General features: G+C 43.5%; 5 protein-coding genes, 1 long non-coding RNA gene, 2 other non-coding genes and 2 pseudogenes across 9 annotated transcripts; 5 read left to right on the plus strand and 5 right to left on the minus strand.

Moving 5' to 3' along the window:
- Positions 1-4940: 4940 nt before the first annotated feature.
- On the minus strand, positions 4941-41831 carry RNF8 (ring finger protein 8). 2 transcript variants are annotated; one of them, XM_037146214.2, is made up of 8 exons: positions 41609-41829; positions 33728-33856; positions 23183-23923; positions 20473-20535; positions 18142-18231; positions 16219-16326; positions 14081-14285; positions 4941-5056 (listed from the first exon to the last, which is right to left on the minus strand). In XM_037146214.2, the coding sequence occupies exons 1-8, from the start codon at positions 41717-41719 to the stop codon at positions 5040-5042; spliced, it is 1464 nt and encodes a 487-aa protein (XP_037002109.2). In that variant the 5' UTR covers positions 41720-41829; the 3' UTR covers positions 4941-5039. The 2 variants fall into 2 exon arrangements, with proteins under 2 accessions (XP_037002109.2, XP_037002110.2); XM_037146215.2 differs by lacking the exon at positions 18142-18231 and having other exon boundaries at positions 41609-41831.
- A 13904-nt stretch (positions 41832-55735) lies between these two features.
- On the minus strand, positions 55736-145876 carry TBC1D22B (TBC1 domain family member 22B). The gene is made up of 13 exons (XM_037146217.2): positions 145677-145876; positions 132034-132090; positions 117455-117762; positions 114988-115167; positions 114372-114442; positions 112868-112996; positions 111494-111559; positions 108042-108156; positions 83807-83913; positions 83267-83342; positions 80420-80547; positions 80036-80131; positions 55736-57697 (listed from the first exon to the last, which is right to left on the minus strand). Exons 1-13 carry the CDS (start codon positions 145730-145732, stop codon positions 57569-57571), a joined length of 1518 nt encoding a protein of 505 aa, XP_037002112.1. The 5' UTR covers positions 145733-145876; the 3' UTR covers positions 55736-57568.
- LOC119050053 (cytosolic iron-sulfur assembly component 2B-like) lies at positions 70558-72647 on the minus strand (annotated as a pseudogene).
- A 183-nt stretch (positions 145877-146059) lies between the features above and the next one.
- Positions 146060-175849, plus strand: TMEM217 (transmembrane protein 217). The gene is made up of 2 exons (XM_037146188.2): positions 146060-146095; positions 175260-175849. Exon 2 carries the CDS (start codon positions 175271-175273, stop codon positions 175847-175849), a length of 579 nt encoding a protein of 192 aa, XP_037002083.1. The 5' UTR covers positions 146060-146095; positions 175260-175270.
- LOC119050087 (small nucleolar RNA SNORA76) lies at positions 171158-171264 on the minus strand. The gene has a single exon (XR_008392702.1). It is a non-coding gene; the product is annotated as a small nucleolar RNA SNORA76 (small nucleolar RNA).
- A 30453-nt stretch (positions 175850-206302) lies between the features above and the next one.
- LOC119050018 (reactive oxygen species modulator 1-like) lies at positions 206303-206556 on the plus strand (annotated as a pseudogene).
- Positions 206557-209079: 2523 nt separating this feature from the next.
- TMEM217B (transmembrane protein 217B) lies at positions 209080-214014 on the plus strand. Its single transcript, XM_053671284.1, has 2 exons — positions 209080-209595; positions 213904-214014. Exons 1-2 carry the CDS (start codon positions 209080-209082, stop codon positions 214012-214014), a joined length of 627 nt encoding a protein of 208 aa, XP_053527259.1.
- A 17216-nt stretch (positions 214015-231230) lies between these two features.
- On the minus strand, positions 231231-236564 carry PIM1 (Pim-1 proto-oncogene, serine/threonine kinase). The gene is made up of 6 exons (XM_037146218.2): positions 236020-236564; positions 235799-235905; positions 235634-235684; positions 235175-235541; positions 233434-233610; positions 231231-232680 (listed from the first exon to the last, which is right to left on the minus strand). The coding sequence occupies exons 1-6, from the start codon at positions 236099-236101 to the stop codon at positions 232523-232525; spliced, it is 942 nt and encodes a 313-aa protein (XP_037002113.2). The 5' UTR covers positions 236102-236564; the 3' UTR covers positions 231231-232522.
- A 10427-nt stretch (positions 236565-246991) lies between these two features.
- LOC119050089 (U6 spliceosomal RNA) lies at positions 246992-247095 on the plus strand. Its single transcript, XR_005082673.1, has one exon. It is a non-coding gene; the product is annotated as a U6 spliceosomal RNA (small nuclear RNA).
- A 23247-nt stretch (positions 247096-270342) lies between these two features.
- On the plus strand, positions 270343-282523 carry LOC119050023 (uncharacterized). The gene is made up of 4 exons (XR_005082664.2): positions 270343-270540; positions 272638-272694; positions 280716-281030; positions 281855-282523. It is a non-coding gene; the product is annotated as an uncharacterized LOC119050023 (long non-coding RNA).
- The last annotated feature ends 5835 nt before the right edge of the window (positions 282524-288358 follow it).

Raw genomic sequence — 288358 nt, forward strand, 5'->3', positions numbered from 1 at the left:
AGAGGCCCAGGAGAGCTTGATCTTCAAACACCTGGTCCCTACATCCTAAGGGGAGGTAAAAGGAGCAGCAAACCAAGAAGGCTCTGGCGACCCAGGTGCTAGAGTTGTGAAATGCCAGCTTTGTGTCTCAGTGTGGCCCCCATATAGCCTGCAGCTCTCTGCCTGGAGTTCGTGAATGTGCAGGCACACTGCTAAACCACTCCCACAGAACCTAATAAAATCTCTGTGGAAAGCTTTTGATCTTTCAAACCTTTAGTAGAATGTAGGTTTAACACCTTTTTTGCTTTGTGAGGTGCCATACCCTAAACACCTAGTAAAGAACGGCATCCAGCTCTAGTTGGTGTGGCTCAGTGGATTGAGTGCTGGCCTGAGAACCAAAGAACCACCAGTTCGATCCCAGTCAGGGCACATACCTGGGTTGTGGGCCAGGTCTCCAGTAGGGGGAATGTGAGAGGCAACCGCATACTGATGTTTTTCTTCCTCTTTCTCCCTTCCCCTCTCTCTAAAAATAATAAATAAAATCTAAAAAAAAAGACAAAAAGAATGGGCATTCAAAAACTATTGCTGAATTGAATTTAACGGAAACATCTAGAATTCTGAATTTGGCCACTATATGACAAAAAAAGTCAAACCAGATTAAAGTATCCACAGACCCAAAGGGAAGTGCAGCAGCAGGGACAGTGGGTCTGGAAATCGGATCCGAGGTGGGAATCTGGGTTAGACTTTGCTAAAGCCACAGCAAGCAGAAAATGTCACTTAGAGATTAATGAAGTCAGATAACCCTTGGTGGGCACTGTTTGGGGATGCTGAACCTGAGTATTCATTGAGTACCCACTACAGGCCCAGCCCTTTCTCAGGGTTCATATGCTCTTCTACACTGCAAAATCAGCAGCACAGAACAGTTCATTATTTCCCATCACAGAAGGCTCCATCTTTTCCCCAGGAGTCCTGACTCCTATTGCCTGAATTCCCATTTATGGGAAAATCAGAAGGAGTTGAGCACGTGGGAGGTGTTCTTTCTTTGAAAGAAACTAAGTGGTGTTCAGGAGAGCAAGCCCTTGGGCTGCTGTAACCAGTGGCACAGGCTGCTCAAGTCAGGCCCTGCACCTGTGAACAAGCCTGCGCTTCTGGGTCAAGGACAGTAATTCCAGGATTCTCCTAAGCTTCGTAGGTTAGTACCCCAGTGCAAGTTCCTTGTCTTAAACCTGGGGCGCCACTGAGTTCCTAGGTTATCCTTCGATATTCTTATATCTAAGGGTAGATTCTCTGTGGAGCCAGGCTGTAAAAGCCAGAAGGCAGATGGGAGGAGCTGCACGTCCCAGGCAGCTACGCTGACTGCCTGAATTGTTGTTCACGCAGAAAGAAAAAGTAGTAAATGAGAAGGGCTGAAGATAATGAAGGTATTTAGGTCTTTTTATAAAAACAGCAGCTTCTAATCAGAGGAACAGAGGATGGGTATCCAGCTCTCCAACCCACAAAGGGCAAAGTCCCTGCCCTGGCAGTCTGACTGCTGGGATGAAGCTCGCCTGGAGGCAGAGTGGGAGCCCTTTCTAGGTTAACGTAATCAGATGCATGTGGGACACCTGCCACTCACTGCAAAGCATTAAAGCATTCGCAGAGCTGGCTGGCTACATTCATCTGCTTAATAAAGCCAGAATCTGAAACATTCCCTCTTTAGCAGCTTCTCAGAGCCCTGTTGTAGCGAACATGCCTCTAATTAGAGCCAGTCTGCACAGTGGTGGGGCTCAGCTATACTGTGGTTTGGTGCTGCAAGGCAGAAAAGTTACCATGTATTTTCCTAGGCAAGCAAAATGTAGATGATACTTAATATCAGTTATCTCTCCAGGGAAAGAACATACTGTAGCTCAGAGAAATAATGCAAAAGTTTGGGTTAATTTTTGGTTCGTGTCTTTTAAAAATAGAACACTCGAGTTTCTGTTTGCGAGCAGCGCAGTGACTGGAAAAATTATATAAGCCTTCACAATAGCACACTAGGGTGTTCCAGAGACGAAGAAACCGAGGCTCAGAAAGGTTGAATAATTTGCCCAAATGTCACAGTAACAAATGGCAGGGTTGGGATGCAAACCCCGGTAGTCTAAATTTTAATTTTTTTTTTCTTAAAAAAAGAAGTCTATTTAAGAGCTCACTTTCTTAACCTCCATGGCAGACTTGAGAGGAATGTGGTGTTCTGAAGGAAGAGGTCGCGAGTCGCCGTGTCCGGCCATCCAGGGAGAGTGTGGCCGGGCTGCGAAGTCCGTCTCTGCGGAAGGCTTTCAGGCTCTGAGTCACGGTGTTTCTTCTTTGAGGATCCTTCCTCTGATGATGGATGTCTTGATACGAGAGTGTTCACTGCAGCACTGTTCCATAAAAAGTGGGATGCACCAGGCCCCAGTACGGGTGTCCTGTGGCTCGTGCCAGTCACCATGGGACCTCGGAGGCTTGCGGCCACTACCAATGGGGGCAAGGAGACACAAGTGTGAGGACCTCGGACCTTGGTGGGGCAGTATGTATGTAAATATTTAAAGAATGAACAATGTTAAATAAGAACCAGTTAATCTGATAATTACAGAACTCATGGTTTCACAGTTTGGTTTTCTAGCACCCAATGTAAGTCGTGAGGAATTTCAGTGGCAATGAAACGTATTTTGAAGTTAATTTTCTCAAGCCCTTATCTTGTCAAAATGTAAATGGCTATTCATACAAGCGGCAGCCACACTGTTTTCCGTGGGTGGTTGGGCGCAGACCGGTTTTTCCCTGGACGCCCTGCCCTGGTCCACTGCAGTTGTGCGTTGGAGGGTTTCACGGACTTGGGAGCCTGGGAGACTTCCTTCCTACTTCAGGACAGGTTGGCGGGCCTTCGGGTGGAAATAGTTACATTACAGGTTATTATGGAGCCACACTTACAAGACCATTACTGACAAACACTTAGAAAAAGTCATATCCATAAATACTTTTTAAAGAAGCAGATTTGAGGCTCTTTGATTTAAATACAGAACCCCAGAATGTGGATATCCAAATTTTCCTTTTCCTTTCTTTATTTTATGGGTTTAATATAAGTTTTGTCATTTATTTTTGTTTTACTTAAAAGTATATGTTCTGAGATTTCATAGAATTTTCTTTGAGAACTGTATGAAAAAAAAGAGCAAAAGCAAAAGGGTTGAAGCAACCTAGGTCCCAACACACAAAGGAGCAACTGGCAGCTGCAATGAGGAGGAGGTTCCTTGTGTACTGACATGGAGCCACCACCAAATAGTGTACAGGGCAGAGTTTTTAACCACTTGGACCAAAGAAAGGAAAGACCACACATGTGTGTCTCTGCTTATGTACACAGAGAAGATCTCCAGAAGGACACACGGGGAGCAGGGAACACTCACTGCCCCTGTGCAGGGTAGTGGTCCCTGGGGACCAGATCGACAGGCTTTTCACATGAGGTCCTCTTGCACCTTTGGATTCCAAACCATGCGACCATATTACCTAGTTTTAAAAAATGTGTATCTGGGGAGTATTTGAGATCTTGCTCCCCGGCCTATTTGGTCAGTTTGGCTTAAATAAATTCTTATAAAATTTTTAAAAATGTGTATTTGTATTCTTCTAAAAGTGGTTATGATATACGAACTTACAGATAATGAGTAAGGAAACTTCCTGTGTGCTCGTGCAGTCATAGAAACAACACATGTTGTTTACTGCACCAAGTTGCAGTGATTACTGCACCAAGATGGTAATAATCTTTACTTTGTTTCCCCAGCATTTTTCTGACATGGTTATGATAGATATTTTTAAAGGACTGTTTTTTGGGGTCTACTTACTTCGTCCTTGACCAGGCCAGTATTCAGTTAGTACACATGGTAAGAAAGATGGAGATGAAGCCTCAAGACTCCAGAATCACAATTTCACAGTATGTTCTACAAAGGAAAAAACCAACCATCCCTAAAAAGTTGGCGAGTCAATAGCTTCGAATCCTTTATGAAAACTACAAAGAATGATTCTCCAGGTCAGAGTTAAAAGGTAAAGGAAAAATATTTCCCACCTAGAAGCAAATCACTGAATGACACAGTATGGTTCCCAGTCCTGCCAGAGGGCTTGTTTGAAAAGACTGCGCTCCAACCCCCTGTGCTGTCCCTCAACCTCGTCACTGGTAACTGAGACCACCACGGGTTTCCCCCAACTTCTATCTCCCAAACTAGTTTTCTTTCTGTTTAGGAGGTAGCAAGAGAGATGACTTACAATTTTTTTAAAAAAGCACACACACAAAATTATTTCCTGTGTTTTCCGACATTGGGTAAAACAGACCTGGAAACTACTTCCACACCCCGGCTGAAGAAGGGAATTCACTCATCCTGAAACCAGGTAAGCAGTGACCTACCTTCGGGATGCACAGGAAACGCAATGGTCAGGGGCTTAACAGAGCCTATCTGCTATGGCCATGACCTTGGGCTTGGCTTCCAAGGCTGACATTCACTTGAGTCTATCGTCTGATACAGTCACTTTCTTGGTTGCAATTTATGAGCTGCCAGTGTTTACCTGTGAGACTGTCTGGGGGCTGGAAGGGAAGGAAGACAAATACTTCAGAGCCCAGCTGAGCAACTATTAAATTTTGCATTTTATTTCCAGTAAATGACATCTTGTTTTCACAAAGAGGTATTCCATCCTCTCAAATAGAGGCTGCCTTAACCTTCAGGGGCAGCCACAGGGGTACATTCAAGCTGTCCAGGATAAACGTCCACGGAGGTGCTTCAGAGATACCAACAACAACGAAAACAACAAGTTTAAAACGCAAACAGAAATACATAACCACTCGACATGTAGTGAGTGAGGCAGAGTCTGCCGGGCACCGATGCCGCCGGGCAATGTGTACCACGCCCTTTAGACACTGGTGGCCACCCGGGAGGCTTGTGATGGAGAACTTCTGAACTCAGACTCTGTCCCACGTGGCTCTTCACGCTGTCTCTGCACAGCCCAAGGCCAGAGCGTGGAGACCCTCCAGGCCACCCAAGCTTCCACCGCCTGGCGGTCTGTCAAAGGCCCTTGAAGCACTGTCTTCACAACAGTCTCTTGGCTTTGGAGAGAAAGGAGAGAGAAATGAAAGAGGAGCCTGTGTGCCCCTTCTCCGGCCTCCCCACAGCCACCCTCAGTCCCTTCCTCACATGGCAGCCACAGCAAAGAAAAAACAGAGGTCAGATCATGTCACTCTGCTCAAAACCTGCTCCTCACTTCTCCCAGAGTAAGAGTCAAAGTCAAGGTCCTTTCAAAGGCCTGGAAGGCCCCACCCACTGCCTCTGGCCCAGCCCTCTGACCTCACCCCTGCTCCTCTCCTGGCCACTCACTCTACTGGAGCCACAATGGCATCTCTGCTGTTCACCCAACACCCCACGCACGCTCCCCTTTCCTATTCCCTCTGCATGGGATGCTGGTTCCCCAGATGCAGAAGCTCTCCCCATCACTCCTGACCCTTCCTTGCTCTGTTTTTCTCTGTAGTACCAATCACATCTAACTTTAATTAGATTTTCACTTTTATTTCTATTCCTTGCACCTAAACATGACTGACACAAAGCTGGCCCTCTACAGATATATGTTGAAGGAAAGAGGAAATTGCATCCACAGTGAATGATAAGGAGAGGTGGGAGTCCTTCCAACATCCAGAGAGGGAGGGGGCAGAGGGGCTGCTTATTGGCCTCCAGTCTTTTCCAACAGCTTCTGCTTCCTCGATCCTGGAGAAGCAGGAATCCTGGCTACACTAGGGGCACAATAAAGCCACCAAGGAAATCGTCCCCTTCCCTGAGACTGAGGTCTGCAACACTTTGGTAGGGCTGAAAGGGTCCCAGAAGTTACTTTTCTCCCACTTCTGGGAGGTGGCTGAGGTGGGACGCCCCAGGGTGGGGCGTGCCGGTGGTATTGGTGAGCTGGGAGAACCGTGCCTGGCCGCTCCCTTCCTCTCAGCTAAGGGCTTCCCCTGACAGCTCACTGAAAAACGCAGAAATCGCAAGAATGAAATTCCCGTGACTCCCCTCAAGCAAATTTCCTTGCCCAACCTCCCACATTACTCTCTTTCCTCTTGGAAACGGGGGCTGCACCCCCTACTTTTAAAGACGATTCCTCCATCCGTGCTCTCTGCATTCGCGCCCCTCCCTGCCTTCCTAGGAATTGTGTCCCATCTACTATCTGGCTTCCCAGCATCTCCTTCTCTACAGGCTCCTTCCAATCAGCAATCGAGCACGCTCAACTCTCTCCTGCCTTTAAAAAAATAAGCCCTGGCCGGGTAGCTCAGTTAGGTAGCATATTAGGTCACATCATCCGAATATGCTAAGGCTGCAGGTTTGATCCCCAGTCAGGGTACATACAAGAAAGCACCAATGAATGCATAACTAAATTGAACAACAAAAATCAGTGTCTCGTTCTTTCCCCTTTCTCTCTCTCTCAAATCAATAAATTTAAAAAATAGTTAAACGAGAAACTGCTTTACCCTGACTTCCTCCTCCAACGACAGCCTTCTCTATTGCTGCTGCCCACAGTCATAGCCAAACTTCCTGAAGAACTAGCCTATTTTTACTCTTGTCTCCTCCTTCACCTCTTACTCATTCTCCAATTCACTGCAAACTGGCTGCGGACTCCACCCCCCACAACCTGTCCTAGGTAAAGTCATCAAGTCCTGCACATCTGCTACATCCAAAGGGCAATCTGTCATCCTTAGCAGCAGCATTTCGCACCGCCAACCCCTGTCCATAACCACTCACAAATGTGCACTTACTGAAGACCCGCCAACCAGTCTTCTAGGCCCTGAGAACCCTGCACTCAATAAGCTAAAACCCCTGCCCTCAAGTTTACAAATTGAGGGGCAAGAACACACAGTAACCAACACAATTTCATTCTCGTAAGTATCTGAAAGCAATAAACAGGGAGGTGTCTGGAATGTAATGGGGGCTACAGCAGACAAGGCTGTGGTCAGGAAGGCTCAAAGCACACCAACCTGACGTCCTCTGTCACCTGTCCACACTTCCCTCTCTCCGTCTCTCCTCGGCCACTCCTCCCAGTCTGCCGAGTACTCCCCTTCCACTACCCGTCCCTTTGGTGTCTGTGTTTCTCCAGGACACAGACTTGACCTTGGCTCTTACTACCCAGAGAGGATCCCCATATCTAGTACTTTCTGTGCTCCAGGTCCACATATTTAAATGCCATTAGGTGCTCTCAACTTACCTTAGTCTACATAACTTTAGTCTAAAACCAAACTTATCTCCCTGACAACCTGCTCCGAATTTCAGTGAACGCACCATCACCGACCAGCTGCCTGACAGAAACCAGGAGTGATCCGCAGCTCCGTGCTCCCTTGATCCTCACAGCAAACCGGCTCTGCACACTTGTAGACTCTACACTCTAAACCCCTGCTCATGCCCACCCACCCTCCATCCCCATTGCTTTTTCTCTAACCCAGCCATTGCGCCTGACCAGGGCTGCTGCCTCTATTCTTGTTCCCATCACCATTTACCTGCACTGCAGCCCCACTGACCTACCCAGAAAAATCTAAACATGAATAGGCACATCTCTAAGACCTTGTATAGTTTCCCCACAGCCCCCAGGCTAAATGTTCCACACTGTCTGGAAGACTTCACAATCCACTTCTGCTTGCTTTCCAGACTCACTGCCCAACACGTTCCCTGGCACCTACAACCCCGTCCCTCTGTACTTTTCTCAGCCCCAAACCCCTCCTGCTTTCTTGCTTTTTTGGCCTTTCTACCTATGCACCCACCTCCCTTCACTCCCCTGCCTGCCATCGGCCTTTGCCATAGCACCTTTCACCTCCCAGTGTGGCGTGTTCCCACACCCAGCCCAGGCCCTGCGCCCGGACTGAAAATTCCACGAGGGCAGGGCTTGTGCACGCCCCGCCCACTCTTATTCCCCAGCACCCGACACTAAGTGGGTACTGAGAAAACGGAAAGGCCCAGGGAAAGGAAGCAAGGAGCTGTTTCTTTGGGGTTGGTTCTGCTTTATGTTTCATGGGCCAAGGGTAAAAAAAGGTCTACACTCTCCAGTATAGGAAGGCAGAAAGCAGTTCAAACAGAAACCCTAACCAGAAATAGGAGCATGTCTAGTCCTACTGGGTTTCTTAAAAACCATAGTAAAATCAGAGAGATGCAAATTAAAACCACAATGAGATACCACTTTACACCAGTCAGAATGGCTATCATAAATAAAGCAACAAACAACAAATGTTGGAGAGGTTGTGGGGAAAAGGGGTCCTTAGTTCACTGTTGGTGGGATTGCAGACTGGTACAACCATTATGGAAAACAGTATGGAAATTTCTCAGAAAAATAAAAATCGACCTGCCTTTTGACCCAGCAATTGCACTGCTGGGATTATATCCTAAGAATCCTAAAACATCAATATCAAAGAACCTATGCACCACAATGTTCACAGCAGCACAATTTACAATAGCCAAGAGTTGGAAGCAACTTAGGTGCCCATCAGTAAATGAATGGATCCAAAAATTGTGGTACATATACACAATGGAATTCTATGCTGCAGAGAGAAAGAAGGAGCTACTACCCTTTGCAACAACATGGATGGAACTGGAAAGCATTATGCTGAGTGAAATAGGCCAGGAGCTGAAAGACAAATACCATATGATCTCACCTTTAATAGGAAGCTAAACAACAAAACAAACAAGCAAGCAGGAAAAAAAAACCACAAAAAACAAAAAACAAAGACACTGAAATAGAGAACAAGGGGATAGTGACCAGAGGGGAGAAGGAAGGGAAGTTAAGGGGAAAAAGGGGGAGGGATTTGGAGGAACAAATAGGAAGGACACAGGGACGAGAACTAAGGGGGGTGGAATTGGGAGGGAGGTGGGGAGCAAGGGGGCGGGGGAGGCTGGGATGGGAAAAATAGACAAAAAACTGTACTTGAAAAATAACTAAATAAAATTAAAAAAAAAAAAAACCATAGTAAAATGCACTTGGACAAGATATATATCCAGCCGATGCAGAGAAGCCTCAATGGTGAAGTGCCTAATACTATGGGGAGGGCAAAAAAGAGAAGAAAGATTTCTGTGACTAATTCATGGAAATCTAGAACACCAATTTGTCTGAGCTTGCTCCAGTGTACATTTAGTGCTAAGTGCAGGAACCGAGAAACTCTCAAGGCAAAGCCGCTTTGGTTAGCGACACTATCCTGTACTCACAGGAGTGGTCTTTCCTCCACAGTGAGAAGTTTCTGGATGCACCGTATTTGCTGTGTATAATACACACCCACGTGCTGGGGTAACTCCTATTTTGCTGTGTATAATACACACCCACGTGCTGGGGTAACTCCGTTTTATCATTACCAAAAACAAAAACAAAAAGCCAGGAGAAACTTCTGTGGAAAACAGCAACAAGGGGTCTGAAGTTCTGCAGGCCCTCTGCTGGACCCCCCGGTGACCGGCTGCTCACGCTCACTTCCGCTGCAGCTCCAGCGTGTGCTCCTGTTCCTCCCGGGCCTTCTCTCCAGCCAGCGGGGCAGGCCTGAGCAAGTACTGGTCTTGTCCTTAGTACAACGTCGGTGGGGTGGGCTTAGCGCTCGCCAGAGTTCCAGACTCCACACACAGGTAAGCAAAGGTCACCCCTGGGCCTCTCACTCTGGCATGGCCCCCTCAAACCCAGCCCTGTGTGCACTCAGGGTGCACCAAAGGATCTTTATTGTAGGAAGGCCAGTCTCCTGAGCTACAAAAGCCTGCCCGGTGCTGCGGTGCGGTAGCAGCTTATGGCGAAGGGGAGAAGACACCCCACCACAGAGCAGTAGTCAGAACGGGACCATTCGGAAACGTCAAGGGCTAGAGGGTCAACAAGAAATGCGTGGCCCACGGATATGGACAAAGGTGTGGAACTGTTTGAGGCAGTGGCGGGGGGCGTTGGGTGGAGGGTAGCACAGGGAAAAATTGGGACAACTGTAATAGCATAAACAATATTTTTAAAACTTAAAAAAAATAAAAATTTAAAAAGCAAAAATAAGAAAATAAAATAAAGAAATTCAAGGTTCTAGGACTTCCTGGGTGGCTGCTCCAGGAGTTCCAATTAATATCTTAGAGGCCGGCACCTAAGACCGCAGTCCCTCCCCCACTGGGCAAGCAGTTCCTGTGCCGCCCTTGTCGCTCCCGCCTGTGTGTTCTGCGATGCCAGTCAGGGTGGAGAGGGAGACACCATTTAAGGGGCAAGGAAAGGAAAAATAGTAGGTAAAAGAAGGAAAGGAAAAAAGGCAAAAACGGAGGGTAGTTTTGGACTATTAAGAAAAAAGTTTCTAGTACCAAGTCTGCTAGTTTTCTACCCTATGATAATTCTGCAAAGGGTAACTTTTTAAAGGCCAAAATTTGTAAGAAGTACGGTGTTGTACACTGTTTGTGTGGACGCATGAGGACTCCTGGCCCCGCTGCCCTTGCTGAGAGCTGCAGTCCCTTAGACGAACACCGTCCTATGCCAGGCTGACTGCACGCGTGTGACCCTCTCGATTCCTTCGGGGATTAAAAGTATTGCCAATAGTATTCTCCCTGGATGAGCTCGACCTGCCAGCACTGTCACTGCTGCTACTCCCCACATACTCCTTTCCTCAGCTCTGGCTTTCAGCAGGGGACGATGGCAACATCAGGGACAGACTTGCAGGTGGGCAGATGCCCTCTTCAGAGACCGGCCGTTTCTGGTGTCCTGTGCCTGGATCGCACCCCCGGTGCCCACAGGAAGCGCGGGCCGGAACCACAGGCCGTGTGCTCTGACCTGAGCCAATCTTCCTGGGGACCCCGACCCCTGGACGGGCGTGTCTCACAGATTCGGGGAAGCTGTGATTTGTGAACTTGCTCCCACCTCAGCACACCAGAAGGCCCTCCGCACTCCCACCAGGAGCCCCGATTCACTAGCAGAACATTGAGGGAGATCGGGAGTGCAGTTTGAAGAAGCCCATGGACTGGAAATCACTGCCATGAAGTACCAACACCATTTTATTTCTAGATCATTTGTTTTCTTCTTTTCTGAGTACAGCCTGAAGAAATTGCTAGGAAAAGCTAAAAGTGAGAATGTTAACACTCTTGTTAACCAACCACCATTTAATGAGAAGAGAACAAACGGGGGAGGGGAAGCCGCTGACAGACCACTGCGGCACCTCACCGGCTCCGGCGGGAGAGCCTCTCCAGTGGATAGAGGTCTTCCCTTGGGAGAAACTGCACGTCAGTATCCCAGAGTTACAACTACTCATGCGACAAGCACTTCCTGGATGTTTCTTATCTGCCCCAGCTCCAGAGCACCTTTTCTTCAACACAGACAGGATCTGGCGTCCTAACATTCTCCTTCTCTCCTCTGTAACCTGCCCTCCCAAAGTTTACGAGGAATTATTATGCTTCCCACGGACCATGGAACTTGAAGACACCATCACCAGCCAGCGAAGCCTAGCTAGGGCTGCTCGTGGTGGGACCAGAGCCCATGTGGCCATGAACAGGCAGGCCTCCCTCTCGGAACACAACAGCCCGGCTATAGCGTCAGAACTACAGTGACTACGGGCTTGCCAATCCTGGTTCCCAGATCCTAAGTTTGGTCCTTTTAAAAATTCGGCGGGATACATTGGAGATTAAATGGGCTTTCAATTGGCAAGGGAGCCTGGCCTTTGAACTGAGAGTTTTCTCTAAACCCCACGCTGCAGATCAGTGAAGCTGCTGATGGCTCTGGCACATGCCTCCCTAGATTGGGCCACAGAACCTTCTGTCTGTCTCTAGAGAAAACCTAAAAGCTGCACTCACTGTGATAACTACAGAAACTGAAACTGGTGCCAGAATGCTCTAAGCCAAGTACTGTGACAGGCAGACTGATTTGGCCGGCTGTGCAGGCTCCTACTGTTACAGAAAAGGCAGAGGCACCCTCTCTCGCCTTTGGAGAGAAAAAGGAGTTTGGTATCATTTCCCTCTCCAATGCTGAATGAAACTACCTACTGACCTTGGACTTGTGAGAAGAAACCTCGCCAATGTGCTGGGTGAAGAAAGTCCTTGGTGTCCCCACGTCCACACAGTCCCAGCACACTTCTGCTCAAAGGCTGACCTTGGTCACATCTGGGCCCCCAGGCCCCCGCTCCTCTCAGAAAGGAAAGAGGAAAGAAAGGGACGGCACTCACGACGCCTCCGCAGACACCCCCTGAGCCTTGGCCATCCTCGTGCTGCTGCAGCACCGTGCAGACGCTCCATCTGAGTGGACCACGAGGGCGCACTGCTAGGAACAAGTCACTGCTGCTCACGCCTCTGTGCTTCGCTTGTGCTGATTCCTCTGCGTGGAAAGCTACCCCTTAGGGAAGCTTTGACTCACTTCAAAAGGCACTTCTTCCATGAAGTGCCAGAGCATACCTCCGCCTGCCCAGGCCAAAGTGAGTGTCCCCTTTTTGGCAGTTTCCTAGCACCCTGTTGTGGAACTTGTCACGCCACCTACTTCCCTGCCTGTCTCCTCCATGGACAGGGAGGGAGTGCTGTGAGCGCTGAGACAGTGCCTTATTTACCACCTTGTCCTGGTCCGTAGTAGTGTCCCTATAAGAACTTATGGAATGATGAAAGGTGGAGAGGAAGAGCAATGGGACTCTGCCAGAATCAACTGGTTCTTGGGAGGTAAAAAGTCTCTTGGGGCTTAAGACTTGTCAGAAAACCCAGCAGCACACAGCTGTGAAGAAAGGGTAAACTACTTTGGTTCTAAAGAACCACCTGAGGGCCACCGCGCCCTCCTACAGGTCAGAATGTCTTCCTTGAGTATAAACGGCTCAAGCACACTCCCTGTTCAGCACCGCCCCGCTGGCTCTGCGACAGGCCTGCTGCCTCTGCTCTGGGTCACCAACTGAGGGCCGGGTTCAAACCACAGCCGCTCACAAATCAGCACCAGATTCCTGGTCCTACTCAAAGTGGCTGCTATCTGCTGAAAGGCTAGGAGAAAGGAAGCAGTGCACAGACGATCCTACTGTCAGCAGCGTGGCTTTTAAGCCTTCGGCCTCTCTGAGATTAGGGAAAGTACATCCAAAGATACATATTACCAACGGCCAGGCAGTGGGAAACACCTGTGAAGGCTCTCATCCCTGCCCAATTACCAATCCTTCGAATCCACTGACTTCCTCGTGCTTTGCCCCAGGACACGTCCTTTTGCCACAAGGGCACTCAGGTCTTAAGCGGAGTAGCTCTACCACCCTCCACACAGCAGGCTGCAGGTGCAACGAGAGCACTTGGTTAAACAAGCAGCTATTCCCGATGAAAGTGTGTTTCCTCAGGGAAGCTCACCCACCCCCACCCCAATCTCTATCCAAATTCCCTTCCGACTGGGAAACTTGTGGGTAAATGTATCAGGGTCCCCAGTGATAACACAGTAGGATTAAATTGATCTCTTTGGTTTAACATTATACCCAATTTGTGTAATTCAGCTGTAACTCTCTCACAGAGAACTTGCACATGCCTTTCCTTTAGGCATTCGATGAACCTCTGACTTGTACGCATCCAGTTCATAACCGACTGTACTATACACCCAACCCAAAAGGTCCGCAACCCCTGGACAGCAACTAAACTGTCCCAAACAACAGCGCCGTACAGTCACCAGTACAGCAAGCCGTCTGTGTGTTCGAATCACATCTTTTTTTACCCCTGTAACGGAGGCCCTTGCACTTAAGCCTCCTTCTTTCCTGCTGTGCCAGCAACTTAGTTAATTCTATTTCAACTTTTCTCACACACTCACTGTCTTTTTATTTTATTTTATTTTATAGAGGAGGAGGAAGGGAGGGGGGAGGAGAAGAGAGGAAAGGGGGAGAGGGAAAGAGAGAGAGACTGACTGATTATTATTTCACTTATTTATGCATTCACTGGTTGCTTCTTGTATGTGCCCTGACCGGGGATCAAACCCACAACCTTGGCATGTCAGGATGACACTCTAACTGACTAAGTAACCTGGCCGGGGCTCACACATTCATTATTCATTATCTTTATCTTTTTTTTACTTTCCCCCATTTCTTCCACTTCTTCTTTAGCTCAAGAATCTGTCATCTGACTCTTCCCCAACCAGAAAAATCTGCCCAAGTTTGTAAGTACTTCGTTGAGGGCACACGCCCACTCACCTTTTCGTCCCTTAATTAAGTCAATTCGTCGTTCTTTTACTTCTGAACTCAGATTATCTACCATTTTACTAATGCAGTTGTCCAGAACCAGGGAGGGGGTTTTGGACTTGATGTCCTTCCGACAAATGGGGCATTCAACCTTCCGCTTCATCCATTCATTGATACAGAAGGAGCAGAAACTGTGGGCACAGTTCAAAGTGACAGCCTGCAACAGCAATGTGAACACACACATCAGAACGTCACACTTACGTCCGCAGGGTGGCTGTGATCTCAAAGTTAGACAAGGTCAAGTGGACATTTAACCACAACCACACTTACAGAGCTTACAAAGGCACCAGAATCATCCTTGGGGTTGGGAAACTAAGCTTCAAGTTAGATGATTTATTATCTCTGAGTTCATAAATGCAGGCCCCGGGTAGGCCGATTTGTCTGTTCTATGCCACCAACTCAGGCTATTGCCAACATAGGTTAGCTGCCTTGTAAACAAATACCTTTGGACACAGGTAGGACTAGTAAGCGCACACATGTTTGGTACAAATACCTCACTAACTCTTATGAAAAACAAATGTATGTCTTGTTAGTGGTGAATTGGGACCTCAGTTTTTATACACAAAGGGGAACACACGTTGAAAACTCAAGTATACAGAATGGTAAGAGGTATCATCTGTTTTTGGAAGAAAACAAAAAAAGTAAAATAAGTCTAAAAGGCAACTAAAAAAGCTGGGGAAGAAAGAAAAGAAATGGAAAAAATGCAATGGGTTCACTGACTGCCTGAACCCCTGAGTAAATAAGCCTATGAGAAGAGAGAAAGCAGAAGGAGCTGTGTTATCTGAGGGGCTCTTCTGGGTAAACCAGAAGTCTGCCAGCGAGCCTTTCATTCCCAGGGATATAAACCACTGTCTTCTTTACTATTGTTTATGTGCACCCACTAAGATACAGAGTTTTCTGAGGCTCAAAAGTCCATTCCTGCTTTTAGGAGGGCAGTTGAAAATAACAGAAATCATTTATTTCCCAAATGCCAAGGTGAGCCCAGAAAGCCAACTAGAAGACATTATGTTTACTATAGGAGGTAAATTCTAATAAACAGTACTAAAAACCTGTCTGATTACAATGAAACCTTTCTCCAACCCTTACTTTAAGAGGTGACCGGTAGGAAAGGTCAGGTGGTGTGTGGTAGAGTAAACAAAGCACAGGTCAGCCTGTCTGCCTGGTCTGTCTGGGCAGATGCTCCAGGCTGGCCGACTCATCACGGGTTCCAAGCCCCTTTCCTTATCTTCCTCTAGTGAAGTCTGCACGTCTTGTCAAGACAACAATGACTGAGCTTCTCCTAGGTAGGGAATCAAGTGAATGGAAATTATGGGAGAAATTTATGACCTGAAATCTAAGTAGATTCAGAGCAAAAAAAAAACTGGTCTGCTCAGGAGAGATTTTTCAGAAGGCTAATAGACTCAACCTCCTAAAGACCACCAGAAAAAAGGAAGCAGTGTCAGTCTGCATTTTCCTTTGTGAAGGAATCTGAAAAGCAATGTCATTTAACAACTTGAATTTAAACTTGTGGTATAAGATGAACTGGTCACAAATGGTAAGATTTTTGAAAAATAAGAGTGCAAAAATATGACAGGGTAACCCAGGAGAGAGGTTTCATTTTCATAAGGAGCCCGAGTCCCTGAAATGTGTTCCACTTGTGTGCTGAATTCCCGACACCCCATATCAACGGCATTTACCACCCTGTTCAAAGGCTGCACTACACACCCCTCAGCACCAAGCCCATTCAGAGTAAGAGTAGCTTTATGGAGCGGCTTTACTCCGAGACTTCAAAAATCTAATGCCATGTGGCCCTGTGTCCACCCCAACAAAAAAGAGATAAAGGCTTTATCACAGCTTAAAATATGAATTATATCAAATAAATAAGAATAAAATAAGAAAAAGAACAGTAAAGTTAAAGAAGACTATACAAAAACACGTAAGAAGTGGCCACCTCTAGGGGCTACTTTGTAGTCAAACAGCTAGAAGTTCCTGCAAGAAAAGCTCTTCAGAACGTTCCCCTACAGCAGAAGCAGCCTGGGTAGCTGAGACTCCACTCGGGTCGGGAGAGCGATGAGGCCCTGGGAGCCACTCTTCCTGATGCCCATAATTACCTCAATGAAGTATTCTGAACAAATAATGCACTGGAGCTCATTCTCTAGCACGTCATTCATGTGGCTAAGAACCTCCTCTTTCTGTGCTTGTACCTTCTCCTTCTCTTCCTGCAAAGACACAAAATTCCTGCTGTCATTCAGGAGAACCGACAAGAATGCAAAACAGGACAGGGAGTATAGTATTAATCCTCTGGAATAGAATTCAGAAGGAGTCTAAATTAAAAATTCATCCTGGCGGAGCAACGCAAGGAATAAAGCACTTTCCCCAAGGGCTGCTATTTCTCAGAACTGCTTTCTAAGGTGGGGCACTGTCTCCTTTCTGTCCTCTCTCTGCTTTTTCAGTATTTGCACTGTAATTTTAGTCTCCTTCCCAAAATTAACTAAATGGGAAAAACTGAAGGTAGCATACTAACCACACCAACCATCCAAGACCTTCTAGAATGAGACATTAAGTATCCCACAGTGAAATGCAGTTTAGAGGTGATATAAAATCATCCTCCAAACCAAGAACTCACTGGACAAAAAAGTCATAAAGAATAGCCCATAGCGGCAGGAAACTTGAATTAATGTATAAAGTCCATGGTGCTCTTTGTAGCTGTCTCTTCTATAAAATAGCGACAATTCCTATGCTCCCTGGAGGCTGGAATGGTGGCCTCTTGAAGCATCTTCAGGCCCCGAACTCTAGGCTTGCCAGTCCCCACTCCTGCAGACGTCTGCAGTACAACTTCCCTGTGCTTTCCCCAAGGGACCAGACTGCTTGCAGATGGCCTTAGGGATCATCTTAGGTGTGCTCTTCTTGAAGCAGACATTTATTTAAGTTAGCACCTTATGCCCCCCAAAAGAAAGTTATTAGGAGCCCCTGAGGGAGAGAGGAAATGACATTCAGGGTATACAGGTGATGTATTTTTCATCTTTTATTTTCTCTTCTAATCAGAGCACAGACTGTCAGACTACTTACAGCAGTGAGTAAGGTCCAAACCCATTCTAACTGCAATCAAGTTCCCTGAAAACTTATGATTAGCCAATTTTTTAAAGAAAACATGGTGGTTTCTTGGAGGAAGGGAAAGAAGGTATCACATGATTTAAACAGAGTATAAGGACATTAAACCAATGGGAAAGAGAGCCTCTCCTTTCTGTGCTCTGCTCCAGGTCGGTATGTGAGGCCTAGGCAGAGAGGTGGTCAGACTAGGTGTTAATTTCAGGTCAGAGGTTATAAACTGATGACCTGTGGACTGGCCAGCCTACAGACTTGTTTAGTTCGGCCCTTATGGTACTGAAAGATCAAACAAAAAACTGAACTTGTTGCCAATATTTGAAAATTGAGATCTTTCATGTAAACATTTGGATTTCCATCTTGTGTGGAAAGTTCTGACACCACTGGGCTTGCATTTCTGCACGGCAACAACTGGCTACAGCAAAGCAGAGCTACCTCTAGGGGTGGAGGTTGGGGGCAAGGATCTCTTTCCTGTGCACCTCTGTCCTCATAGGACACTTTACTCATTCCATTATCAGTCTGAACTTACTGGGCATTTGAGTTTATAACCCTAACTTAAGAATTCCACTGATTTGATGTGGGGAAATAATTACCTAAAGGTATGAGGACACACTATTGTTTAGTCTGACTACACCACTCCATAGCCTGCGTCAGTGGGATGCACTGGAGGAGCATCTACCACGGACACCAGACTGGACTGCAGGATGAGTGTCTTCTCCCTGGCATTCTGCTTCTGAATGAGGGAAGGAAACAGATGTTGTCTTCAGGCAGAGCCTTCTATAAGCCTGAGTAATTTTACAGATTATTTCCCCTGAGGCCAGGAACAGACATATTCTCTCTCTCCATTCACCATAGCAACCCTTGCACTGTTGAAAATGCTGAGTTGCATGTACTAACCAAATTCTAAACCTTCATCTTCTTGCTAGTACCTTGGTCTGCTCCAATTCTTTGTTCTTGGCTTGAAGGATGGCTTCAAAGTCCTTCTTGCTGCGATTTAGCTCTTCCATTAGAGCCCAGTGCTGCAGGAACATAGCAGATACACACTCAAGACGAGCTTACACTGCATCTTCCTTTTAAGCTGCACTTGTCTGCTCCGTCCCTCCCTCTATTGGTGGTGTTAGTTCAACAAATTAATAGACCGGCAATTTAAAAAAAATGCCTCTGTTTCCTCAGGACATCTCACTTACCTGATACCTTTTTTTCTCAGGAAAGGGGACAAACAGGGAGGGAGGCCATCAAATCTATAATCCTACTGGAAATAACCCAACCTTCGCCGCCATGTAAATTGACGGAAGAACTGCCGTCCTGAGGATCTGATTCTGTAGGTTTCCCTTGGAGCCCAGGAATATGTATTTTTTTAAAAAGCTGTCCAAATGATTCTAAAATCCAGTGCTCGAAGAACTAGTAACTCTGAGGCTACCCGGCACTAGGAATGGCTTTTAAGAAATAACCAGGGAGAAATGGGATTCAGGGAAACTAGATAATCATTTTCATTGAAATAAGAGAGACCTTTAACCTATTCATTCTACCAATCACACACTGCACACTCACAAGCCAATGCTGCCCACACCCTGCCTGTGTGTTCTGCAACCAGGCACGCCCAAGTGCTGGCAGCTCCTTCGCTGTGTCCAACTGCCTACCCGAACGTCAAGAGGTTCCCCTTCCATGAAACATAATTTCTGAGCTGCCTCATGCTTAAGTATAGCTTATACTTTAAATCTCATCTCAAATCCTTTTTCTAAAGAAGGTGGAGTAAAGGTAACTATTTCTGAAGACATTACTCAAGAAACAAATTTTGAAATATGTGGTCTCTTGAGAAAAGCAGTTGCATAGGAAGGCCTGGGTACTCATTCATCTTGACTGCTACTTAGATCTGTGCCTACAAAATGGGAAACAGGGGTCCCTCCCACATCAGTGTGAATGATAAAATAAAGTAACGTGAAAGCATTCAGAAAAGTTTTTAACCTCCATATAAACACAGGTTGTTATAATGGCCTGGTAAATGAAAAGGAACAGCTTCAGAGGGACCAAGAAGGTGGACCAACACACAGCCATGTGTCAGCCGAGAAAGCAGTACATCCCTGGGCGTATTGTTCTGGAACCATGACCCAAAAGTACCTCACCTGGGGCTAGCGAATGGAGACTGGCCGAGCACCTCACGCTAAAGCACAGTGTGTCTTCCCAGCTGTCTCAGGAGACAGTGAGGAGTTATGGGTGCAAAAACTTATGAACCCTTAGGGATTTCTAAGTAGCAGAACCTTACTCTTTCCCAGTCAATTTCAAAACACTCACTGAATATTAATTTAATACTACTCTAAATGGGAAAAATGCCTACGCTCCCACCCTAGGAAATAAACAAGCTTAGAAAATACAATTCCAAAAAGACTAAATTAATTTTCACCTAGTTCTTTCCAAAGCTGTTTGTGTACCCCTCAAGAAAATCAAGGTAGGCATCTCCCTAGCTTTTACTACTATGTGACTGTCAGCACAGCAGAAGGCTGGGAGGGAGGTATGTGATAAAAGAATTATAAGGACAAATTACCCCAAACAAATTCTAATGCAAGAGCTCACTTTTTTTAAGGACAGATGAACCATACCACTAACATGACTGAACTTAGGTCAAATTTTTAATTTTAGTGCATAAAAGAGAGAAGACAAAGCAAGTTTTAAATATGTAAAGAAGTTTATAAAAATAATCAGAGAGAAGTAATCAAATTAAACAAAATAAATGACAGGCTATCTTTTAGGAGAATTTTATTCCTGTGAGCCCTGCCCTTCCAGTAAACCAATGTCTTGCTGACTGTTGAACTGCACATTCTCGACCTGACCTAAAATGTGAGAATGTTCCTAGTTGGAACATTCTCAAATGGTTTTTGGATGGCCACAGCTCAGGACTCGTGAGGGAGTGGAGGCCATGCAGGCCTTGGTGGTGACAAGTCACAGCTCACAATTCCCCTCTGCTGCCCTCACCTTTCTGGAAATGCAGACATTTCCCCAGAGAGCCTCCTAATTGCTACAGGTTCCATTCCATTTTCACTAGAGCAGCTTCTGCTCAGGTGAAGATGTAAGTTTTCATGCTGAGGTCTGGCACATCTGTGAGGCTCCAACCCCTGCCCTGATGGTGTGAGCAGCTGCCACCTGCTCTATCTACAGCCTGGAGATGCTGCGGAGGTGTGCACTAAATAGCAGAGGCAGCCAGCGGCCACGCAAAGCCTGGCTGCTCGCTACCCCACAGCCCACGATGGCAAGAGATAAGTTACCTCCTGCAGAGCCTGGGCCAGCTGCTGCTTCAGGTTCTCTTCTCCTTGCTCTTTCTCCAAACCCTACAAATCCAAAAACAAAATGGAAGGTTTCCCAGTCAGCAGGGGAAAAAAGAAACAAAAACCCAGCAACAAGCAGAGCAGACCAGCTAGCATGAGCATCTGGAAACAACAGGGGGCAGGAAGCAGGAAGAAAATTTCTCATTTTATTCCAAGCTGTTGGCAGGAAGGATAAAAGCAGAGTTAACTGCTCAAATACTGTTCACCTCAGGGCTGTCACTTTTAAGCCACCACTCAGGTTTTTCTGGAGAAACTCTGGGCAACAACCCTTTACTGCAAGTGCTGTTACTTCCAAAACAAGGTAAGATGAAAGGTTCTGAGCAACCAACTACCTAAACACAGGTAAAACCCCCTAGGCTGGCACCCACAAGCTCCTCCAGGCTTCTTTCCCTTGATTCTGGGCCCCTCTGTCCCTCATGCTGAGTCTCTCTACCACTTTCAACCCATTAACTGCTCCTCCCCGCACCTTGCCTGAGCTCAGGCTGTATTTCCTCCATCGGCCCCCTCCAACATAATGCCTTCCAAATCATCATTACCCGGCATCCATTAAGAAGGTCTGGGCCTGCCCTGGCTGGTGTGGCTCAGTGGATTGAGCGTGGGCCTGCGAACCACAGGATCAGGATCGCAGTTCAATTCCCAGTCAGGGCATATGCCTGGGTTGTAGGCCAGTTCCCAGCAGGGGACTCACGAGGGGCAACCACACACTATTTCTCTCCTTCCTTTCCTCTCTAAAAATAAATAAATAAAATCTTAAAAAAAAAAAAAAGAAGCTCTGGGCCCTTCCCTCCTTACTTTAAGAATTAAGAATTATCTACCCATTTAATACAAGTATGTCAACTTGAAATTGTTCTCTAATTTAAATATATTGACTTAAAACTGTTAGGATGATTTTATGGGTATAATACATATATTATGCATCTTTATAACCACCTGAACCCAAGTATAGTATCAGGCAATGTGTGCTAACAAAAAAAAAAAAAAAAGGACCTGTGCAAAGCAGCAAGGGTTAACGAGCTTCTGAACAAGTCATCAGGACAGGATGAATTCCTAGGGCTTGGTGGCAGAGGGAAATGCAGCCAATAAATAAAGGACAGGATACTATGAGTCACTTATAAATGACCCTCTCATACCTGGAGAAACTTTCTAAACCAGTCCTTTCTGCCTTTCTTTACCATTTAGGTGGTAAGGGAAAAGATTTTACAGCTATACTTTGAAGCATGCCCAAAGCAGCCACAAATATTAATTAACAGTAACTCTTGTCCTTGAACACACCAGACACTAACTGCTTTGGGAAAGGTGGCAACAAAAATGCAGAGATGACCTCCCTGTATTAATTTCAAGAACTAGCCCCGGCTAGATAAGGGAATCAAAAAGGTACACGTAAGCAGTGTATCCCCTCAGAAAGGTCTATTTAATCTCTGAAATTTATAAATTTTTCAGAAATAAGCAAACACTACTGGTTGTTCATTACTCTGAATAAAGTAAACAAAAGATAAGTTTACTCACTTCGATCCTAATTGGCCCATCTTAGTTCTAAGTCAGCAATTTTAAACAGGTGAGCCCTGGCACACTGTTGAGCTGCAAGAATTATAAAACAAGCAACACCTGCCTATTTACTCGGGGCACTGACCTCTTTCCCTTAGACTGTCAAGTAAAAAAATGGTAACAGCCAATACAACAATAGCCATCTAGTGTGAATGAATCAAAATTATACCTATTTTTTTGTTAGATTGGCAAAAAAATTTTTTGGTGTGCCACAGAATTTTAGTCATTAGCTTATGTGTGCCATGAAATGAAAAAGGTTGAAAATCACTGCTTTAAGTCAACAGTGGGGAATTCTTGACATTCAATACCTGCCTGAGCAAATAGGTGGGAGTAAAACACGTGGCTCTTGCCAAGTGGGAACTGACATTTTAAGTAAGAACCCGGATCAGACTGGAACTTCGTACAACAGCTTATCATCTATGGAGATGACTCAGGGATGGGGACACATCTGGCCTTATCTTGGCACAGCTAAGAGAGTCATTACTGTACCTTCCCACTACAGGTACCATGGAAGGTGGCTTATAACGTCATGCTGTACCTGTCCCCGCCCATGCCGGCTGCTCAGGATAGAAAGAGAAGCATTTTCTGTCTTTGTAGCCTCTCACTTCTTAGGTTAGCTACAGAGCTAACAAGTTGCCAGGCACATCAAGGACAGAGTAACTAGGTGACCTGTACCTGCCTTGCGGCGAAGTGATTTGACTTGGACCACAGAGCAAAGAAAAGTAACTGAGGGCAACTACTGGTTTAAATGGAGTGTGCTGTGGTTCTGTGGCATCTTGACCTTCATCCAACCTCTCACTGAATTTACCTGTCCTGAGATGCCTCAACTTTACATCCTGAGATCAGTTACATCCCGGGCCTGGCACTGCCTGTCACCTTAGCCCATCTCGGCACCCCACCTTTGGTTCTTGATCTGATCATCATGATGAAGCCTTAACCTTTGATTCAACCCCTTCTCTTACCTCAAAGTTTTCTGTTCCCATTCCATCTCCCAACCCTCACGCTCAGCATTTGGTCCCTGACCCAGAAACAGAGCCTTGGCCACAGGTTCACAAAGGGCCTGCCCACCCGAGCAGCCCTCCTGTCCTTCCCTCCTGGGTGGTACCTGGAGATACTGCTGCTCCTCCTGGAAAGTCTTCTCCAGCTGCTCCACTCGGGCCTGCTGCTGGGCCTGCTCTGCCCAGAGCTGTGACTGTAAGTCCTGCAATTCCTGCTCCATTTGCACAATATTCTTAGAGTCCTCTTTTTGGGTCTGCTTTTTCTCATTCAGAACGGCTTCCTGTTTTTCCTGCATCTGTGTTTTGAGCTTCAGAATCCTAGACATGGTCACCTTGATGAGCTCTAACCTGCTCTGAGATACTAATGGGTCTGAGACTTTCTGCTCCTTTTGCTGAAGCTCCAGGACTTCGGTGGGGCCCGAGTAATCATGAGGCCCTGTGGTGTGCTCACCTGGCTGAAGAGAAGTCAGCTTAGGTTCCAGGTATTCAGAGGGTTGGCTGGCCACTTCACCTTTCCCGTGTGTCTTCAGTGGTTGACCAGGTTCACAAGACATTCTATTTATTTTGGATTTCAAATGTGAGGGGCCTTCAGCTTCAGGAGCTTCTAATTCATCCAAACTACATTTCCTTTTAGTTCTCAAGCCCTTATTTTTTTCCATCAACTGGTCACTTATCGAGGCCAGATAAGGATGTATCTTCTCCCAGTCTTCTTCAGTAACTTCATATTCATATTCTGCATTCTCCTTATTGTCCAGAGCCACCCCAAGCTGGATGTGGTCTCCCTTATGGATAGAATAGACCTCTAAAGGTTGGAGACGTACTTTGTTCAGCCAAACACCATTCAAACTCTGGAAAAAGGGAAAGAAAAACGAAGCTTCATAATTTTCCTCCTCTTAATGGAATGTCTCCCCTGCTGCTGCAAAACCTTCTGCCTTTTCAAAAGGAAAACCCTTGAGAACAAATAGAAAAGAAAGGTTCATAAACCACCATCCTTAGAAACAGCATTCTTCAAACAGCATTTGGCTTTTTAGCTATATTTCACATTCATGCCTCCACAGAGAACTGCCTATATAACAAGCAGGAATCACCTTATTACCGGTGGATGAATTACTCAATTAAATGCAGTAGCACTGAAAGAAACAAAAATTTAATAGCTCTTATTGACCTAAACTGGAAGCAATGGCCAGGACTGAAAAACACTGCTATTAGTAAAGAAAATGGCATCTGATGATGAGGTCCAAAGGTTGGCATGACCAGAAAAGCCAGGCAACCACTGGCTCTGGATGTGCCCCTGAGCACATTGGCGAATGAGCGGAGCCCTTTCCAGTACACACGAACCACTAAAGAGAGTACCAATACTTCTCCTGGGGTCAAACTGCAGGTGGGACCTGACCCGGGTCATAGCAGCGGTCCATGGGCAACAGGACATAGTAGTTAAGAGCTGGAGCTCTGGACTCAGACAGACTTGGGTTCTTAACCTGCTGCACTACCTTGGGCTTATTGTTACATGGCCGTCAGCAATTATTCACCCTCTCTGTGCCCCACTTCTGTCTGTAAAACAGGGATAGTACAGTATCTACCTCAATGATTCCTGTGAGGAATAAATGAGAAAACACATGTAAAAACATTTAATACAGTGGTTCACATATAATAAATGCTTAATAAATATTTACCTTATGGTTTGAATTGAATCATAGTTTAGAGGTTAACATCATAGAGCCTGGAGTCAGACTGCCTGACTGTAATCTGGCTCCATCACTTAATAGCTGTGTGACTGTGGACAAGTTTCTTAACCTCTCTATGCCCCAGTTACCACATCTCTAAGACAGAAAATAATAATAGTCTCTCCCTCATGGTGTTTGTGTGGATTTAACAAAATCACATATGTACAAAGTAATGTACTTAGAAAAGTGCTTGGCACATAGTAAGCATCATATTAAGTGTTTTCTACTATTATTATGTTCTGGTTCAATTTATCAACAATCACTTCAATTCTATGCTCAGCATCTTTCAAGGTAAATATACTGAGTACAAAATTGAAAGACATGAAAGCAACTTTTAGCAGCTTTGGGAAGCAAAACATGAGGGTACATATATGCAAATGTGGGCTATACAGCACCGCCTATAAACACAATGGATTAGTATGTGGGGCTGGGTTAGCTAAGAGATGCTAAATGGGGATGGTGGGCTCTAAAACACTTGAAACAAATGCAGAATTTAGAGTCTAAAGAAACAAGTGGTTGTTTTAACCCATATCAAGGACTTACCTTTAGGACTTACCAGAGATGAAGCTCATGGCTGAATTGTTACTAAGACTTATGTTTATGTTGGTAACTGTAAATACCTACTTTTAGCTACAAAAATTACCTGGTCAACCCAAATACAAAGCCTGGGGGCTTGACCACAAGGCACGGAGGCTGAAGGGGAGCAGAGATTGGAGCTCAGCTCTGTTTTGGTATTGGGCCCTTGTTTCTGGTTTTATATCATTCGGCTAGAGTGGGGAGAGGTAGAAAAAGCCGAGCACAGATATACATGTATATATAGAGAGAGCAATTTACAGAAAGACTGGCTTTAACCCAATGCCATGGGCCTATCCTGGCTTATCTGACTAAATTTCTCCCAACCATTCTATTCAGATTCAGCCCGAGGAACTATGTATGAGGAGTGATCAGTTCTGCTGACAATGCGTGGGAAAATACAAAGGAGGGGGATAGAGGATGGGAGAATTTATTTGAAAACAATTTTATATGAGAATTAATTATACACAGGAAAAGATTTTCAGGAAAAGTAATATGACACAGAAGGCCACCTAATGCCAAGGTACAGATATTTCAGAAAGATGTCTAAGGCAAAAACAAGGTTAGATAAATAAAGGAAGAAGGTTATGGAAGCTGCCCAAGACTAGAGAGAATAGAGGAAAGCTGGGGCAAACTTTTAAGATATACTGCAGCTGCCCACTAGATTCTCTGCACCAACTTGCCTCCTTCAGGGCCCTTTATATATGAAAAATAAGCTCTCAAGTTTTTCCCATCACATTTTATCCTAGGGTCCTTCTGTGTTTACCCATTCATCACTTCCTGGTGACACCTAGTGGTATGAATTAGACCGCAGCCTGAGTCAGGTCTGTTTACAAGGTGACTACAGAGAAGGATGAGAACAGCATGGCTGTGTAAGAACCATCAAATACTGGCCAGAACATGGTCTCAAATACAATGGTTTAAATAAATCAAACTCTGTTCAAGCCTTTCTTTTTTTCAAAAAAACCTTCTAATTTATTGATTTTAAAGAGGGGGGGAAGGGGGAGAAGGGGAGGGAGTATCGTGGCAGGGAGGGAGAGAGAAACATCCATCTGTTGTTCCACTCATTCATGCATTCATCGATTGTTTTTGTATGTGCCCTAATGGGGACTGAACCTGCAACCTTGGCATATTCGGATGATGCTCTAACCAGATGAACTTCCCAGCCAAAGCCACCATCAGTATGCTTTAAAAATACCCCAGGTAAGGGCAAAAAAACTGTAAACTGGGTTGAGAACCACTGCTCTAGCTGCTGAAAGACCAGAAGCTGAACTGCCCCAAGCACCAAGGTTTGTTCACATAGTTTAACTCACCAGAGACATTCGACATCAGAGCCTGCAGGAGGACGAAGGCGGGAGTCACCAAGTACCAGGTGCATAGCAGTGTGATAGGAGGGGAACAGTGAGAAAGGCTCAAATGATCTGCTGAGCCTCTAGGACACCAAAGCATTTCAGATTGTGACTTTGAAACAACAGATTTTCTAAAACAACTGGATACTAATACATAGAATGAACTATCTGGAGAGCTACTCAACCAAAATCTACACAACTACAGCCATCTTCATGTATTTTTTAAAACTGATTTTAAAGAAAGAGGAAGGGAGAAGGGCGGAGGGAAGAGAGAAAGAAAGAGACATCAGTGTGAGAGAGAAACATAGGTCAGTTGCCTTCTGTACATGCCCTGACTGGGGACTGAAACCTCAACCTAGAGATGTGCCCCGACCGGGGATGGAACCCGCAACCTTTTGGTGCATAGAACAATGCTCCAACTCACTGAGCCACCTGGCCAGGCCCCATCCACACATTTGTGTACCAAATAAGCAGTCCTCCAAGGTTGGGGTTGTTTTCTAACTCAATTTTAAACCAAAATTGCATTTGTTGCATTTTTTGTATTTGTCCTTAAGCTTTCTCTTTCTGGCCTCTGCAGCATGTAAGAGAGACCATCTTTGAAGAAGGAATGGCCCTGCCTGGTGTAGTTCAGTGGACTGAGTACAGGCCTGTGAACCAAAGGGTTATTGGCTTAATTCCCAGTCAGGGCACATGCCTGGGTTGCAAGCCAGGTCCCCAGTTGGGGACACATGAGAGGCAACCATACATTGATGTTTCTCTCCCTCCTTCCCTTCCCCTCTAATAAATAAAAAAATTTTTTAAAAGAAGTAATGTAGTTCTGAGTTTTGAGTTATTAGTAATATCCACCTTTAAAACGACTTGGCAAATGACTTCAGATGAGACCATAACAATAATATCCTGCACCTGAAATTCAAATCCTTCATCAGGAGAAGGCTGGTAAGGCATCATGCCAGAGAGAAAAAGGAGCATCTGCTAAGGGGAAAACAGTGAAGGGAGCAGCTTACCTGTAAGAATAGTTGCTCCATCAAAATAATTCAGCCATAGCTTCTCTCAAAATTCAGTCATCTCACAAACTGAATCAAAGCTAAGAGGCTCAAACCAGAAAGACTCGGAACAATCAGGTGCCTACCTTTTCTCTATCTTCTCTGCCTGAGACCTGAAAGAGGAGTCTCGCGACAGCAGCCCTAGAAGAAAGGTGCCAGGCAAACACTGGGGAGCGACCTGGGGAGCACTGCCAGGATCTGTTGCTGGCACCAGCTGCCTCTGTGTCCCTGAGGTTGACGTTCAAGGAACACTAAAATCAGTCAGCCAGTGGCTTCCCAAACTCTCAAAATCTGCTATCCCATAAATGGAACACATCTACATTGCACATAATCAAAGAAAGAAGCGGCAGGCAATGCACCTCTGTAATACTGTAACCTCAGCACTAAACAGCTAACTCTGATGAGGAAAACATCCTTCCCTAAGGTGTTTTGATGTGAGCTATTGCTGGGGCTTTAAAACTTTACAAGTATGCCTTAAGTATGCATAATTAATTGTTTTTAAAGCACGCAGCCAGCATAGCAAACTGCTTGTGTCCTTTTGTATTTGGTATTTGACATGGGGGTACAGTAGAGACTTGTGAGCTTTGACATGGGTCCTTTGGTATTTGACAATGGGGTACAGTAGAGACTTGTGAGCTTTAGCCCTGGCTTACTCACTCACTCAACCAGTCTGTTATGTGGAAGGCCCTGAGCAAGTCAGTTTATCTCTTCGGGCCTCAGGTTCATCTGTTCCCAGAAGGGGTTAAACTACATCATCTGTAAGGTCCCCCTTTCAGTGCCAATTTCTTTTCTCACAGGGCCTTGCCAAGAGTACTGAACCAGTTAACTTGGCCACTCCTTCAACACAGTGCCAACACAACTTAATCTTAGTGTAAGAAAGTACTTTCTCCAAGAGCTTAAATCTACAAGTTTTATGCATGAAAAATGAGACTGCTGGGCAGACCTGCAGGATACCTGTGATATTGTGAATTATGACAAGAAGCATATATTTGGACTGCATCCTAATTTCTAGCACAGAGCTTTGAAAACTCTCGAAATTTCCTAAGTAGTGACAGAGAGCACTGTGTCTTTTGTTACAGTAATGAGATGACTTTGGGAATGTCTCTAGGTCACCTAAAAGTGAGGGCTGGTTGCTAGAGGGGCTGAACTGTTAAGTCCCACCCCTCCATCTCTTGGGAGTGGAAGGGCTGCAGGCTGAATTCATCACAATGGCCACACTTAATTAATCATGCCTCTGTAACAAAGTCTCCATTAAAACCAAGAAAAGGACAGGTTCTGGGAGCTTCTGGGTTGCTGAACACATGGAAGTGCTGGGAGAGTGTCGCCTAGACAGGGTGTGAAATTCCACACCCACTTCCACATGCCTTGCCCTAAACATCTCTTCCAACTGGATGTTCATCTGCATTCCTTATCGCATTCTTTTAAATTTAAAATTAGTTTTAATTTTTTCAATTACAGCTGACATTTTCGTATTAGTTTCAGGTGTATACCCCAATGATTAGACATTACATAACTTACTAAGTAATCATCCCAATAAATCTTGTACCCATATGACACCATACACAGTTATCAGAATATTACTGACTATATTCCCTCTGCTGTATTTAAATCTCCATGACTATTCTGTAACAGCCAATCTATACTTCTTAATCCCTTTACCTTTTTTACCCATCCCCTAACCCCTCTCCCATCTGGCAACCATCAAAACATTCTATAAGTGTTTCTGTTTGTTTGTTTATTTGGTTTTTTAGATTCAATTGCTAATAGATATATATTTACTGACATTTTATTGCTTATATTTTGTATCTTTCCCCCCCCTTCTTCTTAAAGAGGACCCTTTAGTCCTGACTGGTGTGGCTCAGTGGACTGGGCATCACCCTGCAAACCGAAAGGTCTTCCGTTTGATTCCCGGACAGGTCACATGCCTGGGTAGCAAGCCAGGCCCCCAGCTGCAGATGTGAGAGACAACCACAATCAATGTTTCTCTCTCTCTTTTTCTCCATCCCTTCCCTTCTCTCTAAAAATAAATAAATAAAATCCTATCCTTTTTAAAAAAGAAGAAGACCCTTTTAACATTTCATGTAATACTAGTTCAGTGGTGATTAACTCCTTTAGCCTTCCCTTGTCTGGGAAGCTCTTTATATGTCATTCAATCCTGAATGATAGCTTTGCTGGGTGGAGTTATTCTGGTTGTAGGTCCTTGCTTTTCATCACTTTCAGTATTTGTCAATCCTTTCTGTCCTGCAAAGTTTCTGTTGAGAAATCAGCTGACAGTCTTATGGGAGCTCCCTTGTAGATAACTAATTGCTTTTCTCTTGCTGCTCTTAAGATTCTCTCTCTGTCTTCAACCTTTGGCTTATTTATTTATTTATTTTTTTTTAAGATTTTATTTCTTTTTAGAGAGAAGGGAAGAAGAGATGGGGAGAAACACTGGTGTGTGGTTGCCTCTCATGCACGCCCCCACACCACTGCGGTCCTGGCCCACAACCCAGGCATGTGCCCTGACTGGGAATCAAACTGGCAACCCTTCCATTTGCAGGCCAGCACTCAATCCACTGAGCCACGCCAGTCAAGGCAACCTTTGGCATTTTTAATTATGATGTGTCTTGGCATGGGCTTCTTCAGGTTCACTTTTTGGGGGATTCTCCATGCTTCCTAGACTTGTACATGTATTTCCTTCACGAGGTTAAAGAAGCTGTCATTATTTGTTCAAATAAATTTTTAATTTCTTTTTCTCTTTTTAAGATTTTATTTATTTATCCTTAGAGAGGAAGAGAAGGAGAGAAGGAGAGAAATATCAATGTATGGTTGCCTCTTGTGAGTCCCCTGCTGGGAACTGGCCTGCAACCCAGGCATGTGCCTGACTGGGAATTGAACTGTGATCGTGTGGTTCGAAGGCCCGCGCTCAATCCACTGAGTACAACAGCCAGGGCGGTTTTCAATTTCTTGCTCTCTCTCTTCACCTTCAGGCACCCCCACAATGCAAATGTTGGTGTGCTTGAGGCTGTCCCAGAGGCTCCTTACACCATCCTCATTTTCTTGGATTCTTTCTTCTTTTTGCTGTTCTGATTGGGTGTTTTTTGCTCCCTTATATTCCAAATTACTGTTTTGATTCTTGGCTTTATGTACTCTACTGTTGATTCCTTGTAAATTATTCTTCATTTCTGTTACTGTAGCCTTCGTTTCTGACTGATTCTTTTTTATGGTTTCCATGGCCTTTTTTTATGCTGTTGAAGTTCTAAGTTCATCTACTTTTCCCCTAAGTCCATTGAGCATCCTTATAACCAGTGTTTTGAACTCTGCATCTAATAGACTGCTTATGTCCATTTTGTCTAGTTCTTTCTCTGGTATTTTTGTCCTCTTCTTTCATTTGGGCCATGTTTTTGTCTCCTCATTTTGGCAGCCTCCTTGTGTTTGTTTCTATGTATTAGGTGGAGCTTCTATGTCCCCTGGTCTTGGTAGAGTGGCCGTATGTCATAGGTGTCCTGAAGGGCCCAGTGGCAGAGCCTTTCTGATCACCCGAGCTGAGCACTCTAGGTGTGTCCCGCTGTGTGCGCTGTGTACACACTCTTCTTAGTTGAGCCTTGATTGCTGTTGGCACGTCAATGGGAGGGATTTACTCCCAGGCCAAGCAGCAAGGACTGGCTGAGACCACTGTGGAGGATCAGTTGTACAGGGGCCCACAGCACAGAACAAGACTTACTTCAGTGGGCTTCTTGCGCCCACTGAGTCTACCCCTTCAGTGTGTCATTTGTGGAGGTGGTTGCATGGTGTTTTGATGTGATCTGAAGCTGTCCACCAAATACACTGGCTCTTGAGCCTCCCAAGAGGTGTAGATCAAGGTCAGCCACTATCTGTGTTCTGCCAGGGGCCACCAAAGCAACCTGCAGATCAATGCTACTTGTACTGGGGTTGGAAATGCCCAGAAAAGGCCAAGTTGCAAATCAAGGCTGGCTGCCACTACTGCCAAGCCTGGGCCACCTAGTGAGAGGTTCAGGGCATGGAAAGGCCAGATGCTTGAAAAATCTGAAGCATGAGCCAAGACAGGCCATTCGTATGGAAAAGCCACTGGAACAGCTTGGGTGGGCCTGCAAATTGGTGGAGCAGGCCCTCAGAATCACCAAGGTGGAGCAAACACTGATAGCCAAGTTGATAGAGACTCACATATAGGTCCTACCTACAAGCTCTGTTGGGGAAGGGCTAAAAAGGGAACAATGGCCTCTGCCCACACTTTTGTTTGGGAGAAAGCTGCCCTTCCAGCTCTTACCATTACCAGACATCAGGAAACTGAACTCAGTTCTTCCCCATGTATCCCTGGTGCCTTTCAAGCTACTGTCCCAGTGCTGGAGCTCCAAGAGTGCAAGTCCAAGAAAGTCTGTGTGTGGGCCCTTTAAAAGGAACTGCCTGGGACTCACCACAATCCCCAACGGTTTTCACCACCAGAAGTTATGGGGACTTTTCTTCCTAGCACTGGAACCCTGTGCTGGGGGGACTGGTGTGGGCTGGGACCCCTCACTCCTCACGGGGGACCTCTGCAGCTGAGAGATACCTCCTGACTTTAAATTACCACATGTGGGTGTGGGATCAGCCTGTTCCATAGTCCCTTTTATCAGTTTTGCTATGACTTCTTCTGTATATCCTTAGTTGTAGGACTTCCATTCAGCTAGACCTCGGATGGTTCTGAATAATGGCTGTTCTAATACAGTCATAATTTTGATGTGGTTGTGGGAGTATGCGAGTACTAAATTTATGCATTCCGCCACCTTGACCAGAAGCCCTCCTATCCTTTCATAATAAACTGGAAAATGTAAGTCAGTGTTTCCTTGAGTTCTGTGAGTCCCTCTAGCAAATTAATTGAATCCAAAGGGGTAGGTGGTCATGGGAACCTCTGATTTACAGCCAGTTGATCAGAAGTACAAGTAATAACCTGGACTTGCAACTGGCATCTGAAGTCTAAGGAAGGGGTCCTTGGAACCCCTATAGGTGGCTGGTTGATCAGAAGCACGGGTGTTAACCTGGGCTTGCGTGATATCAGGGTCTGAAGTGGAGGGTGGTCTTGCAGGATTAAGTCCTTTACTTGTGGGATCTGATGCTATCTCCAGGTAGATAGTGTCAGAATGGTAGGACATCCAGCTGCTGTCCCAAGCATTGCTCGGTGGTGTGGGAGTAACCCTCTCCACATGTAGAAATTCATCTCAACCATTTTAATATACTTCCTTCTAACAGTTATCTTTAAAATCCTTCCAACCAGAGCAGTTTAAAACAATGTCTGAAGACATTTTATATTTACTTTATATTTAATCCTTAAATGCCTACATTAGAATTACTCTTATCTCATAGTCTTTACTTTCACTGTATTCCTGGGTGCTTGTACATCTGTACTTTAGGCACTAATTTCTAGGCTTTATACACTATTTCGCGTTCCTTAGTATTCATGCTTTTCAAAATTTTAAAGCGGAAAAGCTCTTTTTTAAAAGAAAATGATCCTCAGAACACCAATACATAAAACAGGTTTAAGGAAGATGGTTTGCTCTGATTGACAGGAGTGGGGAGGAGGAGGAACGAGGTGCAGTAAGCTTGGCTCCTCCCTCCTCCCCATGCCCCGAACCACAGATGTGCTCCAGAATCTTCACCAGATTCCCAGGGTTCCTGGACCTTCAAGTTACAAAGGGCCAATCCTCCCCAGTAACTTAGTCTAGTTCCTGGAGTAAGAACTACTGCCATAATTCAGGTGTTCCCAGAGTAACTAACTTCAAGTCCTCTGAAATTGCTTTGACATAATCCAATCTCTGGTAGCATGCACAAGTGGCCGTCTCTTGGGAAGACAACTGGGTGGTTAGGTGAGACAATGTATCTTTGAATCTTTAAATTGTGTACATGTATTACCTATATACCCACAAAAAGCAGTTTAAAAATAAACAAAAACTCAATAAAAATCATTAGGCGTCTATGGATTCCTGTACCTTGTTGTCCGTAATTGTCCACTGGCCCTCAGTGTTCTGCTTCAAAACACAGTGGTTTCGGGAAATCATCAAAGGGCAGGTTTTTGATACCAGCTGGTATGTAACACCAAGTCCTCGTCCTAAAGTCACCTAGGAAGACAACAGCAATGCAAGGGACACCATCAGCCATTGTGCTGATAAAAAGGTTTACAGTCTTGTCAGCCAGTGGTATATGCATGTTATACCTGACTTATGTTATCTGACTTATGAAACCAGATTCCCATGAAACCCATGCAGCTCATTGGCAGTCTCCTCTTTCAGCTTCCAGGGGTGCTACCAGGTAGAAAAAGGCAAGAAGCTATGACAAGAATAGACAGCTGAATGGATTTACTCATGGAATGTCAGGGTTGGTAGGACCTGAAAAGTAATGAGGTGGAAGAATTCTTTCTGTACACCCTCATCAACTCGTCTTAAACAATGCCAAGAACCATGGCCTCTACACAAGATAGTTTGTCCAATTTTTTAATGGCTCTGACTTGGCATCTTTTTCACTATAAATTCCATCTACTGGCCCTGGCTCTGCCATGACATCATCAGAAAATCTCCAATTCCTCTCCCACATGGGTGCTACAGTGTATACCAAGTCTTCCCTTTTATTGACCTTATGTTCCCAGTTACTTTAACCTACCTCTCATGGCATAGGTTTGAGTCTCTTCACTATCCTAATGGGTCTTTGCTATCCTCAAGGCTATAGTAGGAAAAATAAACTTAATCTGTTACACAGTTGAAACCAAGTATCACTTTTCTAGTTCTAAATATTATCACTGGAGCATATAAATTGCATTTGCTTTCACAGCAGTTCTATCATACTGCCAATGTATCCTCAGGCTTAGGAATGATTAAATTTCGTGGCCTGACCCTCCCCCAAGAATTGCTATGCTAACTCATGTGTCTTCTGCCCCATATACTTGATAGTTGGTAAATTTGGATTCAAGTGCAAGACCTTCCTATTAAATTTCATCTTGTTAGTTCAGCCTATTACATGAGCTTATCAAGACCCTTATGAATTTTTAATCTGCCATCAGACATACTCATTACTTTTTCCAACTTTGAGTCACCCACCAAAGTCATATGATGGCCTTTGTACCTTCATTCAAGACATAGATACAAGACTGAAAGAGGACGTAGCCAAAGGCAAAGCTCTCAGGAAAGCCTAGTAAACATTCTACCATACGTTCTGGATACACCCTTTAACCAGTTGTAAATTCAAACAGAGTCTGCACTGTGTCCCTATTTTCCATCTCATCCACAAGGATAGCATGAGGGCCCCTGGAAAAGGTCGCAAAGAAGCAGATTCACATCTATCATACTTTCCTGATGGACTCGTCTAGTTGATAATAACCTTGTCAATGAAGAAAATGAAATTCTCCTGAGGTCCAAATCTTAGTGTTACTTCCTTGTTCTTCTGAGTGCACAAGCCACCTCTTTAATACCACATACCACAACCCATACCACAACCTTACCTGGGAACATTATGTCAAATATCTGTGGTCTTCTAAAAGCTGCCCTCTTCGCTCCTTTTGAAAATCTTTCAGGATCATCCCTCTCCTCCTCAGTCCCTCAAAGACCACATGATTCTCCTTGCCCTGATCTATTCTTCCTCTATAGACTTTCATCTCAGTAACTGACACTACCATCCAACCATCTGCTTAGCCCAAAACTCAGGAGCCATCTTTGATTCTTCTGTCCCACAACCCATTTTCAAATCATCAGCAAATTCAGCCCTGGCTGCTGTGGTTCAGTGGATTGAGTGCCGGCCTGAGAACCAAGGGGTCATCAGTTTAATTCCCAGTCAGGGCAAATGCCTGGATTTCAGACCAGGTCCCCAGTGGAGGGGTGTGTGAGAGGCAACCACACATTGATGTTTCTTTCCCTCTTTCTCCCTCCCTGACCCTCTCTAAAATGAATAAATAAAATCTTTTTAAAAATCACCAACAAATTCTACTGTCTCTAATTTAGTATGTCCTAAATCTCTTCACTTCTATCTCTATGGTCACTACCACAGTCAAAACGACCTGGCTTTCATCCTGGGTGGGTAGCTCAGTATGTTGGAGCATCGTCTTGTATACTGAAGGGTCACATGTTCAATTCCTGGTCAGGGCACATACCTATGTTGTAGGTTTGATCCCTGGTCAGGGTGCATACAAGAGGCAACTGATCAATGTTTCTCTCTGACATTGATGTTTCTTTCTCTCTTTTTCTCTCTTCCCTCCACCACCTCCCTACCCTACTCTTCCTCTAAAATTAACAAACATGTCCTTGGGGGGAAAACAACCTGGCTTCCACCAGTTGTGCTCTTTTTGCTCCTGTGCTGGTCCCCTTACACTTTATTCTTCACACAGCAACTGGAGTGGTAATGTAAAAACTTTAAATCAGATCATTTCTCTTTCCTTAAAATTCTCCAATGATCCAAGCTGCCTCTCATATCTTATAAGGCCATGAACGTCCAAAACCCCTCTGCTCTTTAGTCTTATCTCGTGCTATTATCATAAATACCCACTGCTACCTGAAGGTCTTTTCACCTGTTTGCTTAGAACACTCTCCTCTCACGGTTACATGGGCTCCTTCTCATCTTTCAAGTTTTATCTCCCCTGAGGCCTATCCTGATGACCCTATCTGAAATTGCCACCTGCTCTCTACTCCCCTGTCCTACCCCACTGCATTCTTTCTATTACTAGCACACACTTTTCACAAGCCAAAACTAACTTGCTTGCTTATTTCTGTCTCCTTCACACCAGCACATAAATTTCATTAGCAGGAGCCTTATCCGTCTTGTGTGCTGCTGTATTTTTGTACCTGGCATGGTGCTCAGTAAACATCTGTGAATGAATGCAGATACTGCTTATCAGTCCTCCCAGTTTCCAAGACAGGTCTTTTTGAGGCCAAAAGTTGGAAACTGGGTCATTACCACTGGGAACAATGGAGCAGCAAGTAACCAGGACCGTTCACAATCTGATTTGTTTGCCTTTAAAATTCTGTGGTGACCACCTCTACCAAAACCCTAAGTCCAAAGTTTTTCAGTTCTTTGACAGTTTGCCCAAAATTCCATTAACTATGGAAGTTCTTCTGAATATACATATATATCCTTTAAAAATGGACTATTTAAGGATGTATCTGTTATCCATATTCAGCAGAAATTTCCATTTAGATAGCTTTATTTCTAATAGAGAAAGTATTCTACACTCCATTTTAATACTTGGGGGGAGACAGCCAGACTGCCATTGGGAGTGTCCTGGGAAAAACAGTACAGAAAAGGGAGATGAGTGCCTTTTTCTGAAACTGTCTCCTATAGACTCTGGATCTAGAAAAGGAAGGACAAACTCTTTTTTTGTCCTTCCCTTCACTGTTTGGTCCTAAAATTTATATCAGTGAACCATGGCTAAAGGTCTGCAGTGATCTGGATATCCCAGCATCACTTGTTAACACAAAACAAAATTTCCCATGGGAACTGAGTGCTAACAAACCACCAACTCATAGGTTGGAGTTATTTCCATTTTCTGTACAACAACTTTGCAAGGCTCTGAGCTTACTGAACTGACATCACTGGTGTCAGTTCATGACCACTGTCCTGTCCTTACAAGATAATCTTGTCCTTACACGCCTTCACTAATCCTAACCCTTTCCTCCTGGAAATGACACCAACTGTTTCCCAAAAGACCAGCAAATATTCTAGAAGTATCCTTTCCCTTTTTCCAACCCTCTTAGTGCAGTTTCATGTAAGCCAAACACATGAGAAGAAAAAAGGGGGAAATGAAAATACTATGGCTTTTCCCAGAGGCCTAAATACTTTTTTAAAGATATATTTTATTGATTATACTATTATAATCAGCTGTCCCACTTTTCCCCCTTTATTCCCCTCCTCCCTTGCACACTGCCTTCCACCCAAATTCTCCCCCTTTAGTTCATGTCCATGGGTCATACATGTAAGTTCTTTGGTTTCTCCGTTCCCTATACTATACTTAACCTCTCCGTGTCTATTTTGTAGATCATTTATGCTACTTATTCCCTGTAGCTTTTCCCCCATCCTCCCCCTCCCACTGTCCCACTGATAACCCTTCATGTGATCTCCATTTCTGTGGTTCTGTTCCTATTCTAGTTGTTTGCTTTTTTTTTTAGGTTCAGTTGTTAATAGTTGTAAGTCTGTTGTCATTTTATTGTTCATAGTTTTGATCTTTTTTTTAGATAAGTCCCTTTAAGATTTTATATAATAAGGGCTTGGTGATGACAAACTTCTTGAACTTGACCTTATCTAGGAAGCACTTTATCTGCCCTTCCATTCTAAATTAAAGTTTTGCTGGATAGAGCAGTCTTGGACATAGGTCTTTGCCTTTCATGACTTGAAATACTTTCCAGTCCCTTCTAGCCTGTAAAGTTTCTTTTGAGAAATCAGCTGATAGTCTAATGGGAACTCCTCTGTAGGTAACTGCTTTCCTCTTGCTGCTTTTAAGATTCTCTCCTTCTCTTTAATCTTGGGAAATATAATTATAATGTGCTTTGGTGTGTGCTTCCTTGGGTCCAACTTCTTTGGGACTCTCTAAGCTTGCTGGACTTCCTGGAAGTCTATTTCCTTTGCCAGACTGGAGAAGTTCTCCTTCTTTATGTCTGTAAATAAGTTTTCTATTTCTTGTTCTTCCTCTTATCCTTCTGGTACCCCTATGATTCAGATGTTGAAATGTTTAAAGTTGTCCTGGAGGTTCCTAAGCCTCTCCTGATATTTTTGAATTCCTGTTTCTCCATTCTGTTATGGTTGAATGTTTATTTCTTCCTTCTGAGGAAAGAAGTTGAATTAAGTACTGGTTTCCTTCCTGTCACTGTTGGTTCACTTTACATTTTCCTTTATTTCACTTTTCATAGCCTTCATTTTTTTCCTCTATTTTGCAACCAAGTTGAACCAATTCTGTGAGCATCCTGATACCAGTGTTTTGAACTCTGCATCTGATAGGTTGGCTATCTCTTCGTCACTTCGTTGTATTTTTTCTGGAACTTTGATCCATTCTTTCATTTGGGCCATTTTTTTTTTTTTGTCTCGGCATGCCTGTTAAGTAGTAAGGGGTGGAAACAGGTGTTCACCACAGTGGGGCAAGCCACCTCACTGCGTTTTGGCACTGTATATGGGGGAGGGGGTCAAGGGAGAACAATGCTGCTTGCTCTGCTCTCTACTGACTTTCAGTCACTACCCCTGCTACCCACAAGCATAACTGGGCCCTTCTGGTACTGATTCCTGGGTGGGTTGGTTTGTGCACATTCTAGGACCCTGTGAGTTCTCCTATGAGGCTGGAAGATTCTTCCGCCACCTCAACCCTCCAGGTTTTTTCAGTCAGAAATTTTGAGGATTTCTTTTCCCACACTGGAACCCTGGGTTGCACGGCGTGTCTCACTCCTCAGTTGTTCCTCCCTGTTTATCTGCACACAAATGTGGGACCGCCCACCCTGCTCTTCCAGCTGCTGCCTGCCCGGTCCTCCAATCATACTGCCACGAGTCCTCTGCACCTGGCTGCCTGTCTCTACCCCTACCGGTCTGGATAAATGTTTCTTCTTTAACTTCTCAGTTGTTAGACTTCCATACAGTTAGATTTTGTCAGTTCTAGTTGTTTCCTGCTTTTAAATTTGTTGTTGTCCTTCTTTTGGTTGTGCGAAGAGGCACAGTATATCTACCTACGCCTCCATCTTGGCAGGAAGTTGTTCTATTTATAACAAAGACCTAAATACTTATAGGGCTAGGTACTAGCCAATTTGCAATATTTTTTTTCAGAAAACACTCTGGTTTAAGAGATTTAAAGACACACATTCAGACAGACAATTTACTACAGTATTCCCTACAGTGAAATGAGAGGAACCGTGTTTTATTATTTTATCTGTGAAATCTGAGACTGAGGTGAACTGGGAAGGCAGGAAACTGATCTTACTCTGTTGTTATAATCAAATGACATCAACACACCTTTCAAATCATGTGCCCACCAGCTTGTGCTATGGTTTGGGAGCAGTACCAATAGGTAAGACTTCATCTCTTGGCTTTGACTCAGGCCTCTCTTCATACATACTGCAGGCTATGCTCCAAGTACTTCCTAAGACCCCCAACCTTACACACAGCCTGGCCTGAGAGACCTCTCCACCACAATAGAACAGAGACAAGCCAATCCTCCTGCGTGCCTTCACCATTCAGTCTGACTTCTGTGGGTCTCTCTCCAAGTAAAATTATCCAACAGTTTAAAATATGTACAGGAAAGCAAGCCTTTTAGTTCTTGTTGCAGACGTTTTAATTCTTTCTGTCCTCCACTCCTCCCACCAAGACTCATAGGGTTACCAAGCTATTCAGATGTAATAAATTAATCCACAGCAATTTAATCTGAAGGAGTGAGTTAACACTTGACTTCTAAGTACATTAAAGGGTTGTGTGTGGGAATATGGTATATGTGTAGGGCCCAGACTAGGCAATTATGTGAAAGTGCAAACCTTATACAAAACATGGTTACTATTATTCAGGTGTTACTATCTTCATTTGTGAAACTTCCCAAAGGTGTATAATTTTGGAAAGGGAAGTGCAAGGAAAGGTAAGTACTCATTCACTAAAAGAATGAATGTCTAATGCAGACTTTGTGTACTAACACCTGGAGACAAAGAGATTTGGGGGCAGAGGTGTCTTCCTGATGTTCTTCAAATCACAGCGTACAAGTAAGCCTTTTAACCATCTCATCTAACCTAGCAACATTTAAAGCTAGACCCGAATCCCTCTTCTGAATTGAGGAACCACTGCTCTAAATTAGCACTCAATAATCCACATCTTGGCACTTGATCATACAGCCTGCCCTGATGTTCTCAGACGGCTTCACTGTGTATAAAATCCTCTTTTTTCCACTCAAGCCTAAACTCGTTGATGGCAGAGGTCTTTTTCTGGCTTTCTTATGGTACACTAAACAATATAAGTACTCAGTACACACGTGGGAAACGGAATTGAGATTATATAGTCTACAGGAAATATTAGTCAAACATACATACATAATAAAATGTTTCTTTATCTTTCATACAAATTATTTCCCAAACCCAAATGGTTCCCTGCCACAACCAGCTGTCCCTAATTCAGCTCTCCACAAACTGACTGCACTCTTAACTCCCCCTCCTCTCTCTTCCATCACCCTCCTCTGGAACCACCCCCCATTCCAAACGTCCCCCAAAAGAAACCGTCTCACCTTTCCTCTTGGTTTTTTTTTTTTTTTGGCATTTATGACCGCACTGGGAAACAATATAAGCAGCCTCTATATTTCTGAATCCCTACTCCCCAGCCAGCTCAGGGGATACCACTCAGCAATAACCGAGACTCACAGGAGAAATGTGGCCCACCCCACAATACCCATTTTCCTCAAAAATTGGAAAGGAAGGCATTTTTACATTAAAGTTTGAGTCTTTTGACCCAAAACTCGCAACCATTTTCAAAATAAACTCGAGAAAGTTCTCGCTCTCCGCCGAGGCTGGGATCCGCTGGGCTCCGCGAGACCCAAACTGAGGCTGCCCACTTCCCTCCCAGACCAGACGCCTCCTTCCCCTCGAAACCCCGGCCGGTCCTCACGTCCCCTACCCGGCTCCCTCCAGCACCCAGCCTCCCCAGCTCGCCCCGGAGGCCCATCTTTCCTCCCACACTGTCCCCACTTCCCCCAAACACCTCCCACCCCGGGCCCTTTCCCCCACAACCGCTCGCACTTCTCCATTTTGTCCTGCAGGCCCTTCGCCTTTCTCTCCTTTTCCTCGCTCCCACCCCCTTTTCCACTAATCCCTCGGGCCCAGGCGCCTCGGACCTCTCCAGGCCCAGCTTCTTCAAACTCCCACCCCTCGAGGCCTCTCGCTCACCTCGTTTCCATCCTCCAGCAGGAGCCACTCGGCGTCCATCCCCACGCGCCGCAAGCACCAGCTTCGGCCCCCGCGGCAGTCTCTCGGAACCAAGGAGCCGGGCTCCCCCATAGCCCACTACGACCAGCACCGAGCTAGGCCCCGACCCCAGTTCCCGCTGCCTCTTCGCTTGTTTGACAACATAACTACACAACAGACAGAAGCAATCGCTCTGCGCTCGCGATCGACGCGAATTCTGGCTCTGGCTCCGCACCCCGCCCACCTCGGGCCCGCCGGCGACGTCCCTGCGCCTGCGCGAGAAGGGGCGCCGCGGGGCTCGTGCTGGTGAGCCGCTCACTAGCCTCAGGTGGAGGCAGGGGCGGACGAGGTCTGCTGACCCCGGGGTCACACTCTGCTCTCCTTTTCTAGAACCTTGTCCCCAGTCCTATCCGCCCTAAAATGGAAACTCTTCTCATCTTTTTTTTTTGTTACATTTTGCTTCATGATGATTTCCGTAAAACTATAACCAACTTTTAAACAACTTAAAACTTGTTATTGCCCTGGCTGGTGTGGCTCACTGGATTGAGTGACGGCCTTCAAACCAAAGGGTCACGGTTCGATTCCCAGTCAGAGCACCTGCCTGGGTTGCCAGCCAGGTCCCCAGCAGGGGGCCTTGGAGAGGCAACCATAAATTGTTTGGTTTCTCCCCTCTTACTCCTCCCTTTCACTCTCTAAAAATAAATAATGTCTTCTAAAAAATAAAATAAAGTTGTTATAATTTTAAAAAGTTAAGTCTGTTCCTAAATAGCATCTATTTTGCCTGACCTTTTACTAGTGTATTTTCTTTTAAATGAAATTAATTCTCGGCAAATCTATCCAGGCAGAAATCAGTCACTTGGGGCTATGTGTCGGAACAAGGATGGAATGCAAAGAGGCTTGGGAAAATTTTGGAAGGTGTTAGAAATTTTCTAAAACTGGATTGTAGTTATGATTGCACAGTTGTACACATTTACTAAAAAGTCATTGAAACATTCTTCCACTTCCAGTGGATGAACGTTATGGTATGTAAATTATCTGCAGTAAAGCTATTAATTTAGAAAAGAAACAAAAAACTCAAACTTCTTCATTTGAGTCTCCAACATAGTGTGGTAGCTGCTCCCTGTAGTGAGGACTTCTGTGAGAACTCGCCCACTTTTGTCATTTCAATTTTCTAATACCTGGTTAACAGGTTTTTTAAAAATTTTCTGTCGGGAGAAAATACATATACTAAATAAATCATACAAAGTACATTAGTCAAAGGCTGACATTTACCGAGATCTAAGCGCTAAGGTACCAGACCTGTCTCCCAACATACTCTATCTTATTTGCTTGCCCCTTATCAACAATATGGTGGTAAGGGTTACAATGATAATTCCTATCAATTCTTTACAGGTGATAAGAAAAGAGGCCCAGAAAGGTTGAGAAATCTTCCCAAAGTAAAAATTCAGTGGTGGGGTAAGGGTGCCAACAAAGTCTGTTCCCAGAACTTAGTTTCTTAATGGCGGCTGCAACCCCAGCCTGGAGCTTGTTGTCCGTGTGGCACTGTCAGGTCAAGAATTACCCTTTGTGGTGTCACGAAGGGTGAGGAAGATTGAGGAAAATTGGCAAGTGCTATAACTACACCCTCAGACAGACGTCCCCCTAAGCTGGGATGGGTGTCTGTCAGTGCCTGCACCTCACCTTAGTGTTCTGTCCGGGGAACAACTGTGCTGAGAAGCCATCCTGACACTATCTTAGGCTCCTTAGGCTCTTCTTGCCTGTGATAGGTTCTCAGACTTTTATTGTTTTTAATGACTAGGAGTACTGGCCCCATATTTTGTAAAATAAAATACTTAATTGGAATATCTCTGATGCTTTTCATTATTATCAGACTGGGTTGCAGATCTTGGGGAGGAAGACCACGAAGGTAAAAATGCCATTCTCATCAGATCATATGAAGGGTCCAAGCCGTCAACAGGAATTGTCACTGTTGATGTTAATCTTGATCATTATGCATCTTAGGTGTGTAAAGTTCCTCTTTCCCCCCTTTCCCACAGCATGCTCTTTGAAAGGCGGTCATTATGCACTGTCCACACTTAAGGAGTGGGGAGTTTTGCTGTACTTCCTTAAGGCAGGTTATCTGTATAAATTATTTGAAATTCTTCTGCACAGATTTGTCTCTTCTCCCCCATTTATTTATTGAGCCACTTACTTATATAAATATGGACTTGTGGGTACTTATTTTATACTTTGAGTTATAACCCAATACCACTTTATTTATTTTATTACTCAGATTGTTCCCACTTTAGCTACACTGTCCCATGACACAATTCCCATCATGTGTTTTATTGAGCACTTGCTTACTTTCTGGCACAAGATGTTTTAGACTGAGAATCAGACATTTCTCCAAGGATCCTTGGTTCCTTTCATTGGAAAATGGTGTTAGAAACAAAAATCTGGGCACTGGACATGCTGGTGGCCAATTAACTGTCATTGCTTCTAGGCTCTCTGAGCTGACAAAGCAGGAAAAATATGTGTGAATGAATCCTAACCCCTCTATATGTATGCATGTATATTGTATGTATGTAATAACACACGCATACACACAGCTATCTATTTCGATGTGTAATCTGAATGTATGCATACTGATGTCTCACAACTCTAATGCACCTGGCACCTGGATCATTCTAGTCATTTCCCACCCTAGCTCGCACCCCCTGTCCCCTTGCTTAGCTATAATCTTTCACTCCAACGAGACATCTGGCTCTCACCATCAGCCATACATTTGCTTAACAGTAGACATGTAGAGTGGCTTTGCAATGAACCCACACACCCTCGGGAAACAACTTCAACAACTAGAGGAGACTTCTCACGTGCAGGTTTTTGCCTTTGGTTTTCAGCTCTGTTCCTGAGTTACTTAGGTCAGCACCCTTTTCCTCCAGCACCTCCAGAGAGATCGTTCCATACAGTTCCGCTCTTTTTTCAAAATCTGCACTGTCTGGATCTCTTGACCTCCTAAATGATTTTTTAAATTTATGTACATTAAAGTTCACTCTTCCTAATGTAAAGTTTTACAAGTTTTGCTAAATGTGTAGTGTCCTGCATTATACTCTCACAGAGAATAGTTTCAAGGCCCTAAAAGGAATCCCTTGTGCTTCACCAACTCACCCCCACCCCTACCCCACTCCCACAGCTCGCTCATTTTATTTCACATATATCCTAGAGATAATTCCATAGCAGTGTATGCGTATGTTCTTCCTCCCTCTTTCTAGGTGTGTATTACTCCAGTGTATAGATGTACCATTGTTTCTTCCATCAGTCCCATATTGATAATCAGTTCAGTTCTTTCCAGTCTTTTGCTATCGCAAATAGTCCTACAGTGAATTAGTAGGTACCAATTTTGAGTACCTACCATGTATTTTTTTTCATATTATCTTATTTAATCCTCACTACCAACCTTTAAGATATCCCTACTTCCCTAGGAGAAAACTGAGACTACTGGATTGCCCAAAGTCTCCTTACCATGAGCTTCTTAAGGGTTATGTGTTGTTTTCTATTGAATTCCTGACATTTTTAATGAAGGAATGAAACTCTATTAGTGACTGGCAGTGCAAGAAACTAAAGCCAGGGCTGTGAGCTTGCATCTATGTGTCCCCAAATGCAGCATTCATTGCAGTCTAGCTGTGGTCTCTAAGCTGGAATGGCCATACCCCAGGGAAAGATGGCAGGATGCAGAAAAGGAAGTATGGTGTTGCCTTTATCTGTGGATCTGACACATGCCTCATTGCATATACTCAACCATTGTTAATTGAACTGAGCTGAGGAATGTTAGAAAGAGTTAGGAAGTGGGAAAGAAAAATGACAAGGAGAGGAAGCACAGGGCATGAAGACAAGGAAAGAGAGAGAAATATGCAAAGAAAATGTCGCAGATTGTTTTCCAAAATGATTACAACAAGATCACCCATCCCACATGGTCTTACAAGGTAGCTTGACACTCCTCATGTTGTAAGATGGTGTCTGTGTTTCCTACCCTTCAATCTATGTGACTCCAGGAGAAAAGACGCTATACCCTTCATCAAAGGTGATACAGCTGCCCTGGATGGTGTGGCTCAGTGGATTGAGCACCAGTCTGTGAAATGAAAGATCACTGGTTTGATTCCCAGTCAGGGCACATGCCTGAGCTGCGGGCCAGGTATCTGGTTGGAGGGTATGCAAGAGACAACTGATTGATGTTTCTCTTGCACATCAATGTTTCTCTCACTCTTTCTTCCTCCCTTCCCCTCTCTCTAAAGATAAATAAAAATCTTCAAAATAACATTTCATTTAAAAAAAGGTGATAACGGCTTCCACCCGGGCTTTTGGGGATGCCCTTGGAACCCAGTCACCACGAGGAGCGGAGAGAACATGGGAAGAGGCTGCACGCAGATGTTCTGGCCGACAGCGCCCCCCTGTGGTCCCAACGTCATCCAGCATCAAGTGCCAGACACGGGAACCAAGGTGCCCATGTTAGCCCCCTGCCCGGCCTTACCCCAGGCTTTGAGCCGTTCCAGCTGCGGCCCAGACACTGTGGGGTAGATCTGAATCATCCCCGTCGTGCCCCATCTGAGCTCCTGACCCCCGGGGTCTGGGAGCCTGATACGTTGGTTGTGTTAAACAAATGCGGATAGTGCGTTATGCAGCAATAGAGAACTGGAACAGGAGAAGTGGGGTGGGGACCTCCTGAACAGTCACTGGTTTTCTGCTTTAATATTAGGGTAATACTAGCTGCCGTAATGTACAAACCCCAAATTTCTGTGGTTAGCGCAGTAGAAGTTTCTTTCTTACTCACGCAGTTACTCAGTGCAGTGTTTCTGGTTGGTGGGCAGCCTCCCACTAAGTCGTTTAGGGACTTGGACCACTGTCGTCCTGGGGATTCTCTGTTCTCCAGGGCTTGGAGTCTTTTGCACCCAGAAAGCAAAATGGGAAAAAGGCACACCTACCTGTTCACTGTATAGTTCCAGAAGTGACCTATATTACTACTGCTCACATTTTATTGGAGAGAACTGGTCACACAACCCCACCCAGATCTGAGGAAGGTTAGGAAACCTTGGCCAGGCAGTTCCCAGAAGCAACCCTACACTACAGAAAAGCAAGCATGAATTTGGGTGGGCAGCTAGCCGTCTCTGGAAGATTTTCAAACTCAAGTTAATGAATTAAAACGATGATCATGACAAAGCTTCCCCTTCCTCTCCCTCTCTCTCGTTTCCTTCCTGTCTCCCTGGAACAGAGGTGAGATAAAAGGATGAAGTACAAGTGATCACATTTTGCTCGCTGTGTGGTTTTGTGTGAGGCCAGCTCCCACGCAAGTCGGTGATAAACTAGAGGCCACGACTGTGGCCGACTTTGGTCGTGAGGCACGTGGAGTCTGGAGCCAGGCTGCCTGAGCTCAAAGCCTTGCTCCGCAACTTGGTAGATACGAGACCTTGAGCAAGTTACTTGATCCCCGGCCCCCAGCCTCAGTTTCCCCATTTTTAAGATGAGGGTGATATGGAGAGCACTTCACTTACAGGATTGTTATGAGGACTAACTTGGTCAATTCTATGCTTGTTACACAGTAAGCACCCAGCAATTGTTTGCTACTGTTGCAGGACAATGGGGTGTTAGCTTCTGCAGAGCCACTTCCTGTAGACACAAACTCTACCTTCCTGGGACTTTTCCATGTTCTCTTGTCTAGGGGATGTGAGTATAGGATGCTTCCCTTCCTTAATGGGTGACGTTATAAAGTAGAAATCCCTCCAATCAATCTTAGATTCTCTTATTACCCATGTCTAAGCAAGATGGGTTTTTCAAAATGTGTAAACTAAACAGTTTCCTCGATGAGCAAGGGCTGATTCACTTTGGGGGCAGAGCTTGCCAATTGATTTGAAGTGTGACATCCTGTGTGAGGTTTAATAATAAGGGTGAGGTGGAACACTTTCATTGTTCTCAAAAGACTGAACAGAGAAGGGAGGGGTCCTGCTGTAGCAGCTCAAGCAGTCCTGTTGTTTCTCCCTAAGTAATCTCCTAATGTCGAGATCACAGGCCAACTTTTCAGTACATTCCCGCATTGCCACTCATCTTTGGGGCAGCAGGGCCTGCGAGGCTCAGACAGATTCTCCGGACTGAGGGTGACTGGGGGTGACTGGGGGAGGCAGACTCCCAGATGGGGTGACCCAGCTTTGTGTGCACTGTGGGGGTGGGAGGTGGGGCTCCGGGCTCCACATTCCCCTTCACTCTACCTTTCCTCTTACTCCTGTGTTCTACCACCATCTCTTCTCCGCCCACGGCCAAATTAAGACTCTGTGCTGAAGGAATCAGGGAAAGACGTCTTTTACTTGACGGGAAATGTTTTAGAGAAACAGAAGTAGGCAAGGCGGGGAAAAGGAGCCATCTGCTTTGGACAGATTGCGTATTAAATGCTATTTTATGTAAACACAGGGTTTCAAGTATAGAGTCAGAAAGATATTTCTGATACCTTTAATCAAGTTTATTATATTTTAGAAGTGCCCATAATGGCTCATCAAGTTTATTATATTCTGGAGGTATCTGTAAGCAGTAATTAAGGTGAATGTGTTAGAGGTACTTGAAATTAGCACTGTAGGAAACGACCTCGTTCCTTGTTGGTTGGGCCCTAGCTGTTTCTTTAAGCATTCACATCCTTTAACTTGCCAACAAGCATCAGTATCCAGTTCAAATATTTATTACCCATCGGATTTTATTAAGGAGGGCGAGGAGGGAGGGTGGGGGGAATGAAGGCAGTGGGAATTAGGCATCAATAATTACTTGTTTTCCTCTCACTGCAGAGTTGGATTCAGTCTGTTTATTTTCACACATAATACGTGGAAGCAAGTGCCTAATATAAAATTAGGCTTGGGGTGACTTACCATTAAACCACATCACTTTGAGTTGGCTATTTTCGGATGACAGACAGCCCTGACTCGATTCACCTTTGCCCAGGACTAAGGAAAGGGGGAGGGTGTTTGTCACATGGAGAACCCAGAGTTCTATATCTAAGGTTATAACGCAATTCTCATCACGCTTTTTGGACTCACACATTTGCTGCTCTATGAGCTCTGGTATTTATTATTCAGGATTTGTTGAAATGTGCTTAAGTTTATTTCAGTTACTAGCGGGCTTCTCTCTCCCATTGCAGTAATAATGTTTAGAGCTGTGTTTTTCAAACTCAGCTGGCATGCAGTAGTAACGAGTGCCGACCGGCGTGTCTGAAAAATGGAGTAGGCAGAACGGGGCAGGCCGTCGCACGCAGTCAGGGCGGGCAGTTTGTGAAATGTTGCTGGTGTGTGTGTGTGTGTCTGCCTGGGTGCTGGGCTCAATGGAAAGTGTGGTTTTTACCGTAGGTTGTGGTGAAAAACGTTTGGAGGGTCTCTGGCGCTAGACCAGGCGGAGCGAGCTCGCTGCAGCCTCTCCCTGCCACCAAATACAGCCAAATATTCTGGTCGGAATGCAACTACCTGAGAACTCTGAAAAATAAATGAGCACGCAAATGTAGGCAGAGGGCGCCAAAACTTGAAGAAGCTATCTGTATCGGGTGAATTTCTCAGGTTTTTTTCTTCTTTTCACTCACAGCTTTGACCTGAGAGTGGGCCCCAGGCGGGGAGCCTCACAGTGGGAGAGGCAGCAAAAACTCGGAGGGAAAATCCTGAAAGAAAACAACTCTTGTTTCTTCTACTCTACTCACACTTCCACACTTCTGACCCCAGGTGTGTGTGTGTTTTCCACACCAACCGATTCTCTGCCTCTCCAAACACCGACGCTCCTATGGTCCAGCTTTGACACTAATCACCTAGAGCTGGTGCAGACCCTACCGGTCAGGCCCATACCACCTCCCCCTTTCAGCGCCAGTCACAAGTCTCAGGGTGTCACCTGTACTTATGACCAACTGCCTGCAAGTTGGGGGTTCCCATAACCCCTTCCTCAGGTTGGATAATTCGCTGCTACAGCTCACAGAACTCAGGGAAGCACGCCTACTGGTTTATTACAGAGGAGCAGCCAGATGGAGAAGGATGCGGCTGAGCCCCGGGAGGTCTGAGCACAGGAGCTCCACACGATAGAGTCGGTGTGCACCCCCCCCCCCCCGGACCTTGCCCCAGCATGTGGGTGTGTTCGCCACCCCAGAGGCTCTCTGAACCTCTTTGGTAAGGGTTATTTTTATGGAGGCTTCATCACATAGGTATAATTGATTGTTAACTCAATCCCCAACTCTTCTCCCCTCCTCCAAGGATGGGGGTGGGGTGGAGCTGATAGTTTCAGGCTTTTTCTAACCAGGGCCCAGCCTTTCACTGACCAGCCCCGCTCCCAACGCAGTCCAGGAGCTCGCCAAGAGTCACCTGCGATCACTCAGGAAATCCCAAGGGCTTCAGGACCTCTGTGTCGGGAACTGAGGTAGAGACCAAGCATGCATTTCTTATTAGGCTACAAACATATCTGTCTGACCAGAGGACCTGGGGGAAAGGTCCATGGGAGCCAGACAGTTGGGAGGGGGCATTACAATAAAAATTTTTTTTCTCTCTCCCACACCTGTGTCAAGAGCAGGCCTCAATTATGGAGCAGTGGTGGTGCAGAAATTTCAAGGCAGAAATTTCAAGAGAAGCACTGTTGTTCTGGCTCGTTGCCAGGGAAACACAGCACCTGTGAGCCAGAGCACAGCAGGAATCCACAGGGAAGCTGGCTAGTGTGGGGACATGGCACAGTTCTGCACGGTCAAAACTAACCCAAAGCAGCATAGCAAAGCCTCTGAAAAGTAAAACGGTGATGAACAGTGGCCTGTGGAAGAGAAGACAGAGCTTGCAGTTTGGACAGGACCGACTGCCTGCTAAAACAGAACAAAATCAATACTTTCTAGAGCAGGGGTCAGCAAGCACTTCATAAAGGGTCAGATAGTAAATATAAAGCCATACGCTCCATTACAAATATTCATTTCTGCTGTTGTGCCAAAGCAGCCATAGACAATATGTAAATAAATAGACATGGAAGTGTTCCAATAAAACTTTTTTTGATGCCAAAACTTGGGGCAATGAAACTTTATAAAAACAGCAGGAAGTTTGGATTGGCCTGTGACTCGGGCACTGGCCTGTAGTGCCCTTGGCATTTGTCATGGATGAGACATGAGACAAATTCATACAGACTACGGAGTCCTGTGGAGGAAAAGGGACTGCACGGCTACTCCCTCAAGGGGAGAGCACTTCAGAGCGGCTTGGCCACCCTCTCAAGGGGAGAGCAAGTTGATCCTTGCCTAGACAGGCTTTTATTGAGTTTAATTTGCGCAGGAATACAGGTACAGCCCATTAATCATTGTCGGGCAGTAAGAATCAAATAGTAGATAACATACAAAGAACCATTAGGACTTCTTCTGAGTCAGGGTCTATCAGCTAAAAGGCTACAGGAACTTTGGGAAACAAACTCATTTCCTGCTCGGGCCTTTATCATTTAACTAAGAGCATTCTTAGCAAAGCAGGCTTCACAGGATTTTACATGTCCTTTCTCAGGCCTGATCACCCAGGAAGCCCGCCCTTTCCAGCACAGGGCTGCACCGCCCTCTGTCATTGTTTCAGGTTTCAGTCGGGCAGAGGAGGCAGATAGCGAAGGATTTTTGGAGACTTCTCTTGAACTCAGGGGAATCAGGCTTCGTCAAAGTCCGGAGGCGAGGGTCCATCACCCCCTTTCTCCATAGCCCCCCAAGTCCTTCCCTGGGGCCTCCACATGATCATGCCTGTCTTAGGTGGTTCCCCCCTTGGGGAATCTTACCCATCATTGGCTAACTGATCAAGCATTGGGGGCCAGTTATGGAAAAAGGAGCAGAGGTGGCGCCCCTGCCAGGGAGATAAGCTTTGTCTCCTTAGTGGCTTATGGTCTGAAGGTCGCTCATTCAGCCTTAGCCATGGGGCGGGGTTACAGCTCCTGAAACCAGACAGGGCAGTTCCCAACAGGCCCGAAGGCCATAGTTTTCTGACCCCTGCTCTAGAGGGGTTTAATAAGACCCATTAAATAAGAGCCTAACCCATCATATTCAAAATGTCTAGAATACAGTCCCAAATCACTCAAGATACAAAGACCTAAGAAAATGTGATCGATTTTAATGAGATGAGATGATAGAAAGATGCCAACCTCAATATGATCCAGATTGAAATGATCAGACAAAGATTTAAAACACATATTGTAACTATCCTTCATGAGGCATAAGTAAGCACGCTGGAAACAAAGAGAAATGGAAATATTCGAACAATGTCTAAAATTTAAAAATCCCTGTATGGGCATAACAGTCGATGGAAATAACAGAAATGGAGTTAATGAACTTGAAGATAGATGCAGAGAAAATAATCCAGAGAAGTAATGAACAGAGACTTCGGGACTATGGGTCCAACATTCACATCATCGCAGACCCAAGGGAGCAGTAAGAGCTTGGTGAAGGAAGAAAATATGTATTTGAGGAAATAATACCTAAAAGCTTCTGAAACTTGGTGAAGGACAAAAAAAAAATGCAGATTTAAAAAACTCAGGGAACCCTAAACAGTGTAAATGCAAAAACAAACATAAAACCTCAGAACAAATACACAAAAAGCAATACAACCCACATTCAGACATATAGTCAAACTTCTGAAACCCAAGGGAAAAAAAGTCTTAAAAGCAGTCAGAGAAGCAATATGGTGGGTCCTCAGAATATTAAAAATAGAATTACCGTATGATTCAGTGAGTAGACATCTGGGTGTATACCCGAAAGAAATGAAAGCAGGGACTCAACGAGATATTTATATACCCATGGTCATGGCAGCATAATTCACAATAGCTGACAATAAAAGGAAGCCAACTGACCATCCTCAATAGATAAATGGGAAACCAAAATGAGGTATATACACAGGATGGAGTATTATCCAGCCTTAAAAAGGAAGAAAATTCTGATATATGTGACATGGAAGAACCTTGAGAACATACACTAAATGAAATAAACTGGACACACAAAGACAAATAGCGTATGCTTCCATTTAGGTGAGGAACCTAAAGTGGTCCAATTCACGGAGACAGAAAGCAGAAGGGCAACTATCAGAGCTGGGGGAGGAGGAAGAGGGGGCTGCTGTCCAATCAGCACAGAGTCTCAGCTCTGCAGGATGAGGAGTTCTGGAGGCGGTGATGACAGCTGCAAACAATGTGAATGTACTTAACGTCACCAAACTGTACACTTAAGAACTGTTACCATGGCCAATTTTGCCACATTTTTCAGAAGGGCAGTCTGAGAAAAACGATGACCGTGGAACAATGATCATGACAACTCGGGAGTTCTCATGGGGAACTGCGGAGGGAGGCAAGTAGACAGCGGGCCGTCTTTAAAGTGCTAGAAGAACTGTATCCAGAGAAAACATATGCAGGGGTAAAGGCCAAGTAAAGACACTTCTCAGCAGAAGGAGGATAAAGCGGACAGTTAGCACACCTGCTCTATGAGAAGTGCTCGAGAAAGTTTTTTAGGCTGAAGGGAAATAACAGCAGAGGAAAACTTAGGAAATGAAAGAGAAACATTAAGGTAAACGTATCCTTTAAGTTCTTTTAAATACATGTTAACTCTTGAGAGCAAAAATTGTAGCAGTATCTGCTCCGGTTTTCAGTGTATGTCCCCATAACTCATATAACAACTGCAATATAAAAGAGGGAGGATGAAAGGGTCCACATGGTTGCAAGGCTTCTACATTTTACTTGAAGTGGTAAAATATCAGCTGTACATAGACTGTAAACTGTTCTGATTCTGTGTTAATTTCATCAAGAATCTAAAAGCCTCCATTTGGTGCCAGTGGCAGCCTCCAAACTGTCTGCAGAGATGCAGATGTAAACAGGGCTGACTCCGTCCTCCTGTGCCCCCTGGTTTCCTTCAAATTTCCATGTTCTGAACTTGACCTAATAGTCTCAGCCAGCACCAAAGCCTCATAATGACTAGTGGTGTCCTGTAAACTTACACAATGTAACCATCAAGAATCCCATCAGTAAAAAAAATAGAATGGTGTAGCAACTGAGATGAATATCAAACTAGGTATTAGTCAGTTGAAAGCATCACAAGACCACCAGCAGGTACTGTCTCTTTGTCTTGTTGATCATTAGTAGTTCAGCTATACTAGAAAACATTTACTGTAACTATAAGTAACTTACTCTACAATAAATTGTTATAATTCTGGATTGCCGACGATTGCCTGCCTCATTTTCTGGTCTCCAGATATCTTCCTGGTTCGGTGGTCACTGCACGTTTGCTCCACCTTCAGAGTCTCCAGCTGGGAACTGAGTGTCAGAAATCCCAAGAGGAGGTACCAAGGGCACAGTTATTGGGGCTTAGTTTCTGACTCCAATTCTTACAGCTTTACAAAGATGCTGGTCATACAAGATCCAGTCCAAAAATGAGGCAAATGCTGTAAGCCAGAGGCTCTTGCCTGAAGCAGCAAATGAAGCCGCTATTTGGGTAACCTGCCACTCTTACTTCACAGATGGATAAAAGCTGAGGTGGGGCCGCCTAGAGATTTAGATTACAGAAACATTGTAGGTCAGAGAATGCCAGAATTAGTCTGAAAGTGTTTATCAGTTTTCTAATCATGACCAAACATGTTTCAGAAAAATGCTCAGTTATGGGCCAGATCCCCAGTTGGGGGCGTGCAAGAGGCAACTGATCTATGTATCTCTCGATGTTTCTCTCCCTCTCTCTAAAAATAAATAAATATTTTTTTTAAAAAAAGAAAAGTAAAATGCTCAACTTCCTACATAAATGAAAAAAACACAATTCTGAATGAAGACTAATTCAGATTATTTTTTCTACCAGACTCAAGAACAATTAGTGGCCTCAAGACCAAATAATATCAAGTAGAAATACTGTCTGTACTTTATGACAATGGTTAAATTCCAAGGGTAACTGTTAACAGTTACTTGAATTTCAAAGACAAATCCCTTCTATATGGTTATGGGGAAGTCTAGTTTCTATTTTCAACTCATTGTCTTCAGTCCTTATTGTAGAGACTGCCACCTGAATCCCAGGATGTCCTCCCCTCCCTCGGTAGTAACAGAATCCTGGTTTGCGCCAAGGTACGTGGCTGCCTGGAAAGAACGATCCCCCAGCCTCCCCTGCAACTCGGAGCGAGCTGCCGGGGGACTGAGTTCTGACCTGCGAATTGTAGGAGGAGGTATTAAGAAGCAGCTTCCTAGAACCTTCCTTAAAACACTGCAGGAACGTTTCCTCCATTCCTTCCTCTTCGTCCCTTCTTTAATCCATCCTGTTGCTTAGAGAGTGGAGGCAGCGGCTGGAGTGCTAACTGTCACCCTGACCGTGAAGACCCGGAGAAGAGGCCCAGGCTCCTAAAGGCTCTGCGAAGTGCTCATCATCCTGGCTCCTCTGGTGGCCTACTTCTGGGCTTTTACGTGAGGGAGAAGTAAATCCCCATGTTGTGTGAGCCAGTTATTTCTGGTTTCTGTTGCATGTGCTGCATTAACCCTAATGACTGAAACCAAGAAACACTCTCCAATGAATCCGGGGAAGAGTTTCATGTGTTGAAATCATACTGTAGATAAAAGTGCAATCAGCTGCCTTTCTGGAGTCAGGTTACTAGGAGAAAAACCAATCAACCACCAAAAAACCTTAATGAAGACCCTAACTGGAGGGCCATTCTTTGAATACATTTTAGTTCTAAATGGTTTGGTGGGGAAAACACTGCCAGCATCCCAGAGGGTCATCCTCTGGACTTGGGCTTGGACTGGACAATGAGGATGTTGAACTAGATATCCGGTCCAGCACTCGGATTCTCGTCCGTTTTCGAATCTCCATTACATTATAAACTGCTTTCTACTAAATCCATGTAAAGTGCTTATCCTAGCATTTGGCACATGGAAGATACTGTCGGCTCTTAGGCACTGCATTGCCTCTTCTTTTCAGTTTCCAGTCCCTGCGCACAGATGGTGCTCCGAGAGGGGCTGCTGGCATCTGCTGAGGCTGCCTTTGCATCTTCGGTTGATCCCCGCTTGCCTTCCAGAAGGCTTCTCCCCCACGCCTACTAGTGTCAACAGGAAAAACCCCAGAAAAAGACTCCTTAGGTTCCAGGTCACACAAATCCAAGGGAGAAAAAAACAGCAGTGGAGGAGGAAATACACCATTTATTTACAATTCTTTCACTTTATCCACAATTTCCCATACAAACATACAAACTAAAAAAATAAAACCACCACTTGGGAACACGAGTGTCTTTCTTCAGTCTGGCCGAGGATGGGTCACGAGCCCTCCCTTCGGAAGAGACTGAGGCACACTGAGGGGCGGTGCGGGGTTAGGAAGAACGCCTGAGAAACAGCTCCCAGTGAGAGACGGAACATGCCTGTGTGGAGGGGCTCTGCTGGCAGAGACTCAAGGGTGTCACCCACCGGGGACACTGCTTTGCTTCTCAGGATGACAGCCGCTTGCCACCATCCCCTACTTCCCCACTACCAACACCAAAAACCGATCACGGGTCACACAGCTCATGAGCTGGGTGAGGTATGATCATAATAGCGGGGGACACTGGACGCCTGTGTCTGAGAAGAGCCCAAAACCTCAGGGACACGTGGGAAACCCCTTTCCTTGGCACTGACAGTTACAGCTTCTGTCTTGAATACAATGCTGACTTAAAAATGTAAAAACAAAAGCCCTCCTCAGATTCTGGGGAAAGGCAGGGGCTAAACACATGCAGAAGGGCTTCTGCCTCTGCGATCCTCTCTCCGGGAGGCTGCTAGGGGTGGAGGGTGGGGAGCTCTGTCTAAAGATGGGAAGGAGCAGGGTGGGTGCTGCACCAAGGCCTGGAGGGGGAGGGGAGCGGGGCAGGAAGGAAAACTCTGGGACACAGATGTTGGGGACGGCCGCCCCTGGTCTCCCAGCAGCCCCATCTGCTCGGTGATGCTCATGCTAACAGATGCCCATGCACCTCCCTCACAGGAGGGCACCAGACACCAACCTGGAGGTGCGGAGGCCACCTCCCGGGCAGCTTCACCTGTGCTAGTGACCTAGATTGCTTTCACATGTTGCACATTATAAATATAAAATCATATCTGCTACAAAGAAGACATATATTTGTACATCTTTACCCATATACATAATAACACAATTTACACATAATATCTTGGAGTGGGTCATCATGGAAAAAGGATCGGGAGAGGTAAAAAGCCCGTCCTCCCTCCCCTGCCCTGATCCTTCTCAAGGGACACTTGTACACTCAGTCACAGGGGCCTTTCCCAGCTGATGGGGCTAGTCTGGACAAAGAATTCAGACATGTAATTAAACGCTGGGTGTGTACACCCACCCATGCACACAAATGCACACTCACATACTGGTGACAAAAGGAAAAATAAAACTCCTAGCCCTTGGGTGCAGACCTCTTCCCAGAGTTATAAGCATCAGTACCTTGTCATCTGAGAACAATGGTCTTAAAAGCTGCCCCTCACTGGCTCAGACGAGGGCAGAGGGTAAAAGGGCTAGGAACTGGAAACAGGGGAGAGGGGGCCAGGGGTATTTTGAAAACATAAGGCATTTTTGACCTGTGATCAAATCAAACCATGTGACAAAAAACAACAGTATCAGCTGGGGCTGGGAGGCAAGACACAGCCAGTCCATGGGGGGACTATGTGAGTTAAGACCCTGAGCCTTTCCCTTCATTTGTCCAGTTTCTTCTAAAGGGGCAGACAACCCTGTACCTCCTCTTTTCAGTCCTCTCCCAGAGCTGGGCCCATCCACGTGGCATGGAATACTGACAGTGGTCCAGGAGACCCACCCGGAGACATGATGTGGTGGATAGGCACGCCGAAAAGTTAAGACCTGGGCGGCGGATGTGAGCTTTCTACAGCAGGAGTAGTTCCTGGCCGGGGTCCACAGCTCGCACAGTGTCCACAGTGATCAGATCGCCATCAGAGATGGGGGCAGTCTGGGTTCCCAAGGGGAGACAGCACCTATCGGCGGTAGTGATTGGGGGCATCGGCAAACATATACTTGAGTCTGTACGCCTCGGCGAGAAGCAGCCCGATCTCTTCGTTGCCCCAGTGTATCGTAGGTAGGTTTTGTAGCAGCATGAGGAGACCCTGGAAGGCAAGAAAGGACTCTTCCTCATCCCAGGACTACAGAGCAAAGGACCAGCAGGCCCTGGAACGGGGCCCCTTTCTCTTGGGTCATACATCCCAAAGGGTAAGGCCTCCTTCCTCCCAAGCAGCACATGGCCCCCAGCTCAGAGTTCACCTACAGGGAGCCTTGAAAAGCCTCTGCTACTTCTTGGATCCAACACCACCTACCTAGTTAAAAGTATTATGGAGAATGACAACAATAAATAAGGATATTTCAAAAAGAAAAATAATCACTCAGCTTTAAATTTCTCTCCTAATTTTATTTTTTGTCTTTTCATATGCATATTTCTTTAAATAACTGTAATAATAATTAGAGTTTTATGTACTTTCATATTTTACCCAGAATTTTCATGTTTTCCCATGTAGCTTTCAAAAATGATTACATTAAATATTAGAATTCTGTCATGTGGCTACACCCTAATTTACTCAACCATTTCCCTTATGTTAGTAACTTAATTTGCTTCCTTAAAATTAAAAAAACACAAAAAACCTTTATTGGAGACTGCTACCTATCGTTCTGCATTTAACATTTTTCTTGCAATACCAATGTTCCTTATAATCACCCTATTTATCCTCTGCCATGTTCTCCAAAGACTGTCGCCAACCTGCATGTCCAGCTTATTCCCCACTTTTCCTAACATGTACGCCTCATCCAGGCAGGTCCACTTCAGCCAGATTCACTTCTGCCTCCGTGGTTTGTGTTGTTCCTTTCCCCTGAAACACCTTCTCTCTCCTCCTCCACCTATCTAATCCTATTCAGTTTTCAAAGCACAGGGCCCTGAAACAGCTCCATGGAGATGGACTATTCAAAAGGATATTAGAATTAAAAATAACTGTGAGATTTGGGTTCTCTTTGTAGTTTAGTTACTCATGCTATTATTGCTGCTGCTTCATGTTCTTTTTCTGTCTCTGGATATTTCTGTCTCTGAAATGGATATTCTTGTTATTTTTCTGATTATAAAAGTAATAGTAGAGAGAGAAGATGGCAGCCAAGTAGGTAGAAGCTAAATTCACTTGCCCTTGCCCCCAACTCAGATACTCGGCTGATCTGCCAACAAATAAACTGAACATTTAACGGAATCTTAGCTGATATGAATTTGGAAGCCAAGCGGAACAGAGGACACTTTGCAATGGGTGCATACAGGACACGGCAGGGGTTGTGGCTCCAGTTGGAGGGGAGAAGCCACCAATGAGCCACCAATAATCAAACCCCAAGAACAACACAAGAGCCCACATACACTAAATAAAGGGCGGCCCTACAGCATCCAGATCAGGAGATCAAAGAGACTGCACCACTGAGTCCCCTAGAACTCCTACCACAGAAGTTCACCCCACGAAGACAGGCAGGCAAAGTAGAGCTACCTGAGAGGCAGACACAAACAAAAAGCCATATCAAATGGGTAGACAGGAAATAACCCCCAATCAAAAGGAAAAAAGGAATCCCCAGAAAACTAGCTAAAGAAATTGAGGCAAGCAATTTATTAGACATACAATTCAAAATAATGGTTATAAGGATGTTCAAGGAACTCAGTGCAAACTACAAGGAACTTTACGGGAGCTACAAGGAACTTACTGGGAATTACAGCAGCATGAAAAAGGACATAGGAACTATGAATAAGAACCAGGAAAAAATGAAGAGTATAATACCTGAAATGAAAAATACACTAGAAGGAATTAAAAGCAGGCTAGATGAAGCAGAGGACCAAATCAGTGAGCTGGAAGACAAAGTAGAAAGAAATATCTAGTCAGAGCAACAAAACGAAAAAAGACTCAAAAAGAACAAGGATAGTTTAAGGGATCTTCAGGACAACATGAACTGTAACAACATTCGAATCAGGAATATCAGAAGGAGAAGAAAAGGAGCAAGGGATAGAAACCCTGTTTGACAAAATAATGAAAGAAAACTTCCCTAACTTGGTGAGGGAAAAAGTCATGCAAATTCAGGAAGCACAGAGGGTCCTAATCAAGATGAAATCAAAGAGGGTCACGCCAAGACACATCATAATTAAAATGACAAAATTCAAAGACAAAGAGAGAATCTTAAAGGAAGCAAAGGAGAAACAGCTAATAACATAAAAAGGAACTCTGATAAGGGTAGCAGCTTATTTCTGAACACAAACACTACAAACCAGAGGGGACTGGCATGAAATATTCCAAATAGTGAAAAGCAAGGAAAAACGACCAGGACTACCCTTTCCAACAAGGTTCTAATTTAAAGTGAAAGGTGAAATAAAGAGCTTCTCAGACAAAAGAAGGCTAAAAGAATACACCTCCAACAAACCAGCACTGCAAGACCTGCTAAAGGGACTGCTTTAAAAAGGAGGGGAGAGAGAGGAGGAGGGAGGGAGGGAGAGAGAGAGAGAAACACAGGTGTGGGAAAAAATGGCAATGAATAAGTACCTATTGATAACCTTAAATGTAAATGGATTAAATACTCCAATCAAAACACATAGGGTAGCTGAATAGATAAGAAAAGAGGACCCACAAATATGCTGTCTACAAGAGACCCACCTCAGATCTACACAGGCTGAAAGTGAAGGGATGGAAAAACACAGTCCAAGCAAATGGACATGAGAAGAAACGCAAGGGTAGCAGTACTTATATCAGACAAAATAGGCTTCAAAACAAAGGCCATAAAAAGACAAAGAAGGTCACAACATAATACTTAAGGGAGTAGTCCAACAGGAGGATACAACCCTTATAAACATATATGCACCCAACATAGGAACACCTAAATGTATAAAGAAAATCTTGGAGAACTTCAGGCAAGATATTGACAACAACATAGTCATCGTAAGGTATTTTAACACCCCACTGTCAACAATAGACAGATCTTCCAAACAGAATCAGCAAAGACACTGGGGCACTGAATGGCCCCCTAGACCAACGGACTTCATTGATATATACAGAAACTTTCACCCCAAAGAAGCAAAATATACATTCTTTTCAAATGTTCATGGGACATTTTTAAAGACAGACCACATGATAGGACACAAATAAGCCTCAACAAATTCAAGAAAACTGAGATCATATCAAGCATGTGCTCAGATCACAATGCTTGAATCCAGAAATGACTGAATCTAGAAACCAATGACTGAATGACTGAATCTAGAAACCAATTTCAAGAAAAAAACTCAAAAACCCTCAAATGCATTGAGACTAAACTACATATTATTAAGTAATGAATTGGTCAACAATGAGATCAAAGAAAAAATAAAAAAGAATTGGGAAACAAATGAAAATGAACTCACAACAACCTAAACCTATGAGACACAGTAAAAGCAGTCCTGAGAGAGAAGTTCACAGTGATACAGCCTACTTAAAGAAGATAGAAAAACCTCAAATAAACAACCTAACCCTACATCTACAAAAACTAGAGCAACAACAACAAACAAAGCCCAGATCGAGAAGGAAGGAACTAATCAAGATCAGAGTGGAATTAATCGACACAGACTAAAAGAACAATTCAAAGGATCAATAAATCCAGAAGCTGCTTCTTTGAGAAGACAAACAAATTGACAAACCTTTAACCAGACTCATCAAGGAAAAAAAGAGAAAGGACCTAAATAAATAAAATCAGAAATAAAAAAAGTTACAAGTGATACAACAGAAATAGAAAGGACTGTAAGAAATTACTATGAAAAATTCTATGCCAATAAATTGGACAACCTGAGCAAAATGAACAAATTTCTAAGAACATACAATGTTCTAAAACTGAATCAAGAAGCAGCAGAAAGCCTGAACAGAACAGTAACAATAGTGAAATGGAAGCAGGAATCAAAAACTCCTGGCACACAAAAGCCCTGGACAGGAAGGCTTCACAGGTGAATTTTACCAAACATTTAAGTAAGAACTACTGTATTTTTGGACTATAAGACGCACCCCTCACCCCAATTTGGGAGGAATAATGCTGTTAATGCTGCTGTTGAGTCCTATTTACATTTACACTGGTGAAATGTTGTTATTTATGATATTAAATATTTTACCACATTTTTTGCTTCAAAAAATTTTTTCCTATTTTCCTCCTCTAAAACCTGGGTGTGTCTTATGGTCTAAAAATATGGTAATTCCTATCTTTCTTAAACTAGTCCAAAAAATCCAAGAAGAGCTCAGTGTAGCTCAGTGACTGAATGCTGGCCTGTGAATCAAAGGGATGCTGGCTCGATTCCCAGTCAGGGCACATGCCTAGATTGTGGGCCAGGTCCTCAGTAGGGGGTGCTCAAGAGGCAACCACACATTGATGTTTCTCTCCTTCTCTTTCTCCCTCCCTTCCCCTCTCTAAAAATAAATAAAATCTTTTAAAAAAAATCCAAGAAGAAGGAAGACTCTTTTCATGAGTCCGTATCATTCTAATTCCAAAACCAAGTAAAGACACAACAAAGAGAAAACCACAGACCAGTATCTCAGAGGAACATGATGCTACTCTGGGATGCTTTAGCATCAGAAGAACTCTGATGCTAAAATCCTCAAAAAAACATTGGCAAACTGGCAATACATTAAAAAGATCATACACCATTATCGAGTGGGATTCATCCCAGGGATGCAAGGATGGTACAATATTGGCAAATCAATAAATGTAATACACCACATAAACAAAATGAAGGACAAAAATCACATAATCATATCAATGTAGTCTACTCAAAGCAATTTATACATTCAATACAATTCCTATTAAAATATGCCTATTGGTAAATGACATATCTCATAGATCTAGAACAAACATTTCAAAAATATATATGGAACTATAAAAAGATTCCAGCCCTGGCTGGTGTAGCTCAGTGGATTGAGCGCGAGCCTGCGAACCACACGATCGCGGTTCGATTCCCAGTCAGGGCACATGCCTAGGTTGCAGGCCAGTTCCCGGCAGGGTACTCATGAGAGGCAACCATACATTGATATTTCTCTACTTCTCTCCTTCCCTTCCTCTCTAAAGATAAATAAATAAGATATTAAAAAAAAAGATTCCAAATAGCCTCAGCAATCTTGAGAAAGAATAGAGTAGGAGGGATCACCATACCTGACATCAAAGTATATTACAAGGCCACGGTAATCAGAACAGTCTGGTACTGGCATAAGAACAGACACACAGATCAATTGAACAGAAAAGAGAACCCACAAATAAACCTAAGTCTCTATGGCCAATTAATATTTGCCAAAGGGGGCATGACCACACAATGCAGTAAAAATAGCCTCTTCAACAAATGGTATCGGGAGAACTGGAATGATACATGCAAACAAATTAAACTAGACCACTAACTTACACCATACACTAAACTCAAAATGAATAAAAGACTTGATATAAGTCATACCACTATTAAAGTCCTACAGGAAAACATAGGCAGAAAAATTGCAGATATCCCACATAGCAATTTTTTGCTGATCCAAGCAATTTTTATCTCCAAGGAAAATAAAGGAAAAAAATAAACAAATGGGAGTATATAAAATTAAAAAGCTTCTGCACGGTTAAAGAAACCATCATCAAAATGAAAAGGGAACCAACTGTATGGGAAAACATATTTGCCAATGATACCTTGGACAAGGGTTTGATCTCCAAAATACAAAAGAACTCACACAACTCAACACCAGGAACAAACAATTCAATTAAAAAGTGGGCAAAAGACCTGAACAGACACTTCTCCAAGGAGGGCATACAGAGGGCCCAGAGACATGAAAGGATGCTCAGTATCACTAGCCATCAGAGAGATGCAAATTAAAACCAAAATGAGTTCTCACCTCACACCAGTCAGAAGGGCCATCATTAATAAATCAACAAACAACAAGTGCTGGTAAGGATGTGGAGAAAAGGGAACCCTACTGCACTGTGGTGGGAATGCAGACTGGTGCAGCCACTCTGGAAAACAGTACGGAATTTCCTCAAAAAAATAAAAAATGGAACTGCCTCTTGACCCAGTGTTTCCATTGCTGGGAATATACCCTAAGGATCCTGAGACACCCATTCAAAAGAACCTATGCACCCCTATGTTCTTAATAGCACAATTTACAATAGCCAAGTGCTGGAAATAGCCTAAGTGCCCATCAGTAAATGAGTGGATCAAAAAACTGTGGTACATTTCACACAATGGAATACTAAGTAGCAGAAAGAAAGAACTCCCACCTTTTGCGACAGCATGGATGCAACTGGAGAGCATTATGCTAAGTGAAATAAGTCAGTTGGTAAGACACAAATGCCATATGATGTCACCTATAAGAGGAACCTAATAAATAAAATAACAAACAAAATAGAACCACAGGAGTGGAAACATGGAACAGACTGACAGTGACCAGAGGGAAGCGGGGAGGTGAATCATGGTAAAAGAAGGGGAAGGGACCACTCAAAGAACATGTATGAATGACCCATGGACATGAACAACAGTGTGGGAACTGACCGTGGGAGAGTGGAGTGAGATGGGTGGAAGAGGGCAAAGGGAGAAAAATTGGAACTGTAATAGAATAACAATAGAAAATAATTTAAAAAAAGTAATAGTAGCAAGAGACAAACCCCAGAGCCATAAACAGATTGAGACATTCAATTACATATAACTTTGAAACCTTAATATGTTGTCTTGGTTACAGGACACGTGTTTATATGGTCTTAACCAACACAGGCCATGTCTACCAAAATCAGGAGTGCATGTGGAGTTGGGTCCTGGACTACAGCTATGTCTCTTTCCTCGGGAAATACTCCCACTCCTGAATGAAAGTCTCACAGCATCACTGCTTCAAACAATGGAAAGTGACACTAGAGTCTCTCTCGGTATGGGAACAGTTAGATGAACCACAGTTATCTATACCATAAAACATAAGGCAGCACCTCTAACAAATGAATTAGGACTCCACATGCCAATGTGGAAAGATATCTAAGACATTTTTAGGAGAAAACAATAATAAGTTGCAGGAAAATATGCATAATGATATCACTTAGGTAAATGGGAAAATATATTTATAATTTACATATGCACATATGTACATAAAAACTTTAGAAAGCTAGGTGGTACACTGTTAACAGTAGTTACTTTTCAGGATAGGAGACTTTCATTTTCTCATTACACTTCTAAATTTTTCAAGTCCTTTGTTTTCAACTTTTACACTAAAATGTCTATATATTACTTGTGACCGAACACTTTTTCCCGAGTAATAAACATTCTATGGAAGTTTTGTTTAGTAACAAGTAAAAGAAGCAGAAAATAAAAATACTTAAAACTTCATAATCAAGAGGAAGCTTCTTTTTAATGTTTTAATGTATTTCCTTCTAGTCCCTTTTCTATTACCTTTTACAGTTAAAATATTTTCTCTATATAATTTTTAATCTATTTAGCATTTATCATAAGCATTTCATCTAATATTAAAAACTCCTCGTAGCCCTGGCTGGTGTGGCTCAGTAGACTGAGTACGGGTCTGTGAACCAAAGCGTAGCCAGTTTGATTCCCAGTCACGGCACATGCTTGGTTGCAGGCCAGGTCCTCAGCACGGAGCGCACAAGAGGCAACCACACACTGATGTTTCTCTCCCTCTCTTTCTCCCACCCTTCTCCCCTGTCTAAAAATAAATAAAATCTTAAAAAAAAAAGTCAAACTCCTTGTAGACAGTCTCGATGGCCAAACAACTTTCCATGATGCGGATGTACCATAATTTATTCTACATCTTCCTGTTTTAAGCACTTGATTATTTCTGGTTTTTCACTATAATGAAATTATGATGAACAGCCTGGTACATAAAGTCATATTTTAGATGATTTCCTTTAGCTAAATGCCTAGAAATGAAATTACTGTGTCGAAGGGCATGAACATTTTAAAGTACTTAATGCTCATCTAGAAAATGCATTCCAGAAAAAAGCTCATTTTCCACCCTGATTGGCATGACTTGGTTGGTTGAGCATCCTCTCAGTCACCAGTTTGATTTGCAGTCAGGGCACATGCCTAGGTTGTGTGCCCATCCCTAGTTGAGGGTGTTCGAAAGGCAACTGATTGATGTTTCTCTCTATATCTCCCTCCCTTCCCCTCTCTAAAAATAAATAAATAAATAAATAAATGAATAAATAAAGATTTTTTAAAAGCTTATTTTCCTAAATTAGGGGTATCAACTAATTTTCACTGGGGCCACATTTGCCTCACGGTTGCCTTCAAAGGGCCGAATGTAATTTTAGGACTGTATAAATGTAACTGCTCCTTAACAGTTAAGTGAGAGCTCGGCACGCTGCCACCAGGTAGAGACAAGCGCCAGGCTGGATAAAACAAGGTGGAGGGTAGGATTTGGCCTGTGGGCCCCATGTTTGCCACCTGTACTGTAGCTCTCCACCAGCACTGAATATTTTCTTTACACAAATTTTGTTAATTGTAACTCCTGTCCCTGAAATCTCTAAGCCTGAGATTAGAATTAAGAGCCTTCAGTCAAAATGGTGGTGAACCTACTGGAAGAATATAATGAAAAGCAATTAGGCTTCTGGCCAAGATGGACAGGTAGATAGACACACTGTGTCTCCTTGCACAACCAAAAGAAAGACAACAATTTAAAAAACAAAAAACAACCAGAATTGACAGAAAATCAAACTGTATGGAAGTCTGACAACCAAGGAGTTAAAGAAGACACATTCATCCAGACCAGTAGGAGGGGTGGAGTCGGGCAGCTGGGGTAGAGAGAGGGCTTGCGGCAAAGTGGTGGCAGGCAGACTCAGTGAGGCCTCAGATTGTAAAATGGGGTTCAGCATACAAGGCCACTGGCTGACGGGCAGTCCCACATTTGCAGATAAACCAGGCCAAACTGGGGAGTGAGACAGACTGCACAAGACAGACTGTAACAGACCTGGACACCAGGGTCGCAGTGTGGGGAAATAAAGCCTCAAATCACTGACTGAAAATACACGTGGGGGTTGAGGTGCTGGGAGAGACTCCCAGCCTCACAGGAGAGTTCCTTAGAGAGACTCAAAGGGTCCTAGAATGTACACAGACCCATCCACATGGGAATCAGCACCAGAAGGGCCCAGTTTGCTTGGGGGAAGCGGGGTAAGTGACTGAAATTTGGCAAAGAGTGGAGCAAGCGCTGTTATTCCCTCTTGAACCCCTCCCCTACATACAGGGTCACAACCCAGCTACTGGGTTGCCCTGCCCTGGTGAACACCTAAGACTCCACCCCTTACTATGTAACAGGTGTATCAAGACAAATTTAATGGCCCAAATGAAAGAACAGATCAAAGCTCCAGAAAAAATACAATTAAGCGATGAAAAGATAGCCAACTTATCAGATACATAGTTCAAAACACTGGTCATCACAATGCTCACAGAATTGGTTGAATTTGATTGCAAATTAGATGAAAAAAGTGGAGGTTATGCTAAGTGAAATAAAGGAAAATGTATTGAGAACCAATAGTGATGGGAAAGAAACTGGGACTCAAATCAACAGTGTGGACCAGACAGAAGAAAGAAACATCCAATCAGAAAAGAATGAAGAAACGAGAATTAAAAAAAAAATGAGGAGAGGCTTAGGAACCTCCAGGACATCTTGAAATGTTCCAACATCCAAACCATAGGGGTACCAGAAGAAGAGGAAGAACAAGAAATTGAAAACTTATTTGAACAAATAATGAAGGAGAACTTCCCCAATCTGGCAAAGGAAATAGACTTCCAGGAAATCCAGGAAGCTCAGAGAGTCCCAAAGAAGTTGGACCCAAGAAGGAACACACCAAGGCACATCATAATTACATTAGCCAAGATTAAAATGAAGGAGAGAATCCTAGAAGCAGCAAGAGAAAAGGAAGCAGTTACCTACAAAGGAGTTCCCATCAGACTATCAGCTGATTTCTCAAAGGAGACCTTGCAGGCAAGAAGGGGCTGGAAAGAAGTACCCAAGTCATGAAAGGCAAGGGCCTACATCCAAGATTGCTGTATCCAGCAAACCTTTTATTTAGAATGGAAGGGCAGATAAAGTGCTTCCCAGATAAGGTCAAGTTAAAGGAGTTCATCATCACCAAGTCCTTATTATATGAAATGTTAAAGGGATTTATCTAGAAAAAGAAAATAAAAAACATGTACAGTGAAATGACAGCAAATTCACAATTATTAACAAACACACCTAAAACAAAAACAAAAACAAACTAAGCAAACAACTAGAACAGGAACAGTACCACAGAAATGGAGATCACATGGAGGGTTAGCAACAGGGGAGTGGGTGGGAGGAGAGAGGGGGAAAAGGTACAGAGAGTAAGTAGCATGGATGGTAGGTAGAAAATAGACAGGGGAGTGTAAGCATAGTATGGGAAATGTAGAAGCCAAAGAACTTATATGTATGACCCATGGACATGAACTAAAGCAGGAGAATGTGGATGGGAAGGGGTGTGCAGGGTGGAGGACAGTGAAGGGGGGAAAATGGGAAACTGTAATAGCATAATCAATAAAATATATTAAAAAGAAAAGCAACTAGTCTATGTACTTTTCTATCCACCCATCTCTCCCCGTCATTTAAAATAAATGTTGTCCTTGAATACCCTCCCCCATGAACTCCCTGACCTCTGGCCCCTTTGATTCCTGCTTCCTGTGCCTCTCCCCAAATGCCCCCATCACCACCCAAACTGGAAAAGGTATCATCTTTTTTTGCCAGCACCCTCCTCAGGGAGTCAACTTTTATTCTAACTTTGGCAGACTCTATTATAGAAGTCTTCACCTTTTCTGTACCTCAGACTCTGGCTATCTCAGAATAATGATTTTAAATACATAAAATATACAGAATCGCAAAGAAGACCAGTTCAGTTGAAATATAGTTATAAAAATATTTTTAAAACAAATGTGATATTACAATGTATGTACTCATTAATATATGCTATAATAAGCTCTAATAGCAGACTAAATAACTACCATAATTTCAAAGCAGTAATGAACACCTTATAATTTCTGACAAAGACAGGCACTACTGACATTGCTGTGCCTTGCTGCTTACACTCATTATTGTAGAAGATGCTAATTTTGAATTAGGAGGTACTGAAAATAAAACTATTTTTTCCATCCACACCCAGGGTTCTCCTGACTTTAAATATGGACACTAGGTTCAAGTCCCTTGCTCTTCCCATAACTTGCCCTTCTCTTGATCCACACCACAGATAACAAGAACTCATACTTCCCTTCAGAGTCTAGAACACTCAAGTATCCACATTAACGTTAATATTAATTTTTAACTTAAACATTAATTGGAAAACTTTCTCTTTCCACTGTCGGTAAACTCACTGGGTAAGGTCAAGTTGCTATCCTATTTCTTGAGGACATACCTCATTAACTCAGAAGCAGCCCCTGCCTTCCAGAGAAGAGGAGCTGAAGGCATAGTATTTGCTTTGACTCCTCCAGAACACAAGAAGATTTCAGGGCCCCGAAGATTCAATGAGACCCTTAAGCCTTCAACTGATCATCCCACTTGCCATCACAGCCCCTGGTTCAAACCAGGATGCAGGAAGTTAATCAAACACAGGAACTCTTAGAAATGCATGGGTCCAAGCCTCATTCCTGGAGTTTTGGATTCTAAAGACTTGGGATGGGATCTGGCAACCCACACCTTTCACAAACATCTCCAATGATTCCAACAGGCAACCAGGTTTAGGGTTACCACTAGAAGTACTGAAACACTCTTGATGGAATAAAAACACACTTGAGCTCTCAAGAAAGGAAACCCATAGATGTCCCACGAAATATCCTGCAGCCAAGTTGTTATTTTAATGTCTTAAAAAATTTTGCACAAGCATGTACTCATGAAGTATGTATAGAATACAAAAGTGGGGGAAATGGCGTGTGCCTATGCTTTTTGACACTGTAGAACATCCACTGTATTTTGTAAAGTGATAGAGGTTACAAAATGAAGTATGCGAAATGCTTCCATTAATAGTTGCATACATACAACATGTGTTTACTCATATAAAATTGCATATTAAAGTGTGTGGGAGGAAATATATCACCTTTGTGTGGTAAGATTTCAGGTACCTAATTATCTTTCTACATAATGGTATTTTCTAATTTTTCTATAATGGTACATACACATACAATTGATTTTTTTTTTAAAACAGCAAGAAAGGGGTGATCTTTCTAGAAGAGAATATTCTTTGCTGGGACAGGATCTACCTGCAATTTCCAATTCTTCTAGCCTTGCTAGAAACTTCCCAGAAGCTCGGATATAATTCTACCTCTGGCCAAGTTATGGTCCCCACCTTCCCCAATGTCAATGAGGTTTAGGAGTGAGGAACCACTCTGCCACCTGGTGGCTATGCCTAAGAATGCATCCCCCATCATAGTGCTGTAACAATGGAAAACCTGTCCAATACATTGATAAATTTGAGAAAGAGATGAAGAGGTAGAAACTGAATGTTCATAGCTGAGAGAAGAAGGTGTTAGGCACAGATCAGGTGCTTTTATCTAGAGGTAGAGAAGAGACACTGCCTGGGCAGAGAATGAACAGTTGTTCCAAAGCCAGCTCCCAGGAGCACTAAGCAGGATGTGCAGTTAAATGAGACATGGCAGTTGTGGGAAGACAGCTTGGGGGCAAGCAAAAGAGAGGGTTCCAAATCAATGCAAAAAGGTGATGGCTGTCAGAGAACAAAAGCTGGAAATGGTTGAAATAGTAGAACAGGGCCTGGCAGAGGTACCTGCTGAGAATCCACAGATCACAAAGGAAAATGGTGGAGGAGGAATTTGAGCTGCACATGAATGGGAAGGGGTGGGGGGTGGGGAGAAGACAATTAGATAAGGAGCAAAGGGAGAAGAAGGGATAGTAGGTAGTAGGCAAAGAGGCTTTGGTAAGGAAAAGATACAGGGAAAATCCGTTAGAGAATGTCCAATTGATCGAACAATTGATGAAGAGGGAGAGATCAAGGATAATAACCATTATAATGGTAGTATCATTTATTAAGCACTCACTGCATACCAGACAGAGCCCTATATGCTTCACATGTACTCTAGATTAACACATTTCATTGTCATACCCACTATGAGATACACATTGGGTCCATTTTACAGTTAAAGTTGAGGAACAGAGGTTAAGGAACTTGCCCATGGTCGCTAAGTAGTGCTGGGCTGGGATTTGAACCCAGAAAATCTATGAGTGAGAACTTGTACTGATAACCAGTGTTCTTCACACTGCCTGCCTTGAAGTGAGAAGAAACCTGGGGCATAATGTAGAAGGAACAGAAAGAAAAGAAGTCACAGGAGAGGCTGAAGGAAATCTGGAAGAACTGGTTAATTTTACTCAGTGAAAAGAGCCAAGCACAACCCAAGACAGGATGTATACTAACTGACAGCAAAAGAACTTATGGCCACGTCAAATATGTATTACTAAATAGGATACTGAGTGTAGAATCACTTAGCAACACTAGAACATTCTTTGCAAATGTAAAGTGTATTCAGGCATGTAAAATATCTTCTTAGTTAATCTACTTTAAAACAAATCCTTCCTGTTTTGAGAATCAGTGAGGTAGCGAAACAATTCCTCTGATTTCAATTTTCAAACACGTGTCCTTCATGTAGACTTTTTGAAAGCCAAACTTCTGTATGGTTTCCCTAGCGTCAAAGCACCTAGTGCATTTGGCAAGTTCCCCCTCAGAGAAAGCCATGTTGAGACCCCTCGATGGCTCGTTTTGTTTACATGTCGAGGAATCATGTCCTTTCTCACACCAGCCTGCTTTCTGCAGATCTTCAGTCCCCAGGGCTCTTTCTGAACCCTTCTGGGCAGGATTCAAACTGGCAGTTTACTGGGTATCTGTGAGGACGGGACCTGCATTTAGGCAACATTCCATGATCCCACTCTTGAGTTCCCGCAGAAGTGGTGGGTGGATGCCATCCAGTTCAAGGGATCTATTTACATTTAACTTGTTATTTATGCCTGGAATAGCCCATGGCTTAGCACTGTTTCATTTAATAACTCCGTCTCCTACAAAAGACACTTTCAGAGTGGGAATCTCGCCAAGGTCTTCTTCAGTAAGATGAAGGCAAAGGATTCTGAGACTGGCTGCTACTTTGGTTTAGGGCCATCAGCTGGTCCCAATGACTTGTCAGTTCCTGTTCTATGTAGTTAAAGAAGTTTTGATTACTGGTCCCTGGAGTCCCCTCGAAATTGCCTGAAGCACCTGAGGCCTTGTTGGCACCTGTTCTGGCATCTTGGTGGGGTCCCCAGCTCTTCTGGCCCTCACAGATGTGTCCCAAGGTGACTTTTTAGACTGTAGGGTGACTCGGGTGCCTGTTCTGATCTGGGCACACACTTTTCCTGGACAAACTATTATAGTCAAATAGTTTCCAGGGTATCTGGGGGTTTCTTTATTCTGTACAAATCTTTTTTTAATATAAATTAGGGATTTATTATAAAATGCAAAATGTTAGTTTCTCATCATCAGTGATTCAAGAAAACAAGGCGATGAGTCTTAGGTGGGGCTAGGGACTGGAGCCAGCTTCAGAGAGGGCCAACAGGCATGTCTGTAACCTCTAGCAGATGGCCATTCTCGAGGGCAGCTGCCACCTGGCCCTTATCCGTAAGCTTCTTGTTCACTGCATGCTCAGAGACAATGGTCCCTGGATAATATGCATCTTATAACACTGGGGAAGGTTTCGCAGAAGCTTGACCTTGATGGGCCTTGATGATTTTGATACACTGGCGGGACAATAAGGGTAGCCATGCTGCAGTGAGGATGGTGGATGTGAAGGCATTGGCCACTGTGATCTCGGCTTGCTCACCTGAACCTGGCCTTGCTCTGCTACATTCAGTTCTTTTCGTGTCAGTGGATGCTCTGGGTCATCAATGGAGCAAATCAGATCAAAGATCTTGTGCATGCGCCAATACTGCCAGGGATTGGCTGGTCCTCTTCACCCATGGTCACAGCCACTTCCCCAGTGCTCAAAGATGAGCAGGTAAGCATTCTCCAGGAGGCCACCCCCACCCCACCCCCACCCACCATAGCAGAACCCTTGATACAAGTTTCATGGGCAGTTTTCCTAAGTGCCCACAATTTGCCATAGCTTGTGCTCTAAATACGCACTGGGTTCCTGACTTTTGTAGGTATTTGCCTTCTCCCTCCCAGACACTCCTTTTGTTTGGTTGTATTCTGTGGTGTTGCACTGACCACAGGGCCTGCCATACTCACTCACAGAACGCTCAGATTTCCTGTCCTTCTGGGTCTGACATGGGGCAGTCTCCCTCAAAGCCTGACCCCCACACCTGCTTAAAGGGTGTACTCTGGGTGTTAGGAATAAAGACATGTTTTCCAGTGACCTAAATCAGTGGATTCCCCACTCTCTTTAACATTCCAGGCTTAGCCTTGGCCAGAAGGCAGAAGCTGCAAGTCCACTCTGATTGCTGTGACTTTGTTATTGAACACTGGACTGTACACCTCTGAGACCCATCTGGGTTCTGGGGTGGGACCAAGGCATCCCTCCTCATTCCATTTCCAAAGAGCTGGCAGGGCAGGCCCAGACATCACAGGGCCAGGCTTTAGGGCTAGGGCTGTTGATGTGACAAATGAAAAGGGTAAAATTTTCCCTCTGTTTTAGAATCAAGCTCAATTTCCTTCCCATGGTCTTCTCTCCAGATCAGTCCAGAGCAGCCAGCATTTGCCCCTCACCTCTTCTGACACTCCAGCCACACTATCTTCTCTCTGCCTCTTTTCTCCCCAATACCTCACCTCTTGCCCCGTCGGCGGTGCAGGGCAGTCCTTTGTCAGGCTGGCCAGAGCTGCGATGCCCTCTCCTCTAGCTCGCCACCAGAAAGCACCTAAAAAGTGTGGGCCTGGGACAAGCACTGAGGTCTTGCTTTTGGTGTAGTCTTGTATCAGAGGGGGGCTGGCCAGTCTCTCAGCTCTCACAGGCTCAGCCTAGTTCCCTGGAGGGTCCCCTTTGCTTGCCTTCTTCTCCTTTTAGGACCCACAACAGCCTCGACAGCCTTCTTCAGGCTCACGGCTGGGGGAGAGGAGCCCCATTTTTTCTCTCAGCAGTGCACAACTGCACACGGAGGCCCTGCTGACTATGAATTAAGGTGCTGATTCCAAGGCCAACATTGCTCTATCGGACCACCACTAAAGCTTCCCTGTAGCCAGAAGACAGCCCACCATTACTGCTCCTGCCCTAACACACTCAGAGTGGCACAACCTCCAGCATAGTCACAGCTGATTAGCTCTGTGACTATCAGCCCTGAATCCTAGTGGTCACACTTTGCCCTTCAGACCCCTAACTTGCCAATAATATCAAGATCCTCACTACCAAAATTCAAGTATTCAATACAATCATGTACTCTTCAGCCTTTCCCTATGAAAAAGGAAGCTTTTGTCCATTTTGATTTGGGTAATTTTTACAGGGTCCACTGTCTATTTGGTAGGTGGGTTTTACTATTGTTGTATTTTCCTCCCCCATTCACTTTCCTTGCAACCTTTCAATGGTGGCTGCAGGACAGACTGGACCATGTGCCCTTCTCTGATCATGCTCTCTACTGCCAGCTTCAAAAAAGAACACAAAACCTTTTCAAATGCAAATAACACATAGTAACTACACAAACGTTAATACAGCTGGATGACTTTCATATAAGTAAGCACTACCTGATCATGATGGGGACACTCCCTGGGCCCTAGAAGACTCATGCTCCTCCCAAGTCAACACTCCCCCAACCACTGACCTGACCTGTGCCATCAGTTGATGTCCTTGAACTTCACATAAATGCTTTCCTACTATTTTATTTCCAATGTAATCATGACGTCTCTAAATATTTTTTAGTGGCAAAACCCTGGCTTAACCAGAGCTCCTTGGAGAAGCAGTTGATTCCAAGGCTGGAACAAAGAAAATAACAAGATAAGCCTGGAACATCCTGTGGTGCCAGGAAGTACGGAAGCATGTAGATATTAATGGGGTCAAAGAGACTCAGAACCAACTTGAAGGAGCACCCAAGGCCCAAAGCTGGACAATCTGAAGAGCAGAATAAATAATGACAGTGTTGGGAAACCCATTAAAGTAAAATAAATACCCATGAATCTTACATTGATATAAATAGTTGAATAAATAAATGGGAGATAAGGATCAGCTCTTCCTTAGAGTAGAATGCCAATTAATAAATGTGGAAGGAATGATGAAAACAGAAAATCACTATTAGGCAAACATCACAGTAATGATTGGTATAGGCAAGAACCATCAGCAGAAGTTAAAAGTACCAGTGAAAGATGATGGGAAACAGGGTAACTACAGAGTCTCAAAGTGTCTCCCCAGAAGATACTTATCAATTACCAAGAGGAAATAGTTAACTTTTCGGTGGGGAAGCCCAGTCCCCCCAACTAAATCAGTGATTTTCAACTTTTTTCATCTCATGGCATATATAAACTAATTACTACAATACTGAGATGAACCAAAAAATATATTTTGCCGATGTGACAAAAAAGGGTATACTTTTGATTCATTCACACCAGACAGCTACATGCCAAACAACCCTAAATTAAGAGACATTCTACAAAAGAATTAATCAGTAATCTTCAAAATTTTTGAGAATTTTTTTTGTCATGAAAGACAAGGAAAGCCTGAGGAACCATCCCAGATAAGGAGCCTGGTCTAGGAAAAGGACACTAACACGGAAACTGCTGAAATCCAAGTCAGCCCTGAGGACTAACAGCATTTCATCAATACACAGCTGCTGGTTCACTGAGGTACTCTATGTAAGACATGATATTCAGTTGATATGGGTGGGGTGTATGGGCATTCTGTACTATTTTTGCAACATTTTTATAATTGTAAAATTATTTCAAAATAGAAAGTTGAGAGAGAGGGAAAGAGAAACAGACACAAACCCTTTTAAAAACCTGGTTTGAGTGGAATCCCTCCTCCCCCGCCCTTCTTGAGCCTGACACTCGGCCCTTAGCAGACAGGTGGCTCTAAAGCCCTCAGCTCTCTCAGAGCTGGGGGTGGGGCTGAGGACCTCACAGGCAGAGGCCCAGAGCCGCTGTCTGCTCCAGCAACCTGCACTGGTGCCCAGTCAGTGAGGTGATTCTCAGCGCCCCTCCTTCCCACAGAGACACGTGCAGGGTGCTTTCGAGCCCCCTGGGTGGGAAAGCAGGAAAGGGCATCAGGATGTCACAGGTCCTCCTGGCAACAGAAGGAGAAAAACTCAGGGACCACAATAGTGGAAGATCAAAAGGAGCACCTTGGAGGACTTCTTTTTCTGTTTCAAAACCACCAAGTTTTGTTAAACATTTACTTTATGAGAAGAAATCCTACTAGCAATAGTCAGTAGGAAGGAAGGAGCGGTGAGGGGGTAGGGGAAATCTTGGGAAGAGAAGGTGGAGCGGGAGGGATGGAGGGCGAGAGACAGGGAGGGAGGGAGGCGGAAGACACTGCAGGTCCCTGCCTGCGAGCAGCCACCATGTAAGCACGGAGCCTGGGTCTCTACCATTTACTCCCCGGGTGACCCTGGCCTTGCTACTTAATCCTACTGTGACTCAATTTCCCCATATGTAAAATGAGAGTAGTAATTATGGTCTACCCTGTGGGACTGTTCAAGGATTAAAGGAATTAAGACAGGTAAGCATTTAGAACAGTGTCTGGTACATTAAAAGTGCTGAGGATGATTTATTAGACTGAACCTTTTGAAACTGCCAGTATTTGACCATTTTGACCCATAAACAATCTCATAAAATGTAACCTCACATTATTATCACTACTGTATGACACCAGCCCAAGATAAGGGCCACAAGTGCCAAGGCCTCCTCTACCATGCAAGAGGGTTGGCCCGGCTCTGCTGGAAGTTCTCATTTCCAGCAGCCCATGGCCCAGAAGACCAGACCATTCTGCCCCTCTAGCAACTGTGCTCAGATATGCCTCAGGTTCCCATGCTCAGAGGTCTCAGGAAGGGAGCTTGTTTAATGTGATCCTCTTGTCAAGTTTTGGTCTCTGCTCCCAGGCAACTGCTTGGCCAAAAGAAGCAAGTGCCCATCCTGGGGGCTCTGGCCACAACTGGAGCACTGCCCTTTGCCCCTGCACCCTCTGACACCTCCTCTACAGCCCCATTTGTTCATCCAGCTTCACAGTTTCACCCAGGGTTAGCCAAGCATGGTTCACTCAGGTAAGTTAAAAAGCACTCAGACTAGGGTTCCTTAACTCCATCTTCACTTCACTGCCTCCAGACCCAGGAGTATACTGCAGGGAACCCTCGCTGTTTTGAGGGTTATATGCACAGTACACCATTCTAACCAAGTCCCGTGTATTAATGTATATAATCTTCAAAATAGCCCTAGGAGGCAGGTACTCTTAACCCCATTTTACAGTTAAGAAAACTGAGGTATCAAGAGCCACTTTACTTCTTAAGTCTGTACATCTAGAAAAGCAGCAAAACTAGGACTTGACCCCAAGCAGACTAGGCTTAATACTGTTCTGTTCTGCATAGTTTTCAACTTCAGGAGGAAGGTCACTGCTTCCTGGAACTCCCCATTGGCTCCCCTCACAGCTGGCTCCCTTTTTTGCTGGTTAAGGGTGATAAAGGGCTGATCTGATGAAACTGCCTCAACGTTAACTTTCACCTCTGCAGCGACTTCACCTGGTTTTCCTTTGAGTCACTGCAGCTTTTAGCCCTGAAACTTCTCTCTCCCAGGCTAAGCCTTTTTGGCTCTCTTGAATACTTGTATTCATTTGCAGAGCTTCCTTTGCAGTGATTTGATTACAGGAGGCCCTTTTCTCTCCAAGGTCACAGGCCTGTATCTCACCATCTGACACGATGCTCTTGTGCCCTGTGCCACACTTTTGTCTCTGAAAGGACACCTCCTCTCTATTCTAACACAGCCAACCCACTGTTTGTGTAATTCACAGAATTATAGGACTGTGGGGATGGGAGGAGCTATGCAGATTATCCAATTTCATCGCCTCTTCTATTTTGTCTAAAAGAAAGAGGTGAGACTCCTCTCCAAGCAAGACTGCAGTGTTATACACAGCAGCAGACAAAAAGCTCCATTGTTATTCTGTGGGTTATTGCAGAAACACCTAAAGTCCATCAGATAATCGAATACACTATCCAGGAAGAACAGCTCTCTAACACAGCTGTAAAGTCATAGACTATTATCCTCCGCTCTGTCAACACTGTGAGTCGCTAAAAGCCATTCCAGGAATCCCCTCTCGTCCCTGAGCTAATCTGGGCAGCACTTTTATCACGTATGACAAGGCCCTCTGAGCCTGGCTCATGATAACTAAATTAAATCCCATGCTCTAAGTATCCTGCTCCACTTCAACCACATTATTAAAATTGATAGCTCACCCCAGCACACAGCCGTTGCAGCCCCTTGTGCTCATTTATCCTGGGACGTCACATATGCTGCTTGTTGGCAGAAGCCATGGCTCTTTATCAGCCGCCTGCAGCCTTGGCACCACAGCCAGCATCTACTCACAGAGGCTCACTCTTCCCTTTTTCTCCTACAGCCCTTACTTGGGCATGTTGGGTCCTGTCTTTCCATCTACCTGCTGAACAGGTTCCTGCCCACCTAACACCAATTATGGAGTGGTCCTCTTCGGGGATCACATGGAGAAGCTGCTGCTCTTGAGAACACCTATGTTATTAATTAGACCTCAGAAAGACATTCAGCCTTCTCTGCCTTTCTTCCTCCTGCTTTCAAAATAAAAAAAAAATAGATGCCCACTTGGAAAAAACAACCCTTAGTTCACAAATGTACAAAGCAGGGGGTGGGCTGGGATGGGAGTAAAAGACAGAAAACTGTACTTGAACAATGATTTAAAAAAACCCCAAAAACCAAATGTACAAAGCAGAAAAACAAAAGCTCACGAATGCCCCCAGAGATGATGAACAGCCTACAGGCCTTTCTCTCTGCAGACTGCAGAGCCTGGCAGTCTCTCTCTTCAGACCCATTTCCCTGTCCCCAAGCCTCCCGGAGCAGCTGCCTGGCATTCTACCACCTAACACTTGCCATTCATTCTCCAGAGGCTTCCAGGATGCTGCACTCAAAGGTCATCCCCTCTGCTTCCTTTGCTCCATCTGTCTCTCCTGCCTGGTCCTCATCTCTCCTCTGCACTCACTTCCTTAGGGATCTCGTCCACTATCTTGGTTTTAAGGAGCAATAGCTAAAGGCTCCTAAACATGTATGTGCAGTCCAGACCTCTCTTTCAAACTTCAGACTCATGAGAGTTCTCTATCTACCCTACCTCTCTGTCTGGATATCTAACAGTAATCAAAATTCTACGTGTCCCAAACTGGACTCCAGATCTTCCTCTGTAAACCTGCTCCTCCTGCAGCCTTCTCATAAACTGTGAAGTCATCCTGACTCTTCCCTTTCTGTTATGCTTTACACCCAAATAAAAAGAAATTCCTCTTGGCTCTGCTTACAAAATATATCCAAGATCTAGCCAGTAGTCACACCTCTACTGCCCCCATCCAGGTTCAAGCCACTCTCCTGTCTCACCTGGAGGACTACAGTAGTCTCCTGGGTGGTCTCCTGATTTCACATTTGCCCACCCCACAGAGAAGCAGTGATCCTTTAAAAATGTCAGACTGTCCCTCCTCTGCTCAAGACACTTTTACAGCTCCCCTTCTACTCAGAGAAAAGGTCAAAGTCCTTATAGTGTCCACAAAGTCCTCTGTGAGTTTTCTGGCCTGACCTCTTCCGCCTCTTCCCCTGGACCACTCTGCTCCAGGCCACACTGGCCCCCATCATGATTCCTTAAACAGCAGGTGCTCCGCTGCTTTAAGGCCTTTGTACTGGTTGGTCCCCCTGCCTGGACTCTTCCCCAGATGACCATGTGGTTGGCTCCCTCACCTTCCCCAAGCCTTTGCTCAAATGTCACCTTCTTGGTGACCCTACTGTAATCACTTCATTTGAAATTGCAAGCGACCCCTTCCCTACCACCTAATAATCCCTTTATCCTGCTCTACATTAGAAAAATGTTCTTATCACCCTGTAACATTCTTTTTAATTTACTATACTTTTGCTTATTGTAAATCTCTAACTATTCAACAGTATATAAGCTCTATGAGAACAGAGATGTCTCTCTCTTTTACTCTCAAATATATCCTAAGCCTTCAACACTGCCTAGCATGTAGCATTGAAAAGCATGCTTGTCAGTGAATGAGAAGTCTCTTAGCACTGCCCAGCAGGTCTGCAGCAGCCTGTCAGGTGCTAAGACCCTTTCACACCGAAGAGCTCTGGGCTCCTAGGACTGCCTGCTAACCGAGAGTGGCAACCTTTTCTGAACACCCCTTCTCCTCCCCTCTTCCAAGCCAGGGACCTGCAATGGCACCTTCTATCTGTTCAGCCCACCAATGAGACAGCTCCCATTCTGCTGCCCAGCCCCAGTCCAGGCTGAGCTCCTATCCACTCACCTGGAAGTCCTCCTCATCCAAGATTTCTTTTCTCCACTTGATCAGGAAAGCTGCACACACGTAGAGATGGAAATGGGAGAACCCTTCTGGTTCAGACTGGGAGGGCAAAGAACAGAGTTAGGTCTCCAAGCCCTGACCAGCAGCTGGCTTGAGTCCTCTTGGGTCCAATCCATTTGCAAGGTGGGGATGCGGCACAACAGCCCTTTCACAGCCAGGCAAAGGGAGGCCTAGGAAGACTGAGCAGAGGCCTTGCCCCTGAGGCCAAGGCAGACACAGAAGCAGAAAGGAGGTGGGGAAACTTCAAGCAGCTACACTCTCCACCAGGGCAGGGAGAGGGCACCCCAGGGACAGCCCTGCATGCGGAGGACAGGGAACTCCTCATACCTGGTACGTGTCCCACAGGCGGATGGTGCAGCGAAGGGGAAGCTCCCGCATAAGCAGGTTGTTCATCCAACGAAAGGCAAACTGTAGGTATTCAACCTCGTACCTCCTGAAGTGATTATGTACCTGCTCTGAAACGGGAAGTGTTACTGGCACCGGGAGTGTGACCTGGGGGATCAGACCCTGAAAAAGTCGCGCGAGCCAAAAAGGCAGTTTCTATTTCCTCCCCCCTAACCCCAGGGAAGCCAGATGGAGGGGCCGCACCAGCCCCGACTGTCCTGCACGTCTGATTCCACCATGTCACAGCAACACTGCACACAGAACTACTTTTGCATCACAAAGTCATGGTCTTGGTGTCCCTTCCTTCGCAGGGCTGCTCTAGCCACAAACCAGAGACATGAGGTTCCCTTGGCTGCCTGATCTTATTACTCATCAGAGAAGGAGCCAGAACGGGAGAGAACAGAGGGTCACCTTGGCCACCTTCCTGCCGGTGAGGATTTCCTCTTCAGCATCCCCCACAGATGGCAGCTGGCAGGGGCTTAAACCCTGCCAGTTGAAAGAGGTTCATCGACTCCACTCAAGGGCAGCCTCTCCCACTGAAGTATTAAGTGATTCACCAGAAAAGCGTTTTGTCATGTTCAACAGAAACTATCTCCCTGACTCGCACCCCTTGGTGTTTGTGTGCTATTCTGGAAAAACCCCAAAACAAACCTGACCCCTGTTCCACATGATAGTCCTTCAAATAATAATTAATAGAATTATTTACATCACTATCCTCCTCAGTTTCCTGATCTATACAATGGGGATAATTGCTCATACCTTGGAAGGTTTGAACAGGATAAAAGGAGAAAATAAAAGTACTTAAAACAGCACCTGGCATGTGGTAAATACTTAATACGATTTTTGAAGAAGTAACTATTTTTTAAAGATTTTATTTATTTATCTTTAGAGAGGAAGGGAAGGAGAGAAACATCAATGCATGGTTGCTTCCCGTGAGTCCCCCACTGGGACCTGGCCTGCAACCCAGGCATGTGCCCTGACTGGGAATTGAACCGCGATCGTGTGGTTCACAGGCCCACACTCAATCCACTGAGCTACACCACCGAGGGCTTGAAGGAGTAACTATTAATAATGGTTACTTCCGGTGGGTCAAATTTAAGGGGGAGAATTTTTACTTTTTATTTTGTGTTTTTCTGAACTGTTTAAATTTCTGTAATAAGTATTACTTCTACAATTCAAAGGATAAAGACATATACACTTCAACCTCCACTTTCCTAAAGCGCTAGGCCTTTTTTATCAGGCACGTGTGAGGGCAGCGAAAACAAGGCTCAGGCAGCCAGTGGCGGGAACTGCAGCCTCAGCCCCACCAGCTGGCTCAGCAGCGTCTCTGGCAGCAGGCGCCCAGCACCAGAGTCCAGAGTCTCTGGCAGAGACGGGGCCCTGACCTGGGGCTAATAGCTGGTCAGAGTGATAAGAGAAAAAACATCCCACATATTATGTAGAGAAAACAACTGAAAATAAGCAAATGAACGTGGAAGACTGAAATCCTAAGTCATAAAAGGAAGCTGAAGTGAGAGGAACAAATCAGGGGAGGTTTTCATGGAAAGAAAACCCGGGGAAGGAGAGAGAAAGATACACAATTCTGTATGGGACAGAAGGCAGTGCTTAGGTAAAGCAGAAAACCCCTGACTGGGAAAGCCAGGAAATGAGATTTGTTGGTGTAGTAACTGGTAAAGTCCTAAGGAAGCTTCACAACTTCACCGGTGCTGCTGCTGCACGTAACAAACCTCCCTGTTCGGTTCTATGTGTTCTTGATAAAACCTAACTCTGACTTCTCTCCCCGGGCCTCAGTTTCTTCATCAGTGAACAGTAGGCTTCCTGAGTTGCCTTTTTAAAAAAATTTTATTTATTTATCCTTTAGAAGGGAAGGGAAGGAGAGAAGGAGAGAAATATCAATGTGTGGTTGCTTCTGGTGCATCCCCTGCTGCAAACTGGCCCCTGCTGGGAACTGGCCTGCAACCCAGGCATGTGCCCTGACGGGGAATCGAACCGCAATCTTTTGGTTCGCAGGCCCGTGCTCAATCCACTGAGCTACACCAGCCAGGGCTACATGAGTTGCTTTTTAAAAAAATTACAGTTACCCTGAGTTTTTCCCTCTTCGCCCCCCTCCACCCAACGCCCCCCACTCCCTCAATCTCCATTGTTCATGTCCATGGGTCATATGTGTAAGCTCTTTGGCTCTGAGTTGCCTTTTAATTCTAACGTTCCATGACTCTAAGGCAGAGCTAAGGTATTACTACAAGGCTCCTGTTACCCAAAGACATTCTGCTTCAGGAAGAGCCACCCAAACAGGTCACAGTAGCTATGGGAAGTCCTGCTGGGGTATCAGCCAGACTTGAGGACCTTGTGTCAAGCCCAGGAGTCCTGAGTTTTATCACCAACTGAAGGACAAGGTCAGACTACAGAAAGGGAATTTAACCAGAACAAGGCTCAAGAAAAATGCTGTCAGGTGACAGAAAGTTGGAAGAGGAAAGGTTTGGAGCAGGCATGGCTGGCCCAGAGCAGTGGCCAGGAAAATGGAGCAGGGAGGGTGAATCTGAGGAGAGATGCTGAAGAACTGATAGAACTTGGTGACAGAAAACTAAGGAGAAACAAGAATTTGAAGTAACATTGAGTTCTTACCTTCCCTTCCTGTTGTGATTTGAAAGGATACTGGTGCCACAACAGCACAGAGTAAATCAGAAAGGCTCACAGTTGGGGGGAGGGGTGGGGGGACACCCACAGCATCACTGGCTTGCATCGGAATCATACTGTGCTTTTGCTAGAGAACTCCCAGTCCTCTGAACCTACCATCAATCCGGCTGACAAGCTCTTCCAGTGCCTTGACCTTCTTCTGGATCCCTGGTTGTGCAAAGGTGTAGTTATCCTGATAGTGAAACAGAGCCCAGAATAAACAGGGACTCAGAACAGTTGTGCTACCACTCAAGTTCACAGAAACATGTTTAAAAATACAAGCCGTTTTTCCAAAGCCAGAGCCAGTATTTGGCGGAACAAAGGAAAGTCCAGAACACCAGAGTGTGGGGAAGCCCAACACGGCTGTCCTTGGCAGAGGCAAACAACATGGCCCAGGTACACAGTGGAAGGAAGGAGCATGCTCTGATGTCAAAGCCAAGGCAGCATGGACACTGCCTGAGACTCCAGGGGATGCTAGACTATTGCTTTTTGAAAGCTTTAAGCTAATGAAAGAGGCAAAGATGGATGAACAACAAGGGGAGGTGCCATGCCAGGTGAGGTGGGGGGAATGTCTGATGCAGAAGAGCAGTAAGGAACCCAAAGGCCCGCAGGAAGCCCCGTGAACCTGGGTGACCCACAGGGGCAGAACCTGCTCACCTGGATGCCATCCAGCAGTTTGCTCATGCACCAAAAGCTGTCGGCTTCAATGCTTCGCAGCATGTCCTGAGACAAATTGGTCACATCAAAGTTCTCCACATCCTCTTCTGTAAAATAAAGGTGAACAAGGTCCAGAGGTCTTCTCTGGACAATGGAGAAAGATAGTCTAGTATCTTCACTGGGGCCCTTTGGGCAAGGAGAGAGCCAGGCGAACCTGATGCCAAGGACAGGGCCTGTCCTCCTCCCCTTGGCAGGCGGGCGAGGGAAACCCAGGGGAGTTCTTGACAATCTCATTACAACACTGAACAGACATTCCTCACATCAAGTCTGCTGGGTCCAAAATATCTTTCTCTTCCCCCGCATTTGTTCATTCCATTTTAGAAAAAGACACTTCAGGCCTCATTTTCAATGAGCTATACACCCAGCCCTCTGGACAAGGTCTGAAAAAATTATTTGATTTCAGAAATTCGGTGAGCTGTATAGCACACTCATACTTACATACAGTGAGAGCAACTGGCATCAGATAGCTCCCACGGCTCATTTTTAAAGGGAGAACCCCCCAATTCTGACTAGGCAGACCCATGGCCTCCCCACTCAGAAGTGATGAGTGTGTGAAGGAAGGCAGCCCAAACCTGTGGTAGCTGCTAGGTTTAATTTCAATGAGTTAGCAGTCCTTAGGATGGGCTGTCTAAAACATAATCCTAGAGGATACTCAAGAAAAAAGGGGTTCCACAGACAAACGTGGTTGAGAAATGCCACATTATATATCCGTACCTTGGAGATTCACAAAGGGCATAGCCAATAAAAATATTTGAGAAATTGTAAGAAATTCTCCATTGAGTAAATATACTTAGGGTGAGGGAGGGAGAAAGAGAGGGAGAGAAACATCGATGTGAGAAGAACATCTATCAGTTGCCTCTTGCATCACCCTGACTGGGGACTGAACACACAGTCAGGCTTGTACTCAGACTGGGAATTGAACCAGCAACCTTTCGCTTTGTGGGACGACACCCAACCCACTGAGCCACATCAGTCAGGACATGGGACCTCTTTTTACAAGGACCATCTATTAGCTCTCACAGAAATCCCACACCAAGTAATAGGAGTGGGAAGTCATCTGTCTGGCCTGAGATCCCAGTGGGGAGAACAGAAGGCGTCCTCAAGACACCCGGAGAGGAAAAGGCCACGTGGTGTTTCCTTCCGGCTGCAGAGAGGCGGAAGTACTAAGAAAGGCTCTCCCTGCCCGACAAGACAGGGCACCCCAACCCACAGGCTCCGGTTTGTCTCGGTCAGAGGCCACGCGAGGAAACATGTAGGCCCTTGAGTTCTGTGCCAAAGGTGGCTTCTCCCCTGAGACCCATAAGCCCCGTTTTGAAAACAAGAAATATACTGCAGTCCCTGGTGCTGCAGAGAGACATAGGCATCCAACAAAATGTATTCAGAATCCAGCCCTTTCATTTATGAGAATTATTACCAACACCTACAACTGAATCTCTTCAAGGTAACATGTAATAACAACTCTCAAATTCTCCTCTTGCATAAATAACATTTTTAAATGGACATCAAGGGCTGTAAAAACCCTTTTAGGGAAGGGGGGGATGTTTTACTAGAAAAACTACACCCTGGAAACAACCTAGAAGTCCAACTTGAAGTACAGACACAGGTAAATATATGTTAATACATGTAAAAAGCTACCAACAGGGCCTGGCACACAGTAGGTACAATATAGTTTTAGATGTAGTTTATTAGGAATTTGTAATAACATGGAAAAGTATATCACTGTGTGGAGGGAAAAAACAAGGTTCACAATTATTTGCGGTGCACTCTCAGCTACTGCATGTATGTGTTTACATAAGCACAGTGGAAGATGAAATACATCACAAGGTTTACAGGGCTTGTTCCCCGGGTGGTAGGGATGAAGGATTTTTATTTTCTTTAAGCTTTATTAGACTTTTCAAAATTTCTACAATAAGCATAATTTTTATAGTCTGGGGAAAAATGTAATTATTTTAGATAAAAAGCCACAATTGACTACATCTGCCTTTTATAACACACACACAAAAAGAATAAAGACGTTTTTCTAAAACACAAGGCTTGCAGAAACTGACTTCGGATAATATATAAAGGTCCATTTGAGAAACTACATTGAGGAAAAAAAACCTTTCAAGAAATATCATCTTTCTTTTTTCCTAACTTAAAAATGTAGTGTTTTCTAGGGGGTGGCCACATATGTACTATTAATTTAGTTAAGTGATAGTAAGCTATAAGACCCAGCTAAGAACTTTCTTTTTCTTCTTGCTTGGTATTACTTCTCTAAGGTCCTTGCATGTAGCCGTTCATATCTGTAGTCCACTGCCTGAGTGTGCCCACCCACCCCCCAAATTCACATATCTGTTCCCCACGCACAGATCCCCAGGTGCCTCCAATTCCCACTACCACAAACATGCCTCAGAAAACTTTCCCTTCCTCCAGTGCGAGAACTGCTCTGGGCCACAGGTACTGCCAGGTCCAGGCTCACGGCAGTGCAGGAGGAAAGAATGCCATTTCCTTTCATGTGAGCACAGCTGCTCACACGAACCAACAGAGATGCTCCCTCTTCAAGAAAACAGCCTTGTCAGAAAAAAGGGAAACCCACAAGGTAGGCTCAGGGCCAAAACCACTCCCGCCACTCACTCATGTGCCCAGAGGAAGATCCAGGGCTCCATAATCACTTGAGGTAGAAGGGTCTTTTCCACCTTAGGCATTCTACAGTTCCAGAACATCGCAATGTCACTGCGAATGGAAACCACATGTAGCAGAGAAACAAAGAAGAGCTTGGGTCCCTGAGAACAGGGGACACAGCTGCCATATGAGCCCTGGCAATCTATGGTTTTTTGTCAGACAGAATAGCATGTGATTAAAAGAATAGACTCTGGAGCCAGACTGTGTAGCTCAAATCCTGACTCCCTCAATCACTAGCTAGATGGCTTTGGGCAAATCACTTTACCTTCTGAGCCTCGATTCCTCATCTGTTAAAGTGGTGATTTCCAACCAGTGTCACAGGATAGGATATGGGTTAAACAAGTTAATATATAAAAATGCTAACATAAGCATTATGGCACAAAATAAGCATTATGCAAATGTCAGCTAGTATTATTGTTATTAAATGAGGAATAATAAACTCCTGTCTTGTTTCAGCCCATTATTTAAATTAAATGTATTGTGATGACATTAATAAGATTAGATAGGTTGCAAATGTACATTTCTATGCTATATGATATGTGTATTGCACTGTGCGCCCACCCCCCAAAGTCAAATCTTCCACCACTGTATATCTGACCCCCTTTACCCTTTATTGCCTCCCATCACCATTTCCTCTGGTAACCACCACACCATTGTCTGTGTCTGAGTTTTTGTTTGTTGATTGGTTGCTTTCACAGCCTCAGTTATTTTGGATTCCTGTTATTTGCAGCCAAACCTAACATAATTCCAGAACATACCTTAAAAATAGGTCAATTTTTAAAGTGTCCATTTCCACCATTTGATCTTAAGGAGATGATCTAACAATGTGGGGTCTTAAGTTGGTGAGATGTCACTCTCAGCAACTGTACCAACTTCAAACGCTCAGCTGCCTGTCCAGGGAGGAAGGAGACCGAGATGCCGAGCCCTCTTAGTGGGCATTGATTGGGGGCTTTTTTCCCTATGTTCTGCCCTTGTGCCAGGCCTGTCCTTGTTGTCACAGATACGGGGACAGTTTACCAGCACTTCCGAGCGGGGAGAGTTTGGTTCTAGTGTTCTCCCTGATGGGAAGATAAAATTCACACATTCAGTAAAAACACTGTGAGCTGAGTGCACCAGCAGAAAGCAACAGAGATAGGGAGGCCCAAATGCTCTCTGAAGGGCTTCATTCATCATCAACAGTCTGTTCAGAAGGATCATTAAATGTCCCACTTGAGAAAATTCAACATATAATTGAGCTGGGATGGGAAGCCATGCCAGCAACATAGTTTGGAATGAGGACAGTGTCTTCAGTTGTCCCTACAGACATGCAGCAGCCAAGGACTCTGGCTGGAAGGAAAGATTTTAAGTGATATTTTATGGCTATTTTAGGAGGCAAAACATCTAAAAAGAGAAAACCAAAAGCTCCTTATAAAAATAAAATTGCCTACTCTGGGTTTGACAAAAACATGCCCATTCATAAGCTGATAAAATGTCCTTGAGTCGTGGCTCCTGTCGACTGTTTATTTTTTTGAGAACTCCAAATACTGGGCCTAAAATCAGCCTCACATATGCCTCAAAAACTCCTCCATGGCTCTGGGTTTTGCTTAAACTGACAAGAGTTACTTGTCCATTCATTGCTCTTGGCATTTCCCAGGGTTTGCTGGGTCAGAAAGACAGCCTGACCAAAGGCACGAGAGGGTTCTAGGCACCAGATTGTAGATGGCTGTCTCTTATCCAAAGCCTCTGGCTTATGTGGTTCCTGTCTTTTTCTTTCTTTTAAGTAAACTCGTAAGAATACCTTACATATTTTCTGATCACAAAAGTAAACTAATTGAGAAAAGGAAAATACAATTTTTTTAGCCATACATCTAAAGAACCTCATAAAATGAAACTTAAATTTTTCATCCAGAACAGTTTTTTAAGAAAGGCATTGAGAGACTTCCGACCAAGATGGAGGCGTAGGTGGAAACACGTGCCTCCTTGCACAACCAAGTTTAAAAGACAACAAAGTTTTAGTAACAAAAACACAGCCAAAACACAGAAAATTGAACTATACGGAAGTCCGACAACAGCTAACTGTTCAGCAAGAAGGGTAAGGGGGTGGAGCCAGCAGTGGAGCTGGGTCGGCAGGAAAGATCCCCTGGACCTACCCAGGCGTGCAGGAAGCCACTGGTGGATCCCAGGTGTGGGGTAGCAACAGGCGGACTCAGTGAGGGTGCAAGGTGGCAAGCTGACCGGGGTAACACATTCACATGTACATAAACCAGCAAAGGAGCGAGCAGTGAGACAGACTGTGCAGGCCCCAGTGGCGGGAAGCAGCAGAGAGGACTGCTATTGCCCCTCTTTGACCCCGCCCCCACATACAGCATTACAACCTAGTGACTGAATTGCCCCACCCTGGTGAACATCTAGGGCTCCGCTCCTCATACATAACAGGCGCAAACAGACCAAAACATGGCTCAAGAACTCAAAGCCCCAGAGCCCATAACTCTAAGCAACCAAGAAATAGCCAACTTATCAGATGCACAGTTCAAAACACCGATGATCAGGATGCTCACAGAACTGGTTGATTTTAGTCACAAATTAGAGGAACAAATGAAGGCTAAACTAAGTGGAATGAAGAGAAATGCACAGGAAACCAATAGTGATGGAAAGGAAACTGGGACTCAAATCAAAGAAGTGGACCAGAAGGAAGAAAAAAATGACCAAACAGAAAAATATGAACAAGAATTTTTATTTTTTTTAATTTTTTTTAAAATTTTATTTAGTTACTTTTCAAGTATATTTTTTTTTCTTTTTTTTTTCTCTCCCCCCCGCCCGGTCTCCCCCCTCCCTCCCATTCCCCCCCCCAGTCCTCATCTCTGTGTCTTTCATACTTGTTCCTCAAAATCCCTCCCCCTTTTTCCCCTTAACTTCCCTTCCCTCTCCCCTCTGGTCGCTGCCCACTTGTTCTCTATTTCAGCGTCTTTGTTTTTATTCTGTTTGCTTGTTTGTTTTATTCTTTAGCTTCCTGTCAAAGGTGAGATCATATGGTATTTGTCCTTCAATGCCTGGCCTATTTCACTCAGCATAATGCTTTCCAGTTCCATCCATGTTGTTGCAAAAGGTAGTAGTTCCTTCTTTCTCTCTGCTGCATAAAATTCCATGGTGTATATGTACCACAATTTTTGGATCCATTCATTTACTGATGGGCACCTAGGTTGCTTCCAACTCTTGGCTATTGTAAATTGTGCTGCTATGAACATTGTGGTGCATAGGTTCTTTGAAATTGATGTTTTAGGATTCTTGGGGTATAATCCTAGCAGTGGAATTGCTGGGTCAAAAGGCAGGTCAATTTTTATTTTTCTGAGAAAATTCCATACTGTTTTCCATAATGGTTGTACCAGTCTACAATCCCACCAACAGTGAACTAAGGTCCCCTTTTCCCCACACCCTCTCCAACATTTGTTGTTTGTTGCTTTGTCTATTATAGCCATCCTGACTGGTGTAAAGTGGTATCTCATTGTGGTTTTAATTTGCATCTCTCTGATAGCTAACGATATTGAGCATCTCTTCATGTGTCTCTGGATATTCTGTATGTCCTCTTTAGAGAAGTGTCTGTTCAAGTCCTTTTCCCATTTTTTTAATTGGGTTCGATGTCTTCCTAGAGTGGAGTCGTGTAAGTTCTTTGTATATTTTGGAGATTAAACCTTTGTCTGAGGTATCATTGGCAAATATGTTTTCCCATACAGTTGGTTGTCTTTTTAATTTAATACTGTTTTCTTTAGCCATGCAGAAGCTTTTTATTTTGATGAGATCCCATTTGTTTATTCTTTCCTTTATATTCCTTGCTCTAGGGCACATATCCGTAAAAATGTTGCTGTGTGGAATATCTGAGATTTTCTTGCCAATGTTCTCCTCTAGGACTTTAATGGTGTCATGGCTTATATTTAAGTCTTTTATCCACCTTGAATTTATTTTGGTGTATGGTGTAAGTTGGTGCTCAAGTTTCATTTTTTTCCACGTAGCTGTCCAGTTCTCCCAACACCATTTGCTGAAGAGGCTATCTTTACTCCATTTTATGTTACTGCCCCCTTTGTCGAATATTAATTGACTGTAGAGGGTTGGGTTGATTTCTGGGCTCTCTGTTCTGTTCCATTGGTCTATGTGCCTGTTTTTATGCCAGTACCAGGCTGTTTTGATTACAGTGGCCTTGTAATACAGTTTGATATCAGGTATTATGATCCCTCCTACTTTTGAACAAGAATTTTTAAAAATGAGGAGAGGCTTAGGAACCTCCAGGACATCTTTAAAAGCTCCAACATCCAAATTATAGGGGTACCAGAAGGGGAAGAGAAAGAACAAGTGGAAACCTTATTTGAACAAATAATAAAGGAGAACTTCCCCAATCTGGCAAAGGCAATAGACTTCCAGGAAATCCAGGAAGCTCAGAGAGTCCCAAAGAAGTTGGACCCAAGAAGGAACACACCAAGGCACATCATCATTACATTAGCCAAAATTAAAATGAAGGAGAGAATCCTAGAAGCAGCAAGAGCTAAGGGGACAGTCACCTACAAAGGAGTCCCCATCAGACTGTCAGCCGATTTCTCAAAAGAGACCTTACAGGCAAGAAGGGGCTGGAAAGAAGTACTCCAAGTCATGAAATCCAAAGACCTACAACCAAGATTGCTCTAACCAGAAAAGCTTTCATTTAGAATGGAAGGGCAGATAAAGTGCTTCTCAGATAAGATCAAATTCAAGAAGTTCATCATCACCAAGCCCTTATTATATGAAATGTTAAAGGGACTTACCTAAGAAAAAGAAGATAAAAAAGATGAACAGTGAAAGGACAGCAAACTCACAGTTATTAACAACCACACCTAAAACAAAAGCAAACTAAGAGGAAAGCTAGATCAGGAGCAGAACCATAGAAATGAAGATCACATGGAGGGTTAACAACAGGGGAGTGGGAGGAGGAGAAGGGGGGAGAAGGTACAGAAAATAAGTAGCATAGATGGCAGGTAAAAAATAGATAGGGGGGAAGGCAAGAATAGTATGGGAAATATAGAATCTAAAGAACTTATGACACATGGATCTAAACTAAAGGGGGGGATGGTGGGGGAGGGGATGAGCAGGGGGAGGGGAATGAAGGGGGGAATAGAACTGTAATGGCATAATCAATAAAATATATTTTTTTAAAAAGGCATTGAGAAATTCATCTAATTGCCTGTATGTAAGAGCTAAGTGGTTCAAGTGCCATAAAAATATATTGTTGGAAATTATTCACTCGGTACTTTCAAGCAGATATTTGATGGCAGCAGCTGAGACAAGGACACCACTGAAAATCTTAGTGTGGAGAGCACAGAGGGGCCCCTCAGCTAACCCCAGGGAAGTCAAACCACCACATGGAGAAGGGAACACAGCAGCACTGGTCTCTCCAGGGAGGACATCAGAGGAGAGACTTCTTCTGAGGTTCCTGCAGGGCAGAGACCCAGAGGGTACACGTTATAAATTGTGTGGGAGGAGACATACTGTTTTAAAGACAGAGAAGCAGCTGACCATGGAGCCCTTCCTGACACTGTGCCTGTCAATCAGGGTAGTAACCAAAAGCTCAATATTAACTCAGAATGACACATGAACACTGGCTATACACTACCCAGTGTGGAGTAGCCTGGGTATTATGTCATGATACCTGGGTAAAAGTAATTTAAAAAACCAACATACCACAAAATTTTCTCTATTTTCCACAAATTTCTGTATTACTAAAGTCTTAGCAAACATTAGTGGCTGTTGGTTAACTTGATTTCGTGGCACTCACTACTGGCTGTAGGACCCCAAGTTATATGAGACCGAACTCTATGAGTATTCAAGTTACCAAAGCAAGGAAAGGCAAGGTCCAGCACACACCTAACCTTCTAGGACATGCCCAAAGACCACCCACAGAGACGGGCAGCATGTATGTGAACAAGCTCTGGGAAGTCCAGGTCCCCCAATGCCAATGTCAGCTGCCCAGAGGCTCCTCATGCAGAGTCAAACATCTTGAACACGTTGGCTACCTGTTTCTCCTGTTATAATTTCTCACTTATTCTTGGGGTCAGACGAGAGTGAATGAGCAAGTGAGCACGCATGCACATGCCACTTGTGCCATGAGCCAGGGAGAGGGCAGGCTAGGTCTCATCTCAGAGATGACAAGCCACAACTTGACTTTGGATAATTTACCTCCTACACGATAGGAAATACAGCTCTGGACATCCCACTAAATACACACACTGTTCTCGAAGTGTCAGCTGGACGTGGCTCGCTCAGCACTCTGACTTGGCTCTCTCCATATATATACATCTACTTCTGGGAAGGGCCTCAAATACTCAACTGCCTGTCACAAATGATGCTACCTCATTGGTGAAGACAGGGCCATGGGGCATCTTGAGGAAAGATGCAGTCCCAAATTGGGTGAGTGCTAAAATATTCAGGATCAGCTCCACTCACCAATTGCCTCCAAACCAAAGCACTAAAATGGAAAATGAAATAGCCTTACTATGTGATTCATTTTACATAGAGTTCATAGACAGGTAAAACTAACTGAGGTGTTAGAAGTCAGTGCAGTAGTTACCCTTGCTGGGGCAGGGGTGAGGGGTGCTAGAAAGGAACCTGAGGGACTTCTACAGTACTGGGAATGTTCTATACCCTGATATGGGCACTAGTTATTTAGCGGAAATTTACCAAGCTGTGCATGTATGATATATCTACTTTGAAAAATACATGTTATATTTCACCCTGGTGTGGCTCAATGGGTTGAGTGGTGGCCTGTGAACCAAAGGGTCACTAGTTCAATTCCCAGTCAAGAGTCAGGCATGCACCTGGGTTGCACGCCAGGTCCCCATTTGGGGATGTGTGAGAGGTAACCAATCAATGTTTCTCTTCACACCTCACTGATGTTTCTCTCCCTCTCTTTCTCCCTCCCTTTCTCTCTCTCTGAAAATAAATACAATCTTTTAAAAATATATGTTGTATTTCAATGTAAAGTATACATTTTTTATCCTCACTCAAAGACATGCTTATTGATTTTAGAGAGAAGGGTGGGGAGGAAGAGAGAGGAACAGAGAGAGAGAGAGAGAAATATCAATATGACAGACAAACATTGATTGGTTGCCTCTTGTACATGCCCAGACCCAGGGACAGACCCGCAACCCCAGCATGTGCCCTGACTGGGAATAAAACTGCATGACCTTTCAGTTTATGGGAGGATGCTCCAACCAACTGGGCCACACCAGCCAGGGCTGAAGTTTACATTTTAAAAAGGGAAAAGAAACGTCCTCTCAAGACAATAATGAAATCCCACCATTAGTCTGTCCAGGGTCATCTCTGGCCTCCACACCTCATCAGACAAGGAAGAACAGGATGAGCAGGGTGATACCGCATGCAGAGTCAGATGTGAGTAAAGAATGAAGCCTCCTAGCAACTGAGAGCATGGAGCTGGAGCCTGCAGCCCAGGAGCAGACATGGCAGTGGGGCCACAGTATCTGGGCATGTGGGTGTTTAATACTTACTTCCTTTCTCTGAGAATGAGTGTTACTTATCAAAAGCTAACTGCATGGCCTGCCACCTTAACTGTGTCAGGGCTCTGCTCAAACATCGTCTTCTCATGGTACCTTGGCTTACCACCCTGTCAAAAACCTGCTCCCATTCCCACTCTCACAACAAGGCACATCTCTGCCCTTTCCTGCTTCGTCTTTCTCCATAGCACTTATCGCAATGCAACAAATGCCTGTTTTTCTATTTATTGTTTGTTTCTGCTCATCAGAATTTAAGCTGTAGGAAAGAGATTTCTTTTTATATATAATTTATAGCTGACTACACATAAGTGCACAGCTGTTTCAACACATGTATACATCTGTGCAAAAATACGCTCCAGTCCAAACAGAACATAACCAACAACCCAGGAACTTTCCATGCCTTTCCAGTCAGTCAACCATCGTTCTGATTTCTATTGTCATAGATTATTTTTACTCTATTTAAGTAAAATCATACAATATGTATTTTTTCCTTCAACGTAAGTTTTTAAAAATCTTTTTACTTTTCAATTCCTTTGTTCATTTTTAAACATTTTTAAGTATGTTTTATTGATTATGCTATTACAGTTTTCCCATTTTTTTTCTCCTTTATCCCCCTCCACCTGGTATGCTCATTCCCTCTAGCAATCCTCCCCACCTTAGTTCATGTCCATGAGTCACACATGTAAGTTCTTTGGCTTCTCCATTTCCTATACTGTTCTTAAACTCCACCTGTCTATTTTGTAGCTACCATTTATGCTTCTTATTCCCCGGACCTTTTCCCCTGATTCTCCCTCTTCCCCCTCCCTGCTGATTACCCTCTATGTGATCTCCATTTTTTTTTTATAACAGATCTTTTTTTTTATATTTATTTATGTTTAGAGGGGAAGGAGAGAAGGAGAGAAACATCAATGTATGGTTGCCTCTAGTGTGTCCCCTGCTGGGAACTGGCCTGCAACCCAGGCATGTGCCCTGACTGGGAAATGAACCGCAATCCTCTGATTTGCAGACCTGCACTCAATCCACTGAGCTACACCAGCCAGGGCTCCATTTCTGTGATTCTATTCCTCTTCTAGTTGTTTGCTTAGTTTGCTTGCTTGTTTTAGGTTCAGTTGTTGATAGTTGAGTTTGTTATCATTTTACTGTCTAGAGTTTTGATCTTTTCCTTAGATAAGTCCATTTAACATTTCATGTAATAAGGGCTTGGTGATGATGAACTCCTTTAGCTTTACCTTGTCTGGGAAGCACATTATTTGCCCTCCCATTCTAAATGATAGCTTTGCTGAATCATTTTGGATGTAGGTCCTTGCTTTCCATGACTTGGAATACTTCTTTCCAGCCCCTTCTTGCCTGAAGGTTTCTTTTGAGAAATCAACTGATAGTCTTATGGGAACTCCTTTGTAGATAACTGTCTCCTTTTCTCTTACTGCTTTTAAGATTTTCTCTTTAACCTCTGGTATTTTAATTATGATGTGTCTTGGTATGGTCCTCTTTGGGTCCAACTTGTTTGGGACTCTCTGAGCTTCCTGGACTTCCTAGAAGTCTATTTCCTTTGCCAGATTGGGGAAATTCCCCTCTATTATTTGTTCAAATAAGTTTTCAATTTGTTGCTTTTCCTCTTTTCCTTCTGGCACCCCTATGATTTGGATGTTGGAATGTTTCAAGTTGTCCCAGAGGTTCTTAAGCCTCTTTTTTTTTTTTTGAATTCTTGTTTCTTTATTCTGTTCCAGTTGAATGTTTATTTATTCCTTCTGCTCCAAACCATTGATTTGGGTCCCGATTTCCTTCCCTTCACTGTTGGTTCCCTGTATATTTTTCTTTATTTCACTTTACATAGCCTTTACTTCTTCCTCTATTTTGTACTTAATCACTTCTGTAAGCATCCTGATTACCAATGTTTTGAACCTGCATCTGATAGGTTAGCTATCTCCTCGTCACTTAAGTTCTTTTTCTAGAGTTTTGATCTGTTCGTTCACCTGGGCCATTTCTTTGTTTATGCATACCTGTTACATGGTAAGGCGCAGAGCCTTAGGTATTTGCCAGGGCGGAGCAACCCACTTCCCTGCGTTGTGGTGCTGTATGTGGGGGAAGGGTCACAGAGGTAACAATGCCACTTGCCCAGCTCTTGGTGGGCTTTCAGTCACTTACCGTTTCCCCTACGTGGCGCCACTCTAGGTGCTGATTCCCTGAGTGGGTGGGCTTGAATACATTCTAGGACCCTGTGGCCCCTCAAACTAATTCTCCTGAGAGGCTGGCAGTTTCTTCCAGTGCTGCAACCACCACAGGTTTTTACGGCCAGAGTTTATAAGGAGGGGTCAGAGAGGAAACAATGCTGCTTGCTCCGCTCTTGAACCACTTTCAGATACTTCCCCTGCTTTCCCCAAGCGACTGGCACCTGGACCCTGGTGCTGAATCCTGGATAGCTGGGCTTGTGTGTTTTCTAGAACTGTGTGGGCCCTCCCCCTCCAACGGACTTTGAGAGACTGGCAATTTCTTCTGGTGCTGAAACCTCCACAGGTTTTTACAGCCAAAAGTTCTAAGGCTTTATTTTCCCACTGCTGGCACCCTGGGTTATATAGTCTGTATTGTGCCCCAGTTGTTCTTCCTGGTTTTTATATGCATGCGAATGTGGACCTGCCTGGTCCACCAGCCACCACTTCACCACCCTGGCTGCCTGTCTCCACCCCCCCTACCAGCGTGGATGAATGTTTCTTCTTTAACTCCTTGGTTGTCAAACTTCCATACGGTTCGATTTTCTGGCAGTTCTGGTTGTTTTTTGTTTTTAAATTGTTGTTGTCCTTTTTTTAGTTGTCGAAGAGGCAAAGCGTTTTATCTACCTGTGCCTCCATCTTGGCCAGAAGTTCCTCAACATAAATGGTTTTTGAAGTGGTTTCTTTGATGTTGTTGCCTTTATCAGTAATTTGTCCTTTCTTATAGCTTAGTGCTTTTCCACTGCATGATTATCCATTCTCCTGTTAACAGATATTTAGGTTGTTTACAACTTTTGTCTATATGAATATTCTCACGCAGCCTTTTAGGGAGGATAAGCTTTCATTTTCTTTGGATAACTAGAAGTAACAGGCACAGATTGCTGCCTCCTCTGTTTGTGGTTGCATCCCCAGTGCCTACAGCAGTGCCTAGATAAATGCTTGCTGAGGAATGGTGGTTCTCAGTCTCCAGGCCTCAGAAGAGACAGACCTTTTGGCTACCTCAGCATAGCATCAGAACACTGTAAGTAATTCGCTGCCCTCCAGTGGCCAAGCCCAGTAAAGCCATACTCATTCCTGGATATCTTGTGAAGTTATCACAAACTTTTCATTCTTTCATTTACCTAGATGTATGGAATGTGTATTTTAGACACCAAAATGAAAGCACTGGGAATATAAGGATGTTTAAAATTATCTCTGGTCTCAAAGAATCATACAGTTTGGTGGCAGAGGGCAGGAGGGAAACACGAATGAAAATGTGTATTACAGTAAAGTGCTACAGACAAAATGTACAGGGTTATGGAAACAGTACTGCTGGGGTGGTGGGGGTTGGGGGAGGTCTCAGGGAAGGCTTCCAGGAGGAAGGGGAGTCTTAAAGGATGCATAAGGATTAGTCTAGGGGATAAAAGGATGGTGCAGAACAAGGCTTTTGATTAAAAATGTCAACACCAGGTTGCTGAGTTGAAGGGGTGGTGCAGGGCAAAGATCACCCAGGGCATTACACAACAAGCCAGAGAACATGGACATTTTAACCTGCAGGTGATGAGATGCTATTGAAGGGTTTCAGGAAGAGGAGCTGCGTGGGCAGGTCTGTGTTTAAATGGTGTGGAAGGTGGGTTTGAAGATGAAACTGGAGATGGGAAAACACTCTTGCAATTTTAGCAATTCAGGCCTGACCTAGGACAGTCATAGGATGGAGAGGGAAACAGATTCAAGAAATATTTAGGACATAAAATTACCAGAGCTTTGAAACTGACTGGATATGGAAGAGTGGAAAAAAGGAATCATAAAGCATTCTTAACATTAAGTGACAGGAAATGCTGCTATCTGAGGTGAAGGGGTAGCTGGGAGTGGGGAGGAGAGGAGTCAGTCAAACGATGAGTTTCAGGGGCCACAAGGTAGCACGGACTGCCGGTTGTCTACAAATGACTATTCCTCCTTCTTTCTTGGTGACAGGGACCCTATGGGTACTGCCCACCTGGGATACAAACTGTTTTCCAGCCTCACTTGCAGGCAGTAATGGCCATTAAGACTTAAGACTAAGTTCTGACGAAAGAGATTTGAACCCAAGCATCAGGTATTGGGGGGGGGGTGTCCTTAAATGGAAGGAGTATGCCCTTTTCCCTTCCCTCCTCCTCACCTGCTGGAATACAGCTGTGATGGCTAGAACTCACAGCTATGTTGGATCACAAGAAAGAAACCGTGTGCTGAGAATGGTAGAACAGCAAGAGAAAGGAGCCGGGGCCCCTGCTATCTGGGAGCACAATAAAAGCCCTTGACTGCTTACCTCTGGAGTTTTAATGTTGAGAGGAAAAAATGTTTTTCTCTTGCTTAAGATACTTAAGGTGTTTGGGATTCCTTGTTACATGCAGCCCTTCCTTACTGATCATCTATGACAAATGTACAAGTCACATAGGGAATTGGATACATGAGTCAGAAGTATGGGAAAGTCTTCCCATTGGAGAGTTCCGGTGCTGTTCTGATTCTAAACAGAATCTGAAGCGAAAATCCTGCTGTACTGCTCATGCAGAAAAGAGGGAGTTACTTGATACTAGTGCTTCACTGGTGATAAAAGAAATCACCAGACACCACTCTTTTTCTGAAAACAGGACATGTCCTAAGCCTCATTCTTTTACATGATTTCTTCATATGCATCACTTAAGTAGTTGCTGATCAGCAGTTTATTTTAGTGATGACCTCGCTATCAATTACATCTGACCTCAATGTTTTCAGAGCTGGATCAGTAATATTGTCTAAGTCCTGGTGGGTGTGGCTCTGTTGGTTAGGCATTGTCCCAAAAATCGAAATGTCATTGGTTTGATTCCTGGTCAGGGCACATGCCTAGGATCAGGTTTGGTCCCCATCCAGGGTGTGTATGAAAGGCAACCAATGGATGTTCTCTCACATCAGTATTTCTTTCCCTTTCTCCCTCCTCCTCTCTCTAATAAAATAAATAAAATCTATAATAATAATAATAGTAATAATAATAATATCATCATCTAAATCCAGAGATTTTGAAGATCAGAGACTAGAGGTATTCTGCAGTCTCAGTGATCATAGTCCAGAGACGATACACTGTCACCCCTGGGCCAAGACACAGCAGGCTTATCCACAGAGGAGGTGCTTCTACATGAGCAACTGGTTTCAGCAGATAAAAAAGCTGCTTGGTATGAACAACTTCTCTCTCAACTCAGGGAAAAGTCGGGATCTGTTTTCCACTATTTTACAAAAAAAAATGACACAAACCACGAAGCAAGCTCAGGTACTAATTTATAAAGGAGATAGAGAATAGATGGGGGAGGATGCAGGAGAAGGCCAAACAATGTCCAGGGGGCATATGGGTCCCGCAGCTCCAGTGGGACAGATCCTCCATGCTACGGCTCAGGAAGATGGGGTGATGGGGTGAGGCTGCCTGGTGACAGCTGTCCAGGATGCTGAGGGCAAGTACTTGGCCTACTCCCTGGGCAAAGAATACCTGAGGTCTCCTGAACTAGGGAGCGTCATACCAAAACCTTTTACAGTAGCTGTCTTTACTAGGATATGGCACCATCAGTGAAGGGGGTAAAAGAAGGATTATTACTCAGACAAGAGAATTATTCTCAAAGACCACAATGTTGTAACTAGTTCAGGAAAGGCCTTGGAGTTGGAGACAAGTCTGTATGCTTTGTGTCTTTGAAACTTAATTTACATCCATCAACTGATGAGCAGATAAAGTGTGGTATATCCATACAATTAAATATCACTGAATAAAAAGGAAGTGCGGACACATGCTACAACCTGGATGAAATGCAAAAATATGCTAACCTTTTGGCCATCTGACCTGGACAAGTTATTTAACTTCTCTAATCCTCAGCTTGTTTATCTATAAAATTCGGATAATGAAAGGTACCTACTTCACAGGATTATTGTAAGGATTAAATAAAATAATGATTAATGAGGCTTCAGCCCACACATGGTAAGCATTCATATGTAAAGAAAGAAACTGTAGCTATTTATTTATTTGTTATTATTCATAAATTATAGACAATTCATTTATTATTTTGTTGTTACTCCTCCAGTTAAAAACTGGTAACCATGCTCTTAGGTCAGACACCTGGAGATGGCTGAGTCAGCCTTGCTAAGACTTCAAAGTGTCCATTCCCAGTGTTTTATCCATGCCCTGTGTGCTCTGCAAGACTGTGCAAATTTAAGACGTGGCCTGTTGTTCAGCAAATGGAGTATCTCACTTGGATACAAAGAATCACAGAGCTTAAAGAATAAATTAATTTAACATTGTCCTAAATTGCTAATAAGGCCTGAGAGGATTTATCTGTCTTTAACTTATAAAAATATTCAATACAGTAAATACTATGTACTACGTTTTAAGAATAATACTAAGAGCTGAACGTTTATCTGCTAGGATACTAAACCTCAAATTTGTCTTTCAAAGACTACGTCAGAGCTTACCCTTATGTTTTCCTTTTAGAACTGCTGTGTAATGATTACGTTTAAAAGACACAGTCTGATAATAAAAGTAAGGTACACATAAAAAATATGCAAAGTGAAAAAAGCCAGACACAAAGGCCATATATTGTATGATTCAATTTTTATGAAAAGTCCAGAAAAGGCAAATCCAGACACACAAAGTAGATTAGCAGTTGCCTGGAGGTATAGAGGGAGGGGGGCTTGAGGCTGATGCGTAAGTGGTACAAGGTTCTTTAGAGAGAAGTAATATTCTAAAATTGATTGTAGTGAGGTTTACACAACTCTATTAGATATCCTGAAAACTATTAAATTGTATCTTTTAAATAGTTGATGTATTTATTTTTATTCTTACCTGAGGACATGCTTATTGATTTTAGAGAGAGGGAAAAAAAGGGAGAGAGAGAGTGAGGGAGAGAAACATTAATGTGAGAGAGAAACATCAATCTGTTGCCTCTTGCATGCTCCCTGACCTGGGACCAAATTCACAACCCAGGCAGGTGCCCTGACTGGGAATCGAACCTAGAACCCTTCGGTTTATGGAACAATGCTCCAACCCACTGAGCCACACTGGCCAGGGTTTGAATTGTGTATTTTAAACTGGTGAGTTGTATGGTATGTGAATTACATCTCAATAAACCTGCTACCCAAGAAAACTGCCCACAAAACTTAATTTATAAATTTACTTCAACCTCAATAAAAATTTTAAAGAGTTCCCTACCTCCTGAATTTGGCAAGTTGATTCTCAAGTTTATCTGGAAGAAGAGCCAAAGCCATTTTTTAGAAGGGTATGAAAGAGACTAGTCCTGGAATAACAAAACATACTATAAAGCTCTAAAATCCAAGCCATGAGGTACTTGCATAGAAATGGATATAAATGGGAAGTAAGCAGAACTATGCAATAAAGGAATTTATGTTATATTATGAAGAGGGATTTCAGAGCAGTGTGAGGATACACTATTTATAAATGGTGTTGAAACAATGAACTATCCAGCTGAAACGGTAACTTAAAATCTCAACACCCACCACACAGGAAAATTAATTTACTAGTGAAATTTAAAAAGTGAAATGTAGCCCTCACTAGTCTGACTCGGTTGGGCATCATCCCACAAAGTGAAAGGTTGAATTTTTTATTCCTAGTCAGGGTACATGCAGATTTGGTCCCTGGTCCAGGCATGTGTTGGAGGCAACCAATTAATTAACATTTTTCTCCCACGCTGATGTTTCTTTCTCTCTCCTTTCCCTCTTGCTAAAAATAATTAAAATCTTTAAAAAAGAAAAAAAGAGACTTCTGGCCAAGATGAAGGCATAGGTAGACACACTGTGCCTCCTCGCACAACCAAAAGAAGAACAACAACAATTTAAAAACAAAAAACAACCAGAACCGACAAAAAATCAAACTGTATGGAAGTTTGACAACTAAGGAGTTAAAGAAGACACATTCATCCACACTGGTAGGATGGGCAGAGATGGGCAGCCAGGTGGAGAGGACTTGCAGTAAGGCAGCAGCTGGAGGACCGGGGAAGGCAAGGCAGCAAATGGTGGCACAGGGTGCAGCGCATAAGGCAGTTGGTGGACCTGGTGGTCCAACATTCACGCACAGATAAACCAGGGGAAACTGGGTGGCAAGACAGACTGAGCATCCCAGGCTCCCAGTTCTGGGAAATAAAGCCTCAAACCACAGACTGAAAACACCTGTGGGGGCTGAGGTGCTGGGAGAGACTCCCAGCCTCACAGGAGAGTTTGTTGGAGAGACCCACAGGACCCTAGAATGTACACAAGCCCACCCACCCGGGAATCAGCAACAGAAGGGCCAACTTGCTTGTCGGAAGTGGGGGAAATGATTGAAATCTAGCCAAGAGCAGAGCCTTTGTTCCCTCTGGAGCCCCTCACACACATACAGTGCCACAATGCAGCAATGTGGGTTACCCTACCCAGGTGAACACCTAACGCTCGACCCTTGCTACATAACAAGTGTGCTGAGAAAAAAAAATGGCCCAAATGAAAGAACAAATCAAAACTCTAGAAAAAATACAACCAGTGAAGAAGAGGTAGCCAAACTAGCCAAACTATCAGATGCACAGTTCAAAACACTGGTAATTAGGATGCTCACAGGATTGGTTGAATTTGGTTGCAAATTAAATGAAAAAATGGAGAATAAGCTAAGTGAAATAAAGGAAAATGTACAGAGAACCAGTAGTGATGGGAAGGCAACTGGGACTCAAATCAATGGTGTGGAGTAGAAAGAAGAAAAAAACATCCACTCAGAAAAGAAGAAACAAGAATTCAAAAAAAATGAGGACAGGTTTAGGAACCTCCAGGACATCTTGAGATGTTCCAACATCCAAATGATAGGAATGCTAGAAGAAGAGGAAGAGCAACAAGTGGAAAACTTATTTGAACAAATAATAAAGGAGAACTTCCCCAAACTGGCAAAAGAAACAGACTTCCAGGAAGTCCAGGAAGCTTGGAGAGTCCCAAAGAATTTGGACCCAAGGAGGAATACACCAAGGCACATCATAATTACATTACCCAAGATTAAAATAAAGGAGAGGATCTTACAAGCAGCAAGAGATAAAGAGACCATCAGACTGTCAGTTGATTTCTCGAAAGGGACCTAACAAGCAAGAAAGGCTGGAAAGAAGTATTCCAAGTCATGAAAGGCAAGGGCCTACATCCAAGATTGCTGTATCCAGCAAACCTTTTATTTAGAATGGAAGGGCAGATAAAGTGCTTCCCAGATAAGGTCAAGTTAAAGGAGTTCATCATCACCAAGTCCTTATTATATGAAATGTTAAAGGGATTTATCTAGAAAAAGAAAATAAAAACATGTACAGTGAAATGACAGCAAATTCACAATTATTAACAAACACACCTAAAACAAAAACAAAAACAAACTAAGCAAACAACTAGAATAGGAACAGAACCACAGAAATGGAGAACACATGGAGAGTTATCAACAGGGGAGTGGGAGGGGGAAAGAGGGGGAAAAGGTAAAGAAAATAAGTAGCATGGATGGTAGGTAGAAAATAGACAGGGGAGGGTAAGAATGGTATGGGAAATGTAGAAGCCAAAGAACTTACATGTATGACCCATGGAGATGAACTAAAATGGGGAAATGTGGGTGGGAGGGGGTACGCAGGGTGGAGGAGAGTGAAGGGGGGGAATGGGACGACTGTAATAGCATAATCAATAAAATATATTTTAAAAAAAGAAAAGCTAAATGTAAATCCAAATCTTTGAGAGTATTAACAGAAAACATGGGAGACTAGTTTTATAATAGTGGGGTGGGGAAGGAAAGACTTCCTAAGCAAGATACCAAATCCAAAAGCTATAACGGAGGAAACATTTCCTCCTTGTGCTCCTCACACTCAGCAATGACTTGTTTACCTCTCTGTGGACCCTCCCCACTGGATGGGAGGAACCACAGGGCAGGGCCCAAGTCTATCATAGAGTGAGTCACTCTATCCCCTGGCACATAGTAGGAGCTCAGTAAATACTTGTAAAATGGAAAGATTTGACTATATAAAGATTAGGAAGTTCCATATAAGGAGAAACAATACACAAACAAAAAAGACAAATGACATGGGAGAAAGAAATATTAGGTTGAACTATATAAAATTCCTGTGGGGAGAGGTCAAAGATGGTTGAATAATAGCAATTTCATGTGGTTCACTCAGCCTAATGTTTTTTAACACACACCAGATAAAGAGTAAATATATCTAATCTACAAAAACCTCTTAAATAATAAGTACAAAAACCCAATAGAAAAAATGGCTAAAAGATTTGGACAAGTAGATCATAAAGAAATAAACAAATACACACATAAGATAAACAACCTCAGTGACGAGCAAGTGAAAATAAATATGAAATGCAAACCATGGTGGTATATGTGCCAGATTGGTGAACACAAGTGGACCACGAGGCCCAGTTGTGCTAAGGAAGAAAAGTGCACTCAAATATCAGTGGTTAGATTATACGCTGGTATGAACTTTTCTGGAGTGTAATTCAGGAGTACCTATTTGGCATGCTCTTGGGACTAGCAATTTCACTTCTAGAGACTCCCATTCAGAGAGATATATATTTTGACTAAAATGCACAAGAAAGTATGTACAAGGATATTCAATGTTATTTGTAACAGCTAAAAATTCTAGACAATTTAAATGTTATTCTATAGAAGTATTACAGTACAGTAAAGCCTTATTATGAAAATAAATGTAATTGCTGAAAACGGTAAGTTACGGTAGGCCTGTATGCTCAGACTTAGAAAGGTGGCCATGATATTTGTGAGTGAACACAAGCAGTATACAAAAATGTATGGATAGTTTCATCCCATTTTTCTGAATGCAACAAAGAACAATAATATACGCAGGCCTAACCACATACAGGAAAAGGGATGGAAGAATACACACCGAAAGGTCAATAGTAGTTATCTCTGGGGGCAGGAGGCAGTAATAACACTTCAAAACTTTTTTTTAAATGAGCATGTACTTCTACTGCAATTTTTTTAAGGCAAGGAGCAATAAGAAATGTGCTTGCTACCTGTTTTGGAGCAGAGAACAGAGCAGAGGGAGCCATTAGAGGTCCAACGACAAGGATCTGAGATGAGACACCCCTGATTTAAAGAGCATAGGTATTAAGGTCAAAAGACCTGGGTTTGAGTTTTAAAAGCTTATTAAACCTCTGAGGCTTGGATTTCTCGCCTATAAAATGGGTTTGAAACATTTAGTTTAAAGAGATATTGGGGCCTACTAAATGAAATCAGGTATATCAAAGTACTTTGCAAATGGTAAAGTAGTTTAAAAATCATGGTGAGCCCTGGCTAGTGTGGCTCAGTGGATTGAGTGCCAGCCTGCGAACCAAAGGGTCGCTGCTTCAATTCCCAGTCAGGGCACATGCCTGGGTTGCAGGCCAGGTACCCAGCAGGAGGCACGTGAGAGGCAAGCACACATTGATGTTTCTCTCCCTCTGTCTTCCTCCCTTCCCCTCTCTCTAAAAATAAATAAATAAAATCTTTTTAAAAATCAGGGTGGTATTACTGCTTGGTATGGCAAAGCCCTAGGCTGAAAATCGGAAAAATAAGGGCTAATACTACAAAGTCCTAAGGGAAAGGGAGACAGATGGGAACTGATGAGACATCAACCAATTAGAATGTGTGGAGTCAATTTGGACCCTGATTCAAATTGTTAAATATATTTATGAGAATCAGAAAAATTTAAATACTGTTATATATAACATTATGTTAAGGAGTTATTATTACTTTTTAGCTGTTACAATTGCATTATGGCTGTAGGTTTCTTCAATCATTGTATTCTAGAGATACATATGGAAATATTTATGGATGAAATGATATGATGCTTGATTAGCTCTAAATAATTCACAAGCTGAGAGGATGGAGAATGAGTAGAGGTACAGATGAAACAACACTGGCTGTTGAAGCTGGGTAATAAAGGGTTTTAAAGTATGGTTTTTTAAAATTTTACATGTATTTGAAATGTAACATAGTTAAAATTTTTATAAAAAATTAGTGGGTGCCATCTTCCTAGGTCTAGAAGTTAATCTGAAGTTCGCTGCAGTGGTGACACTGAGTGCTGTGGAGGGCTTGCCACGGGCAGCCCACGCTGCTCTGCACAAGCACTGAGGGTCAGTAGTGCTTTCACTGGTCAGCAGGTGGGGCTGACTACCAAATACCAAGATCGGAATGCAGTCCTATTTATCAAAGAAAGGCACCATGCGTGGTGGGACTGGTGGGGTTGAGGCAGTAATGGGATGGGCGCCTCTAGAAAGTAAAGAAAATTTGGGTACAAAATATAAATAAATAGCAGCTAACGATATAATTAAATATCCAACTGGAGCTGCTTTTAATTGGCATAATACTGCCACCAAAATTTCATGCCAGCATTTAGACTTCAAATGTAGATTAATGAATGGATTAATATCTTTCTAGGCTCATTCTTTAATGCTATTTTAGAAAAGTGCTATTGTAAGCAGCAGCCTACAATATAGTATATATATCCCAATAGATCAGCTGCAGTGCTCTTAATAAAATTAAACACAAGGAATTAAGCTGCCTCTAAAAGTTGACCTGTTAATGTGAAGGGAAAATGAAAAGTCCTCTAGCAAAAAAAGCTCTATTTATATGCTTCAGTAGCTGAATTTTCACTAGTCTGGCTTTTGCTTGGGATCACCTGACGCAGTAGGCAAGAGTGACCTTCTGCCCTTACTCCAAGGTCTGCCCTGGTTGCCTCCCCTCAAGGGGAACCAGGATGATGTCACTGTTGTCTTACTTTTTGAGACTGCCTTATGGAGGACCAAAACACCATCCCTTTAGCCCTATCAGAAAACCTGAATGGGATGAATCAAGTGAGACATTTCTTAGCCTTCCCCTGCCAAGGGTCTCTACTCTAGTCCACTTCTCATTACTCTCCTACCCCTCTGCAATGGCTTTCTCCAAAAACCATACAATCCAACCCCCAAGTCTTAAGAAAAAGGTTCTAGTCCTAGCCCTGTCACTAATAAGGAGAGAATCTTACAGGCTATCTGTGAAGTGAGAAGATTACATGGTTGGTTTGCTAAGACCCTTATCACTGTTCATTCTCATGTGAGCTTCTCTTTAACTAAGAAGAAAGCACCAGGCCATGACAGATGGGTTTTCCTTTGAATTTCTTAGCACAAGTAATTAAGGAAACAAAAAAAATGTGGAGGATCCTCAAATTCTTTTAAGACCACTTAATTTAGACCTGGCCAGGGGAGGAGGCCGGGGCTGCAAGAAAACCTAACTGCCACAGTGACATCTAATCACTCCACTCAAAGTGACGAGAACCCAAAAAAGAGGTGAAGGAGGAGGGGAAGAAATCAAGGTGCTGGGGCTCTTCTTGGTCCATCCCATTACCTCCAATGTGAGTTGGATTCTGGTGCCACGACCTTTGCCCCTGTACACGTCCTCATCCTACTACTGAGAAATAGCATGTGAACTAAGTGGGAAGACCTGATATATCGCACAATCTAAAATGCCGGCTTTCATGGATGAGGGTCTGTGTTTCACATAAGTTCAAAATAATCCTAAAATGACCTCAAATAAACTGTCAAATCATCTGTTTATGGCAGAACATAACATACCAATTTGGTCATTCTTGTGACAAAGCAGGTCTTTTTAGGTGAGATTTGTAATCATCACAAGAGATCGATTCCAGGCTTCAATGTTGTTAAAATAGGCTTAGCACTCTCAACTCACTATCCTTTCTCAGTATGACAAGCCTACTGGCTGCACTCGGGAAAAACAAACAGACTGAAGATAAAGAACGATAGCTCGTCCATCTTGGTACTCATGCTTCTTACCCACATATTCTGATAGGAAGACGACAAAGAACGGAGTGACCAGGTCATTAATTCCCTGGACATACCCACTGGCAGGGTGTCGGATGGCCCAAATAAATAGAATTCTTTCGAAGATCTAGGAAAGAAGGAAAGAAGACATAACTGTTAAATTATGGGGATATACTCCCTCCATTTACGTGCCTCACACTTCATTCAGGGTTACTGTAAAATTCTTAGGAAAAACTTTTAAATACTACGAGACGAAGTAGAGAAATGTAAGTTTCTAAGGTACCAACTGTTTTCAAGCAGAAGTAGGTACTTCTCGCCCTTTATCTTTTCAGTATCTAGCCACTCTGATGTAAGATTAGGAGAAGGATGGCAACACAATGCCGCAGAAAAGGTTTGCAATGCAAGTCACTGATTCAGGATGTCATTTGAAAACACTGTTTCTCTAGTTCCAGGAGCAAGTATCAAACAGCCAAGTTCTGGTACTTTTGCTCTCTTTTTTGTCATTACAGGATGGAGATAGGAAATACCTTCTCTACCTTCTCCTTTCTCCCTGCTGAGACGGAAGAAGATGTGACAGACGATAAATACAGGAAGTCGCTTCATATTTCAGGATGCAACCCATACATTTGCTGGGGATAGGAAGTCAAGTAAACCAATTCCTACAGACTCCTGAAGCTGGGAATCTGAGAAAAGATAAATCAGCCAGGGCCTCTATGGAAAAGCTTCTATGGTTATGTATATATTAGCAAGAGGGGCCAGAAGCTTAGAACGGGGAGAAAGAAGAGCTCTTTATGGTCCCTTTACAGAGTCTGGCCCTGTCCCATTCAGCTACACTCCCTACTGCTTTCATTAGGCCCCTCTGAGCTTTTCTCCCATTCCCTGGCTTCATCCCACTGACCACAACTCCTGGGCTTGACATGGACTGCTCATGTCTCTGTGAACTACACAGAGAGTGACAGAAGTGTTGGTGGTGTGCAGAGGGACAAGAATAACAAGGCCACCATAGCACATGATCTTGCAGAGCCCCAGAATGTTGGCTCTGAGGGCAGAGTGAAGAGGCCCTCTCAGAGGTCAGGTGGAGAAAAAGAGAAGCTCCCAGGGAGAACAGTAAAAAGGAAATAGTTATATGGTTTTGGAGTTGATTAGCTAGTGTAGGAGTGAAGAGGAGAATCTAAAGACACAATAAAAGACATTCCCCGGCCCTTCCAGCTGGCAAAGCGCTGAGAAACATTCTCACTCTCAACATTCCTGCACTTCCAGGCGGTGAGAACAAAGCCATCTGGAAGGGGCTGACCTCTCTGCCTCCACTAGACTTGCCCACTTGTTCTCTGGGGCTGAGAAAGGGAAGAGTATCCCCATTTATGTTACATTCAACCCTGTAATGGGGGCTCGCCTACATTCTTTCCTCTCTCTACTAAATGACCCTCCCTCCCTTGAAATTGTAGGTCAAACTAGACCCACCAAGTTCAGGAAATCCCAAGGATTCTCTGCACCTGTCTGTCTCCTCACACCTTCTGTGGCCTGTATCTGTCTAGATATCTCTGTTAAAAGCTACCACAGGTCAGTCCTTCTGAAGGACTTATCAGGGCCTCTATTCCATACCCTCAGCCCCTTGTGAATATACAAATCCTTGGTGACTGGCTTTAACAATGGCCACCAGCTAACCATTCACAATGAGGACCTGCAATAAACGCTCTGTAGTAAGGATGGGGCAGTTGAGACACACAACATACAACTGAAAATCACAAAGAGATGGAAACTGAACAGGACCAAACCTGTTTACCACTGGAGACCATGGAATCTTCACTACAGAAAAAAGTCTGGGATAATCTGGCCCCACAGAGAAGAGAGGAGAGGATAATACCTGAGGGTTTTCTACACTTCTTCTACCAGTGTGAGTAACTCTGATTTACTATACAGTTAATGCCGAAGTACCTTTCAGGTTTGCAAAGCAAGTTTTTCAATATTCAGAATTACTCAGTTCTCTGCTCCTTGGTTAGCATTTTGCTCTGTTTAAGGGGACTATAGCTTACTAGACAGAGCAGAGATCTGAGAAAAATTGAAAAGGCTACAGTTTGATTTTCCTTCTTTGTATTCAGGTTTCCACTATTAGGAGAAGCCTTTTAAACAAACTACTTTCCCCATGTCTAAGTTTGGAGTAAGCATGCACAGGCAGAAGTATCTGAACATTGCCAGGTTAAAGTGAGGAATGAGCAAGCCTGGGTCCGTAGTAGGGAACTGTATGGTGACACACAGGGATCCTGAATTGGTTGGTAGCTTCCTCTAAGCTGACTCATACAGGTAAAGTAATGGTGTCACCCTCAAATCTTCTTTATGCTATTGGTGAGTCATGAGGGATCCCACCAGTAGAGACATCTATAATTAAACACAATTATGAACATAATCTAAAGTCCATATAAATTATTTTGAACATGTTTATCACCACCCCTCCCTATTATGAGGATACCTGCAAGTGCAATTCAAAGTCATTTAAACCCAGCGCCCTAGCGACTGTGAAGCTGAAAAAGCAGTGCTTACTCTCCAGGATTTTATAGTTACTGCTGGGTAAAAGGTAACAGTCCCACTGAGACCTTCTATGTGCTTCACCAATTTGTCAGGTCTCAAAGTGTCACTATGAATTCAATTTCTGGACATATACCCAGAATTTAAAAGAGGGACTCAAACAGATGTTTGCCTGCCCATGTTTGCAGGAGCATTATTCACAACACTCAAAGGTAGAAGCAACCCTGCTGTCCACTGACAGATGCCTCGGTCAGCAGTGTGTATTGCACACACACACAGTGAAATAGGACTGTGACTTAAAAAGGAAGGAGATTCTGACCCATGCTATAACATGGATGAACCCTGAAGATATTTATGGTAAGTGAAATAAGATAGACTCAAAAGAACAAATATTGTATGACCCCACTTATTTGAGGTACCAAGAGTAGTCAAATTTCATAGATTTGTCTCTATGATTTCTTTCATAGAGAAAGAAAGTAGAATGGTAGTTGCTAGAGAATAAAGTTAGTTATTGTTTAATGTACTTAATATCACTGAACTGTACACTTAAAGTTGGTTAAAATGATAAATTCTGTGACATATATTGACAACAATTTTTTAAAAATCATTACCCCAACATGATAAAGTACAGGAAACACAGGTCTAGGAATTCTAAGATGTAAGCCCAAGTCTTCATTCTGTCACCAGATATTCTTAAGACTCTGGGCAAGTCCCTTAGACTATCAGCACTACTCTGTCCATGGGTTTGTTATGAAGATCAAATGAGAATGCACAGGCAAGTGCTCTGAAGGGACCAAAGCTCCACAGCTACATACGGGTATTATCACAATGCAATGTAAACCTGATCATGGTTGGAGAGAAGGCTCCGGCACTCATCCACACAGAAAGGTGCCACAAAGGTAGAGGGGAGAAGGGCCAAGAATGTTAAGTATTTCCCTCACCTCCTGTACAAGGGGTTGCTGGAACAATGGAATGAGAGGATTCGTCCTTGGAATGTCAATGTGGATCTGAAAAAGAGAAGCCATGGCCAAAAACACAAATTCAAGTCTGTTCTCTGGAGAAGTTATTTTCTTAGTAAGAACTAGGATCAAGGGAGTAAGAGTGAGAGCACAATTTATCTTCAGAAAGAACTGACATACAAAAAATAGTCTGTCCGTCTGGAATACATTTCCATGATAGCAACAGCTTACTGAACAGCAAGGAAATCTCCCCACAAAACCCGACTTATCTCAATAAGCAGCAGGCTTCACAACCTAAGAGAATCACCTGCTTTTCCCTATTGGTCTGAAGTCTGTTTCACTCTGAGCTGGTACTTCTTTAACAGGTATGATCAAAATGTGTACCCCTCTTTCCAATCTTATACTCATCAGCAGTTTCCAGGAACTAAAAGAGCTCTGACAGCTACAAAAACATGTCAGAATGAGAAACCAAGAAGGACCTGTTCATGAAGTCATGGTGCATAAAAAGTGGGGAAACTCCAGGGGGAGCTGACCTTCAGTAACTGGCACCGAAAGTTCTGACTTCTGTTACCAAAGAGGTCACTACAGTTGGTTTTGGCTTCGCGATTCCCCAAGTCTAACAATCGCAAGGCCTGTGTCAGCAGTGGCAGAGAGTACTTCAGTTCTTAGGGACTGTTGCAGACAGCTGCCTCTCCCAGCCTTCCCCTCTTCTGCAACCACCAGACTCCTCCTCTCCCCCCACCCTGAACCACCTTCCCACAGGCTGTGGGGGCCAGTATTTGTAATGATGGAACACTCTCTGCCAAGGCTGCTGATGGTGACAGCTCCTGCAGGCACACCAACAGACATGGGGGCTGAACGGGCACTCGTGTCACAGTCCTAAGGGACTCGACTGCTCCTGAGTGAACACATCTTGCATTTTGTGCCCCATACTCTTACTACTCAAAGTGAAGTTTGTGGAACATAGTGTTGCCATCACCTGGGGCTCATTAGACGTGAAGGTCTCATCCCAGACCTACTGAATTAGAGTCTGCATTTTATCACAACCCCTAGGTGAGGTTTCATCAAAATCCTAGGTGATCTGTATGTACATTAAATTTGAGAAGCACTGCCATTGCCAGGAGGAAAAATCTATTTTAAATGGCTAAAATTAGAGCTACTGAATTAGAAAGAGGGAATAAATTTTTTCCCCAGGCCCCCAGTACCTACTCTGCATACTCCCAGGAATATATTTAATTCCTAACCAGTACACCATTGACTAAAGACTTGGAAAACCTGTACCTGATAGTACTCCCAGGAGACATACCTTAAGATTACATGACAAGTAAGCAAAAGGGCAGCAGGTAATCACTGTACCTGTCTGTACGTATCCTGGTGATGTTCCTCATTTCGAGAGTCATAATACTGCTCAATGAAGCCAAAATATTCTTCCCGCTTCCGCTGCAGGGTCAACTTCCTCCTCTCCTTGTTGGCTGGGAGATAGCCCTACAGACAAGACTTCTAGTCAGATGGGGACAGATAATGGTTGGATGAATCCTTAATTTTTATTTCAGCCTGAGCAGTGGCTTGGAAACTATCAAAGGAATGGAAGGAAAACTGCCAAGAAGGGTAGATCCCTTTTTGGTTTTGGCTACCCAGAGTCTGCCCTCTCCTCATTCAATGAGATCCACATGTGGGTAAATGAATCAGTGTTCCCAGGGATATGTACTCTTGCAGTCCTATCCTGTGCTTGGAGCTTGTACTGCTGGTGAGCACCCTGGAGCTCCCACAGCTGGCACACAGAGCACAGTGAATGTAGGTCAGTTGGAGGGCAGTAGACTCAAGTCAAAACCTCTGAAGGCTGTGTGTGTGCAAGGCAATACTTCTGAGAATCACGGGGAGACGCCTGTCTCTACAGCACATTTCAGTGATGAGCCACCTAAGTGTATGCTGGTTACCCCTTCTTTGCCACGATAACATTCAGAATTACTAGCATGGGAAGCTGAATGGAATCTCTGACATAGCGGCTACAACGTCCACACATACAACTTTTGGCAGCAGCCCTTTCCTCGCCAAAGCTCCAGGCCAACTTTCATTCTTGTCCCTCATCTAGATCCCAACTCTCAATTCTTATATCTCCTGTTCTTCTGTTCTCACCGAATCTACTCCTTATAGCATTCAAACTTATTAGAAGTGGCAGAGGCAATGATTCATGGTTGCAGGATTGAGGGTGGGAAGTAGTCAGGAGAGAGACCCTTCCTCTCATGAACATTTATGCAATATATTCCACAGTGAGTACCTGTGGGAAGAGACTGTGACGACTCATTTTTGTATACCCTCCCAACACCTGGCGCCATGCCAGGAAAACAGCAGGTCCTCAACAAACCCTTGCTAAGTGAATGAATGAATTTTACAGGCTCAGAAAATCCAAATATTCCTATCACAGTGGCTGGATGGTGCTCTACACTGAGTGGACTATGCAGGCTTTGGAGGGAAACCCATTCATCAACTCTTCACAGTCGCAAAATGGGTTTCAACCACTTTGGTTATTCCTACTGAAAAAGGAGTAAAGCACAGGGACGGTGGGACTTGCCCAAACAAGTGCTAGGACTGCTGCACCTCACTATACCCTTCCTCTCTGGCGTTGAGAATGTGAGACTGTCACTATGGGAACCAACTCATGCTCTTCTACACGTGTAAGAATAAACTCTCTAGAATGTGTTTCTTTAGGCATAGAAATAGGACTATGGCCCCACAGTTGTGCCATATCCAGTAGGACTAGAGAAGTCTATGGAGTAAGACTAAAGTGCTTGGACTAACCTCATCAGGAAAGAAGGGCTGTGTGAGGCTCATGCTTCTCTACACAGTGGGTAGAACTCACCGACAGGAGTCTCCAGGTTACAGGTCGAACCTCCCTGGGAACCCCTGGCCAGCTACACTTTCTCAGTTCATCTGCAAACAGATAACAGCTTTGTTGGATTTAGCTATTCTCAAAACCTAAAATAAGCCACAGCCAGCCCTGTCTGATGCCTCCCACCATTCAAGTAAGATGATCACCACCATCGCTATCACCACAACCACCACCACCACCAGCTACTGACAAGCACAGGGGTAAAGCCCAAAACAACAGCCCTGAGCAGCAAAGTGCCAAGGACACAGCTCTGCAGTAGGGATCTAGTTAGCTAGAGATTCGAGTTAGAGGGGAAGAGAAAGACGAGTAGCTGTGGATTTCAATAGAGTTGCCTTGAGGTGGGGAGACCAAAGCCAGCATAATTGCACTATGGTCTACAGGCCACAGAATCCAGTCCCACCTAATTTGGTCCCTAATTTCTAGTAACATACTTCTGACTTAATACCTGCATGTCACTGCAATGGGCACCAGATCAGGAGATGCTGGAAAAGTAAAAGAAGGAAGAATAAAGAGCAATAGCTTCCAGGTCTCTGAGAATTCCAGTCACCAAGAGGCCCTATCTTGCCCAGAGCTTATGGGAACTCACCTAAGTCAGTGTTGTGGCTGGAGAGAAGTTGTCGGAATTTTTCTAGGCGGGTTTTCTCTCGGACAGTCATTGGGGGTGCCCCAGAAGCGTTCTGGTCCGAGATCCGGGCAACAAGGGGGATGATGGGTCGAAGAGGCAGTGACTGCTGTTTGTGGAGTGCATTCCTCAGGCATGTATCACCTGAGGTCATACGAAAGAGAAAGAAACAGGCTGTGTGAAGAGCACGGACTCAGAAATTTTAAACCTGACTGTTTAGTACCATCTCCTCCACAAGCCGCATAGCTGCATGGTTTGTGGGCTGCCAGAGGTGCCCAGCTGAGGGGCAGCAGGGGGATAGAAACCCAGCTATGCTCCACTCTTCCCCCTGGAGGACGGGCTGTGTTTTCTATCACATAGACAAGGCACCTTATGTGTTAACAGAGACTTGGGATGCTGAAGCAACTCTGAGAACTTTTTTGGTGACTCCAAAAGACAATCGAATGTTTTCTTTCTACCCCAACCTGGAACTCTTCTTGGGGCCTAATAATGAGATTGGGGGCAAGATAATCTGAGGCCACATTCACCTTCTCTGCCCACGTCACAGAGCACACAGGAACCACTATAAAGCATGCTGCAATAGCAGGAGGTGGCTGTGCTCCTGAAGTCCCATCCCACTCAGCTGCCCCAAGAGCTGGGAAGGTCAGTATCCCTGGCCCAACTCTAACCCGTTCTTGCCCCACAGTGCGCCCTGCACAGGGTGAGAAGCCCTGGCCTACAGCCATCCCACTTTTGGTGGCTGCAGTTCCTTTGTGCTCCACATGGTTTACCAAATGAACCAGCTTTTGATTCTACTGGGATATAACTAAAATAACAGGAACACAGATACAAGCTGAACTCTATGTCTGGTTCTAGACATTTCTACATAAGATGGCAAGGAAGGAGAAATGAGCAGTATAGGACTAACATTTATTGAGTGCTGGTCACATTTAGATATTTCTCCTTTGATCCTTACAACACGTGGTGAGAATTTATTGATTTATTACTCTACTACAGATGAGGAAACTAGAGCTCAGAAAGGTTAACCAATTTGCAAGGGAGAGCTGAGGAGCCACCCTGGATCGTTCTGACTCCAAAACCCTTATTTATTTTACTACCCCAAACAAAACTCAGTTTTCAATTCTGACTATCCTCTCATGACTGTTTCATATTCTTTATATATCAGGGCCTTAAAAAGTATTAGTCAAAAGAATTAAGCAGTGACTACCAGCACAACCAAAAGGTTACAGAAACAAGTGCCACAGGGTACTTGGCTGGGAAGCCTTGTGTAACGCGAGGCCTAGAAAAGGCAGAGCACACATTGCAGCACTGAGGCCCGCATGCGCATGGGATGGCGGTGATTCATGGACTGATGCTGGCAGGAGGGAACCTCACTGGGAAGGGAAGGCTCTGGGTGATCCTGGCTGCACAAGAGGCAGCTCAGCTCATAGGGATCATGGAGGGTCTTCCTCACACTGGAGACTCAGTCATAGTACACAGACACTGTTTGTAGCTGTGGCCCCTGGTCAATCAATACTAAATGCCTATCTGTGCATGGCACCAGAGGTTTAAGCCAGGGCCTGAGACAGGGATAGGAAGTGACTGTGGAATGATTTCAAAGGCCTTCCAGCCTAATTTCATGACCACACGCTTGATCTGAAGCTGTGAAAGAAGTTCTCTTAGAACACAAGCCAAGACATACTCTCGGGCTCTGACATTCTTCCACTTCCTTTTCACCCTTCACCAGGCAGTTGTTTTAACGTTCACTAGAATGATGGCACTTCTATCTCTAGCTCAGAATAACTGGCTTCCAAAAAACCCTTTAGGGCAACATTTAATACAGTAATGCATGTTTAAAAGTATATACTGAGAGTCCCCAAATATCTGATAAAGCCACCATCACCTCAACCAGTTATGGGAGTCTCCTGAAGAGACACACCAAAGGATCTCCTCCTGCTCCCCCGACCTGACAGGCAGGGAGCTGTGACACAGGGCCTTCGGATACAGGTTGCTCCATGTCTCAGGAACAGGAGAGACAACCTTACGCTAGTCGCTGTTCCCCACAGCTAACAGTACCAAATGTTTGTGGAATTCAGCTAACAACCTTAAATATATGACTCAATATTCTTTAACCTGACCAGGACTAAAGCAATGTGAAGGAAAACAAACTACAAAAGTTTGGACCTCAACATAGGGAAAGAAGAAATTTTCAGGCAATGCCTGGGTGTCAGGAGGTAAAGCCCCAGGTTGCAGGGCCAGGCAGCCATCAAGGTGGGAGAAGCAAGTACAGCTTATGACCAGTTAGGCTCACTGATGTCATACCTTAGCCTTGAACTTGCTTGTTTACCATCCAATGGAAAAATCTGAGTGATGCCCTAAAGAAAAAATATTTTTAGGTAAAATGCACTCTGTTGGAAAGGCAGAGGCTATGGAGGGAGCAGGATGGACTTACTGGAATTTCTGGACAGCTGGGCATCACTGCTAGACTTTATGACCTTGTAGCTGGCAGGAACATCAGATGTTGTTGACTGGGACCGTTCTGGTTTCACCCTCAGCTTGCTGTGGTTTTCCAAAACTTGAGCTGCAGTTGCCAAAGCAACTTTTGAGTTCAGAGTTTGGAAAGAAGGGGAAGAAAAGTCCTCTTCCTCATCATCGCCAATGTCCCAAGCATCACTGGTATTCCGGGCAAACTCATGAAAACTGGAGGCCTTCTTATTCTTCAGAGGAACTGTGTTGACTTTTGATCGTTCTTTAATGAAGCTTTAAGAAAGGAAACACCATTACCAAAGAATGATCTGACACATCTTACCACTTGTTTAACGTGATATTAATATTATTACAAATGATCTCATTCATAATCATTATCATTTTCAAACAAAAAACACCCATTATCTATTCCTCATCCAGATGCATCTAGACTAGCCCTGTGCCGTAGAAAGATGTAGGAAGACAGCAACGCTCGCCAACTGTCCCATGTGCTCCTCTACACTTCCCAGCCACCAGGCCCTTAGGCCAGGCCACATGACTAGCTCTGATTGATGGGCTGAGAAGTGAGACAATTACTTCCAAGTCCAAGTATAAAAGAAAAGGTGTGAGTTCTCTATAAACTTTCTTCTACTGTGGTAACTGATGAGGATCCAGAGGGTGGTGCCTCCCTGGGTAAGAGGTAAGCACTGGAGTACCCTCCACTCCCATCTGACCCCACTCTAGACATGTAGCATGAGCGTGAAACAAACCTTTGTGTGTCTATCCATTGACATTTCAGACTTAACCTGTTATGGCAACATAATTTCAACTGCTCCTTAGGCCACAAAGTACTGGTAGAACAACAGGTAACTTTAGTTAGACCAGATGTAGCATTAAACATCCAGTTCCAAAATGAACAAGTCATCCTTTTCTGTGCCATTCAAATCCTTCTACTGGCTATTAGGAGACAGTTTCAGTTTAGTGCCACTCTGTGTATAAGACTATTTTTTAACAAAGTGAGCAACATATTTGTAAGCAATAAAACCTGGCTTAGAATTTAATTAATGAGATTTTAGTTTTTCACTGTTTTTTTTTAAGGTTACTTTCTATTTTTGGCAAATGATATTGGTTTTTCATTTATAGAAGTAATAGGTTTATTTTTTTAAAATAAATCTGTGTAGAGACTTCCGCCAAGATGGAGGCATAGGTGGATGTGCCGTGCCTTCTCACACAACCAAGTTTAGAGACAACTAAATATTAGCAACAGAAAACACAGCCAGAACACGGAAAATTGAACTTTTCGGAAGTCTGTTAACAACAAATTCTTCAGCCTGACCGGTAAGGGGCGAAACCAGCGGCTGGTGAAGTGGGGGTTGCACAGGAGGGCTCGGTCAGACGGACTCAGGCGCGGAATCCAGACGCGCGGAATCCTGGCGCAGGGTTGGACCTAGTGAGCGACCAAGCGAGCGACCAAGCGAGCGACTGCGGGGGAGACAGCGGGGGTGCGGTGCTGCGTGTTGACTGTGGTTGTGCATTTGTGCGCGGGCGGACAGGCGAGGGAGTGGGCGGTTGGACCGGGGCTGCGCGGGTCCCCGTGGCAAGCGGCAGTGGAGGTCGCCGCCATTTCCCTGCTCTGACCCCCACCTCCACATACAGCGTCATAACCCAGCGACTCTGAGTGGCCTTCCCCAGGTGAACCACCTAAGGTGCTGATCCTCACCCAGCTGTGAGAAACAGCAGAGGGGGCCGCCATTTCCCTGCTCTGACCACGCCCCCACATACAGCATCACAACCCAGAAACCTGGGAGTCCAAGGCGCCGCTTCTCACATTTAAAGGGCCCGAACAAACCAAAAATGTCCCAAGAAGATCTCAAAGCCCCAGAGCCCATAGATCTAAGCGATGAAGAAATAGCAAAACTCTCAGACACACAGTTTAAAACACTGGTCATCAGGATCCTCACAGAACTGGTTGATTATACCCACAAATTAGACAAATATATGAAGGCGAAACTAACTGAAATGAATGGAATTGCACAGGACACCAATAGCAATGAAAAGGAAACTGGGACTCAAATCAATGGAGTGGACCAGAAGAAAGCAAATAATGGCTGAACAGAAAACAGTCAAGAAGCAAGAATTCAAAGAAATGAGGAGAGTCTTAGGAACCTCCAGGACATCTTTAAATGCTCCAACATCCGAATTATAGGGGTACCAGAAGGGGGAAAGGCACAGCCACCAGTGGAAAACTTATTTGAACAAATAATAAAGGAGAATTTCCCCAATCTGGCAAAGGAAATAGACTTCCAGGAAATCCAGCAAGCTCAGAGAGTACCAAAGAAGTTGGACCCAAGAAGGAACACACCAAGGCACATCATAATCATATTAGCCAAAATTAAAATGAAGGAGAGAATCCTAGAAGCAGCAAGAGCTAAGGGGACAGTCACATACAAAGGACTCCCCATCAGACTGTCGGCGGATTTCTCAAAAGAGACCTTACAGGCAAGAAGGGGCTGGAAAGAGGTATTCCAAGTCATGAAATCCAAAGACCTACAACCAAGATTGCTCTATCCAGCAAAACTTTCATTTAAAATGGAAGGACAGATATGGTGCTTCTCAGATAAGATCAAATTCAAGGAGTTCATCATCACCAAGCCTTTATTATATGAAATGTTAAAGGGACTTATCTAAGAAAAAGAAGTTAAAGAAACATGAACAGTGAAAGGACAACAAACTCACAGTTATTAACAACCACACCTAAAACAAAAGCAAACTAAAAGGACAGCTAGATCAGGAGTGGAAACATAGAAATGAAGATCTCAAGGAGGGTTAGCAACAGAGGAGTGGGAGGAGGAGAAGGTACAGAAAATAAGTAGCATAGACAGTAGATAGAAAATAGAAGTGGGGGGCAAGAATAGCATGGGAAATATAGAATCTAAAGGACTTGAGACACATGGTCATAAACTAAAGGGAGGGTAATGGTGGGGATGGGGGGGTAGGGTGGAGGGGAATGAAGGGGGGAATAGAACAACTGTAACAGCATAATCAATAAAAAATTAAAAAAGAAAAAAATAAATCTGTGTAAATAAAATGAGGTTTTAAAAATGTATTTAGTTTATTTCTCAGCTTTCTATTCTATTTCATTGACTTATGTGTTTGTTTTTATAACGGTACTAGGCTGTTTTAACTACTATGGCCTTATAGCATAGTTTGATATTAGGTAGTGCAATTCCTCCAACTTTGTTCTTCTTTCTCATGATCACTGTTGGTATGTGGGGCCTTTTGTGGTTCCACATAAATTTTTGAAATATTTGTTCTAGTTCTGTGAAATATGTCATTGGAATCTTGATAGCAATTGCACTGAATCTATAGATTGCTTTGGATAGTATGGACATTTTAATGATGTTAATTATTCCTATCCAAGAAACTGTATGTGCTTCCTCTTATTTTTATCTTTTCAATTTCTTTCTTCGGTGTCTTATAATTTCCCAAATACAGATCCTTTACATCCTTGGTTAGGTTTATTCCTAGGTATTTTATTCTTTTTGAAGCAATTGTGAATGAGATTGTTTTATTAATTTCCCTTTCTGTTAGTTTGTTATTGGCATATAAAAATGCAGCTGAGTTCTGGATATTAATTTTGTATACAGCTACTTTGCTAAATTCATCTATCAGTTGTAGTACTTTCTTGGTGGAATTTTTGGGGTTCTCTACCTACAATATCATGTCATCTACAAATAAAGGCAGTTTTATTTCTTCCTTTCCAATTTGGATACTTTTTATTTCTTCTTCTTGTCTGATTGCTATGGCTAGGATTTCTAGAAGCAAGCACATACAATAGGCTAAAGATAACTTATTCAATAAATAGTGTTGGGGAAACTGGACAGATATGTGAGAAAAATGAAACTAGACCACCTTCTTATCACACACAAGAATACATTAAAAATGGATCAAAAACTTAAATATTTGACCTGAAACCATAAAAATCCTAGAAGAAAACATAGGCAGCAAAATTCTGGGCACTGCTCATAGCAATTTTTTATCAGATATATCTTCCCAGGCAAGGGAAACAAAAGAAAAAAATAAGGAAATGGGACTACTTCAAACTAAAAAGTTTTTGCACAGCAAAGGAAATTGTCAACAAAATAAAAAGAACCCACAGAATGGGAGAACATATTTGTCAATATATCTGAGAAGGGGTTAATATCCAAAATGTATAAAGAACGTACAAAACTCAATGCCAAAAAAACAAACAACCCAATTGAAAATGGGCAAAGGGTCTGAATAGATACTTCTACAAAGAAGACATACAGATGGCTAAGAGACATATGAAAAGATGCTCAACATCATTAATCATCAAAGAAATGCAAATTAAAACCACAATGAGATACCATTTCACACCTGTCAAAATGGCTATCATCAATAAATCAATAAACAACAAGTGCTGACGAGGATGTTGAGAAAGGAGAATCTTTTTGCACTGTTGGTGGGAATGTGGATTGGTGCAGCCACTGTGGAAAGCAATATAGAGATACCTCAAAAAATTAAAAATGGATCTGCCTTGTGATCCAGCCCCACTTTTGGAAATACATCCGAAGGAACCCAAAACACCAATTTGAAAGAACATAAGCACCCCTATGTTCACTGCATCATTACTCACAATCACCAAGATTTAAAAGCGACCCAAATGTCCATCAATAGATGAGTGGAAAAAACAACTATATGACATTTACACAATGGAATACTAGTTATAAAAAAATATATTTTACCTTTTGCAACAATATGGATGGACCTGGAGAACATTATGCTAAGTGAAATAAGCCAGTCAGAGAAAGACAAATACCATATGATTTCACATATATGTGGAATCTAATGAACAAACTGAACTAACAAGGAAAATGGAACAGACTCACAGATGAAAAGCAGATGACAGCCAGTTGTGGTCGGGGGGAGGTGAGCAAAAAGGAAAAAGGCCTCATGGACGTGGACAATAATGTGGTGATTGCTGGCAGGAGGGTGGTATAAGGGAACAAAATGGTAATGGAAAATCACAATACAGTATCACAATACAAAAATACAATAAAGATTAAATTTAAACAATGTATTTAGTAGTAGTACAGAAAATGGCCAAAAAAAAGTGTAGATTTGGGGAACACTAGATTAACTCACTGAAGAAAAAGCCTATTCCCAAGAGCTGTGCAGGCCATCCCTACTTCCCTGAACTTTCCTCTTATTCCAGTCCCAGGGGACTGTGCGGTCAGGACACTTCTAACTCAGTCTTATCTAGCATCCTTCATTCCCCAAACAGGGAAGCAGAGGGTATAGCCTGGTGTAAGTTTATGCCTGGGGACTGGGATACAATGGATAAAAACACTAAAATGCCTGCCTGCTTCCCCCAGGAAGGCAGGGCAACTCCAGAGTGAAAAGGCTCTACCAGAGGAGCTGAAGTTCCCTCATTTCCAAGAGGTGTTTCTTCCTGTGAGTAGAAATGTGTGATCTAATAATCCACCCCATATCCCTAGATGAGTCCAATCCTTATTCTGAAAGATAATTGTCATTAACATTGATAAATGCAGACTGGTAACTCATACAGCTCTTCAGAATGTCCCTATAATTAACACCAAAACAGAAGTGAGGTATCACTGAGGAATTATTTTAAAAAACTAGTTTCACACAGAGTAAAGGAAAATACATCACATGAATACAAGAGAGAACATATAATTACAAGATATAACAGTTCAAATGTGATGAAAACAAGATATTGTTGTCCATCCACTAAATTAGCAAAGATTTAAAGATGTATTCTCTTTGACTGACCCTAGTGTAGTGGGACCAGCTAATATTGCAGGTGGGGGTGTATGTTGTACAACCTTCTGGAAACATATATACCACAAGCCTTAAAATGGTTCATCATCTCGGCACTCTCTCTCCCAGGAGTAAGCCTGCGCTTTTTCATTCCCCTTCTTCTTCCCCCACAGGCAAGGCATCTACTAAACTCTAAGGGTCCCCACAGGACTTGCAACCAGGGGAGCAACTGGCAGTGGTAACTCATCCTCAGCTAATCCCCAAGTCTGTCTCCAAGGCCCCCCTTTCTCCTTCAGTGAGCCAAAGCGTCCCTGCCCAGGGTCTCCTGTTGCTTCTTCTACCCTAAGCCCTTCTGTGTTTCACTGTCCCCACTTTAACAAATGTACTCTCAATCGCCACAAAAAAGGGTTCATCTTACCTGACCATAAGAATATAATCAGAAAGTCAAACAAGCCCTGGCTGGTGTAGCTCAGTGGATTGAGCGCAGGCCTGCGAACCAGACAATCGCGGTTCGATTCCCAGTCAGGGCACATACTGGGGTTGCAGGCAGGTTCCCTGCAGGCCAGTTCCCAGCAGGGGACGCATAAAAGGCAACCATACATTGATGTTTCTCTCCCTCTCTCCTACCCTTCCCCTCTAAAGATAAATAAATAAAATCTTAAAAAAAAAGAAAGTCAAACAAAAATTATCTGAAATAGTTACTGGTGTTATTTATTTTGGCTAAAAATGCAAATAATATAAACATCTAGAAATTGGAAGTGATGGATTAAATTATGGTTCAGCCACCAGATGGAATGTTATATAGTGAAAATCACAGCTTGAGGACAATCTAAAGAAAGTAAAAATTGGAACCCAAATTATGTATTTTAATGGTCTATTTTTTAAAAAGTAAATGCAAAGAAAAGAACAGAAAGAAAATACATCAAAATGTTAACAGTGCTAATCTCTTGGGCTGTGGCATTACAGGCGATATTTAATTTCATTTTTATACTTCTCTGAATTATTCATGTTTTCTAAACTGAGGATATTATTTTTATTATTCAATAGAAAATGTTTTGTTGGCTTTTGTAAATCCCAAAATAAGAATACTTACAAACCTACTGAAAGAATAATTGGAAGTGAAGGGAGTCCAAATAAAAGAAAATAAAACTGAGGCAATGCAGTACAAATATCTGCATGTCGAAAATCCACTTGAGCCAGAAGGCAAATTACTCTTCTGCAGGCCTGCTGGGGTTTCATGTTCTGGACTCATCACTATGACTGCCTCTCCTCTGTAACAGAGGCCCAATGTCCACAACCTGTAGTACACGCAGCAGAAGCTTCACTGTCAAGAACAAATAGGCAGATGTATAAGAAAGACCTATCATCAATAAAATACTGCATAGCAGTACACAGTTATTATTATTGTTTTCCCCTCAGAGGCTAAGCGTAACTCAAGACTGCACATAATGAATCCAATAGCATGATATGGAATACTTTGGATCACAAGGTTTAACTACTGTTTTTTCCTTCTGGTTGATGTTTCCTAAATACCCTCTTGTCTTTTGAGAAGTCTTTAAATAAACCATCAAATGAAGAAGCTGAATTTTAACTCAGGTTGACGAAGTGACTGGATATTGGTGGTCTATCTAACCTTGGGTCCAGCAGATGCACACCCTGGACTGGCTTATAGCTCTCCGCCAAGAGACGAGCCTGCTGAGGGTCGGGCACTAACACACACTGAGCTTCCTCTACAACTCGAAGAGGTAAATTAGCGGAGTGCTGGGAACACGTGTGTTTGCTATATACTTCTTTACACCTTGTATGTGTTTAAAGTATTTCACTATATTTTCTGAAGCAGATGAAGATTCAATATAAGTGAACTAGATTAAGAATTGGAATTTACTCAAATAAAGGCTCTGCAAATAGAAACTGAAGGACATAATCCCACTGAAAGAGGAGGGAAGGCTGTCATTCCCTGTGACAGAAAAACAGGAGAGATTCAAAGCAAATCATTTTGAGGTTACTAGAAATTATTTTAGGAATACCTACCCCACCAAACCCAAAACTCACCTAACCAGTTAAAAAAGTCAGCTGTCTTGAGAAAAGAGGTCTTTGTGGAGGAAGAGGCTGGTATCACCCGGCGCGGTGAGAATCTGAGGACAGAGTGAGAGAGTGCAGGCACCTGCTGCACCACTGAGCGAGAGCAGAAAATCTGGAGACCAGTGACAGTGATGGGAGATCGAGGCTCTGAAGATTTTCCATGTTTATTAATTCTGTTCTCTTCAATGGGGATAATATAAACTCATATGTACATAATGGTTAACACTTACTGGCTACTTACTCGATGCCAGACTGTGCCAATATTTACATGTACCCATATTCTTATTAATGCTAATTCATAACTCTGTGAGTACTATTATTATTATTCCCATTTACAGATGAGGAAACTGGGGCTGACTGAGGTCACAGGCAGGCAGCAAAGTCTGGGCTCAAATCCACCTGACTGCAGAGTCTGCAGGCTCTCTAACCACACTGCCTACAAAAACTGGAGAAGAGGGTTGAGCCCTGGTAGCACCTGCGGCCTGGGAAAAGGAGTCGCCACGCAAACTGAGCACAAACAGCAGAGCTATAACATCTCCAGGTGTACATGGCTGACAGTCCTAACTTTCTGTCTTGTAGGAATTAACTTCCTGTCTTCACAGAATAGGCTGTTCATGTCTGTAGCCAGAATGGGAGTCACATCTAGGGATATGGTCCTTGGGGGAAAAATGTCCGTCTTCCCTTTTAACCCCAGTAGTCCCAGGAAAAAAAAGAAATTCAATCCAAATAATTCTAGCTTGGGGTGCCTCATTTTAACATAGTCCCTACTAAGTTATACCTAACTCAATACAATAATGCCACAGTGTGATTTGAAGTTTAACCAATATTAAACAGAACCATATCAAAGTTACAACCAAACTGGCCTCAGACAGACATCTTTACCATACCTCCTCACAACTCTATGCCAAATTAGTATTTAAAAGGCACTTCAAAGATACTCATTTAAACCTCACAACAACACTGTGACCTGAGTCTTATTATTCCTATTTTATGGATGATGAAACTAAAGCTCCAAGAGGTTAAGTTATTTGTCCAAGATCATGAAGGCAGCAAGTGGTAAAGAAAAAGGGATTCGGAAAATGCAGGTGAAACTAAAAACTCACAAAAACACAATAAATGGCAGATTGAGAGAAACTTAGTTATCTGCTGAATAATAACTTAAATGTTAACACAAACACCTACAGGTATTTTGAAAAGGAATGGTTACAGGTTATACTGGTTAGAAAACAAAAGATCAATCATTCTGTAATTTGACTAATACTACACTGTTTTACTGATACAGCTGTTCACTCAATAGACACATGACACAAATTGGTTTAGAAAAATAACGCCTGACATTGGTAAGGGATGTGAAGCAAGTGGGGAATTTAGTAACAGTCAAATGAATTCAGTCATCACAATAGCTACTACGGCTCTGCGTGAACCAGCCTTGTAACTTGGAATGAGGATGTCTACCCAGAAAACAACAAATTAAGAAGCTTGTCATGCCATCAAGTCGCTAATGGGGCTGCTCTGCAGTAACACTAGTTTTATCTGAGCTATAAAAATTATTGCAGGCAATATTATCACTAATGGTAATCATTTGGCAAATTGAAGTCAATATACACAGATGGGGAACAACTTGCTTGTGCAGTTTAGATGGTTAAAGACCCAATGTAAAGTTTCTGCTGTGATGGGGATTAACAACACAGTAATTAATGATGGTCTAAAGTGGAATGATAATCATGTAGCAGGGAAAGTAATAAAAATGTCCCAACAAAGGTATAAAATAAGGGCAATAAATGTTTTATAGTAACAATCTGGAATTGTACAACGGTCCAGTGAAAACCTAGATGTTGTTCCATGTTGTAGACTGTTACTACCAAATCACTATGTGCATGAAATGGGACACAGTTTATTTAGTGACAAATACAGTCCTTCCAAATTGCAGAGCTAAGTGACTACCTCTATCGAAAGTATGAATGAAATTCTACTGAATAATCAGTGAAAACAGTCATGGTTTTCTATTATTAACAGGTGGGAAAACAAGCGTACATAAAGTTGGTCATGGCAGTTTGGAATATGGTGATATTACAAGACCTGGCTTAAATACAGAGTCAGAGAAAACTGTTGTTGACAGGTGCAGACAAGATGTGGTGACCTTAACCTAAGCATAAAAGGGGACAGTATACCCACAGCCTTATGTATGGGTAGACAGATTTATATGTGAACCAGAGCTTATCAAAGGTCACTATAAAAAATATGCTGGCATGGAGCAACTGCCAATCAACAAACTGGCTGTGAATAAAACTGGCCACAAGGAACTGAATTCTCAACTATGATGCTTAAATTGTAAAGACCATGATGTCAAGGCACTGAGCTGGTTGGTGTTTCTGCAATTCTCTTGGTCTTTCCCTCAGGTTACAAGTCAGTTGCTACAGTTTTCAGCATCTCAATTTCATACTACCACATTGAAAAGAAGGAAATGTGAGGGGAGGCAAAAAACAGGCTTTTTTCACAAAATGATCTCTCTGATCAAAAAAATCTTTCCAAGAATCTTCCCTCAGGAGACTTTCTTATGTCTCACTGGCCTGAATTCATAAGATGAACTCACCATAGGCCAGTCACTGGGATTACCAAGGAATTCTTGTAAAAGGCCTAAACTAATACTCTAAATACACCATCACCAGATTAACAGCTGAGTAAAATTACATTTACTGAGCAAAGAAGAAGCAGGACCAGAAGAAACTGTTGGGTGGGTAATCAACAGTGCTTGCTGTACTAGCCAACTGACTACATAGTCTGTTGGTAAAACCAGGAAATAGAATTCATTCTGCTTAATGGGAACATCGCACAAATCTCACAGGAAAGCATGCTCCCCTTAATAAGAGCTAACACAAGGTACTGAAGTAAGAAACACTAAAGTATGAAACACTAAAGAAAAGCCCACTGCCTAAGTAAATAAAGGGTTATATTCCTCATTGCATAAATGTTTACCCAGTGCCTACTACGTGCCACATACTATTCCAGGTACTAACAGGGTGGAGGCAAACAAAACAAAATCCCTGCCCTCAAAAAGCTTATAGTCTAGTGGTTTCTGACATAAAAGTTGTGCATCTTATAGGAAAGAACAGCAATCGTACTTCCAAAGTAAGACTGTACCTTCTACATAGTGGCCAAATTGCAAAAAGAATGAGCTGGAAGAATTATAGAAAGTTTACCACACATTGAGTAAAGTTATTTTTAAAATACTAAAATACTGGTAATGCATATTGGATGTACCACTTTTCTAGGTACTTGAAATACTTCCATGTAAACGTCTTTACCTCCACACTGACTGTGAAGGAAGGGTGGATATTATTACACAGACCCCAGAAGGATGAGAACCTAGGTTTCCTGCACTTCTCAACACATTCTGCCTTCATTACAAACTATAGTTCATAGAAATAAGTCTCTAAGATTAAGTATACCCAAAGATAGAGGCCAAAGTTCTTAGAAAATCTGAGATGAGGACCCATCTCCTCACTATGGCTGAGTGATGGTCCATTAGAGAGTTGTGATAAAGTGGTAATTAGGGGTATAGATTTAGTTAGGGTCTCTGTTGTGCTTGAAAATAATTTATTGGGATTTTACTGGAGGAATAGCCTCCAGAGAACCTTTTCATTCTGTTGTATGGCTGGATTTCCTTGAGTGTATCAAAGAGGAAGAGGATCTGAAGAAAGCCAGCCTTACAGTTATATTCTATTTGCCCTAATTCTCAGAGTACAAGTGGAGAAGAGGTGGCAGACCTACCTACACTCAAGAGCAATAAGTCCCAGAAACCAGATCTCTTGCTCAAAGGAGTTCCTCGATCATCCAATTTCACAAAATATTTAATCAATAAAGACCTTTTCACCAGAACGGAGAATCCAACACCAAATCCTACATATATCTGCTTCCAGTGTAGAAAAAAAAAATCTTTGGAGTTAATTTCCCACTTAGTAACAGACTGTTTAGAGCTAAGACTGATTACTCCAAAAGAGAGAAGAGAAGGTAGAAAAGGTTAAAGTGGAAACTGTCATTCCAACAAAGTAGGGGAGGGCTTGGGGGTGATGGAAGTACCCATATGAAAGGAAAAACAAACTTCTGGTCAAGATGGCAGCACAGGTAAACATGGCTCACCTCCTTACACAACCACATTGAAATTGCAACTAAATTATAGAACAACCATCACTCAGAACCATCAGAAATCAAATTGAATGGAAATCTAACAACTATGGATTAAAGAAACCACATCCATCCAGACCGGTAGGAGGGGCAGAGATGCAGAACAGGCTGGTCCCACATTGGCATGTGGTAGATAAAAATTCAGGAGGGATATCTCGGGACTGAGGAGTCCCAGCCCTCCAGGCCCCCAAAGCCCAGGGTTCCAGTGCCCGGAAGATAAATCCCCAAAACTTCTGGCTACAAAAACCAGTGGAGACTAAGTCAGTGGAAGAAACTCCTGGAGTCCCAAGCAGTTCCTCTTATAGAACCCACACATGGATTAGCTTATACTCACTCCCTCTGAGCTCCAGCACTGGAGTAGCAGCTCGAAAGGCACCAGTGGCATATAGGGAGGGACTGAAGTGTCTGGTATCAAAGCAAGACCTGGGGAACAGCTTTCACCCACAAAGAAAGGTAGGCAGGGCCCTTTTCTGAACCCTCCCTTGACAAGCCACACAGCCAGCAAGTGGCATATCTGAGACTCCATCAAACTGGCCAACACCATTTGCCCCACCCTGGAGATCCCCTGAGACTCTGTACCACCCAACTTACAGGACCACCCAAGCTGTTAATGAAGACTTTTCCACCTGAATTGCTGATGTTGGCTCATGCTTCACAACTTCCTGAATCCTCTCAAACAAGCAACGGCTAGCCTCAGTGAGCCTCCAGCCCAGATACCTCTTACTAAGTGGCTCCACGCCAGGCACTAGCAGCAGCCAGCCTTGATTCACAGCTTGGCTTTGCCTGGGAATCTCCAAGGCCAGCACAAGTAGTAGCCATCTCAGATTGCTTTAGAGCCCAGGTAGGGTGGCTCTGGGCAAAACATACATGGGGGCTAAAACTAGCTTTCCCCACGTGAGAAACCCCAGAGCTTGCACACACAGTGGACAGCTGCAGACCACGTTGGAGCACTACCACCCTGCCCTTGCACAACTGACCCTCCATGGAGGGTGGTGATTCGTTGTAAGTGGTCAAGCCAGTCCTTGCAGCTGACTGGCCTGGCTAAATCCCTCCCATCAACCTGCCAACAGCAACCAAAGCTCAAATACAAGAGAACGGTGTACTAAGCCCACACAATGGGTGCATCTTGAATACACCCGGCTTGGGTGATAGGGGAGGCTGTGCCACTGGTCCCTACAGGACACCTACTACACTAGGCCACACTCCCAAGACAGGGAGCCATAGCAGCTCTACCTAATACATAGAAACAAACACAAGGAGGCTGCCAAAATGAGAAAAGAAAAATACAGCCCAAATGAAACAACAGATGAAAACATCAGAAAAAAAAAAACAAAGAAAAGGGAGATAAGCAATGCGTTAGATGCAGAGTTCAAAACACTAGTTATAAGGATACTCAAGGAACTTAGTGAAGACTTCTACAACATAAAGAGTATCCAGTCAGAAATGAAGAATACACTAATTAAAATAAAGACAATTTGCAGGGAAACAACAGTAGAGTGGATGAATAGAGTGGAGAAACAAATCAATGATTTGGGACATAAGGAAGAATAAAACGATCAATCCGAACAATAAGAAAAAAAATGAGGATAGGCTAAGGAGCCTCTGGGACAACTTCAAGCATTCCAACATCTGCCTCATAGGGATGTCAGAAGGAGAAGAAAAAGAGCAAAAAATTGGAAAACTATTTGAAAAAATAATGAAAGAAAACCTCCCTAATATGGTGAAGGAAATAGACATTCAAGTACAGGATACACAGAGAGTCCCAAACAAGATGGATGCAAAGAGGCCCACTCCAAGACATATTAAGATGTCAAAGATTAAAGATAAAGAGACTCTTAAAAGCAGCAAGAGAAAAGAAGTTACTTATCCATACGGGAGTTCCAATAAGACTGTCAGCTGATTCCTCAAAGAAACTTTGCAGGGAATATTCAAAGTTATGAAAAGCAGGGACCTACAGCCAAGATTGCTCTACCCAGAAAAGCTATCATTTAGAATCAAAGGGCAGATAAAGAGCTTCCTAGACAAGAAAACACTAAAGGAGTTCATCCTCATCAAAACATTATTATATGAAATATTAAAGGAACTTATATAAGAAAGAGATAAAAACTATGAACTATAAAATGGCAATAAATACATCTCCTTCAACAATTAAATCTAAAAAACAAACTAAGCAAACAAGAACAAAGACAGAATCGTGGATACAGAGAGGCTTTTGATGATTCCCAGATGGAAGAGGGGAGGAGGAAAATGGGTGAAGAGGTGAAGAGGTTAAGAAGTATGAATAGGTAGTTACAGAATAGCCATGGGGATGCAAGTACAACATAGAGGATGGAGCAGCCAAAGAATTTATACATGAGCAATGAACAATGGCGTGGGATTGCCTGAGGAAGTGAGGAGTGCTAGGTGGAGGGGGCAAAGGGGGAAAAATTAGGACAACCGTAATAACATAATTAATAAAATACAACTTTGAAAAAGAAAAAAAACAACTTGACCTACTTTTTGGTGAGCCGAGGGTCCAGAGGAGGGTGCTGTGCTCCATACACAGGCTGGATGCTAAAAGCAAGAGAAAAGGAAGAAGTAAATTATCAGGACACTGAATATGTTTGATAAGTACTATCTACATCACAAAATTGGAAGGGACTTTGGGAAACAGATCACCTCCAAGATCAACTATACCCAATTCAGCCCCAAAAGACAGCAGAAAAAAAAGTCTGAAAATGTTCACCTTCCTTGGTGAGGTTTCAGGGCCTTACATATCTGATGTCACAAAGTCCTATCTGTAAAAAAGGTAGCATGTAAAGATAACAGGCTGTAGCACTGAAAAGCAGAGCTCACATGTCAGTTCAGGCATCCACTACCTCTATAAACTTGCACCAAATTACCTGACCACTTTGAACTGGTTTCCTCATCTGTAAAACAGAAGTACAACATACCTACCCCAATGGATCACTTGGGCTCAAAGACAATGGAACAACACTACCTATCAAGGAAAGGCCACCCGAGGAACTCTCACACATTGCAGGTGGGGATATAATGTAACGCAACCCATTTCAAAAAAAGTTTGGCCATATCTAGGAAACACAAAATGTATATACCCTAAGACCTAGCATTTTCACTCCCAAATATACATATATGTGTACCAGGAGACATATAAAACTATTCATAGCATTTTGGCTCCTTTTAGCCCCAAACCAGAGATAATCCAAGAGTCCATCAACAAAGAAATAAACTGTAATATGTTCATATAATAAAACACTACACAGCAATTTAAATATAAGTGGAGCTGCACGTAACAATGTGAATCTTAGAAATGTGACGTCAAGCAAAAAAGCAGCGAAGAATAAAAAAGTAAACACTGTATGATTTCTATTTATATACACCTCAAAAACTGGCAGGGGGTACAAACTGGATGAAAAAAGGTAGAGAGATTATCCAAAGAACATAGATGCATAGCTCATGGACATGGACAACAGTGCGGGGGGCAGAGGGCAGGGAGGGCAGGGTCTGGGTGGAAGTGGGCAAAGTGGGGGTGGGGGGATGGGGGACATCTGTAATAGTGTCAACAACAACAAAAAAACCTTTAAAAACTGGCAAAATTGATTTCTCTTATTTAAGGATGCATCCATAGTGGTAACACCATAAAGAAAGCAGAGTGACTGACATGAAAGAATGTGGTCATCTCTGGGGAAGGAGGGAGGTATGATGAAGAACGCACACAAGGAGACTTGTGGGGGGCTCACTTCTGGGGTGTTCATGTTGTGATTATTCATCAAGTTATCATACCACACAACTGTTTCATGTACTTTTCTGTAATAGTTCACACACACCAAGAATAATTATATATCAAGCCAAACTGCTGTTTAAGTACAAAGGTGATAAAAAAACATATTTCTACATCTAAAAACTCAGGGAATATGGTTACTGAAGGAAAACTTTAATAAGTGTAGAAACTATGGCAAAGAACTAGTGGAGAGCACTTAATTAATTTAACTGTAAGACAGATCTTAAATTTGAGGTTTTATGGGTGCAGAAGAGAATGTAACAAAAAACAGATGATCCAATTAAAAAATGGACAGAGGGCCTGAACAGGCACTGTTTGCTCCAAAGAGGACATACAGATGGCCAAGGGACATATGAAAAGGTGCTCAATATCACTAATCATCAGAGAAATGAAAATTAAAACCACATGAGATATCAACTCATACCTGTCAGAATGCTTATCATCAATAAATAACAAATGTTGGCAAGGATGTGGAAAAAAGGGAACCCTCGTGCACTGTCAGTGGGAATGCAGACTGATGCAACCACTGTGGAAAGCAGTATGGAGATCCCTCAAAATGGAACTGCCTTTTGAACCAGTGAGTCCACTTCTGGGTACATATTTGAAGAAACCCAAAATACTAATTTAAAAAGATTTATGTGCACTGCAGCATTATTTACAATAGCCAAGATATGCAAGCAACCCAAGTGCCCATCAATAGACAAATGGGTAAAAAAGTTGTGGTACATATATATATGTATATTGGAATATTACTTGACCATAAAAATGAATGAAATCTTACCAATTGCAATGGAAGCAGGGATGGACCTAGTCCTAGAGGGTATTATGCTCAGTGGAATAGGTCAGAGAGAGAAACACAAATACCATATGATTCCACTCACATGCAGAATCTAAACAACAAAATTAATGAACTAACAAGACAGAAAAGGCACATAGACACAGAAAATAAAGCGATGGTTGCCAGAGGGGTGGGGGTTGGAGGACTGGGTGAAAAAGGTGAAGGGATTAAGAAAGTATAAATTGGGCCCTGGCTGGTATAGCTCAATGGATTGAGCGCGGGCCTGTGAACCACAGTATTGCAGTTTGATTCCCAGTCAGGGCACAGCCTGGGTTGCAGGCCAGTTCCCAGCAGGGGACACATGAGAGGCAACCATATACTGATATTTCTCTCCCTCTCTCTTTCTCTTCCCCTCTAAAGATAAATAAATAAAATCTTTTAAAAATTTAAGAAAAAATAAAATATTTAAAAAAAGAAGTATAAATTGGTAGTTACAGAATAGTCATGAAAACGTAAAATACAGCATAGGGATATAGTCAATAATGTTTTAGTAACTAAGTATGGTGCAAAGTGGGTACTTGAAATATCAGGGGGATCACTTTATAAATTATATGATTATCTAACCACTATGCCATACACCTCGAACTAATATAAAATAATATTAAATGCCAACAGTAATTGAAAAATAAAATTTAAAAAGATATATTGCAATTATATACCAAAAAGAAAAAGAAAAAATGTAAAAATAATGTATTTGGCAAATTACATAAGTACTTATATTGATTTCCTCATCTTTTACTGACAAGGCTCAAAAGACATTGATGGCTGAGAGCTCAAGTAATAGAGACATAAATATGTTTTAAGATATAAAATAAACCCAAGAAAAATAACACAGCCAAATAAAAGCAGGTGGGGAGAGAGCAGGAAATGTAACTACTAATTTCATGGTTGTTCCTGTAAGGGAGTCAACAGGTATTATCTGAAGAAATATGGTATAAAGTTATGCTTATAAACATAATCACTAAGATAAAAGGGTAAGCCTTTCAAATTAACAGAACATATACATGCGCACCCACCTCCAAAGTTAGTACAGTCCTTATAGAGAAACATTTTTTAAAGAAAATATTAAAAACAGAACTAAGTCCAAATATATGAATCATTCCAATAAATGTCATGGGCTAAACTTACCTATTAAAAGAAAAATAATTATCATTAACAAGGGACTGGTCAAATAAATGACAATACACCTGTTAAAAGCAATGAAGTAGTTCTATATCCACTGACATGAAACAAACTCTAAAACATTCATTGGAAAAGGACACAAAACAGTATGCATAATATGCCACCACTTCTGTAAAAAACTTTAAAAATAAAACATACCCACATATTCACAGGGAATTAGGTCTACGCCCTTATGAAGCACCTCTGGAAGAAGACACGAGACACTAGTAGCAAGCAGTTTGGAAAGAACTGGATGACTGGAGGACCCACAGCAAAGAAATGTAGTTTTTACTGCAAACCTTTTGTACCTTTCTGAATTAGTATCATGTACATCTGTCACCTTTTTAAGAAGTAAATTAACTAATCTTAAGAGGTTTGGGAGGTTTAAACAGGACAATGTATAAAAAGCCCTTTTAACACAATTCCTGGTGGGTGATAATACCATCAGGTAGGTAATTAGGTAGATTTGCAAATGTTAGAATGTCACCCAGCACATACTCAGTGCCAAAGAAATGGTTTTCTATCTCCCTCCCATTTTTGTAATTTATTCCTTACCCAACATTTAGAAAATACAAGTTTACCATGTACCTTTTTTGACATAACAGAAGTGATCCTAAAGTTGCTTTTAAATAAAAATGTAACCAATTAAATCATTTTCACATTGATTTCTACTAAGATTCTAGAAGGAACATTCTTGTATATAGATCTCTAATTATGGATACATCCCCTACCTTTATAGCTAGAAAAATCTCTACTCCCTAAACTTCTCCATAAACAAACCATTCCATACACTATTACAGAAAAACAATGCTACTTTAATGTGTTCAGTTTCTTTGGCTGAGGAAAAGAGAGTGAAAATAAGAGGGGTCACAGAATAATGTGAAAGTATGGCTTACAGAGAAAAGCCTTGGACAAAACAAAAATTAAAACAAACAAAAACACCAAAAGGGCCACTAATTTGTCTTTTAGTATTTGCAAATACACTCAGAGGAGTACACTTGAACTCTCCAAGTTCACAAGCCTCTTTGTAGGCTTTATATTGCTTTACAATATAAAGATCAGAGGATAAATTTCAGGAAGATGTCAATGGGCCAGTTAGGGTGGGTGACTGGGTAGAAAAACAAGACCCTTCTTATTTTTAGAGCCTTAGATTCTCCCCTTACAAGAGTATTACCACTTGCCAGTAATCTATGCAGCAAAAAAGCAATCTCAATTATGTAGGCTTAAGGGCCAAAGGCCATCAATTGTTATCCAGGAAAGAAAATTTAAAACCATACTGGACTGTTTTTTAAAAGACATCAGCTGAATGTGCTGGCGTAGCCAGAAAGGCCGAGATAAATGATGACCTTCATCTGCAAAGGTATCAGAGCCCAAACAGAATTTGTTAACACATTCTTGAACAAAACAGGGCTGTATCTGTACCTGGAACATTTTGTAAAATTACTCAGTTTATTGAATCTCAAAAAGGACAGGTAGAAGTTACACAAGAGAAACCAAGATGATTACAGAGATTAATGAAGACAGAATAAAAGCCTGGAGATTAGGATGCTTTATTTCCTGGCATTTATAATTCATCTATACCATCTCTATTCCTCCCAAATCCAAACTCAACTCTAGAGCATGCTGGTCTCTACTCTGCCTTCCGAACATACCTAAGTTACTAAATCAGGCTCTTTGCCCTACTCCCGGTTCCAAGTTGTACCCATCCTGAAACATTCCCTTCACACTGCACACCCCTCATTCCCCCACCATTAGACTTTCTCTGGCCCTATACCAGCATCCACTAACCCATGCATTCTCTGATTCCCTAAACACATAAATGAGGGCTTATGCTGCTTTAAAAAATAGACTATTTTTAAAAATAAACTAGATTTAGATCATAATACAGGGCTCTTTATGTTCAACATCTGCATACGCTTTAAGACACTATGGAAATGAAGCTTCAGCAGATCCCCTCCCTTCCTTCCTAGGAAGCCATTTTATTGAATCTGGCATTTTTCACCTTTATTTTTTGTTTTACATTTTTATTTTCTATGTATAGTGTTGTTTTGCATGTTTTTAAATCTATATACATGGCATCACACTGTATATATTACTTTTTGGGCCCTACGTCATAAATGCTACCTTAAATATTACTAATTTCATGGCTAGCTGTCTGATCTCCCCAACACAAATTAAAAAAAATATTTGTTTTAAAAAGATATAAAAACCACTTAATTCAAAATTTCAAACACAAAAGTACAGAGAAAACTATAACAAAATCCATGAACAACCATTACTCTGATTTAACAAATGTTAACATTTGTCATATTTCTTTAAAAAAAAATTAAAACTAGAGAGACCACTGAAGTCTCCATGGCAGTCCCCAGTCCCGCTGCCCTTTCTCCCCAGGGGTGACCACTGTCCATCCTACAGTGGGGATGAAGTCCTCCCACTCTGTCTTTATACACTTTTACATATATTCATGTATCCATAAACATACAATACTTTTTAATATTTTAAAATGTCACATAAAAGACGGCATACTGTACATACTGTTATACAGCTTGCTTTTCTCACTCAACAATGTGTTTTCACCCAGCTCCACATTTAAGTTTTTCTGATTTAAAAAAGTAACATATGCTTAGTAGAAAACCAGAAAGCCACTAACACACAGCATCCTCACCAGGGGAAGCCACGGTGCCAGGCTGGCTTTCAGCTTCTAAAGAGCAGCGCGGGTGCATGTCTTTGTGATCCCCTCAGCACCTGGCAGAGGGCAGCACACCAGCAGACACTTAACAAAACTTACTGAGTGAAGACTGGAAGGCTACAAAACCCAGGTCTATTTAAAGCTGACTCTTGTTTTGCTAGACCTAAAAACTAGAGGCAAACTCCCTGACTCTCAGAGAAATCACCATGCATATGCAGAGAAAAGATCACACAGGATGTGCTGCGGTAGAAAAAAAAAGGGAGTGAACATCCTGGTCAACTTCTGTCATTCTCCTTGATAAAACCAACACCACAGAATGTATTGACATAGCTTGTTTAGGTAGTTGGAGCAGTGCAAAAACCTTGGTAGGAAAAATCAACACACAGGTGTTTTGCTTACCACTGACAAAGGAGCTAAAGCAAATATGGGACTAGAGCTACCCAATTTAAAACCAAACACGTTGGCAACTGATTCAGGTTCACATACTCACTCGATGGAACTCTTCCAGACAGGGGGATCTATGCTGTTTTAGTTGTAATTTAGTATATTCACTTACTATATTAGTAAAACACTTCCAAGCTAAGAACAGGCTGTAATATACCTGCCCAGACAGGCTTGGACCATTACACCAAGTCTACAGATTCATTAATGTTATGAAAAATGACCAAATAACAGAGAAGGCTCCTATATAATTCAAGTGATTAGACACTTTCCTCAACTTCATTTAATGCAAAAAAGAGTTCCTTGACTTTGTTAAACACTTTGCTTCAAAAGAGGGAGAAGCCCTTCCCAGAAAGATTGGAAATAAGAATGTGGGAAATGAGCCAGGCTCTGGCTCACACTTGTCTCTCCTATTCCGAGTCTCATCCACATCTTTTCATTGGAGGTGTCCACATCCTTGGACTGGATGAGGTGCTTTGACAGAGGGTGTCTTAATCATAGCGAAGATTAGGGAAGGGGCAAGGGGGAAGCAGTAGTAGAAAGAACATGAACCGGAAGTCAAGAAATCTGCAGTGTGATTTGCAGCAAGTTATCACCCCTCTCTGGCAGCAGCGTCCTCACCCGCAATAGTCTTAAGAGTGGATTCCATATAAAATACTATGGTTTCATGACACTCAGATGTTCAGCAGCACCAGCAAGTCACTACTTTCCAAGACAGAAAAGCCTACCAAAAGCACCTCCCACCCGTCTACTCTTACCTATGAATCATGCCTGGTGTGAGTGACAGAGCAAAAGAGAAATATCCAATGACACAAGTTGAGATTGGTAAGTTAAAACATAATACTCAACTTCAGAACTGTTGAGAGCCTTAGTGTTCACTTAATCCAAACCTCTCATTTCATGGAGAGGGAAATTGAGTATGGAGTTTTTAAGGACCGTGCCCTAATACTTGGCTTTTTCTCTAAGGTTATCATGCTACAATCTCACCTGAGTACCTAAGACAGAAGCCTGGGAATGACACCTCCCTGCCCCCTGCTTCTCCCTTGCTCCCCAAATCCAATGATTTACCAAGTCCAGTAGATATTCGCAAACATGACCTATCCTCACCATTGCCAACATGGCCTCTCCCTCACTGACTGCAGTGGCCCCTGAACTGTACTCACTCTGATCCCCAGCAGGGGTGGGAACCTCAAGTATTTGGAAATGTAAATGTATGTGGGAAGGGTAATTGTCCCAGTAACTGGTGGCCTTCCTGTCACTTAGTGGGCAAAGGCCAGAGAAGTAAAACATCCAACAGTCCAAGTACAACTCAGAATTCACACACCCAAAACAGCAACTGTGTGTCCCCACTTCTAGGTGTCAGAAACACTGATCCAAGCCATTTTCCTCAGGGCAGCCAGAAATGATATTTTTATAAATGCAGATCTGACCATGTCTCAGCTCCCATCAACCTTCTAACGGCATCCCACTGCTCTTGGGATAAAGATCAAAATCCATAACTTGGCCTACCTTTCCAACCACGAAGGGCCTGGAAGACTTAGAGACTTTGGATTTGACCCTAACTACAAATGAGAGGTCTTTAGAAGGGCAAGAAGAGAAGCAGGAAAACCAATTAAGAGGCTACAGCACTAGTTTGGGCAAAAGGGGACTCGGAGTGATCCATGGTAGCGGAGATAGAAGTGGTGAAAACAGCTCAGATTTGGGACATACTTGAAGAGCCAAGAGGACTTGCTGGTGATTTGGATGAGGCAGGAAGGGAAAGAGAAGAATCAAAAACACTGGGATTTTGGGTCTGAGGAACTTGGTGAATGGGGGGCCCTTTAAGTGAAATAGAAAGAATAGCTTTGCAGGAATGGACAGATGTGGAAATTCAGAGTTCTGTTTGGGTGTGTTAAGTGTGAGATGCATTAATTATTCAAAGTCCATATGGCAAAAAGCTTCCAGCACTAGAATTCCGGTTTCTTTCAATCAATTCAGGACTCTTTTCTCAGTGGTTCTCAAAATGCAGCCCCCAGATTAGCAGCAGCAGTATCACTTGGAAACTTCCTAGAGGCTCAATTTCTCAGGTCCTTTCTTACAACTTCTGCATCTGAAACTCTGGAAGTGGGGCCTGGCTATCTATGTTTTAACGAGCCCTCCTGGGGACTCACTAAAGTTTGAGAACCATTGCTCAAAATCACAACTTCTCATAGCTAAAGAAAACCTGACACCACAGCTGTCCCACATTAGGCTTCTTTGTGCCCCTACAAACCTACTGCCTAGTTAATAATAGATGGTATTTTTTCCCAACCAGTACTCACTGAGGCTCCAGACACACCACTGCTCAAATTTTTTCAATTCCAGTTTCAGAAACTAAAACAAGGGGAAGAAACAAATATAAATAGGAGATTCTGTGATTACAACTATCATTTTCAAAACAGCTAATATTATTGAGTACCTCCTATGTACTTTCTACACATTATCTCATTTAACCCTCCTAACAGCCTAACGAGTTAGATACTGTGTTCCCATTTTATAGATGAAGAGACTGAGGCATGGAGAGGTTAAATAACTTACCCAAGGTCACACAGCTAAAAAGTAGCAGAGTTGGGATTTGAATCCAAGCAGTCGGGTTCCAGAGCCTGCATTTTTTTTTTTTTAGATATAATTGACATAAACATTGTGAAAGTTTAAAGTGTACAATATGCTGGCTTGATACATTTATATACTGCAAGTGATTACCACCAAAGTGTTAGCTAACACCTCTATCACATAATTTACCACATAATAAGTCACATAATTATTTCTTTTTTTATGGTGAGAACAATTAAGATCTAATCTCTTAGCAACTTCAAAGTTTTGTTGACTATAATCGCTATGCTGTGCATTACACCTCCAGGATTTATGCTTATGTACTAGTTGCAGGTTTCCATGTGGTACATATTGCCTCCTATCTTCCTAGATCTTCACACAAGGACTATCTGATGTATTAAGTAGAATGGGTTCTTATGAATAACTGGGAGAACTTAAAAGAATGTTTAATTCCATCAAGTTACCATACGATCCAGCAATTCCAGTACTATATATACTCAAAAGAATTGGGAGACATACATCCACAGAAAAACCTGCCTGTGAATTTTACTGCATTATTCATAAGAGCCCAAAAGTGAAAACAACCCAAATGTCCATCATCTGATTAATGGATAAACAAAATGAGGTATATCCACACAACAGAATATTATTTAGCCATGAAGGAATGAAATACTGATGAAATATTGATATATGACACAACATGATGATCCCTGAAAACATACTTAATAAATGAAACCAGAAAAGCTCTCATATCACATTATTCCATTTAATATGAAATGCCCAGAACAGGTAAATCTACACAAACAGAAAGATTAGTGGTTGCCAGGGGCAGAGGATGGGGAGTAACTACTAATAGATACGGATTTTCTCTTTGGGGCGATAAAAATGTTCTGAAATTGGCCCTGGCTGGTGTGGCTCCATGAATTGAATACCGACTTTTGAACTTAAAGGTCACCAGTTTGATTCCCACACAGAACACATGCTTGGGGTGCGGGCCAGGTTCCCAGTTGGGGTAATGCAAGAGGCAACCGAACAATGTATCTCTTGCACATCAATATTTCTCTCCCTCTCTTTCTCCCTTCCTCCCCCTGTCTCTGAAAATAAATAAATGTTCTGAAATTAGTGGTGATAGTTACACAAAACCATCTATACTCTATATGAATATACTAAATATCTACTGAACAGTGGGTGAATTTTTATGGGATGTGAATTATATCTCGATAAAGCTGTTTTTTTTTAAAGGATGTTTAATTCATTACGAACTTGGGCTTTTTTACTTAAAAAATTCCTATTTCTTGTCAGTAAAGTGCTAGATCATGATCAAAGAAACTGAAAGTAACCTGCCATCACTTTGAATTTTACCTTTCAGTTTGCAAAGTAAACTAGTTTCACTTCTACACTGTAATAGATCTAGACACAGTCATCTATGTCATTTCACCACTTAGAAGAAAGTTTTCCTTCACTAAGACCCAAAGAATACAAATGCAAAAATTCTATTATTGGGAAAATGTCCTAACATTTTCCTTAAATCAAAGCACTTACTACCTGAAAGTAAGGAACCAGGGGCTCCTAGGGCTTCCCAGTTAAAGCATACAACTAACACTACATCCCTTCAACAAGCAAGTACTAAAAACAAGTTGAGTTGTGGCAACATTTTAATGCCTTAAGATAGATAAACAATGAACATAAATACCTACATAAGTACATACCTGAACATAAGTACACATCTGAACATACCTTATGTTCTACATACCTGAAAATAAGTACTGGGGTAAGGATCTGAGAAACATTCTTTTAAATGTTTACTTGCTCTAATATAGCAGTAATACTAATAACTAGTACTTATTCAGAATAAACACTGTCCTTGGCTCTTTACAAATAGGTTGTTTAATTCAGTCTTCATAGAAACCCTCAGGAAAGTATTTTAATCCTTATTTCACGGATAAGAAAATTGAGGCCTAGAAAGATTGAGCAAATAATTTGTCCTTGATCATTCATGCAAGAGAGTTTAATAAAAACCCCAAACAAGTGCTGGTGAGGATGTGGAGAAAGGATGTGGAAAAAGCAACGATGCTTTTGCACTGTTGGTGGGAATGCAGACTGGTGCAGCCACTGTGGAAAGCAGTATAGAGATACCTCAAAAAAATTAAAAAGTGGATCTGCCTTTTGACCCAGTAATCCCACCTCTGGGAATATATCCAAAGGAATTCAAAACACTAATTCCAAAGAACATAAGCACCCCTATGTTCGTTGTAGCGTTATTTACAATTGCCAAGTTATGAAAGCTTCCCAAGTGTCTATCAATTGATGAGTAAATAAAACAACTATGGGACATTTACACAATGGAATACTAGCCTTAAAAAAGAAGAAAATTGTACACTTTACGACAGTAGGGGTGGACCTGGAGAACATTATGCTAAGTGAAATAAGCCAGTCATAGAAAGACAAATGCCATATTATTTTACTCATATGTGGAATCTAACGAAGAAACTGATGTAACAAGAAAAATGAGACACTCACAGATGGAGAGCAGATGACAGCTATTTGTGGGGGGAGTGGCTGGTGGAGGCTGAGGTTAGAGGGTAGAGGGATTGAGCAAAAAGGAAAAAAGATTCATGGACAACAGTGTGCAGTGATTGCGGCAGGGAGGGAGGTATTATGGGACTAAATGGTAATGGAAAAAATACAATAAAGATTAAATTTAAAAAATAAAATAAAATAAAAACCCAAGTCTTTCTGAACTCAAATGATCTCTTCTCTATCCCTCTATATTCCTCTTTTAAATGAAAGGCAGAAATAAAAGGAAGCCAGAAACTTAAGAGACTTAAAAAATTTAAGAGACCACCCCTTTCCTATCTTACAAAAGTAGTGCTTTGAAAAGGTGACTGTTCCTATAGTCCCAAAGAGGAAATACGGAAAACAAAAGATTAGCCCTGGCTGGTGTAGCTCAGTGGATTGAGTGCGGGCCTGTGAACCAAAGTATCGCGGTTCGATTCCCAGTCAGGGCACATGCCTGGGTTGCAGGCAGTTCCCGCGGGGGGCAGGGGGTAGGGGACGTACGAGAGGCAATCATACATTGATATTTCTCTCCCTCTCTCCTTCCCTTCCCTCTAAAGATAAATAACTAAAATCTTAAAAAAAAAAAGATTGTTAATAACAACCAGCAGTCATAGGTACAAAATACCATGCCATGCCCCACATCCCATATACTGCTTCCTGATTTAACAGTTTTCCCATTGATTTTGCTTATAACCTTAGGATGTCAAAATTTAATGATCTCATTATGGAAAAACCCCAGAGAACACCAGTGAGTGAGACTGGAGAGCTCACTGGACCAGGAAGGAAAAAGAATCAGTTGGCAGGAAGTAGTGTTTATCTAAAAACATAAAAGTCTTTAGCATTAATATTAACACTGTAATTTCACAGTACTTCATTTTGGAGCTATCACTCATTCCCTTTCATTATTTTAATACTGTTTTACTAAATGCTGGTTCCCACTCTATTCTCCATATCTAATAGGATCTTAAATAAAAAATAAGACTGCTGTATAGCCACCACTGACCTTCATTGCATGCACTCTCCTCTCTCTCTCTCTCTCTCTCTATATATATATATATATATATATATATACACACACACACCACATATTTATGCCACAATTCAATGAATGATCCCAGACTCAATTAGGAAAGGAGGCATGTAGGGCACAACCAAACATGAATTTCATCACCAAGAAGAATCTAGCTGGCAGAAATCTTAAATTCACAACTGAAACATGCACTCATCCTTATGCTTCTCAGGACTCTGCCCAAACCAAACTGAAACTGTAAACCAACAACAGATTGGTGGATGTACAATTACTAAGCACACACACACACACACACACGTAGCTTAGAAGGTCTGCTCTCCAATCAAACAACTGAAGAATGAAAAAAATTGGTGCATGAAAAACAATTTTGCACAAAAAGAACATCACACGGCATGGGGGTTAGGAGTCGCTTGGGGCTGAACAAATCCTTGTAAAATGCTGAAGAAATAACCTCGATTCTTAGGTCCCCCTGTAATAATTCATAATAGGTAAAGGCCAACTCAAGATTAAAAAAAAAAAAAAAAGGTCAAGCTTGAGAATTTTCCTCACTTTCCCTGTTCCCCTCGCCGACAGTCCCAAGCTCCTCGCAGAGCCTAGTGCGAGTCCAGGAGAAAAGATTCGTTACGTACTGAGCTGGGGGAGCAAGGGAAGAGGCCATCCTCGTGCACACAACCACCTGTGCGTGATGGAGACCCTCCATGAGGGAGTTCTGTTTAAAGTGAGAAGCAGCTCTGCGGATGGCCCTCCTAACCCAGGACTTGCACTGGATACTCACTCAACTCCACTGTCCCTCACGCCAAGACTCTGGCCACCTCCCAGCTGAGAGCAGCCGCTCCGAAGACCTACGCCCTCAGACCCCGCTCTTTCCCCCAGACATTGCCAAAGCTCACTGCCTGCTCCTCTGCCTGACAACTGCCCTGCCACCACCAAGCAGTCCCAACTCCCCCAGCCCAGGTTGGCCAAAATAGCCCCCCGAGGTCGGTGGCGCCCCAGGCCCGCGGGATTTAGGGCTTTGGATCTTGAAGGGTTTGTCCAATTCGCTCTTCCACCCTCAGCGTCCTAGGCTCACCTCCCCGGCAGCTTGGCGCTCCTCTTCCAAAATTGTTTGCTGTTGTCGGCGGCCATTGCTCTAGCCCAGGGAAGGCCTTCTAGGCGGGCCAGGGGGTACCCGGCGAGATGCCCCCAGACCCCGCAATCTGAAGGCCAACCCAGGCCGCTTCCCAGCCGCCGGTCAACGGCTCCCAGATCCTGGAAGCGCCATCTTGAACGTGGGCATTCCCCCTCCCCCCGCCCCAATCCAGCGCCGCTGTCATTGGTGGGCTGCCAGGCCCTGGTCGGACGAACCAATTAGGAGCCGGAACCCTGAGGGCCGCTGAAGCCGAACGGTAACGTCAGGGGAAGGGCACACAGGTGAACCGGGAAGGCGGTGCTTGGACAGTAAGGAGGCGGAGCTGAAAGTTCCTCATCCCCCGAGAGGGGAAGAAGCAGGTAAAGTTTCTATGGGAAGGAGTAAAGGGTACTGTTTACTTTGGGCGCGGGGAGAAGGAGGGGGGGAGGAGGTTCTCGCTTCTCACATTTTTTTGGAAAGAGAACATATGTATTATATTCATAAATCTTGACCTTAAAGTAAGGTCCCATGTGTTGTGTGAAGTCCATTTCTAAAATCTCCTAACTCAACTACACTGGTTATTATCCTCTGCTTTCCCTTTTCATTTGGACCCAGGTTTTTTGTTTGATTTGCTTAGTTGGTTGGGTTTTTCATTTGTTTGTTTGTTTGTTTGACATCTGAGAAGGAAGAACCATAGGGATCCTATAGCCCAAGGTCAGTAACTGTTCAACATAGGAATAAGGGTTGGTTCATAAGAGTCTTTCCTCTGTTAACTGAACACTGATGAAGGACTTGTGCTGTGAGTGAAATTCGAACGATCGAATCCGTTTCAACGAATAACTGTCACTTTCTGACTCTGAGAACCGGATGCTGACAAACAATATTTAGGAAATGTTCTTATTTTATTCATCCAATTGAAACTACCAATTAATGTTTCTTGCAAGGACATGATATATTTCCATGGAATAAATCACAAAGATTAGGAATATACCCCCAAAAGACTTAATTTATCTTATTAATCTATTATAAATCTTTCTCTCGAATTTATTTTCAATCTACTTTTGACTCAGAAAGAGATTTAATGTATTTTGAATCCTTTGAATGTCTTGACTGTGGGTTTGTTTTTTTTCTCCTTTTGAGTTTCTGTGGTTGTATACCATAGCGATTATGGGGAGGTCAGGAAGCACACATCAGTCCAGAATAGTTTTCATCCCAACAAGGGAGTGTTGAGGTGGGTTTGTTGGCCCCCACTGCTTTTACTGCTACCACATGTCCTTTTATATACTGGAGAATACTTAAGGACCACCTGTCTAAAGAACAAGCTTTTTTATATGCCCTCCAATAATCTCTTTCTACATAGACATTACTCCCATTTTCAAGCTTCTTTTGCTCCCTGACTTCACAATCATGGAATTGTATAAGAAGGGCTATTTTTACATTCTCTGGGCCTTTCATGCTTTCATAAGGTTTCATCTTATCTTGTCTCAGGTAGACAACTTTTATGGGCATTTAATCCATCAAATAAGAACCCCTCTTAAAATGATTTTTAAAGATAATATTAAAACCCTTTAATATTATCTTTAAAAAATCACTTTAGCTGCCTTTCTTTAGCTATTCTTTTTCTTATAGTGCAGTGACCAGCAATGAACTCCAAGAGGGCTTTCCTGAGGTTTTGTTGAAGCTGACGTTTTATCTTTATTCTGGACAGACAGAACTTCTGCTGGCATTTTGGACTTTACAAGAGCTGATATCTTAAAGGAATAATATATAGCAGCTTCTAGATCCCTTTCCTTGGTTGCAACTGGCAGTTCAGAGTTCACTTTCTTAAAGGTGTCGTCTGAGTTGTCTTCCCCATGTGAGCCATCTTAACACTTGTCTATGTGGCAAGTCACCTGTCACTTTCCAGCCTACTCACATAGCTTTAGAAATGTTCCAGAAGAGCTCCCTATTAACTTGTTATTTCACATGTGGAAAGCAGAGTATAATTTGTGTATCCAGAAATGTCTCAGTGCTCCTTTTTCTTAATTGCTTACGAAGCATTAAGTAATACGGATCTCCTAGAGATGTTAACATTGTTCAACCCAAAGAAGCCCTATTATTTCTATTCTTTGTTTTCTGTGTTGAAGCCAGTTTCCCATCCAAAACTTAAAAATTTTACTCCAGTCATCTGGTAATAACTTATTAAATAATCTTTATTGGGGAAGTTGAAATTGCTGGGAACTTTCTTACCACTACCACCACCACTATGACTGCCCAAATCTAAACCAACCATCATTCTTATAGCAACCTACTATTTGGCCTCTCTGCTTCCACTCCTGCCCACTTACAGTCTATTCCCCATGCCACAGCCAGAGAGAGCCTTTTAAATTGTCAGTTAGATTATATCACTTCTATAGGCCCAGTACCTTGAAGTGGCTCCATCACACTTGGCATAAAATTCAAGCTGCTTAAAGACCCTACATGGTGTGTTTCCAATCTCTTTGTTGCTTAATTTGTCTGTTCCAACCATGCTTATTTGGCCTTTTTTGCTGTTTCTTAAGCTTTTCAAGCATGTTCCTACCTCAAGGCCTTTGCATTAGCCATTTCCTCTGCTTAGAATTCTCTTCCCCTAATATCTGGATGATTTCATTTTATTCAGGTACATTCCCAGATGTCCTCACCTTGGGGAGTTCTTCCCTGGCCACCTATCTTAAATAGTAGGCTGTGCCACTCCAGGTTTTGTTTTTTAAGCACTATCACTGCCTGCTGTATTACATACTTGTGTGTTGTCCATCTTCATCCTCTAGAATGTAAACCTCACGAAGGCAGGGATTTTGTCTGTTTTGTTTTCTGCTGTAACCCCAGCACCTAGAATAGTGCTTGGCATATGGTAGGTACTTGATATTTATTGAATGAGAGAATGAAGACTACAAACTATTGTTGTCTTTTGGTTCTTGGTTGTTCCTACCCATTTCTTGTTGGAAAAGATGATAGAAAATGTTTTCCAGCCCCCAGGAGGATGTATCCATTTTACCAAAGATTCTATAAGCTTGCCTATACTCTTAGTTGAAGAATAGTCTTCCTCTCTTGGGGAAAGATTGTCGTTTTCAAATCCCTTTGCAGCTTTAGAGGAATGAATCTGTATCTGGAATGGTGAGGGAGGGAAGGCACCCACCTAGCCAGGAGATCAATAGAATCAACCCTGTTCATCAAAGGGGTGTTAGCTGTTGCAGCCAAATCACCCTCACACCGAACTCTACCTCACTAGAGGTAAACTTCATTGGTTTGAAGTTCCCAAGGGGTCGATGGAGTACTTTTGATGGAGGCTGTTGAGGGAGGCATTTACTGGATCACTAGACTAGTGATTCTCATACTTTAATGTACATGTCAGTCACCTGATGTCACATTAAAAGCCTATATTCTGACTCAGTATGGCTGGGGTAGAGCCTATTTCTGCATTTCTAACAAGCTCTAGATGACACTGATGCTGCTGCTCTGTGGACCTCAGTTGGAAGATCTTCTGTTACTAGAACAGTATGGCCTATGATCCTTGAATTTCCTCAAAGGTTTGATTATTTTTAACTTTAATTAGAAGATTCTCAATATTGTCTGCCTTCAAGTTACCACTTTTCCTTCCTTAACTTCATATTCATTCAAAGGAGAGTAAAACAATGTAGTTTAGAGCACAGCAGAGTGAAGAGGATAAGCTATGCACGGATTGAACTGGACTCAAAAAAGGAGGGTGTATTCCAGTTCTTAGAGGAGGTTCTGTGGAAGAGATAAGCCCTGAGACACGCAGAGAAAGAAAGAACCACCTGAAGTACAGCTGGGAGGAAATTTCAAAGCAGGAGCTCCGTGGGAAAGATAGAAACCAAGAAAAAAGCCTTTGGACTTAGTTACCAACAGTTACTTAGTTACTGGCGGACTTTAACCTCAGCAAAGGAGTGGAGTGGACCCTGTGGTGAGAGAAAGAATTAGGAAATTAAGCAAGAAGCAGCTCTCACAGCGCACTGCAGAATGTTTGACCACCCAAGGGATGGGTCAAGCTGGGATCTAAGAGCAAGAGAGCTTTTTCGATACCTAAGCAACCACTGGAAAGAGCCAAGTGAGGTAGATCAGTTGTATGATTGAAGACAAAGGAGAAGCAAAAAGATTGACGAAGCAAAAAGTTATTGGAGTAGCCCTGGCTGGCATAGCTCAGTGGATTGAGTGTGGGCCTGTGAACCAAAGGGTCGTGGTTCGATTCCTAGTTGGGGCACATGCCTGGGTTGCAGGCCAGTTCCCAGCAGGGGACACATGAGAGGCAACTATACATTGATATTTCTCTCCTTCTCTCCTTCCTTTCCCCTCTAAAGATAAGTAAATAAAAATCTTTAAAAGAGAAGTTATTGGAGTAAAAAGAAGGAGAAAGTGGTTAGAGTTGGGGATGTGGGCAGGCAGAGGGAAGACTAAGAATTTTTTTTTTAGGAATTTATTCTAAGAAAATAAATCAAAAGCAGGGGGTAAAGCTCTGTGTATAAAGATATTCCTTGCCTCATAAACAATAGTAGATGGAAATGAAAAGAATATAAAGATTTAAACGTGAAGAGGTAGTTACACAAATGATGGTGTGTGGTTTGTAAACCCAAACCATGCTATGCCATTGAAATGTGTAGTGTGAATGCTACATAGCATGCCAACAAAGTTTATGAACTGATGTATGCATGGGGAAGCAGAATGCATAGTGTCTTTGCCTCATTTCAGTAAAAAATATATGGGTTTTCTCAAAGAAGAAAACATGAAAAAATTTAGCAAATTTTGTTAGATGGTAGAATTATACATCATTTTAGTTCTGGAATTTTCCTTTACTGCTCTATTTTTTTAAGTATTATGAACTATATACTACACAATAAACCAGGGTCTGTCAAATTTTTTTCTATACAGGGTCAGATTATAAGTATTGTCAGTTTTGCAAGCTGTACAACTTCTTTTACAACTACTGAACTCTGCTGTTGTAGCATGAAAGCAACCATAGACGATATGATCCTAAACTGGCATGGCCGTGATTCAGTGACATATTGCTGGTGGGCATGAAAATTTAATGTAATTTTCACATCTCACAAAATATTATTCTTTCAATTTTTTCAACAATTAAAATATGTAAAAAAAAAAACATTATCAGCTAATAGGCCATACAAAAACAGATTTGGCTCAAATCTCAAAGCTGGTAGTTTGCCAACCCCTAAAGAATGAAGAACAAATAACGTATAAGAACAAGGTTAAGAAACAGAAAACCTTATGATACAATCGGCCCCTTTGCCCCTCCTTGATCCCCTTCTCTTCCCTGTCTCCAGTGGAAGCCTCGAGCGTAATTTATGTGCTCAAATTCTCATGTGTGTTGTAGACTTTTATGACATATGTGTATACCCATAAACAACATGTTTTCCATGTTTTGAAACTTTAAAATAGCATCACACAGTACATATGCTTCAGCAACTGGCTTTTTGCACTCAGCATTCTGTGGATACACAGAGCTCTCGTTTACTCGGCTCAAAGGCGACGCTGTGCTCCGCTGTGTGAATAGACCTTGATTGTCGCATCCAGTTATTTTTATTTCAAACAGTTCTCAGTATATTTCTAACATTCTGTTACACATCACCATGGGAAAATGCAGCCTTTTTCAAAATGCAGTTTGTCAACTATTGGAGAATTGAAATAAATTTAAAGGCTGGTGCCTTCCATTATAGCATAGGCAGGAATAGGACAAGATTACAGTGTTGTTGCACGTAATGTGAATAAGCATTGTTCTGGAAATTTTTTGTTTCAACTTTATACACACATATACATTGTGTGTTTGTGTGTGTGTGCCTGGTTGTAATGTATATTTATTTTTTTTATCCTCACCCAAGGACATTCTTACTGATTTTAGAGAGAGAGAGAGGGAGAGAAACATTGATGTGAGAGAGAAACATCAACCCGTTGCCTCTCCTCTGTGCCCTTACCGGGGGGGGGGGGGTGAACCTGCAACCTAGGCATGTGTCCTGACCAGGAATCAAACCTGTGACCTTTTGGTTTGTGGGAAAATGCTCCAACCAATCGAGCCACAGGGACCAGAGCAAGTATATTTCTTAATAAGAGGGGTTTTTTTGGTAACTTTGAAAACCACTATTTAAAGGCACCCAGGAATACCAAGGAGAGGCATTCCTAGGTCACAGAATATACGCAACTTCCACTTTACAAGATACTGCAAAATGCCCTCCAGGATGTTTTTTTCCACTAATATTCATCTTCATGGCAATTAGTGAGTGTTTCTATTGTTCTATACCCTTAACCTATAGTGGTTTTTTTCTCCCGGGATGTTACATATATCATACACAACTATATAATATATAAAACTAATATGTACAGCCACAGATGTGGTGATGGAAGGTGATCTGACTTTGGGTGGTGGGGCACACAGTGCAACGTACAGATCGTTTCTCATAGGAGTGTGTGCTTGGAATGATCCTGCTATGGATCATTATTATGGATGGTTAATGATCCTGTTAACCAGTGTCACCCCAATAAATTTAATAAAATTTTTTTAAAGATAAAGAACAAAACTAATATGCACAGTCAATGAATGATAACAGCATTGGCACTCTCACGTTCCTATATCTCACACGATACAACAGGGCATCACCAGTACTTTAGGAGCCTCTGGGAGGTTCCTTCCTCTGGGCATTGCCCTTTCTCCCCACTTCAGGTGTAATCACTATGCAGAACTTTATATTAATCATCCTCATGTTTTCTTTATGCTTTTTCAGCTATGTTTGTAACCATAAGTAATATATCATTTATATTAATAATATTGTATTGTCTGTACTCTTCTGTTGCTTATTTCTTTTAGACAACAGTATGGTGTTTAGATTTAACCATGTCAATGAGTGTACCTATAGTTCATTCATTTTCACTGCTGTATAATATTCCATTGTGTAAATAGCACAGTTGATCTGTGTTACTGCTGATGGGCATTTGGTTATTTCACATTTTGTGCTACTGGGAACTCTGCTTCTATGAACATTCTTATCCATGTTTCCTGACCAAGTGAACAGGTAGAAACTTCTCTCTAGGATATCGATGTAGGAGTGGAATTGCTGGTCTGGAGTATATGCATGTGTTCAACTTTGCAAAATAGTAACCCAGTTATTTCTCAAAGTGCTTTTACTACTTTCCTTTTCCACACCTATGGGGTGAGCGTTCCATCTTCATTTCCTAGAACATGATTTCAACAGCAAATAAACATTGGGGTGGGAGGGGATATTTCAAAGCCAGATTCTATAAGAACAAAATTGTGTTGAATGAGAAAGAAAAGTAGAAACTTGAATACCTGTTCAGTCACGAGTCTTTCTTTTTTCTTTCTTTCTTCCCTTCCTTTCTTTCATAAATTTGTACATGGTGCTAATTCAAAATATACAAATAGGTATGTAGTAGGTTGAAAGGTAACACCTTTCCCCAAAACAATATGTCCACATACAGCCCTGACCAGTGTGGCTAAGTTGGTTGGGTACTGTCTTACAAAGTGAAATGTCACTAGGTTTGATTCCTGGTCAGGGCACATGCCTGGGTGCCCAGTCAGGATACGTATGAGAGACCACTGATAGATGTTTGTCTCTCATATTAATATTTCTCACTCTCTTTTTCTCCCTCCCTCCCTTTCTCTAAAAATAAATAAATAAAATCTAGGAAAAAAGATACCTTCACATCCAGATCCCTGAAATTTGTAAATACTACCTTATTTGGAAAAAGCAGCTTTGCAGATACAATTAAGCTAAGAATTTTGAGATAAGATTCCTGTTTTACTCGGTTGGACCATAAGTCCAGTAACAGGTGTTCTTATAAGAGAGAAGACACACATAGAAGAGGAGGAGGCAAGGTGACCATGAAGGCAGAGACTGGAGTGATGAAGCCACAGTCAAGGAATGCCTGAAGCCACCAGAACCTGGAAGAAGCCAACAAATGTTCTCCCCAAAAGCCTTCAGAGGGAGTGCGACCCAGCCAACAGTTTTATTTTGGTATTCCAGCTTCCGCAACTGTGAGAGAACAAATTTCTGTTGTTTTATGCCACGAAATTTGCAGCAATTTGTTGCATCAGTCCTCGGAAACTAATATAAGCTATAAAGAGAGAGTTGGTCTTCCTCACATCCTTGGCCCGTAGCCACCCATTTTCCCTTCACTTGCTGTGTGTCACCCTTCTAGAGATATTCTTGCAGAGACTCTTAATAATTGGCAGGGAAATTCAAGGTGGTTTTACAAATGAGGAGTCTAAAGCTCAGGGAGGAAGAAACTTGCCCAGGGACCCTCAAGCTAGTCAGCAGCAAAGATCAACAGGAACCCAGGTTTCCTATCTCTTGGTTTTGTGCTCCTTTGATATTTAAAAAAAAAGTGTCTAGGAGCAGATTTTGATACTAGGATAAGGAGCAAAAAGAGCAGGGTACTGGCTGAATGAAAGCAAAGGAAATGGAGATGGTAAAGGAATATAAAAACTGTTATGATTTCACCTCATGTTGAGGTATTTCACCAGATCACTGATACACTATAGATAGAAATTGATGCTTCAGTCTAACTAGCTTTTGGTGAGCATCTATTCTATTCCAGGTGCCAAATTATGTTGAGAGCTGTCAACTTGCAGCCCCTCTCCTCAACAAGTATAATATCTAGTAGGGAAGTCAAGCTAATAAGTAAAGCAATATGATAAGTGATAAAAATAGAGGTGTTTATTTCATCCTTAGAAAACACAGAATGAGGCATGGTCCTCTCTAGGAAGCTGGGAAAGGTTTGAAATATGAGCAGGAGTTTACCAGCTAGACAGGGAAGGAAAAGTATCTTAGGCAAAAGGCTGAAACATTTATGGAAATATGGGAGTTGACAAGAGAAGATACATTTGAGAAACCACGTAGGAGATGCTGTCAGTGCCTCACCCACATCCCTCGACCTCTCTGTGTGCTCCCTTTGCCACAAGGCTCTTCCCCCATTCCCCAGAACTACAGAAAGCCATACTTCCCCCACATAAAGGCATGCTAGAAGTGCCTAAAACCTAACTCCTCCTGGAAGCAGGCTTTAACCAATGACTCTGAGGAGTCAGTGTATAAATGCCTTAGCTCCTTCACCCCTCGGATGGGATAATTCTGGTGCATGTGTTCCCCAGAGTTTCTTTAAGCATTAAGTTCCAGTTATCCACTGTGATTGTGGGCTTAATAGCTAACCCTTTATGGGCTGCCTTCCTTTCCTGTATCACTATCCACCTCTTCCCTACTAGTGTTTCTATCACCTCCCAAATAAACTTCTTGCACTCAAATCTTTGTCTCAGGATCAGCTTCTGGGAGAATCCAATAAAATAAACCATAAGCAGGTCTACATGGTAGAACAAAGAGTGTAAGGAAAGAGATTCAGTGACAGGAGATATTGGAGCAGGGCCTATCATGGTTGACTTCCAATGTCATATAAGGATTGTGTTACCTTTCCTTTAGGCGATGGGACATTCATTGAAAGTTTAGTAGCGGTATGAATGACAAGATCTGCATTGTAAAAAGACCACTGTGGTCACACATACAATCATTAAATAGTCTTCCCTACCCTGAGAATGGAATACAAACTCCTAACCATGGCCTAAAAGGTATTGATTACATTACATGGCACACATCTGCCTCATCCTCTGAAAACTCTGTTTGATGTGGTAGTTGTTAGATTATTGTTGTCCCAGATGGCTCAGCAGGGTCAGAAGCCAGAAGAAGAGTTGTGATTGACTGGAACATTCTTTCCACTTCTTCACTCCCTCTTTCCACAAAACCTTGCAGTACATGAAAGTAGATGAAGTGTATTCTCCTCCTAGACTTCTGCTGGCCAATGGAATGTGAGCAAAAGTGATGTGTCTTAAAAGGCATCACCCACTGATTCTCTTGCACTCCTACCATTCACCTTGAAAAAAACAAACCCTGGGGAGCTGCTGGTCCAAGAAGCACAAGAGATGCGTGGAGCAAACACCCAACTAAAGCCTGCGACAAACCATCCTTCAGCCTGAAGCATGAGTGAGAAAAACAGATGCTTGTGGTTGCAAACCACTGAATTTTTCATTATTGGCGTACCAATAACTAATTACTGTAGAAGCGAGCTAGGAGTATTTAAGCTTATCTGTGAAGAGAGTGAGAGGCTGGTATATTCCTCTTTCTCTTCTTCCTCCTCCTCCTTGTTCTGCTTTGGCTTTTTAGCTGCCCATGGTATAAGTCCCTCTCCCATGTATAGACAACTTTCTTTTTTTTCCCTTTTTTAGTATATATTTTTATTTTATTGATTATGCCATTACATTTATTCTATTTCCCCCTTCATTCACCTCCACCCTGCACATCTCTCTCCCCATTCCTCCCCTTTTAGTTCATGAACACGTGTCTCAAGTTCTTTAGATTCTATATTTCCCCTACTATTCTTACCCTCCCCCTATCTATTTTCTATCTACTGTCTATGCTACTTATTTTCTGTACCTTCTCCCCCCTTCTCCTTCTCCCACTCCCCTGTTGCTAACCCTCCACGTGATCTTCATTTCTATGGCTCACTCCTGATCTAGCTGTCCTCTTAATTTGCTTTTGTTTTAGGTGTGGTTGTTAATAACTGTGAGTTTGCTGTCCTTTCACTGTTCATCTTTTTTATCTTCTTCTTTTTTGGTAAGTCCCGTTAACATTTCATATAATAAGGGCTTGGTGATGATGAACTCCTTGAATTTGATCTTATCTGAGAAGCACTTTATCTGCCCTTCCATTCTAAATGAAAGCTTTGCTGGATAGAGCAATCTTGGTTGTAGGTCTTTGGATTTCATGACTTGTAATACCTCTTTCCAGCCCCTTCTTGCCTGTAAGGTCTCTTTTGAGAAATCCGCTGACAGTCTGATGGGAAGTCCTTTGTAGGTGACTGTCCCCTTATCTCTTGCTGCTTCTAGGATTCTCTCCTTCATTTCAATCTTGGCTAATGTAATGATGATGTGCCTTAGTGTGTTCCTTCTTGGTTCCAACTTCTTTGGGACTCTCTGAGCTTCCAGGATTTCCTGGAAGTCTATTTCCTTTGCCAGAATGGGGAAGTTCTCTTTTATTATTTGTTCAAATAAGGTTTCCACTCGTGACTGTTTCTCTTCCTCTTCTGGTACTACCATAATTCGGATGTTGGAGCATTTAAACATGTCTTGAAGGTTCCTAAGCCTCTCCTCATTTTTTTGAATTCTTGTTTCTTCATATTTTTCTGTTTGGTCATTTTTTTCTTCCTTCTGGTCCACTCCCTTAATTTGAGTCCCAGTTTCCTTTTCATTACTTTTAGTTTCCTGTGCATTACCATTCATTTCAATTAGTTTAACCTTCATATGTTCCTCTAATTTGTGACTAAAATCAACCAGTTCTGTGAGCATCCTCATCACCAGTGTTTTGGACTGTGCATCTGAAAGTTTGGCTATTTCTTCATCACTTAGATTTCTTGGCTCTGGGGCTCTGAGTTGTTCTTGAGCCATGTTTTTATCTGTTTGTGCCTGTTACGTATGAGGAGGGGAGCCTTAGATGTTCACCAGGGCGGGGCCACCCAGGTCTCTAGTTTGTGATGCTGTATGTGGGGGGGCGGTCAGAGAGAGAGCAATGGCATCCTCTCCGCTGGCCCAGTCCACCTCACCGCTGGCCCCCGCCTGTTTATCTGAGCGCAAATGTGCGAGCCCGCCGCTCTGTACCGGGGCCTGCACAATCTGTCTCAATGCACGTCTGTTCACTGGTTTATCTGCACACAAATGCGCGACTGCAGACAGCCAGCCGCGCCGTGCCTTCCCTGGGTCCACCCGTAGCTACCCCACACCTGGGATCCGCACCCTCGGCCTGGGTGTCGCCCGGGTCGGGGGATCTTTTTTGCCTGACCCCCTCTGCTGCTGGTTTCGCCCCTCTCACCGGTTTAGCTGAGAGGCTCATTGTTTTTGGACTCCATATTGTTCGATTTTCTGTGGTTTGGTTGCGTTTATTGTTGTTAAAGGTTTGTTGTTTTTAGATTTGGTTGTGCAAGGAAGCAAAGTGTTTCTACCTATGCCTCCATCTTGGCAGAAGTCGTGTATGGACAACTTTCCACTCTATGAAACTCGGTCGGGGGAAGGAGTCCACCTTCCAGTATTCTAGCTAAAAACACCAGCTCTTCCCTCACTTTTCCATTCTTCCTTGTGAACTAAGTCATGTGCATTTGTCATAGACTTGCTAATAAAATCTGTTCAACCTAGACTTTTAATCAGAAGGAGCTTGTAATTCAAAGAAGCAGAAGCAGGAAGAAAAAAATCACTCCTTTGGTGGGCAGTACCAGTCGTGGAGCAACACCCACAGTCTGGTCCTGGAAGGTCTTGTGGTATAACTGTGGTGTCACATGCTTATCAGTGGCAGTAACAGTGTCTTCAGTGGCCCAGCTCTGTGGTGTAATGTTGGCTACTACCCTGTAAGCAAAACCTCTGAATGTGCTATGGTAGACTGAGTGCATTAATGGCCTCAATTCTTCACCTCTCCCTGAATCCATGATATCTTGTCAGACCTTCCCATACTGACTCTGGACTCACCCTTGTGACTTGCTTTGGACAATGGATATTAGCAAACATCCATTTGTTTACACAAGCAGTGGTTGAAAGCATTTGTGTGATCATGTGTCTCTTTGTCTTAATGTGTCTGGGCTGCTGCAACAAAATACAACTGGCTGGGGGGCTTGTAAACAACAGAAATGTATTTCTCACAGATCTGGAGGCTGGAAGTCCAAGATCAGGATCCCAGCATGGTTGAGTTCTGGTAAAGGCTTTCTTCTGGGTTGCAGACTGCTGACTTCTCACTGTGTCCTCCCATGGTAGAAGGACCAAGAAATCTCTCTGGGACCTCTTTCATAAGGACCCTAATTTCATTCATGAGGACTCTACCCTTGTGACCTAATCACTTTCCAAAGGCCCCACTTTCTAATACCATAACCTTCAGCATTAGGTTTTCCACATATGAATTGTGGGAAAACATGTGCGTAGCACCTTCACTGTTGTCCTCTGCCATTGCCATTAGAACGTGTCTTGGCTGTCCTGTTGGATGATGAGAGTCATATGGCACTAGGCCAAGTTTCCCTGAGTTATCCCAGCTGAGGCCATCCTAGTCAGCCAACAGCCAGCTGAGCTTCAGACATATGAATGAGCTCAGCCAAAATCAACAGAGCTCTCTAGCCAACTAACAGTTGACCCCAGACACTCGAGTGAGTCCAGCTGAGATCAGCCCAGCTCAGTACAGCCCCACATAAGCTGAACCCCACAGACTTGTGAATTAAATACTTTTCATGTGAAATGCCACTGAGGTTTTCTTGTGGTTGTTTATGTGGCATTACTGTGGCAACAGATAACTGATGTGACTCTAGCTCTTTCAGAAAGCCTATGAGCTGCCTTTTCTGCTTAAATCAGCCAGGAGTCAATATCTGTTGCTTGCTCTAACACAGAGAAAGACTGGCTGTAAATTAGAAGAAACATATAAGGTCAAGGGAGAGATTGAGGTGGGAGAGACTTGAGCATGCTTATAGTCAGAGCATTGGAAGGAGTTGTATGTATTAGAATACAAGTGTGTCTGCAAAATAACAGTGTTTTAAACATGATAGAAGTTTACAGTTTTTCTCATGTAGAAGCTAACCTAGCCTGGAAGCTCTGCTCTGTGAAACTTTCAGGAGCCTAGACACCTTGTCTCTATGTTCCATCAGGTCCTTGCCCAGTTGGTCCAAAATAGTTCCCCACACATCCACATTTCTGCCATCAAGATGAGGGGAAGGGAGGATATGACTTTCTACATACTACTCTGGGGTTACATTTATTTCTTCCCCTTCCAACCCATTCTTAGAAATTTGTCATGTAGCTACATTTAGCTGCAAGGGAGTCTGGAAAAGGCAAACATTCTGGCCAACCATGTGTATATCTAATAATTCTGCTTCTGTGGAAGAAGGGGCAAACACATAGCAGTAGTTCCTGCAATGTTAATGAAGCAGAAGGGATAATTAATGGAACAAGATCTCTACCATAAACTTTTGGTAGCCATTTCATTCCTCCTTCCTTGTTAAGGAGAATCATTTTGTAGAGAGGTAAGGTAACTGTATTCCCAGTCTGGGCATAAATCATAACTTGTCTAAACCAGTGTGGCAGTCTTGCTCAGCTTTGCTGGGAACTTCCTTCCCCAGCCTCCCTGCAGCTCTGGGTGGCTCTGTGGTGCAGTTCTGATGAATGAGCCATGAGGGGAAGATTTCTAGGGAGTTCTGGAAAGCAGTTTCCTTCCTGTGAAAGAGGCAAACATGGCTTCCTGGCACACTCCTGCTTGGAATCCTGGTGTGAGGCACTATTGCAGTCAGCTTATAACCACAAAAGAAAGGCCAAGGAATTACAGATGTCAACCTAGAGCCCTGACATCTTTTTGAGGATTCAGATGACTTTAAGGGATGAATAGGGGTGAGCCAGCCAGAGAAGGGGAGGAAAAATATTTGAACAAGTGAGAACATTGTATGTATGAGAAGGAATGCTCAGAGACGCCCCTGGAAAGTTGGATCAGAGTCAAATCATGAGGCTTTTGTATGCAGTAGTGTGATTTATTGTCAGAATGACCTCATTCAGAATCGGGGCTGGTTTCCCTGCTTGTCAGCTGATTCACTACCAATGCGTTACAGGCATTTTCTCCTTATAGATTTAAAAGGGCTGCCCATCTCTTCCCCCTTCAGAGAGTTAAGAGACTTTTGTTTTTGGACCATCTAGGCTCTCAAAGACAGAGATCTAGATTGTGTGAGTGGGTGAGGAATATTGACTTGAAAAGTTGAGGGAGAAGGGAATGGATCCCAACCCCAAAAGCAAGTGGGATTTCCCTGTCCTTAAGGGAATGGAGAGGTATCTGGTTCTGCCTATCTGGGGGCCTGTGTTTGACTCCCAAACCCTGGAGGGACAGGATGTCTAATGGGTTAGCTGCATGGACACAAACTGAGCTCTAAGCCACAACCTTTGGGGCTATCAGCAGTGGAACAACTTCAGGGTCTCAACACCCCTTCACCTAGACAGGAGCTTCTGTTTTTTTTTTCTTTTCTGACAAGGAATAATTCTTCTATTATATAAGGAACGCATACAAATTGAAAAAAATCGCTAATGTCCTGGTTATATTTTGCTTGCTTGTTCATTTTGTTGATTAGGTTCCACTTACAGGTGAGATCATATGGTATTTGTCTTTCAGCACCTGGCTTATTTCACTTAGCATAATTCTCTCCAGTTCTATCCATGCTGTCTCAAAAGGTACTAGCTCCTTACTTTCTGCTGCATAGCATTCCATTGTGTAAATGTACCAGTTTTTTTTATCCACTCATTTGCTGATGGACACTTAGGTTGCTTCTACCACTTGGCTGTTATAAATTGTGCTGCTCTGAACATTGGGGTACATAGGTTCTTTTGAATTAGTGACAACTGTACTTGAGCAACAATAAAATGCAAAAAATTGTATATGGATAAAAGAAAAAATAAACTTATGTTCCAAGGCCAGATCACATTAAAAAGAAAAATCAAAAGTAGAAAAATAACTCTGATGTCCCAATACATGAATGTATTAGGTAAGGGATGCAACTCATAAAAGGGGCAATACAACTGGTTAACAAATACTTTTGAAATATTCAACCTTAGGAATAATCATTAAGATGCAAAAATTAAAATGTAATTTTTTTTACTTACTTCATAGCTTACATGGAAAAAATAAGTCGAAGTAGAAAATAATTTTATAATAATACCAAATGGTGGCAAATATGTGCTAAAACAGGTAGCTAGCCTCCAAGTTGACCTTCAATGATCCCTGTCTCCTCATATTTACACCCTTGAGTAGTTCACTCCCCCAGAGTCCCCTCTGGGGTTGGTGTGTGTGACCAATTGAATGCCCCTGAAATGATGGATGTCACACCTGTGATTGGGTTGTAAAAGGTACTGCAGCTTCCATTTTGGTCTTTCATTGCCTTGGACAATGATGATCACCCAAGGTGATCATTATCCAGAATTTTAAGTTCACCTGATAGTTCATCTATATAGTTTCCTTATACAGTTTTAGAGCTTTATTACATCTATATGTAGTACTAAAAAGTGTATTTGTGTTTATTATATATTTATGGTTGTTTTTTAACTGTATTATCTTCTTTTGGTACTTTTTCCCACTTATTATTGCATTGCTAATACTCATTCATATTGTTGTGTAGCAACACACAACAATATGAATGAGTATTAGCAATGCAATAATAAGTCATTCTAACAAGTATTTAAAAATCCCATTGTGTGAATATGTAGCAATTTATTCATCCTCAAACCATTCTTTATTGAAATACTGATTATATACTTAAGTTTTTTTCTTTTCTGGTTATTAGCTGATCTAACTCTCACGTCCATGTTTGCTAATAGTTTCTTGTGACTCAAGCAGTTTTTCACATTATTTATGGTGTCTGCATAAAATCCTGCCTCTTCTGCAAGACTTGCAATCACACTTTACAAATGATTTCCTTGCATTTTCAGTTTTTTACCCTGGGCTACCAGAGAGGCTGACCATCAAATCAATGATGAGCTTAAGGCACATATAGAACCTGTGGTTTCAGACTAGAAGAATATTGGAGGGGAGGTGGAGAATGTCAGTTCATTGTTGAGTATGTCCTTGTTATGATCTGTAAACAATAATATAAACAGAGCCACTTTAAAATGGAGCTGAACCATGCACTTCTTATGCCTCAAATCTTTGGAATGTTAAAACAGGGCAAAATAACCTTTGCATTGGGCCTAAGCAACCTTGTGCTTTGCAAAAAAAATTGTTTACAAAGATAACGTGAAAGCAGTTATTATGACTACTGGACTGAAAATTTAAAACTTTGTTTAGAATTACCATCGCTATGTTGTTATTTGCACTAACAGAAATGCCTTCCTTCTACTGATGTAATTGTTCCCCTTCCCTTTCTCATAAATACTATTGCCCATGTCTACTAATTGGAATACTTTTTTGGGTTTCTGCCTGCATTAGTGTGTCTCAACTAGCTATTCTTACTGATCTCAATAAATGCTTGTTGCTGTGGGGGCAACTTTGCCTGCAAAGTCCCCCCATCCACCATAGATGAAAGTGAAACTACTAAGACATGATCTCCTTGGGGAGGAGAGGTGGCCAATATCTCAGAGGAGAAAGGCCAAGAGTTCTTTCCTCAGTGGCTTTTATTGGGTTGTAATACACAGGAATACAGGTAAAGCTCATCAATCAATGTCAGGCAGCAAGGATCAAACAGCAGATAACATTTCAAAGAAATCTGAGGGCTTAGTCTGAGTCAGTGTCTGTCAGGAAAGGGGGTTGCAGAAACTTTGGGAGACATACTAATTTCCTACTCTGACCCTTATCATATGAATGAAAGTACTCTTAGCAAAGCAGGCTTCACTAAGCAGGACTTTTAAGAATCCTTTCTTATGCCTGATCACCCTGGATCCTGCTCTAGCCAGCAAGGGGCTGCACCGACTCCCCCATCATAGGTTTTAGGCTTAAGTGGATTAGAGCCAGGAAGTGCTTCTCCCAGGCAGAAATGGGGACTTGGGCTACGTCAGAATAGCTGTGGAGTGAGGGTCCATCATTCCCTCTTTGTTGCAGCCCCCCCAAGTCCTTCCATAATGGCCTCCCAAGTGATCATGTCTTGCTTAGGTTGCCCCCCCTCTGAGGGGTCTTAGCCATCATTGACTATCCGACCATGCATTGGAGGCAGGGGATGAAGCAGAGACAAGCTTTGTCTCCTTAGTGGCTCGCATTCTGGAGGTCACTCACTCATCCTTAGTCATGGGGGGCAGTTACAATTCCCGAAACCAGGCAGAGTGGTTTCCAACATGTTGTCTCTCTGAAAGACCTTTTATTTTTAGGTTAACAGATCATTTTTGCTTCTCCGAGCAACCTGAAAAACATGGGAACTTGAGTCATGACCACAGAAACAACCAGAATCTCGGGCACCTCAGCAAATTCTTTAACAAAAGACAGAATCTAACTGCCCTCCCCTTGAATATGGGCTGGTCTTGGTGACTACAGAATCAACTGCAGCCCTAGCTGGTGTGGCTCAGTGGGTTGAGCACCAGTCCACAAACCAAAAGGTCACTGATTCAATTCCCTCCAGGGACAAGCCTGGCTTGCAGGCCAGGTCCCTGGTCGGGGGCCTGCAAGAGGCAGCCAATCAATGTCCCTCACTCATCAATGTTTCTTTCCCTCTCTTTGTATCTTCCTTTTCCTCGCTCTAAAATTAAATAAATAAATAATATAATAAAAATTAAAAATAAATAAATATATAAATAAATGAAATATTTTTTAAAAATAAAAATAAAATTTAAAAAAGAACTGTAATAGAGGCGATGTGGTGGGACTTCTCAGGAGAAGTTAAGGAAAGGCAACGTAGCTTCCACTGATTCCCTTTTTTGGGATCATTTGCTCTGGGAAAGCCATGAGCCCCCATAAAGAGACCACATGACAATCCTATATGGAGAGGAACTGAGGCCCCCAACTGGGCCAGCAGCAACTGCCAGACAAGTGAGTCTTCCAGGAAAGGGCCCCAAAATTCATGAGTGGTGACAAGTCATCTTGGACATGCTCTGTCCAAATTCTTCATCACACAGTGTTAAGTTAACCCCCTCTGTTGTGTATAAAGTCCTCACCCATAAAATCCATGTGCATAATAAATGGTTGTTTTATGCAACTAAGTGTTGGAGTGGTAATTTGATTTGCAAATTATAAAATTAGTAAAACATAGTAACTGGTACACCCAATTTATTTATATTTTTTAAAATTCTGCTATCAAATTTAAGATTGATATTTCCTTTTGATAATTTGACCTCTTTATTACTACAAAATATACAACTTCATCTCTTGTAATATCTCTCCTAAATACACTTATTTTTCAGTTTAATAAAGCCAGTCCAGCTTTCTTTGTATTCGTTTTTACATATAATATTTTATCCCATCTTTGTACTTTAATCTATTTATATCTCTATATTTAAAGTGGGTTTGGTATTTTTAAAGTTCTATTTGGCATCTTTTTTTTTAAGTGGCATGTTCAGAACATTTACACTTTATGTAATTATTGATATCTAAATCTACCATCTTGCTGCCTTACTATGTGCTTTCTATATGTCTTATACGTTCTTTTTAAAAAATGTTTTATTTCACCCATTCCCCCATCCTTGTCCCTTTCAGCAACCATCAGTTTGTGCTTTATATTTATGGCTCTGTTTCTGTCTTGTTTTGCTTATTCATTAGTTTTGTGTTTTTAGATTTCACATACAAGTGAAATCATACAGTATTTTCTTTCTCTCTGCCTGGCTTATTTCACTTAGCATAATACCTCTGGACCCATTCATGTTATTGCAAATGACAAGATTTCGTTCCTTTTTATTGCTGAGTAATGATACACACAATTAAAGATGTGAAAACAGGCCTGCTGAAGATAAATAAACAGAAAATGGGGAATCCAAGTTTTGAACTCTGGCCATTTGATTTGAAAATTTGCTGTTCTCAACCTTGACACTCTCCTTACAATTGTATGTAATCTCTTTCTCCTCTTGCACTTTTAAAATAGCCCCGGTGGCTCACAACATGACTAACTCACTCCCCGACACTGGAACTGAACCTGGGAGTGCAGTACTTCAAAAAAAAATACACATACCCATGCCTGCCCAAAGCATAGCTCACTCAGAAAGGACTACATTGATCTGCAGATTGTCAAATGAGACCTTCCTGCGTAAAATAAAAGTTTAGTGCAGGCCCTAAAAACAAAGAATATTGTTAAATAAACATTATACACTTATTATTGAGTTCAAAAGGGTGATGTTAAAGTGAAGTAGAAGGATAAAAATAAACTTTTTCTTTTACAATACTGTATTTTGTTATATTAATTTTAAATTTTTTCTAGTATCATTTATTTTATTTTTTTAAATTTTTTTTACTTATTTTTCAAGTACAGTTTTCTCTATATTTCTCCCATCCCAGCCCACCCCTCCCCGTGCTCCCCACCTCCCTCCCATTTCCACCCCCCTTAGTTCTTGTCTTTGTGTCCGTCATACTTGTTCCTCCAAATCTCTCCCTCTTTTTCCCCTTAAACTCCATTAGTATCATTTATTTTAAAATTCATATAGAGATATATTTAATTTAGAACAGTTATAATATTTGAAATAATGTATCATTTTCAGAAAATTTGAAAAATAAATGAAAAAGACTTAACACTATCACCAAATACTTTTTATGATAACACTTGGCTCTTGGTTTAGAATACACTAGAGTTATCAACCTGTCTCTCTTGGATGCCAGCTTTAACCATTTCTGGAGCTAAGGAATTACTGTATTAAAGAAACCTACACCAGCACTTCTGGTCAAAATGGAGGCATAGGTAAACTTGGCTTGCTTTCTTGCACAACCACAGCAAAATTACAACTAGACTACAAAACAGATTATCACCCAGAATTATCAGAAAATTGAGCAGTACGGAAGTCTGACAACCAAGGAATTAACGAAACCACATTCATATAGATGGGTAGGAGGAGCAGAGATACAGAGATGTGTGCAGGGAGAGGCATGGAGATGCAGAGATGTGGAATGGCTGGTCCCACACCTATGTGTGGTGGATAAAAATCAAGGGTACCTCATGACTGATGGATCCAAGTTTCACACCACACAGTCCAGGGTTCCAGCACCAGCACCATAGCTTCTTGATGTGAAAACCAGTGGAGATAGGGTTTGCAGAAGAAACTGTGAGATTCTCAGGAGTCTTCTCTTAAAGGTCCCCACAATGGACTTAGGACTTACACAAAGTCACTCCCTCTGGTCTCTGGCAGCAGGGCAACTGCTGGAAGGGCACCAGTGGCATATGGGGAGGAATTGAAGTGTCTGCCATCAAGGCAAGTGCCAGGGGACAGCTTTCTTTAGGACCGAACTCCAGAAGCCAAGCAGCAATATTGTCCCTTCTCTGAGCTCTTCCCTAAACAGAGCCACAAAGCAGTGAAACCAGTTGCCCCACCCTGCCAATTACCTAAGGCTCCACACCCCATCCAACTTACAGGTGTGCTTTTATACAATGAACCACACTGCTAAGACAGGGAGTCAAATCAGCTCTACCTAACACATAGAAAGAAACACAGGGAGGATGCAAAAATGAGCAGACAATGAAGTAGAGCCCAAATGAAAGAACAGATCAAAACTCCAGAAAAAGAACTAAACAAAATGGAGATAAGCAATATAACAGATGTAGAGTTCAAAACACTGGTTATTAGGATGCTCAGGGAACTCCTTGGGTACTTCAACAGCATAAAAATGTCCCAGGCAGAAATGAAGTTTCTGGAAAATAAGGAAAAAGTTACAGGGAACCAACAGTGGGGTGAATGAGAAGCCAAGAATCAAATCAATGATTTGGAACATAAGGAAACAAAAAACATTCAATCAGAACGTTAAGAACAAAAAAGAATCCAAAAAATTAGGATAGGCTAAGAAACCCCTGAGATAACTTCAAATATACCAACATTTGAATCATAAGGGTCCTGGAAGTGGAGGAGAAAGAGCAAGAATTGAAAACTTATTTGAAAAAATAATGAAAGAAAGCTTCCCTGATATGGTGATAAAAATAGACATACAAGTACAGGTAGCACAGAGAGCACCAAACAAGATGGTCCCAAAGAGGCCCACTCCAAGACACATCATAATTAATATGCCAAAGGTTAAAAATGAAGAGAGACTCTTAAAAGCAGCAAGAGAAAAGCAGATAGTTACCCACAAAGAATTTCCCATAAGACTGTCAGTTGATCTCTCAAAAGAAACTTTGTAGGCTAGAAGGGACTGATGAGAAGTAAGGACCTGCAACCTAAATTACTCTATCCAGCAAAGCTATCATTTAGAATTGAAGGGCAGATAAAGTGCTCCCCAGACAAGGTAAATCTAAAGGAGTTCATCATCACCAACTCTTTATTATATAAAATGTTAAAGGGACTTATTTAAGAAAAAAGATTAAAACTATGAACATTAAAATGGCAATAAATTCACAACTATCAACAATTGAATCTAAGCAACAAAATAAGTAAACAAGCAGAATAGAAACGGAATCATAGATATGGAGATCATTTGGAGGGCTATCGGCTGGGAGAGGAAAATGAGAGAACTGCGAAAAAGGTGCAGGGATTAAGAAGTACAAATTGGGCCCTGGGTGGTGTGGCTCAGTGGATTGAACTCAAGCCTATGAACCAAAGGGTCACTGGTTCAATTCCCAATCAGGGCACATGCCTCGGTTGCAGATCAGGTCCCCACTGGGGGGAGCACAAGAGGCAACCACACACTGATGTTGCTCTCCCTCTCTAAAATTAAATAAAATCTCTCTCTAAAAAAAAAGAAATACAAATTGGTAGGTACTAAGTAGGGGGATGTTAAGAACAGTATAGAAAATGGAGAAGCCAAAGAACTTATGTTATGTGCATGACTCATGTACAATAAGGGGGGATTGCTGGAAGTAATAGTGGGTATCGGGTGGAGAGGGGCAAAGGGGGAAAATTGAGACAACTGTAATAGCATAATCAATCAAATATATTTTAAAAAAGAGAAAGCTATACCAGCATAAAGGCAGCCAGTGGGACTTATTTGAATATCTCAATTTATTAGGAACTCAAGAAGTAATATATTTTCATAAATCTATTTCTTAAATTTGTATAAGTGTAGTAATAATACTTAAAGGTTTATAATAAAAACAGTAGCCCTTGGCTCCCTCTCCCTGCCCCAGTCATATTTTCCACAGGCAACCACCTTCAATTCTTCTGTTCCCCTTCCTATTATATTTTTATTTTTAAATTATACACTTTTTTGATATTTCTTGATGAATCATTTTAGACATTTTCAATTGACTTTCCCATCTTGATGGATCAGGACTTCTTAACCTCCACACCAATACCTACCACCTTTCTTCCCAAACTCCCATCATAGCTGTGTTATCATTCATGGCTATATGAAGACTACAGCTTTACGAGAAGTGTTAGTTGCAGTAGCCCAGACAAGACATGATGGTGATTTGGTTATGGTGGTGGCAGTGGAGATGGGAAAAGCAATGACTGATTCAAGGTATACGTGGGAGAAGAGTAGATGAAACTAGTGAGTATTTCGGGGGGTATGGGATGAGAGAGAGGGAGGTACATGGGGAAATGGGGATGATACTGATATTTACTGAAATAAGAAACAATGGAATAAAGCAGAGTGGAGTGGGGATGGGAGAAATTGTAAGCTCCACTTGAGACATGTTGCATTTGAGCAGTCTGAAGAGTTCCCAAATGGAGGCAGAATTGTTGAATATGTAGATTTGAACCTCTAAATAGAAGACTGGTCTGGATCTGGGAGTCATCGGTGTAGATGGCAACTGAACCATAGGAATAAGAGAAGTTTCCTAAGGAGAGAGTATAAAGTGAGAAGAGTGCCTTGGTTTGTATATGGAAGAAGACTAATAGGTAAGAATAAGCAGTCCCTGGTCGGATGGCTCTGTTGGTTAGAGCATCATTCCCATATGCCAATGTTGCCAGTTCAACCCCCTGTCAAAGCACATTCAAGAATCAACCAATGAATTCACAAAAAAGTGGAACAACAAGTCTATGTTTCTCTCATCAATAATTTTTTTTAATTTTAAAGATTTTATTTACTTATTTTTAGAGAGAGGGGAAGGGAGGGAGAACGAGAGGGAGAGAAACATCAATGTGTGGTTGCCTCTCACACACCCCCTACTGGCGACCTGGCCTGCAACCCAGGCATGTGCCCTGACTGGGAATCGAACCAGCGACCCTTTGGTTTGCAGGTCAGCACTCAATCCACTGAACCACACCAGCCAGGTCTAAAAAAAATTTTTTTTTAAGAATAAGCAGAAGAAAGCTAGCAAGGGATTTTGAGAGAGAATTGCCAGAGATTGGAAGGAAAACAAGGTGATCTAGCTGTTGGAAGCCAAGAGAAGATGCCAAGAGAAGTTTTGTTAAGAAAACACCCCAACTGAAGTCAGTCAATTGTAGATAGTCAGTTAACCCAAATGCAAAGAAGAATTCAAGGGCAATTTATGACTGTGGTCAGCAGAATTTTGGCCCCTGTATTGGTTTACTAGGGCTGACATAACAAAATACAACACACTGGGTGACTTAAACAACAGAAATTTACTTTCTTACTATTCTGGAGACAAGGAGTTCTGGATCAAGGGTTTGGCAGGGTTGGTTTCTCCTGAGACTTCTGTTTTTGGTTTTAGATGACCACCTTTTACTGATCTTTAACATGGTCTCCCTGTGTGTGTCTGTATCCTAATATTCTCTGCTTATAAGGAGACCAGTCATATTGGGCTAGGGACTACTCTAATGACCTAGTTTTAATTTAATTACCTCTTAAAAGACCCTCCCAGTCACAAGGTACTAGGAGTTAAAACTTCAATGTATCAATAGGGAGGAGGGGGCACAATTCAGCCCTTAACATGCCCTTTGACCCTTGCTCCCTCATATCACACTATGAATATGGCAAAGGGTCTTGGCAGATGTAATTAAGGTGGAAGATCTAAAGCCAAAGTGGGTATCCTGATTACCCAGCCATACCAAGTTAATCACATGAAGAGAGTTCTCTTTAGCTAGAGGCAGAAGTCATAGGGATTCCAAGCGTGAGGAAGATTTGGTGCACAGGCTCTGAGAGCCCACAGGCAAGGACAGAAGGGAGGCGTCTAGGAGCCAAGGGCAGCCCTCAGCTGACATTCAGCAAGGAAATGGGAACCTCAGTCCTACAACTGCAAGGAACTAACTGAAAGAACTCGGAAGTATATTCTTCCCCAGAACCTCCCTAAGAGAACCCAACCAGCTAATGACACCTTGATTTCTGCCGTGTAAAACCTGAAGTAGAGAAACTAGCTGAGTCTTAAAGCAATCTAGATTTCTGACCCACAGAACTTTGAGATGATGTTTGTACTCTTTTAAACTACTAAATTTGTGATAATTTATTACAGCAGCAGTAGGAAAAAATGAACAATGAACCAAAGAACGGCAACTTAAAGAAAAATACAAGAAATTAAATCTACAGGTGCCTTTAACTTAGAATGAGCAAAACATTAACATAAATAAAGTTACTAGTAAAATTGAAGGCTATTTGGGATCCTTCAAAATCCTATTGAAAAATCAGAAAATTAGCAGAATGACCGCCTGGGTTGGAGCTAAATGTCAAATGGGTGCCAGTAACTGGGAATGATTCCTCTCCTGACAAATAAAAATCAACATCTGGGAGCTGGAATGCATAAGTAGTACAAATACACCCCCTCCCTTGCTATCAACAAGAAAATAAATATATACTACAGTACAAGTACAGCTACACTCAAGCAATTATCATGAAATTCCAATACAATACCTGACACGAAGCAAGTTTTTAGTAAATGTTTATTATTATTATTTTCCCCCACCATGTCTCTTGCACTGAAAAGAGCCGCTATGGAGAGCAACCAGCCCCAGTTATGGGCGAGCACGTGCTCTGGTGCTGCAGCCTGGCCCCTGGCGCTGTGCAGGCACAGGATGATCATTGTTGTTGTTGTTGTTACCTCATTTCATTTGGTATAATTGCTAGAAGTAAATATTTAATTTGCAAAATTAAAGCACAATTTTCTATTGATTTAGCATATAACTTGAGAGAGAATTGTATAGGAAAAAAAGGCAATGTTAACATTTTAAAAAGTCACAAACAAAATACTCTACCTGAAAGCATTTTAATTCAATTTCCTGTAAAAGGAAACACCTTTGAAAGAAAACATCTTTGAGGGCCATCTTGCAATTTTTTTGCTCTTTGCATTACCCGGTCCTTTCCACTTTCCCAGGTTAAAGACCATCACCTTCTCTTAGAACCATCAAGAGTACACACTCAGTTTCACTGTGTGGGAGGGAAGAAGACAGGGAGGGAAGGGAAGAAAAGAGAAAAGCTAGAAGAGAGAGAAAAAGGAGAGCAGAACATACCCTCGGAGTTACTGAGAGCAAGTGACCCAGATGAGAGATGGTGGGGGCAGAATTGTCAGTATTCATCAGGAGCCTGCTCTAATCAAGGCTCTCCTCTGATCAAGGCCCTTCATAGAAACTGTGGGGCTGGGGGAGGATCTGGGCTCACTGAGCTCACAGATCCCTGCAGCAGACAAGGCACAAGTAGATAGATGAGTGTTGAGACTGGTTTTTGAGTCAGATAGATGTAGGTTAAAATCCTTATTGTACCTCTGACCAGATTTACAGCCTCAGGCAAAATTAATTAACTTCTCTAACTCTAATGTCCCCATTGGTAACCATTAGGATGATTATTATTATAAGTAATGTAAAATATTTAAATAACAATTTAAAATATAAGAGGTGTCACAAAATAATATATGATTTATTATCAGTTTAATTATGAAGACACTAGTGACCTTTAGATTAAAGGGAGATATCTCTTTTTAAGGAGACGGCGAGAAGAACCATAGACCCAGGGAGATGAACACATAGACAGGGAGAACCTGCTGGTTTCTTTAAGAGGGTAAAGACAGGGGAGGTGCTAGATCCCAGTGGATCGCTAGTCCTCATTGGGTTTAGCTTCAGTGAAGTGAAGTTCTGATGTATTATGGTACAGTGTGAATTATTGTAACTGAGGAATTCCTAACAAAGTGGTTTATTTATAATAGGAGTTTATTTCTCTATCAAGTAATGTGATCCATGGCTAATAGGGCATTTACTGTATTCAACAAGGGCTTCCAAGTCTGGGTCAAAGGTCAGTTCTGAAAATGGCCAAGAATCAGGAAGGGGGGAAAAGAAGAAGGTGAGAGCACTCTTAATCCTTTTTTGAACAGGACTGTAAAGTGGTGCAGTGGTGCACATCACTTTCACTCACATCTCATTGGTCATCTGGCCACAGGAAGCTGCAAGGGAGATCTGGGAAATGTAGTCATTAGCCCATTGGCTATGTGTCTAGCTACAACAAAAAGTAATAGGGAAATGGACGTTGGGAGACAATTAACAGTCTTTGTCATAGATAGACCAATGGGAAGCCAAAATTTTATGAGAATTTTAGGAATAGAAAGAGGAAGTCTGCCACCTGTTTCAACAGAATGAGTACCGTGCATCTAGGTGTAAATTTCCTTTTCTTTGTCCTAGCAATCAGCTTGGGTTCTTGAATCTGTGGGTTGGTGTTTTTCTTCAGTTGTGCAAATCCTCAGCTTTTTTCTCTTCAAATACACTGCCCCATTCTCTTTCCTTCCAGCCGCCTCTCTCTCTCTCTTTCATCAAAACACACTCTATACCCCTTATGCCTCTTCACATCTCATTGATATTTTCCATCTTTTTGTTTCTCTGTGCTACATTCTGATGATTCCTCCTGAATTATCCCTTGGCTAAGTAATGTCACTTTATCTGTATCCAATCTACCAAATACATGGTGTGGCAAAAGTAGTTTTACAGTTGTGAGTACATGAATCACACTTTATTCTTGTACTATTATTTATTAATTATTGTATTATTTTCCATATGAACAACTGCAAACCTACCTTTACCCCACACTCTATGTCTACTGAATTTTTAATTTCAGATGTTGAGCTTTCTAGCTCTAGAAAATCTATTTGGTTCTCTTTCAAATGTGCTAGGTTATTTTCTATAGTTTCCCGTTCCTACATATATTTGTTTGTTTCAATGTAGTATGAAAGGAAATTCTGACACACGTTACAATATAAAGAACATAAGGACATTTCATTAAGTAATATAAGCAGTCACAAAAAGACAAATACAAATACTGTATTATACTCTGTACATAGTATATCATTTATCATATCCAGAGTAGTAAAATTCATAGAACCACAAAATAGAATGGTGATTGCCAAAGGCTGTGGGAAGGGAAAATACAGAATAGTTGTTTAATGGGCATAGAATTTCAGTTTATCAAGAAGAAAAAGTTCTGGAGATTGGCTGTACAACAATATGAATATAAGCAACATTGTTAAGCTATACACTTAATCAAGTAAAAAATTTAAATAATGCAAAAACATGTAATAATCATATTTGTCTCATAATCTGGTATTCTCGCAGTTCTGTTTCTATTTCTGCTGGTTCTTACAGTACCTGTTCCTTGTGTGCTTGGTATTTTTCACTGTGTCCTGGTTACTGTCTCTCAACAGTTACTGATGGAGATTCTTTGAGGGACAACATAAAGGTGCGTTCTTCCAAGAAGGATTGGAGTTTGTTTCTGACAGGCACTTAGAGATACTTCCAGTTCAGGATTTCCTGTAATTTGAGCAACAAATCTACAAAAAGATTAGCTATGGTTACAATGTCTTGAGGAGAGTCCCCCCGGCCTCGAACCCCATACATTCAGTGTACTACTAAGTTAACTTTCCTGGAGTCTCTTGGGAGAAAGCTGTGGGGCAGGTTTACTTCCGATGCACCGTTAGTCATAGCCTTTGGGAGGCCATGACGAAAGAGGGAAGGCTCTCCAATACACTCCCCTTCTTGGTGGCCCCTGAGCTTTGATTTCATTTCTTCTTACTCTAAAGAACTCTCACAATTGAAATTCAAGTTTCGCCAGATTGGAAAATATTCTCAGAACAAAGCTGACTTCCTTACCTGCTTACCTGTCCCAGTTCTTAAAGTCCTATAGACTTTGGCTTCTAATCACTTACCCTCTACTCTGTCAGCACTTCTGTATTTGTAAGAATATTTTAAATCTATTTTATCCAACATTTTTGTTGTTGTTAGCAGTAAATTGGCTTTAATAACCTGACTAATCAGAAATCCCTCTACTTTTTCTTTATTTGCTTTTCACTGATTTCTGTTCTATTTTTTCGTCCTCCTATTATTTGTTGTTCTTATTATCCATTTTCCCCCCAACTTCTTGAGTTGGACACTTAGCTCCTTACTGCTTTTTCTTTTCTAGTATAAGGTTATTCTGGTCTAAGGCTCTAAATGTCCCTTAAGTTACACTTTTCATTGTATTCCTTAAGTTGTGAGCCCTGTGCTGATTTTAATCCTGAGGATACGTGCACTCAGGGTCTGGACAAGTGCGGCCAATTTCCCTATCAGTGGGCAGCAGTGGCCCACGTTCCCTGAAAAGGGTGGCAGTAGGGTGTCTCGTTGCCCAAGGCAATTTAGGAGAGATAGGAATATAATTTAAAATACTTTTTTTTGGCTCTGTGTTTTCCAATCCTGGCTACATACGGAAATTCACTAGGAAGTTTTGAAAAATGCTGATGTTTTGGGTCCCACCAGAGAATGTTCTAATTGGTCTGGAGTGGGGCTTGGTCCTGGGTACTTTTGGTGATTCCAATGTGAAGCCAAGGTTGAGAAGCACTCCTCTAATTTATCTGCTCCCTGCCACTAGACTGCATCCTCCCTCCTCCCCACTCACACTCCCGATCAATTTTAAACAGTCTTTGTCTTCCCAAAGTTACATCCGGGTTTCCATATTTCTTTCTGTTGTTTCTCCTTTGAGAAAGGAGGCAGAAACCCTGGTAATTCACCACAGTAGCAGGAACCAGAGATCTCCTTTATATTGTTTGTCTTCACAGGAGGTCTCAGCATGAAGCAGAAACGCTGGTGTGGGATGACCGCCAAAACGGGCACCGTGTTATCAGGGGTCTTTACCGTCATAGCCACGTACATGTACCTCATCTTTGAACAGAAGCACATGAGGAGCAACGATTGCACTGAGATTAACCAAAGTGTCCAGAATGTGAATACCCTGATAAGCCAGTTCATCGTGTGTTGGAGTTGGAGCATTGTCCTTTTCCTGTCTTGCATCACCTTCGTCATCTGTGGCTTGCTCCTATACTCAGTCTATGCCCAGAGGCACAGGGGCTTGGTGCTCTATATCATCTGGATCCTTTTCTATGAAGCCATAAACATTGTAGTACAACTCCTCACCAACAGTGGCACCAGTATTACAGAAGTCAGAGTCATGCGGTGGTTTGGCTTGGTGTCTCGTATATCCATGCATTGTTTCTGGGCATTCTTTGTCATGACTTATGCCCAGATAATCTACAAAAGTAAAAGCCAGGGCAATAGTATTTCCTACAACGTACGTAGGTCTATAGGCGACAGAGATTTTCCACGGCGGAAATCAAAGATAAGCAGCCTTTCCCGCCACTATAATGAATAATGTTGACCCTTTTCCGCCTTAGAAGCAGGTCTCCCAGATTCTCATGGTAGTTCTCTTTCCATCTCTTCACTCCCGCTGCTCTGTTCAGCAACTAGAGACCCTACTGCCACCCTTTTCAGGGAACATGAAGAGACATGTGATTAGGGTCACAACCCGAACATCCTGCTCAATGAGGATGTTTAGTTGAAGTTCATTGTTATTTACAAAGCACTCCTTGAGTTGCTCATTTTTCTGGTCAGTACCACCTTATCAGACAAAATAAAGAAGGCCAGGGAATGAAATGAAGTTGAATTGAAGTCTAGCAATTCATTTATCTTGGTATGTCTTTATTCACCTTCAACCCAGAGCTCCCTAATTTAACCCTGAGTCAGGCTAATCTGTATTTATTTCTGATTGTTGAAGCACAAAGGGTACTGTTGGTGCCTTGGGGTGGTTTAGTGCTATGGCTTTTCTCCCTATGTCCTCTATGCTATATTTCATATAAGTAAAAGAATAAAAATAGAGCTCTGGCTTGAGTGGCTCAGTGGATTGAGCGCCAGCCTGCAAACCAAAGGGTCTCACGTTTGATTCCCAGTCAGGGCACATGCCTGGGTTGTGGGCCAGGTCCCCAGTAGGGATAGTGGAGAGGCAACCACACATTGATGTTTCCCCCTCTTTCTCCCTCCCTTCCCCTCTCCCTAAAAATAAATAAATAAAATCTTTTTAAAAAAAGAAAAACTGAGCAAACTTCTACTTCAAATATTAGACATTTTGTTAATTGTTTGTTTATTAGCTTCCTTGAGGCATAACTGACATATAACATGTAATGTTTAAAGTATATAAGTTGACATAGGTATATACCAGTGGAACCATCACCACAACTGAGTTCATGAACATATGAGTTCATGTGTCACCTCCAAAAGTTTCTGCATAATCCCCACTTCCCCCACTGTCTACAGCCTGCCACTCCCAGCACAAGGTACTGATTTGCTCTTACCATATATTAGTTTGCATTTTCTAGAATTTTACATAAGTGGATTCATACAGTATTACTCTTTTTTATCTGGCTCCTTTCACGTAGCCTAATGCCTTTAAGGTTCTTCCGTGCTGTTCAGTGTATTAATAGTTTATTCTTTATTGCTGAGTAAGATGCCATGTCATAAATGTACCACCACTTTTTTTTCATCTATTTGCCCATAGAAGAACATCTATTGATTTGCAGTTTGGGGCAACTATGAATAAGAATGCTATAAACATTTGTGCACAAGACTTTGTGTGGATTTATGATTTCATTTATCTCGGGTAAATACCACTTTAACTTTTTTAAGAAACTGGAAAATTTTTTTAGAGCAGCTGTACTGTTATGTATTTCCAGTGGCAGTATACGAAAATTCCAGTCTCTCCACACCCACGCCGACACTTAGCATGCACACTAAGTTTTTTATTCGAGCCGTTCTAATAGGTGTAGAGCAGTATTTCACTGCAGCTTTAACTTACATTTCTCTAATGGTAAATGATGTTGAGCATCTTTCCACATGCTTATTTAGCATCCTTATATCTTTTTTGGTAATATCTTTTTTGCCCTTATTTTATTTTTTCTTTAGCCCATTTTTAAAAATTAGGGTTTTTTATTGTTGAGTTTGGGGTGTTTTTTATACTTTCTGCATACAAGTTCTTTATCAGCTATATGATTTGTAAATATTTTTCTATTTTGTACCTTTTCTTTTCATTCACTTAACAGCATCTTTTGAAGAGCACCAAGTTTTTATTTCAATGAAGTCCAACTTATCAATTTATTCTTTTGTGGGTCACACTTTTGGTTATATATTAGGAAATCTTTGCCTAATCCAAGGTCATGAAGGTTTTCTCCTATGTTTTCCTCTAAAAGCCATAGTTTTAAGTTTTAAACTTAGATATATAATCCCTTTTGTTATTTTTTATATGTGGTGAGAGATGTAGATCAAAGTTTACTTTTCTGTTCCTGGATATCTGATTATTCCAACACTAATTCTTGAAAAGTTTATCTTTTTTCTACTGAATAGACTTTATATACATACACATACCTATTTCTGGATTTTATTTTTTATGTGTTGTATAAAGAATTTATATAATACAGTCCAGGGGAATGTCTAGCACAATTGAGAGTTTTGTAACTCGATGTGACCATAAAGTTAAAAGACAAGTACCATATAATTACAGTCATTAAAAGAAATCTTTAAAAATTTTACAAGACAAAGAGAACCTAGCAGAAAATTAGGCAGTGGAGGTAAATAGGCAATTCATAAAGAAGATACACAAGTGGCTGGTACACATGAAAAGATTCTCAGCCTCATAACTATCAGGGAAGTGCATATCATTGTACTGCTCATATTCTTTATCTTCTTTTTCTTAGATAGCTCCCTTTAACATTTCATATAATAAGGACTTGGTGATAATGAACTCCTTTAACTTGACCTTATCTGGGAAGCACTTTATTTGCCCTTCCATTATAAATGAAAGCTTTGCTGGATAGAGTAATCTAGGTTGTAGGTCCTTGCATTTCATGACTTGGCATACTTCTTTCTAGCCCCTTCTTGCCTGTAAGATCTCTTTTGAGAAATCAGCTGACAGTCTGATGGGAACTCCTTTGTAGGTAACTCTTTCGTTTCCTCTTGCTGCTTTTAGGGTTCTCTCTTTATCTTTAATCTTTGATACCTTAATGATGATGTGGCCTTGGTGTGTTCCTCTTTGGGTCCAACTTCTTTGGACTTCCTGGAAGTCTATTTTCTTCACCAGATTGGAGAAGTTTTCCTTCATTATTTGTTCAAATAAGTTTTCAATTTCTTGCTCTTGTTCTTCTCTTTCTGGCACCCTATAATTTGGATATTGGAATTTTTCAGATGGTCCCAGATATTCCTTAGCCTCTCTTTATTTTTTGAATTCTCGTTTTTTCATTCTGTTCTGGTTGGATGTTTATTTCTTCCTTTTGTTTCACATTGTTGCTTTGAGTCCTGGTTTCCTTCCTGTCACTGTTGGTTCCCTGAATATTTTGCTTTATTTCATTTTAGGTATCTTTAATTTGGTTTTTTCATTTTTCAACAAAGCTCAATCAGTTCTGTGAGTATTTTGATTACCAGGGCTTTAAATTCTCCATCAGATAGGTTGGCTATCTTCTCATTGCTTAGCTCTCTTTCTGAAGCTTTGCTCTGTTCTTTCATTTGGGCCATATTTCTTTGTTTCAACACACCTGTTAAGTTGTAAGGGGACAGGGTTTTAGGTTTTCACCAGGGCAAGGCAACCCTCCTTGCTGCGCTGCGGTGCTGCCTGTGGGGGAGGGACCAGAGAGGGAACAATGCAGCTTGCCTGCTTGGCTGTACCCCACTTTCCAACAAACTCTTGCGTGAGACTGGGAGTTTCTCCCACTGTGGCAACCTCTGTAGTCCTCAGCCAGTTCTGAGTCTCAGTTTCCCATTCTCTGGACTTAATTTTATTCCATTGGTCTATATGTCTATCTTTATATCAATGCGACCCTGTCTTGACTATGGTAACTTTATAAGAAGTCTTTAAATCATATTCCTCCATTTTTTTCTTTTTCAAAATTGCTTTGGCTATCCCAGGTTCTCTGCATTTCCGTATGAACTTTAGAATTAGCTTAAAGTTTCTATTTTAACAAATCTGCTGAGCCCTGACTGGTATGGCTCAGTGGATTGAGTGCTGGCCTATGAACCAAAATGTTGCAGGTTCAATTCCCAGTCAGGGCACATGCATGAGTTGTGGGCTAAATCCCCCATTGGGGGTCCACAAGAAGCAACCAATTGATGTATCTCTCCCACGTAAATGCTTCTCTCCTTCTCTTTCTCCCTCCCTTCCCCTCTAAAAATAAGTAAATAAAATCCTTAAAAGAAAAAAAAATCTGCTGAAATCTTGATTAGGATTACATTGACTCTATAGGTTAATTTAGGGAGAATTGACCTCTTACCGATACTGAGTCTTTTAACCGAATCTACAGACAGACAGAATTTCTCTCCATTCATTTAAGTCTTCTTTATTTTCTCTTAGCAATGATTTGTAGTTTCCAATGTACAAGTCCTTCACATCTTTTTCATATTTATCCTAAGTATTTTATTTTTTATGTTATTGTAAATGGTATTATTTGTTAAATTTTAGTTCTAATCGTTTGTTGATAGTATATAGAAGTACATTTTTGTACATCAATCTTCTATTCTGCAACCGTGCCAAATTCATGTATTATGTCAAGTAATGTTTAGCAGATTCTTTCAGATTTTCTGCATAGTGAATCATGATGTTTGCAAATACAGTTTTACTTCTTTCTGTTCTTGCCTTATTGCAATGGTTAACACCTCTAAGTTGAGTAGAAGTAGTAAGAAGGAACATTATTGTCTTATTCCTGATTTTAGATGGAAAACACTCATTCTCCATTAAGTATGGTGTTAGCTGTAGGTTTTTCATATATGTCTTTTATCAGGTTGAGGAAGTTCCTTTGTAGAAGAATTTAAAAAATCAGGAATAAATACTGTATATTGTCAATGTTTTTTCTACATGTATTGAGATGGTCGTATGGATCTTTATTTTTTTTAGATTATTAATATGGTAAATTACTTTTATAGATTTTCAAATGTTAAACCAGTCATGATATTTCTGGAATAAACTCTACTTGTTTGTGATGTATAATTCTTTTTTTTAATATATTTTTGGATTAGATTTGTTAAATTTTGTTTTAAATTTTTGCATTGTGTTCCTGGGGGATATTTTTCTTTAGTTTTATTTTCTTGTAATGTCTTAATTAGGTTTTGATACCATAGTAATGTATACTTTACACAGAGAGAAGTATTCCTTCCTTCTCAATTTTTCCTAAGAGTTTATGTATAATTGGTATTTATCTCCCTTATATATTTGGTAGGATTCAGCACTGAAGCCATCTGGACCTGGAAATTTGTATGGGAAGTTTTTAACTACAAAATTAATTTAAAAAAAACAAATGTGGGACTATTTAGGTAATCTATTTCTTCTTAGTAAGCTTTAGTAGTTTGTATTATTCAAAATAATTGTCCATTTTGTCTGGGCTGGTGTGGCTGTAGATTGAGAGCCAGCCTGTGAACCAAAAAGTTGGTGGTTTGCTGCCCATGCCTTGGTTATGGGCCAGGTCCCCATTTGAGGGCATGCAAGAGACAACTGATAGATGTATCTCTCATACATTAATATTTCTGTCCCTCTCTCCCTCCTTTCTGCTCACTCTAAAATAAATAAATAAATAAATAAATAAATAAATAAATAAAATCTTTACAAATTTTTCTCCATTTTATCTAAGTTGTCCAGTTTATTGCCATAAAGCTGTTCATATTATTCTCTTTTTATCATTTTAATATCTATAGAATGTGTAGTGAAGTTACTCCTCTCACTTCTGATGTTCATTTGAGTTTCTCCTTTATACTTCCCCTTTATACATTCTTAATTCAGGTAAAAGCTAAAGTCATTGACTGAAGATCTTTTCTTTAATCCTCACTAGAGGATATACTTATTGATTTCAGAAAGAGGAAGGAGGGGGAGAAAGAAACAAACATCACTGTAAGAGAGAAACATCAATTGGTTGCCTCCCACATGTGCCCCAGCTGGGGATCGAGCCCACAACCTAGGTATGTACCCTGACCGGGGATCAAATCCACAGTTCTTTGGTGTCTGGGACAACAATCCAGCCAACTGAGCCACCTGGCCAGGGCAAGATCTTTTATTTTTAACGTAGGCAGTTAGTGCTATAAAATTTCTTCTAAGTGCTGCTTTAATGGCATCACACAAATTTTCATACCTTGTATTTTCATTTTTAAGTCCATTAAAAATACTTTCTAATTTCTTCTTGAATTCTTCTTTGATCTATGAGTTATTTAGCAATGTGCTATTTTGTTCCAATATTTGGAGATTTTTCAGAAATCTTTCTGTTATTGATTTCTAATTTTAGTATTACCAGAAAATACACATTGTATGCTCTAAATCATTTTAAATTTATTGAAAGTAGTTTTATGGTTCAGAATATGTTCTATCTTGATAATCTCCCATCTGTATCTGGAAAGAATATTCAGCTAGTGCTGGGTGCAGTATTCTGTAAGTATCAATTAGATTAAGTTAGTCGATAGTGTTCTTCAAATCTAATATCTTTTTATTTTACACTTTAATTTTATTTCAAATTACAGTTTACATTCAACATTATTTTGTTTTAGTTTCAGGTGCACAGCACAGTGGTTAGACAGTCATATACTTTACAAAGTGATCTCCCTCAATATTTCAAGTAATGTCTTTTTAAATTTTCTGTCTATTAACTACTGAAAGAGAGGTACTGAAATCCCTGACTATAATTATGGATTTCTCTATTTCTCTCTGTAATTGTATCCATTTTTTATTTTATATATTTTGAAACTCAGTAGTGGGTACATAAATATTTAGGATTGTTATATCCTTCTGATGAATTGACACCCTTTCACGGCAAAATGACATTCTGTATCTCTGAGTTTATTCTTTGCCCTAAAATCTTTTTTATATATCAATGCAGCCACTCCAGAATTCTTTTCATTAATGTTGACATGATATACCTTTTTCCATATTTTATTTTTAACTAATTTATGTCTTTATGTTTAAAGTATGCTTATTATAGCCCTGTGTGTCTCAGTTGGTTGGAGTGTTGTCCCATACACCAAAATGTCACCAGTTCAATCTCCTGTGTGGGCACACGAGGGAGGCAACCGACCAATGCTTCTCCCTCATGTCAGTGTTTCTCTCTCTATCTCTCTCAAATCAATGAGAATATATCCTCAGGTGCGGAATAAATAAGTAAATAAATATTATACTTATTACAGGCAGTATATAACTGGGTCTTGCTATTTTTTAATTCAATTTAACAAACTTTTAATTGGAATATTTAGATCATTTACCTTTAGTGGTCATTTTGTTGTTTGTTTTCTATTTGTCCCATCTGTTCTTTGGGGATTTTTTTCTATCTTTTTTCTATTTTCTTTTGGATTAATTTAATATTTCTTATGGCTTCATTTTATCTCCTTTGCGACCTTATTATATATTATTCTTGGCTGTGTTATTTTAAGTAGAAACATTACTAATGAAAGTATAATTTCAAGGATTGTTTTAGAGTTTATAGTATACATCTTTAACTTATCAGAGTCTATCTTCAGATAATTTTTGTTGGCAGACTCCATCCTGCAGAGCCTGTGTGGTTTGTGGCTGAAGACGAGAACAAACGCACACAGACCACAGCAGTCCTGTGGGGAAAAGGGACAGCGTGGGTGCTCTCTCCAGATGAGAGTCCTGCAGCCGCTTCTCGCAAGGAGAGAGCGCCCCGACCTCACCTGGACAGGCTTTTATTGTTTCTCTCAGGTCTTACATCAAAGAAGGGTTTATTATCTATTACAGTGAGTGTCATTATCTACATTTTAGGTACAATCAAGGAAATGAAAATAACAAATGCCGGAGGGAAAGGTGGCGAGCTGATTATGCTCCATCCTTGGGGAAGTTCACACAGGCTTTGGAAACTACCTTGAAGATAGGCATAAACATCTACTGTTTCAGACCAGGGTGAGGGAGTTTTACCAAGGACGAGCCATTACAGTCTGGATGCATTTTCTGGGCCTGGTTCCCACGGGAAAACCGGTCGAGGGTCTGGCTCCTGTTGACCACTTCACTCCTGTTGGCTTTCTGATGCAGGGCTGAGCTACATTTGCCATTGCTAAGCAGCAGACTGGTTCCCTATTGGCCTCTTTATACATAGTATAAAGACCTTGTAATAGTAAATTTTCAATTTTCCTCTATTTGTGCTATTGTTATCATATGTTTTGCTTTCATATGTTATAAACCTCAACCTACATTGCTATTTTTGCTTAAATGATCTGTTAAAGAGCTCTAAATGATAAGAAAAGTATCATATTTACCTATGTTTTTACCATTCTATGTTGTACATTCCTTTGTATTGATGCAGATTTCTGTGTGATATCATTTTTCTTTTGCCTGAAGGACTTCCTTTAAGATTTCTTATAGTGTGAATCTACTTATGATGGATTCTTTGGCTTTTCTACATATAAAAAATTATTTCACTTTAATATTTAAAAATACTTTTAATTTTTTAATTATGGAAAAATATGCATAACATAACAAAACTTACCATCATAACCATGTTTAAGTGTAGAGTTAGTAGTATTTGAAGTACATATATGTTGTTGTGCAATTGCTTGCCAGAACTCTTTTCTTTTTTTAATCTATTTTTAAATTATATTTTATTGTTTATGCTATTACAGTTGTCCCAATTTTTCCCCCTTTGTCCACCTCTCCCCAGCCCTCCAACTCCCTCAGGCAATCCTCACACCATTGCCCATGTCCATGAGTCATGCATATATGAGCTTTGGCTACTCTGTTTCCTATGCTGTACTTCACATCCTGATGACTATTCTGTAACTACCAGTGTGTACTTCTTAATCCTTTTACCTTTTTGCCCATGCCTTCGACCCCCTCCATCTTCTCTTTTCATCTGGAAAAAGTGAAACCGAAACTCTATATCTATTAAACAACAGCTCCCCATTCTCTTCTCTCCCCAGCCCTTGTCAACCACCATTCTACTTTCTCTCTCAATGAATTGACTACTCTAGTATATACGTGGAATCAAACACCATTTGTCTTTTTTTACTGGCTTCTCTTATTTAGCACCCTCAGGGGTGTCCAACCCACAGCCCATATGCCGCATGCAACCCAGGATGGCTATGAGTGTGACCCCCCCCAAAATTGTAAATTTACTTAAAACCTATTTTTGCTCATCAGTTTTCATTAGTATTTGTGTATTTAATGTGTGGCCCAAGACAACTCTTCCAGTGTATCCCAGAGACACCAAAAGGTTGGACACCCCTGTAAGGTTCATCTAGGCTATATTATGGCTCAGAGTTTCTTTCCTTTTTAAGACTGAATAATATTTCATTCTATGTATATACAACATTTGTTTTATGCTTGATCTTAGCCAAAAGGCCAAGAGGCAATATACAACATGTCTTTAAATGAATTGATTTTAAAGAGAGAGTGGAAGGGAGTGGAGAGAGAGAGAGAGAGACAAAGAGAGAAACATTGATTTGCTGTCCCACTTGTTTATGCATTCAGTGGTTGATTTTTGTATGTGCCCTGACAGGGGATTGAACCCACAACCTTGGTGTATCGGGTTGATGCTCTACCTAACTAAGCTACTCGGCCAGGGCTTATATGTATATACTACATTTCATTTATCCATTTATCTGTTGATGAACATTTGGGTTGCTTCCACCTTTTGGCTATGAACATAGTTATACAAATATCTCTTGGAGACCCTGCTTTCAATTCTTTTGGGTATATACCCAAAGGTGGATTTGCTGGATAATCTGATAATATATTTTAGGTTTTTGAGGAACTACCATACTGTTTTTCACTACAACAGTACTATTTTACATTTCCAAATTTTCCAATTTCTCCACATCCTCCCCTACATTTATTATTTTGTTATTTTATAATAGCTATACTAATGGGTGTGAGGTGGTAAAAACCCATTCTGGGTTTTTTTTTAAGATTTATTTATTTCTAGATAGAGGGGAAAGGAGAGAAACATCAATGTGTGGTTGCCTCTTGCACTCCTCACACCGGAAACCCAGCCTGCCACCCAGGCATGTGCCCTGACTGGGAATCAAACCAGGGATCCTCTGCTTCACAGTCTGGCACTCAATCCACTGCGCCACACCAGCCAGGGCCCATTGTGTTTTTTATTTGTATTTCCTGAATGCTTAGTGATGTTGAGCATCTTTTTTTGTGCCTATTAGTCATTTGTATATCTTCCTTGGTGAAATGTCTATTCCAACCCTTTGCTTATTTTGAAATCAGGTTGTTTTGTTGTTGAGTTGTAGTTCTTTATATACAAGAGGGACCCCCCAAATGGAATTTATTTATAAAAAAATGTGTATTTATTCTTGCAAATTTAAAGTTAAGTCGCCTTCTATGAACTTTCATTGGATGCAGTATTCCCATTGAGATGCAATGTTTCCATTGAGATGTTTTTCCACTGCTCTAAACAGTTTTTAAACTCGTCGGTTTTGATGCCTTTTAGTGCTTCTGCTGTTTTTAGTTTCACTTCTTCCACATGGACAAAATGTTTCCCTTTGAGGACTTTTATCATCCGGGGAAACAAACAAAAACATCCTTCAAGGTTAGATTGGATGAATAGGGAGGGTGGGGCACCGGGGTCATGCCATTTTTGGTCAAAGACTGTTCAACACTCAGCTAAATGTGTGCAGGTGAGCTCATAAATCACCCATCATAAAATGGGTAAACACATTGAAAGTCTTTAAAAATTTTTCACTGAAGCTGAACACAGTGTCTTACAACAACACCAGCTGGTACACTGATCCTTGAACACTCACCTGCCAGAGGAAGCCTGTAAAGGGACCTGCCCTCCAGAACATAATTCCATTTTTTGCCTCCCCGTATATTCTGAATATTAACCCATATAATATATTTCATCTGCAACTATTTTTCTGAACTATTGGTTGTCTTTTCACTCTATTGACTGTGTCCTTTGATGCAGCTTTTTAAAATTTTTTTAAAGATTTATTTATTTTTAGAGAGGGGGAAGGGAGGGAGAAAGAGAGGGAGAAAAACATCAGTGTGTGTTTGCCTCTCATGCTCCCTTACTGGGAACCTGGCCTGCAACCCAGGCATGTGCCCTAGACTGGGAATCGAACCAATGACCCTCTGGTTTGCAGGCCAGCACTGAATCCACTGAGTCACATCAGCCAGGGGCTGATGCACAGAAGTTTTTTATTTTGATGTGGTCCAATTTACATATTCTTTCTCTTGTGGTTATTGTCTTTGCTTTTGATATTATATCCAAAAATATCATTCCCAAATTCAATGCCATGAAGATTTTCCTCTATGTTTTCTTCTAAGAGTTTTATATTGTAACTCTTACTTTAAGTCTTTGACCCATTTGGAGTGAGTTTTTATGTGGTATAAAATAAGGCTCTATAACCTTTTTTTCCATTTTTTGCACATGGATATCCAGTTTTCCCAGCCCCATTTGTTGAAAAGACTGTCTTTTCCTCCATTGAAAATCTTGTCACCCTTGTTGAAAATTGTTTGACCATATGTCTTAGTCTACACAAGCTACCATAACAAAATACCACAGAGTGGGTGGTTTAAACAAAAGACATTTATTTTCTCACAGTTCTGAAAGCAATAAATCCAGGGTCAAGGTGCCAGCAAGTTCAGTTTCTGGTGAGAGCTGTCTTCCCGACATGCACCTGGCCACTTTCTCTCCGTGTTCTCACTGTGGCCCTTCTTCCGTGCATAGGTGGGGAAAGACCTCTGTGGTTTCTGTCTTCCTATAAGGACATGTCAATCCTATTGGCTTAGAATCTGAATTTTATTACCTTGTTTAAGTTTTATGACCTCCCTGAAGGCCCTATCTTCAAATATAGTCACATTGGAGGTTAAGACATCAACATGTGAATTTTGGGGATACAATTTTCTCCATGACATAATATATGTAAGAGTTTATATCTGGGCTGTCTATTCCATTGCCTGCCTTTATGCCAGACAGCCACCCTATTTGATCCCTATAGTTTTGTTATATGTTTTGAAACCAAGAAATCTGAGACCTTCAACTTTGTTCATCTTTTTTGACATTGTTTTTGGCTGTTTGGGGTCCCTTGAGATACTACATAAATTTTAGAAATAGAAATAAAAAACATTTCTATTTCTTAAAAAAAATGCTATTAGGTCTTGGTAGGAATTACATTGGATTTATAGGTCACTTTAAGTAGTATTGCCATCTTTACAACATGTCTTCCAATCCATGTACACTGGGTGTCTTTCCATTTATTTGGATCTTTTTAAGTTACTTTCAGCAATATTTTCTAGTTTTGAGTGTACATGTCTTACAAGTCTTCCAGTTCCTTGGTTAAATTTATTCATAGTATTTTTTCATTTTTTAAAATTGATTATGCCATTACATTTGTTCTATTCCCCCCTTCATTCCCCTCCACTTTGCACACGCCTCCCCCACCTTTCCCTCCCTTTAGGTCATGAACACGTGTCTCAAGTTCTTTAGATTCTATATTTCCCATACTATTCTTACCCTCCCCCTATTTATTTTCTATCTACTGTCTTTGCTACTTATTTTCTGCACCTTCTCCTTCTCCCACTCCCCTGTTGCTAACCCTCCATGTGATCTTCATTTCTATGGCTCACTCCTGATCTAGCTGTCCTCTTAATTTGCTTTTGTTTTAGGTGTGGTTGTTAATAACTGTGAGTTTGCTCTCCTTTCACTGTTCATCTTTTTTATCTTCTTCTTCTTAGGTAAGTCCCTTTAACATTTCATATAATAAGGGCTTGGGGATGATGAACTCCTTGAGTTTGATCTTATCTGAGAAGCACTTTGTCTGTCCTTCCATTCTAAATGAAAGCTTTGCTGGACAGAGCAATCTTGGTTGTAGGTCTTTGGTTTTCATGACTTGGAATACTTCTTTCCAGCCCCTTCTTGCCTGTAAGGTCTCTTTTGAGAAATCAGCTGACAGTCTGATGGGAAGTCCTTTGTAGGTGACTGTCCCCTTATCTCTTGCTGCTTCTAGGATTCTCTCCTTCATTTTAATCTTGGCTAATGTAATGATGATGTGCCTTGGTGTGTTCCTTCTTGGGTCCAAGTTCTTTGGGACTCTCTGAGCTTCCTCGATTTCCTGAAAGTCTATTTCCTTTGCCAGAATGGGGAAGTTCTCTTTTATTATTTGTTCAAATAAGGTTTCCACTCGTGGCTGTTCCTCTTTCCCTTCTGGTATCCCTATAATTTGGATGTTGGAGCATTTAAAGATGTCCTGGAGGTTCCTAAGCCTCTCCTCATTTTTTTGAATTCTTGTTTCTTCATATTTTTCTGTTTGGTGATTTTTGCCTTCCTTCTGGTCTGCTCCCTTGATTTGAGTCTCAGTTTCCTTTTCATTTTGAGTCTTTTCATTTGAGTCTCAGTTTCCTTCATTTGTTCCTCTAATTTGTGACTAAAATCAACCAGTTCTGTGAGCATCCTGATCACCAGTGTTTTGAACTGTGCATCTGAAAGTTTGGCTATTTCTTCATCACTTAGATTTATTGGCTCTGGGGCTCTGAGTTGTTCTTGAGCCATGTTTTTATCTGTTTGTGCCTGTTACGTATGAGGAGGGGAGCCTTAGATGTTCACCAGGGCGGGGCCACCCAGGTCGCTGGTTTGTGACACTGTATGTGGGGGCGGTCCTCTCTGCTCGCCCAATCTGCCTCACTGCTCGCCTCCACCTGTTTACCTGAGCGCAAATGTGCAAGCCCACTGCCCTGCGCCAGGGCCTGTGCGGTCCGTCTCAATGCACGTCTCTTCACTGGTTTATTTGCGCACAAATGCGCGACCACTGACAGCCAACCATGCCGTGCCTTCCCGAAGCTACCCCTCGCCTGGGATCCATGCCCTCAGCTGCTTGTGCGCTGCCTAGGTCGGGGATCTTTTTTGCCCGACCCGCTTTGCTGCTGGCTTTGCCCCTCTCACCAGTTTAGCTGAGCGGTTGATTGTTTTCGGACTCCGCATTGTTCTATTTTCTGTGTTTGATTGCATTTATTGTTGTTAAAACTTTGTTATTTTTAGATTTGGTTGTGCGAGGAAGCAAAGTGTTTCCACCTATGCCTCCATCTTGGTGGAAGTCCCTCCATAAGTATTTTATTCTTTAAAAAATGTTATGAGTTTATTTGCGTCAAACTGATGACATATGCTGAGGAGTAAGAGCTCAAATATTCCCAAGAATAACAGTTTTATAGCTTTTTAATGCATTTGAAGTTAAGAAGGGAACTAAAGGTTACATGGAGGTGGGAGAAAGCAAGGCAGGGATTGGATTGCAGGACAACTAATAAGATTATGTGCTGTCTTGAGGGTGCTGATTTCATGTACAGAAATAATAGACAGGACTGTCTTAAGGCAAAAAACAAGCCTTTTAGTAAAGCAGTTATAGGCCCAGGATATGATTACTCACTATGACCTACCCAGTTATGAATTTATGATCAGATCACATTGTGAGGAACTTTCCAGAGAACCCCTTTTTTTATCCACAGTTCCCCCTTTTGGTCATAAATCAGTCTGAATGATACATTGATAAGTAACCTTTTGGTTCAATAGTGTCCCATGATGCTAGGAAAGCTCATTCCTAGGGAGTCTCTCTATCACCATTGTCTTCTCAACCATGGGGGATGAGGCAACACTGTAACCATGGGATCTGAGTTGAGGCCACATTTTTCCCTAAAAGGAAAGGACAGGTGCAAGGAAGGCAATGAGGTCTCACGGTCTTCACTATAAAAAGCACTTGATCATTTCTGTCCTGTGAACTGTCATGATCCAACTTTTGCCTTCTGTCTCATTTTTCTGTACTTGGCATCTAGTATTATATTTAGCCATGAAAGGAGTATTAACAGTTATCTTATAAATGTTTAGAAACCATAAACTGTTGGACTACATAGAAAACCCAAAGGACATGTATAACTATTATTATGACTAGTATCATTAGCTGGCCTATAAAGACAGTGCATAGATATATGGACTTTGTTGATGTCTTAAGATAATTATCTATTTCTGGTGTTGGTGGCTTCTCATCCTCAAGATTTTGATGCCTATAGACAGAGGTAGTTGTCCACTTGTGGTTAGGTGCCTGATAAGGTCCCTTTCAATGAAGTTGGAGAGTGTCTTTTATTTATGTTCTTCTCAATCAACATAACCTCCAGGTGGCAATCAATGACCTTTAAAGTCTGTTTCCTGGGAGCTCTCTGTGAAAGAAAATGGTTACCAACTTGGCATTGTCTTGAAGTGACTCTATCAAACCTTGGCAATGGTGTAAGATGTCTCCATTCAATAATATCAGCTCATAAATTCCTTCGCCTAAACCCAACTTAAATATACTGCGGTACATTAAAAAAAAAGCAAAATGAAAAAATAGGAAGCCAGGGAGAAGGGAAGAGCCAAGTGGCCATCTCAGGTTTCCCATAATTCTATTTGTTTAATTTGCAACCATTGTTTACTCATACAATACACACTATAAGTTCTCCTCCATCTAATCCAAGATTTTAAGGTTTAAAACCACAATGTCTATTGAAAACCAAGATGTAGTAGATTAGCGTTCTTTAGCTTTAACATCTACTCTCTAAAAATATTTTTCATGGACATGAAAGTCAGTCATTAGGATGGACTTATTTTTGTAAATCCTAGGCAAAATAAAGACATGTTTTATCTGTTTTATTTAAAGCAACAAACTTAAGTTACTGACCTTGAAAAGCATTTGAGTTAGTTTCTATATTTCTGAAATTTTTAGAATACCCAGTTCTTAGAAATGTTTGCCTTTAAGGACCCATATCTAAATCTCCATCAACCTGGTTCATACTGTTTGCTCCATCCTGGTAGTTCCCTGAGGCCCTGATGCACCCAACTTTCAGGCCCACCCAAGCTGTTTCCAGTGGCTTTTCCATGTGTATGGCTTGTCTTGGTACTTGCTTCAGATTTTCCTAAATTATCTCAAACAAGCAGCTTCTGACTTCAGCTGCTTGTTTGAGCCCATAGGTCTTGCTAAGGTGTCCCAGGCCCAGCACTAGTAGCAGCCAGCCTTAGGTCAGGGTTTGGCCTCGAGTGGGTACCTCCATGCCCAGCACAAGTAGACATCTGCAGACTGCTTTGTAGCTTATGCTGTATGACTCTGAAATGAATACAGGCAGTGGCTGACCTTAGATGTGCCAACAGCAATCAAGGCTCAACTACAACAGGAGGGTGTACACAGCCCACACAGTGGGTGCACCGTGACTACCCAGCTTGGGTGATAGGGGAGGCTATGCCACTGGACAACACAGGACACCTACTAAATTAGGCCACACTACCAAGCCTGAAGATGTAGCAGCTCTGCATAAAACATAGAAATAAACACAGGGATGCTGCCAAAATAAGGAGACAAAGAAACATGGCCCAAATGAAAAAAACAGAACCAAATTTTAGAGAAAGAACTAAATGGAGACAAGCAAGCTACCAGATGCTAAGTTCAAAACACTGGTTATAAGGATGCTCAGTGCACTTAATGAGAACTTCAACGGCATAAACAAGGGCATGAAATTCATAAAAAAGGATACACTAATTAAAATAAAGAACAATTTACAGAAAATCAACAATAGAGTGAGTGAAGATGAGAATTAAATCATTTACTTGGACTATAAGAGAGAGAAAAAAACACCCAATCAGAACAGCAAGAAGAAAAAAGAATCTATCAGTGGATTGAGCGCGGGCCTGGGAACCAAGCAACCATGGTTCAATTCCCAGTCAGGGCATATGCCTGGGTTGCAGGCCAGTTCCCATCAGAGGACTCACAAGGGGCAACAATACATTGATATTTCTCTCCCTTTCTCCTTCCCTTCCCCTCTAGAGATAAATAAATAAAATCTTTAAAAAAAAAAGAAATTAAGCTTAAACTCATTTAAAAAAAAAAAAGAATCTAAAAATTAAGATAGGCTAAGGAGCCTCTGGAATGACCTCAAACGTACCAACATTTGAATCATAGGGGTGCCAGAAGGAGAAGAAAAAGAGCAAAACATTGAAAACTTATTTGAAAAAATAATAAAAGGAAACTTCCCTAATTTGGTGAAAAAAATAGACATACAAGTCCAGGAAGCACAGAGAGTCCCAAACAAGATGAATCCAAAGAAGCCCACCTCAAGACACATAATAATCAAAATGCCAAAGGTTAAGGACAAAGAGACAATCCTAAAAATGACAAGAGAAAAGCAGTTAGTTACCTACAAGAGAGCTCCAAAAAGACCATCAGCTGATCTCTCAAAAGAAACTTTGCAGGCTAGAAGAGATTGGCAAGAAATATTCAAAGTGATGAAAAGCAAGGACATATAACCAAGACTACTTTACCCAACAAAGTTATCATTTAGAATCGAAGGTTCCCACATACACACAAAAAGCTAAAGGAGTATGTCACCACTAAATCAGCATTATACGAAATGTCAAAGGGTTTTCTTGAAGAAGAAGAAGGAGGAAGAGAAGAATTTGAACAATAAAATAGCAACAAATACATATCTATCAACAATTGAATCTAAAAAACAAAATAAACAAGCAGTACAGAAACAGAGTTATAGATACAGAGACCACTTTGGTAATTGTCAGATGGAGGGGAGTCAGGGGTTTGGGCAACAAAGGTGAAGGGATTAAGAAATACAGATTAGTAAGAAATGGGAAAAGAACCTGAACAGACACCTCCAAGGACATACAGAGGGCCTAGAGACATATGAAAGGATGATCAGCATAACTAGCCATCAGAGAGATGCAAATTAAAACCACACTGAGATACCACCTCTTGATGCATGCACTGACCAGCAGTGCCCACGGCATCATGGATGAGACATGAGACAAATTCACATGAACTACCGAGTCCTGCGGAGGAAAAAGGACTGCGCGGCTACTCCCTCATGGGGGGAGAGCCTCAGAACGGCCTGGCCACTTTCTCAAGGGGAGAGGGGCTTGGAGCGGCCTGGCAACTCTCTCAAAAGGAGAGAGAGTGTGCTGACCCTTGCCTAGACAGACTTTTACTGGGTTTTTTTTGCACAAGAGTTCAGGTACAACTTATTAATCACTGTCAGGCAGTAAACAGTTGATAGTATAAAAAGAACCATTAGAGCTTCTTCTAAATCAGGAAAGGCTACAGAACTTTGGGAACATAAACTCTTTTTCTGCTCAGGCCTTTATCATTTAATTATAAGCATTCTTAGCATAGCAGGTTTCACAGGGTTTCGAATATTCTTTCTCAGGCCTAATTACCCAAGGAGCCTGCCATTCCTAGCACAAGTCTGCACCACCCTCTGTCATTGTTTTCAGGCATAAATCAGGAAGAGGAGGCAGATAACAAAGGCATTCTTGGATGCTTCTCACAGACAGACTGAGGACTCGGGCTTCATCAAAGTCTGGAGGTGAGGGTACATCACCCCCTTTCTCCATAGCCCCCCATGTCCTTCCCTGGGGCCTCCAATTGATTATGCCTGTCTTAGGTGGTTCCCCCCTTGGGGAATCTTACCCGTCATTGGCTAACTGATCAAGCATTGGGGGCCAGTTATGGAAAAAGGAGCAGAAGCGGTGCTCCTGCCAGGAAGATAAGCTTTGTCTCCTTAGTGGCTTATGGTGCAAAGGTCACTCACTAGCCTTAGCCATGGCAGGTTTCAGCTCCTGAAACCAGGCAGGGTGGTCCCCAACAACCTCTCACCAGTCAGAATGGCCATCATAAACAAATCAGCAAACAATGAGTGCTGGTGAAGTTGTAGAGAAAAGGGACCCCTAGTGCACTGTTGGTGGGAATGCAGACTGGTGCAGCCACTGTGGAAAGCAATATGGAATTTCCTCAGAAAACTAAAAATGGAACTGTCTTTTGACCCGGCAATTTCACTCCTGGGATTATACCCTAAGAATCCTGAAGTGCCAATTTAAAAGAACCTATGTACCCCAATGTTCATAGCAACACAATTTACAATTGTCAAGTGTTGGAAGTAACTTAAGTGCCTATCAGTAAATGAGTGGATCAAAAAACTATGGTACATTTACACAATGGAATACTATACAGCAGAAAGAAAGAAGGAACTCGTACCCTTAACGACAGCATGGAAGAATCTGGGGAGCATTATGCTAAGTGAAATAAGCCAGGAGGTGGAAGACAAATACCATATGATCTCACCTATAAGTGGAACCTAATCAACAAAACAAACAGGCAAGCAAAATATAAGCAGAGACATTGAAATAAAGAACAAAGTGACAATAACCAGAGGAGAGGTGACAGAGGATAACAGGGGAAAAAGAGGAAGGGTCATCAAGAAGCACATAGAAAGGACACATGAACAAAGCCAAAGCGGGGTAGGATCGAGGGTGGGAGGTGGGGATGGCTGGGGTGGGTGGGAGTGGTGGGGGGAAAATGGAGAAATTTGTATTTGAACAACAATAAAAGAGAGGAGGGGAAAAGAAATACAAATTGGAGGTTACAGAATAGTCATGGAGATATAAAGTACAGTATAGAAAATAGAGTGGCCAAAGAATATATATGCATGACCCATGGACATGGACAATGGTGTGGGGATTGCCTAGGGAAGAGGGGCTAGGATTGGTTGGAGTGGGCCAAGGGAAAAAACTGGGACAACTGTAATAGCATAATCAGTAAAGTATAATTTAAAAGTAAAAAGAAGTGCTTGCTTTTAAGTTACATTTTAAAATATATTTTATTGACTATGCTATTACAGTTGTCCCAATTTGCCCCTTTTGTCCCCCTTTACCTGGTAACTCCCATGCCCTCCAGTGACCTTCTGGTTTGCAGGCCGACACTGAATCCACTGAGCCACACCAAGCCTCTCTTTAACCTTTGGCATATTAATTATGATGTGTCTTGGAGTGGGCCTCTTTGGGTCCATCTTGTTTGGTGCTCTCTGTGCTACCTGTACTTGTATGTCTATTTCCTTCACCAAATCAGGGAAGCTTTCTTTCATTATTTTTTCAAATAAGTTTTCAATTCTTGCTCTTTCTCCTCCACTTCCAGGACCCTTATGATTCAAATGTTGGTACATTTGAAGTTATCTGAGAGGCTTCTTAGCCTATCCTAATTTTTTGGATTCTTTTTGCTCTTAATGTTCTGATTGAATGTTTTTTGTTTCCTTATGTTCCAAATCATTGATTTGATTCTTGGCTTCTCATTCACCCCACTGTTGGTTCCCTGTAACTTTTTCCTTATTTTCCAGAAACTTCATTTCTGCCTGGGACATTTTTATGCTGTTGAAGTACCCAAGGAGTTCCCTGAGCATCCTAATAACCAGTGTTTTGAACTCTACATCTGTTATATTGCTTATCTCCATTTTGTTTAGTTCTTTTTCTGGAGTTTTGATCTGTTCTTTCATTTGGGCTCTACTTCATTGTCTGCTCATTTTTGCATCCTCCCTGTGTTTCTTTCTATGTATTAGGTAGAGCTGATTTGACTCCCTGTCTTAGTAGTGTGGTTCATTGTATAAAAGCACACCTGTAAGTTGGATGGGGTGTGGAGCCTTAGATAATTGCCACAGTGGGGCAACCCATGTGAACCAGGTTGATGGAGTCTCTGATATGGTGTTACTGCTCTGTGGCTCTGTGTGGGGAAGGGCTCAGAAAGGGGATAATGCTGCTGCCTGGCCTCTGGAGTTTTGTCTGGGAGGAAGCTATTCCCTGGCACTTGCCCTGATGCTGGACACTTCAATTTTTCCCCATATGCCACTGGTGCCCTTCAAGCTATTGCCTTGCTGCTCAAGCCCAGAGGGAATGAGTCTGGTTAAGTCTTTAATCTGTTGTGGGCCCTTTAAGAGGAGACTCCTGAGAATCCCGAAATTTCTTCTGCTGCCCCACCCTCCACTGGGTTTTATGGTCAGAAGTTACAGGGACTATGTTCCTGGTGCTGGAACCCTAAGCTGATTCGTCCAGTGTGACTCTAGGATCCCTTGCTCCTGAGGTATCCCTCCTGATTTTTATCCACCACCTGTGGGTGTTAGACCATCCATTCCCCGTGTCTCTGTGTCCCTCTCCCTCCTACTGGTCTGGATGAATGTGGCTTCTCTAATTCCTTGGTTGTTGGACTTCCATACCGCTCAATTTTCTGATGATTTTGGGTGATATTTGTTTTGTAGTCTAGTTGTAACTTTTGCTGTGGTTGTGTGAGGAGGCAAAACTTGTATACCTATACCTCCTTCTTGACCAGAAGCCCTAATTTTAAGAATAGCATCCAGAGATAGAAAATTATCTCACATGTACACAAACAAAAAAGTATTTCTCCATTGAGTATGATGTTACTATGAGTTTTTTGCATATGTCCTTCCTTATATTGAGGTAGTTTTTTTTCTAGTCCTAGTTTGTTGAGTATTTTAACTTTTTTATCATAAAATGGTGTTCAGCCCTGGCTGATGTAGCTCAGTGGATTGAGTGTGGGCCTTCGAAGCAGACGATTGGGGTTCAATTCCCAGTTAGGGCACATGCCTGGGTTGCAGGCCAGTTCCCAGTAGGGGATACAGGAGAGGCAACCATACATTGATATTTCTCTCCCTCTTTCCTTCCCTTCCCCTCTAAAAATAGATTAATAAAAATCTTTTAAAAAATGGTGTTTAATTTTGTCAAATGCTTTTCTACGTCAGTTGGAATGATCATATTTGCCCCTCTTCATTCTGCTATTGTGGTGTATTGCACTGATTAATTTTCATATGCTGGCCCTGGCTGAATAGCTCAGTTGGTTAGAGAATTGTCCCAATATGCCAAGGTTACATGTTCAATCCCTGGTGAGGTCACATACAAGAAACAACCAATGAATGCATAACTAAGTGGAACAACAAATCAGTGTTTCTTTCTCTGTCTCTCTCTTTCCCTTCCTCTTTCTCTCTAAAGTCATTTTTTTTCATTTCTCATATAATGAATCATTTTTGCATTCTAAGAGGAAATCCCATTTGGTTATGGTGTATAATACTTTAATTTTTTAATATTGTCCATAGCTACCTAATTTTTTGAACATATGAAATATAATTGTTACTTTTTTAGTATCTTTGTCTATTAATTCTAACATCTGTGTCAATTCTGGATTGCTGGGCTTTTTAAAAGACTTTGTTTATTTATTTTTAAGGAGAGGGGAAGGGAGGGAGAGAAACATTGATGTGTAAGAGATACATCAATTGGTTGCCTCTCACACGCCCCCTGCTGGGGACCCCGCCCGCAACCCAGTCAGGCATGTGCTCTGCCTGGGAATCAAACCAGCGGCCTTTCAGTTGTCAGGCTGTCACTCAGTCCACTGAGCCACACCAGCCAAGGCTGGATTGCTTTTAGTTGATTCATTTTTTTCCTCATTACGAGTCATAGATTTTGCTTCTTTGCATATCTGCTCATTTTCTTTTTTCCTTTTTATTGAATTTATTGGAATAACACTGGTTAACAAAATTATACAGGTTTCAGGTGCACAGTTCTATAACACATCATCTGTACACTGTTTTATGTATTCACCACCTCAAGTCGAGTCTATGCTAGTTTTATTTTTTAAAGATTTTATTTATTTATTGTTAGAGAGAGAGGAAGGAAGGGAAAAAGAGAGGGAGAGAAACATTGATGTGAGGGAGTAACGTCAATCAGTTGCCTCACAGACACACCCCCACTGGGGACCATGCCCTGACTAGGGAGGGGGCTGAGCCCCAAACGGGAACCAAACCTGAAATGCAGGCATGTGCCCTGACTGGGAATCGAACTGATGACCTTTAGCTTTGTGGGACAATGCCCAGTCAACTGACCCACACTGGTCAGAGCTGTCAGCTAGTTTTCTTATTGGATGCTAGACATTGTGATTTCTGCCTCATTGAATACTGAGTATTTTTATATTTTTATACATGTTCTTGAGCTTTGTTCTGGGATGCAGTTAAGTCAGTTGGAGACATCTTTATCTTTTCAGGCCTTGCTTTTGACATTTGTCAGTCAGGGCTGATACAGTGGTCAGTCTAGAGCTAGTTATTCCCACTACTGCGGCAAGATCTTTTTGCGTGCTTTACATAATTCCCCATGAATCATGAGGTTTTCCAGTCCAGTTCATAAGAAAAAAACGCTATTTCTGTCCCTGCCTGAGCACCAGAGCAAGGGTTGTGTCCTCTAATCCTCTCGAATGATTCCTTCCCCAGGTTTGGGTAGTTTATTCCCTTATACGTGATTATCATTGTTCAGCTGAACCCTCACAAGGGACCCTCTGCACTTCGCTCCTCTCTGGCACTCTGTCTTGTGAACTCTGGAAGCTTTGGTCTCCGCAGCCGCTCTGATCCCTCTTTTGAACCTGGGACTCTTCCTGGGTTCCTCCTCCCTGCACTGCAGCCTGAAAGTTCTTATAAGGCATTAATCTGGAGTAATCCTAGAGCTCACTGCCTTTGTTTCCTGGGGTCCTGGAGAGCATTTTCCTTCACTGACTGCTTTTTCAGTAATTTTCACATACTTTGTGCATTTTTGTTTTTCTCGGGTAGGAGAGTAAATCTGGTTCCTATGACTCCATCTTGTATGGAATTAGAAGTGTCTGTTGAGTTAGTATTAGGAGTAAAACAAAAAAACCAGCCCAAAGTGGGAACAGAAAAAAGAATAATGTAAACTAATGAGTTTATCATAAGTTTGTTTATATCTTAAGGTATAGGCAATTGACAGCAAGAACAATTTATGAACTACAGTTATCTTCTATACTAGGCATATTTTATAACTTTCCAAAATTACTGAAGATACGTTTCACAAACACTGACATCATGCAAACCAGTTTTAGGAATTACATTCTAAAAGAGATAAACATAGGGAAAGTACAATAATGATTACATTAAAAATAAAATAAAAGGCTCCCTTCCTCCTCTCCCCTTCCCTTCCCCTCTAAAGATAAATAAATAAAATCTTTAAAAAAAATAAATAAAATAAAATAAAAAAGATAAACATAGCTCAGTATACTTTTTAAAAAGATTTTATTTCTTTATTTTTAGCGAGAGGGGAACAGAAGGAGAAAGAAAGGGAGAGAAACATCAATGTGAGAGAGGAACATCGGCTGGTTGCCTCTCGCAGGCCCCCAACCAGGGACCACACCCACCGGCCAGGCTCGCGCCCAGACCTGGGAGAGGACCATCAGTGACCTTTCACTTCGCGGGCTGACGCCCAACCAACTGAGCCACTCTAGTCAGGGACAGCTCAGTATACTGTTGGTAGATTTTAAAATTTTTTTAGACCATATATGTCAGAAGCCTTCAGGTGACTGAAAACTCAAGAGAAGGAAGAAAGTATAATGCAATGAAATATAAATGAAGATGCTTGATTTTAGCCCAGCTAGAACATTTACAGGCTTTGCACCTCACAAGGTGTTGTAAATATTCTGGAGTAGACAACTTTCACCGCAGTGCAGTAAATAAATAAAAAGTGCATGTTGTTCCTTCATAGTTTTTCCTTAATCCATACTGATTCTCTTCTTAAAGGGGGATTTGTATTTCTAATTTTAGATATTTCCTTCTAAAAGAGGGGAGAGTTATAATATTCTCTTTGTGAAAGCTAAGGAGAATAAAATAAATTATAACTACTATCAGAGTTATTGAAATAGGGCTTGTGAGAAGTCTGCCTAAGAAATCAGGATTGCAGTAGTTACAAATGACGTCACTAAGGAGATGAGACATGATATGTCTGAAAGATGAGTATGATTTTAATGCAACAGAGACAAGGCAACATTCCACAAACATTCACGATAAAACAAAATATCATAGCCGCTAAAGTTCACTGGGCTTCCCTGGTTTTTTAAAATGGCTATATTGAGGTATAAATGACAAAATTATAAGAGGCTTTGCATTCTTTTGGATTAAAAAAAATTAGATGCTGACAGAGTCGGAGTCAGAAGGTGAGAGACACAGTGAAAGTCACACTGCGAAGCAGAGAGGGGAAAGGAGGGAGAAAGAGAAACTTTGATGTGGGACAGAAACGTCGATCTCAGTTGCCTCTTGCACGCCCACAACTCAGGCATGTGCCCTGACCAGGGAATCAGCCAGTGACCTTTCAGTTTGCTGGACAACACCCAAGCCACTGAACCAGCCCAGTCAGTGCTGAGATCTTTATTTTTTTCACATGAAAGAACCTAAGACAAAATCAGGTTGAAACGCTCAATCGTAGCCCCGAAAGTGGCTGAATCAGGATTTGAGTTTTTGTTGTCTGGCATGCAAAGATAAGTCTCTTAACTGTGGTGCTGCCGGAATGAGACTCTGCCTCTTTGACCAAAATGGGAAAAGACCATGGGGTTCCTCCCTGCTGCCTGGACTGGAGGCTCCTCGTGGTGCAGCAGCGGGGGAGGGGACGGTCCGTCTCTGTGACATGTCTGTGATCCTCACGTACTTTCTCACAGGGCTGCAATTGTCAGTGCAACTGTAGCGACAGTGACAGCATATGCTTTGTAAGCCAAGAGTTTTCCTGTGTAACAGTGTTCCCACTGCCACTTCCCACCTCTATGCGAAGTTCCTTATGTTCATTACCAAGGGGACATTTGGAGTCTGTGGAGACTCTTTTGGTCCCGTGTTCCCCGGAAGAGAGAGGTTTACACTGAGCAAGCAGAAAAATCCTCAGTTCTGACACTGGGTGGGTAGTTGAAAATGTTTTCATTTTTCCATTATTTTTGCTCTGTATATCAGCTTCAGTGAAATACTGCTTCATGTTTTTGTCTAAAATAAAAATGAGATGCTAATAGTCATGCCCAGATAAATTATAAAACTTCTCTTCCATTTTCCTTCCTTTGGTCCTCCCTCCAAATTTATGTTTTAAGTTGCATTCAAATGGACATATGTTGCAATATTGCGTTTTTTTAAGAGCCAAGTATATGTCAACAAACACTGTGGCAAGATCAGCTTCCGGCATGACAGCGCAAGGAGCTCCATGGACGTGCTCCCCAGTGACATTGCTGAAAATTATTAAAACACACACACACACAAATCATCTGGAAATGGTTCTAAGGGCAGATAGCAAATGAAGAAACAACTATTCAAGAAAGTCAAAGATTCAGCAAGAAAAGTGAGATTCTTTGGTTTTGAACCAAGACCACTTCCTCCCTCCTCTGTCCAAGCTCAGCCAGGCAGAAACTCTACTCCAGACTAGAGCAGCCAAGAAGGTGGGCTCCCCCCCACAGCCCCATGTCCCCAAGTCAGGGTTTTCTCCCCAGGAGGAGCAGGACATCAGCATTCCTCACCCTAGCCCCAGGTACCTGGTGCTGAGGATAAAACATGGAGGTTCCCTCTGTTGTCCAGCCCCTAATCATGGGATAGAGGCATAGGCTGGACATGGTACCACGGAAAGTGCTGCGGCCCCAACTACCTGTGCCCAGGTTGTGAGGTGGTGGCAGCAATGACAGGGCAGGCAACCCAAGACCTCAAGCTACTGTCTTTTCTCCCTCACACAGCACTCACACTCTGAAGCAGGCGTGTCTCTAAGGCAGAAGCAGACTGTTGTTCCCGCCCACAGCCCAAGAGCCGCTAGCCCAGAGAGTTTGGCTGGGCGTGGGAGAAGTAGGCCATAGAACAGATAGTTTGCAATTTCTTCCCAAAGGAATTTGCTTCATTTACAACAGAGCAGGGGCAAGTTCAAGCCTAAAGGCACTCTAAGAAATAATGAAGGTTGTGGCAGAAAGCAATTGGGAGATTTGTAGAGCCAGCGAAGATACAGGCCGAATTGCAGGCCTGCTAGTTTTCAGGAAACCAAGGGAAAGACACAACTGGGAGAGGACCTCCTGGGAGCAGAACAAATACCAAGCACTGACTTTTGTAACTATTATTTTAAAGGAGCCCAAATTTGACTGCTTTGTCTATAGAGCAATTTTTGCCGCAGGACATTATGGAGAACAACAGGGCAATCGGTCAGCGACTCTGATCCTGCCCAAACCACTGTTGTCCTAGAGTGTGGGCCCAAAACTGCTCCTCCCCAAGTGACAACATCAGAGGCTTCACACAGTGCAGCACTGGATTGTGAGGGTGGAGATTTAGTCACTAAAATAACCCAACCATTTACTAAACAAGTGAACAAGCAAATAACAATAACAGCCCATTGGATGGTTGGAACGCCATGTAGAGTTGCCGCAATGTCATATCTAAAGGGCCCAGTCTCCTACCCCAACAACAACAAACTCAAAGAGGTGTGACCCATACACCAGGGGGAACCAGGTAACAGACACTGCCTGCAAGAGTGACAAAATATTTGATTTAACAGAAAAAGTCTTTTAAATGGCCATCACAAATATGTTCCAAAAACTAAAGGAAACCATGATTTAAAAAGTAAAGAAAAATGTAACAGCATTGTCACATCAAAGAGAGAATATCAATAAGGAGGTACGAATTACATAAAAAGAACCAAATGGAAATTCTTTTACTTTTGTTTTTTAATCCTCACCTAAAGATGGATAGATAGATAGATAGATATTATTTTATTTATTTATTTCTAAAGACAGAGGAAGAAAGTGAGAAAGAGAGGAAAAGAAACATCAGTGTGTGGTTGCCTCTCGCACACCCCCAACTGGGGACCTGGACTGCAACCCAGACATGTGCCCAGACTGGGAATTGAACTGGTGACCTTTTGGTTCTCGGGCCGTCTCTCAATCTACTGAACCACATCAGCCAGGGCCCAAGGATATGTTTTTTAAATTGATTGTTAAGAGGGGAGGAAGGAGAGAGACAGAAAGAGAAATATCAATGTAAGAGAGAAACATACACCCCGCTATACACGCCCCAACTGGGAATCAAACCCACAACCTAGGTAGGCACCCTGACTGAGAATCAAACCTGCAACTTTTTGGTGTATGGGGTGATATTCCCACCAATTGAGTCATCTGGCCCTGACTCATATAGAAATTATTGAGTTGAGACTTCCGCCAAGATTGAGGTGTAGGTGGACCCACCTTGCTTCTGTGCACAACCAAATCTAAGAACAACTATTTTTAACAACGATAAACATAACCAGACCACACAGAAAATCGACAATACGGAGTCTGAAAAAGGACGAAATGCTTGGCTAAACGGGTAAGGGGGGTGAAGCCAGCAGCGGAGCCGGTTGACCAAAAAGATCCCTGACCTGGTGGTGCGCGAGCAGCCGAAGGCGCTATGGGCGCACACAGGGAAGAGGCGCGGCTGGCTGTCTGTGGTAGGTCGCGCATTTGCGTGCAGATAAACCAGTGAAGAGGCGAGCATTGAGACCCCACAGCGTGGGGCAGCAGGCTCATACAATTCTGCTCGGATAAACAGGCTGGGGCGAGTGGTGAGACAGGACGGACTGGGCTAGCGGAGAGGACCGCCATTGCTCCCTCTCTGACCCTGCCCCCACTTACAGCGTCACAAACCAGTGACCTGGGTGGCCCCGCCCTGGTAAACAACTAAGGCTTCGCTCCTCTTACTTACAGGCGTGAACAGACCAAAAATGGCTCAAGAACAACTCAGAGCCCCAGATCCGATAAATCTAAGTGATGAAGAAATAGCCAAACTTTCAGATGCACAGTTCAAAACACTGGTTATCAGGATCCTCACAGAACTGGTTGATTTTAGTCACAAATTAGAGAAACATATGAAAGCTAAACTAATTGAAATGAATGGTAATACAAAGGAAACCAATAGTAATGGAAAGGAGTCTGGGACTCAAATCAATGGAGTGGATCAGAAGAAAGCAAATAATGGCCAAACAGAAAAGAGTAAAGAAGCAAGAATTCAAAAAAATGAGGAGAGGCTTAGGAACCTCCAGGACATCTTTAAACGTTCCAACATTCAAATTATAGGGGTACCAGAAGGGGAAGAGTCATGAGTGGAAACCTTATTTGAACAAATAATAAAAGAGAACTTACCCATTCTGGCAGAGGAAATAGACTTCCAGGAAATCCAGGAAGCTCAGAGAGTCCCAAAGAAGTTGGACCCAAGAAGGAACACACCAAGGCACATCATCATTACATTAGCCAAGATTAAAATGAAGGAGAGAATCCTAGAAGCAGCAAGAGATAAGGGGACAGTCACCTACAAAGGACTTCCCATCAGACTGTCAGCTGATTTCTCAAAAGAGACCTTACAGGCAAGAAGGGGCTGGAAAGAGGTATTCCGAGTCATGAAAACCAAAGACCTACAACCAAGATTGCTCTGTCCAGCAAAGCTTTCATTTAGAATGGAAGGACAGATAAAGTGCTTCTCAGATAAGACCAAATTCAAGGAGTTCATCATCTCCAAGCCCTTATTATATGAAATGTTAAAGGGACTTACCTAAGAAAAAGAAGATAAAAAAGATGAACAGTGAAAGGACAGCAAACTCACAGTTATTAACAACCACACCTAAAACAAAAGCAAATTAAGAGGACAGCTGGATCAGGAGTGAATCATAGAAATGAAGATCACGTGGAGGATTAGCAACAGGGGAGTGGGAGAAGGAGAAGGGGGGAAAAGGTACAGAAAATAAGTAGCATAGACAGTAGATAGAAAATAGAAAGGGGGAGGGTAAGAATAGTAGGGGGAAATACAGAATCTAAAGAATTTGAGACACGTGTTCATGAACTAAAGGGGGGAATGGTGGGGGAGGGGCATGCAGGGTGGAGGGGAATGAAGGGGGGAATAGAACAAATGTAATGGCATAATCAATAAAAAAGTTAAAAAAAGAAATTATTGAGTTGAAAAGTACAGTAACTGAAATGAAGAATTTACTAGAGAGGCTCAATAGTAGATTTGAACTGGCAGAAGAAAGAATTGGTAAAATTTAAGGCAGGTAACAGAGATTATGCAATCTAAAGAATAGAGAAAAAAGATGAAGAAAAATAAGTAAAGCCTCCAAGAAATATGAGATATTGTTAAGCTACCAACCAAAATATGCAAAACGGTAGTATTGAAAAGAGAGGAGAGAAAGGAACAGAAAAAAATATTTGAAGAAATACTAACTGAAAACTTTCCAAATTTATTGAAAAACTCTAGCCTACAGCCAGTAAGCTTAACAGATTCCAACTAGGTTAAATGCACAGGCTCTACAAACAGACACTGCATAGTAAAAAGTGCTCAAGTCTAAGAGAAGGAAATGTTGAAAGCAGCAAGAGGAAAATGACTCATCACTTAGAAGGGAATCCCAGTAAGATTAACAGCTGGTTTCTAAGCAAACACAATGGAAGCCAAGTGGCAGGATAACTTATTTAAAGTGTTTTTTAAAACCCACTGTTAACCAAGAATCCTATATCCTACAAAGCCTCAGATTCTCTCTGAGTTCTAGGTTGATGGAGGTGACTTCACGGTAGACATGGCTATTTGCAAGTCTCAGACCCATCATTTCCCAAGCTGTCCTCCTCCTCATCTTCCCCACCCCCATCCTAAGTGTGCCTCTGCCACCCTGCTCCGCACCTCAGTGAATGGACCACCCTCCACACAGGAGCTCATTCCATACTCCTGCTCCCACAGCCCCAACCCCCAAATGCAAAGTCGCTCCCCGCAACCTCCCTCTGTTGTTGTCCTTCACCTCATTTTCTTTACCAGCTTCTCAACTGTTCTGCCTCCACTTTGTCCTTTTTCTGACTCATGATCCCTACAGTGGCAAGAAATATTTTTCTAAAATGCAAATCAGATCCTGTCTCTCATACACACACACCCTTCCAGGTTTCCCGACTGCCTTTCTCATGGCAGGGGGCAGGGGGCAGGCAAGGCCCTTTCCTTTCTCTTGTCCCTGCCAACCTGTGTAGCCTACCCCTCTGCTCACTCCACACCAAACTTGCTCTTTTCAAAATGACTTTGCCTGTTTCTGATCCTACCCAGACGTTGTCCACTTTGCGGGGGGTAAAGTTTCTCCCTTTTCTGCCCAGTTAATGCCCACATCCTTGCATTCCATCTAGCGTTCCATGTGAGACATAGAACTGAGCTACCGAGGCCATGAGTGAGATGCTGGTGGCCATGGGTCCCCATGAACAGTCCCAGCCAAGTTGCTTTGACTGTGTGAAGATGGACTTTGTGGTGGGTTGCGCCATGGGCATGGCAAGTGGGCGCTCTTCGGCATCTTTTCCTGTACCATGATTGGAATGTGGGGCCAGGAGGTGATGGGAGGCTTTGGGGACCGAGGCATTAGTGAAACCGTGACGTGGAGTGGTGGCATCTTTGGCACGTTTATGGCTATGAGGATGGGCATCCGGTGCTAATCAGGGCAATGGTTGCCCACAACTACCCCATCCCATCAGTCCCAGCCCATGTACTATAATAAAGATTTTGAGTAGTTAAAAAAAGAAATGCACATCCTTTAATACACAAGCTTAATGATGGCCTCCTCCAGAAAATCCTCTCCCAATTCTCATGCTGGGTTAAATCTTATTAGATCTTGAGAACACTGGACCGCCTTTATCACACTGCATTATAAGTTTTAAGTTTTCTTTTCCTTAAAAATTGTTTCAATCCCTGGCTGGTGTGGTTCAGTGGATTGAGCGCGGCCTGTGAACCAAAGGACCATGATTCGATTCCCAGTCAGGGCACATGCCTGGGTTACAGGCCAGTTCCCAGCAGGGGACACATGAGAGGCAACCATACATTGATATTTCTCTCCCTCTCTGATTCCCTTCCCCTCTAAAGATAAATAAATAAAATCTATCTATCTATCTATCTATCTATCTATCTATCTATCTATATTTTTCAAACATTTTATTTACTTGTTTCTTATTTATCTAGCTTCCTTACTAGAGTGTTTACCTGTATCTCCAATAAAGAGCTCAGTACCCAGTACGTAGTAGATGCTCAATAGGTGTTTGGTGAGTGAATGTTGAATGCATGCACAGAGGAGTGCGGTAGGAAACAGAAAGAGAAGTTAAGTGGTTCTTACGATGACCCAGGAGGGAGGTGACAGGGCCAACACCAAGGCTGGGGCAGCAGGGTGAGAGAACAGTGGGGCTGATAAAGACACTGCCTGAAACCCGCAGCACAGGCTTACACCACAATACTGAGCCCGTGTGGCTTGCGACCCTAGTTCGGCTGGTGCAGATGAGCACCCCATGGGTAGTGGCTGCTCTGGAAGCTGCCCTGTGAGCAGGGATGAGGTGTGGATTAGTTGGTGGGGACAGGAAAGGATCAATGCAGCTATCCGCTGGCCAGCACACTGCCTCTCCCACCCTACCAGGGACACTTCACCATCTGGGCACAGCGACAGGTTTGTGTGTCAAGCAAGGACTAAGCTTGGAGTCATGCAGAGTGGAAGGATGATGGGGAACACCCATCTCGTTAGGGATGAACCTTGAAAATATTATGCTAAGCATAGTAAGCCAGACAGAAAACGACAAAGACTGTATGGTTCCACTTATAGGAGTTACTTAGCATAGTAAAACTCATAAAGACAGAAAGAGAAATGGCAGTTAACAGGGACTGAGGGGAGGGGAGTGGGGAGTCTGCTTGATGAGAACAAAGTTATTCTTGGGGAAGATGAGAGAGTTTGGAGGCGGGTGGCGGTCACGGTTGCACAGCGATGTGACTGCCTTGAATGCCATCGGATCAGACACTCAAAAAGGGGGAAGTGGTAAAGTTTGTTATGTATATTTTCCAATAAAAAATTCTAGTAACCAAAAGAAAAGAAAAAAGAAAAGAATATCTGAGATTGAGGGGGTGAGTGGCAAGTGAGGCGCAGACTGGAGGGAGGGGCTGGCGGGCCGGCTGTGCTCCCCAGGCCTGAGCAGGAGCCAGTCCGGTCACCTCAGAAAGAGGTCACGCAGGCCTTGCAGCCTTCGGAAAAGCACCGGCCCGAAGACTGCAACACTCCCCTCACGCATGACCGGTTCCCTTTCTCCTCCCCTTGCAGTGGCAGCTCACCAGTGTGCTGAGGGAAGAGCAGGGGGCTTGGCTCTGGAATTCTCTGAACTGGGAGCCGGTGAGAAGGTGATCTGGGCCAGGAGAGACATTTGCGCCAGGCCCAGCTTGTCCCAGCCTTGGGTCCTCTGTAATAAACACGCCCCCAGCCGTCCGCTTGGGCTCTGGGCGTGCCTCCAGCCTCCAGCACTCAGGTTTGACAGAGGCTGCAGCTGGATGTTGGCCTGCTGGGTCTTTGGCTGTGATGGTGGCTTATTGTTGAGGCACCTTTGGCCTGGGCAGAGAAGATAGTAAGTTGGATCCATCCTACTTTCCCCCATTCCACTCACTGATGGCTCCATGCCCTCACTGACGGCAGGGAGCAAAGCGGGGAAATTCCATTAGTGAGGCCTTGGAAGGGAAGACAGGGCACCCAGGGGAGGGACAGGCATGATTCCAGGCCCTCAGGAGCCATGGTAGTTTTCTGACCTCAGAGAAACAAACATCCCAGAGAGGAGTCCAGAACTGACTCTATCATAATTCCAGATACAGGAGTTTCCTAATTCCCACTGCCTGACACCGACCGGATGCCCTTTTTGCTGCCTTAAAGGTCAGCAGCAGGGGCAGCAGCAGAGCCGGAAGCTTCCTGAGCAGCATCCGGGCCAGTGATGTCCCATCCCAATGATGTGGTCGCCGATAGCTGGTTAGGGCAGAACAGGACCAGACGCCCATCGCCATCCAACCTGTAGCTTGTCCACATACCGTTATTACCCTGAGTTCCCCCTTTTACCCCTAGTGGTGGGGGGAGGGGATTTGTCTGGGGCTGGCTCTGCCATCTTGTTGTGTCCCTCCATGATTTTTTTTTTCTGCAGGAGATGCTCTGGTAAAACAAGTAGAAAATGAATGACAAGATGTTCTGCATTTTGGCGGGCATCTTCTCCATCCTCAACACCATCCAGTTCCTCATCTTTGACTTGAATGAGGTTGTGTTCTTTGGCTACGAGGACAGGTACAATATCTACGTGGACATAAAGTCTGGTTTAGCTCCTTGGCTCTTGACTGACAAAAAGCCCATCAGCATCAGCCTGTCCGCTATCACCATCAGCCTCAGCATCCTGCTCCTCTACTGTGTCCATGAGAACAAGTACGTGGGGCTGCTGTGCTATGCCTTGTGGATCGTCATCTATGAGGTCACCAGCTTCTGCATGGTCCTGCTCATCAATGCAATGATGAAAGAGCAGTTCAAGGAGCTGGGTTACCTGCACTTGATCTTCCAACTCTCCCGTATGTTCCTGCACTTCTTCTGTCTGCCCTTTATCATCAAGTATATGTACACGATTTATAAGGACCCCAAGACTTTAAGCAAGATAAGCCGCCGCCGACACTCATCCATCAGTACAATCGACTCGTGGCCGGTAATGGTGCACCGCAAGATAAACTGAACAGAGCCAGGAAGAAGGGGGGGGCAGTGCCCCGCAGCAGTAGAGGTCCCCTTTCCCTGCCTGCTTTCTGTTGGCTCTCCTTACCTTTTCAGAGTTCCTGAGTTTTATGCATTTAAGAGTGATTCTTGGGGGAGGGAGGATATTGAGGGCATGGATCGATTACTGTGCATGTGTGTTTTTATGGCTTGTTTTAGCATTGAATTATACATGTGTTTACTTAACCATTTCAGTGGTGCATACTCTTGTCTTTCATGGTCCCTCCTTTCTGCATGTCCTTAGTTTCTAGTTTGCTCGTGTGGATTGCCCACAGATGCCTGCTTCTGTCCAATAGAACTTTCTATGCTAATAGGAATGTTCTGCCTCTGTGCTGTCCATGAGCTACATGTGGCTACAGAATGCTTGAAATGTGGCTCTTACAACCCAGGACTTTTCAACACTTCAAGTCATTTTGACTTCAGTAGCCACATGCGGCTGTCTTGTCACTGCCACACTGGAGAGCGTGGTCAGGCAGAGCCTCTCTCACCCCTGCATGGGGACACGGCAGGAACCACTCTCCAGCATCAGGCATCACTCTGCTTCCCTCGCACTTTTCAGAAAACACTTCCTCACGTTGGCTTGTAACATGGCAAGAAGAATGCCCATTCAGGGAAGCTCCAGAGTTCTCAATTTAAGCTCTATGGACACTTCGGATGGGATAATTCTGTCTTTTGGAGGGTCGTGCTGTGCATTGCAGTGTGTTTAACAGCATCCCTGGTCTCTGCCCACTAGATGCACTAGCATCCCCTCACCATTGTGACAAGCAAAAACATCTCATTGCTGCCCTGGTCAGGTAGCTCTGCTGGTTAGAGCATTGTCCTGATACGCCGAGGTTGTGGGTTCAATCCTCAGTCAGGGCACATATAAGAATCAACCAATGAACATATAAATAAGTGGAACAACAAGTCTCCCTCCCCTCTGTCTTCCCTCACCCTTAAAAAATCAATAAAAGTTTAAAAAATACATCTCATTGCCAAATGTTCCCTAGGGGACAAAATTGCCCCAAGTTGAGAACCATTATTTTAACTCAATACACCCCTGCGTTGAGAGCTGGGGTGTCGCTACTGCTAACCAATGAAGAGCATCTTTTCTGAGAGCTCTTTACATTCACTGCCGTGCACAGTTTTAATCCTAATGTTTCCATTTTATGGTTTGATAAAATGGAGACTGAAGACACTCGCTGTGTTTTGGTCACATGAGTGATGTGACCAAGGGAGCATAATGGTACAAGAAAGGTTTGGATCTAGGTAATCTGACTTCATACACACACGTCCTATTTGGTCCCCTGAAGCGCTCTTATTTTTACCAAGATTTTTTAAAAATGGGGGGACCTCCAATAAATACCTTAGGGTATTTATTTTTCTTTCAAAAAATGTTGGGAGTTAAGTCAAGGGTCACTGTTTGGACCACATCCCTCGAACCAGGAACATAATGACCCACTCTTAATGAACACTTTATGAGTGCTGGGTGCTATTCTAACATTTCCCTCAGTTCTTTCCACCATCCCATGATGGGTTTGGATTCAGGCCAGTTCCCAAAATGACCACCAGGTGGCAGTCAGCAATAAGCTTTTTGCCTGGGCCTGTTTTGAAACCTTGGCCAGATCCTCAAGGGGTGGCTTATTTGGGATTTAAGGAGACTCAAGCTGATGATCAAGGATTGATGGTGTGAGTCCCTGCCCTATTCTCACAAGGTGTGCTTTGCCTTGTTATGACAAACAAAGAATAAAACCTGAGCCCACTTCAGGGTTCTGCTCCCCCATCCCAGCTGGGGTGGTAATGGCAGACTGGGAGACTGAAGGCCTGTGTAGAGAAGAGGTGGAGGGAGGGCAGAACTGTGAGCTGCCTGGTGCGGGACAATTTAAGGGGCTCAGATTCAGGCTGGTGCCCCTTTACACTGGTACTTCTCCAACCTGTTGTTTGCATCTGCCTCCACTTCCTGGCCTCCCATTCTGTTTAGATCCCACTCCACTGAAATGAGACTGCTCTTGGCAAGGCGATCTCCAGGAGGCACTGCCCAGCCCCAGTTCAGTTCTCAGCCTTCTCTTTCAGGTCCTCTTCAGCCTATGCCAGCTGAACCCTCCCTGTTTTGCAAACAGTCTCTTCTCTTAGCCTACAGACACCAGGGGTCCCTTCGCCCTCCTTAGCCTTTGCGGTGCTCCAGGTTCCGTCCCTGTCCCTCTTCTCTCCTCTGTCTCAGTTACTTAACAGCTCTCACCAAGGCCCATTGCAATAATCCCCGTGACGACTGCAGCCCGGACCTCTTCCTTGAACTGTACAATTGATGCAGTTGCTTCCTTGTGGTAACAGGTTCCTCGAACACAGTTCCCAACAATCCCTGCACACTCGTCACCTCCCCTTCCATGTGGCCTGGGCCCCCAACAAACCCTATCAGCTCCATCTTCAATATGGACCTACCATTTCCCATCACCTCCACTGCCACCACCTAGCTTAAGCCGTCACCATCTTTCGCCCAGGCCACTGCAGCAGCCATGTACTAACTGGTGTCCCCAACGCCGCCCTCATTCACTCTATGCCATTTCCCCACCCGGAAGTCGAAGGAATCCTGCTGAGCCCTTAGTCAGATTGTGTCTGTCCTCTATTCACGCGCTACCTGTCCTCCCTCCGCACTCAGAGGCCTGAGTGCTTACCTGTCGTGCCAGGTGCTTGGCGATCCGGTTCCCTGTCATCCCTGCAGTCTCCTTTCTAACGACTTTGGCCCTCTGCTCCAGCCACACTGACTTCCTTGCAGCTCCTCTTACATACCCGGCACACTCTGGCCTCGGGGCCTTTGCACAAGCTATTCCTTTGTCCTGGAATGTTCTTACTCTGGATAACCACTGGCTTCCTCTTGTGTTTCTTCCAGATGTCTGCTCAAAAGTTGTCAGAGAGACCTTCCTACCAGCCTGTGTGAAAGAGCCCCTCCCACCCTCCTATCACCTGACTTACCTCTCCATCCCCCCAAAATATGAGCACCATATTTATTCGTCGGTGTTTTCCTAGCACCTAAAACAACACCTGGCGTATAACAGGTGCTCAATAAGTATTTGTGGAGTGGATGGACACAAACCCTCAGCAGAATCGAACGGCCTGCTGTTCCTTGTTTTCTAAATGGTGGTTACGGCAGATGGGCTGGTGAGGGGCAGATTCCTGCTGCTCTCCAGCCACCCCTTCTTGGTCCCTCTTCTCTCACTCATTTCTGGAGTTTCCCGTGAACACTGTAAAGGTAAAACACCTGCAGAGGACCTGATTTGGGCTTTCCCGTCCCATTCCTCTTCCCTAATCCCTTTCCCTTGCAACAGCTGCTGACCCTGAAAACACCACCTCACCTCCCAGCGCTCCCTCGCCGAGCCTAATACAAACCTTGGAACAGTGCAGGGGCACCTGGGAAGGACAACACTCTGAGAGCTGCCACGAACACCTGTGAAGAGCTCCAGCTTTCCACCCTCCCTTTCTCACTAGGTTTGCCCGTCCTGAGCTAGGAGTATGGAATACCTTGGGAGCAAGGCACAGCCCACACTCCCAGGGGCTCCCAGCCCACTGAGCAGTCACTCAGGGCCACCTATATCCAGTACGATGGGTGCTGGGAGCCACGGGACAAGTCCCAACCCTTGGAAGGTAGAAAGTCAGGATGTCTTCCTGGAAGAGGGAACTTTTAGGCTGAGTCCCCAGGAGAGAGTATGATTTAGCTCTGAGAAGGTGGGGAGGAATTGGGAAGGTGGGAACCGGGGAAGGTGCAGATACCCCTGGGATAGTCACGCCGTAAGTCCTTGTCTGTCATCTCCACCTTGGGGTGAAGGAAGGGGCTCAGTTCAGGGCAAGATGGTGTCAAAAGAGAGCAAGCAGGCAAGAACTTCCTCAGAGAGAAGGGGGTCTTCCCTTTTTCCCACGGCCTCTCACGGCCTCGTCATTTTGAGCACCTTTCTTTCCCGCCTCACTGCTCTCGCCTGTCACTCAAGGCTTCTTCCAGCAGCGGGTCCCACAGAGGACAGATTTCATTGTGTTGGCTTCTCCCACTGGTTTCAAGATGTGCACACGTTTGTCTGTTTTACTTCTTTTTCCTCATGGCCTCAGGTCTCCATTGTCCCTGCTCCCCCCCCCCGCCCCCGCACTGCTCCTATCCATCAGTTGTTACTATTCTCAGCCTTCGAAGCCCTCTGTTTCTGGCTGTGGTCCTATCTGACTGTTGGTCTGTACGTGGGGACTGGTGCTGTGCTCTTTTTTCCCAGTTGATTTGCCCACCCAGCAAGCGGCCCTTGGAGGCCCCGAGAGCCTGTCCCCGGGGGAGGCGGCTGGCCGCCGGCTGGGCCGCCTCCTGACTGTCCAGACAGCTTCCACGTGTGCAGGCCGCTTGTGAAACCCCGCAGCTTCCTTCCCCTTGCCTTTGCCCCCTCACCAGTCACCAGTGAAATAGAAACTTGTTCAAATGCTCACATTTTTTCCCATAAATGAATAACGTGTTTCTGGGAAATGGGCTTTACAAATGCCTTCTGACTATATTGATTTTGTTTCCTAAACAAGGGCTTGTGTGGGTGTTTGTGCACGTGACTGTGTGTGTTTGTGTATCTGTTTGTGAATACGAACCTTTCTATGTGCATACATTGGCGCCGTGTGTGTATTTCTGCATGTGTGTGTTTGCATTTTGTGCGTGTGTAAAAGGCTGAGTTAAACAATTATTTGGTGATTATCAGAAATAACTTACATATTAGAAAAAGAAATAATTTCCATATTATAGATACCAAAAGGTCAAATTTCTTTTCAAAATCTCCCGCCTCCTACCAAAACTGCCATTTCCCTTCGGAAATATATCTGTGTGGACAACACTAGCTTGCATCTTATTTAAAGGGGGGTGTTGGTTTCCCGCTCACCCCAATACCGTGTGTTTTGTGAAAGACCTGCAGAGTGGAGGTGGGCGCCCTCTTCCTTCTCAGACAGAGTTGTAGGGACGGGGACGCTTTTCGGAGGGGTTGGGAGACAGCGGTTGTAGGAAGTGCCCGGGCGACTAGAGAGCCTACCAAATCTGCAAACAGACACTTGGCAACTCCTTTTCTTTTTAAATTAGTTAATTAATTAATTTATTTATTTTTAGAGAACGGGGATGGGAGGGAGAGAGGGAGGAAGAGCAACACTGATGATCGAGAGAAACAATGATCAGTTGCCTCTCGTACACACCCCAGCCGGGAACTGAACCCACAACCTAAGCAAGTGCCCTGACTGAGGACCAAACACACGACCAAGGCGTATTCCCTGACTGGGAAGCGAACGGGCGACCTGTCTCTTTGTAGGAACATCACCCAACTAACTGACCCACACTGGCCAGGGCTTGGCAGCTCCTTCTCAGATTTTCCCAGCTCCTTGTGCCTTCCTCTGCCCTGGCCGAACCTGCTGCCAGCTTCCCTGACCGCAGCCCGCCCCACCCACCCTAACCTCCCGTTTTGGTGAAATGCTATTTTACTCAGCATTTGATAATATTTGTACAATAACCACCCTCCCTTCCCTCCTCTGACATCCTGGAACACATCTACGCTTCCTAAACATGTGCATTCTTTCTTTTTCTTTCTTTCTTTCTTTCCTTCTTTCTTTCTTTCTTTCTTTCTTTCTTTCTTTCTTTCTTTCTTTCTTTCTTTCTTCCTTCCTTCCTTCCTTCCTTCCTTCCTTCCTTCCTTCCTTCCTTTCTCTCATTTATTCATTTATCAAAATGTGTGCCTTGTCAACTTTTTGCTGGGCATTACTGTAACAAGTAAGGCAAAACAAACAGACAAAAATAGGGTGCTGTCTTGGTCCTGAATCAAGAAGGGAGTTATTATAATATTATATAATAAATGAAACGATAGAGGTGAGTCCAAAGTGCTGTTATCCTATTTCTCAGGGATTTGTTCAGCAAATGTTTATTGAGCACATCTCTATATCAGGCCCTGTTCTGGATGTTAGAGCTATAGGGGTAAAGAAAACAGATAAAATTCATGCTCTCACGAAACTTTTGTTCTAAATAGGAAGACAATTTATAAATAAATGAACATCTAAGAATATGTCATAATCTCAGCTAGTGATAGGTGCAAAGAAGAAAAGGAAACAAGGGGATACGACATGGTTTTACGCCAGAGGGTGAGGCCTAGCCATTCTTAATAATCCCAGCCTCTTGTGACTGACTGTCTCGGGAGCAGGCCCAAAGCCTCAAGGAAGGGACCTCCAGGAGGCCTTGGATGAGGAATGTCTCTCTGAAGGTGACGCTTAACAGGACTGTGGGAACAGCATTCTGAGCAGAGGGAACAGCAAATGCAAAAGTTCCAAGTAGTGGGAACACTTTTGTTGTGATCAAAGAACAGTCAGAAAGCCAGTGACTAGAGTAAGTGAGGAAGGACACGGGAGTGGGTCAACAGGTCCAGCATCCTTTACAGCCCCTCCAGTGCATCTTCCTGAGCCAAATGTTCCCTACTGTCTTACAGCTGTGGTCCGAGAGGCTGGATGAGGGTGTGAATTGGGGACATTTCACACCCTCATTCCCCATGGGAATGAGGCAGAAGCCATCTTCCTGCCGCCTTGACTGCAGCTGGCAAACAAGGTCACGGAGCCACCCTGGCCCTCTGCGGCAATGTCCCAGCGTTCGGTCACTAGATTTGTAGGCAGCTGCAGCTTCCCGATCTCTGGGTTGCTGTGGGGTGTTTTCTGGAAATGAACAGTTCCCAGGGTGACCTCCTGATCCCCAGCTTCCTGAGGGGGGAAATGACAGCAGCTCTGCTGGCAGGCAAGTTCAGGGGGTCATACAGGAGTCATTTCTGCAGGCCCAGCACCAGTTGAAGGAACCTATTCCCCTACAGTCGATCCCTTTCTGACTCAAATACCTGGACTGGCCTCTGGTTTCCTGCAGCTGGTCCTGAGCGGTGCAGAGTTTGGGACACCCGGCTGTCACGTCTGAGGGACCCCACCATTCAGCAGGGAAGAAGCTGTCTACCCCTGCTTCCTGTGTCCCAGGGCAGAGCCAACTCCCTATTCACAGCAAAACTTCTCCCCTCACTACCTCAGGGTAGTTCAACTCGGTCAAAGACGTGTTAGCAGGGGTTTTTTTAAATTTAATTAAATTTGGAGGTTATATTGGTTAATAAAATCACACAGATTTCAGGTGCACTGTTGTTAGTCCTAATAGACTGTAGAGAAAGTCTACAGGTTTCTCTTTGTCTGCTGCGCTCGTTGAACTGCTCAGGGAATTTGAGGAGATGGGCAGGCATCGTTTCCGCTGGCTGTCTCCCCGAGTCGGTTACACTGGGCCAGGTGTTCGGGACCTGCCCTTTGTCTCAGTTCCCACAGGCCAGCCAGATGTCGAAACGACGCTTGGGTTTCCAGGTCTGCCAGCTGAGGCGACACCTACGGAGCGAGGCCTGTACAGAACACGCTGAGGGAGACGTAAAGCTTCCCTCAGGATGTCAGTGGTCTAGTAGAGAGAAAACAGACCCTAAAAGCTAATGCTGATCGAGTGTTTGCTAGGTACTGCATCAAATGAATGCACCAATTTAATTCTCTATGAAATAAATCATATTGTTTCCCCCATTTTATGGATGAGGAAGCTGAGGCCTGGGAAGTATAAGTCACTTTTCTAGAGTCACATACAAAGTGGCACCACTAGAATTTGAGCCCAGGCTGCCCTGCTCCAGGGCTCCTCAATTAGTTGATTACAACGAGGCAGTGTATGCAGCCCAAGGAAAACATTAGGAGAGCAAAGCAGAGGTAGAAGTGACTCTGCCTAAGGGAGTCGGGTCAGGCTTCCCCTCCTGTGACAGAACTGGCCCGTCTGGTCAACCCAGCAAACGTGCATTGGACCTGGACTTTGTGCTGGGCCTTGAGAAAGGTCCTGGTGATACAAAGATGAATGAGACCTGCTTTTCTGCACTTGAGGCACTCGCAGAGGAGGGGAAGGTGACAGCTAACATTACCTGGGATGCAGGATAATAAGGGGTTCAGCACCAAGGAGAGAATCAACACTGCAGCTGACTTAGCAATAAGAGAAGGCTCACTAGAGGGGATACACAAGCTGGGCTTTGAACAGCGAAGGTGGTTTGCCAGGCCAATAGTTTGGGTGGGGACGGGGGAGGTAAGGGGGGCAGAAGGCATCCCAGATGGAGGGAACACCATGGCCAGTCGGGTTCTGCAGTGCTGGGGGCAGCAGCCATCGAGGAGGCTGCAGAGTGAGCAGCAGCCCTGCCTTGAGACACCACTGTGCTGTGCCAAGGGCAAGTCTGCCCTCTGCTCCGGGGGAGTGTTTTTCAACATGAGGGTTATAACCCATTCAAGTATGGTGGTCAATTTAGCAGGTCAAGTCCAGTATTTTAAAAATGAAAAAAAATTGAGTGAACTAAGATTAAAACAGAGAAATTAGAGAGACCCAATACTTCTATATGAAGAGTAAGTACAATTTTGTACAAATGTTTCAGTTTATACAATGTGGCAGATACTGCAAGTTGTCTATCAACCCATTCTCCTCTGCTCATTTTGTTTTTTTTAATTTTATTTATTAATTTTAGAGGGAGGAAGGCAGAAGAAGAGAGAGAGGAAGAGAGAGAGACATCAGTTTGTTGTTCCATTTGTTTAGGCACTCACTGGTTGCTTCTTCTATGCTCCCTGAGCGGGGATCGAACCCAAACCCTGCACTGGGAGGACACTCTAACCCACTGATCTGCCCAGCCAGGGCATCTCCTCTCTTCATTAACAGATGCCCCCAAGTGTTGGTACATGGCTTCCCAGCTAGAGACAATATACTCCAGCTTCCCTTGCAGTGAGGTGTGGCCATGTGACTGACTTCTCACCAACGGAGTACGAGCAGAGGTGGTTTGTGCCACTTCTGGGCTCTGCTCCTCGAAGGAATGGCCTGCTCTCCCGTGCGTCTCTCCCTTTTCCCACGGGCTGGGAAACAGACATGGCAGTAGGAGCTGAAGCCGCCACCTTGGGCTCAGCCTTGGAAGCTGCATATGATGGTATTAAAGCCTTGAAAAGCACACCCCCGGACCACAAAAGAAAAGACAGGTTATATGAAAGAGAAGTTAACTTCTGTTTTACTAAAGACACACTTGCGCCCTGGCTGGATGGCTCAGCTGGTTGGAGCATCGTCCTGTACACCAAAAGGATGCAGGTTCAATTCCTGGTCAGGGCACATACCGGTCAGGGTGTGTACAGGAGGCGACCAATCAATGTTTCTCTCTCACATCAGTATTTCTCTCTCTCTCTCTCTCTTTTCCTTTCTCTCTCTCTCTGAAATCAGTAAAAAATATCCTTGGGTGAGGATTTTTTACAAAAGACATACATTTCTGTTTCATTATCTCAGACCACTCCCTATAACACACACTTGTTTATATGTACATATACGAGGTCTGTCCAGAAGGTCTCCAGCCATGTAATATGAAAAATAGAGACATTTACTGAAGAAGATACAAGATACAAAGAACATTGTACAGAGGACAATGACACTTCAGTCCCCTTCAAACTAGGCACCTTGGGACCTCACACAGTTCTTTCAATCTCCATCAGCTTCCCCACCACATTTTCCTGAATCTCATCAACGGTCTGAAATCTCTTCCCTTTCTAAGGTGACTTTAGTTTGGGGAAAAACCAGAAGTCACAGGGCACCAGATATAGGCCATGGTGGGGCTGAGTCACCTGGATGATTTGATGTTTTCCAAAAAAACTCTGCACAAGACGTGATGCACGAGCGGGCATGTTATTGTGATGAAGCTGCCGATCACCTACTGCCCATAGATGAGGCTGTCTGGATCACCAGAATAGTGTCCACAGAGGAATGTTCAAGCTTAACACAAAAATTTGACGAAGATGCATTGTTCTACTCACTCAGTCATTTTGAATGAGACAGCCACACAGTACACATGCTCGCTCAACGGTGTCTACCTCCCCCACTGACTAGTCCAGTGAAGTCAGTGAAGTTGTCACTGTTCACGCATGTTCCTTCCAGTCCACTCTCCTTGGCTCCCTGGTTACACGGACGTCGCACAAACAGTTCTCGTTATATTAATGATGGCTGGATTTTTTCTGGACAGATCTTTTATATGTTTACAGTCACAAACATACCAGGTCATACTGTAAATTATATTTTTTATGGTGGATTGTAGTTTTCAAAAATAGAGAAACCGCCTGCCCTTAAAAGGCATTTAAAGCATGTGAACGATATGATCAGATGTGTACTTCCAAGCTGAAAGGAATCTTAAGAATCCCTTAGCCCAGTTAGTCCTTCTTCTTCTAGATGGGAACCTTAGGGCCAGAGGGTTAGGTGGCTGATTCAAGGTTCTGGGCTCAGTGGCAAGAGCTGGTCCTTGAACCTTGACCTCTGAACCCAAGACCAGTCCCCTTCAGTGTCAGCAGCTGACAAAGACTCACTTATCTGTTCTTTCTTTCAATCCCCCAACACTTTCCTGCCCCGTATTTTCCCCCCAATTTTCTAATTGGCTCAATTCAATTCAGCAAGTATTTTTTGTAAGCTACTACATGCTAGGTTGTACAGACATGGGCAAACCTTCATTAAAAAGCTCCTTAACTGGTGTCATGAATAGATACCAAAGTAAATCAGAACTATTTTCGTGCAGAGATCAGTAGATATGCACATATCTCCTAGCTCTTACCCCTGAAGGGGCACAGAAGCAGTGACACCCCAGCAGCAGTGAGCACAACCAGGCCCTGGATTTGGTTTTTCAGTACCATTCTTCCATAACAGGGCCTCGGGCACTCTGAGAAGTGGTTGATTCGGGCTGGGAAGGTCAAACCCAGGATGAGCCTGGGGCACCTTGCGCTGTCAGGAAGTAGGAAAGTGCCCAGAAAAGGATGGGAGCTCACCAGAAAGACACAGGAACCAAACTGAAGGCACTCCCAAGGGCCAACGCTGATAGAGCTTGGCAACAAAGTGAGCAACAACCGCATTGGACTTTATAACTCACAGACTAAAATAAATATCCAGGACTCCATACTGATAGAAATAGATAATTGCCTAAAAAATTACTTCTTTGAGTATCTAGATGGCTGGAAACATGAAGATTTAAAAACTGAGTAGCAGTTGGGTAGACTTGAACACTCACACTTTGTGGTGACTGGGACAAAGCCCCACTCGTAACGGACGAGTCCTGGAACAGGAGGCGAAAGTCCTGGTTTTAGTCTTGTCGCCCCCACCATCTATGAAATGGGGGTGAGATCATCTACCTGGCCTACCTCACGATTCTCCAAAGAAATAAAAGTACACCAAAAGAAGGTTTAAAACAAAAACAAAAACAAATAAATGAATCCCTCCCCCGAAAACAAAAAACCTCCATAATCACCAGGACAATTATGGTCATTATTCACAGATTCTGCATTTCTGAATTTGCCATCTCACTAAAATTTATTTGTGGCCTCAAAATCAGTACTCACCATGCCTTTCTGGTCATTGCAGACATGTGCAAAGCACCAACAACTTTGAGTCTCCCAAAGCTCACAACTTATCCATTGTTGCCAAGTGGAATAAGGTAGAACAAAGCCATGCTTTCTCCACCTTCTTTCTTTTAAATTTTTATTTATTGATTTTAGAGAATGAGAGGGAGAGGGAGAGATGGAGAGAGACACAGATTTGCCGTCTCACTGACTGATGAACTCACTGGTTGCTTCTTGTGCACAGCCTTGGCACATTGGGGTGACGGCCTAACCAGCTGAGCTACCCGGCCTGGGCTTGTTTTCTCTGCCTTCCTGTTCCAGCTCTCATACTCTAAACAAGTATCCTCTTTTTTTGTCATATTTTTCACATTTTTGTGCCTTTCATTGGTGACTTGGCTGTTTAAAACTGCCCCCAAATGTAGTGCTAAAATGCCATCTAATATTCTAAGCTCAGGAAGGTTGTGGCATGTCTTACAGAGAAAATACAGGTGATAGGTAAGCTTCCCTTGGCCTGAGTTATAAGGTTATTGGCTGTGAGTTTGATGTGAGTGAGTCAATAATACAGCAGGTCCTTGAATAACCTTCTTTTGTTCAACATTGTTTCATTGTAACATTGATGAGAGGCCAAAGGAACTTAACCCTTGTTTACATCAACTAGCCTCCAGTAAAATTGGCTTCTTCGTGTCATTTCAGAATCACAGAACACATCTACGACATTGAGGACTCCCTTTATATCCATTCCATAAGATGTCTTTAAAGGGAAACACACGTAAAATGTTTGTGACCAGAAGTTCACAGGAGCCTCACCCTATTTATTTCCCCCAGGAGCAGCGATCCCATATTTACTAATTCAAGTGTTCTCAGCGACTTTACAGAATGTAACTACTGTGAATGGTGGCAATCAACTGTGTTTAGTAGCACTTTCAGTAATCGACTGCAGAAAGTAGCACTTTCTGTGCCTGGCCCATGTTATCCTTTTTTTGAGCTAGTGTCAAATGTGCCCTACAACATCCTAGAAAAAAAGGTCTTGTCTTGGGCCTTATCAGTCACGTCAGTGGAGAAGAAGCTGGCCGGCCCGTCTGCCGTTTTCTCATGCTGACAGATGTCTGATTTGTCGGGTATTTGTCACATAATTTTCAAGTAAGTCAATCACTTTTCCTGATTACTATGTTCAGTCCTTGTCAGTTTTAGAGAGAAAATGCTGAGGTGGTGGACACTTGGAATTTTTTTTTTTTTTTTTCACAAATGTCCTGCAACTTTATTATAAAAATTTTCAAACATACAGAAAAGTTTCTAAAAATAGTAAAATGAATACCCATCAACTCTGGAAGACTTGTCACCTGGGAGAGCGATCAGAATCATGTCGGGTCAAAGAGTGGGGCGAGGCCTAAGGAAGGGGAGGTAGCAGAAGACGAACTTCAGCTCAAAACCAGGAAGACTTTTCTATCTCGCCGGGGTTGCTGGGCTGAGTCGGAACGCGGAGGGACCAGGCCCGGGGGAGCCGATCCCTGTGGCAGGTGGGAGGAGGTCTAGACAGCGACCCCAGGTGTCTGTGAGTTCACGGTCCACGGCTGTGTCTGAGTTCTAGGACTGCCGCGGCACCGTGTGCATAGCCACCGGGTAGTATTTCAGCCCCTCAGCGTTAACTCAGCACTGGAGTGTGGACCCGAGAGCCCAGCCTCCACTTGCAATGTGGTTCCTCCCGGAAGATGTGTTGAATTTCAAACAAATGATAAACACGCTTTTTAAACACGACCCACCCTATGGAGGCTGGAGAATTGTCCCTTCTTCTTAAAGTTGTTCTTAAACCCCTTGAGGCATCTCAGCTGCCCTCCTAGTGCTACTGTTTTGGGATTTGGAGTTCGAGTCTGTGTTTGCCGTATTAAATAATGACTTTCTAAACTTCAGATTCCAATGTGGGTTTGACCAGACGGGAAGGAAGAAGACCTGAGATTGGACCCTTCTGAGTCAGACAGTCCCAGCCCAGCTTCACGAAGTTGTCTGAGGGAAACGCCCAGGGCAACAGGTAACCCGACCACTAAGACCCTGCCCTAACCCCTCCCGCCCACACTGTCTTCTTAGGCCTCCAGTCCCTGTTCCTTAGTACAAAGCAGACGACGTACTTTTATGCATCCTCTCACCTGTTCTCCAGGGGGGCCATGCGCCTGACTCTCACCTTTTCATAAGATTGGAAAGCTAGACTTTGCATCTGCCCCTATAATATTCATCTTTTAGGGCTTACACAGAGTCAAGGGCAGTGACAGTGTGTGGTGTAAAGGAAGACCTTGAACTCGGAGACAGATAAACTTAGAATTCTATTCTGCCTCTCACTAACCATGTGACCGTGGTCATTATTTCCGCATCTGGTGTTCTCTTTTTTAAGGGGAAATGATTGCACCTTGTGAAACATGTGTCACCTGGTAGGCACCCAGTGAATGGTCATTCCCCCAAATGAGCACATGTCGTATGGCACCATTTAAATGGAATCGTACAGAACAAAACTAATCTGTAGTGACAGAAAATGAATTAGTGGTTGTCCAGGCCTGGGGGGGCGGACTGGGGAGTCGCACGGGACCTGGGGAAGCTTTGGGGGCGTGGAAATGCTCTGTATCGCGATGGTGATACACGGGTGTGTGCAACTGTCAAAACATATCAAATAGTGTACTTAAGATGATCCCTAAATAAAGTTAGTTTTTAAAAAAGGTTTAGTCCTGGCTGCTGTGGCTCAGTTGGTTGGCTGTTATTCCTCACAGAGAAAGGTGGCTGGTTTGATTCCCAATCAGGGCACACGCCTGGGTTGCGAGATGGACCCCTGTCCAGGGTGTGAACAAGAAACAATGGATTGAAGTGTCTCTCTCACATCTGTTTCTCTCCCTCTCTTTCTCCCTCCCTTCCCCTAAAAAAAAATAAATAAAACCTTTTAAAAAGGTTTTTAAAAAGCAACTCATTTTTTAAAAAGCAACGCATTTCAGCACTGGCCAGGTGGCATAGTTGGTTAGAGCTTCATCCAGATACACGGAGGTTGCAGGTTCAATCCCCAGTCAGGGCACATACAAGAAGTAACCAAAGAATGCATAAATAAGTGGAAAAACAAATGGATATTTCTCTCCCTCTCTCCCTTTCTCTCCCTCGCTCTAAAATCAATAAACATATCCTTGGATGAAAATTCAAAAAATAATAAGTAACGCCATCCATGAATGCATAAATGTGAATTGAAACAACAAATCCATGTTTCTCTGTCTGTCCCTCCCTCTCTCTAAAATCAACAAATAATAATAAAGGAACTTGTTTCAGAGTCAAATATATACTTTAAGTTCTTTTTTATTTTAGATCATTCACCTCATCATATAATTTCCCCCATGGATGTATGTAAACAAGTCACAATTGAATTGATATCAAATCTCACTTTCTAACTGACTCGTACTGTAAAACTGTGGAGGTGTGTTATGAAAGCCATGGGGACGAAGACACAGTGAAAGTATACTTAAAGGTGCCACACATTTTCCCAAACATCATGAACTTAAAGAAGGAAAATATTTTTCCAGTGAAATCAGAAGCTCATCACAAAAGGAGGTGAGAGTGAGGAGGGCCTGGAGTGCCCCCAGGGGCCTTTCCCGCTCGTCAGCCCGAGTTTCCTCGCCACCCTCTTCCCACAGAGCTCCTCCTTCGCTCTCCGGGTCAAGGGCACCTGCCGGACGTCGTCGGGGATTCTCCCCGCGTCTCCGCCCACGACGCTGGTACTTACACTTCATTGGACGCTGGTACTTACACTTCATTGGGCACAACGCCGTCGGGTCCCCACGGCTAGCTGCAAGGGAACATGAGGAACTCAGTCTTTATTCCTGAGGAAAGTCATATGATCAGCTAAAAATCCGAGGTCCTCTCACTGAGGGAGAAAAGGGGATTGGGCACCGGCACAGGCGACAATGAATCTCTGCTCAAGGCCCTGCCCAGTAACAGAATATTTCACGTATAATGGTAGAAAATTGGAAACTACACAAATGAATAACGGACATCCGTATTATGGCCTTAGCAAAATGATTGTTTATCCGTAGTTCTTTAAATGGAAACATTTCAATAGCATATTGTTAAATTGGGGGTGGAGGGAACAGGTTACAAAAATATGGCTCTGTTCTATAAAATTATAGAAAGAAAATATGTACATAAAATATTATATATATGGATGTGCTAAGAGTATTTCTCTCTGGTGTGATAGCATTACATCACATATCTTAAGTTCATTTTATACCATTATTTTTACTAAAAAGTGTGTGTCACTTAAAAAAAAATTATTTGGCCCTGGCTGGTGTGGCTTCATGGATTGAGTGCCAGCATGAGAACCAAAGGGTCACCAGTTCGATTCCCAGTCAGGGCACATGTCTGGGTTGCAGGCCAGGTCCCTGGTGGGGTATGCGTGAAAGACAACCACACACTGATGTTTCTCTCCCTTTCTTTCTCCCTTCTTCTCTCTCTGAAAATTAATAAATAAAATCTTTTAAAAAACATATTGGTACTTGGAACTATGCGGGGATCTGTGTCTCAGGAATTTCATGAGTCCCGCAGACACGCAGATGACCTTCAGTGACTGGGTTCCTGCGAGACCCTGGATGGGGAGACCTAGGAGACCACTGATCCCCAGGCCTGGAGTTCAGCGGACAGTCTGCTGCAGTTGTGGGAATACCCACGGAGAAGACGGTGGGTCCGGGAGCTGCGGAGGGGCAGGAAGCCTGTAGCCTGCGAGGGGGTCTTCCCTCTGCCTCTGCAGAGTCGCACCCCGCCCTTCCCCATCTTGCTCTCTGTCCTGAGAGGCTGACCTGGGGGCGCTGTCTCACACCAGTCGGGAGGCCCTGGTAGGAGATCCGAGGGCGAGGAAAGAGAGGCCAGGGTGTTTCTGTCTCTGGCCCGCTCCCCGGGGTTACCACAGGCTGACTGCTCCTCTGGGAGGAAGGTCACAGATCTCATCAGGCTTCTCCACACCTGAGGCTCCAGCTGCTCCCGCCTCTGCCCTTCGGGGTTTAGCCCCAGGGTGCAGCCCCGCCCCTGGTGCTTTCCCAACACCTGCCCCTCGCCTTTGTGAAGAGCTCTTTTTCACACTCTCCTCACTTTAGCCAACCTGAGAGTGCTATCTGTTTCCTGCTACAGGGCTTGGGACTAAGATGCAGAGAAGTTGAAGGTAAACCAAAGGTCATGAAACTGGGGGAGGAGTTTCAAGGAGGGCTGGCCCCACAGTTTTATGAGGCTTGCGAAGTCAAATTAAGGGTGAGGTCTCAAAGGTCAATTGGCATGGGCCACCTGGAGGAGGAACTGAGAGGAGGAATGAAGGGAATCGGGTGGGTGGTTATGGAAGGAGGGCTCTGGGGTGGAGATCGGGAAGGAGATTAGCTGTGGGAGCTGAGAGAGGCATTGGGGCAGAGGCGAGAATCGAGAATCGGGGCAGAGGTGGGAAGAGGAGGCAGCCAAGCCTCCAAGTGAAGAAATAGGACTCTGGTCCAGGTGGGGTAAGCAGGCAGTAGCTTCAAGAATGAGTGTGTATGGACGGTGTCATATACACACTGATACATGTACACAACATCCCACCCACTATACTGTTACATGCACACCAGTACATACAGAAATATGTGTATTCCACTCTGCTTCACCACACACACCAAGGACACAGTATGTGCACACACACACACCATCACACCATACCTTCACCTCTGCACCACATCAGACACAACCACACATACATCAACCCACACCACGCCCCACACCACGCCCCATACACAACAGTCACTGCCAAAGCCATAGGTCTCACTGGGAGCCCGTGCAATTGCATTTTGCTTTGCTGTGACACTTGTCTGTTTGCTGGCATCACACTGAACCCTGAAGGGGGCCGATGAGAAAAGCCTGGTTCTGTCCACTCACGTACGGAAAAGGAATTCTCCATGTTTTTGGCACGGGGGCTGATGCGTAGTAAGTGCCCCAAAGATAAATCAGGAACGGTGACGCACACGATCACTGGCTCTCACGCCGTGGTACTGGGTGAGGGCTACACCTTGCTGGGCATGCTGACCTCCTAAGCAACTTAACCCAGGCGGCCCCTAAAGATTGGCCTCCATCAGTGACAACCCAAATGCCTGCCCGTACCATGGAATATTCCAGAGTGAAAGGGGACCAAGTGCTACAACATGCATGACTCTTTACAACATAATGTTGAGTGAAAAGAGCAACCTCCAGCCCCGGCTGGTGTGGCCCAGTGGACTGAGTGCTGACTGATGAACCGAAAGGTCAGCGGTTTGATTTCCAGTCAGGGCACACGGCTGGGTTGCCAACCAGGCCCCCAGTTGGGAGCGCACAAGAGGCAACTGATTGGTTTCTCCCCCTCTCTTTCTCCCTCCCTTCTCGTCTGTATAAAAAAATAAAAAATAAAAAATCTCAAAAAAAAAGAGTGAGCTCCAGATCACACCTTACATGCATGATACTCTTTAAAGTTCAAGAACAACTAAAACTAAACACTACATAATTGAGGAACACATGCTTATAAAATAAAAAACTTTTTAAAGAGTATCTAAGAGAATGCTAAACAAAACTAGGACAGCAGGTCGTGTCAGGCAGAGGCAGGGCATGGACTAAGACCGTCACAGCAGGTGGGTGTCATTAGCAGTGTCTGCCTCTTGAGCTAAATGGTAAGCTCACCATCCAACAGAATATACCAGCAGGCCATGCTTGGACCAAGAATGAGAATACATTAGGAACCAAGGATTATGATTAATCCAATTCTGTACATCGGATGTCCTGTTAGAATAAATAAAAATAAAGTCTGTCTTCTCAGCTTGACCCTAGTTCTGCTTATTTTTGCACTTCCTCCCACAGCAGTGCTGAAGGGTCACTGTAACCTTGCTCTTGGCAATCGGGGTTACTAGCGCAAGGCTGGGCAGGAAATGAACTGGGGGATGAGGCCATATCTGCTATAACACTGTTTTCGATAGGTCCTTTGTGGTAAGGGTTTCCAAGAACCAGCAGAGCAGTTGAAGGAGCTGAGCAACATTTACAAGAAATGTGCCCTTGCCCCACCCCACTCACCCCTCCCCCTTGTCCCCTGTCTCCTCCCTTTACCGCCTGGCCTCCAACTCTTCCTCCCCGCCCAGGCCCAAGTGGAGGGTAGCTCACAAGAGCCAGTAATGAATGTTTCCACAGAACTGAACTGCTTACCCAGCTTTCTGGAGTCTAGGGAAGAACTACCCTGCCCTCCAGATCCTGGGCCCTGAAGGAAACTTGAGATGACTAATCCACACAAATATATTTATTAAGAGGTAGTTTAGCAAAGTGATGAGGATGAATTGCCTGGATCCAAATTCGTACCCAGGCATTTCTTAGGTATGTGACCTTTGACATGGGAATTCACTGCTCTGCATCTCAGTCTTCCCCATCTGTAAAATGGGGATAAATCATAGCATGGAGCTTTATTGCAAGATAAGTTAATACTTATCTCAAAGTTGGGCACATAGCAGGTACTGAATGAACATTAGCTATTATCGCTAAGTGTTAAGAAAGATGCAGATGCACTGACTGGTGTGGCTCAGTGAGTTGGGAATCGTCAGGCAAAAAATCATCAGGCGTGGCTGATCTAACGAGGAAAACATCAGCCCCTCTGGATTTCTCTGCTCATTGCATGTTCAGTCTGCAGGTGAACAGACTGAGGCTCGTCCTTCAAAATGCAGTTGAGTGTTGCCTTTTCTTAGAAGCTTCCCCAGATCACCTCGGCCATGGAGGCACTGTCTTCTGCCCCCTATGTGATAAGCACTAATTTGTTCATTACTTTTCAGATCGTATCATGAAATATTTAAGAGAAACCAAAGCTACAAAGAATAATGCAGGGTGGAGGAGGTAGAACAGGGAAAAGGGGGGATGAATGGTGATGGAAGGAGACTTGACTTTGGATGGTGAACAGTACAATACACAGATGATGTATGATAGAATAACACACCTGAAACCTATATAATTTTACTAACCAATGCCAACCCGATAAACTCAATAAAATTTTTTTTGAAATGCAAACACGCTAGTCCTTACCATCTGGCTGATGAAATGAAGCATTCCCCAAACAGGTGAAAGGCCCTATGCAGATACCCAGTCCCCCACCCCCGGTCCATATCACAGCCTCACTCCTCTTCCTCAACAGTCATCACCACTGTGCTGACTCTGGGACTTTACTGACCTGTGCCTCTTAGTATTTTTACTGTGTATATATCTGCATCCATAAGCAGGAGATAGTATTTGTTAGCATGTAAGCACATTCATATTTTTTAAAGATTTTATTTCTTTTTAGAGAGAAGGGAAAAGAGGGAGAAAGAGAAGGGGAGAGACATCAATCTGTGAGAGACACATTGATTGGATGCCTCTCACACTCCCTCAACTGGGGACCCTGCCTGCAACCCAGGCATGTGCCCTGACTGGGAATTGAACTGGAGACCTTTCGGTTCACAAGCTGACACTGAGCCACACCAGCCAGGGCAGTGCATGCATTTCTAAACTCAATCTACCCATTATTTAACTTGGATCCTTCAAATAATCCATTCTGGGAGTATCTCTGTTTAGGGATTAGCCTCAGAGGGTGTGACAGTTTACTCCAGGCCTCCAGGTCAGTGATGATGGCAGGACTCAGAAGCTGAGCCCAGTTCCCAAGGGGATGCTCCTCCACACTGCTCCCTCTACATCCTCCTGACCACACGGTCATATCAGTTATCCGGCTGCCGTTCCACAGTAGATTTTAAACTATCCATGAAAAGAGATTAAATGTGACCTTTCATCCTTCCCATACAACCCCTAGCATCTTGCTCCTGATAGGAGCACAGTATTTACTTCTTCAGAGACCCCATCTTCCATCACCCCTAGTAGTCTCAGTAGAGGATGGGGAAACTGCCAGAAACTCACTTCAGGGGAAACAAGGGTGGGGCTTTGCTAGATTTCGTTATAAGTTTGGAGCAACTTTTAATTGTTCACATGTCAACTTTACTGGAAAGGATGAGGCATGCAAACCCCATGCTCCAAGAGGTTGGGAGTTGGGGTTGGGGTGAGGGGGAAGGGAAAAGGGGAACTCAGAGAATCAGCCCCCAGAGCCAAGAAATCCTTCCTTCCTCTCCTGCAGCCACACAAGCAGAGCTAGCTAGGGTTTAGGCTCGAGGCCAAGCTTAGGGGTAAGACAATGAGAATGAGGAGTGATGGGTGTAGCAGCCTGGACCCTCCAGCAACTTGAGGAGACAGCACCCTGGCCCGTGTCCCAAGGGTGTGTGCATGCACCAAGGGGAGGGCAAGAGGACCCACAGGGAAGGAACGTTTGATCTTCGACGCTCATAAACAAGAAACCAACCTTTACTAAAACTCAATATGCAAACTGTATGTACTCTTAGCGTATCAGTCTGTATTCGGGCCACGAGTTCTACCATCCAGTTTAAACAAACTCAAGAAATGAACAAGGGGCTCAGATTCCTGCAAAGAACTACATACTAAAAATACTAATTATCCCAACCTGTGACAATAAAAAGAAAATGGTACAGCTAACATTTAACCTACTCCCTTTATCAACCTGTTGTCAAGAACATTGGAGGGGAAAACTGCTTTAAGAAAACACATTTCCATTCACCCAGTATTGTTCATGACAAAACTGCGCATTAAATATGAAGGAGTTATTCCATCAACTAAGAGCAAACAGCAGGATATAGTTTCTCCAGTAAATGTAGTAAATACAAGGGTACATGCTCCAAGTTTTAGTGGTTGGACGATTGAAAAAGCAACTGTTAACAGGACTGTTTGATCTCGCAGCCCTGTTCAACAGAACTTTCTGCATCGATGTGTTTTCATGGCCACTAGTCACAAGTAGCTGTTATGAAATGTGACTGGCACGACTGGGAAACAGCCGCACGTGTTGCATTAGTGAAGCTCTAAAATTCCCACTAGGAAGAGACTGGGGTTTCACTGGGACCCCCTCAGGCCAAATCTCGGCCACGTAAGACGGCCTCCCCAACTCTGGGCCACACATTTCTGAAAAATGATTATCCCTGCAGCCCCTTTGAAGGAAACAGCTTCAGGCTTCAAGTTCCCTTTTGCCTCCTAGGATAGGATTTCGGCACCTACAAGTGGTCAACAAATGTGTATTAGCATGTCTCTGCATGAACAACACTTACAAGAGGCAAGTTAAGATAAAAGGTTTTTATTCAAAAAACGCCAAGTATAAAAAAAAAATAAGATTTCTTTATTCCCCTGTACAGTATTTCACTCAGATAAAACCAGCAGGCTACATGCTGCTCAAAACACAGCCCCAGAGAGGATCCGGAAGGCACACCACCCAGAACTGGTTTTCATATATCTATCCTATATACACTAGTCAGCCACGCCCCCCCATCACCCACAGAACCCACCCCACTTGGGTAAGCAGGCGGGAGGGGCCCCAGAGCGGTAGGGAGCTGCAGCAGCCGTCCCACCTGCCTGAGTCCCATCACCCTAAGAACAGAGCAAATGTTGTAGCCCCTAACCCCCCGCAAAGGTCCCCAGGTCAGAGGAAAAGGATTAAAGAAAACTATGGCAGTAGCTGTGGAAGCTTGGAGCTGGAAGGGAACCAAATAAATAAATAAATAAATACATAACGTTGACCTCCAGGTTAGAATGCTCATCTTTGCAGGGGTGGGGGGGGAGGGGAGACAGGTAAAATAACTTAAAGGCAAATTTTTAAAAAATTAGATCAACTACAATCCTTTTGTACACTACCATGCCAACTGTACACACATTTACAGTTTTTCTGTTGATTTGCATTGTTTGTGCATTTTTTGTGTGTGTGAGGTCTTGGCTTTGAAACAGTTAAGTAAAAACCAAAAAGGAAGACCAGAAAAGGGCAGGTGGCTCAGCATTTGGCCCTGTAGCCTCTTCCATGGCACCTTTCATATGAAGGATGGGGGAGGGGGAAGAGAAAAATAGGGAACCAAACCCAGTCAGATTTTTGGAGAAGCAGCAGGTAAAAGAGGCAAGTTCAAGTATTTCTCCCAGCACAGCCGGAGTCCCCACAGAAGGCACTCAGAAGAGTCGGAAGAGGTGACAGGGACTTAAAATGGTGCTAGTCCTATCCCATCCCAACCCATTTCCCCCCAACCCCACCCCTTACGGCATTCAGCAGAACTCGTGATGAAGGGAAGAGTTCCACGGCAGGGTTCTGACCCACTCCCACCCACCCCCCGGACTCTGTAGAGCCCAGCAGTGCTAGTGCTGGCTGGACACCTAGGAGGAGAGAGCATCTACGAGGAATTGAGGCCTGGGACGCCGGGAGAGGAGATTCTTCCCCCTGCTGGAGGCGTCCTCCAGGGGCCTGGGGTCTGGAATGAGTTGTAAATGTTCCTGTATCAAGCACTGATCTGCTTGGTGAACAGTGTCACTGGTACAGAAGTATCCCCTCCCTGGAGGGTCTGGCAGGAGGGGACCACCCTCTGGGAAAGCTGCTATTTGCTAGGCCCTGGTGACAGGCTGTGGAGATGGATCTCAGCAGTTTCCTGGGGCAGGAGGACATCTTGCATCCATGGATGATTCTGGATTTCTTCAAAGGAAGGCCGATCGGATGGTCTCAGGGACAAGCACCACCTAATGAGATGTTGACACTCTGCAGAAGACAAGAAAGGTTATGAATGACTCAACTTGTTTTTGTAATACAAAGCCCTTCCCAATTTGCTAACCAGGGGCCCACAAGTCTGGGATCCAGAGACCACACACTTTCTAGAATTCATTTTCTTTAATGGGAATGTACTAACATCTGGATCCTCCAGTCTGCTTTCAGCTAAAAAACAGCCCCCCCTCTTAAACCTGTGGTTTTCAAACTTCAATAGCTAGGGCCTTTCCCACAACGCCCACTCAACCAGAAATAGGAAGAATGATGACAAGAGATTTTGAAGCGACATCAGTGAGCATGAGGTGATTCAATTCATCAACCAACTTACAACTATGAACACCACCCACAATGAGGTCACTGGAACTGCAAATTTAGAACCTGCCTTAAGAAAAAAGCTCAAAGAGCCTTAAACTTTTTATTTTTTACTTCCTGGAAAGACAGCCAGGTACTGAGGAAATCAGGGTGGTTCTGTTGGTATTTTTTAAAAATCTATCAGTGAAACCAGACAGTCTTTTCTTAAAATTTTCACACTTGTTCTTCCTGACCTCTCAATCAAGGAATTCTCCAATGCAAACCATTCTGCTTCCTGGGAGGTCAGCTCTCAAGGGTGAATCACTGGCCTAAGATTCTGCCAAGCCATGGGTTGGCTGGCATCTCCTGAAGCAAAGCTCTCCAGAATTCAGAGACCATCCCCTAACAGCCTTGTGATTTTTGCTTCTCCTCAACAAAGGGCTTCCCAGAAGTTACCTGATGAGACCCTCTGCCTGAAGAAAACTTGGCCCCTGACGATCTCCTCATCATGCTCAAAAGGAATATCTCCGCAGACCATATCGTACAGCAGGATCCCCAGAGACCAGACAGCCGCAGACCTGCCATGGTAGCGATGGTAGCGGATCCACTCTGGAGGACTATACACTCGGGTCCCTGTGAGCCAGGGGAATAGGAAGGGAAACATGCTTTTAGCAAAAATAAAGCACACAGCAACTGAATGTTATGCTGAATAACTCTTCTAAAAAAAAGGCACCACCCCCTTCTCTCAGGAGCTGGGTGAACGCCATTTTCCCTGCTAAGCTAAAAGGAGTGGACAAGCAGCTTATGGCATCTCTCCAATCCAAAGTATTACCCACCTCTCCACCAGCCTAGACCATCAACTAAAAAATTCTTGACAAACTGCTTCAAGGAACAAACAGAACCGGCCGCAGACCCAAAGCCTGGAGTCTATATGTGGCAGGACCACCCACAAAGGGATGAAGGAATGAATGTCTGTATAATCAAGGGAGATATCCCACAGACTAGTCTTAAACTGCATTAAAGGTTGACCAGGAGTTAAGAGTGAGATTCTCTTTTCAGGTATGATACAGATGAGGACACTGGTACTATATCTTAAGTCAGGGTGACCTGTGTGAGGCCTTTCTCCCCGCCTTCGGAGTGCAGAGGCACACACCCATACCCTTTCCTCCCCACAACTGGAAAGGTAGACAGAGCTGCAGAGCTGGTTTCAGACCACGTGATTCCTGTTTACAAACTTTGGGTTGTAAAAAAAAAAAAAAAAAAGTATGGGTCATCCCTCTACTGCTCACCAGGGGGCAGCAAAGACTCTAAAGAAAAAACATGGGAGGATCCGGCCAGCCATTAACTGTTAAATACAAAAAAAAAAAGGCAGCCCAACCCAGCGTCCTTCAAGGGCAAATAAACACAAACCACAAGCCCCTGTCACAAGTTTTGAAAGGCTGTCGTTAGGTGAAGCTGCTCAGATGATGACCCACCCTACTTTGCTTTGATCTTAGGCTCTTTCTCCATTCCATCTTTTCTGTCCAAGCCCCTCCCTAGATAAGAGAATCATCCTGTCTTTGGAGACACCCAACTAATTTTCAAACCAGCAAGAGATCTTATTTCACAACATTCAATCTCGAATCCCTCACCGCACGACACCGAAAACAAAAACAAAAACAAAAAACAGCAACAACAAAATGAATTAGTGAAACTACTCTTTCTATTCCTTATCCGTCCCTAGATCAAAGGGGAGGAAAAACTGCAGCCCTAAAAAATACTACCTTACAGAAAACTAAACTCTTATAAAACAAAACAAAAATTAAAAACCAGCATCAATTTTCATCTCTCCCGCTCTCTCCTCCCCCTTCCTCCGCCCATCCTTTCACTGGCGGGGAAACTGGGTCAGACTTCAGAAATCTGGGCTACGGCCGGTTGCCCACAACCTCTTATTCATCGGCAAAGCTTGGAACCCACTGAATTCCACTTAAAAAATAAAATAAAATCATGCCAGAAACATTACAGGTTCAGCTGGCTTGAAATCCCCGGCTTTACTATGCTGGGAAGCTCTCTTCGCCCCACCCTTGCAATCATGGAGCCAGGCGGCCTGATGACCTTTACAAAGGGCTGTAGAGGGAAACTGGCCCGAGGCCTCCAGGCTAGGCCGAGTCACCTGGGCAGCTCCCTCCCGGGCAGCTCCCCCCCAAACCTGGCTCACCATCAAAGTCCGTGTAAACGGTGTCCTTGAGCAGCGCCCCCGACCCGAAGTCGATGAGCTTAAGCTCGCCGCGATTGAGGTCGATGAGGATGTTCTCGTCCTTGATGTCGCGGTGGAGCACTCCGCAGTTGTGGCAGTGCCTCACGGCTTCCAGCACCTGCCAGAAGAAGCTGCGGGCCAGCTCCTCCTGCAGAGCCCCTCTCTCCGTGATAAAGTCGAAGAGGTCTTGTACCGGCTCCGGCCTCTCCAGGATCAGGACGAAACTGTCGGGCCTCTCGAACCAGTCCAAGAGTCTAATGACGCCGGAGAAGCCCGAGCTCACCTTCTTCAGTAGGACCACTTCCATGGGCACTCGGGTTCCATTGGGCTGCGGGGACCAGGAGGCTGCGTTAGGGCGGGAGTCGGAGAGCACCCCCTCACCCCACCCATTCTGGGGGTCGCTCCCTCTAGGGCACTCACCAGCTCTCCCCAGTCGGAAATCCGGTCCTTCTCCACGTGCTTGATGGCCACCTGAAAATCACCCCAGGATAGCCTACGTTAGATCCCCTCGCTGGGGCCAAAACACAGCGTGCGCACCCCCTCCCCCGCCCGGCGTGCCCTCCCCACTGCGGGGCGCCAGCTCACCGGCAAGTTGTCGGCGACCCGGATGCCTGAGTAGACGGAGCCGAACCCGCCGCTGCCCAGCAGTGGGCCCACCTGGTACTGCGACTCAAGGGGCTCCTTCTCTTTGCCTAGGAATGGGGGGAGATACAAGGATACAAGGGACTTAGCGCCAGCCCTTGATCCCCCGGTTCCCACCCTAGAGTCCAGCCTCACCCCCATCCCCAAGTTAGGGGGGCACTCACCGGGCGCCAGTTTGGTGGTGTGCAGGTCGTTGCAGGGCGCAGCACGCAGGTGAGCAAGTGAGTTGATTTTGGACAAGAGCATCCCAACCTCCAGGGTGTCGGCGTGGGGTTCTGTGTCTGGAGCCGCTGCAGTGGGACCTGAGGCTGGGACACTGCCGTGGGCTGTGCCTATAGCTGGGGCCGAGGCTGCGGCTGGCGATGCGGCTGTGACTGCGGCAGGCGCGGGAGGCCGAGGGCGAGTCGGAGGACAACTGGGGGCGCTGCCGGGGTTGGCGACTAGTGGACCCACCAGTGAGGTCGAGCAGAGCCGAGGGCGACTGGGTGGGCGGCTCCTGGGACTCGTGCGGCAGGGTCGTGGCAGAGGAGACTTGTAGCTGCTGCTGCTGCTCCCACCACCACTGCCGCTGTCGCTGACGCTAAGTCCTCTCGGGCCTTCACCACCGCTGCCGCTGCAGCAGACGCCCGGCTCGCCCAGCCGCCAGGAGTAAAGGGGCGGAGTGCGCCTGCTGAGGGGGTGGGGGCCTCGCTGGCGGGCGGGGATGGGGCGGGGCCTCTCCGGGAGGCCTAGGCGGGGAGCCTGCAGCCAGGCTGCCACAGGGAGGATAGGGGGTAGGGAAGCAGCTAGCCAGGGAGACTCCCTGCTCCCCACCCCCGCGCTCAGTTGCCGCGCCCCAGCCCGGCCCGCCAGCGCATCCCTAGCCAACCAGAAGCCGACTATCTGCATAACGTGGCACGCCCCGCCCACGCTCCGCCCTGTTCTTATGGTCAGAATGGTTTCTACGCCTCCACGACGTGGCGGGAAGGAAAAGGCGCCAAAATGGAGGGGGAGGGGCGCGGGGCGTGAGGGGAGGCGGGAGCTGGGTGTAGAACTGCCAGGGAGGAAGGATGGGGAGGGGCATATCGATTCAAACCCAAACAATAACAAAGCCTTCAAAGGCCGCCGGAGGACGGCTCTGCGGCTCTTTCTCGGAGGTTTTTGGGTCAAGGGCTCGAGCTGCAGCATAACAAGTTGCGCAGAGACAACGGGAGTTGCTCTGTAGGGCGGAGAGGCCCGGCGGCCGGGCGCGTAGGGGTGTGAGGGACTATGTGTGTGGGGCTGCCGACGAGGGTGGTCTTTCTGTGTGACTCAGACCCGAGACCTCCAAGTCAGCCTGGGCGGGTTGACGTGTCTCCGGGCTCGGGCTGGGTCCTCGCGGGTTGGTGTGTTGGGGGCGCGTGGGGGGAGAAGGCATGAAAGACATGAGTCACGGCATTTTCGTGGAGGGAGTGGAGGTGGCACAGGCCTAGAATAAAACGGGGAGAACTCCACTGACTGGGCGGAGGGGTCCGATCACGAATGTCACAGCCAGTGAGGAACATCAGCCCCCAGATTCTCAGTGTTTTTTGTTTTTTTTTTTTTAGTGCTAAAAGGAATCTTGATTCCTAAGAAGGGATATGTCACAGTACCCGGTAAAGAGGAAATCACGAAACAAATTTAGTATTGTGATGCCAGCTGTTGTCTCAGCCTTGGGCGAGGGCGGGAGACAAGAAAAGTCCTCATCTAAGACGCGGAGGGGGTGGGGCTGAGGCTGCACTTGATTTAATCAGTTTTCACGTTATATTCACCTTTTCATCATGTTGTTACCAGTCGGGCAATGCTAGCAATTATTGGCTGCCCCTGTCTTGTCTCAAAGGAAGTCCGCCCTCAACCTGTGCCCCAGGGAAAAAAATATGGAAAACCAACCATTTGACTTTCATCCTTTGTTCTTTTAAACTTCGTGTAGAGTTGATAACGATGTGTGAAATGAGTAAACTAAAATTCTATTGAATCCATAAATTGAATTGTCAATGGCCTAAGTAATTAAAGCGAACCATATCTCATTTTAATTTTTTTTCAAATTCCTGAAACTTAGAAAAATAAGTAGATTTGAGAATCAGTATCCCTGCAAGTCATTAATGAATAAATGTTTCATTAAGTTTTCTACAGTGATTATAAAGATGCCCAGATATTTTACAACCTTTAAATTTTACCTTATAAACTGTTAACATATTTTCCTTTTGTTTGTGTATTGTGGCCTAACTCATTCATTTTTTAAATTTTTGTAATTTATTGATTGATTTTAGAGATCAAGGAAAGGCATTAAGAGAAACAATTAGTTGTTCCACTTATTTATGCATTAAGTGGAACAACTAATTGTTTATATTATATAATACCCTTATTTGTCTTTTTACATTTTTTTGTTTTGAAGTCTATTTTGTTTGATATGAGTATTCCTACATCATCTTTCTTTTCAATTTTCAGTGAATTATCTTTTTTTAATCTCTTCACCCACCATATGTGTCATGGAAGCATTTAATCTCTTTACATTTAAAGTAATTATTGATAAGCATATACTTATTGCCATTTTGTCAATTGTATTTAGGTTTTGAGTTTTCTTTTCTTCTCTTGCTCCCCTGTCGGGAGATTGAATCTGAAACCTTGGTGTATTGGGACGATGCTCTAACCAACTGAGCTACCCAGCCAGGGCCAGTGGGTTCATTTTTGATGACTAGGAGAAACCAACAGGACAAGAATCATTCCCTTTTTACAGAGAGGAAAATGAAACAAGTGGCATTACCCTGGGTCATACAACAGCGAAAGGAGGAAGAGACGATATGACCCAAATTCAACTTCCAAGGATTCAAAGATTTCCTCTTATCAGGGTCTAAAACTGCCCCTGGTGCTAAATAAGACATCAAGTGTAAATGTATGTGACCCCACCTCCATCTTCTCTCCCCTCCTTTTCTTTTCTCAAGCCCTAATAGAACCTTCCCACTCGTTTGCATTCACCTAGCACTTTCCCGACTTCCCCCTTTTACAGGAGCAGTCAACCTGTTCTGAGAAGGTCCCCACCTCTTCACTTTTATTTGAAGACTTTACAACAGGAAACAATTGTAGTTCCACCCAGATTGCTAAACAAACTCCAAGCATTCATCTACTGTCCACTCCATCATGATAATGTAGTATTTGGGTTTTGTTTTTTTAATCTGTGTTAATTAAAATTTTAATTATTTATATCTTGTCTTCTTATTACTTGAACATATAAGGTACTTTAACATTTGATGATGAAGAGGTAGACCAAAATATGTCCCAACAAAAAGTCAATTGATTAAGTCAATTGACTTAAAGTCCCATGATTAAAGTCAATTTAGCCCTGACTGGTGTGGCTCAGAGGATTGAGCACCAGCCAGTGAATCAAAAGGTCACTGGTTTGATTCCCAGTCAGGGCACATGCCTGGGTTGAGGCCAGGTCCTCAGTAGGGGAGGCATGCGAAAGGCAACAACATATTGCTGTTTCTCTCCCTCTCTCCCCCTCTTTCTAAAAATAAATACATAAAATCTTTTAAAAAATAAAATAAAGTCAATTATATCAAGTTTAAGTTAACTAAGTGGGCTTAGGCAAAATAAAGGTTAGAAGCAAAGACTTGAAACTAAGTCTACTTTCAAATCTGGGATTTAGCATCTATGGGTTATGTGATATTCATCAGGTTATTAACCTTTCTAAGCATGGGGTGTCACACTCATTTCACCAGGGGCCGCATCAGCTTCATGATGGCCTTCAAAGGGCTGAGTGTAATTTTAGGACTGTTTAAATGTAACTTACTCCTTAACAGTTAAGTGAGAGTTCGGTGCTGCCACCAGGTAGAAACAAGGTGCCGGGCTGGATAAAACAAGGTGGAGGGTCAGATTTGGTCCTCGGGCCTTGTGTTTGCCACTTGAGTGTTAGAGTAAATGGAGTTAATAATGGCACCTACCTCATAGGGCTGTTGTAAGGAACAAATAAAATTCTGCATGTAAAGCAGAATTGTGTGCATAGCTTAGCACAAAGTAAATTTATAAATATTAGCTATATGGCAATAATGGGGATGGTGATTATGACACTAATGATGAAAAGGAAGAATTTGAGAATGGTCTTGCACCTTGGAGATTCCCAAAGTGAAATTCAGGGTAAATAGTTTAATTTTAACCATCTTGATTTGAAATAGTTGTATAAATTAAATCAAGTTCAACCTTTTTCACTTTCTCTAGATCTTTATAGGCCTAAATATTTAATTAGAGCTAAAGTAATTAACATTTAATATGTTTGCTTTATATGGTGGGTGCTTCACAGCTGGAAGTTACAAAACATGGACCTTGATTGGCAAAGAGCTTTTTATTGACTTAAGACCACTTATAAAGATAATTATCAAACATTGAAGTATGTTTTGTGTTGAAAGGTACTTTTTAAGTGTAGGGAACTTGATGTTTTATTTCATCAAAATGTAGTTTAAATAATAAAAGCAAGCACTACCTGTGCTGTTTCAAAGAATCTAACAATCAAAAATCATGCTAATTATTAAATGGCTAGTGCTTTTGGAAAGATAAAGGTCACAATTATGCTGTTAATGTTAATTTGAGCAATAGCCAAATGAATCCTTAGGTGGTTTCCATATTCTACCTGCTATGGATTTAATCAAGCCATTGTCAAAGGAATGACTTCAGCAATCTCTTTAAGTAACAGAAGTTTAGAATTGAGTTTGAAAGGGGTGCCTGTGCACTATTTTTTAACATACCTCTGAGTATAGCTGATACATTGATTTTATTTTATTTTTTAATTTTATTTATCTATCTTTAGAGGGGAAGGGAAGGAGAAAGGGAGAGAAATATCAATGTACAGTTGCCTCTCATGCATCCCCTGCTGGAAACTGGCCTGCAATCCAGGCATGTGCCCTGATTGGGAATCAAACCGTGATCCTTTGGTTCGCAGGCCCGCGCTCAATCCACTGAGCTACACCAGTCAGGGCTAGCTGATACATTTATATAAGTAGGTCTGTACCTTAAAATCCTCACTTATCGTCATGAAACTGCAGCAAAACGACTGCATAATAAAATCAATTCTACATAGGCAAAAAGCGTTAAGTTTCTTGGGCATCTCAGCGTTGTAACAAAACAATATTGAACCAAACAACCTTATTTCAGGACCTGCTGTACAGCTTTCTCTATAAGCTATTTGCAGTTCATCAGGGGAAAATCATTTGGGTCTGCATCTCTTATTCTCTCCTTAAAAAACAAACAAAAAAGACAAACAAAAAAACACAATCACTGCATTTTTAAAGTTTATTTTTGAAAAAAATTTTTTATTATTTTTTACTTTGATGTCTCTTTGGTGAAATCAAAAGGGGAAATTTTGGAGAAAGCCAACTGCAATACACTTCTTTTCGACCTTAAAATTATTTCAATAATCTCAACAGTTAAGATTACTTAGAAAATGTTAAATTTAGGCCCTGGCTCGTGTAGCTCAGTGGATTGAGCACAGGCCTGCGAACCAGATAATTGCGGTTCAATTCCCAGTCAGGGCACATGTCTGGGTTGCAGGCTGGTTCCCTGCAGGCCAGTTCCCAGCAGGGGACGCATGAAAGGCAACCATACATTGATGTTTCTCTTCCTCTCTCCTTCCCTTCCCCTCTAAAGATAAATAAAATCTTAAAAAAATGTTAAATTTCACATATTTCATGTGCGGAATATGTGAAAATTTACTACTGTGAGACATGAAACAATCTAACTGTAGACTAAAGCCTTCCACTTTGAGTTGTAATTGTGGTAGTGGTGAACAGCTAGGAAACCTTCAGCGTCAACTTCAGAACAGTCAGGGACTCTATGTAGTCAAGTCAGAACTGGTTCTTGTTCTTGATAACGTGTGACATTTTTTTCAAGTTTATAAATCTCTTTCAGTTTCCTCAGCAAAGGTGGAGAGAGCACTTTTATTACCCAGTAAAACATATTTAAATTCATTACCAATTCATTTTTTAAAATAAAATAATCTAGACTTATTTTGGGAATTTGACACATTTAGTGCCGACAATTTGAATTAAAATAGTCAAAAATTAATAATCACTATACACAAAGATTTAATAGTTCCTGAGTATTAGTGTATAAGGTAAAAACAAAAATGAGTAGGTTAGAAGGTATTAAGGCTAAAGGAAGCCTGAAGATTATTGTAAAATATCATATTAGAAGACTAAGAAAGTCTATGCCTCGGATCCAAAAGACCAGGCATGTGAACAAACACTCTGAGAGAGAGGGGAATAGAAAGGATGTCATATGTTTGGGAATTGGTGAGGGGATTGTCTGCCATCTTTAAAAAGCAAAATAAAATTGCTGATGTAGCTTCGAAAAGCCACAGACTGCATCTAGGTAAAAGGGAAAGAAACTGCTCAAAAAGATTATATGGAACATCATGCTAGGCACTAAAAAGATGCTAATAAAAATATTTGTTCATTGTATATCTATCTACTTTTTAAATTTTTTAAGTTATTTTTTTAAAGATTTTATTTATTTATTTTTATTTTTAGAGAGAGGGGAGGGAAGGAAAAAGAGAGGGAGAGAAACATCAATGTGTGCCTGTCTCTCAGGCACCCCCACTCTGGGGACCTGGTCCGCAGTCCAGGCCTAGGAATCAAACTGGCAATTCTTTGGTTCACAGGCTAGCACACTATACACTGAGCCACACCAGCCACGGTGTTATTGGATGTATAATTTTTCATTTAATCGTACACAGTCTTACTTTTCTATATTTGTTTAGCCTCAACAACTAAATTATAAATGTAGTGAGGACAGAAACCATCCCTTCATTGAAAATAAAGGCTAAGTGCTAAAAATGGGTTGGGCAAAAGGGACAAAAGAGACACTACGATAGATAGCAGCCAACACTGAGCATCAAAAATGTACTAGGCATTTTTCTAAGCACTTTATAAGGATCCTTATCTAAAAACTATGATGCAGGACTTACGGCCAAGATGGAGGCGTGGATGGCAATACTGTACCTCCTCACGCAACCAAAATTAAGAACAACAACAATTTAGAAACAAAAACACAACCAGAACAGACAGAAAATTGAACTGTATGGAAGTCTGACAACCATTCAACCAGACCGGTAAGAGGGGCAGAGTCGGCGAACAGTGGAGAAGGATTGTGGCAGGAAAAGGTGGTGGCTGCCAGACCCTGGAGCACAGGCGGCACAGGGCTAGCGGACCCCGGGTGTGGGGAGGAAACTAGCACAGCATGCAAGGCAGTTGGCTGACTGTGGTCACACATTCGTGCTCAGATAAACCAGGCAAAAACGGGCAGCGAGACAGACAGAGCAACCCAGGGCCCCAGTGATGGGAAATAAAGCCTAAAGGAACTGATTGAAAAAATTTGCAGGGGTTGAGGTGCTAGGAGTGGCTCCCAGCCTCACAGGAGAGTTCGTTGGAGAGACCCACAGGGTCCTAGAATGTACACAAGCCCACACACCTGGGAACCAGCACCAGAAGGGCCCAATTTACTTGTGAGAAGCGGCAGAGGGGACTGAAATCCAAGAGAGAGTGGAACAAGTGCCATTGTTCCCTCTCTGACCCTGCCCCTACATACAGCGTCACAACCCAGCAACGTGGGTTGCCTCGCCCTGGTGAACACCTGAGGCTCTGCCATTCATACATGACAGGCAAGACCTGACCAAAAATTATGGCTCAAACAGAAGAACAGCTCAAAGCCCCAGAGCCAATACTTCTAAATGACCAAGAGATAGCCAAGCTATCAGATGGACAGTTCAAAACACTGGTGATCAGGATGCTCACAGAACTGGTTGATTTTGATTGCAAATTAGATAAAAAAACTGAAGGCTACGCTAAGTGAAATGAAGGAAAATGCACAGGGAACCAATAGTGAAGGAAAGAAAACTGGGCCTCAAATCGATGGAATGGACCAGAAGGAAGAAAGAAACAACCAAACAGAAAAGAATGAAGCAACAAGAATTCAAAAAAATGAGGAGAGGCTGAGAAACCTCCAGGACATCTTTGAATGTTCCAGCATCTGAGTTGTAGGGGTACCAGAAGGGGAAGAGGAAGAACAACAAGTGGAAAACTTATTTGAACAAATAATAAAGGAGAACTTCCCCATTCTGGCAAAGGAAATAGAGTTCCAGGAAGTCCAGGAAGCTCAGAGTGTCCCAAAGAAGCTGGATCCAAGGAGGAATACACCAAGGCACATTATAATCACATTAGCCAAGATTAAAATGAAGGAGAAAATCCTAGAAGCAGCAAGAGTAAGGGGACAGTCGCCTACAAAGGAGTTCCCATCAGACTGTCAGCTGATTTCTCAAAAGAAACCTTGCAGGCAAGAAGGGGTTGGAAAGAGTATTCCACATCATGAAATGCAAGGACCTACATCCAAGATTGCTCTATCCGGCAAAGCTTTCATTTAGAGTGGAAGGGCAGATAAAGTGCTTCTCAGATAAGGTCAAGTTCAAGGAGTTCATCATCACCAAACCCTTATTATATGAAATGTTAAAGGGACTTATCTAAGAAAAAGAAGATAAAAATACAAACAGTGAAAGGACAGCAAACTCACAGTTATTAACAATCATACCTACAACAAAAGCAAACTAAGCGGACAGCTATATCAGGAGTGGAGGCACAGAAATGGAGATCACATGGAGGGTTAGCAACAGGGGAGTGGGAGGAGGAGGGGAGAGAAGGTACAGAGAATAAGTAGCATAGACAGTGGGGAGAGAATAGGGGGAGGGCAAGAGTAGTGTGGGAAATGTAGAAGCTAAAGAACTTATGACACATGAACATGAACTAAAGGGGGGGAATGTGGGTGGGTGAGGGTGTACAGGGTGGAAGGGAATGAAAGGGGGGAAATAGGACAACTGTAATGGCATAATCAATGAAATATATTAAAAAATAAATAAATAAAACTATGATGCAGGCAGTTTTACTATCTTCCTGGTTTACAGATAAATAAACAGAAATAATCTTCCAGGACTACACAGCTAAGTGATAGAGGTTTCTTCTACCTACTTTGTCATTCTGCTTTTCCAAAGGATGCAAGATGAGTTTAAGGGATTTAACAAGGCATTCTATGATGTGGTTAGGGTCATAGTTAGGCTCAGAAGAGGCTGAAGAAGTTAGGGAAGATTCCTTGGAGGATGTAGAACTTAACCTGGACTTTAAGGATGAGTAAGAGATGAATAGGTAAAAAGGAGAGAGGGAATGGGGTGAGTAGCATCAGGAATTGAAGCAAAACATGCTTTGTATTATGGTCTTTGTATTCCCCAATACATGGGAAATGAATGAATAAAAGTGTCTTTAACTACAACAAGACATGGAAACAACCTAAGTGTCCATCAATGGATGTCTAGATAAAGAATTTGTGGTATGTATAGAAAATGGATTCTCATGCATCCACAGAAAAGAAGGAATTCCTACCATTTGCAGCAACATGGATGGACCTTGAGAGCATTATAAGTGAAATAAGTCAGAGAAGGACAAATATTGTATGATCTCACTTATATTTGGAATATAAACATAAAACAAACTCAGGAAGGGATCAGAATTATGGTTACTAGAGACAGGGGGAGGGGTAATTAGATAAAAATGGTCAAGAGGTACAAACTTCCAATTATAAGTAAGTATTGGGGATGAAATGTACAATATGGTGACTATAGTTAACACTGCTGTGTAGTATATTTGAAAGTTGTTAAGAATATAGATCCTAAGAGGTCTCATTACAAAACATTTTTAAATATCCATATGAGATGATGGATGTTAACTTATTGTGGTAACCTTTTCACAATATATGTAAGTCAAATCATTATGTTATATACCTTAAACTTAATCAGTGTTGTATGTCAATTACCTCTCAATAAAACAAGGGGGAAATGTTTTCTTAAATAAATCTAAAGCAGAAAGCCACAGAGACAAATCAATGGGACCTCCTGATGCCATGACACAGAAAGTGAAGGAAAGAGATGAAAACGATTGTAGATTTCATTTCATCTTTCATTGAAGAAAAAATAGGCAGGTTCTCTATTCAAGTCATCTCTTAAAGCTTATGGTTGAGGAATAGTAGCTTAAGATCCAAATGACGAAGACATGCATTAACATGATTGGATGAAATCCACTCAACAATTTGGAAAACTTTATATTTTCAACATATACTTCCTCTTTCCAACTCTGTTTTAGTTCTTCTTTTAGGTTGGGTGCTGCTGCTGCTGCTGCTAAAACAAACATTGACAGCTCACCACAGCCAGAACTAGAACAACCATACTGCAGATACGGAACCACTTTTTATGGCCTTTAATGTATAACTTTGTCAAAGATTCTTTGAATTTCTAAGTACAGTCTTGCTCACTCTGGACAACTAGAGAGCTGTGTTGTCCTCTTCATAAAAAGTAAGTTAAGTTTGTTTCTGTGTTCAGGGATGCTATTTCACCAAAGAGACACCCACTCACTGGATGAAAATCAAATGTATCATTGGCAGTCATCAGAGTTAGCTCTGAAGTCACTCTTATGAATGAAAGTTCTCTTGGCAAAAAGCCAGTCCTCTTGCACAGGGCTGTGAAGACAATACAGATTACATACAAATTACACAGGTATCCCCCAAGTTCAGTCTATCCTTTCATGCCAATTCAAAGCTATTTGGACTTCTTGCAGCTCTCCCTGATCACTACAGATAATAGTTTTTGAACTCACAACAATTACTTGTACTAGTAAGCTGAGACAGTTACATTCTTTGATTATGTAAGTGTCCACTGTCATCATGACAGCATCTTTAAGAGCAGCAAGCATTAACTGAGTGTTTCCCGTAAATGAGACCATAAGCTCTTCAAGTGCAGAGACTATATTGTAAATTTTTTAAGACTACACAGCTCCCTTTGGGAAGTACTAAAATTTTTTTTAAAAATATTGAATTGAATTAAATACAAGGAAGAAGACATATGTCTAAGATCCTGTGAATGTCACCTGCACTAACTTTGCCTCTGCCACCTATAATGAGAAATTAGATGGCTGTTTGCTCTTTTAATATACAATATAGACTTCAGAGCAAAATTCTGCCTTTATCAGAAAAGCACTTTTATAAATTAAGATTGCCAGGTTTCTAAGCCAAAGGCTTAGAGAAGTAAGTACAGTCTAATACATAGAAATAACATCTGTGCTTGCTTTGGCAGCACATACACTAAAATTAGAACACAGAGAAAATTAGGATGGCCCCTGCACAAGGATGACACACAAATTCATAAAACGTTTCATATTTTTAAAAATCCAACATGAATTGAGCATTTACTATGTGATAAGTACTATTCTAATCACACTGTGTGCCATGTAATATGGCAATACATATTATATATGCTAGATATTTATATGGCACATATATTTTTTCTTTAATCCTCTTAATTATTATTCTACCCAGGAAAGTAAATAACTTGCCCAAGGTCCACAAGTGAGACAGACGCAAGCCCTAATTCATGAAACATACACTGATTAAGAGATAAACCATGTATGGAGCAGCCCTTTGTGTGTTAGAGGTCACACTTGGAGCACAGAGGGCTGCAAGCCAGATTAAATAAAATCAGGAAGCAAGGTAATGAATGGAAAGACAATAGAGTTCATAGATAATTTCCTTCAGTATTGTGCCCAAGAGAAGTGAATGGGGATTGGAACAATGCTAGAAGTTTACAGTGTGACCTGGCCAGGTAGCTCCCTGGGTTAGAGTGTCATCCCCATACACAACTGTTGCAGGTTAGATCCCTAGTCAGGGCATATACAAGAAACAACCAATGAATGTAGAAATAAGTGGATCAACAAACTTATGTCTCTCTCTAAAATTAATAATAAAAATAATAAGTTAATGGTGTGAGCGAATAGTGGCAAAGAGGGATGGCTGCTGAAAATGAGAGCTTCTGACAGCTAGACATGTGAGTAAGGGTTATCCTTAGGGTGGGGTGAAGTTATAATCTCTAAAGCAGTGAGCCAAGAATCTCTTGTGTCTTGCACTGGTATTGACTAATTCAGTCAATTGATCAATAAACATTTGCTAAAGAGCTACTATGTTTAAGGTACTGCGTTAAGTACCAGGGAGATATACAGAGGGAAAAGACATAGTCCTAGTGTCTGCTTAAGAATCTTTTTATCCCAATAAGAGAAGATACATAGAATCGTAAAGACTGTGAGCTATAGGGAAACCTAAAGATCTTCTCATCTAATCTCTTTGCTTTTATAGATGACCAAGTATTTATATAGATGACCAAAACCAAGTATCAGGGACAAGAAGTGATTTGACGAAGTTTCCACAACATTTTCAAATCAAGAGTAGAACCCAGAATGTATTGCTACCCCAGGCTTTCTGTTTTCTTATATAGATATAATTAGTAATAAAGGTAATGTTTGCCAAGTATCAAGTTAATGGTATAGGCAATGCGTTGCTTCTTACCATAATATGTTTACAAAGTCAAGGTCTAAATGCTAAAACATTTTCTGGGGAATTTTCAGGTGCAAAGGGACTTTCCCAGTTGTCTCTTCAGCTGCTTTAGCATGAAAACAGAAAATGGCCCCTCCTCTGTGCTCTCCAAGCACCTGTGTCACCTCAATCATACACGTCACGTGCAATCTTGATATGTGTAGCTTGCTAGTTCTGAAAATGTGTGGTTTCCAGACTAGCAGCACCTGGAAACTTGTTAGAAATGCAAATTCTTGGGCCCACTCCAGATCCACTGAATCAGAAACTCTGGGGGTGGGGCCCAGTGATCTGTGTTTTAACAAGCCCTCCAGGTGACACTAATGTGCTTTTGAGCTTGAGAACCTCTGGTCTCTGCAAAGGGCCCTTCATAGTTCTTAAAAGACAGGGCCCTTCATAGTTCTTAAAAGACGGGGACCATGTCAACCACAGTTTTTGTTTTCCTAGCTTAGTACCAAGCCTTGAACAGTAGATGTTCATCAATATTTCTGAAACAACTATAGAAGTGAACAAAGCATCCCATAACCAACTCTCTTCAGGTAATGATCAGCACCGTTATGTTCATTTTATGTTATGGGCTGAGTAGTGTTCCAAAATTCATACATTTAGGTCTAACTACCACACCCCACCCCCACCGCCATCTACCACATACCTCAGAATGTGTACTTGTAAATAGGACCTTTAAAGAGGTAATTAAGGTAAACTAAGGTCATATGCATGGGTCTTAATTCAACATGACTGGTATCCTTATAAGAAGAGGAGATAAGGATATAGGCACAGAGGGAAGACTATATGAAGACTAAGAAAAGGTGGTCATTTACAAGCCAAGAAGAGAGGCTTCAGAAGAAATCCACCCTGTTGACACTTTGATCTCTAACTTATATTCCCCAGAATTGTGAGGAAAACGTATTTCCAGACTTCTGGCCAAGATGGAGGCATAGGTAGAAATACTTTGCCTCCTTGCACAACCAAAAGAAGGACAATAACAAATTTTTAAAAAAACAACCAGAAGTGCCAGAAAATTGAACTGTATGGAAGTCCGACAACCAAGGAGTTAAAGAAACATTCATCAGCACTGGTAGAAGGGGTGAAGAGGGGCAGACGAGGTGGAGAGAAATCATAGTAAGACTGTGGCTGGAGGACCAGTAGTCCCATATTCGCATGCAAATAAACTGGGAAAAACAAATGGGGAGGGAGACAGACCACACAACCCAGGGTTCCAGCACAATGAAATAAAGCATCAGAACCTCTGGCTGTAAAAACCTGTTGGGGTTGAGGCAGCAGGAGAAACTCCCAGCCTCACAGGAGTGTTCATTGGAGAGACCCACAGGGTCCTAAAATGTACACAAAACCACCTACCTGGGAATCAGCACCAGAAAGGCCCAGTTTGCTTGTGGGTAGCAGAGGGAGTGACTGAAAGCCTGTGGAGAACTCAGCAAGTGGCATTGCTTCCTCTCCAAACCCTCCCCCACATATACTGCCACAGCACAGCAAAGTGGGTTGCCCCGCCCTGGTGAATACCTATGGCTCCACCCCTTACTACGTAACAGGTGCAATAAGACAAAAAAAATTGGCCCAAATAAAAGAACAAGAACAGATCAAAACTCCAGAAATAGAACTAAGCAATCAAGAGATAGCCAACCTATCAGATGCAGAGTTCAAAACATGGGTAATCAGGATGCTTACAGAAATGGTTGAGTATGGTTGCAAAATAGAGGAAAAAGTGAAGGCTATAAAAAGTAAAATAGCCCTGGCTAGTGTAGCTCAGTGGATTGAGTGCGGGCCTGCAAACCAGAGTATCATGGTTCGATTCCCAGTCAGGGCACATGCCTGGGTTGCAGGCCAGTTCCCAGCAGAAGACACACAACAGGCAACCATACATTGATATTTCTCTCCCTCTCTCCCTCTCCTTCCCTTCCCCTCTAAAGATAAATAAATAAAATTTTAAAAAGTGAAATAAAGGAAAATGTACAGAGAACTAACAGTGAAGGGAAGAAAACTGAGACTCAAATCAACAGTTTGGACCAAAAGGAAGAAATAAACATTCAATTAGAATAGAATAAAGAAACAAGAATTCAAAAAAATGAGCAGAGGCTTAGGAACCTCCAGGACAACTTTAAACATTACAACATCTGAATCATAGGGGCTCCAGGAGGAGAAGAGGAACAGCTAGAAATTGAAAATTTATTTGAAAACATAAGTAAGGAGAACTTCCCCAATCTGGCAAAAGGAATAGAATTCCAGGAAGTCCAGGAAGCTCAGAGAGTCTCAAAAAAGTTGGACCCAAGGAAGTACACATCAAGGCACATCATAATTACATTACCCAATATTAAAAATGAGAGAATCTTAAAAGCAACAAGAGAAAAGAGACAGTTACCTACAAAGGAATTCCCATAAGACTATCAGCTGATTTCTCCAAAGAAACCTTACAGGCAAGAAGGGGTTGGAAAGAAGTATTCCAAGTCATGAAAGGCAAGAACCTACATCCAGGATTGCTCTATCCAGCAAAACTACTACTTAGAATGGAAAGGCAGATAAAGTGCTTCCCAGATTAGGTCAAGTTAATGGAGTTCATCATCACCAAGCCTTTATTATATGAAATGTTAAAGAGACTTATCTATGAAAAAGAAGAAGATCAAAAATACAAAGAGTAAAATAACAATAAACTCACAACTGTCAACAACCAAACCTGAAAAAACAAAACCAAAATGAACTAAGCAAACAACTAGAACAGGAACAGAATCAGAGAAATGGAGATTACATGGAGGGTTATCAGCAGGGAGGGGGTAGGGGGAGAATGGGGGAAAAGGTACAGGGAATAAGAAGCATAAATGGTAGGTACAAAATAGACAGGGGGAGGTTAATAATAGTATGGAAAATAGAGAAGCCAAAGAACTTATATGTATAACCCATGGACATGAACTAAGATGGGGGAATGATGGTGGGAGAGGGGGTACAGGGAGGAGGGGGGTAAAGGAGAGAAAAAAGTGGGACAACTGTAATAGCATAATCAATAATATATATGTATATATATAATTTTTAAGGATTTTATTTATTTGTTTTAGAGAGGGGAAGGGAAAGAGAAAGAGAGGGAGAGAAATATCAATGTGTGATTGCCTTTCATGTGCCTTTTGTTGGGTACCTGGCCCACAACCCAGGCATGTACCCTGACTGGGAATCAAACTGGCAACCCTTTGGTTTGCAGGCTGGTACTCAATCCACTGAACCACACCAGCCAGGGACAATAAAATATATTTTTAAAAAAGAAAAAATGTATTTCCACTGTGTAGGCTATCAGATGGTGGTACTTTGTTATGACAGCTGTAGCAAATAAATTCACTTTGTAAAAATTTTATGAAAATACTGACTCTAAAATACAGGAACTCCCCATACAAGCCTATGTCAAGATAACCCTATTTTCAAATGACTCTACAACCATCTATAGGTGTTAACCATTAAAGTGTTTATTTAAGGATTTACTCTTCCACGTTCAATATGAGCACAGATTTTTGGATTCAGACAGAGGTGGGTTTGAATCCTGACTTAACCACTTAAAAGTTATGTAATCTTAACCTCTAAAAACTCAACTTCCTTGTTTGTAATTTGGGGCTAATAATAGCTGCCTCCTAGACATAACAATAATTGGCGTATATATCATAGGCATTTAGTATCAGGTGACTTAAAAATGATAATTACCCAAATTATTAAGATTGGCCCTCTCTAGAAGATGGAATTAGAGCAAAAGTTTACTTAAATGCTTGTGTCAGTTCAACAAACATAGTAATATAATGCCATTTTAAAAGATTTTACCTGGCTGGTATAGCTCAGTGGATTGAGCGCGGGCCTGCGAACCACACGATCGCGGTTCAATTCCCAGTCAAGGCACATGCCTGGGTTGCAGGCCAGTTCCCAGCAGGGGACTCATGAGAGGCAACCATACATTGATATTTCTCTCCTTCTCTCCTTCCATTCCTCTCTAAAAATAAAATAAAATCTTAGAAAAAGAGTTTATAAAATGTCAGAATAAGTATTTTTTTAGGAGAAAGAAATTGAGGAGACAAAAAGAAAAAAAGAATATGAATGTCAGGAATGCAGACCAATTCTTCACTCTGCAAGATGCAACAGCTAAGAATAGTAAATTATCTCAAACTGATAAGTAGTTTGACTGTATGAAGGTAGGGACTGCTGATTTTGTCTGTCTCCAGAGCTTAATATGGCACCTGACACTAACTAGCAGTTCAACAACTTTTGGTTGAATAAAAGAATGAATGGCCTCCTGCAAGGACAATTATACAAATTGCACAAAGACTGGATTAGATTTCAACTCAAGTATACTTGCACTAAACTGGTGGTTCTATAGCATTTTGGCATCATGCAATAAAAACTTTAGTTTTAATCTGGGAATTTCGCTTTGGGGAAATAACCTAAGAAAATAACCTCAAAGGGGGAAAAAGTGTTCTTTTTAAAAGTTTCTTCAACTATAATAACATTCAAAATAGAGAAATCCTGGAACAGTGTTCAGAGCCTCTCCAACCCACTGTATATGTTCCCTCTCCTGTTGGGGACTGGGCCCTCCCTGCTGTCCCCAAACTGTTCTGACCATCCACACAGCCCCTCACCTGAGTAGACAGGTGCCCCAGACTTCTAATCCTTAGGAATTAGACAGCTCCCCTCATTAAAACTTATTTGTGACTGCTTATGTTTGGGACTCTACTCAACTGACTCATCTGATAAATTAATTTAAACTGATGTGCTAAGAATGCCAGTGGCTGCATGTGAGTCCACTCCTGGATAACAACTGCATTTCAGCAGCATCTCATTGTGAAGAATAAGGCATGTGTCCTGGCCATTGGAGGAAGATATTTTAAGTAGGGGGATTTCCTCAAAACCCTCAAATTACACCATGTAGACAGCTGCCTACCCACATGATCTAGCCAATTCCTTGGCATCCAGTTATCAGCACTCAGGGGACACTAGAGGAAACAGGTCTGTTCCTCTTCTTAACAGAGCTTGGAAGCAGTGACTGGACTATTTATGTCACTTTAGGAAAAGGGCATTTACTCTGGAACCTACCCAGAAAGCACACACTCCCTGGGCTTAGAGGTAAAATCTTCTCTACCTAATTTCTGGGGATGGATCAATGACTGGTGCCTAGACTAACCAAAATGAGTGAGCTGTAACATGCAGACACCTAGAAAGGACTGGTAATACAGAGTTAAGCTTTACAGGTGAAAAGATCCTAGACATTGATATAAATTTATTTGAGCAAACACATGAGAGAGCATTGAACCTGGTAAAAATAGCTGCCCTTTATCTGGTGTCAACTATATTAACTGTGCTAAAGTATTTACACTTTTTTATTGACTGATTTTAGGAACAGAGATTCGAGAGAGAGAAACATTGATTTGTTGTTTCACTTATTTATGTGTTCACTGGTTGATTCTTTTTTTTTAAGATTTTATTTTATTTCTAGAGAGAAGGGAAGGGAGGGAGAGAGAAGAAGAGAAACATCAGTGCGTGGCTGCCTCTCGCACACCCCTACTGGGGACCTGGCGTGCAACCCAGGCATGTGCCCTGACTGGGAATTGAACCAGCTACCCTTTGGTTCACAGGCCGGCACTCGGTCCACTGAGTCACACCAGCCAGGTACCACATTGGTTGATTCTTGTTTGTGCCCTGACCAGGGATGGAACTGTCAACATTGGTGTATTGGAATGATGCTCCAACCAACTGAGCTACCCAGCCAGGGGTAATATTTACATGTTTTAAAAGATCTAGTTCTCTAATACTGAGGGAAATAGGGCATCACTATTTCTGATAAGGAAACTGAGGCAAAGATAGGTTAAGTGACTATCTCACAGTCAAAAGCAATTCTGGAATTCGAAGCCAAGTCTTTGAACTCCCAAGTTCATGACTGTAACAGAAGCTTAACTGCCTTTCATATTTCATAATCAAGAATCTTAAAGCTGAGGGTCCTAGAATATCCATTTTAATTATCCAGACCATGATTACCACTACTAAAAAGGAGTTTACTACCTCATTAGGCAGCTTGTTCCAATACTTATTTGGAAGCTCTTAAGTGATAAATTAAAATGTTTGTAACTTCACTTGGTCTTCATCAATGGTGCCCTCTGGAGAACAAAGCTACTTCTCTCCATGAAGCATTTTGGTTTAGAGACAGAGCCAGGCACCCCCCTTCCCCTATCTTTGCGCCAGTCTCAGTCCCAGGAGATCTCAGTACTGCTCATCTGTTCAACTGTTAGACTTACCAGTGACACCGAAAAGTCCCAAAGGGCCACCTATATCTTTCAGATAGCTTGGGTCTAATTTGGGGTAATAGGTTTGATCCCAGTTACTTACTCAGGTAACTGAAACATCACATTAGTAAGGTGTATGACTCCCCCATGAATGCATACGATTAATCTAATATAGCAAATAATGTCTAACATTACTGAGCGCTTTCTATGTGCCAAGAAGAGTTCTAAATTCCTTACAATAGCACTCCCTCCTCCCGTGCCACTCTATGAGGCAGGTACTGTCATTCCCCCAGTGTTACCGATGAGGAAACTAAGACATAGCTGTTCCAAGGTCTTCTGCGCACACTTGCCTGTCTTTTCCTACGAGTGTGAGGAGAGGGTAAAAGCAGGACAGAACTTGCTTTCTCTGGAGACTTATAATTTCCCATCTCTCTTTACTTATAAGGTGCCTCTCCATTTTGGCTCCTTTCTTCACAAACATTTAATAAGCACCTCTCACACAGTTTAAAGCTTATTCTGCAGTGTTAGAGTTAGGACAAAGTACGCAAAAGAAGCTGTGACACCCTCCAAATCTGATTTCTGGGTCAAGGAAGGCTTCAGAGAGGAGGTAGCACCTGATGTGGTCTTGAAACATAAATAGGAAGAGAGGCATTAACAGCTGAAGGACAGGATGGGGAAATTCAAATTTCATCAAGAAGAGCAGGCATGTGCAAACACCCAGAGGCATGAATTTGCATGGACAGAAAAACCCATCATATGGTAGTAAGGTCCCCAAATCTTGTAAGCATAAAATAGAAGAAAAGGTTGCATTCTTGGGCCATTAAAGAAAAAATGGTTATTTTTCAGTTGGATCTGTGCTGTCACAAAATACACAGAAAATGAGGACAGTGAAACTCATTATGTACACAACTGATTGACTGCTCCTGAAGTGGAGTTCAGGTGGTTGTGGGCGTCATTTCCCCACCACCCCAGCACCACAGCCCCTGCAAAGAGATCTTTACTCTGCCCGTGTTTGAGAAAGGTAGCAGGTGCTTGGTAGAGGACTGTCAATTGCATGTGAATTCACATAAGTCACAGACTTTTACTTTGTGATGAGTATGGCCCTGGGGTGAAAAAGGAGTGGAGAGAAATCCAATTGAACAGGTAACCATAGGTGACCACAAAGACCTGTGTGTGCCGTTCTGAGAGCTATGAATTTTATCTGGAGGGTGACAGTAAGCCATGGAAGGGTTTTTGAACACAGCCAACTCAAGTGCCACCTTCTATAATAGCATTCCCTGGTCACCACACTTGCTGGGGAATTTCTCTAACTCGTACGGTTGTGTTATTTGGTCTCATCTTCTCTTAGACTCAAAATCCTGCCTTGCACTCTAAACATATTTGTGGTTTGAAGGAAAGAAGTAGAGAGGACCACAGTTTTGTCCCACTAAAGCTGCCTTTTGGGACATTGACTTTTAATCTGGTTATTAAGAAAGGAAAGAATCAGAAAGAACTTTTGACACCTGTCCCCCACTCATCCACTCCTTGCCACCACCTTTTCCTGCCTAAGAGATTCGGGTGGGAAAACCTGCTTCAGGAAGGGAACCTGAACATATTACCTTAGCTTTAGACGGGAAGACTCCAAGCAGGAGCCTGTTGACTAAATTCCCTCGTGTCCATTGTTTTCTGGGTTGCCCAGCAAAAATGTACTTGTCCTGTGTTTTCTGCTCTTCCTCAATTACCTGCAAAATAGCCCATTTTCACTTTCAGAATCTAAGCTCCTATTGCCCGCCTTTTCTCCTTTGCCCAAAATGACATATGTACCCATTTTTGCCTGTCTTTGGAATTTTTATGCTTATGTGAATTTCCCATCCCCTATATTAAAATTTGATTTTCTCCTGTTAATCCGCCCCTGTTAATTTGATCATTAGCCCAGCTAATAGAACTTAGTAGGTAAAAGAAAATGTGTTATTATTTGTTTAGGCCCCACAGAAGCAAAGGGGAAGGAATCCTTTGGGTTCCTGTTATTTCACAATTCAATTCATCAAACTTGAGTTCACAATGTGGATGGACTAATGAAATTGTAGAGAGGCAAAACAGAAATTTTAATGTGTTTATACGTGTGAATGTGATTTATACAACATTCACATTTATTATAAAACATTTTTATTTCAATGAAACTTTTACCATTTTATTTGCTTTTCCTATTGAACTCGAAAGTGTCTGGGACTGTGGAGGACACAAAGTATGGGAATGAGCTGCACGTATAATGTTACCATGGATGGTTAATATTTTTTGTAAAACTGGTGAAAGCGTTAAAATTAATTTCTAGGCTTAATTCCACCGCCAAAGTCCCAGTGGCAGCGCTTTAACTTCCAAATCTTCATGCTGCAACCTGAGGCAGGTGCTTTAGATTCTACAGAAACCAAACCAAACTGTAGGCCAGTGGTTCTCCAAGTGGGGTCCTTGAAGTAGCAACAGCCGTTCCTGAGGACCAATTTGAAATACAGAGATGCAAGTTATCAGGCCCCACCCCTGCAAAAACCTACAGCCAGAAATTCTGGGGGTGCCCCCCACCCCGCCTCGGCAATCCGCGTTTTAACAAGGCCTCTGGGCGATTCCGACACCGGAAGCTCAAGTTTCAGAACCGCTGTTTCCGCCGGGTGCTTTGGCTGGGTGCCCTTTGCTGCCCTTCACAAGGGAACGGTGGAGATGGAGAGTGCGGGAACCGCTTCCCGGCTCTTCAGGGATCCTTATTATCTATCGGTTTGCTTTGCCATTACCCTAATACGGCTGGAACATAAGGCCCATTAGACAAAACATGAACCAGACCTGTTCCACAGAACTGGGGAGTCAGTTTTCCTTGGCTTTGCCTTTGGTCATTTTTTTTTTTTTAACTATTGCTTCATGAGCCACACTGCTCTCTGAACTTTTCCCTTTTCTAGTAAAAGTACAAATTCCAGCTGGAGTTCTTGACCAACAACATCTTTGTACAGAAGTTGCTATCTTCGATGCTTTGCTGAGTTGCAGAGATAAGATAAATAATTTACCAAATGTAGGTTTCTGATTACTCATTCTATTAGCATTTAGAGCAGAGAGCTCTGGCCCCTGGGGAGTTTGACTCGTTCAGATGCAGCCCATCTGCTTTTGCTTTTTCATGGGCAGTGTTCTTAGGGGTGGGGGTGAGGGTAGGGTTGTCTGGAAAAGCCAGGGAGCTCCCGCGTCCCACACATACTTTAGGGATGAACTGCCTAAATCTTACGGGTTTTACTGGAAATTCTGGGAAATGCTATTTTCTCATTATTTAAAAAAAAACACACAGCTGTTAAGACCTTTTTTCCCCCTCTTTCTCCCCCCCCCCTTTTTAATGCTGGGTGAAAACAGAACTCTGCAGTTCATTTTCAAATATTATACAAAATAAGACATCTGAAAGGGTACTTTCAATGTTGTGCAATTTTATTTATCATACATTCATTTCGTACCCTGCAAGAGTAATTTCAGGGAATTTCATAAAAGGGATTAAATAGTGTTTCTCCTAAATCAAGTGACACTGGGGGGAAAAAAAGAACAGATATTACACCAAAGCTTCATTCTTCACTCACACAATTTCTGAAGTATATAATAGCAGTGTCAGTGATGATAGTTATAATAGGAGATTTGTGTCTGTAACTATTCCATGGGCTCTTGCTTTATGGAAAATACGTGTCATTACTATTTCATACAGGTCTGACAGGTGAACAGCAGTACAGAAGAAATCACAGCGAACATTAGTGGATCCTGTGGATGTTTCCTAGCAAACGCAGAAAAGGTTGAAATAAGCCCAAGAGGTGATGTGTTGGGTATGCAATCAATGCTCTTTTATTTCCTTCAAGATAATTTGACCAACAACTTACTTCCTCCTTTTTGAAAGGAAACATTGAACCACGAGTCTGGGTGATACAGCATAGTGGTGAGTGGGTGTTGTTTGATGATCCCTAAAAGATAGAAATTGCATTTAGTCTCCCACGTGAGATTTTTGTGTTTTTGTGGACTTTCTTATTGCAAAATCAGGATGACACATCCTACCTCCTATGGTAAGCACCCTCTGAATAAGTAAAATAATAACATGATGGCATTTTACTACAAACTTGACTATTGTTTTCCTGTCAGTGATTTAGTAACAAGTTGATTGTCAAAAAAAAAAAAAGTTGATTGTCTCCTGCAACCCAGTCACACTGAAACTCCCCTGCATGGAAGTGAAAGTTGTGGACAGGTTTTGGGAGTGCACCTCACTGAGCAATGAGCTCAGATACAAAAACAATACATTAGGACTGGCGATCCCCCTAAGAGGCTGAGAGAGGTAAGGGATTCCTTGTGCTTCCCAGCTCTGGGCTTGAAGCAATTAAAGAGTGAAAGGTGTGAAAATGCTACTTGCGATCTATTTTGTGTTTCTCTGAGAGAATAACCTACTTTCTTGGCTCATTTTGATGGTGAGTTAATAGCTGAGCATGTGCTCCTCACTCTTTTCCTGTCTTCTGACAGATCCAGGAGCGGTCAATCTGAGAAAAGTGGCAGATAAGTACACACACACACACACACACACACACACACATACACACACGCTCACGAGGAGACCTCGAATCCAGCTGCTTCAGCTTGCCGTCTGCTGTATTTTAGAAGGTTTCATATTGCTCCTGCAACTTTTTTTTTGGTCGGTTGGTTGGATGGCTGAATGAAACCCAACCTTCCCTGCAGACATCAAAGCCTGTCTCCAGCACAGAGAACTCTCCATCCAGCCTTTCGTCTCTCAGGCTACATTCCAATTTCACCAGGGCTGCCTTGCATGATAATCAGGCCTAATTACCGCTTTCTCCCTGGACTGTTGTGCTGAGTTTTGGAGCTGCTGAGTTCTTTTCTCAGTTTGGTCCTGCCTTCCCTCTCTTGCCCTCCTATTATTTAGCATACTCACCCAAATTCTCAGGTTTTGTCCTTATAATTAGCAACTGGGTGAAAAGGGCAGAACTGAGCCTTTGGGATATCAGCATTCTGCCCACTTAGTAAACTTGAATTCCTCTCGACACTGTGGGAAGACCTAGCCCCACACAGGATATTCTGAATACCACAGGAGCTCTAAGAGATTGCTGGGTTAAAGACTAAAACAAAGGCCTGGAGACCATACCCTCCTTCCCCAGAGGTATTTTCCTACCTTCTCTCTTACCACACACCCACAGACACAAAACCTTTTGTAAAATATTATGACCAGGAGGAAAGGAATGTAAACTCGGCCTTATGAAAAGTTGTCCCAATTGTTTCACTGGGTAAATGCACTTTGATGCCTTAATTTCTTTAACTGAAAAAGGAGTCAAAAACAATGAACTGAAAAAACAATGAACTGAAAAAAATGAGAGATCAGATAATCCTGTTTACCTCCAGTGTAAATCATCCAAGGAGATGGTAATTTATGTTTTATTACTAATGTTCTTTTCAATGCACTATTGTATTCATTTACTGAGTGCCTATGTGTGCCGGACGGTGTTGGAACTGGGGATGCCCAGCGATAGGATGTGGCTCTTGCCCTCAAGAACAAGCTGAGGCTCAAAGGACTAGAAGCTGTCAGATGAAGGGAACCAAGGAGATCGGGAGGGTCCAGATGTGAAGGTTTCTCAAAAACATCTAAGTGAAACGAGATTGGTGTTGTGTTCATTTGTTGGAGCTGGGTATTGAAACACGATTGTTCATCATTACTCTTTTGTTTACTTTTCACGTCTGAAATTTTCCATAATAAAAAATTAAAGGAAAGAAAATGTAATCTGGAGACCATAATCTGTAGAACGGTGGGAGGAAACCAGCTGAAATGCAGATGCTCTGGCCCCGGTCCCATCCTACCCCATCCTTCCCTGTGCGTTTCTTGGTTGGGTTCCAGGATCTGTATTTTAAACAAGTTCCTCATGTACATCCAAAGCCTATTGAAACTCGAATTTCTTGGCAGGGGAGATAGGATGCGCCCGGAAAGAAAGAAGGATGTGCGGAAGAAAGAAGGAAAATCCTGTATCAGAGAAGGAAAAATTCCTTGGAAACCATTTAATGAGATCAGCCAGTTTCGGAACTCCAAAGAGGATGCTGGAGATCCCAGTAGGGACAGGGCATGTCAGACTGGAGTGTGCGTTCGGGTTGCCCGGGGGCCCTGATCCTGCCCAGCAGGTCTGGTGGGGCTAACTAGCTCCCCGGTGAGCTCCTTGCCGCAGGCTCGGGGATCACACTTTGATTAGCAAGGGCTCCTATTTCACAGATAAGGAAACTGAGGCGCAGCCATGCAGCTAATTTGCCACAGTCTGTTATTTCTTACCTGCACCTTCCAGCTCGGGCCTCTTTAAGTTCTTCTTAGAATTACTTCCATGAGACTTCTTCCTTTTTAAGATTTTATTTATGTTCAGACAGAGGAGAAGGGAGGGAGAAAGAGAGGGAGAGAAACATTGATCAGGTGCCAACTGGGGACCTAGCCTGCAACCAGGCATGTGCCCAGACTGGGATTGAACCGTTGACCCCTTGGTTTGCAGGCCCGCCCGCACTCAATCCGCTGAGCCACACCAGCCAGGGCTCCGTGAGACTTCTTGACCTGGTGGACTAACATGTGCCTAGACTTTAGTATATGTTGGCCCCATGCTAATTAAGCAAGTTAGCTACCTATCCTGTGTTGCAAAAACCATAAGGATTAATAATCTATTAAATATACACCCTGATATCAGGACTAAGGAGCATCCCTTGATCCGGGAAATCCTATTTCACAGTGACTAGTAAACTCAGGGACTGATTATCCTAGAGCTGGTACAGATTCAAAACAGCTTTCATACCTTCCCTGCAGGATGGACAAGATAGTTTATCATCCTTAACGAAAAGGGATGTTCAGGGTACCCTAACCTTTGAGGTTGGAGTCAGAGAAGCTGTCCTGCCCCAGTTTCCCGGTCACTGACAGAACTTAGGACCGGGCAACTAAAGAACTGACGCAGGCATGTTTCCTAGTCACTGATCTCCAGGTAGTGAAAAACTACAATAGGATATTTCGACTCAAGAAGTTAACAGAGTTACCAGTAATTCGTTCCCAGAACCTCTCTCCACAGACAAACACACACACATTTTCTGTCTATACCCTCAAATAAGCATCTTTTCCTCTGGCCTCAAAACAATTTCTTTTGAAGAAAAATGTCTCTAGGTTCGAATGGCCTGTGATCTTTCCCAAAGACATGAGCGGGTGTCTTTGAAACATCACAGGTCACATATCTGTCTTCCCCCTGATCCAACAAAGCATCTTCCCTGAGCCCTCTTATCTAGAAATGCTAAGGAGGGCACAGAGGAGGGGTAGGCAGGCCCTCCCATCGGACGCAGTCCCGGTCAGACTGGCATTTGAAAGCATTCCTTAGGCTCAGAGTCCAGGGAAAAGTTCATTTTGGGTTCTGGGCATGCAGATTTAGGCCTTTGTGCGGGCGAGGCGTAAGGGGATGAAACGAGTAAATTGTTTGGAGGCCGCAGCGGAGTGGGGAGTAGGGCCGCCCTGGAGCCACGGCCATCACTAATCTGCTTTGTGAATGGAGTTATTGGGGGAGGGGGATGCGCATAGTTGGAATTCCTTTATCTGGGTGGGCTCCTTCTCCCCGGATTTTCAGGATGTGGGAAATGGAAGATGAAAGAAGCTGCATTTCCAGACTATCAGATTACAGTGTGTAAAATGGAGAGGGCAAGAAGTGGGGAGTGGAGAGGGGCCGGGATGAGGCCTCTCCAGCAGGGGCCAGGGAAACCCGGTTTGGGAATTGGCTGGGGCGAGAGAGAAAGAGAGTGCTGGGCGTGCAGATCACGTTTCCCATCACGTCAGAGCTGTGGAATTTCCTCTCCTCTGGGGGCAGGTCGGTGAAGATGAAGTTGGTTTAAGGTTAGTCCCTGATGAATAATAGCTCAAAGGCGACTGATGGAGGGTGTTACTAAGTGACTGGTGTTTACAAGCAGAGATTTCGTGGTGAGGAAGGGAGGTGGGGGTGGGCCCTCCTCAGTCTGAGTTGCTAACCGATTCTGTGACCCGAGAGTGGAGTCCATGTATGGATTTTATTTGTGTCTGACCTCTGTGGTATGCAGAGCCCTGAAGTGCGGGCTGAGAAGGGGAATGAAAGGAATGGGAAGGTAATTAGAAGAGGCAGGAGAACCTCCTACGTGGGTGAGGGATCCGGGACCCTGGGGGCACACAGGAATTTTGCCTGTGTCTGGGACATGCTGGCTCTGCTTCTGTTCTGGGGAAGCCGCGTGCTCCACACCACACGTCACCGGCCCTGCTCTCTGAGGACCTTTCCTCCCAAGAGACGCAGTTACCAGTATTTAAAAATTCTACTCAGGCAATTGTCTCTCCTCGTTGCCTGTCAGGAGAAAGACAACACCCGCCTCAGAACCTCCATCCCAGGCCTGAGACAGAAGTGAGAAGCTTGTGCAGGGAAGGCCATGTGGTTCCTAGGCCAGGAGTACCCTCATTTTGTAGGAAAGAATAAAAATCTGGGGGTCAAATTCAGATCAAAAACAAAATCCTGCTCTTGCAGAGACAGGCCTCTAGGAGAGGGGATGGGAAAACGTGTTTAGAGAAAGGGATTATTTATTAAACCTGATACCAACCATAATCAGCCAAGGTATAGTTCTAATATGATGATGGGTAGAAAGTTATTATGTGGCGTATAGATTACCCCATACCACAGGTGACAAAACTGTTTCTTGTTTTTGAAAAATTAGGATACATTAAAATACACTTGCCACAAACCATACCAAGCTTCACTTATTCTTTTTTCTGCTGTTTCAAAAAGCGGCTTAGATTTTAAGGTCTACCAGGGTCGTCGTTTTCAAACACCTATGAGTGCGATACTGTAGTCTTGTGAGGTTCAGTAATAAGGATTTCTGGCTGTTAGATTGCTAGAGCAAGAAGACTTTTGCATTATCTTCTTTGAATTGCTACTGAACTAAAGTACACCATGCCCATTTTTCAATCATTTTACAAACCATACACTCACATTCTCCCTCTCATATGTCTCTCCTTTCCAAGTACCCTTCCTCAGCAGTTTGGGGGGGAGGAAGAAATAAATCAATACATATTAGGATATTTCCCCCTCTTTGAATTATTGCTCTCAGCCACTTTTTCAACAAAAGCCATCACCTTGAACCTAGCCAGACTCAACCGAACTTCCCTAATCCACGCTATCCTTTTCTAACACCCTCAGTCAGTTTGTAAATGTGGAGTTGGTTTTCTTTGTTTTTTGTTTTTTGCAAAGTCTAAGATATTTGGGAGGGGTACTATTATTTGAACTGGTCCTTCTGGATTTCTTAGTGGTTTCCTAAGAGCAGGTATGGGTAGTAACTCGAGTGATATTTCCTGTGCGCCCAAGTAAAATAAGCTAACAGCATGTTTTTCTGTTCTCAGTTGAAATGAAAATTATTTTTTGAAAGCCCTATAGTTAGCTTAGTCCATCATAACCTGCTGTTGACCTTAGTGGTGAAGGATCTGAGGACTCGAGTGTTAAAATTAGCACTGACTTTGAGTACGGGCCCTATTTACCAGCTGGGCACTGTATTTTTATTTAACTAACACTTACACAGCATTTACTATGTGCCAAGCACTGTTCTAAGCATTTCACAAATATTTGCTTGATGAATCCTCACAGTAGTGTTACTATATAATGCCATTATGCAATAGTGTGGTTATTATCCTCACTTTACAGATGAGGAATCTGAGACATGGAGCTGTGAACTCATTTGCCAATCTATGAACGTGACCTTGTCTTGCCTCCCTACATGTCCTTTCTTGGTGGGAGATGTTTCCACATCCACCACCTTACACCCCTGGACAAGTCACTCAGCAGTGCTAGGGCCATGTGGACGGTGTGAAATCCTGGGCAGCAGGGAAGAGGACATTTCACAGGCCTGAAGAACCAGAGCAAAGCCCGAAGAAAGGGAGCTTTCACAGGCCGTGCCTTCTACTCTCATCCCCATGTAGAGCAGCATAGCCGGGCTCCAGTACCTTCTTGTAATTCAATTCACAGCCTCAGTCCTGTACCATTTCCGTTTATTGAACTGCATCTAGACATGATGCTCGTCCCCACCAGCTTCTGACCTCATTACTCATTCTGTTTACAGCTTGGCCTCACCCTTCAGACTGCCCTGATTTCCCAGGTAGGAATTTGGCTGCCCTCATTGACTACGACTCAGATTTTTGCCCCAGCCACGCAGCACCAGGGCCTTCTGTGTATATAGCTCTCTGGTCAGATGGGCCCCCTGGGCCCCCTCCTTCCCTCCTCGAAACCCCTTTCATGGGTAAAGCAGGATCTATGAGTGTATCCCGTTCCGGAGAGTTAGGGCAGGGTTATGGAAGACATTGAGTGAAATGTGGGGGCTAGGGGAGGAGTTTGCAACTGGGGAGGGAATAATGCAACGAAGGGGGCTCTAACAATGAGGCTGTTGTGCACAGGACCAGTTGGAGGAAGGTAAGGGTCGAGGCAGGGGATTTTTGTGAATAAGCTGTAAAGGACGAGAAAGGGCAGAGGTGAGGTGCCAGTGGAAACAGAAAGAGAAGCGTGTGTGGGAGATAGAAGAAAAATTCCCCACGCTTCGCCGCTGCCTGGGTTTGAGGGCAGGAAGGTGTGGAGAGTCAGGCACTACGATTCTCCAAGATCCCCATCTGAAATGTTTGGAAAGCTGAGGCTTCGGCCCACAGGAGGGAAGAGAAGGGCCTCGCATCGTGCCTGGCAAGTAGGCAAGTCTCAGGAGTGTTTACAGAATAAGATATATTTGTGTGGAATCTCTACATCTTGTCATTAAAATATTAATGCCCCCTGGAAAGATAAAACCCGGATCCTTGTACACCTTTGTCTTACAGGTAAGAGGGAAGACTTGTGAGGAGAGGGTGAGGAGGGGTTAACCCAGGGAATGAGGTGTTCCTACCAGGGCTCACCTGTTTGGGTGAGAGGAGCCCCGAAGAAAAGCCTTCCCTTTACCCTCATCAGAGCTCCATCTAGAACTTCACTGTGCAGAGCCCAGGATGAGGGGACCAGGGAGGAAGGAGAGGCAGGGCTGAGGGTAGACTGGATGCGAGGGGCGACCTTCAGTCAGTCGCCGAGTGCAGGAGTGTGTGCGTGCGTGCAGGGCAGTGGGGGGCACGCAGGGTGCCCCACAGGGAGGGCAGAGCCGCACTGACCAGGCCATGCAGCGGTGCCATTGTCTTTCCAGGTCTGTTCTCTACATCTGAGGTGGAGAACTAGTCTGTGGTTTTTTTCCAGTTCTAGAGAAATCCCCTGCTCGCTCATTCCTCAGTTATTTCAGCTTCCTCCTCCTACTTGACGTCACTTCATTTTCCATCTACTGTCTCCTTGCAGTCATGGCAATTAATTCTCTGTCTCTTACCCATGTGACTGCTTCTTTCTCTCTCTTCCTTGGACACTTGGGCCAGAATTGAAAACAGTCCCCCTCTAAAACTAATGTTTTAAATGTGTTTTTCTATGTCCATGTCGACCGCAGACATGTTTTCTTATCTGGCTCATCTTAGCTCTGGATTGCGAGTTGCACAGGCCCAGCTTTGCGATGGATACACTGGGCCTTCCCTCCAGAGCACAGTTTAATTGATGGAGGTGATTGTTTCAGAAGACAGCATTTGTTTTTCCATCGCTAGGTGCTTTGTCAATTGATTTACATTCATCCTCACTGAATCCTCACAGCAACACTGTCAATTCCAAGTGCCTATTTTCATCAAACAGGTGAGGAAATGACCACTTGGGGATTAAGTAACTTGGTGCAGTTATAGTTGTGAGTGTTGGTTCCAAGCTGACATTTATGGAGCATGGAGACGAGTCAGGCTCTTGGTGCGTCCAACCGAGTCCTCAGGGAAACTACAGAGGCAAGTATTCTTACTATCCTCACCTTCCCGGTCAGGAAGCGGGCTCAGGGAGGATACATATGGGGCAAACACCACACTACTGAAATGCAGGCTGTCCGTCTCCACAGTGGCACTTCTAGTTTTTGCTCTTTGACCACTGACTGCTTCTAGTTATTAAAACACCAGAAGAAAGTCTGTGCCATTTGGTTTTGTCCCTGAAGCGATCCCAGGGCAGGACCCTAAGGACAGAGTTATATCCAGGTTGCAGGGGGAGGCCCTGGCTGGCTGCAGATGAGAGCCCAGGCGGGAGAGGGCTGGAAGCATGAACCGGTTAACGTGCAGAGGGAAGGCAGAAGCAGCACGGTGGTGTCAGGGCTGCCTCTGTGCGTGCCCTGGAAATGCACTCGGCCCTCAGCTTGGCTTCCAGGCTGGCCGGGGGGCTGGCTGGCGTGAAGCCTGCTGGAAGGGAAGCCCCGTCGGAGGAGCCAGCCCAGGACCCCGAGCGGCGGCTTCCCCCTCTCCCACCTTTAGCTTGAGCTGATGAATTGGCAGCAACTGTGTGACATCAGAGAGACATTTTCTTCTTTGTGAGTTCAGAGCTTCCATTTGAAAATTCCTCAGTCACAAGGCGAGACTGCCGAAGCCCAGGCACACTTGTGGCAGCAGCAGGTGGCGGGCGCTTGCTCCAAGTCCTCCAGCAGCTCGCGTAATCCCGGGGATGGCCATGTAAGGTGCGATCGCTGGCCTTATTTAGCACCGCAGCGCTGCCAGCTCTCAGGAGCCCTGCAGTGACGTGGCCGCTGCAGCCGGGCACACCGAGCAGGCGCCACCAGCCGCGGCCCCGCCTCAGGTTTCTGCCCCATCCTACTCTGCCTGTCCTCTCCCTGGTGAAAACTCGCACTCCTTTTTAACTAAATGGGCTCAAAAATTACCCAAACTTGTTCTTTCTTAATTGTTCTGTGTGGTATGAGTGTGAGTGGTGGTGGGGAGGGCAGTGATGAATCTAATGTGGAAACTTGAGTGGTAGAAGGAGTCATTATTTGATTGACTGATTGATTGATTTTAACACTAACAACCATAAGCAAAAATAAGGAGTCTTATTTTAATATGGCAAAGGTCAGAGTTGAAGGGAGCTTAGATCTCTAAATACTGCCAGCCCTTCATCCTACTAGGTAGGAAACCACAGACTCTGAGAAAGAAATGACCTGCCCAAGGCCCGTGGTGTATTAGTGGCAGAGGTGGGACTCGAACGATGACCTTGGGCAAGTTTCTCTTTGGGCCTCAGTTCCTTCACTGATAAAACAACATGGTGGTATTTAATGATATCTAAGGTTTCCCTGTAGCTCTTAAAAATATAAATTTGTAGTTGAGTGACTCTCCGAGGCTCCTTGGGGAATCCTAGGGGCTCTAATGGAGCTGGGGCCCCGGACAAGGCAGGGATCATGGCTACAAGGATTGGGTCTTTAGGTGAACAGATAACTCCCAGACTTTAGGTAGCTGATTTCATCTCCTCTGATGCCCACCTCTTCACTTCAGTCCCTCCCCGCCACCTCGCCTTTGGAGGCCAACCTTCATCTTAGAACAGTCATGCTCCCTTCTCCCTCTCTTCCCAGTGGTCTACGGACACACGTTCCCTGATTTCTGCTCATTTAAGGGCCACTGTTTCTCCTGCTTATATTTCGTTGCATCCCACTACCTTTAGTGAGGAATACCCTATACACAGGGTACTGCAGACTGTCCATGTAAGAAACATCCAAATCAGTAGAGAATTTTTAGGAGAGTTTATTTCAGCCAAACTGACAGCATGTACCGGAAAGCAAGATCCCAAATGCTGTGGAGAGTAAGTTTTGCAGTTTCTCTGACGTGTTTGAAATTGGGGAGACATAAAGATTACATGGAGGTGAGAGAAAGCAAGGTGGAGATTGGATTACAGGAGAGTTAAGATTATGTGCTCTCTTGAGGGTTAATATGCCCTTCAAAGGACTACTACTGCTGCTGATATTTTAAAGGTGTGTTAACTTAGATGCACAAGAACAATGGGCAGGGCTGGCTTTATTAAAACCTTTCACTAAAAAAGGTTTTAATAAACCTTTAAAATTAAAAAGGGCCTGGGGCATAGCTACCCATCATGACCTGCCTGGTTAGGACTTCATGATCAGATCACCCAGTGAGGTTACTTTCCATAGAGCCCTCTTTTTAGGGTCCACAACATTTTACATGGTCACACTGAACCTTCCTACTTCCATCCTCCAACTTGGGTTACCACTCCAGAATGGAGATGAAGAAACCAGGCTCAGAAATGTACAAACTTGCATGTCTCCACAGCTAACGTGGAGTTCCTAACGTGACTCAAATCGGACTGGAGACCAGGCTTCCTTTCTTACATTGCTCGAACTGCCCCTCGCGTTACCTCTCTGGCAGCCCTGAAGCTCTGGCTGTGGCCCTGTATTTCATTTGGATGTAACAGGTAGTAACGAAACTGAGGGCACTGATTCTGTTCCTATGAGGTTCGATGTCTTCGTCCTGTTCCAAGACCGCAGACTGTGCCCTTAAATTTGACCCCTTCTCTTATGATGAGTACTTGGGATTGGGCTCAGAAGAACCAGAAGCATTTGCGTCTTTCATGACGACGGGACAAAAATTCTAAGTAATCAGTTATCATTTTGTTCCTGCCTTGTCAGATTCCAGGAGTCCACCAGGAGTGGTGACTCTTCTCAAACAAGTGTGGGCAGGGTCTGAGGGCCGAGAGGCTGGGTGGGTGGGACTTGGTGCGAGGCCTGCAGGTACCCTCAGGGACCAGCCTTTCCTTTTGCGTCAGATCTGGGACTGTGTTGGATGCTGGGGATTCCAAAACGAACACTCAAGAAGTTAATGTTCCAACTCCTGAGACCAACATATAAGCAAGCCATATTATATGATATGAAAAATACTATCCTAGAGCTATGCATCCTTGATGGAATGAGGAATTAATTCTGCTGGGTGATGGGGGATGGGGGGCTAAAAAGCTGGTTTGGTGGGAAGGTCTCACTGGGAAGGTAACCTTTGAGTGGACTTGAGATAAGAAGGGTACATGTCAAACCCGGAGAGGAGCCAGAGCAAAGGCACGAAAGCCTGAGTGAGCTCAGCTGACCAGGGAACTGGGAGTCTAGCTGGTTCCGCAGACAGCTGGCAAAGAACGAGTTTGCAGGTAACAGTTGCTATCATCGCCATCATCAAAGCTGAGATTTATAGACCCTACTATGTGCCAGGCAGTCTGCTAAGTGCTTTACTCACATCTCCTTTTTTAACACAACGACCCGAAGAGACAGATATTATGAACACCATTTTACAGGTGGGCGAACTGAGGCTTACAGAGAAGATACTAGCCCAGTGTAGGAAGCACCTACGCTCTTAATTATCGCACTTGCTATTCCCTGTTTGCCTTCCCTTTTCTTTGTGGATTTAAGAGGTGTGCTTTTCCCCAACCGCGGGTGTGTGCGTGCGTGTATGCCTAGGCCCCTCCTGTCTGATGGGGCACTCTGGAAGGTCAACAAGTAATTCTGCGTAAATTGAACCGGGCCTGAGGTTCCTTTTTTTTTTTTTTTAGTTCCTTTTTTTCTTTCATGAGAAAATTAAACCTAAAGAAGAAATGAAACATACTGAGAAGAGTTCATTGTGCCACAGCTACTGCCAAAGGCATTTGCCTTGAATCAAGTTAGCCAAGTTGGGTTATTACTGGAAAGTGGTCTTTTAAATATATATATATATGGGGGGTGTTAATGGGGCGTGTTACAGATTGGAAGTTAATTAGATTCAGGTTTTGGAGAGCTTCGAATGCCATTTAGAAAGTTTGGACTTCACTTTATGGGGAGATGAAGAGAAGGATGGAGAAGTATGTGCGCTCTGCCTGGGCACTGGGCTGGCTGGCGCCCCTGTGAGCTGCGTCGGTTTTCGAATGGGGGGTGGGGGTGGGCAGAGGTGCAGTCAGTTTAAGATGAACCTGTGTTGGATGTAGGAAGAATTGGAAGGGAAGGGGTTTAGAAGCAGAGATTCCAGTTTGCAAGTTGTGGTAAACTCTGGGGGTGAGGCGTGGGGATAATGCCCCTGAATTTACGTGATGATGATAACAAAGAGGGGGCATTTTATCAAGAGAGTCGTACATGGTAAGTATACTTTACAAGTAAACTCTGGTTTTTCAGTTTTCCAAATTCGATTTTTTTATTAGGGCATTTTCTTATTTTCGTTTTACTGTGGCCTTCACTTGGTTCTTATCTTACATTCTCCCGAAAATCTTCACCTTGAGCACAGGACGTCACTTGTTGTCTGTACCTGAATGAAACTCAGAAATGGAAAATCTTGAATCTGAGTCTAAACTTAGCCCTTACTGACTTGGAGAAGCATCTAAACTTGGCAAAACGCCTTCATCTGTCTTCAAGCAGTCGTCTAAAACGCAGATCTCTATGTGCCCCCCTCAACTAATGAACTACATCTAATAGCCTCTGTTTAGAGTCCTTTGAAAAAGGGATGGCATTTGGTTTTGACCTCATCGTCCATCTCAGCCTGTCCTTGATGAAAATATTCGCCCCTTAGGCAGGTACATTCCTCACATTCCTTCCTCTGCTAGCTGCTAAGACGCAGTTAACCCCGGTGCCCATGGGAAAATGCTGCTGTCTGCCTCAGAGAGGCTGAGGGGAGTGGGCACAAGATAACAAGAGGTGAAGAGGTCACAGTGGAAGGGCCTTTCATCTTTTCAGGCTGTTTCCAACCGAGACAAAGGATCCTGTCCTGGGGTGCAAGGCCCACTGGGCTTGATTTTACTGCCTGGTCCTGAAAGGGGGTGGAGAGGGCCTCATCATATCTGGATATTGTTTTGGAGGCAAATGCCTGGCTCCTGGGAAGTCCTGGACTCTTGGGGGAGTGCTCGGGAAGGGAGGAAGGGCCAGCAGCCTCTGCTCTGGCGGAAGCGACCACCCAGCTGACTCAAAGGAGAGTGTGAAGAGCTTGACTGGACAGAACTCTCCTGCAGGATTTATCATTCAGACACTGAGATTAAGGGCGTGAGGCTGTTTGGGGGCTTCAGACCTGGGTAGCTTTAGGATTTGCAGCAGAAGAGGAAAAGGAAGGGGTGGGTGGAGGGGGAAAGGAGGGTGGGTGGAGTGGAACGGAGAGGTCAGAGCAGTTGGGAGACTGTGTGCTTGCGTGCTTGCCCGTGTGTGTGTGTGTTGGAGGGGGGAGGTGAATCCAGATCTCCTCCCAGCTTGCCACTAACCTGCTTTTTGACTTCAAACAAGTAATTTCCCCTTTTGCACAATAAAGCCATTGGAAAGACACCAGAAGGGCGCCTCAGCAGGCTGAGTAAGGGAGGGGAGACTTAAGCAGCTCCACGTCCTCCCCAATATTCTTCCTCAGCTCACTTCATTGATTGTGTTTCATCAGGAAAGCGACGTAGCCACGCTGCCAATAAGTGAAGACCAACAACTCTGCATCTCACCCAGGTCCCCAACCCACTTGCCAGCACCTTCAGACAATAATAATTGCCTTTTGGGTGGATTTCCCATCGATCTTTTCCCCCAAAATGTGTATTTATTTTAACATCTCTAGTGTACCTACAGTTTTGCCTCCTGGTGCGTGTGTGCCCCTCCCCCTCATACGTTCTGTTTGCCCCTGCGGGTTTCTCACCCACCACCTTCACCTGCTCTGCGCTCCAGGAGGCGGCTGTGTGCTCGCTTGCCCTCCTCGGGCTTCTGGTTGGGTTTGGGGGGCTATGTCTTCCTCTGCTTGCTCCCTCCCTTCCTGATCACCGAAGACTAGCTGAGTCCTTGCATCGAAGGTCACAGCTCCCATCTTGGGCCCTCTCCACTGGCTCTCTCTTCTTGTCCCAGCAGGGTTCCATCTCCCCCTTCAAGTGCAGCCTGGAGGTGGACACAGCTTCCCTCTTCTCTGATGTTCTTCCAAATGCTTCCCGCACCTTTGTAAAGAGCTCCTTTATTAAACTTTCTTAAATTTCCCAACTTTGATTGTGCCAGCCGTTTCCAGCTGGGACTCCGACTGTCAGAAAATACATATTATTATTGTTCAGATTACTACACATACTCTGCGTGGCCTGTATATAGCTGTGTAGCATCATGTCGAGGAGATGTATACATATACTGTGATTCACGTCACTATTCCCTTATTGGACCACCTATAATTTGCTTCCTGTTTGTTTGTTTGTTTTGGTATCAAAAGCTCAGGGAAATATTGGTTTCTTTTCATTGCAGGCACTTCCTGTCCTTTCTGGGTTTAAGTTCACAGCAGGTGACCGATCCTTCCAACAGGTATGTTTTCAGTTGCACACCTTGGCTGTCCTTAGGGAGCTTACCAGCTGGTAGCACAAAAACTGAGAACCGTGATGCCAGAGGAAAACTGAGTCAGATTATATGCTATCTCGAGAAATTCAGAGGTAGAGGGGGGTACAGAGATGGGGGATGGTTAGTTGGAGAAACCTGCCAGCTGGCAGGCCGGTCTCAGAATAGGGCATCTAATCATCCCTGGGTTAATTTACCAGAGTCTAGAAATAAGACTTCATCTGATTTTGTTTGATTCGTATGTAAAATAAGAATGCCATTTATTAATTTTTATTTTTTTTAAGATTTCATTTATTTACTTTTAGAGAGGGAAAGGGAGGGAGAAAGCAAGGGAGAGAAACATCATTGTGTGGTTGCCTCTTGAACGCCCCTTCCTGGGGACCTGGCCCACAACCCAGGCATGTGCCCTTACTGGGAATCGAACTGGCTACCTTTTGGTTCACAGTCCATGCTCAATCCACTGAGTCACACTGTCACAGGTGGGCACAGGTAACCCAGTTCTTGGTGATCACGGACAAAGAACTGAACCGAACACACAGAGTTTATAGCATAAAGAGAGAGCGAGCAGATTTGTTAAGCAATAGTACACTCCACAGAACTTGGGAGCAGGCCAACTCCGAGCAGAGAGATTGACCCCTGGGACTGGAGGGATTCTATTAGCGCAGATCTTTCCTGGCTAGTTTTGGCGGGCTTTTATTGCACATATACAAGTTGTATTACTTTAAAGCTATTGCGCATGTGATCTCCCATGATTTTCCTTGACTGGCCACCAGGGAAGGGGGTGACACAATGTTAATTTATTGTAATGAAATTATAATAAAGCAGGGGTCATATGGCATCTTCTCCAAAGGTGCATTCATGAGTCACCATGATTCAGCAATTTTCCAGGAAGCAGGAACAACGTGTCTTAGAACAGGGTCTCTGTCCTCTATCGATGTCCTTTATCTTATTAGCCCTGGGGCACCTCCGGAGTTTCTGCCTTCCAGACTAACTCCTGCCTCAATATCAGCCAGGGTCGTTTACTGATTTTTAATTAATTTTAGAAATAGATAGGAAGGGGGAGGAAGGTCGGGGGAGAGAGAGAGAGAGAACACTGATGTGCTATGCATGTGCCCTGACTGGAGATCAAACTCACGATCTCGGTGCCTTGGGATGATGCTCCGACCAAGCTACCCAGACAGGGCAAGAATGCCATTTATTTAGTTTGCAAAAAAAAAAAAAAAAATGTCTGTCAGGTGGACCTGAATCTTTGTGCCAATGTGGTTGGCATATTACATCCTATAAGCAGAAACCAAGTAGTAACTGGAATAGTGTTTGAGGAGCACAGGCCTTTTTCAAGGAATGGTCAGATGACTTGGAATCTTCGGCAAAGCAGGCTGGAGAGCCAGGCTCACCCATCTCCACAGTGGGGATGACCCTCCTGTGGGACCTTAGTACTCCCAAGTCTGCACGCCAAGACCCTCCTCTAGGCCTTGACAGTGCTCAGTCAGCTGAGCCCTTTTAACTTGCCCTCTTCCTTGCCCTTGACTCTCCCTTTAAGGGATTCCTCACAATTTTAATCTGCACAGGAGTCACCTGGATCTCTCTCTCTCTCCTTTTTCACCTGGGGATCTTGTTAAATGCAGATTCAGATTTGGGTAGGTCTCTGGTGGGGTCTGAGAGCTGGCAGCTCTAGCGGCCCTCCCCATTCCAATGTTGTGGAAAATGCCTTCCGTCCGGTACAAGGGAGTCAGTCCTCTGGAGCCACTGAATCTCTTTAATAAAACTTCCTCCTCATCTCTGCTCTAATCCCCATTTTGTGGTAATTTACAGTTTAATATTCACATGGACACCTGTTTTAGTCCCCGGCTGAGGGGTGGGGCACGTCGTGGTAGACAGCTCCCTAAAACAGCAGGGGAATCTGGGAGGAGGCAGGAGCTTCACCTGGGGGTGGAAGGGTCCCCAGGCTCAGACTCGCGGGTCCTCTGCTGCCCCAGGCGCGGGAGCTGCAGACGCCCCACTCGGCCTTCACTTTCACCCAGTCACCGAGGTCACCGTTTCTGCTTTTAACAGAGGAAGAAAAAAACCCGTAAGTGGTTGTGCGCTGAGTTAGCTTGAGCCTTCAAAGAATTAAATAGGATGGGGAAAGTATCACAACAACATTGTTAATACTGCTTTGTGTTTTTAAGACACTTGACAGTTGCTACATCATCTGTCCACAATCTATTTGATCTGAAGGCACAAAAATTCTGCCGCCCTGAAGTTGCTTTTTGGGATATTAATGTTAAGCTGTTTATTAAGGAACAGGAGTCTCAGAAAGTTTTCGAGCCTCCCCTCTTTCCTGCCCAAAAGATTCAAACCGAGAAATCTGCTCCAAGAAGGAGATCTTAGGGTGCTGCCTTAGCTGATTTGAATTAAGTGTGGTAAACAACAGGGCTTCAGATGGGACCTGTTAGCTAGATACCCCTGTGCCCCCCAGTCTGAACTGCCTAGCAAGGATTTTCCCGCCCTGTATGTTCCGCTCTTGCTCAGCTCCCTGTAAATCACCCATTCTCACGTCTGGAATCTAATACCCTGCTCCTTTGTCCAAACTGTCTTATATATCCAGTGTTGCCTCATTGTCTTTGGAATTTTTATGCCTGTGTGAGTTCCCCATGCACATGTATTGAACTTTGGATTTCTCCTGGTAATCTGTCTGTTGATTTGAGAGTCCAGGTAGAAGAACTGAGAAGGCAAGAGGGAAAATAGTATCTTTTTAGCCCCCACGGATCTTTCAACAACCGTGGGAGGCAGAGTCAGCACTATCATCTCCATTTTCTAGAGTAAGCTGAGCTTTTGAGAGGGCAAACCACACGTCCAAGCTCAGCGTTGCGAGTTCGAAGCTTTTCGGTGCTCAGCATGCTTCAGGTCTGTTGCCTGGTGGAGTTGCTGCCCCCGTTCCTGACACGCGCACCACTTTGTACACCAAATGATCGCAATTACCCAGGGACCCAGACCCGCCTCTGCCCTTCTCACTGCCACTGCCCCACCCAGGCTTTCATCATCACACACTTGAACTATTGCCGTAACAGTCACTCTGGGTTATTTCAGGGGATGCGGAGACTCGAAAGAGGTCCCTGCACTGGGACAAGGAAAGACCAGTGACGGGGACACGTGCAGGGGCCTGAGGATGGGCTGGGTGATGGCAGGCTGTTCCCATTGGTCTTAAGACTATTGGGTTTATTTATTTATTTTCAGAGAGAGGGGAAGGGAGGAAGTGAGAGAAACATCAACGTATGAGAGATACATTAGTCGGTTACCTCTCACACACCCCTAACTGGGGACTTGGACTGCAACCCAGGCATGTGCCTTGACTGGGAATTGAACTGACGACCTTTTGGTTTACAGACTGGTGCTCAGTCCACTGAGCCACACCAGCCAGCGTGCTGAGCGTTCTGTGTATTCCCTGGTCAAGGTCCTTTAGTAACTTCACAGTGCCAAAACTTCAGCTTGGCATTCAGTGTCCCCCATTACCTGGCCAGGGCATTTTACCATTCTCAGTACAGACCTCTCACCACCCACAACTTTCTCCTGATTGGCCCTGGCACTTACGGCTGCATATGTCTATGATCTGGTGAAGGAATTGTAGGAATAACCCTAGTGCTACTTATTACTTGTCTGTCACTCTACTAAGCAATTTGTCACATTACTTCACACAGTCCTTACAACTCACTGTGGTAGAGATCATCTTCCTCGTTTCATAGGTGAGGAAATCAAGGTTCAGAGGCGTTAAGTAACTTGCCTAAGTCACACAGCCAGAACATGACTGAGTAGAACTCAGCTCCCCAGACCAAATCCAAAGTCATCTCATTCTTGCCATTCCACTCCACTGAAATGAGGGGCGGACGGTGGGTAAGGTAGGGATTAGTAACTATGTCTCCTCACCCCCGCTGCTCCCACACCCGAAATACTCACTTTCGCCTACAGGGGTGTCAGTGCTGCACTTCTGTCAACACACCCCAGAGACTCTCCCTCACCCTGAGTCCCCTCCACTGCTGCTTGCTCCCTTTCTATCAACGACCATGGATTACTCATGCTTCCATGGCCTTGGAATTGTTCTCTGTTGATTTTGTCATGGAGTGTATTTGAGCCCGACTACAAACTACCATTCAGACTGGCTAGATGGCCAACATCCATAATAATAACTAACAATTAATGTTGCTGAAAATGGAGACCAGTCATCAGAACACCAGTAGGGGCGTATCAAGGAGGCTTCGTAGTGTAATTAGTCCTGTCATATCTTTGGGCGACGGTCTCCTCACCTGTAAAGTGCAGGGGCTCGAACCAGGCCGTCTCTGGACAAGAATGCCAGGCCCCAGGCACGCTTCTGGGTAGTTGGAATTAAAATAGACAAAAATCCTTGCCCTTATTCTCGTACAAAGAGATAGTAGACAAAGTAAATACATAAAGCAGGGAAGGGGGAAAAGAAGCAGGCAGGAGTGACATAATCTGACTTACTTTGTAAAAGGCTCACTGGCTGCTGGTGGAGAAGAGGCTGTAACAGGATCAGCAAGTGAGCAGGAAGACCGGTTAGGGGGCAACCGCAGCAATCCGGATGGGGGCCGGTGCTGTGGCTGGGACAAGAAGGAGAGGAGGGTAGAAGCGGTCAGATTTTAGACACAGTTTGAAGGTAAAGCCAGCATAATTTACCCAGGGGTTGTGTGCGTACCTGGAGCAGACTCAGGGGCTTTGGCTTGGAAGGAAAGAACATCGGGAAGGATGGAGTCGCTATTAACTAAGACGGGAAGACGATGACAGGTGCAGTTTTGAGAAGAAAACCAGTGGAAGTAGGGAGACTCAGGTATTTGAATCTTGAGTTAAAGGGGGAGATCCAGTCTGGAGATATAAGTGTCAGAACCATCAAGGTATATAGATGATATATCAGACACTCTTGTTTTAAAGACTTTATTTTATATACAGAGAGAGGGAAGGAAGGGGAGGAGGGAAGAGAAAGAGAGAGAGAAACATCAGTGCATGGCTGCCTCTTTTACGTCCCCAAATGGGGGCCTGGCCCACAACTCAGGCATGTGCTCTGACTGAGAATTGAACTGGTGACCCTTTGGTTCACAGGCCAACACTCAATCCACCGAGCCACGTCAGCCAGGGTCTGATATCAGACAATCTTGAACACTGCTTTCCATCCCCTTGACCGCACTTCTTCCTCTGGCTGATGTAATGCAGCTGACGTTGGCTGGACTGGCAGTGGCTACCAGCTGACAGTACCTCACCCTTGCCTGCTCCTGTACTTCTTGCTTCCTGCCCAAGGTGGCTATAGGACAAGGGCAGGAACTCACTCAGCACTGCTGAGTATGTACATTGTATGTACAACCCAGAATTATTGAGGGGGGGGTTGGTGTCACGGGGCCACCCTTAATCAGTGGAGAATGGAAGCTGGTGGGTAACTGTGACCCCTTTTCATTCCTTGACAGACGGTCCTGAAGCCCCTGGGAAGGTTCTGTGGCTCACCAGTATTCCGTTGTGGACGTCAGCTCACCAATGCATTTTTGAATTGGTTTCCCTTTCTTTGTTTTTCTCACCCTGACCCTCCCTTCTGCTCTCTAGAATTTCATTCCTGTATAAACTATCCACATGCAAACCTTTTATTAAAGTTCTGCTTCTAGTGGTCCTAGGCTAAGACAGGTGGCATTTAACTCCATGAGACTGAAAGGGATCACCGAAGAATTAATGAAGATCAGGAAGAGTTCCTGATCTTAGCCCAAGGACTAAGCCCTGAGCCCCTCCCAGATTTATAGGTGAAGAACTTGAGAACCTACCAAAGGAGACCCTAAAGAATAACCCAGAGAGCGCAGCATTATGGAAGCCAGCCAGGGGGAAAGATGTTTCAGGAAGAAGCAACCAGCTGATCCTCACTGGGCAGTCAAGTATGATGAAGAGTCAGTGGTGACCACGGGGTTTGGCCACGGTGGAGGGAGCTATGGAGGGAGCTGGTGACCTTAACAAAGGGCAGTCTGGTTGAAGTTGTGGAGTGGGTTTGGGGGAGAAGCTGGAGGGGAAGGAGGGTCAAGAGAGACTTTTAAAAAGATGGGTGAGCCCTGGCTGGTATAGCTCAGTGGGTTGAGCATGGGCTGTGAACCAGAGGGTTATTGGTTCAGTTCCGAGTGAGGGCACATGCCTTGGTTACAGGCCAGGTCCCCAGTGGGGGCCATGTGAGGGGCAACCACACATTGATGTTTCTCTCCCTCTCTTTCTCTCTCCCCTCCCCTCTCTTTAAAAGTAAATAAATAAATAATCTTTAAAAAGTAAAATAAAAAGATGGGTGAAATGATAGCATATTATAATTACATACATTTATATACTGAAGTGAATGATTCAGCAAAAAGGGGAAAACTGATGCTGCAGGAAAGAGGTGAGAGCACTGCTGGGGGAGGCGGGGAGGAGGCGCAGTGGCCCCGAAGGTGTTTGCCTTAGATAGGAGCCTGGGCAGTTTATCCCCGACTGCAGGAGGGCAGGCCAGTTCTCACAGCCCGTGACTCACCGGCTGCTTGAATTGCAAGAGGTCATTGGGACTTTGAGTCTGGGCTTCCCATCAGCCCCCTCCATTTCACAGATGAGTCCCTGAGGGTAGTGACCTGCCCAAGGACACACCGTGGATTAGATGCAGAATCAGAATCAGAACCCACAGCTTCCCCTGTCTTGCCCAGTGACCACACTCGGCCACTCACCCCCACCTGTGCTCTGGGTAGTGGACAGATAGCCTAGTGGGATCCAGGAAGGACATTAGAAGAGGGAAACAAAGAACTGGGCAAGCTTCAGCCCTGGCTGGTGTAGCTCAGTGGATTGAGTGCTGGCCTGTGAACCAAAGGGTCATCGGTTCAATTCCCAGTCAGGGCACATGTCTGGATTGCAGGCCAGTTCCCAGCAGGGGATGCACGAGAGGCAACCATACATTGATATTTCTCTCCCTCTCTCCTTCCCCTCTAAAGATAAATAAATAAAATCTTAAAAAAAAAAAAAAACCCAAAAAGGAAATGGGCAAGCTTCAGAACAGGACCAATAAGCCACCAGGTAAGTTTATTTGAAGGTCAACTGATGAGTTCAAGGAATCTCCCCAGATGTATTAGGAGTCAACTTAGTCACTGTAAAGAAGCTCTAAACCTGCCAATTGGGTTAAAAAATTCAGAAGGAGGGTATTATAAAGCCAAGTGCAAACAGGAGAGCACATATCCCTTTGGAATATTGATTTCTTGTCTTGGATATGTTGTCAAGCCTTGTTTCCCAATTGGGGTTTGGAAACATGGTCCCTCTCAGGTCAGGCAGAGCCGAGCACAGCCTGAGCAGTGGGCCATGAGGTCCCAGGAGCCGGGGGCCTGACAGGCGCAGTGTGCTGGTCCCACAGAAGAGCCACACGCCGGGCTTTGCCTTGACCTCCAGGAGACGTGCAAAATCACTGCACTCTTCTCTAATTCCATTCATTTCACAAACATTCTCTGTGCTTTTGTGCCAAGTGCTTACAGATATGCAAGGTAAGGGAGCAGGGGAGGGGATGTACAGAACAGATAAACAGAAAGAGGTCGTGTCCTCAAATCTGTATGGTTACAATAAGGATGAGCTATTCACGCATTTGACTGTGGTGCCCGCTGCACCGTCTCCTATTTGTTACCTCAGTCCTGGACAGGAGGGGCTGTAGAGTGGGAAGAGACTACGTCTCTGGTCACTGCAAAGACAGCTCTCTGGATTCAAATATATACATTATAAACAGCTCTTGGGTACAAATTATTCCCATGTGAACCTGTTGAACGGGATGCACTTATCTCTCTGGCTGATCGCTCGTTGAGTCCTGCACAAGTAGCCAGAAGTCTGTTTGTTTTACGACAAACAGGAGAGAGGCCCTGCTGAAATTGGGGCCTAGGACAGAAACTGAAGCTGATGCTCTAGCTAAGGTGTTTGGGGAGTACGTAAACGGGTACGGTCTGTGACGCGATGCCTCTCTTTCCCCCTTTCCACCAAAACAGCGCTTGAAGAGGCACACGGGCCAGTTTCTGACTTCCATCTCGAGCGCAGAGGGTGCTATGTGATACGAGAGTTTCTCTGGAGAAATCATCACGATCTCCTTATTTCTGTCACCCCTCGCACTGTTTTAAAGCGTTTGCAATAACAGTGATTTCATGGACTCCTCACCTCCTCCCCATGAGGTAGGTGGAGCAGGCTTTCTTATCACCTTGTGCAGCTGAAGAGACCGGGGCTCCATCTGAGAGGTGACATGACTCAACACAGGTCGCATGGCTCATAAGCAGCTGAACTGTAGCTGGAATCCACGTCTCCTGACAGTGAGTCAGATGCCCTGGTGACAGGGAGTCTCCTCAGCCCCTCAGCCCTGGCATGAAGGTGTGGCCCCCCCATCCCGGGATGGCCAGGCTTTGAGTCCCGGCTGTGCCCTCACCAGCTGTATGGCCTTGGGCAGGTTATCTAAGGGTCTCTGTGCCTCTCCTTCCCCACTTCATACAATGAGCAAAGTAGTAGTGCCCAAGTCCCACAACCCCTAGTTAATGGAAATCTTTCACTGTGTGGGCTTACTGTTCTGCCTTTGACAGCGGCAGCCAGGGGACCTAACTGAACCTCTGCAAGCTCAGGATTACCTTCGAAGGGGGAACAAAGTGTAAGCTGGTTGTTAGAACAAAAGGCTCAGAAAGAACCTCTGTCCTCCCCGCTTACCTGCCGAAAGGAATTGAGATAGAAGTGCTTCAGGACGGTGGCCTGACCATGTGCTCCTGAGTGTGTATGAAGCAAGTGTGGCAGACAGGAAGGATCCGGCAAGTCTGTTAGACTCCCCCCCACGCCACTGGTTCTGGGGGTGCCCAGCAAGAATTTGTGTACCACGACATTTGCTCCTTCTCACCCACCTGTGAATTACCCGCTTTTGGTGGAAATCCCAGGCCCCTGTACTCCTTCTCCTCTGCCCAAAATGGCATATAAGCCTCAAATGCCCAGTGCGTCTTTGGGTTTCAGATCTATGGCACCCCCACATGTACATCCACAGTAAATTTTGGACATTTTCTCCTGTTAATCTGTCTCACGTTGATTTGATTATTAGCCCAGCTAGAGCTTAGAAGGTGGGAGAAAAGCTTCTTTTGTGTGTCTCCACACCTTGCAGAATGGAAATAGTGGAGAACAACGCGATCTGCAGCCTAGAGACCCCTGCACCCCACACAGTCTCTCTGCACGTCGAAACCTGGGCCCGGCGGTTGGAAAGGCAACCCAGAGTAAAGGGCCAATTCCAGCAGACGCCCCACAAGTAGGGTGAGAGTTGAAAGGTCGAAAGGGCGCTGCTCCCGCCTGCGAGTCCAGCCTCAGCTCTGCACTGATATCTGAGAACACCTTGAACCACTCAAGGTGCACCTCCATTTCCTCATCTGCAGCAGGAAGCCTGGATTAGATAATGTCTCAGCCGCCTTCCTGATAACCTGAAAGGAACTTGCTCCAGGACAACGGTGACACAATATGTACGGGCGGTCTCTAAAACCTTTTTCTATGAAAAATTTCAAACAAATTTTAAACCCAACAAAACAATATAACGAGCCCGCACAGGTGCTTCGTGGACCTCGGCAATGGTCTGGTTTTATCCCCACCGCCCCCCGCACTGGGGGCTTATCCGTGGAGTTCTTTTTTAGGTGGACGTCACACGCATTGGGAGGCAGAAATCTTAACTGTGTGATACTGACAAATGGATTTGCCCGTGTAAACTGTACATCTATCACTTTCCTAGAAAGTTCTCTCATGTCTGTCAAAGACAAATGTATGGCTGACCTTATTAAACAATAAAACTAAACAGAAATCTGAATTCAGCCTACTGGGTTCAGCTCTCTCCCTGGCTGGCGAGGCCAGAGTCAGACGTGCAGTCTCATCTGTTATTCCCCTTCCTGCTCTGTCCACTTCTGCCCTGCTGTGTGTCCCTGGAGGTTATGGCCTTATGTGTGTGCTCTGCTCCCAATTACACACTGGGAGGCCTTTGCTACTATGCCGGCCGCAAATTCTCAGAAGCTCGCTTTTCTTCTCCCTGTACTTATGCTTCTCCAGGTGTTTTCTTTTGTCCTCTTCCATTTTTCTTTCCTACCACTGCTTTCTCATAACTGCTGCTGTTTCCTTTCCTTTAGAGTGTTCTCACTTTCCTGAGTTCATTCAGCCCATCTGCTCTGGGCTCACTGTCCTTTGTCTTCGGACCGTTCGTATCCTGGACACTAGACGCTGAGCCACAGTCCCAGCGTGCAGCCCAAGGCCGGCACATGGTCCACAGGGAGCGGGTGAGCGCAAAGGGCCACATATTCTACCAACACTTGCAGTCTAGTGACTTTGCTGCTGCCTCCTAAGGAACCCCAACCCGTCAGCCTTGCCACTTCCGGACCAGTGTTTCTCCTTGCATCGAGCAAGAATCTATTTCTCTGTCCCTTTGGAACCCCCAGCATTTGAAAGGAAGAAGGCTGATTTCCTGGCAAAATGTGACCCAAAGGACCATTCTTCCCCCACCCCCATCATTAAAAAAGAAAGCAGAGCAAGCTGGGCTATCAGGGATAACTTCCTGTTTTCCTCTGCTGAAAGCATCCTGGACAGATGAAACTGAGGGATCAAAGGGGCTGTCCGCCTCTGGGGCTCCGACAGCAGGATGGCTTTTAACCCTCTGCTGACTCCGATGTGGGAGTGCATAGGCAGTTTATGCCTTATATTTCCTGGGTAGGTCTAACTTTCTGAGGCCTTGACATTCATCCATTCATCAAACACTAGTATACTCTACCAAATGCCAGGCTTTTGGGGGGGCTCTGGGGATACAGGGATGAATATGACAGTCCCTGGCCTCATTCATCTAACAGCAGTGACCACAAGTACTAACTGAGTTAAGCCCTTTAATTCAGGCACTCACTATGTGCTTTTTATGCATTAGATCCTCACGACAAGCTCATGGGGAATTATTCTGGCCATTTTACAGGTGAGGAAAGCAGGGCTCGTGAGGGTGAATAACCTGTCACAGGCACATGACTAGTAGATGCTGGGGCTGGGGTTCGAGTCCAGTGGTCTGAACGCTCCCACCTTCTTAGCTGCTACACTACCCTAAAACATGGCAGTGATTCATTGCTAGTAATTTTGACAAGCGCAGTTTATCTCTGGGCTTGGTCAGGTGGCTCTGATGACCAGATTTGTCTGCATCCCATTTCCCGCCCCCACTGCACTAGGACAGAGGTGAGCTGGCTTAACAGCCCCCAAAGACTGGAAGCAAGGCTGAGAAACCAAGAGGCCCTGTTTGGCCCCATTCAGGGGACAAAGAGCGTGTCTGGTTCTTGCTTCCCCGCTCTCTTTTCTGGAACAGATCAATTTCTCCAGGGTTTTTTTTTTTTTTTGTGGGGGTGTTTGTTTTTGCATTTTCTCTAAAGCCTCAAAAGAGACCAAGGGCTTGTAGATAGGTAATAATAGCAACCAAGTAGATGTGTACTGAAGAATTATTCTAGGCCTTTGCTTATATCTTCTCTTGCAAGCTTGCAAAAATAGGTAATATTATTTTCTCCATTTTAGTTGTTAGTCAACATATCCAAAATCACGCAGCTAGACACAGCCAGGATTTGATCCTAGGTTTGACTAACTCCAAAACATGCACTTTAATTACACTGTCTCCCTGTTGCTGAAACTTGGCAGAGAGAGGAAGGAACTCCCTTCCTGCTGAGATTCCTGACAAACCAAAAGTGGCAGGTGAGGATACCAAACAACCTTGAGATCACTGGGTAGGGACACCTGGCACAAAAGGATCTTACGGTGCTTCCGACTCTGCAATTCTATCTCTTTAAGACCCAGAGCTCCCATGCCAAGCCTGCTCCATGATCCTCAGAGATTTCAGGGGTGGGGAAACTGGATTGAATACGCTGACATACAACAAGCAAAAAAAGACCTCAGCGTTTTTGCCTCGCCTCAGTGGCTCCGGCCTTTCCCCACCCCTCCGCCTCATTTATTTATTACTATGCTATTCCCTGGCCCCGCTGCTGTGTCAATACTGATAAAAGCAAATCGCCCCACAAACAGGTGCAGCCAGAGCTGCCCCTTGGACAGCTGCCAGGGAATGTGATCGCTCAGCTGGGGTGACCTGCCCCTGCCCAACCCCCTTCTCAGGTTCCAGTCCAGGGCATGTGTCCTTGGGCAGTTAATGTCATTCCTCATGCTGTGAGCCTGGTATCTCAGTTGGCATCATGGACTCAAGCTGGCAGGCGTGGGTGGGGTGGGAGTATGCAGGACAGAGGGGCTTCCAAGAGGTATTGCTGTTTATTTTCTGTTTCAGTTTCTTCTGAAATTCAGATACTACCATGTCTCCAAATCCCTCCTGAAAATATTTCCTAAGCGACCAGAGGGGAGAGGGAAGGGAACTTAAGGGGGAAAAGGGGGAGGGATTTTGAGGAATAAGTATGAATGACACAGAGATGAGGACTGGGGGGGGGAATGGGAGGGAGGGGGGAGACCGGGCGGGGGGGGGGAAGAGGAAAAAAAATATATACTTGAAAAGTAACCAAATAAAATTATTAAAAAAAAAAAGAATATCACTGCATGATTTTTCTAGGTTAGAAATATTTTTCCCAGGCCTACCCATTTCCAGATTCACACAAACGCTTGCAACATAATGATCCCGAAGACATTTTCCGAGCCCCTCCTAGGGCTTAGCCGAGGGTTCACCTAAATCAACACTTTCGGAGCCAACCACGTTATCCAGAATGCATTTTGATGCTACCAAGCCATGTGACTTTGACTCTGGTTTGGAAAAGGTTGTATTTCATCCTCCCTCCCCCATTTTTATGTTCTGTCCCCAAGCCTTATTTCCCCACCTCCCCAAGGCACCAGCCTTTCCAGAAATGTCCTAGCTCAGAGAGCAGCCTTCCTTCACCTGCCCGGGAGGTAGGACTGTGGCAACAGCAGATGACAGAGCAGCGCGGCCCGCGGGCGTTGGGGCTGGAGCCACGGGGCCAGGCTGTCTGCCCGCCTGAGGCCCGGAGCAGCGCAGCTCGAGGGGGAAGGGAGTTGCTATGCAAATGACACCGCGGCCTGCGATCCCCTCACCCTGGGGCCCTCCGGTTGCCAAAACAGACCATTCCCCAGAACAGTCGCCTAGAAACGGGCGCTGTCATAGCAGCCTCTCCGCTGCGGTGGCGGTGAGCCAGCCTGGCTGCCAGGAGCTGGGTCAGGGTGTTCGGACCTCTCAGCGCCCCCTCCCCACGGGTCTCCACCTCAGGGAAAGGAGCGGTGGCTTGGGCCCCTCCCTGGAGCAGGGGAGGCTGCTAATTGGATTGGAACACTCCACAAACACATCAGCTGCCTCTCCCTCGGGAAAGGGGGGTGTGTTGCGGGGTGGGGGGGCGTTGCACGTGGCTTCCGACTGTCTTTGTGCTGGGTCTCAGCCTCACCCTCCCAGCAGCCTCGCCCTGACCCGGTCCTCACAAGCCTCCACCCAGAGCCTTCCTAGGGCAAAATGGGGCAAGCTCCTTGAGGAGTGGAGGAGGCTGATGTTGAGCAGATAACTACCAAGATGAAATTCAGCTCTGATACGGAGGGGAACATGACGTTATAGGAATCTGAGATAGGGGGTCTGACCTGCTTTAGAGGGGTTAGGGGAGAATGCAGTTTTGCTGCCATCCCTCAACACCCCCCACCACGGCTTCCTGCTTCCTGCCCAGCCCGTGCTGACCTGGCCAGCCCCAGGCCCTGGGGGCAGACATTGTCTACCTCATTTGGCAGCAAGAGAGGCCCTTGTTGTTTCAGTGTGTGTATCTTGCCTCTTTTCAATTAAACGACAGCCTAAACTTCCAAAAGGTAGTTTAAATTTTGTGATGGCACCCCCACACGGCAAAGGACCAGACAGATGTGGACAGACCTGCCGGAATCAGTGCCGGTGATCCGTGTCACCCCGGGAAACCGCCCCCCGCTGCCTTTGCGGCGACTCATCCAGATCTGCCTCCAGAAACTACTGAAGCCTCACACAGCTCTGGGGTGGGGGAGAGGAGCAGATTCCCTGGCAACCTGGGTGACATTAAGCCAACAGGTGAGGTACAAGAAAGCGAGTGGGTACTTAGGACACAGCGTTCCCTGTGGTCCAGTCACTGCACACCGTGGGCAGTGGCAAGTGCGTCTCTGAAGCGGGTGGGAGGCCAGCTTTGTGCCTCTGTGCTGGGCAGGGGCGTCCCCTTCCTTCATAACCCACAGAGGCCTTGGGGGTCTTACGTACTCATAGGTAAAGTCTGCATTCAGCCTTCTCTTTCTCCCCTTCCTTCCTCATGTATTGCAAGCCTCCTGTGGGCCAGGCACTGGAGATTCAGGGAATGATTTCACTGGTATGGAGAAATGCCCTGCATAGTACAGGGGATAGTTGCCAGTCTCCAGTCTTTGATTTTGTGGCTTTTCCCCACATCCTGAATTCCACTTCTTCAAAGTGAAGGCCTTCTTTCCCAGACTCCCTTGAAACTTAGGTGTAGGCATGTGACCTAGTCTCCACCCACATAAGATTTTGATTTGAAAGAGGGCAACTAAGGAAATGGTCATCACGAGGAAGAGGTCTGGAGGTGGCTTCTGGCCTTTAGGGCAATGAGAGGGATGTTTTGGGATCCAATTCCCACGACTGTTGAAGGGGGTGGGGTGAGGCAAATTGCTTATGGATGGCTGTCACCGCGGCTTGTCCGGCAAAGGAGCTCTGGATGGTCACCCCTGGATTCTGAGCCTTGGTGCCTATCTGCCCTTCTGGATTCTGAGAGCCTCTTAATATATATTTTTAAAGATTTTATTTATTTATCTTTAGAGGGGAAGGAAGGGGAGCCTCTCATGCACCCCCTGCTGGGAACTGACCTGCAACCCAGGCGTGTGCCCTGACTGGGAATTGAACCGTGATCCTTTGGTTTACAGGCCTGCACTTAATCCACTGAGCTATGCCAACCAGGGCCCTCTTAATATTTTAAAAACAAGTTTCTTTTCTGTTAGAATGGATTCTGTTGTTTGCAACTAAGAAATGATACAAGTGGATGGATGGACGGGTTGAAGGGTAGAGGTGCATAGAGGATGGATGAGTGGGTGGGGGAAAGAGTGGATGATGGTGAGGAGACACCAACGCACTGAGTGATTTTTTGAGATGGGATTATAGATTACTTTATCTCTTGTTCTCTTCTTCTCCTATCCTCTTCCCCCTTCTTTTTTGATTTTTATAATGAAAGCAAATCGCTTGTGTGATGATAAAAGTACCAGAAACCCAGACCTACAAGAGCTCACAGTCCAGTGGGGGGGCTCAGACCCCGCTGTCTCGCCACGCACGCCCTGACCGCCACGCCCAAGGCTGTGCCCACCACTCAGAAAGCGTGCTTTTGGCTCATCCTGCCTTGTGACATTGTTCCCGTCGTTACCCAACAATCCTGTTTTACCTTGAGCGAGGATGACACACATTTCTGTGACTCATCCCGTATTGTTCTGACCTCTCCCAGCTCTGGCCTCCAGTGGCGCTGACTGTCCCTCAGCCAGCAAGTGCCACGACCTTGTTCTGCGGCTGTTTTCACATGGGCACCAGCACGTCCCATCACTCAGCGCAGAGCCTGGGACGGCCACTCATGTGCATTTTGCAAACCCTATTCTCTACAGCTTTGTGGAAAGTAGG

Source organism: Artibeus jamaicensis, unplaced genomic scaffold, assembly GCF_021234435.1.
Source record: "Artibeus jamaicensis isolate MK-2021 breed Jamaican fruit bat unplaced genomic scaffold, CSHL_Jam_final contig_1803, whole genome shotgun sequence".
Classification (NCBI taxonomy): Eukaryota; Metazoa; Chordata; class Mammalia; order Chiroptera; family Phyllostomidae; genus Artibeus; species Artibeus jamaicensis.

Excerpts from the sequence above, each read along its gene's own strand:
- RNF8 (XM_037146214.2), bottom strand. The coding sequence starts at position 41,719 with ATGGGGGAGCCCGGCTCCTTGGTTCCGAGAGACTGCCGCGGGGGCCGA. Across the intron at positions 20,536-23,182 it reads AGGAGCAGCAGTATCTCCAG|GGTTTGGAGAAAGAGCAAGG; the intron begins GTACCACCCAGG and ends TTGGATTTGTAG. Across the intron at positions 14,286-16,218 it reads GTTCAGAATACTTCATTGAG|GCTGTCACTTTGAACTGTGC; the intron begins GTAATTATGGGC and ends TTGCTGTTGCAG.
- TBC1D22B (XM_037146217.2), bottom strand. The coding sequence starts at position 145,732 with ATGGCCGCCGACAACAGCAAACAATTTTGGAAGAGGAGCGCCAAGCTG. Across the intron at positions 117,763-132,033 it reads GACCCTCGGCTCACCAAAAA|CTTCATTAAAGAACGATCAA; the intron begins GTAGGTCAAGTT and ends CCTTTCTTAAAG. Across the intron at positions 115,168-117,454 it reads CCAGCTGTCCAGAAATTCCA|GTGATACATGCCTGAGGAAT; the intron begins GTAAGTCCATCC and ends GTATGACCTCAG.
- TMEM217 (XM_037146188.2), top strand. The coding sequence starts at position 175,271 with ATGAAGCAGAAACGCTGGTGTGGGATGACCGCCAAAACGGGCACCGTG.
- TMEM217B (XM_053671284.1), top strand. The coding sequence starts at position 209,080 with ATGAATGACAAGATGTTCTGCATTTTGGCGGGCATCTTCTCCATCCTC. Across the intron at positions 209,596-213,903 it reads GTACAATCGACTCGTGGCCG|CAAGCGGCCCTTGGAGGCCC; the intron begins GTAATGGTGCAC and ends TTGCCCACCCAG.
- PIM1 (XM_037146218.2), bottom strand. The coding sequence starts at position 236,101 with ATGCTCTTGTCCAAAATCAACTCACTTGCTCACCTGCGTGCTGCGCCC. Across the intron at positions 235,542-235,633 it reads TTTCCGACTGGGGAGAGCTG|CCCAATGGAACCCGAGTGCC; the intron begins GTGAGTGCCCTA and ends TGGTCCCCGCAG. Across the intron at positions 233,611-235,174 it reads CGTTTACACGGACTTTGATG|GGACCCGAGTGTATAGTCCT; the intron begins GTGAGCCAGGTT and ends CCTGGCTCACAG.